General features: G+C 39.7%; 3 protein-coding genes across 13 annotated transcripts; all 3 read left to right on the forward strand.

The window, feature by feature from the left end:
* Positions 1-34,254: 34,254 nt before the first annotated feature.
* BTRC (beta-transducin repeat containing E3 ubiquitin protein ligase) lies at positions 34,255-207,875 on the forward strand. Of its 11 annotated transcripts, XM_006053158.3 has the most exons (16): positions 34,255-34,409; positions 39,350-39,457; positions 91,078-91,185; positions 128,247-128,324; positions 146,147-146,236; positions 178,732-178,963; positions 184,707-184,893; positions 189,766-189,862; positions 190,511-190,648; positions 191,125-191,243; positions 192,913-193,162; positions 193,650-193,768; positions 194,974-195,084; positions 196,959-197,037; positions 201,149-201,341; positions 203,254-207,875. In XM_006053158.3, the coding sequence occupies exons 1-15, from the start codon at positions 34,362-34,364 to the stop codon at positions 201,308-201,310; spliced, it is 1,926 nt and encodes a 641-aa protein (XP_006053220.1). In that variant the 5' UTR covers positions 34,255-34,361; the 3' UTR covers positions 201,311-201,341; positions 203,254-207,875. The 11 variants fall into 11 exon arrangements, with proteins under 11 accessions (XP_006053220.1, XP_006053222.1, XP_006053224.1 ...); XM_006053160.3 differs by lacking the exon at positions 128,247-128,324; XM_006053162.3 differs by lacking the exon at positions 91,078-91,185.
* LOC102401379 (60S ribosomal protein L9-like) lies at positions 175,616-176,365 on the forward strand. Its single transcript, XM_044935233.2, has one exon. It carries the CDS (start codon positions 175,753-175,755, stop codon positions 176,131-176,133), a length of 381 nt encoding a protein of 126 aa, XP_044791168.1. The 5' UTR covers positions 175,616-175,752; the 3' UTR covers positions 176,134-176,365.
* On the forward strand, positions 195,092-196,174 carry LOC102401698 (cytochrome c oxidase subunit 7B, mitochondrial-like). Its single transcript, XM_044935234.2, has one exon. The coding sequence runs from the start codon at positions 195,797-195,799 to the stop codon at positions 196,052-196,054; it is 258 nt and encodes an 85-aa protein (XP_044791169.2). The 5' UTR covers positions 195,092-195,796; the 3' UTR covers positions 196,055-196,174.
* Positions 207,876-216,042: the final 8,167 nt, after the last annotated feature.

Genomic DNA, 216,042 nt, shown 5'->3' on the forward strand with positions numbered 1-216,042 from the left:
AGCACTCATGCTCTGTCGGGGCCTTGACATGAACTCACTGAATACTCCCAGAGGCTTGATGAGGCAGGTGCTAATATTATCATCGCTGTTTTAGAGATAAGGAAACCAAGGCACAGGGATGTTAAGTACTTGCCCAGAGTCGCACTACTAGTAACCAGAAACCAGGATTCAAGCCCAGGTAGCTGACTACTGAGTCTGTGCTCCTAACTGCTAGCCCACCTTTCCCGCCAAGGGTGAAGTGAGGTGAGCACTGCCAGGTTCTAGCCCTTAGCTGGTCCATATAGCCTTCCAAGGAGCCCACTGTTCTCTTCTCTCTTCCCTTCTTTCTGTCTTTCTCTCTTTCCCTTTTTCATCCCTCCCTACATCACTAAGGCAGCTGCCCTTCATCTCTCTGGCCTTCCCCTGGCTGACGGGCCAGGTAGAGCTGGTTCTCCTCTTTGTTGGTAAGACCACACTGTCTGCCTCTAACTGGGTGGCTACAACCATGAGCACATGGCCGGTAGCTTCTTCATTCATCATGCTGAGCTGAGCATCCTTTTTAGGTCTTCACAGTCTGGAAGAGGGTGGGGAAGTTGGGGTGATACAGAAGAAATAAAGGCTCTGACAGTCCTGGGAAGTAAGTCTTTCCGGGGAGTTGATACTGTGATAAGTACTAAGGAGGAAAAGAGACTGGAATCCACGTTCACATGGAGGGAATATCAGCCTCGTCAGACACCTGGGACACCCCTCTGCACAGCTCCTGCCTGATTCCCCCAGGCCTGGAGGCAGTGGTTCTCCAGCCTGCATGTTAAAATATAAAAACATACTGCAAGGACCACCTTCGGAACAACTGGAATCTCCAGGGATAGGACCCAGGCACTGATGGATTTTAAAAGGTCCCCAGGGGATTTCAGTGTAGCCAGAGTTGAGAACTACAACGTCAAGAAAAGAGCTCTGGATAAGTATAACAAGACAGTGCTTCTAACTCTCACTTTATCATTTCATAGCTGGTGATCTTGGATAGCCCATCAGACCTCTTTGAGCCTTAGTTTTCTTGTATCTATAAAATGGGAGTAGTAACTCGACCCTGCCTACATTATACAAATTGTTATGTTGCTCAGGTAGACTGTTGAATGTAGTATATTTTGTTAATTATATAGGGCATTATATAAAAGTGAGGTGGAATTAACCTATATAGACACAAATAGATGCAGGTGTTCACTTAGCACACTAGGGGCACTTGAGTGAGAACACATACACACATGCGCGCATACGACAGACAGCAGTTGGTTGGGCTCTGAAAGCAGAACTGTGGTTCTCTAGACTTGGCCTTTTATGTTTTTAGCCTTCAGAATATGCCATTAAAATATGCAGCATTGATCTGGGTGTGTGTGTGTGTGCATGTGCACACACGCACAAATGTACATGTTTAAATGATTGCTAAAGTGTGGCATCATTTGAGTCTGCCTGTCAGCCTATCAGAAACGTCATCTATAACCTTCACTGTTTGCAGTTTAATCTCCCCTGCCTCCTCGAGGGCCCTGTTCTGACATTTTAAACCCCATAAATGACAGTAGCGCTCTAAGCCATTTTGAAAAAAGCCAAGCATTTGGAAAAAACACATAGAGACATATCCCTAAATTCCCCTTCCCCTGAACACATGCTCACTCACGCTCATAAGTGGAATCACACACATGCTCATACCCTGCACTGGCCAATGTAGGAGAAGTCACAGATATGGGCCAACATAAGCACACGTGTGTGATGGCAGGACACAGGTGCATGAAAGCCCAGTCGTGTATCTGGGGCCTTTGTATATGCTCCAGTGGGCACACGGCAAACACAGCTTTCTGCTCCTATCAAGTCCTATTCATTCAAAGCTCCTTTGCTTTGAAAGATAATTGAAGAATCCAAGCTCCTTGGAAGGCTGGTACTGGGAACAGTGGGGTAACATGGGAGACTGAGGGGCCCCAAATCTTGAGTTTAGTGCTAGGCAAGGATGTATCAATACATTCATAGGTTTAAGGTCTCCACTCTTGGAAAGCCCATGGGTACGACGGGATAACGAGCAAATTGTACTCCACCCTACCAACAACCAGAGAGCACACCACATTTGGGGAACTGGAATGAAAAAAGAAAACCCAGAGGTGCTTATTAAAGGAATGAGCATGTGAGAAGGACAAGATGTGGTATAAGATGTTGACAGGAAGCCCCATAAGACAGGGCCCTGTCAGCTCCTGGCTGTATCCCTAGAGCCTGGCACTGGGTTTAGCACACTCCAGAGGCTCATCAGTACTTGAGGAATGAATGACTGAAAGAAGGTGTAAACACTAGTGTGAGTAAGTAGTAAAGGGAGTGTGTGTGTGTGATGGAATTGGAAATGGGGCTGGGAGATTGAATAGTTAAGGACAATTTCTTAAAATAGATGACTTCTGCTCTAGGACTGAAAGAGAGGGGCCCACATCACATCTAATATCCATTTGTTCCAGGGTAAGTGGCTGGCTTTTTTTGGTCTACACTATCTCTGATTTTGCAGCAAGATCTCCCTACTCAAAGGCAAGACAGACTTTTCTCCTATATGTGAGGAGAATGTACCAGCAGAGGATAGGGACTCTGGGCCACTTGATTCTGAGGGGCTCTGTGGATTCCTCATGGTACGACTGGCTCCTATGGCCCTCCCTCCCAACTCAAGTCATCGTGCACTTTAAGGAACTTGTTTCCATGGCAACCAGTTAGTGTCAGAAAATGAGGGCTGTGATGTCAGAATCGGGGATGGGGTGAGAACCCTCCATCCCCCATGTCCCTGGCTCCCTGCTCAGTGTCTGCAGCCTTGCAGGGAAAGCTCCAGAAGAGATGAAGTACACCGCACTCCTGAGGAACACAGGTTCTGGGTCAGGCAGGGCCCAGAAATAGGGACTGATTTGGAGATCTGACTCACCTGGCAGTGTCCCTACCTGCCATTCCACTCCAAAATGCTGGCAAGGCTGGGGGCCCAGTAGTGAGACAGTGTGGGCATACTTGGAAGGGTAACAATGATCTGGGACCATTGCCTGTACCCTGGGAGACAGGGATCCAGGCTCTCTTTATAAGGGGGCTATAAACAAGTAAACATGACGTAGAGGGAAGGAAGTCTCGGTTGTAGTAGACCTGTCATCATACCCTAGGGATGGATGCTTTGGTCTACAGGAGGAAAGTACATACTTGAAATAAGAGTAGGGACTTCCCTGGTGGTCCTGTGGTTAAGACTCCAAGCTTCCACTGCAGAGGCACTAGCTCCTGGTTGGGGAACTAAGATCCCACAAACCACACAATGCAGCCAAAAAAACATTTTTTTTTTTTAAATAAAAGAGGAAGAAGCCCAGCTATGAAGGCACCTAGAGAGTGTCAGAGAAAGAATTCAGTGGGCACTTAGCTCTCTGAGTCTTGGTGCAGAGGATGAGACGTGACAGAACTACAGCAGTTTAAGCCCCTTAGATCCTTAGGACCATGGCTAGCTTTCTGAGGGAGTCTGGTCTGCTTGGGAAGGTCATTCAAATCAGAAGATGAGAGAAAGAATGCAAAGGACCTTGTCCTTAGGAGAAAAAAGAAGGCTGGGTGTTCATTTACTGGACTTTCTGGCCGAAGTAAGTGAACCTCATCACACCAGCTGGGCAGGCCCCGCTGTGGAGATGATGAAGAGGACGACGACGACGACAACGATGGCAAACAGCAGCAGCTGTGTTTCTCAGGGCACTTGGCATTTCCCTCCTTGTGGTAGGCCAGTTGGCAGGTAGGCAGAAGTTGAATTGTCTGTAGGTTGGGTCTGAAAGTGGACTCTGGGGTGGAGATGGATGTGCAGGAGCTTCACTGGGGAGCCCTTGGGATTATCAGCGGTGCAGGGAAGGAACTGGAAAGAAGCAGGACTGAACTGGAGGAGAAGTTGGGTCGTGCTACTCAGAAAAGGCCTTAGTCGACCACATGGAGGGCTCTGAGGCTGCAAGGCCCTTCAGAACTGTCTGGAGTAGAGAGAGGGGGCTGGCCCTTCATATGGCTGGGGTGACCAGGCACTGGACGCGGGCTGCCCAGGGAAGGGCGTGACCTTAAGCGAGACAGCTTTCTTTGGCAGAGACAACTCCGAGGAAAGCTGACAGGCCAGGGAGGCACCTGGAGACAGTCCTTGAGGACTGAGGGAAGTGTGGTGTTGCAGCATGGCCTCCACCACAGCAATGACCACTTTTCCTTTTGAAAATGAGGAAAGGGAAGTTCAGAGAGATGTTATGACCTGCCTAGTCATACTGCTGTCATACAGGTAGGGTTGGAGTTTAGTTTCAGCCTTGTAGACTTAGTCTTGGCTTTATGGAGAAGAAATGTCAGTGTAAAACTCCTCTGTATGACTGCAGGAGCAAATCATTAAGGGAATCTCGCGCTGAGCACCGTGGAGGACAGGCCACTGGAGCTAAGGGTTCCTGAAGTGGGAGGCTAAAGGGAAAGCTCTCCACACTGTCCTTGCGCAGACAGAGTCAGGATGCAGACAAATCCTGAGCCAGGTCTCAGCTCTGCCGGGGTCTGGGTAGCTTCCTCCCCCTCTGGAAAGGGCAGCTCTTGCTTGAGTGTGCTCAGTCACGTCCAACTCTTTGCAACCCCATTGGACTGGTAGCCCACTAGGCTCCTCTGTCCATGGGATTTTCCAGGCAAGAATACTGGAGTGGGTTGCCATTTCCTTCTCCAGGGGATCTTCCTGACCCAGGGGTTGAATCCGTGTCTCTTGCGTCTCCTGCATTGACAGATGGATTCTTTCCTACTCTGCCACATGGGAAGCCCCTGGAAAGGGGAGGCTGTGCTTCTTAGCACAGAAGTCACAGACCTAGCTGATTTGGGCTGTGAGAGAAACTTCCTGATAGCTGTGTTGAGCTGCTAGAAACAAATGAGGCTTTGAGAATATTATTCTGTCTGCTTGATGCCTGGTCTCTGGGCCCTCAAGGAGTGGAATCTCTGAGGGTCTCCCTGGGGGCTTCTAGAAGGGGACAGAACAGTCAGTAGGGGCCGAGTCATGGTCAACCTCAGCCCCAGGACCAACCAGCTGTATCAGGAAAGCCTGGCAGAAGAAATTTGTTTGCTGAGGAATTGACAGTGGTGAGGAAAGGAGTGGGCAAGGTGGCAGAAGGTGAGAGATACCAAGGCAGAGAGAACAGAGGGGACTGACTATCAGAACCAGCCATCCTGACAGAACCAAGGTGAAGGAATGCAGTCCCTGGGCTGGGCCATCTAGATCCCACAGGATTCTGGAAGTCTCTGAAAAGTGTTATGAACATGTGTGGTTGGGGTGGGGCCGTGACAGGATCAGGTGAGTGTAGGAAGTAGAGTGAAGGGAGCCCACACCCCTCCCTTACCTGCACACTTGAACTGAGGGGTCTACAGGCTGTGAGTGACAATGGTTTCTCACAAGTGTCCCTGGCTAGGAGGTGGGAAAGAGCCCTGAGCCATCACTGGAAAGACCCAGAGATGCAAGAGGCAAAGGGACGGGAAGCTGATGGCAGCTTGGGAGTTTCTGCCAGGGACGCTCACGAGGATCTGCCAGCCTGTCCCCAGTTGCTCTTTGCCCTGAGGGCCATGGGCATGTGCCCCCAGGACCTGGTCTTTCTTGCTTTTCTGGGAGGCAAGAGTGAGTGGCCACAGTTCTATCCAGGAGACTCTGTTCGGAAAGGGACTTGATTTTTTTTCTCAAAAAACTCTGTCACCTTGCCCTTCCCCCACACATTTCCCTTCATGACCTTGTGACTCCTCCATTAGGTCTCCTTTCTTCTTGCTTCAAGAAAAAGCCAGGCAGGGAGGGCTGGGGACCAGGGAGGGAGGCGAGCCGGCAGAGAGGCTGAGCCAATCGCGGGTCTGCAAGGTGCAAAGCAATCAGCGGAGCCGCTGGTGAGCGGGTCACTCAGTAGTGTGCACATCAGGGTGAAATCCTTTCAGCTCTTCGCCAAACCCCTAGTGAAAGACAATCAGGCTCGCTGTCACCGAGCTAATTCTGTCTATATAAAAGCAGTAATGAAATTCACGGCAGGATTACCCTCTCCATCCAATGGGCCAGCGTCGTGGTGACATATCTCTCTTATTGCCCGAATGTAACACACCATCTAATTTACGTCGTGTAGCGAGCAGGAATGAAATGTTCATAAAGAATTGCTGCATCTCGTCACCTTAACTGCGGCCCGGGGCTCTGAGGCATCTGTCAGGGAGAGGAGCAGGAGGAGGGAAAGAGGGCGGGGCTCAGGGAGTAGCAGCCAGGGGCAGGGGTTCTAGGGGTGGCTGTTTCTTAATAGGGTGAAGTGAAGGCAGAGGGAGGTGGGGCAGAGGTAGGCTAGGGAGGAGAGTGGGAAAGGGGGCCAATGGAGGGCTTTGGGGGAGACAGGGCTAAATAAGGGTAGGATGGAGTGGTCTGTGGGGAGTGTTTGGAAGTCTGTGTGAGTCTGGGGAGCCAGAGAATCTGAGCAAGTATGTGTGTGTTTGGGTGACTTTGCGAAGAGACATGGTTCATTGGGAAAATGACCCTCCGGGTGCCTCCCAGATACTGCAGGGCCCCTAGTAGTCTCTCTCATTCTCTGGAGGTGGAAATCCATCCACTTCTGAAGGCTGTCAGAATCAGACTCTTGGTTTGTGAGAAAGGAGACCTTTAATAGAGGTAAGCAAGTAGCAGACAGACAGCAGAGGCAAGTTTGCAAACTTAGGAGTCCTCTTTGGGCCCCTTGGGCTCCTTGTGTGCACTGCAGGACAAGACCAGCAGCCAGCGCTCTCATCTCCACTCTAAAGTGTTTCACCCATCCATCCTTTTCTCTCTGTCCCCACCACCTCAGTCCAAAGCCACTGCCATCTGTTGCCTACCTAACTCAACACCCCACTAACTGGTCTCCCCCCCGTGCCCTCTTGCCCCCTCAACTCAGCGAGGTAGTGGTCATCTCACTACTATGGTCCCTCAACTTGAAACCCCACTATGGTGTCCCCTTGCTCTTAGGACAAAGACTAGAACCCACGTCTCTGACTTTGCCCTACACTCTCAGTTTCACGCTGTGCTCCAGCCACATTTGTCTTTTCCTATAGTCTGAATGTGCCTCTGGGGCCATGCACAGGCTTCCTCTCCTTGGAAGATGCCTGTCAGTGGCTGCAGCACCACCCCTGCATGACTTTAACTCCCACTCTCACTTCAGATGTCAGTCGAAATGTTGGGACCTGGAGGAAGCCTCCCGTGACTACCCACACTTGGTCAGCTTGGCTTTCCTAGCATCATTTCCTTCCTGTACAATACAGACCATGTACCTTAAAGAGAAGTTTCCTTTTGTGACCATCTGATTACAGCCCGGACTCTGAGCTCCATGAGGGCAGAGACATTTATGCTTCCATTACCTGGTACAGCATCCAGGGACACTGTAGCCGCTCGATAAGTATTGTAGAATGAAGGCATATGGGGCCTGCACAACCATTACAGGCTAGAATCGCTGCTCCTTCCTTCTTCCATTCATTCAGCAAACATGTACTGAATGTCTCCTGAGTGCCAGGCACTGTCAGAGGCACTGTGGTCACTAGGCTAAACCAGTGAAGAGACAGTCTCTGCCTCTGAGGAGCTCACAGTCCAGGGAGGACAGGCAAGAACAGAAAGCAACCAGGGTGCTAAACATGTCCTGTGCTGCTTTACTCCAGAGACAACCATGTGCTGGGCCCACATCAGAGCCTCCATGAGGAGGGGTTGATCTTCCCGGGCTATACAAAATTCTCCCAAACTTCCCCTAGACACAGCTCAGACATCTATGGGGAAAAAAAAAACCTCAAAAGAAAACAAATTTATTAAAGAGGCATAACTGGATTTCTCTTACCAGTGCTAATAACAACAAGAAGCATTTATTAATTATGTGCCAAGCACATCATCTTATGTAGTCCTCACAATGACTGTGACTTCTACGGATTATTATCCCTGATTCACAGATGAGGAAACTGAAGCCAATTGATATAAGTAACTTGCCCTAGAAGGTCACACACCTGGCACACAGTTAATGCTTAACAAATATTTATTGAGTGCACGAATGAATGAGAAGTTAATAGGTAGAAAGGACAGGTGTTAAACCTAGGCTTTCTGGCTCCGAAACCCGTGGGCTTTTTATTATTTATTTCAGGCAACAAAATTTGGGGGCTATCAGTCTCTGGTCAGTGTTAGAGAAATAATCTGAGGTTGGACTCTGAATCTGTGCTTCCTTCTGACCCAGACCCTAGTCCGAACATCCATAGCCTTCCTACAGATACACATGACACCAGATACCAGGCTTGGCCATGGCAGGAAGATTAGGTTTAGAGAAGACCAGACCTTACTGACTCTAGGAAAATGCTCAAAAGGCGAACCTTTCCCAATCCTGCCCTGTCTTCCTCCAACAGGCTTAGGTTAGCTTATCAAGAAGTCTGGGAAGAGGGAGTTCCCTTGTGGCCTCCTGGTTGGGATTCCGGGCACCCCAGGTTCAAGCCCTGGTTGGGGAACTGAGATCCTGCAAGCCACCTGGTGGGGCCAAAAAAAAAGCCTTGAAGCAGTATGATCAAAACAAACAAAGTCTAGGAAGGGATCTTTGTGGAAGCTAAAACGTCATTCTTGTGTGTACATATCAACTGCATCTTATACTCTCTCTCTTGTGCCTAAGCTGTGTTGTCTTTTTCATTGATTCCGAGATATTTACCCACCAGATGATATATATCTATGTGGGATGTTGCGTGTGGACCTGTGTTCATGTATGTATACACATGTATCAGTAAACTCATTCTTTAATTAGCTCTCTCATATCCCAGTGATATCTGTTCTCTGTTTGAAGACACCTGAGTCTGTAACCTGAAGTTCCCTCCCCAAAAGACATCTGGGAATATGGGTCCCTGAAGCTGTCTTTCCCTCTTGCTTCTAGCTGCCACTCCTGAAAAGTGTACATGACCTTCCAGCTGCTGATGGCAGGCCACAGAGTGGGATTGTGTGACATTTGTTTCCTCTTATTTTGAGGAAAGTTCTGCTCCTTGGCAGTGGGTAAATGTCTCTTATCAAAGAGCTAATGCATGGATGTATCATCAAAGAGATAATATATGCCTGGCACACAGTAATCTCTCGATTCATGTTAGCTATTAACATTATTATAGCTCATTTGTCCTCCCTGACCAGAGGGCGTCCCTCCTTCTCCCCGCAGCCCTCCTAGGGCTGGAAGTACAAGTAACCATATCCACTCCTTCCAGGGAGCTGTGTGAGGCTTGGTGCACTTACAAAGACCTCATGGGGTGAGAGGGCTCCAGGCCATTGTTATCTATATCTCTCAGTAGGACAAAAATCTCACACACCCCTGGCAGGCAGGACTCAATCATATTTTTAAGTTTCTATAAAATAAGTTTCAAGAGTATCTTTAAGACATTGCACCCAAAACCTTAAACTTTTTTTTTTTTTTTAAGTCTTTTGCTGCACTGCCTGGTATGTGGGATCTTTGTTCTCCCACAAGAGATGGAACCTGTACCTCCTGCAATGACAACATGGAGTCTTAACCACTAGACCGCCAGGAAAACGCAAAACCTTAAATTTCTGACTCAAATTGTTTCCTGCATCCATCTTCCTGCAGTTGACATCTTTCCTCCTAAACTGGACCTGAAGCCAGACCCACTGGCCAGTGCCCACCAGAGAGGAGCAGTTGCAATCATAACACCTGATAACCTGAACTCCTTTCCTTTGGCCCAAGTGGCCTATCCTTCCTGCTAGTGATCTGTTTTGTGGCTCTGCCAGGGGTTGACATTCTAAACCAGACTCACTTCTTCAGGTGAAGCAAGATATCATTCAAGTTGGATGGATACAGAGCATTCAGTAGCAGAGGCTGGAAAGGGTGGGGATGAAAGAGAACTCAACTATCCTAAAGAATCAGGATTTGCCAGACATTATCTGCCCTTAAATTGGCATCAGGCATTCTTTTCAGGGTCCATGAAACCCAGGGGTCTGTACCAGAAGTGAATTAAGGCTTATTTGATTGTTTTTGTACAAGCAAGAGGGGAAAGGAAGATTCTATGGAACACATAAACTAGAGGAGGTTGGTGATGGATTAAAAATTGGAATCCAACCCTGTCAATGTGTTTATTTGATTTCCATATTTTCCTCCCCCCTTTTATTCCCACTCTTCTTCCCCTTCCCCCAGACTGACATAAATGAAACCCTGATGGCTATTTTAACTGCAACCTTATATATCCAGGGAAGCCTGAGCGTCCCAGCTGCTGGCCGGCTCTGATCCTCTAAACCCAGAGAGGCCAGCTGGTCAGAGTTCTCAGGGAAGGCAGATCCTAAGTGCAAATTTGGCTTTTGCTACCAACAGACTCTGATCATGACAGATCACTTAGCTTCTCTGGGTACTGGCCTTAGCCTCCTCCTCCCCTCTCCACATACCCCACCTCAGGTGATAGCAAGAAGCATCCTGAATTTCTTGAAAAACAATTCTAGAAATTCACCTTTGTGTTTCCCCTTATAATTACCAGATCAGAATGTAGTCCCCATGAGGATTAGCAGGATCTTGGGTGGGCCAGTCCTCTTCCCTGTCGGCCTGGACAGCTGTTTAGTCACCAGCCAGCAGGAGAGAGTGCAAGTGGGTGGGTGCAGCTCAGCCCTACTGCTGCGTGCAAGACCCATTGTGACATTGTGATAACAGCAAAGATAATCGTCCAGCTTGTCTGAGGGCTTTGTGTGTTCCTCCAGATACCATATGGTTCAAAACTGTCAGCCTAGTGGGCTGCCGTCTATGGGGTCGCACAGAGTCAGACACGACTGAAGTGACTTAGCAGCAGCAGCCAGTGATTAGGAATCTGGGCATTCACCCATGAGAGTCTAGGTTCAATCCCTGATCAGAGACCTAAGACCCCACAAGCCACGTGGCATGTCCCAAAAACCAAAAAGCTATGTCAGCCCAAAGTAACCACCTCATCCAACCTGCTTGGAGTTCAGTATGACAGCAAGGGGATGTCTAGTATGTAGATAAAACTCAAAGGCCCTCAAAAAGGAGACTAATTGATGAAGAAATAGACATAAATTCTATTAAGTATGGCTCAACTCTTTTGCTCTCCAGGCCCTCCCAATACCAGAAATTTTATTTGGTGGTCATTCCCTGCTCAGTGTCATTAAATTCTCTGGTAATCTGCGGGGATGTGTAATTATGCTGTAGTTAGTGATTGTTCACTAAGTAAACCCTTGGTGTAGTTACCATGTAAGTCAACGGTATTTACAGGGTATTTTTTCTGCCTGTAACTCAAAGCCTTACCGAAACAAATTGGAATTGCCTTCTGGAGGCCATTGTTATAAATTACAGACCCAACATCTGTCCACATCTGCAATGTCTAGACAGCCTGTCTCAGCTACAAGAGAGGGGAGAGACGGGAAGAGATGAACGAGGGAAAGTGAGGGAGACATGAGGAGTGGCAGAGGGAAATCTCAGAATCACATAATTTTTCTCTGCAGAGGTTTGCCCAAATGACTGCCGTGCTGGCTTCTGAAATGGATCTGACTCTTCAGAAGCTAACACCAAGCTCTGGAGGGTTCAGGAACTGACCATCATCCCTGAGTGGGTTGGGAATGCAACCACTTCCTTTGGGCCACCGTTCTGTCCCCGACGGGCTCTCTGGTCATAGTGAAGCCTAAAAGTTACAAATACAGGAACTGATGATGGCCTGAGTCAGGAGAGCTGCCATTTCTCTAAATTCCCTCCAAACTCTCACCCGGCTGGTCCCTGACTCGCACCCCCAATGGGCTCAGCTTTTGGGGGCAAGGCATTCAAGTGCCTGTCTTTCCTGTGGTCCCTCTCCTGCACCCGCGATAAGGAGCCTGCCCGTCAGCTGAGTGATTGTATTTTTTTACAGTTCCTAGCACAAACCTTCTCATTTATATGTAAAGCAGCCATTAGTCATAGCTCCGTTCCCACACACTGCCTGATGTACAATCACATTTTGCAGCGGATGAATCTTTCCACACAGCTGCTCTGCTATGAATAATCCGTCTCCAGGCCCATAAATCAGAAAAAAATCATGCACCTCGTTCGCCTGATCCTTACACAAAGTCATATATTTTACATGAGGACGAGCTAAATATTCATGAGTCTTAAAGGCTTTCTTCATAGGCACTTGTTGGGGTTGTTTTCTACTATTGGGGGGATACCAAGGTTGTATTTAGGTGAACCAGAGATTTTAAAGAGGATAGAAGAGGGGAAGGAGAGGGAATCGGTGTGTGTGTGTCTGTGTGTGTATGTGTGTGTGAGAGAGAGAGAGAGAGAGAGAGAGAGAAAGATTGATGGAGATTCTAAGCTTATCTCTTAGTCTAGGAGTCATGTGGGACAAAGGGTGCTCATGTGAAGTCTTAAAAACATGATAAATACTTGTTCACCTGAGCTTCTATCCTGCTCAGAGCCATGAATATTGCCTCGCATATTTTCAAGGTCATTTCATAACCTTTGCCCTCTGACCTATGCAGCAATGACTCTGGCCCTTCTCTGTATAGGGTTGTGCCTCGGATCCCCACCCTGATTTGATCAAAGCAGAATTCGGGGTGAGAGACCAGAGACATGGGGAATGAGCAGATATAAGGGGAACCATTTTGATGCTAACAAAACCTGTGACCCACACGCAGCTTCAGGCCTTCAGCAATTTCCTGGGGTTTTTGTTTCCAACCCATTCTGGTTCCAGAGAGCATTTAAGGTGGCTTTCCTGCCCCTGCCTGCTGTATCTCCATCCCCTGGTCTACCTCCCTCCACTCACCCTCTTAGCCCCTCCAGGCCCCGATTGCTGCAGTCAGCTCAGAGGGCCCACTCGCTCTGCCAGGAATACTCTCCCCGCACAGCTCCTCAAACTGCCCCTATTTCCTGAAATGCAAATTTTGACCCCTTCAAGAAGCCTCCTTCCACTCTCTAGAGGAGAGGGAATGCCTGGTTGTGTAACCTCCCCCTGCCGCCTTCCCTAGCTAAACCACTCATCACACCAACTCGTCTGCTGGCAGGTACTTTTTCATTTTATTCTGGCATTCGCTCAGCATTTGTCTGTGTGTTCAGTGGCACTGTCTGTCTGACTCATTATGCTGTGGTCCGCAGTGGTGGTGATGGTGTGTCCTCACTTCCCTGGGAAGGTTGAAAATTCTTCATCCTGGATTTCACTGACTAGATGAAGGACATATTTCTAGGTAGGTTTCTTGGATTTAGATTTGGAAACAAACATAAGCTCTCAGACCCTTTCAGCCTTCGGTGGATGATGATGCCTCGTGTTCCATTAGCTGTCCTCTGATGAAGAACTGTCCCCAAACTATAGTGGCACGCCCGTGGGGAAAATCACCTCTCTGTTTAACAGATGGGCAAACTGAGGCCTACCCTTGGCAAATTACTTTCTCAAGTCAAATCAAGAGGAAATGACAGGACATTACAATTGCATCCAAATTAACTTTTATGATTTTGACTCAGGTCATCAAGTTTTTTCCACCCACCCCCATGGTAAAAGGTCAGACATCAGAGCCTTTTCTTTTTCTCCAAGTTCCATGGGCTTATGCACTCTGCTCCCCTTTGCTCCTCCAGCTCTCAACCCACTCTTACTAATGTTCAGAAAGAATTAAGTAAGAAACCTGCCAGAGAGGAGGAAAAAGTCCAAACAATCACAGATGGCCGGCTCGCAAATTTAATTTAAAATCATTCTTTATTATCCAAAATATTAAAATTAAAGCTATAATGCCCAAAGGAAAACACAGATTAAAACCCCCTATGTTTCACAGCCTTTTCCTCAGGGGGTCCCTGAAACACTGAGTAAGAATGCTTTGAGAAGAAAGCAGGCTTGCAGGAGCAAAGAGCCAGCTGTAGATCATTGAGCCAAACTCTCGGTGACTGACCCAATCAGCTTCCCTTAAAGCCAAACACCAACTGTTTCATATGCAATTAATGATTGCCCTGGCAAATGAAAGTGCATCAAGTCATCACAGGCATCGTTGAATGAGAAGACACACAGCAGTCACAGGTAGCTCATCCCGGGCATCTACATAATGATATTACCAGGCTAATCTAGGCTCAGGATTTAATTCTGCAAAACACCATGCACTAAATATTTATATTCATAAAAGGGCTATGGGGGGAAAAGCCCACATGCTGCCTCTAGGCTCCCCATTTGTCTAGAATAAGCTGCTGGCTCATTTGCTGGGGTGTATGGTTGGGGGTCAAGGGCATCAGTCAAGTGTCAGTAGAATTCTAGTGTTTCTGGCCCCAACTTCACCCTTTGAAAAGCCTCATTGCTGGACTGGGTATTCAGAGATACCCAAGAGAAAGCAAAGCCCCTTCCTTCCCTGGATATGTCAAAGCAGACACGGAGGACTCCTCACTTATCAGTGAGAAAGTAGAGCAGATGAGAACGTGTTCCTCTGTCTCTGGTGCAGAAAAATGAAAGTCTAGAGAAGGATCAGAGACTGTTTAGAATCATACCTCACAAATTTTAAACTGCAGATATAATTCCAATTCTTGGCACCACCATATCTGAACTGTAAAACTGAAAAATAGAGTTTCTCCAAATAATCACAAATAAACCAATGCTGATGGAAAGAACAGGTGTCCTCTTTGGCTTCTTGGATTTGTCTCTATTTTCTCTATTGGATCCTAATTCTGAACCACAGTCCTTATTCAAATGTTTTTTGCAGTGCACTCCTGGGCCTGACACCTCCAGCATACAAGGCACAGGACCTAATGCAGCTTGGCCTTAGGGGTTGCCAGGATCATTTCCATGTCCATCCTGGAGGTTGCTCTCCTCTCCCCACTTGTATCTCAAACCTAATTCTTTTTTTAATTGAAGTACAGTTGATTTATAATGTTGTGTTGATTGCTGCTGTACAGCAAAGTGATTCAGTTATACATATATATATATATACACACATTCTTTTTCATATTCTTTTCATTATGATTTATCATGGGCTATTGAATATAGTTCCCCGTGCTATACAGTAGGACCTTGTTGTTTAACCTTTCTATATATGCTGTTCTTTAGTCACTAAGTTGTGTCCAGCTCCTTTGCGACCCTATGGACTGAAGCCTGCTAGGTTTCACTGTCCATGGAATTTCCCAGGCAAGAATACTGGAGTGGGTTGCTCGTTCCTTCTCCAGGGGATCTTCCTGACCCAGGGATTGAACTCATGTCTTCTGCATTGGCAGGTGAATTCTTTACCTCTGAGCCACCAGAGGAGCCCATTCTACTTACACCAGCTTGCATCTGCTAATCCAAACTCCTAATTCATTCCTCTCTGCTCCCCTTCCCCCACCACCCTAGCAACCACCAGTCTCTTCTCTATGTCTGTATTTCGGCTTCTGTTTCATAGATAGGTTCATTTGTGTCATGTTTTAGATGCCACATATAAGTGATATCATAGGGTATTTGTCTTTCTCTTTCTGACTTCATATAATATGATAATCTCTAGTTACATCCATGTTGCTGAAAATGGCATTGTTTTCTTTTTTTATGGCTGAGTAGTATTCTATTGTATATATCTTCTTTATCCATTCATGTGTTGATGGACATTTAGGTTGCTTCCATGTCTTGGCTACTGTGAACAGTGCTGCTATGAACATACGGGTGCATGTATCTTTTTGAATTACAGTTCTGTCTGTGTATATGCCCAGGAGTGGGATTGTTGGATCATATGGTAATTCTATTTTTAGTTTTCTGAGGCGGCTCCATACTGTTCTCCACAGTGGCTGTACCAACTTACATTCCCACCAACAGTGTAGGAGGGTTCCCTTTTCTCCACACCCTCTCCAGCATTTATTTGTAGACTTTTTAATGATGGCCATTCTGATCAGCATGAGGTGATACCTCATTGTAGTTTTGATTTGGATTTCTCTAATTATTAGCAATGTTAAGCATCTTTTCATGTGCCTCTCAGTCATCTGTACTTCTTCTCTGGTCTCTTTAGGTTTTCTGCCCACTTTTCGACTGTGTTGTTTGCTTTATCTGTTGTTGAGTTCAAACCCAACTCTTTTCATCCAGCCCCCTCTGCCTTTTTTTCTCCTTGGCAGAAAATGCAGATGATGGAGACTGTTGGTTCCCTGTGCACACCATGACTTGGAGCCTTCAGCAACTTTTCCAGGGCTCTGCATATTACAATCAAGATGAGATCAGCTAATAAAAATTACTTTGGTTACAATCCAAAGAGATTAACCAGCCTTAAGGGTTTCACGGCTATGCATTACACTTTTCAATTTTCCTACAATTAAGCTAACAACAAATAATATTGACAAATAAACTGCCAGATCTGCTAGCTGAAGCCCTGCCATGGCAAGCAAGAGTTGTTCTGCCGCTAAGTAATCGTCTAGCCATTGCCTGCTTGTCAGGTCCAGCCTGTGATTTCCAACACGCTAGGGCCCTGGCACTCTAGCTCATGGATGAGGGGGCAATGAGTGAAGCTTGTTGGTTTTGTTTTTTAAAAAGATGATAATCCTGACTCTTGCCCTCCTTACACTTTCGAAGAATTTTCCTTGTTTCCACTGATTCATCAACATCCTGGATTTAGAAATCCTTGGATTTAGAAAACCCTTGGATTTAGAAAATCCAAGGTAAGGAGACCTATATTATCGTGAGGCACAACTACATTAACTCATTAACTAAGTCAGAGTCACAAATCCAGGGCCTAATATAAACTAGACCCAGCACTAATAAAATCTGGGGATAGGCCCAAGTCTCAATGAAAACCCTCTCCCACACAGATGCTGCTTGAGGTCTATGGAGGCTAGACTTCAGCAAGCCAGGTTGCCTGGGTATTGGAAACAATAGCAGGCTGCAAGATGTTTTGGCTCCTGTCTACAAAGCTAAGGCCCAATTACTTCTCTGGATATTTCTATTACTCAGGTTTGGAGAAGAAGACAGCAGGAGAAAGGGCCAGGAGAGGAGGTCTACAAAGGGAATAAAGGCCATTGTTACCATTTAATGAGAGTTTACCATGAGCCAATCACTGTGGTCAGCGCTTTCACTCAGTAATTTATATAATCTTCATAATAATCCTATGAAGTAGACCCCCATTTTACAGCTGAAGAAATCGAGGCCTGGAGAAGTTAAATAGCAGTTCAGGAATTGAACCCAGGTTTACAGGGAGGCCTGGCGTGCTGCGATTCATGGGGTCGCAAAGAGTCGGACACGACTGAGCGACTGATCTGATCTGATCTGATTTGGTTCCAGAGCTTGTCTATGCTTTTTGCCACAAAACCAGTGAAAACTGCTGAACAATTACAAATACAGAAAATATATTTCTGTAGCAGAATCTAAATTATTTTTATTATTATTATTATTTTTTTTGGCCAGGTCTCGAAGCTTGTGGGATATTAGTTCCGTAACCAGGGGTTGAACCTGGGTAAGCTCGGAGTCCTAACCCCTGGACCACTGAGGAAGTCCCAGCAGAATCTAAATTCTGATCTAAATTAGAAACAGGACATCTAGCCTCAAAGTCATACTCCCTTTGATACAATGTTTGATCTTCATCAAAATCAACAAATATATGGGACCTCTCTGGTGGTCCAGTGGCTAAGGCTCCATGTTCCCAATGCAGGGAGCTTGGGTTTGCTCCCTGGTCAGGGAACTAGATCCTGCATGCTGCAACTAAGACTAGGAACAGCTGAATAAATAGATAATAAAAAACGAAAAACAAACATCTGACAAGAACCAGTCTCCTGGGACAAATGGGACAGTGAGAGAGTGTTCTATTTCTTCAATTATGAGAAACAGAGGATAATCTTAAACTAAATCATGTGAAAGTGAAGTGAAAGTGAAGTCGCTCAGTTGTGTTGGACTCTTTGCGACCCCATGGATACCAGGCTCCTGCGTCCATGGGATTTTCTAGGCAAGAGTACTGGAGTGGGTTGCCATTTCCTTCTCCAGGAAATCATCTGAGAAACTTGTTAAAAATGCAGATTCATGGGCCCCACCCAATCTTCTTGATCAGAATCTCTGAATAGGGGGCTTGTGAGGCTGCTATTTAACAAGGTCTCCAGACGATTATTATGCATCCAAGCAAGGAAAACCATTGACATGAACTATGAACATTGCCCTCAAATACATGCCAAGCCCTGTGCCCTGGCATCCAGGCCACTAATCTGACTGTAAGCAGCCCTCAGCTCCTTCACTCTCCCTCTACCTTCAGTCTTTAATACCTGCCAACTGCATTTCTTTCTCCTGTCTATATTCTAATTCACCCTGGTCCCTGACCTCATCTGTACTCTCCCCTCCTCTCCTCACCTGTGTTTGGGTTTTACACCTGCCCCTGGCCTGCTTTGGCTTCTTTCTTTCTCTCTTTTAAATGTAATTTTTATTTAAGTGTATTATACATACAGAAAAGTGCTCAGGATAATAAGGTTACAGCTCAATGAATTTTTCCAAAGTGTATATACCCGTGTAGCCAGCATGAAGTCTTTCTCTCTCTTTTTAAACACAAATTTGACTCTAAATAGCACTGAAGGGTAATTTAAGTCTTTAGTCTCTTAAAGGGACAGCAGGAAAAGGAAATTCCACCATATATCATTCCTTAAAACCTTCTTGTAGAAGCTTCTCACCACCAAAATCTCTCTGCCTTCTTGCCTTCCTTTCACAAGTATTTATTCGGCACCTACCATATTATGTGCTGGGTCCATAATGATGAACAAGATATCCCTGGGTCCTGCTTTCATGGCACTGAAAGTCTCACAAGGGAGACAAATGAGACACAGAAAGGAAACAATAAATTGTGGACTTCCCTGGCGGTCCAGTGGTTAAGAATCTGCCTGCCAATGCAGAGGACACGGGTTTGATCCCTGGTCTGGGAAGATGCCACATACTAAGGGGCAACTAAGCCCGTGGGCTTCAACTGCTGAAGCCTGCTTGCTCTGGAGCCTGAACTCTGCAATACAAGAAGCCACTGCAAGGAGAAACCCATGTACCACAGCCAGAGAGGAGCCCCTACTCACTCAACTAGAGAAGGCCTGTGTGCAGCTGCAGAGACCCTGCACGGCCGAAAATAATAAAGAAAATGTACATTAATTTAAAACATTATAAATTATGACAATTGCTCTGAAGGGATTAACTGGGTGCTCTGGTGCCTGGAGGGTGAGGAGGTGAGGCAGGGGAGGAGGAAAGAGGAGTTTCTGAACAAACTATGAATGAAAAGAGCAGAAAGTGAAGGCAAGGGCAAAGGCCCTGAGGTAGGACACACCTTGGATCAAGGCAGGAATTCTTTCCTTTCTCTTGGTGACCTCTCCAGCTCTCTCCTCCCATCTTTACAAATCTCTTCTTTTCCACCAGAAGCTTTCTACCTTGTCTGCCTCTTTTTATAGGAACAATCTATCATTTTCTCTCTTACAGCATAAGTGTTCATCAACCCAAACCCTGACTGTTCAGTGAGGTAGAGAAGGGGGGAAGAATGTGAACTTGAACTTCAATTTTTTTTTTTCTTTTTCTGGTTCCAGAAATGTTTGAACAGGATTTATCCACCTACTCTTTGGAATCAACTCGCAGTCATCCTGTTGTCCCTGAACTAAGTCTACAGGAAGCCTCTGAGTTGCCTCCTTTCTCTGGTTTCTCACAGTTATCATTGGGAGACTCACAGAGGAATTCTGTTCAGGAACTCAGAGGTTTAGAATCAAGAAGTCTCATCAGTGGTTTTGGCAGCTACACTGTCTTGTTTCTGAGCTAACGCTGCCATCAACGATAGCCCTGGCATTAAAGGCAGGGGGCAGTACAGTCTGTGCCCCAAACGATTTGGTTGCGAGCCATTCTAACAATGATGACTTGAATGAGAGTATTACAAGCACAAAGAAACCTGAGGATTCCAGAGCAGCCCTCTGGCTCTGTCGTCTGCTTTCTTCCTGCCCATGTCAGTGTGAGGCCTTTGCACCCTCTGACCCTAGAGGGAGGCAGAGCAAGTCCTTCTTCTAGTCTCTTCTCTCCTTTTCCACCTCCACCCACAAGCCTATCCTCAGATCCTCTTACAATCCTGCCTGCCATGATCTCTCAGTTATCACTGGGAGACTCATCTTTGAAGGACTCCCTCAGTCAGACTCCCTGACAGGTGACTGAAGTGGGGAGAATGTTGGGAGGTGAGCCCTCATAACAAAGTAATTAGATCTTTCAAAAGCCCAGCTTTACAGCCCTTTTCGCTTCTCCAGTCTTGTGTGATAGAGCACCTCCTTCTGTTAACTGCAATGTCCTGGAGAAGGTGAGTTAAATTAAAAACAAACAAAAAACTGTTCTTCCATACAGAGATTCAAGTTAAGGCCTCAAAGCCAAATCTTGTTATACACATTTTTTTATGTCCTCTTTGTGTTCCAGTCCTTGACAAAATCCTGTCCAGTTTTTATCATCATTATCACCACCATCTAACACTGACCGAGTTCGTATCATAAGCTAGGGCCTGGGCAAACTGCTTTGTGTGCATCTTTTCCTCCTGGTCCCACTAAACCTGGACTGCTAAGCCTGACCATGACAGTGATTCTGAGGGTCAACCTCCAGGGCTATGAATGAGGCAGACCCTCAGACTAGCACTGGCGCCAGCAGGGAGAACCAGGGAACTGGGGGATAAAGTTTAGATGCCTTGCCCTCTGACACTTGGAACATGATTGGGACAGTTTTCTGACAGACACTGGAGAGTAGTAGCATTTGGTCATGTGTCCACTTAACTACGAGGAAGATATTAGCTTGGGATAGTGGAATTCCCACCTCTGGGAAATGACAGCAGCCAGATAAAGACATCATCTGCTCGAAGGAATGGTAGTGATGGGATCTGGACAAAGGCCAGTTGAAGAGAAAACAACCCATACAAACCTCAAAATCTATAAAACGAGGGAGGGTTAAATAGTGTCTAACAAATTTAAGCAAAGAAATAAAGGAATTACAGCATGAAAGTCTGATTAATATCTGAAGCTGGGAAAAATATTCAACAAACACATACACTATCTTCTTATAACCAAATGAAGACTCTTTTTGTCTGTTGTGGACAATGGTTTCTGATTTGGATACTATTGTTAGTAAATACCAGGCCACCTGACCTGCCCCTTGAGAAATCTGTATGCAGGTCAGGAAGCAAGCAACAGTTAGAACTGGACATGGAACAACATACTGGTTCCAAATAGGAAAAGGAGTACGTCGAGGCTGTATATTGTCACCCTGCTTATTTAACTTATATGCAGAGTACATCATGAGAAATTTTGGGCTGGATGAAGCACAAGCTGGAATCAAGATTGCCAGGAGAAATATCAATAACCTCAGATATGCAGATGACACTACACTTATGGCAGAAAGCGAAGAGGAACTGAAGAGCCTCTTGATGAAAAGTGAAAGAGGAGAGTGAAAAAGTTGGCTTAAAACTCAACATTCAGAAAACGAAGATCATGGCATCCAGTCCCATCACTTCATGGCAAATATGGGGAAACAGTGGCAGATTTTATTTTGGGGGCTCCAAAATCACTGCAGATGGTGATTGCAGCCATGAAATTAAAAGACGCTTACTCCTTGGAAGGAAAGTTATGACCAACCTAGACAGTATATTCAAAAGCAGAGACATTACTTTGCCAACAAAGGTCCATCTAGTCAAAGCTCTTGTTTTTCCAGTAGTCATGTATGGATGTGAGAGTTGAACTATAAAGAAAGCTGAGGACTGAAGAATTGATGCTTCTGAACTGCGGTGTTGGAGAAGACTCCTGAGAGTCCCTTGGACTGCAAGGAGATCCAACCAGTCCATCCTAAAGGAGATCAGTCCTGAATGTTCATTGGAAGGACTGATGTTGAAGCTGAAACTCCAATGCTTTGGCCACCTGATGCAAAGAACTGATTCATTGGAAAAACCCTGATGCTGGGAAAGATTGAAGGCAGGAGGAGAAGGGGAAGACAGAGGATGAGATGGTTGGGTGGCACCACCAACTCAATGGACATGAATTTGGGTAAACTCCAGGAGTTGGTGATGGACAGGGAAGCCTGGCGTGCTGCAGTCCATGGGGTCGCAAAGAGTTGGACATGACTGAGTGACTGAACTGAACTGTTAATAAATGCATTTAGACTGTGGGTTAGACTACCTGCAGGAGAATCTGTATTAGTTATCTATTGCCACATAACAAATAACTCTCCAATTTAACAGCTTAAAGTAACAGTAAATATTTATTATCTCATAGGGGTCAGGAATTTGAACAGTTTATCTGAGTTCTCTACGCAGCATCTCATGAGGTTGTGTTCAAGATGTGGCTAGATTTGCAATAACCTGAAAGCTTAACTGTGACTGTTGGATCTGCTCTAAGACGGCTTGCAAATATTATTGGCTATTTGGTGCTGACTGTTGGCAGAAGGCTTCAGTTTCTTGCTCTATGGACCTCTCCATAGGGCTGCCTGGTGTTCCTCATAACTAAATGCCTTATTTATCCCAGAGCAAGTACTCCAAGTGAGTAAGGCAGACCCACAGTATTTTGTATAACCTAGCCTTGGGAGTCACCCTCCATCATTTCCGCAATATCTCATTGGATACACAAATCAGTCCTATTCATTATAGGAGGGGTGTGAATACCAGGAGGCAAGAATTATTGGGGGTCATCTTGGAGGTAGTCACCACCATACCTTTGTTCTCACAGTGTTCTATTTAAACCATTCACCTCAGACTGGGACTTGAACCCATGGGTGTCAGGACTCAAACCCAGCCAAAACCTTACTGGAGACTCTAGCCCACAGTCTTTTAATTAGAATCACTTACCTGATGTCTGGACTTACTGAGGCTCAGATTCTGTGTCTCAGCACAGAGGGAATTCAGTGAGAGGCAAAGTGAGAAGCAAGAAATAGATTTATTAATATAGCACTCTTACAAGAAATGCAAGCAGGCAGGTGAGGAAGCTCTGCCTTGAGGATTAAGTGGGCTACAGTTTAATAGTCAGAGGAAAGGGAGAGGGGAAAAGACTGCCTTTTTCGAGTAGATATCAGGCTTACATCACTAGCTCCTCCTCTGTATCAGGCAGGAGAACGTCTGACTCTATGAGGCCAAACGAGGACTGTCATATTACTGCTGTTGTTGTTTAGTTGCTAAGTCATGTCTGACTCTTTTGTGACCCCATGGACTGTAGCCTGTTAGGCTCCTCTGTCCATGGGATTTCCAAGGCAAGAATACTGGAGTGGGTTGCCATTTCCTTCTCCAGAGGACCTTCCTGACCCAGGGATTGCATCCAGATCTCCTGCATTGCGGGCAGATTCTTTACCATCTAAGCCACCAGGGAAGCCCCTCTATAGTTAGACAAGCTTGCTTCATTCCACGAGGTTCCAATAACTTTACTGAGTGATTAATTTACAGTGGTCTCCCAAAGTTTCCCAGGTTTCCCCCTCTATTTATAGACTCCTACTGAGCCTTCTACAGCTATTTGACTATCTATCCTATTTTATCCCTATCACTATCAGGGGCACACAATTACAATTTGCCCCATTCCTGATGATGCTCACTGGGTTTTTTAGCGGGGGGGGGGGGGGTTGGAAATACTATGTCTTGTGCAGGATCTTAGTTCGCCCATCAGGGGTCAAAACTGTGCCCCCTGCAGTGGAAGTGTGGAGTCTGAATCACTGGATAGCCAGAGAATTCTTGATGTTCACCTTGATTGCTTGCTTAAATTTATGTCTGCCAGTCTTCCCCACTGTGAAGTTACTCTTTTCTTTTTCGAATCATTAAGTATATTGGGAGTCATATCTCCATTATTCTTTGAGTACTTCCTTGTGTTCTGGCACAAAATTTTCTAGGTTCATCTTGTATTTTCCTTGTCCTAGCCCTGGAATCAGCTATTTTCCCAAGGAACACTAATTCCTTTTGGTGGAGAATGGTATTTAGAAGCTAAGATCTGGATGCTAAGTCTAGTTACTATTATTGGGTATTGCTGCTCCAGGGCTTCCCTGGTAGCTCAAATGGTAAAGAATCTGCTTGCAATGCAGGGGACCCTGGTTTGATTCCTGGGTCAGGAAGATCCCCCAGAGGAGAGTATGGCAACACACTCCAGTATTCTTGGGCTTCCCTGGTGGCTCAGTTGGTAAAGAATCCACCTCCAATGCAGGAGACCTTGGTTTGATTCCTGAGTTGGGAAGATCTCCTGGAGGAGGGCATGGCAACCCACTCCAGTATTCTTGCCTGGAGAATCCCCATGACCAGAGCAGCCTGCTGGGCTACCGACCATGGGGTCGCAAAGAGTAGGACATGACTGAGCAACTAAGCACAACACAGCAGCATTGTTGCTCCAAGACCCTCACAGTGGGCAGAGCTAGGGAATTGTATTGTATATGCAAATTATATGAAATTTAGAGCTATTAATTGTTAACATTTATTGAGTACTTACTACATGCCAGGTGATATTCTGCGGATTTTCCATGAATCCTCAGGCCAGCCCAATGAGATAGGAACTATTACAGTCCCCATTTTGCTGGTAAGGCATAGAGGTTAAGTAATTGCCCAAGGTCACATGGTTACTGGACTTCTAGAACATATCCTTTAAAAGGAGGAGGTTTCCTGTGTCCTTCACAGCATTTCCCTGATGTAGGCCTGGAACACAGATACTGTACTGCTAGATATCCTCTGGGGACAAATTGCCCCCAGCTGAGAACCACTGGTCTAGAACAACAGTAATTGAATCTAAGTAAAGCTGCTTCTTGATTGTTTGTGCTAATGAATGAAAGAAAGGGGATAAACATAATCCAGAAGGGCAGAAAATGCAGAAAAAAGTCTCTCTTCTCTGAGTGGCAGAGATTGTTGGTTGCCTATTCCAACATCCATTATAAAGACATTTCTTCAACCTTTCTCCTCCAGCTCTGTACCCCACCTGCCTTTGTATCCATACTCTCTCCCTCTATTTCTGTCACTGAAGGCTAATTCTTGCATCTGGATTTCACTATATCTTCTTAGACCCTCCTATTTCTACCTCTAACCACAGCGCTATCTCTTCTCTTCTTCCCTGGATAGCCATATATCTTGTAAGAAGAGACTCAGCAGTCTCCATTTCCTCACCTTTCCTCTTCAGCTCAGTGCAGTATGGCATCTGTCTCCTGCCATGATCCACACTTGCCAGGTGTTCCTCCTGTCTCTCTGGTCATTTCTTGGGCTCCTTTTGCTGGCTCTTCTTCTGCTCATGTTATAAATCTTAACGTTCTTCAGAATTTCATCCTGGACCTGCTGTTCTTCACAGTGCTTGCAGTTTTCCTGCATGACTTCATCCTTTCCTTCAACTGCCACCAATATGTTGAAGAGCCTTATCTATAGTCCAGGACTTTCTCTTCAGCTTCAGTTCTGAATATCCAACTGCCTATTTGATGTCTAAATCCATGTAGAAGTCCCACAGGTATCTTGAAGCAATCTGTCCAAAAAAAAAACACACACAAAAAAACAAAAAAAAAAACCATAAAAACTGATTATCTTTCCACTAACTGTTCCTTCTTTTCTGTTCCTTGTCTCAAAAAATAGCATTCCTCATTCATCCTGTTTCCTGAACCAGATACCTAGAAGTCATCTTTGACACATTCTTTTAACATCATCCACAACATATCTAATTAATCACCATGTCCTACAGATTCTATCTCTTCAACATCCCTGGAATCTATCTGCTTTCTTTTTTCATCACCTCCATCATCAGACCTCCATCATTCCTCCCAGGAAGATTTCAGCAACCTCTTGATCCTTTTTCCAGTCTCCAGCTGCAGGAGATTTTCTAAAATTACAAACTGGGCCATGCTGCAGCCCTGCTTAAAAAAATGTTCAGTAGTTTCTTGCAGCCCTCACAATAAAGCCCAAATTCCTTAATCTGGCATCTAACCTGGAGTGAAAGTCAAGATATTTTATAGTTGCTAAGGCACAGGCACTGACCCCAGTTAGAAAGGATGTCAGCCGGTTCACCTGACTGTCTGTTGGCTGAATGGCTCGCCTATGGAGCCCCGTGCTATTGTCTTCTGCACTCTCGTCTAGTGCCGATCTTCTTCTAAAGCCACCCTAATCTTTTTTTGGTTCTCAGACTGCGTCATCAAATGCAACTTGAGACTTCCCTGGTGGTCCAGTGGTTAAAAATCCACCTGCCAGGGCTTCCCTGGTGGCTCAATGATAAAGAATCTGCTTGCTAGTGCAGGAGACATGGGTTTGATCCCTGGTCCAGAAAGATCCCACATGCTTTGGAGCAACTAAGCCCACGTATCGCAACTATTGTGCCTGTGTTGTGGACAGGGAGCCGAAACCACGGAGCTCATGTGCCACAACTACTGAAGCTAGAGCCCCTGCTCCATAACAAGAAAAGTCACTGCAATCAGAAGCCGGAGCATCACAACAAAGAGTAGCCCCTACTTGCCACAACTAGAGAAAGCCTGTGTGCAGCAAGGAAGACCCAGCACGGCCAAAAATAAATAATAAATACAGATTTTAAAAAATGCAACTTTGCCTGAAATGCTCTTTTTAGCAGCTTTACCATCACCCAGGAATCCCTCAGAAGAAATGGAGTGGCCATCATGGTCAACAAGAGAGTCCGAAATGCAGTACTTGGATGCAATGTCAAAAACAACAGAATGATCTCTGTTCGTTTCCAAGGCAAACCATTCAATATCACAGTAATCCAAGTCTATGCCCCTACCAGTAACACTGAAGAAACTGAAGTTGAACGGTTCTATGAAGACCTACAAGACCCTTTAGAACTAACACCCAAAAAAGATGTCTTTTTCATTATAGGGGACTGAAATGCAAAAGTAGGAAGTCAAGAAACACCTGGAGTAACAGGCAAATTTGGCCTTGGAATACGGAATGAAGCAGGGCAGAGACTAATAGAGTTTTGCCAAGAAAATGCACTGGTCATAGCAAACACCCTCTTCCAACAACACTGGAGAAGACTCTATACATGGACATCACCAGATGGTCAACACCGAAATCAGATTGATTATATTCTTTGCAGCCAAAGATGGAGAAGCTCTATACAGTCAACAAAAACAAGACCAGGAGCTGACTGTGGCTCAGACCATGAACTCCTTATTGCCAAATTCAGACTGAAATTGAAGAAAGTAGGGAAAACCACTAGACCATTCGGGTATGACCTAAATCAAATCCCTTATGATTATACAGTGGAAGTGAGAAATAGATTTAAGGGCCTAGATCTGATAGATAGAGTGCCTGATGAACTATGGAATGAGGTTCGTGACACTGTACAGGAGACAGGGATCAAGACCATTCCCATAGAAAAGAAATGCAAAAAAGCAAAATGGCTGTCTGGGGAGGCCTTACAAATAGCTGTGAAAAGAAGAGACGCGAAAAGCAAAGGAGAAAAGGAAAGATATAAACATCTGAATGCAGAGTTCCAAAGAATACCAAGAAGAGACAAGAAAGCCTTCTTCAGCGATCAATGCAAAGAAATAGAGGAAAACAACAGAATGGGAAAGACTAGGGATCTCTTCAAGAAAATCAGAGATACCAAAGGAACATTTCATGCAAAGATGGGCTCGATAAAGGACAGAAATGGTATGGACCTAACAGAAGCAGAAGATATTAAGAGGAGATGGCAAGAATACACAGAAGACCTGTACAAAAAAGATCTTCATGACCCAGATAATCACAATGGTGTGATCACTGACCTAGAGCCAGACATCCTGGAATGTGAAGTCAAGTGGGCCTTAGAAAGCATCACTATGCACAAAGCTAGTGGAGGTGATGGAATTCCAGTTGAGCTATTCCAAATCCTGAAAGATGATGCTGTGAAAGTGCTGCACTCAATATGCCAGCAAATTTGGAAAACTCAGCAGTGGCCACAGGACTGGAAAAGGTCAGTTTTCATTCCAATCCCAAAGAAAGGCAATGCCAAAGAATGCTCAAACTACCGCACAATTGCACTCATCTCACACACTAGTAAAGGAATGCTCAAAATTCTCCAAGCCAGGCTTCAGCAATATGTGAACCGTGAACTTCCTGATGTTCAAGCTGGTTTTAGAAAAGGCAGAGGAACCAGAGATCAAATTGCCAACATCCGCTGGATCATAGAAAAAGCAAGAGAGTTCCAGAAAAGCATCTATTTCTGCTTTATAGACTATGCCAAAGCCTTTGACTGTGTGGATCACAATAAACTGTGGAAAATTCTGAAAGAGATGGGAATACCAGACCACCTGATCTGCCTCTTGAGAAATTTGTATGCAGGTCAGGAAGCAACAGTTCAAACTGGACATGGAACAACAGACTGGTTCCAAATAGGAAAAGGAGTTCGTCAAGGCTGTATATTGTCACCCTGTTTGTTTGACTTATATGCAGAATACATCATGAGAAACACTGGACTGGAAGAAACACAAGCTGGAATCAAGATTGCCGGGAGAAATATCAATAACCTCAGATATACAGATGACACCACCCTTATGGCACAAAGTGAAGAGGAACTCAAAAGCCTCTTGATGAAAGTGAAAGTGGAGAGTGAAAAAGTTGGCTTAAAGCTCAACATTCAGAAAATGAAGATCATAGCATCCGGTCCCACCACTTCATGGGAAATAGATGGGGAAACAGTGGAAACAGTGTCAGACTTTATTTTTCTGGGCTCCAAAATCACTACAGATGGTGACTGCAGCCATGAAATTAAAAGACGCTTGCTCCTTGGAAGGAAAGTTATGACCAACCTAGATAGCATATTCAAAAGCAGAGACATTACTTTGCCAACAAAGGTTGGTCTAGTCAAGGCTATGGTTTTTCCTTTGGTCATGTATGGATGTGAGAGTTGGACTGTGAAGAAGGCTGAGTGCCGAAGAATTGATGCTTCTGAACTGTGGTGTTGGAGAAGACTCTTGAGAGTCCCTTGGACTGCAAGGAGATCCAACCAGTCCATTCTGAAGGACATCAGCCCTGGGATTTCTTTGGAAGGCATGATGCTAAAGCTGAAACTCCAGTACTTTGGCTACCTCATGCGAAGAGTTGACTCATTGGAAAAGACTCTGATGCTGGGAGGGATTGGGGGCAGGAGGAGAAGGGGACGACAGAGGATGAGATGGCTGGATGGCATCACTGACTCGATGGACGTGAGTCTGAGTGAACTCCGGGAGTTGGTGATGGACAGGGAGGCCTGGCGTGCTGCGATTCATGGGGTCGCAAAGAGTTGGACACGACTGAGCGACTGATCTGATCTGACCATCACCCCACCCCATCCCCACTCCACAGAGCTGCCCTGAAAGCGATTGACTGCTCTATCCAAAAAGAATGGAAGGCAATGGCACCCCACTCCAGTACTCTTGCCTGGAAAATCCCATGGACAGAGGAGCCTGGTGGGCTGAAGTCTTTGGGGTCACTAGGAGTCAGACACGACTGAGCGACTTCACTTTCACTTTTCACTTTCATGCATTGGAGAAGGAAATGGCAACCCACTCCAGTGTTCTTGTCTGGAGAATCCCAGGGATGGGGGAGCCTGGTGGGCTGCCGTCTGTGGGGTCGCACAGAGTCGGACACGACTGAAGAGACTTAGCAGCAGCAGCAGCAGTGGGCGTGTCTGTTGAGGGAACCCACACTCTTAATGATTCCTTCTATTTAGGCACAAAAGCATATAGCCTCAGTGGGGTTAGCAAACTTTCCTAAATAGAGAACTGGCTGTTGATCTTTTATGAGGACAAGGAAGTAAGATGATGGTGGAGACAGGAAGGGGACATTCTTTATTTAGCTCCCAGCTAAAACAGTATCTTTCCTGCCAACTGAAATACAAATAACCTTCCCACCTCCACAGGACCTCTTGACTTAGGATTAAGCTTATCAGATATTCAAGTAGTTGATGGATATTTAGTCAGTTGATCACTTTGCTTCCATTCAGCTTTGAGCTTTGATTGGCTGTTCTTAGGGATTCCCTTGTAGCTCAGTTGGTAAAGAATCTGCCTGCAATGCAGGAGACCTGGGTTTGATTCCTGGTTGGGAAAGATCCCCTGGAGAAGGAAATGGCAACCCACTCTAGTATTCTTGCCTGAAGAATCCCATGGACAGAGGAACCTTGGAAAACAGAGGATTGTGGTAGTGATGGGGGGGAATTGTTGAGTAATTCTAGATTTTGGAAGGCAAGGTAGGCTTAGAGGGGAATCTGGATAACAGAGGTCAGCAAGAAGGCACTGAGCATCCAGACTCCAAGGCAGCTGTCTCAAATCTGGCTGCAGATTAGAACCACCTGGGGACCTTCTAAAATTACCATTGCCAAGGGCTTCACTTCAGTTCAGTTCAGTCGCTCAGTTGTGTCTGACTCTTCGTGACCCCATGAACTGCAGCACACCAGGCCTCCCTGTCCATCACCAACTCCCAGAGTCCACCCAAACCCATGTCCATTGTGTCGGTGATGCCATCCAGCCATCTCATCCTCTGTTGTCCCCTTCTCCTCGTGCCCTTAATCTTTCCCAGCATCAGGGTCTTTTCAAATGAGTCAGCTCTCCACATCCACAGACTTATTAAATTAAGGGTAAAGCTTGGGCACCATTATTTTTTTTATAAAGTTCCTCAAATGACTCTTATTTGCAATTAGGATTGAGAGAGCAATGGCGATGGGATGAACAGAAAGCACAGACATGTGTAGAATATTTCTAGCTCTGTCCTGCTATGTGTTATAAGTACAGACTGCAGAGGGTTAGAGGGGCAGAGTAGTTTAACAAAAGGCATGATCCTTGTGGGTTGGAGGTTGCCCAAAGTAAAATATACAGACTGGCAAAATGAAAGTGGGGCTGGTAGTTTGGTAACCCTGAGTGTGGTAGAGTAGTGTGATGAGGTTTACACTGTCCTGGTGTTTCGGTACTGCAGTTTGGCTCTACATAGCCCAATTAATGGAGAAGGCAATGGCAACCCACTCCAGTACTCTTGCTTGGGAAATCCCATGGTTGGAGGAGCCTGGTAGGCTACAGTCCATGGGGTTGCAAAGAGTCAGACACGACTGAGCGACTTCACTTTCACTTTTCACTTTCATGCATTGGAGAAGGAGATGGCAACCCACTCCAGTATTCTTTCCTGGAGAATCCCAGGGACGGGAGCCTGGTGGGCTGCTGTCTATGGGGTCGCGCAGAGTCGGACACGACTGACCTGACTTAGCAGCAGTAGCAGCAGCCCAATTAAGTGTCCTTAATATCCTATGAACCAGCAAATACGGTCTTAGGTGTGTATTCCCAAATACATTCTCATTCACGGAAGAATGTAGGAAGTTGATCACTGCAGTGTTATTGGGAACTGGAGTCTTTTTGTTTATTTAAGCTGCACTGGGTCTTAGTTGAATCATGTAAATTCTTTAGTTGTGGCATATGGGATCCAGTTCCTTGACCAGGGATCAAACCCAGACCCATTGCATTAGGAGCATGGAGCTTTAGCCACTGGACCACCAAGGAAGTCCTGGGAACTGGAGTCTTTGCTGGGAGCGTAAATGGGTAGAATGTGGGGAATACACAACATTAGACTATTCAGTTAGAAGCATCATGTTTGATGTACATAGCAATGTAAATGGATTGTAAAACCACAGGTACTGGGTGAAGAAAGTATGAAACACAATGAGACACATAACAAAATTACATTTGTGAATTTAAAATTTAACACACAAAACAATATCTATTTTGCAAAAACCGTACAAACCAAAAGAATGACAATCTCACTGGGAAATATTTTCACATTCCTCTATGGATAACAAGGGCTTCCCTGGTGGCTCAGATGGTAAAGAATCTACCTGCAATGCAGGAGACCTGGGGTTCAATCCCTGGCTTGGAAAGATCACCTGAAGAAGGGAATGGCTGCCCACTCCAGTATTCTTGCTGAAGAATTCCATGGACAGAGGAGCCTGGCAGGCTACAGTTCATGGGGTCATAAAAGAGCCAGACACAACTGAGTAACTAACACCTAAAGTAAAATAAAACAAGTGACTTCTCAACAGAATTTTACAGTAAAGGATGTTAACTTCCCACCCAAACTGAACTCTCCTAAACAATCCTGCCTCTATATTTTCAGACAACATGGTCATCCTGCCTCTGTTTCCTCTGTCAAGACAGCTCTGATTACTAGAAAGTGTGAATCTGAGTCCTGTGTCATTACAGTGTAGTTCAGTGAAAATAGTACAGGGCTTGCAGTCAAGCAGATGGGGTTAGAATCCTGATGATGTAATTTGCTGGGTGACTTGATCAAGTTACTTATCTGCTCTTAGTCTCACTTACTTCATCTGTAAATTAGGGATAATAATACCTGCTTTACAAAGTTACTCTATATTAGAAATTATGAATATAAGATACCTAGTCACAAAGAGCTAATAAAGTGACAGCTGTTACCATCACCACCACCATCACTATTATTATCCCATCCAGTGGTCCTACTTTACCCTATAGAGCTATATACATATGCCTTTCAATACTTTAACAGAGAAGGCGATGGCATCCCACTCCAGTACTCTTGCCTGGAAAATCCCATGGACGGAGGAGCCTGGTAGGCTGCAGTCCATGGGGTCGATAAGAGTCGGATATGACTGAGCGACTTCACTTTCACTTTTCACTTTCATGCATTGGAGAAGGAAATGGCAACCCACTCCAGTGTTCTTGCCTGGAGAATCCCAGGGACGGGGAGCCTGGTGGGCTGCCATCTATGGGGTCGCTCAGAGTCGGACATGACTGAAACGACTTAGCACTTAGCGCTTCAATACTTTAAAATACTTGAATTTATTTGCCATGTTATTCCTAAGTGCTCTTTTTTCAGAGTAGTCATTTATTCGGTTATCTTGTCCTTGGCTGTGCTCCTGCATAAGATGTTTACAGAACATGGTGCCCATAACTGAACAAAGTGCTCCAGGTGTGGTCTTAGTGCTTCAAAACAGAGTAAAATCATAAAACTGTATTCCCCAGACACTACTCTCTTCAAGCTGCCTAACTTTCAAACTTTAGCTTTTTCGGCAACCATATCACATACTGCCTACGAAAAGTTGCAGGTAGTTTTCACATGAATGAATTTTGAGTCTTCATTTTGCAATAGTAGTAGTAGAACTTAAATTTTTTTTTTAATTAATTTATTTGGCTGCACTGGGTCTTAGTTGTGGCACCTGGAATCTTTGCTCTTCGTTACAGCATGTGAACTCTTAGTTGGGGCATTTAGGATCTAGTTCCCTGACCAGGGGTGGAAAACTGGGCTCAGTGCACTGGGAGTAGGGAGTCTTAGCCACTGGACCACCAGGGAAGTCCCTTAAAAAAAAAAAATTCAAGAGTTAAACTTTTAATTAACTTTATTATATATTAGGTAATGTGCTGAGTTCTGAGGACATAGGGATGAGTAGGACAAAGTATCAACATACTAGAAATATAAGTTCCATGAGACCAGGTCTACTGTGTTCACTACTGAATCCCCATCTCTTGGGCACAATTATCTGCACACGGTTATATGTGCTGTTTGTTGAATGAACAAATGAATAAGATATACAGTGGAAGATTGCCCTATAAACGAAAAGCTATTTCCCTGTTTTATAAACTCAGATATTTTGTACAAGCCTGTCACCTTTAGCACAACCCTAGTGTTTTCGCATTTTACGGTAAGCTGATTTCCAAAATAAATTCGTACAGTCCCCTTTAAGGCCAAACTAAATATTACATGCTTTATTTGCTGAATGGCCATTATATCCCACCATTAAAGACCTTTTGGAAGTACCCATTTAACATCTCACGGTTAGCAGTAGCCGGCGATGGTTTCTGAGTGCTAAACACCCGAGAATTTTCTGAGTAGAGTTCTATTAGACCCTGACTTACAGTAGGTTAGAATAAGGCGGAAGTGTGGCGCGATGACTTAGGAGGACCTTGAAACTCTGCAATTCAGCATGAAGCTGCTGCTAGGTGCCCATAGGCCCAGCGTCTCAGTCGAAATCCCTCAGACGCCAGACATAGGAATTTGGGAGGCGTCCAGTTCTCTAGAACAACAGTTAGGGAGGCCCTAGCGTCTCTGTCCTCTCACAGCTTTTTCCAGTATTTGGGCTACAGGTGAGGCACTGGTCGCCATCTTGATATCAATTGCCAGGCAAGTCGCCACTGGCGTCGCTCGGTAACCACGGAGACACCGATGCCCCTCCCGTTTCTCAGCTCTAGAGGCTGCAAACTACGATTCCCATACGCTGATCTTCTCTACTTGACGGTCAGTTGTCTAGATTTGGCTTGGGAGACACCGCGACCCTACCGCAGTGAACCGCGGGAGTTGCAGTTCGCGGTGTGGCGTCACGTTTTGCTTCAGGAAGCTCCAGAACCACAAATCCCGTGAGCCAGCGGGTAACACGCATGCGCAAAGGGCACCTTGTCGTCCCTGGCCCCCCTGCCACAGCCTGAGAGGTAAGAGGGCGGAGGAAAGGAAGAGGAGGCGGGATCCGGGCGCTGCGTTGGCTGCGGCCTGGCACCAAGGGGGCGGCCCCGGCGGAGTGCAGACCCAGTGGCCCCTGGCGATTATGGACCCGGCCGAGGCGGTGCTGCAGGAAAAAGCGCTCAAGTTTATGGTGAGGAGAAGATGCAGGCCGGGGAACTGTGGAGGCGGTGCGTTGGCGGCGTCCCTGAGGCTCGGGCCTGGGCTGCCTGCCCGTTGGAGGAGGGCGCAGCAAAACCCTGGGCCGAGGCCGGCGGCGGGGGCGGCTGGAGGGACGGGACGGGAGCTCCTGGGAGGTAGGAGGGGTTGCGGAGAGGACCCGGGGGTGGGGGCAGCAGCTCCGCCATCTTGTGGATGAGAGGCCAAGTGACAGCGGGAGCCTAATCGGGGAGGGGTCTCTGGGGCGCGCGGGGCCCTGGAGAGTAAGGGGCGTAGGGACAGTTACTGAAGAGCTGAGGAGGCCAGGAGGAGAGACGCCGTGAGGCCGCTGGCAGGGCCTTGCCGGGGTGAGGGTTACGGGTGAGGCCCTGGAGAAGAGGTTCATTCAGTAGTGGGGAAGGGGAACGCTGGACAGTGGGAGGAAAGATACTGGGAGTGGGAGGTGGGTGGGAAAAACGGGCAAGGCTGGATGCGGATGGATCTAAGGTAGAGCAGAGAGAGGACTGGTGGGAGACTTACAGTCTTGTGGAGTGAGATGGGGGAGAGAGCCTTTGACTTCAGGGTACAATCCCAGCTTGGCCAAACAAACTAATGTTGACAAACTCTGGAAAGAACTAGGCCTTACTTAGGAAGGAAAGGACTGGGGACGGGATCTAGGGCTGTGATGACAGTCTTTGGGAAAGGGAAAAGGTTGAATAGATGCCAGAATTACAGGTATCAGGAAAGGGTATACATCCTCTAGTTTGAAAGAAGACTAGAGGTTCACTGGTTAGGGAAATCCAGGTACAGGAGATTAGGGGCGAAATTAATATCTAATAGTGTAAAACAAAACTTAATGCAATATCGTAGAGACAGTAAACTGTGGAGACCAGGTGCAGTATCACTTTCTGGGAATGGAAAGGCTATGCAGATTAGCATCCAAAGACCCATAAGAAGTAATAAGATCACTGGAGAAATTCAGGAGATAAAAGGGGGAATGCAGATAGTGGAGAATAACAGATGTCAGGGTTAGTAGTTACTTAGGAGTTTTAGGTTGAAGTACAGTATGAACTTGGATTTTGTGGGTGTGTTTTAATCCTTTGGAGTCTAGTTCTTTAACTTTGTATCATGCTTTTCTTTTTTTGATATGTGTATGTTTAGCAAATTTGTATAGCTATTTGATGCATTTAATCTGATGCTTCATTTGTATATCCCAGATGTAAAACCAGACTTTGTGGTTACTGCTAAAGAATGATGGGATGCATAGACTTCTTTCTGTCTTAACTGGTGTCCATAGGGACCATTGATATTATTTGCAGTCTATTTGCTTTTTCAGAAGTAATTGAAAAGTAACCTGTCACTCCAAATCTTTATTTCTGTTGTTAGATAGTTGTTTTGTGTCCTTGCCTTAGATACCAAAACAAATCTAAACAAACCATGGACACTAACCTAATTGAATTTAGGGTTTAAACTGCTGCATTTACAAGAATATAATTTACGAGTCTGGTCAAATTTACTATAACTTTATTTATTTTGTATTAGTGCTTTCTAAAATGCCTAACTAGAGTTCAAGTGTATCTTTAACAAAATACTATTAGACCTAAAGTAAGATCTTGAGTTTCTGCCCAGTGTTGAAATTCTAAAATATTAAGAGGCTTCAGAATTGTTTTGGACTTCAGAAGTGAGACGAAGTTGCTTTGTATGTACAGCCAGCTTCTAGATTTAAGTAAGAAAAGTGACAGCTGCTTATTTTTGTTTTTCTGCTTAGAGGTTGACTCAGTCCTAATCTTGACACATGTCAGATTTATGGAATAATGTGGTTTTAACAGATCATAAAGGGACCTTATGAGATCATCTTCTTTACTCCCTGATAGACCTCAGCCTAGGAACATTTTCAACCAATTGATCTCTGCTTTGTACCAGTGAGTTGTTTTGATAATGGTCTCCTGATTGAGTTAAAGTTGGAGCTAGAGATGGCCATGAGTAGTTTGAAGCTTTTGGGACACCACATATTATTAAATGTTGAGTCAGTTTCCATAAGGAGAAACCAATTTTTCTTCAATTTTAGTTACTTTCATTTTTGACCTTGCCTGCTGTTAATGGCTGCTGTTTGCGAGAAGGCCAACTGGAAAAGGGTCACCAAGAATGACACCTTAATAACTGAAACAGAATGGAGAGTTAAAGATTTGGTATTCTTTTTCAGCTCAGTGCTATGCTTAGTTGCTCAGTTGTTCTTTGATACTCCATGGATTATAGTCCCCCAGGCTCCTCTGTCCATGGGGATTCTCCAGGCAAGAATTCTGAAGTGGGTTGCCATTTCCTTCTCCAGGGGATCTTCTCAACTCAGGGGTTGAACCCAGGTCTCCCGCATTGCAGGCTGATCCTTTACCGTCTGAGCCACCAGGGAAGCGCTTTTCACCTCAGTAACAGTCTTATTATGAATCTAAGTCACAACCTGCCTTTGGTCCCATTTACCCTGTTATGTTTGTTTACTTAGTCATTTGAGATAGGACGATATTTTATTTGTGCTTGCACCTGGTAATTAATGTGCAGTACACATGGAAAAGACTATCCTTTTAATCATATTGAAATTTTTTATAGTATTTGGCTTTATTTTGTCCTATCCTTTCCCTCAATTCTGAGGTGTGAATGACAATTTTTGTATAGGATGCCCTGATTTCTACAGTTTAAGAAAATATAAAATTTTGTTTAAAATAGCATGAAATGGATATTCTGTTTTATGAATTTTGCTCATTACTGTATTGATGTAGTAATTTGATTAATTTTTATAATAAAACCTTATCAGTGAGACCGATTCAGATTTGACCATAATTCACACATGGTCTAGACTTAAACTTTATCTTTGATTATCTGTACTATATCTGTCTATCCTTCTGTATTTTATCTATTTATATGACAAGTTGAAGGATTTGAAATTTATTTTTAAGTGGACAGGATAAACTGGTCTCAGGATCTTAGAACTAGGGAAATTTGACACATGGATGAAATAATTTCAAGATGTATAAAATAGTTTTTTTATTGATAGATAAGTGAAACAGTGTAAAGGTTAACTTGCTGTGTAACAAACATATATCTTTCATTGATTGGTGCATTTTCTGTTTCGCTTGGTGTTGGCTGGAATGTTCAAAATGGCCACAATCTCTCATGGCTGGCCCAAAATGGCCAGTTTCTCATGTTGGCCACTGTCTGCAAGTTCAGCTAGCAATAAGGCCTTCTTGTCCTCCTTTCTCCACATGACCTTCTTTTGGATTTCCTTAAAGCATGGTGTCTGGGTTCTAAGAAGGGGAGCATTCCAGGAGATAAGAAATAGAAGCCAGCCAATTCTCTTAAGTCCTAGGTTTGGAAGTTGAGAATGTTGTTATTGGTCAGAGACAGTAAAGGCTGGCCCAGAGTCAGAAGGAGGGAAAATAATCTCTCCCTGTAGACAAAAAGAGTAGCATGCAGGAACAGAGAGAAGGAAATTGCTGGGGGCCAGGACCTTTTGAGTCTGGCTACCACAGATGCTGTTCTAGTTGGATGCTCAGGCTGAAAATACAGATGGGATCAGCCACATTTGTGGCTATTAACACTTGGAATGCGTTGGAGACATCTCATTTTTGAGATTAACTTCTTAAAAAACTATTGTGATCTCCTGCATGACTTGTCTTAATAATGTTACTGTAGAGATAATACTGGATGAATTGATATGATTCAGGAACTTTTATTTGCTTGAGAACTATATGTATCTAAAAACAAGAAATTGCATTTTAAAATAAGTATTCAGATTTTTCACTGTGATGGACTTTTCTTTAAATCAGTGAGATTGATTACCAGCTGGTTGGATAACATTTGAAGCCAGTTCTTAGTTTGTCAGAGTTTCTGTACATTAATCTCTCTTGCATGCATGCTCACAACTCTTTGCGACCCCATGGACTTCAGCCCACCAGTATTTTCTGTCCATGAAATTTTCCAGGAAAGAAGACTGGAATGGGTTGCCATTTCCTACTCCAGGGGATCTTCTTGGCCTAGGGATCAAGCTTGCCTCTCCTGTGTCACTTACATTGGCAAGTGGATTCTTACCTGTTCTCAATTTAAATTAGTCTTCAGTTTCTTTTCTGAATACTCTTATATAGGCATTGGAGTATGAAATTACAAATTAATGATAATTCTTTGTGCTCGTTTTCTTGATTCATGTTTGTGATAGATGTACATAGTAAGTTACTGGAAGTGAATTACTAAATGTGGAGTAAAAATTCTACTTTGAATGATTGCCAGAAATTTTTTATTGCTAAATTAGAAAGTGAACTTTCAAAGGAGACTACTTATTATTCTATATTATTTATGTATTGTTTAAATCCTTAAAGAAAGAAGCAGTTAAGAATTTTTTTCCCTTTCTAAAGGGAAATGAGACATGATGTAAGATTTTGATCATGTATAGATAAAATTATTTGTGGTAAATGGCATTACAATTTACAAAAAGAAGAAATAAAGAAAAAATAATCTTTGTGGTATTAAAATATTTTAAGATACCATGTGCTTTCTAGCAATATTTTAATATAGCATGAAAGTGCTTTCTAAATGTTTATAATAAGAATTCATTGTGGATGAAGTAGTAAATATTTGCCAGTGTTTAACAGTCTTGGTCACTTTAAAGAAAACTGCCTTCTTCATAAATCAAATCCATCATCCTAACATCAGCAGTGGAGGAGGGAGACCATCTCTATGGGAGAGGTCCACCTGATCTTACCACTTCAACTAGTATTCTACTAGATTCAGCTTGTGCTGAGGGAATTATCACTGGATAATTTCCTTTAGTTTTCTGAAGTCTGATTGAAACTAAACTAGAACATTTTATAGAAGACTCAGAGATAGCAACAGTGGACTAGATACTGAGAGTAATGTTGAACTAAGAATGTGATTTGTTCTCTGGGGCAGTACCATACCGCCATAGTTCCTGGATTGCCTTTGTACGTGGCCAGGGTGGGGATGAGGAGCAGAGGAGCAAAAGTCACAGAACTGGGAGAGAATTCCTGGCTGCTTAAGGTAAACATTTTGAGTTGGAATTTTTTCTTGATTTCTTTCTCCTTTCTGAGATTTGGCTCTCCCTTCAGGTACATTTGTCTTCCTATTCCCAGGCTTGTGACCTGATTCTGTCTGTGTCGATTATAGGATAAACATGGTAGAAATGGGAGGGTTTTGTTTATTTATTTTTCTTTGTTTTTGAAAAATATGATCAGCCATGAATAGCTAATATGTATTTATTTAGTGTTTACTAGTTGCTGTTCTAAATTCTTTACATATACTGTTGTTTAATTTAATCCTCCCAATAATTCTGTAAGGTAGATTCAGTACTATTGTTGCTCCCATATTTGGATAAGGAAACTGATTCCAGAGAGGTTAAGTAACTTGTGCAAAGTCACTCTGCTTAGCAAGAAGCCTGAGATCAAATCCTGGCAGTCTGACTTGAGACCTACACTGTATTTCATCCTTGAGGCTCAGAGAAACAGTGGAATATGATGGCATATTTCTTTGCTGGCCAAATGGGCCAGAGTGGAGAATTACTGTCCAGATTTATATACAGATTTTCTGATGATTTGAATTATTAGGAAATGAAGTTGCCACAGTATCATTGTATCGATTGGCTATTGCTGAGTGATAAAACCCCACAATATGTCATGGCAGTATAGTGATAGGTATTTATTCTCAAGAACATGTGGGTTTGCTGAACATTGGATGACATAGGCTGAATTTTGTTGGGTTTCTCTGGATTTGGCTGCTCACTCAGGACTGTTTCACATATTTTTCTGAGACTGAGACTGAAGAGACAGTGACTTCCCAGGCTGAGCTGTCCTCATAGCTATAGTAGAGGCGCAAGAGAGCAAGACCACTGGTTCAGATTCCTTTCAGTCATTGGTTGTATGGTACCTGCTGATATTCCATTAACCAAAGTAAGTCACAGGGTCAAGTGAGGAGGTGGGAAAGTATACGTTGCCCATAGAAGGAGTGGAAGAGAGAGCAACTTGCACAATAATCTACTATGGTAATAATAATCTGTAATAATCTAATATACTCGATTTGTAGAAGAATGGTAAAATGCTTACTCTTACAACTCTTGTGCTGGTGCTGTTCTGACTAGCACTTTCTCATTTTGGTTGCCGAATGACACCTAATGTAGCGTGTCTCTCTGTATTATGTTGTGTAGAAAAAAAGTGTTAAAAGAAATAATCAGGAGAAGGCAATGGCACCCCACTCCAGTACTCTTGCCTGGAAAATCCCATGGACAGAGGAGCCTGGTAGGCTGCAGTCCATGGGGTTGCTAAGAGTCAGACACGACTGAGCGACTTCACTCTTGTGACCCAACCACACCTTTGGCCAAGGCCCTCCCCTTGAGCCCCTCGCCTTTGGCCTAGAATGCGCTGCCGCACCCCTCGAGCCCTGTCTCTTCCTTGGCCTAGGCTCTTCCCGGTGTCCAGTGTATTGTCTACCACGCAGCCCGAGTTTGCAATAAAGTGGAGACTGAAAAAAAAAAAAAAGAAATAATCAGAATCTTGACTTTAATCCACAGTGATAACCTGAAAAGTTCATCAGTATCACAATACTATTTTTCTGTACTTGGGAAAGATAAGGTTGATGTGGCTCCAACAGCATTTGTAACAGAAGTTGAACTGTAACAGAATTTGAACCAAGGTCATACATAGTGCCTTAGCAACTCCCTTGTTAGGTTTAGAGCTCTTAATAACCCCTTCTCTGCACCTAAACTTAGGGGTGCAAGGATATTTTCTGATGTCTGGGAGACTTTCAGGCTTTCTCTGAAAAATTGTGGAAACAGAATTGTAGTGTGTGGATAATGTTTTTGCAGCATGGATGCATAAATCCTTGTACCTCTCAGGAAGTATGACACTAAACTGTTAATGTGGTTACTTGTGAAATGGTGGATTATGGGTAATATTTCAAAATATTTAATGGCATCTGAAGATCTATCAGGAAACACACAGCACAAAAAGCATTACTTAGGTGGTTTTTCTTTTTCCTATGTTCCTTAATGTTTTCTACATTTTGACAGTGAATGTGTATTGTTTTTAAATCAGATAAATTAAAACTTAATATATTTAATGTTTATGTTTAAACTTTAAAAAATGTATATGTTTATAAAACAAGTACCCCAAACGAAGACGTGCACTTGGTCATGGAGCGCAGTGTAGCAGGTGTACTGGCCAGTGGACTGGCAGGGATGGCTTGAATAGACATCTCACTCACCTCATTTTGTTAACTGTAAAGTCTTTACTGTTAGACTTGCCTACTTAAGAAGGATCTTTCTCTCTCCCATTCCATACCCCCAAGCTCATTTTAAATTATAAACTGCCATGAATATGTTAACACAATTGATAAATTATATTACTTAAACCGCTGTATGTATCTAAAGTTTTCACTAGAAGTTTAGAACTCTGTGGTTCTCAATTGTGTTGAAGCACTGCATTTTCCTGTTCAGAAGTACTTGGCAAAAAGTTGACAACTGGAAATGAGGCCATGGCAGTTGGCCTGCACCATGATTTGATAAAAATATAAACATAATCTGAGTGCAAAACATTATGTTACGTGTGGAGGGAGGTGGTTATGGGGGCAGGAGGAGATGAAGACACAAAGTTAAGTAAAACGTCTGTCTTCTCTAGAACTTCACAGTTGGTTGAGAAGATAGGCATTTATAAATCTCTCTTAAGGCACACTTTGGTAAGTGCCAAAGTAGAGGCGCAAAGTGCTGTAGAATTTAAGGGAGGGGAAATTAGCCTTAACTGGAAAGAGCTTTGGAAGGTTTGAAGAAGAAAGCTTCATATTGGGTCTTGTGGAATATATAGATTTTGCAGACTTGTTTCTGAAGTGGCTGTTCCAAGAACAGGGAGTAGTTTGGGTAAAGACCAGAAGATCAGGAGATGGTCAGTGCAGTGAGTAGATACACGTGATTTGAACATAAGGTGCATAGCAGACAAGAAGGAAAAGATAGACTGGGAGGCTAGGGAGTTTAGATTGAATCCAGTTTGTAGTCAAGAATAATATTCTAGTGTACTTGGTATATGTCTGTATAAGGTTTTACTGAAGTAAAATAAATACACTTTTTAAAGAAATCATAAGTATACAGTCCATTGAATTTTTACACAGTGGTCACTTCTGCGTAACAATTATCTAATACCTATAGATTAGTTTTTGCCTTTACTGATATTTAACTTCATATAAGTAGAATCTTTCCAGTGTATATACTAGTCTGGCATCTTTTGTCCCTCATAAGGAGATTCATTCAGGTTACCTTAAGTGTAGTGTGTTCATTCTTGTTGCTCTGTAGTGTTCTGCTGTGTTAATTCAGTTCAGTTATTTAGCCATTCTCTTGTTGATGGACGTTTGGGTTATTTCCAGTTTTTGGCTACTGTGAGTAATCTTGTACATGTCTTTTCTTGAAAATATGTACATATTTCTGTTGGGTATATACCTAGAAGTGGAATTGCTTGGTCATAGGGTATTTTTATCTTTACTAGATTCTGTGAATTTTTTCCATTTGATACTTTCTGCAGCACCATATGACAGTTCCAGTTGCTGTGCATTCTTGTGACATTCACTTGCTATTGTCTCTCTTCACTTCAGCCATACTAGTAGTTGAATGATACTGTCACACTTTTAATTTGCATTTCCTTAATAGCTGCTGTAGTCAAGTACCTAAAAAATTATTTAAGAAGGTTCTTAACTTTTTTAAGTTTATTGGCTGTTTAGATAGCCTCTTTTGGGTCTATTCAGTGCTTGGTCTTTTTTTTTTTAATTGCCTTTTTCTTATTGATCTATTCCCTATATTCTGGAAAACACAGTACAGATCTTTCATCAAATATATGGTTCTTTTGTGAGAAAACAGTGTGTTTTGTTTTCAAACTTTTTCATTTAAGGAATCGGTAAAAAAAAAAAGTAGTCACAAGATTTTGTGACTACAGAATATCTACACAGGATTTATAGAATTGCCAGTTTTTTCGCTGTACCACCAGTGCTTGAAAAAGTTGCCCCACTGTCAGCACCATCATTTTATAAATGAAAAAAGGAGCTTTTTAATGCCATAGAAATAGAAAACACATAATCTCAGAGTAAAGGAAACTCTTTGAGGTAGGGAGAATAATGCCCCATCCCCTGAGCCCCCATTCACAACAGTTGAATCCCAAGAACCTGTGAATACGTTAAATTACAGGGAAAAGGGGATTTAACAGGTGAAATTTGGTTGCTAATCAGCTGATTTAATTTTTTTGCAATATCATGTGGCATGCAGGATCCTAGTTCAGTTCCTGGACCAGGGATCCAACCTGTGCCCCCACCTGCAGTGGAAGTAAGACTCTTAACCACTGGACTGCCAGGGAAGTCCCTCAGCTGACTTTAAAGCAGGGAGATTATCCTGGATAATCCAGATTGGACCCAGTGTAATCACAAGGGATCCTAAATATGTAAGAGGGAGGCTGAAGAAGAGGTCAGAGTGATGATATGTGAGAACACAATCCATTGTTGCTGATTTTGAAGAGGAGGGAAGAGAACCATGAGCCAAGGAATGTGAGCAGCCTCTTGAAGCAGGAAAGGATAAGCCTCCAGACAAGAACATAGGCCTGCTGAGGCCTTGATTTTTGGCTCAGACCCATTTCAGACTTCAAAACTATAGGACTGTCAAATAAAAAATTACTGTTGCTTTAAGCCACTCACAGAGAAGGCAATGGCACCCCACTCCAGTACTTTTGCCTAGAAAATCCCATGGACGAAGGAGCCTGGTAGGCTGCAGTCCATGGGGTTGCTAGCGACTTCACTTTCACTTTTCACTTTCATGCATTGGAGAAGGAAATGGCAACCCACTCCAGTGTTCTTGCCTGGAGAATCCCAGGGACGGGGAAGCCTGGTGGGCTGCCGTCTATAGGGTCTCACAGAGTCGGACACGACTGAAGTGACTTAGCAGCAGTAGCAGTAAGCCACTCAGTGTGTGGTAATTTTTTACTGCAGCCACGGCGAACTAATGGGGCTTCCCTGATGGCGCAGTGGTTAAAGAATCTGCCTGCAGTGCAGGAGACACTGGTTCAATCCTGGGTCGGGAAGATCCCCAGGAGGAGGAAATGGCAACACACTCCATTATTCTTGCTCAAAAAGTCCCATGGACAGAGCTGTGAACTACAGTTCATGGGGTCACAAAGAGTCATACACAACTGAGCCACTAAGTGTGTGCATGTGCGAACACAAACACAAACACACACACACACGGCAAACGAATACATCTTTGATAGTTACCCTAATTGGAGTGTGTGTATACACACTCCATATATGTATGCTGCTACTGCTAAGTTGCTTCAGTCGTGTCCGACTCTGTGCAACCCCATAGACGGCAGCCCACCAGGCTCCCCCATCCCTGGGATTCTCCAGGCAAGAACACTGGAGTGGGTTGCCATTTCCTTCTCCGATGCACGAAAGTGAAAAGTGAAAGTGAAGTCACTCAGTCATGTCCGACTCTTAGTGACCCCATGGACTGCAGCCTACCAGGCCCCTCTGTCCATGGGATTTTCCAGGCAAGAGTATATATGTATACATATATATAATATCACTATCTTTATTTTTAGTGTTTGCTAACTACCAGTGCAGTTCATTCTCTTTCTCCTAATATTTTATTTTGAATCAACTCAGAATTACAGAAAAGTTTAAAGTACAACACAAATGACATTTTTTCCTGAACCATTTGAGAGTAAGTTGTCACATCATCACCAAATGCTTAATGTATATTTTCTGCAAACAAGGACATTCTTTATAACACAACCATCAAAATTCAGAAATTAATATATTTCTGAATTAATTGCAGATCTAACCCCTTAGACCCATTCAAACTTTGCCAGTTGTTCTAATAATGTTCTTTGTAACAAAAGGATCTGATCCAGAATCACATACTGAAATTAGTTGTTGTGTCTTAGTCTCCTTCAGTCTTGGAACAGTTCCTGTCTTCTTTACCTTCCATGACTATGGCACTTTTGAAGATTATAGGCTATTTTGTAGAATGATCCCTCAATTTGGGTTTATCTGATGCTGTTTCCTTATTATTAAATTTGGGTCCTGTATTTCTGTCAGAAATACCACAGAAGTGTTGCTTTGTTTTACTGATGGCCTCCTTTCAGGTGACACATAACATTTGTTTGTCTTCTGACTTTTTTTACTCGATTAAAGTGGCTTCTGGCAGTTTCTTCTTTAAAGATGTTTTTCCCTTTGTATTAAGCATATTATGGGAAAAGTACTTTGAAACCATGTAACTATCTTATTCATCAGATTTTCAACCTATTTATTTCCAACAGAATGGGTTTATGAATTCCTGTTTTATTTGATGGGTTATAATACTATCATTATTTCTTTTGACAAATTGTTCCCTGTTTGGCCAGTGAGAGTGCTTTCAAACTATTTTCTTTGTCTTTTTGATATAATTCTGTCATTCTTTGAGCATTTCATTGTTTTCTGATATAAGATATTTTAGGCTTACCTTGTACTTTTTTTTGCCCCAGCCCTGAAATCAGTGTTTTTTTTTTCTCTCTCTCTCTCTTTTTTCCCCCTGGTTTCTTTTAGTAGAGAATGATATACAGAAGTCAGTATCTGGGTGTTAGGTATATACACTGCTGTGGGAATGTCACTGCTTCCAAGTCCTCTCACTGGACAGAGGTAGGGAATATATGTATGTGTAAACATGCATACACACACATATGTACACACATTTATATTGCTTTTTAAATTTTATATATTTAAAACCATGAGTTCACATGGATATCTCCAATTTTAGTCTAACACAACAGGGTTCATTCAATAATTTCCTTTCTATAATTGTAACTCCCTTTTCTGATAGTAAGTTGGCTATCATTATCCTCAACATATTTTCTTAATCTCCCCTGTATGTGACCAATCTCTTCTGTTGCTGCTGTTACTGGCACCCATCATATGAATGCCATCCTTACCTTATCAGGCTCCAAAATCCTATATTAGGCTGCTGTCCCTAGCTCCCTGTTTGAACACCTTTCTCATTTCAGGCTCTGGTACTGTGCACTAAGTTGCTCTCCTCACTCCATTTGGACTCTAGCACCCTGTGCAGGGCTACCAAAGCTGCCATATTCCTGTGTGGACATTTTCTTTATCTTGCTGGGGTTCTGACATCCTTCTGTAGGTCACTACAGATTCCACCATCCCATCTTATGAACCTAACTAATCTGAATACAGATTTTTCATTTTGCAAAACCGAAACTCTGTACCCATTAAACAGCTCTCCATTTCCCTTTCCTCCAGTTCGTGGCAATCACCATTCTCCTTTGTTTCTGTGAATTTCACTATTCTAGATACCTCATTTATGTGGAACCATACAGCATTTGCTTTTCTGTGAATCGTTTATTTTTCTTAGCATAATATCCTCAAGGTTCATACATGTTAAGGCATATGTCAGAATTTCCTTCCTTTTTAAGGCTGAATAATATTCCATTGTATGTATACATCACATTTTGTTTGTCCATTTATCTTTTGTCAAATACTTGGGATACTTTCACCCCTTGGCTGTCTGTGAATAATACTGCCGTGAACATGGGTCTACAAATACCTTTTCAAGACCCTGAAATGCTTTATTTTACCTTTTACATTTAGATCTACAGTCTGTCTGGAATTTTTGTGTTTGGTATGAGGTAGAAGACAGAATTCTGTTTTATTTTGTTTTTCCTCTGTTGCATTGCAGGGTTACTTTTGTCATATATCACCCGTCTATACATGTGTGTGGGCTGTTTCCAGGACTTTTCGGCTCCAATGGTCTATTTATCCTTCTGCCAGTATCATACTTCCTTAATTACTCTGTTTTTATACCAGTTCTTAATATTGGATACGGAATGTCCCTCAGCTTTTGCATGTCCATCTATATTGGAATCAACATAATATCCAAAACATCCTCCTGTGACTTTCATTGGAATTTCACTGAATCTGTATATAAGTTTGGGGAGAATTGAGATCTTAACATTATTGAGTTTTATAATCCATGAAAATGGTATATCTTTCTATTTTGGGGATCTGTAATTTCTCTGTCGGGGTCTTTATACATCTTTTGTTAGACATATTCCTAGGTATTTGGTGTTTTTAGATGCTGTTTTTTAAATTTAATTTTCTGTTTTTGCTGAGTGTAAAATTTTTTTAAATCTGAAGTCCATGGCCTCCATTCAATATAAACACATGGGAGTACTTTTTTCTGAAAGGTCTATACTTTACATCTGAATCTGATTCCTACTGGGGGTAATACAGCAAAGAAAATTAGAAGACCACCTTAGTTATTTGACTTAGAGTAGATTAGACTAGGAGAAGGCAATGGCACCCCACTCCAGTACTCTTGCCTGGAAAATCCCATGGACGGAGGAGCCTGGTAGGCTGCAGTTCATGGGGTCGCTAAGAGTCGGACACGACTGAGCGACTTCACTTTCACTTTTCACTTTCCTCCATTGGAGAAGGAAATGGCAACCCACTCCAGTGTTCTTGCCCGGAGAATCCCAGGGATGAGGGAGCCTGGTGGGCTGCCGTCTATGGGGTCGCACAGAGTCGGACACGACTGAAGTGACTTAGCAGCAGTAGCAGCAGCAGACTAGGAACACAGAGCAAACAGGCAAGGAGGCTACTTAAAGGCTATGTAATAGTCTAGGCAAGAAGCTTTGTGGGCTTAAGCTGGGGCAGTCAATATGGAAAGAAGGAAAGATATTCAAGGAGTATTCTGGAGATAGAATGAATAAGGTTGCCTGGAGTAGGATAGGAGAAAAGAAAAAAAAGAGAAGAGTAAAATAAGACTTGTTTCAGGCAGTGTTAGTTGCTAAGTTTTATGCTCCTCTTTGCGACCCCATGGACTGTAGCCTGCTAGGCTCCTCAGTCCATGTAATTCTCCAGGCAAGAAGACTTGAGTGGGTAGCCATTCCTTTCTGCAGGGGATCTTCCCGATCCAGGGATTGAACCCGGGTCTCCTGCACTGCAGGCGGATTCTTTACCGTCTGAGCCACCAGGGAAGCCCTCATTTCAGGTATATTTAGGGCAATTAGTTAAAGGGAAGGTTGGGCTTCCCTGGTGGCTCAGACAGTAAACAGTCTGCCTGCAATGCAGGAAACCTGGGTTTGATACCTCGGTCGAGAAGATCCCCTGGAGAAGGAAATAGCAACCCACTCCAGTATTCTTTGCCTGGAGAATCCCATGGACAGAGGAGCCTGGCGGACACAACTGAGCAACTAACACTTTGACTTGTCATAGCAGTAGGTATGGCAAAACAGCTATTTTGGTGGGTAAAAATATTGGAGTAGCCCTTCACTTTTTAATGATGAGACTAAATTTAAGATATTCACATAGATAAAAATGGGCAAAATAATACGATTTCTGGGATTTAGAAGGTAGAAAGTTGAATAATGGGGTTTACTAGATGCTGTTCTATACTTTTCTGAGTATATGAAATTTCCCGTAAGAAGAAGTTAGAAAAGAAAGATGTATCTAAATAGAACTGAAGTTCTCTGGACCACCTCTCAAATTCCTATATGATAGAAAGATCAGGATTCATCTAAATGTTGTGTAAGTTCATAATCATTGTCTGTTGTACTGAGAATAACGTTTTAAATCAAAGTCAGCCAGATAAGGAGGCACAAAGCTACCGAAGCTTTACTTGTTGAGATAAGCCAAGTGCTTGGATATAGCTAGGAGCTGAGGAAAGGAAATTTAGCCAGGCACATGGAACATGGTATCTGTGGGCAATTGAAGCAGATCTGGGGACCCAGGGAAGTTTATAAGGGCAGGATATAATTTCAGAGGGAGAGAATAGTGACAAGGAATCTGGGTACAGATAGTCTGGGGAGATCCAGATAGGCAGACAGCATCAGTGAGTACTGAAAAGAGGCAGCAAGTCCCCCGTTTCAAGCTTGGGCTCAAAAATAGAACTGGAATACCCAGCAAGGGACTGAAGAAGTTGGCCTGCTCATTAGTGCCCACTGCAGTAGCACTATACTTTATTAAGTGTAAGAATTATTTGGAGAGCATGTTAATATGTATTGCAAATTCTCAGCTCCTCTTCCATCCACTTTTGTAGGCCTCAAGAATCTGCATGTTTAACAGGCATCTCAGTGTTTCTGATAGAGAAATTTCTCTGATCACGTTTTGACAAAACGTCCAGACCACTGTGTCCTGTCCAGTGTATCAACACAGAGGCAGTAGGGGAAATATTGTGACTACAACCAGCGTAAAAGGTGAAGCCTTGTACATGGGGAACGTAGCAGGAAGCAGCTGAGCTAACTGGATTCAAGTGTGGAGGCAGGTGGTAATTATTTTGTAGTTCAGTTCAGTTGCTCAGTGGTGTCTGACTCTTTGCCACCCCATGGACTGCAGCATGCCAGGCCTCCTCGTCCATCACCAGTTCCTGGAGCTTGCTCAAACTCACGTTCATTGAGTCGGTGATACCATCCAACCATCTCATCCTCTGTTGTCCCCTTCTCCTCCTGCCTTCAATCTTTCCCAGCATCAGGGTCTTTTCAAATGAGTCAGTTCTTTGCATCAGGTGGCCAAAGTATTGGAGTTTCAGCTTCAGCATCAGTCCTTCCAATGAATATTCAGGACTGATTTCCTTTAGGATGGACTGGTTGGATCTCCTTGCTGTCCAAGGGATTCTCAAGAGTCTTCTCCAAAACCACAGTTCAAAAGCATCAGTTCTTCGGCACTCAGCTTTCTTTATAGTCCAACTCTCACATCCATACATCACTGAAAAACAAGAGCTTTGACTAGATGGACCTTTGTTGGCAAAGTAATGTCTCTGCTTTTTAATATGCTGTCTAGGTTGGTCACAGCTTTCCTTCCAAGGAGCAAGGGTCTTTTAACTTCATGGCTGCAGTCACCATCTGCAGTGATTTTGGACCCCACCCCCTCCACAAAATACAGTCTGTTACTGTTTGCATCTTTTCCACATCTATTTGCCATGAAGTGATGGGACCAGATGCCATGATCTTAGTTTTCTGAATGTTGAGTTTTAAGTCAACTTTTTCACTCTCCTCTTTCACTTTCATCAAGAGGGTCTTTAGTTCTTCTTTGCTTTCTGCCATAAGTATAGTGTCATCTGCATATCTGAGGTTATTGATATTTCCCCCAGCAATCTTGATTCCAGCTTGTGCTTTATCCAGTCCAGCATTTCTCATGATGTACTCTGCATATAGGTTAAATAAGCAGGATGACAATATACAGCCTTGACATACTCCTTTCCTGATTTGGAACCAGTCTGTTGTTCCATGTCCAGTTCTAATTGTTGCTTCCTGACCTGCATACAGATTTCTCAAGAGGCAGGTCAGGTGGTCTGGTATTCTCATCTCTTTAAGAATTTTCTACAGTTTGTGGTGATCCACACAGTCAAAAGCTTTGACGTAGTCAGTAAAGTAGAAATAGATATTTTTCTGGAATTCTCTTGCTTTTTCGATAATCCAGCGGATGTTGGCAACCTGATCTCTGGTTCTTCTGCCTTTTCTACATCCAGCTTGAACATCTGGAAGTTCACAGTTCACGTACTATTGAAGCCTAGCTTGGAGAATTTTGAGCATTACTTCACTAGTGTGTGAGATGAGTGCAATTGTGCAGTAGTTTGAGCATTCTTTGGTATTGCCTTTCTTTGGGATTGGAATGAAAACTGACCTTTTCCAATTATGTCAATTAAATCTCAATAAAGCTGGAAAAAAAGAGTGAAGACAGAATGAGACAAACTTCATGGTGGAGGCTTGAAATCTTTTTGAATTCTAATTGATTAGTATTAAGTTGGCTTCTAAAAAGAATTTACTTCTGGGTACTGTTTGCAACTGGAGTCGTTGGTGAACCATAAGGGAAGAAAAATTAACAAGATAATACCGTTTATAAGAGTTATATCTAGTAGAAGAACAATAGCAACATCCTCAAACATGGCTGTTCTAGGCATGTTAAAATCACATCACAATAAACTGGTTGTAGATCGTTCTAACATTTCTTTCATTGTTAATATTCTATGACCCTATCACTTGTGAAGATAAATGACAACAGACTACTTCAACAACTGTTTTATACAGTTCTTAAGATAACATCTTGAGGTAATGTCAAGGAATGAAGGAAGAAATCTGAGGAATTACTGAAGTGTTCCTTAAAGCAATAGACATAACTGAATGGTAGGGAGATTTATGATGAAACATTAGTCTCTTGTACAGTTACATAGATCGGAGTTATTCTTTTGAGCAGGGTCCTCAGGCTGAGGACAGAGCCACAGTGAGTAGTGAGGAATTCTGTCTAAAAATGTCCTTTTATCTTCATTCCTTGGATTATAAGCACCATCAGCCACAGCATCTTTAAAGTAGAGGAAGATGTGTAATTGGATACAAGTAAAGGAGTAAATGTGAAGGGACTTTCTAGGCCTTAAGGATATGGTGGTAGTGATACTTTTACCACAAAACTCTAACACAATAATTCACACAGACTCCCAAGGTTTGTTGACTATACATTCTACCCCATTCCATTTTACTGTTTAAACATGTATATTTTCATGTCTGCTGTGTATGACCAAAGAACATTTTTGGTCTTAGTTCTTTCTTTAAAAAAATTAACACTTAGTAAAATTAACTTTTTTTTAGTGTACAGGTCTCAAAATTTGAACACATGTAGATTCATACATATTCATATAACCGCTACTGTCAGGATATACAACAGCTCCATCATTTCCCCCAAAACTCCCTGTACTATCTCCCCATCTCCCTAATTCCTGAAAACTGTAATCTGTTCTACCTCATTTTAGTTTTGTTTTTTTGAGAAAGCCATTTAATTGGAATCATACAATATATAATCTTCTGGTACTGACCTCTTTTACTCAGCATAATGCCTTTTTGATGATTCATCTAGGCTGTTGTATGTATCAATAGTTCATTTCTTTTTATTGGTTAGTAGTAGTTCATTGAATGGATTGTACCATATTTTGTTGATCCATCTGTTGAAGGACATTGGGGTTGTTTCCAGGTTTTGGTTATTATAAATAGAGCTGCTGTTAATTTTTTGAACATAAATTTTCATTTGTCTGGGGTAAATTTGGAGGGGAATTGCTGGGTCATATGGTTAGTGTTTGTTTAACTTTGTAAGAAACTGCCAAGCTGTTTTCCAGAGTGGCTGTACCATTTTGCAATACCACAAGCAATGTATAAGAATTCTAGCCCTGCATCCTTGCCAGCATTTGGGATTGTTAATATTTTTTGTATTAACCATTCCAACAGGTATATAGTAGTATCTTACTGTGGTTTTAATTTACATTTCCCTAGTGCATGCCTCAGTTCTTTTTTTTTTTTTTTTTAATATTTATTTATTTGGCTGTGTCAGGTCTTAGTTGTGGCATGCAGGATCTTAGTTCCCAACCAGGAACCAACTTGTGCCCCTTGCAGTGAAAGTGCGGAGTCTAGGGTAGGAACACCAGAGACGTCCCTACCCTATACTTATTTATTTATTTATTATTATTATTATTATTTTACTTTATTGTATTGGTTTTGCCATACATCAACATGCATCTGCCACGGGTGTATACGTATTCCCCATCCTGAATCCCCCTCCCACCTCCCTCCCCATATACTTTTAAAAAATAAAGCAAAGTAAGTGATAAACAGTCATGATGATCATGATCATTATCAATCATTATCAGTAAAGAGATTTACTGATCTCTTGTTCTTGGTATAATTTTGAAAAACTTGCTTATTCAGGGAAATAATTTAGATAGTGGAAAGGAGGTCATTTCCTTAGTAATGTATTTGTTTGGCCCCCTTCTACTTTTTTTCTCCCTTTTTCATAAATCATCGCAAGCAGAAATTTGTATTATAAGAAGCAAAGCAGATGATTGCTAGTTAAACGTTTAGTATTTTAATAATTTTATTTATGTATTATTTTTGGTTACACTGGGTCTTCATTGCTGCGCCTAGGCTTTTCTCTAGTTGCAGCTAACCTTCATTGCGCTGCTCAGGCTTCTCATTGTGATGGCCTCTCTTGTTGTGGAGCACAGGCTCTAGGTATCTGGGCTTCAGTAATTGCAACATGTGGGCTTAGTAGTTGCAATTGTAGGCTCTAGAGCCCATGCTGAGTTGCTCCATGGCATGCAGAATCTTCCCGGACCAGGGCTCGAATCCATGTCCTCTGCATTGGCAGGCAGATTCTTATCCACTGTACCACCAGGGAAGTCCCGAAATGTTTAGTGTTTTCGTTAGTTATTAGCTTAAGGTCAAATTTGTTTAATGAGTAAATGTGGAAGAGTTACTTTATTTACATTTTGAACACATACTTACTGATCATTGACATGCCACTCCCATTTTATGAAGCTGGAATGTAATTTCTTTATTTTTTTAATGACCATATATGTTTATAATTATTGAATCTTTGTTTTGATACTAGGTGAGTCAGTACTTTACTTTGATACCAAATCCTCAGTTAGGAAATAGCCTCCTGATTAGAACTTGTTTTCCTAGGAAAATATAGTCCACTTGCAAGCAGTTTCTAGTAATATATGCTGCAAAAATAGTCAAGTAGTGACTCAGGTTTAGTGTTGAGTGTAACTGAGGAAAGATGACTTAAGTAGAGGGACATTGATACATCTGTTTTTCAAATTGCAGTTAATTATAGTGACAGCTTATAAGATATACTTCATTGTCTCCTGGAATCTTGCTTAACTTTACAAATATTACATGATTTAGGTTAGAAATGGACAGTATAAAAGTTAGATGAATTAAATGAAGAGAATCTTACCTTATCAAATCATGCTTCTAAAGGTTTTTCATACCCTCCAATCATGTTCAGGTGTGACATTTTGAAAATAAGAATGATTGTTTCATTTTTTATCAGAGTTTGAGAATAGAAACTCCTTTTATGCAGGTTTGTATCATCTTTGATTATATGGTAGTCTTCTGGATATCTCCCTCTACTTGATGCATACCAGCTGCATCAATAAATTGTGTGATCCTTGATGTGTTTGTATGTGGTCATGTTAAGAATTGTTTCTTAAGTATTCTTAAATGTGTTTTACCAGTATTTTATGGAAAAATACTCATAATCTTTTGAAAGCATTCATGCTAAAAAGAATTAGAAACGGATATTTATCTCATTTGGAGCTCATTCTCTTTCACTGTATCTTTAAAGTGTAGGTATGAATAAGAATTCATACACTAGGATCAACTGAGACTTTGATTTAAGTATATTACAAATTGTATATGGAAGCCTGCATAAGATAATACATACTGTTTTTTTTCCCAAAGAAGCTTCTTTAAATGGTTTTGTTAAGTGTAGGAATGTTCTGATGATTATCTTTTTAATTAAAATGAGAAATCTTTGTTTAAAGTGGCATTCTTTTTTTACGGCCTGTTACAGTCTCTGTAACAATCATTTCTTAAGTCTGAACGTTTTATTTCCAGGAATCCATTTATATAAAACTATGTTTAGACTTAATTAAGGAACGATTCTTACAAAGCTTGTAAATAGCCAGGAAAAAAGGGACAGAAGATAAAACTGACATTCACATTTAACAAAATGATTGTTACAAGGTATGTAATAAGCTATAAAAATACAATAAATCTCTTTTTATAAGAGTTCATATTTTTTGATCCTTGTTTTCAAGGGTATTTAAGGAAAGCTCTGCAAAGTGACATCTGTTTTGCTGAATGGACTAGTGAGAACTTCTTTTGTTTCTAACTGATAATACAGGAGTTCTACCTGTCTTCTTTGTGTGCTTTCTTTGAAATACATTCTAATCAGTTAAGATGGGGATGTAAATTTTATATTGTGCAATAGTGAAAACAAGACCTAGTTCTCATCTCACTTATACTACTTTCTAGAAGTCAGAAAAAATTTGGGCAAGTTACTTAACTTCTGAGTCTTATTTTCCTCATCTGGAAATCAGTGATAATAATTCTCTTCCTGCTTCAAAAAGCTGTAGTGAGGACTAGGTGAAATTACACACAGTGAAAATATTTTGGAAGTTATATATAAGACTGTGAACATTCAAGCTACCTTTCTTAATCTCTCTAACAGTTCTGGTAGTACTATTAATAGTAATAGTAAAATAACAACAATGGCAGAAAACACTTAGAGCTCAGTATGTACAATGTACAGTTCTAGGCACTCAGCATTAACATACATTAACTCATTTGATCCTCTCACCTTATTAAGTATGTATTGTTATTATCCCTGATTTATACACCTGCAAACTGAGACACAGAGATGTTAAATTATTTCGTTAAGAGCATACAAACAAAACCTTGTGTGCACCAGGACCCAGGAGAAAGCAATGACACCACAAGAGACTGACCCAGACTTGCCTGTGAGTGTCCAGGAGTCTTTGGTGGAAGTGTGGGCGGGCGGTGGCCTGCTGCAGGTTGGGGGCACTGAGTGCAGCAGTACATGCATGGGACCTTTTGAAGGAGGTCGCCATTATCTTCGTTATCTCCACCATAGTTTGGCCTCAGGTCAAATGACAGGGAGGGAACACAGCCCTGCCCATTAACAGAAAATTGGATTAAAGATTTACTGAGCATGGCCCTGCCCATCAGAACAAGACCCAGTTTCCTGCTCAATCAGTCTGGCCCATCAGGAAGCTTCCATAAGCCTCTTATGTTTCTCCATCAGAGGGCAGTCAGAATGAACACCACAATCACAGAAAACTAATCAAACTGATCACATGGACTGCAGCCTTGTCTAACTCAATTAAACTATGAGCCATGCTGTGTAGGGCCACCCAAGATGGATGGGTCATGGTGGAGAGTTCTGATAAAACGTGGTCTATTGGAGAAGGGAATGGCAAACCACTTAAGTATTGTCAACTACAAATTGGCACTTACCAAGAGCATTGCCAATGACTGAACAGCAAAGGCATTTTCCATCTGCCTCTATGGAAATGCACCCGTCCCTTATAGCTCAGTTGTTAAAAGAATCCGCCTGCAGTGCAGGAGACCTGGGTTCGATCTCTGGGTTGGGAAGACCCCCTGGAGAAGGAAATGGCAACCCACTCCAGTATTCTGGCCTGGAGAATTCCATAGACTGTGTAGTCCATGGGGTCGCAAAGAGTCAGACACGACTGAGCAACTTTCACTTTCACTTTCTATGGAGACTGAACCCCATGCTGCTATAGCTATTGACCTCCAACAATCCCTGAGGGAGTTCAGGGTAGAGTGTGGCACTCTGCTCCAGGGAATCTGGTGGGACAGGTCTTTAGATAGTTGGATGTTTTTAGAAACAGATTTTATGATCTCAATCCTTTCATGTCCTCATATCTAGAGAAGCACTAAATCCCTTCATGGTGACATCAGATCCTCATGACTAACAAAAAACCTTTTGTAAAATGAGTGCTTCATGGTATTGAACTCCCTCTTCACTGAAACCTTATATATTGACTTTCCCCCACTGCCACTTTGGAGCAGTCTCCCAGAGCTATCTGAGATGCTGTCTCCTGGGCTGCAGTCCTCATTTTGCCCCAAATAAAACTTAACTCACAACTCTCAAGTTGTACATCTTTTTTTAGTTGACAGTATTTTTGCCTTGAGAACCCCATGAACAGTATGAAAAGGCAAAAAGATAGGACACTGAAAGATGAACTCCCCAGGTCAGTAGGTGCCCAATTTATGCTGGAGATCAGTGGAGAAATAACTCCAGAAGGAATGAAGAGACGGATCCAAAGCAAAAACAACGCCCAGCTGTGGATGTAACTGGTGATGGAAGTAAAGTCCGATGCTGTAAAAAAGCAGTACTGCGTAGGAACCTGGAATGTTAGATCCATGAATCAAGGCTCTTGATGAAAGTGAAAGAGGAAAGTGAAAAAGTTGGCTTTAAAACTCAACATTCAGAAAACTAAGATCACGGCATCTGGTCCCATCACTTCATGGCAAATAGATAGGGAAAAGATGCAAACAGTGACAGACTTTATGTTTTTGGGAGCTCCAAAATCACTGCAGAGGGTGACTGGAGCCATGAAGTTACAAGACGCTTGCTCCTTGGAAGAAAAGCTGTGACCAACCTAGACGGCATATTAAAAAGCAGAGACATTACTTTGCCAACAAAGGTCCATCTAGTCAAAGCTCTGGTTTTTCCAGTAGTGATGTATGGATGTGAGAGTTGGACTATAAAGAAAGCTGAGTGCCAAAGAATTGATGCTTTTGAACTGTGGTGTTGGAGAAGGCTCTTGAAGGTCCCTTGGACAGCATGGAGATCCAACTAGTCCATCCTAAAGGAAATCAGTCCTGAATATTCATTGGAAGGACTGATGCTAAAGCTGAAACTCCAATACTTTGGCCACTTGATGTGAAGAGCTGACTCATTTGAAAGACCCTGATGCTGGGAAAGATTGAGGCAAGAGAAAGGGATGACAGAGGATGAGATGGTTGGATGGCATCAGCGACCCAATGGATATGCTGCTGCTGCTGCTGCTAAGTAGTTTTACTCAATTTCGGGAGTTGGTGATGGACAGGGAAGCCCGGTGTGCTGCAGTCCATGGGGTCACAGAGTCAGACATGACTGAGCGACTGAACTGAACTAATAGCATACAGTTGGAGAAATATGGCTTTGAAGAGTAGATTGAGTGGTATCAATCTTTTTTCAAATCCATAGAAAAATTGAGAAAAGCGTAATGATCCTCCATATATCCCTCACCTGGATTGACCAAGTGTTAACATTTGCCACATTTTTTTGCTTCTCTATACAGCTATACTTGTAGACATCATCATGATATTTCGTCTCTGCTGTGCTTGTATTTCCTGGGAACACAGTATTTATCTTTCATAACCACAGTGCACCTTAGCAGCACCCTACTGAGTTGATTTAACAGTTAAACATTTTATTATTCAATATATTTGCTGTTGTTCCTTCACTAAGTCGTGTCTGACCCTTTGCAACCCCATGACCTCCAGCACTCCAGACTTCCCTGTCCTTCACTCTCTTCTGCAGCTTACTGAAACTCATGTCCATTGAGTCAGTGATGCCATCCAACCATCTCATCCTCTGTCGCCCCCTTCTGCTTTTACCGTCAGTATATTATGTTCAAATTTCCCCCACTGTCTCAGTAGTATTCTCTTTTATAGCCTCCTTTTTTAAAATCCATGATCCAATCACATGTTACATATAGTTATATCTCTTAAGTCTCTTAATTTACAATAGTTCCTTAGTCTTTTTATTCTTTTTCAAAAGTTTTAACTTTTTTTCATATTGGAGTATAATTGTCTTTTTATTCTTGAAATTGACATTTTGGGAGAGTCCAGGCTAGTTTTACAGAATGTTTCTCATTTGGATTTGTCTGATTGTTATCCATGGTTAGATTCAGGTTAAAATAATTTGGCAGGAAATACATGTGGTTTCTTTCATTGCATTACATCAGAAAGTACATGATGTTGTCACGCGAGTGTATGTTCCTCAGTTCTTTGTCTCATCACAACAAAGATTTGGAGCGACGGACATTAAAACCCACCATGCATCACAGCTCTCAGGTCTTGGACAAACCGTGCTACAACTCATAGGCAAATCAGTGTTACAGTTCTATTTTATTTAAAAGATAGCAGGAGAGAGAGAGAGTGAGAGAGAGAGAGAGAGAGAGAGAAGAAAAGAGCGCACGCACGCGGGAGAGAGAGTCCCTGAGAAAGGGCTTTGGCTCTTCCTTTTATATGTTTTTTTCCTCCACCTGGGCCTGCCCTATGCAAATTGGGCTTAGCCAGGAGTGCTGTTTGTTCTGCCAGAAGTCTTCACTCTGGTCCTCGGACCTTCCTTTGACCTTCCTTGTCTTTTAGCCACAGCCATTTTGGACTCCTTTTCCCTATTCTACCTACCTAACAATGTCATTTTGTTCCTTTATTGGTGTTGCTGTTTGATCATTTTATTATGAAATCACCAGATATTTCCATCATAATGGTGTATTTGAAATTAATAAATGCCCAGTGGAGCGAAACTTGGAAATTGTGTAACTTGTTTTCCAACATTGTTTCCCCCAATAGTTATGGCATCTACCGATGATGATTGTTCTGTAGAAGTTTTAAAATCTGCCCATTTACTTTTAGGCAGATCTAGTGGGTTTTTTTCCTCCTTGAGTTTGAAATGGTGACTGTTTCCTATTTTGAGAAGATGTTGGGTAAACTTTGTCATTTTATTTTTGCTTTTGAACCTAGACTAATTAAAACATACTTTTAACGTTCTAATTTATAGGTTATATACTTTGTAATTTTTATCTTTAGTGGAAAACATTGCCAAAGCTGCTTAAATAATTGGGTTTAATTTTTAAAGGCTTGTGGTATAAAAGCTGTATCAGAAGTTCCTGGAGGGCCTGTATTTTCCATTCCATAGGTCTGGGGTAGAGCCTGAAAATTTGCATTTCTCACTAGTTTCAGATTATGTGTCTGGTTCTGGAATCACAGGTTGAGAAAGGAAACGGTAGCCCACTCCAGTATTCATGCCTGGAAAATCCCATGGACCAAGGAGCCTGGTGGGCTACAAGTCGGACATGACTGAGCAACTTCTGTGCGTGGCTTGTTTAGGCCTTTCTCGGCAATTTGCTTGTAATTATTTGGGCTTCCCCCGACTTGTTTGCTTTCTCTGGTAGACATGAGAGTAGTGTGGATATAGAATAGTGGAATTATTTGAAGTTTGTATTAGTTGATTTTGGTTAATGTTGGAAAAATTGTGGGAATTGGCTAACTTACTGAATCAGATCAGTCGCTCAGTCGTGTCCGACTCTTTGCGACCCCATGAATCGCAGCACGCCAGGCCTCCCTGTCTATCACCAACTCCCAGAGTTCACCCAGACTCACGTCCATCGAGTCAGTGATGCCATCCAGCCATCTCATCCTCTGTCGTCCCCTTTTCCTCCTGCCCCTAATCCCTCCCAGCATCAGAGTCTTTTCCAGTGAGTCAACTCTTTGCATGAGGTGGCCAAAGTACTGGAGTTTCAGCTTTAGCATCATTCCTTCCAAAGAAATCCCAGGGCTGATCTCCTTCAGAATGGACTGGTTGGATCTCCTTGCAGTCCAAGGGACTCTCAAGAGTCTTCTCCAACACCACAGTTCAAAAGCATCAATGCTTCAGTGCTCAGCCTTCTTCACAGTCCAACTCTCACATCCAAACATGACCACAGGAAAAACCACAGCCTTGACTAGACGAACCTTTGTTGGCAAAGTAATGTCTCTGCTTTTGAATATGCTATCTAGGTTGGTCATAACTTTCCTTCCAAAGAGTAAGCGTCTTTTAATTTCATGGCTGCAGTCACCATCTGTAGTGATTTTGGAGCCCAGAAAAATAAAGTCTGACACTGTTTCCACTGTTTCCCCATCTATTTCCCATGAAGTGATGGGACTGGATGCCATGATCTTCGTTTTCTGAATGTTGAGCTTTAAGCCAACTTTTTCACTCTCCACTTTGAGTTTCATCAAGAGGCTTTTGAGTTCCTCTTCACTTTGTGCCATAAGGGTGGTGTCATCTACATATCTGAGGTTATTGATATTTCTCCCGGCAATCTTGATTCCAGCTTGTGTTTCTTCCAGCCCAGCGTTTCTCATGATGTACTCTGCATATAAGTTAAATAAACAGGGTAACAATATACAGCCTTGACAAACTCCTTTTCCTATTTGGAACCAGCCTGTTGTTCCATGTCCAGTTCGAACTGTTGCTTCCTGACCTGCATACAAATTTCTCAAGAGGCAGATCAGGTGGTCTGGTATTCCCATCTCTTTCAGAATTTTCCACAGTTTATTGTGATCCACACAGTCAAAGGCTTTGGCATAGTCTATAAAGCAGAAATAGATGCTTTTTTGGAACTCTCTTGCTTTTTCCATGATCCATCGGATGTTGGCAATTTGATCTCTGGTTCCTCTGCCTTTTCTAAAACCAGCTTGAACATCAGGAAGTTCACGGTTCACATATTGCTGAAGCCTGGCTTGGAGAATTTTGAGCATTCCTTTACTAGTGTGTGAGATGAGTGCAATTGTGCGGTAGTTTGAGCATTCTTTGGCATTGCCTTTCTTTGGGATTGGAATGAAAACTGACCTTTTCCAGTCCTGTGGCCCCTGCTGAGTTTTCCAAATTTGCTGGCATATTGAGTGCAGCACTTTCACAGCATCATCTTTCAGGATTTGGAATAGCTCAACTGGAATTCCATCACCTCCACTAGCTTTGTTTGTAGTGATGCTTTCTAAGGCCCACTTGACTTCACATACCAGGATGTCTGGCTCTAGGTCAGTGATCACACCATTGTGATTATCTGGGTCATGAAGATCTTTTTTGTACAGGTCTTCTGTGTATTCTTGCCATCTCCTCTTAATATCTTCTGCTTCTGTTAGGTCCATACCATTTCTGTCCTTTATCGAGCTCATCTTTGCATGAAATGTTCCTTTGGTATCTCTGATTTTCTTGAAGAGATCCCTAGTCTTTCCCATTCTGTTGTTTTCCTCTATTTCTTTGCATCGATCGCTGAAGAAGGCTTTCTTATCTCTTCTTGCTATTCTTTGGAACTCTGCATTCAGATGTTTATATCTTTCCTTTTCTCCTTTGCTTTTCACGTCTCTTCTTTTCACAGCTATTTGTAAGGCCTCCCCAGACAGCCATTTTGCTTTTTTGCATTTCTTTTCCATGGGAATGGTCTTGATCCCTGTCTCCTGTACAGTGTCACGAACCTCATTCCATAGTTCATCAGGCACTCTATCTATCAGATCTAGGCCCTTAAATCTATTTCTCACTTCCACTGTATAATCATAAGGCATTTGGTTTGGGTCATACCTGAATAGTCTAGTGGTTTTCCCTACTTTCTTCAATTTCAGTCTGAATTTGGCAATAAGGAGTTCATGGTCTGAGCCACAGTCAGCTCCTGGTCTTGTTTTTGTTGACTGTATAGAGCTTCTCCATCTTTGGCTGCAAAGAATATAATCAATCTGATTTCGGTGTTAATCATCTGGTGATGTCCATTTATAGAGTCTTCTCTTGTGTTGTTGGAAGAGGGTGTTTGCTATGACCAGTGCATTTTCTTGGCAAAACTCTATTAGTCTTTGCCCTGCTTCATTCCGTATTCCAAGGCCAAATTTGCCTGTTACTCCAGGTGTTTCTTGACTTCCTACTTTTGCATTCCAGTCCCCTATAATGAAAAGGACATCTTTTTTGGGTGTTAGTTCTAAAAGGTCTTGTAGGTCTTCATAGAACCGTTCAGCTTCAGCTTCTTCAGCGTTACTGGTAGGGGCATAGACTTGGATTACTGTGATATTGAATGGTTTGCCTTGGAAACAAACAGAGATAATTCTGTCGTTTTTGAGATTGCATCCAAGTACTGCATTTCGGACTCTTTTGTTGATCATGATGGCCACTCCATTTCTTCTGAGGGATTCCTGCTGGCTGTAGTAGATATAATGGTCATCTGAGTTAAATTCACCCATTCCAGTCCATTTTAGTTTGCTGATTCCTAGAATGTCGACATTCACTCTTGCCATCTCTTGTTTGACCACTTCCAATTTGCCTTGATTCATGGACCTGACATTCCAGGTTCCTATGCAATATTGCTCTTTACAGCATCGGACCTTGCTTCTAATCACCAGTCACATCCACAGCTGGGTATTCTTTTTGCTTTTGCTCCACCCCTTCATTCTTTCTGGAGTTATTTCTCCACTGATCTCCAGTAGCATATTGGGCACCTACTGACCTGGGGAGTTTCTCTTTCAGTATCCTATCATTTTGCTTTTTCATACTGTTCATGGGGTTCTCAAGGCAAGAATACTGAAGTGGTTTGCCATTCCCTTCTCCAGTGGACCACATTCTGTCAGATCTCGCCACCATGACCCGCCCGTCTTGGGTCGCCCCACGGGCATGGCTTAGTTTCGTTGAGTTAGACAAGGCTGTGGTCCTAGTGTGATCTTACTGAATAGGATCTTATTAATCTGACTTATCCAAAATTGTGTTGTAATGAAAATGGCTATAGGCTGTTTTAAAACTTACTGTGGCATTTATGTTTGTAGGAATTTTCTTCACTTCACTTAATGAAACGCTGATTCCTTAGTTCTGACTGAATGAAATGTCCATAGTGGTCATTTTGGGCTTTCAGGACTCAAGTGATCCCTCCATACATTTCATCAACTTGGTCCTGTTAAGTCTGTGCAATTAGTAAAGCAAGTGGCACATTCGTTATGTCATAGAAATAGTGTTGCTTCTACAGAATTTGGCCAGATGGTCCTCCTCCCTTTCTTCCCCTATTAGAAATACTATAAACGTCAGCTTAATAAAAGGATGACCTTAATATTTGCTTCCCAGACTAAATCACAGCCTTGAAGCAGTTATTTCCTTCCAAATAAAAAGTTTAATTTCACGCCCTGATTAGTGCTAGTACGTGCAGGTAGATACTCATTTTGTGCAGCTAAACTGATCTGCTTTTGCAAATTACTTGCCAGTCAGCAGAGCTATAATTTCTTATGAGTAGTTGGTAGTAAATTATACTTCTTATTAGTATGTTTTATGTGTGTGTGTGTGTGTTTTCAGTACGCGCTTATGAAGAAGGAGTAGGAATCAGTCAACAAACTTTGGCCAGATTAGGACTTGACTAGTAGTTTTTTTTGAAAACTGAAGGATTGATGAATTTGGACTAACAATTCTAATTAATTATGTAAACTGGTTAGAAAGAGTGAGATCTTATTTTCAGTTGATGTGAAAATGTGCCCAGAATCTTGAAAGAGTGATTCCTGGTGTAAAAGAGTAAGGAAGAAACATTCTCTTTCGTATTGAGAAATAGAATATATTGTAGTTAACATTTGAATTTTAAAATTGGAAGGCACTATTGAACTGAATTTTTAACTGCTTAATTGAGGCCATTAAGTTAAAATATTTTTTATTTTAAAGTGAGACTGACTTTTATTAAACTTGGATTAAGAAAAAATGCCATCAGTCAGAAGGAGGCAAAGTTCTACTTTTTAATAAATGGCTCAGTTATTTGCTTTAGCTGAGATATCACTAAATTTGTATGGGCTTTGAGTCTGGAGGGGTCATATGACTGAAAGCTTCATAACCTTTCTTGTTAATGGATCTCACTGAAAATCTTTTGTATGTCATGAGATAGTCCCTTGGACATACACATATATATACCTTTTCTACATGATTTCAAGAGGTTCAGACATCCTTGAATCCTATCCATGGGTCCTGATCTAGACTTATTTTAATTTTTACATAATGTATTTTAATTTAAAATTCGTTGTTGATTATCATTTAAACATAACTAGTTGTGACTTTTAATAAGGATGTGACTGTCAGGTCTGAGCTTCATCATAAAATGTCATTTTGAGAAGCTAATGAAATATCGAGTGTAGTATTTGGTAGTGTTAGGAAAAATGGTACAGAAATGACTTGACTGGTGGTTATCAAAAATCCTACTGGAATTTCCTGTTCTTAATTTTCTTATTCCCCCAACCACCCAGACAAGCAGTGACAATTTATCCTTGTCTATGATGATGGAATTTTACTTGTCAGGGATATATGGATAGATATACCTAAATCTTTTAATTGCTATCCTACTGATGTTCCCAGGCTCTTTCTACTTTTATCAGTTTTCTTAAAGAAATATTATGACCAAGCAAATTCCCAGCAAGGTCAGTGTGCACGTTACATTTAGATTTGGAATACACTCTTCTATCAAGGTGGACCTTAAACACTGTCAGCATGTTTAGTTATTTATACTCGGCAGTTCTCAGAGGGCTGGGAAATATCATTTTCCCTTTTTCTTCATCCTTTTAAGTATCAACACTGGATATCTGTCCGCCTACTTAGCTCATTCAAGAAACAGTGGTTTGCAGTCACTTTAGATCAGTAGTCATACACTTTGGGCAAAAGACCTTGTTTGGACTGTAGTCTGACTTCTTGCTTTTATAAATGAGCAAACTGAGACCAAAAGAGGTCATGTAACTTGTTCAAGGTTACAGTTGACTAGAGCCCACATTTCCCTATTCAAACCCCAGTTGGTACTCTTTTGACCCTTTGTTTTGTTTGTGGCTGAGCTTATGTTTCTTCCATTTGATGTGATTGATAGATAAATTGAAGTGTGTTTGTGTTTAATCTATGACTTTGTTGTTCAGTTGCTCAGTTGTGTCCAACTCTTTGTGACCCCATGGACACCAGGGGATCCTTCACTATCTTCCAGAGTTTGCTTACACTCATGTCCATTTAGTCGATGATGCCATCCAACTATCTCATCCTCTATTGCTCCCTTCTCTTCCTGCCCTCAGTCTTTCCCAGCATCAGGGTCTTTTCCAGTGAGTTGGCTCTTCACATCAGGTGGCTAAAGTATTGGAGCTTCAGCTGCAGTATCAGTCCTTCCAATGAATATTCAATATTCCAATGACTTTTTTTAAGAAAGCCTTTTCTATCCTAAGTTTATGAAAATAGTCTCATGTTTTCCACTAGAAGCTTGATTGTTTTGCCTTTTACATTTTAGAATGTTAGTCTCCCTCACTCTAGAATTGATTTTTGTGTTTGTGAGGATGGAATTTCATTTCATTTTTTTCCGTATGGACTTCCAGTGTCCCCCAGCATCATCTACTGAAAGATTATGTATTCTTCTCTGATCTGCAGGGCTGCCTCCATCATAAATCATGTCCTTACATGCATTGGTCTGATTTTGGGTACATTATTCTGTATATTGTTCTGTTTATCCCTGTATCAGTACCATGCAGCCTTAGTCACATAGCTCTATAATAAGCCTTGATATATAGTATTTAACTCTTGATAGAAATCAAAACATGGGGTTATTTTTAAAATATTTGTTTTTGAATATGTAAAACATGTAGCACAGTACAAAGTTTAAAAAAATACAAAAGGGTATATATAAAGAAATCTCTTTTATCTGTCTTTTTAGCATTTATTTTCCCTCCCCAGAGGCCACCACTTTTTCTTATTTCTTGGAGATTAGTTTAAATTAGATACTATAAAGAGTTTTTCTAGGACCCACCAAGAAGACACCTACCATGGATTAAATACTAAAATTTGAAAACCTTTGGCTAGGGAAAATGATTTTGGTTTCTGGTTTTTTTGTTTGTTTTTTTAATGTTAAGAGGCAGTAAGTAGTGTATAATGAAAGAGCACTCTCTTGAGCCAGATAATTTAATAAGCATTTGATTCTTAGACAAATGCTGGAGTTTTTTAGCCTTTAGTTGTGTTTCTTGTCTGCACTTTCTTCCTCTTTCTCACCTTGTAAAATGAGGGTAATGATAAATCACACATCCTACTTCATCAAGTCAGTTTGAGGTCTTTAGTGTCTCCATACAAATTTTAAGATTTTTTGATTTAGTTCTGTGAACACTGCCATTGGTAATTTGATAAGGACATTGCATTGAATTTATAGATTGCCTTGGGTAGTATAGTCATTTTAACCATGTAGATTCTTTTAATCCAAGAATATGGTATATATTCCCCATCTGTTTATATCATCTTCGATTTCTTTCATTAGCATCTTGCAGTTTTCGGAATACAAGTCTCTTGTTTCCTTGTTGTTGTTATTGAGTCACTATGTTGTGTCCAACTCTTGAGACCCCATGGACTGTAATCCGCCAGGCTCCTCTGTCCATGGGATTTCCCAGGCAAGAATACTAAAGTGGGTTGCCATTTCCTTTTCCAGGGGATTTTCTCCAGGGATCGAACCTCAGTCTCTTGCATTGATAGGCAGATTCTTTACCACTGAGTCACCAGGGAATTTCTTAGTCTCATTTGGTAGGTTTATTCCTTGGTATTTTATTCTTTTTGATGCAGTGGTAAATGGGATTGCTTCTTTAATTTCTGTTTCTGTTGTTAGTATATAGGAATGTAGCAGATTCCTGTGTATTAATTTTGTATCCTACAACTTGACCAGATTCATTGATGAGCTCTAGTAGTTTTCTGGTACCATCTTTAGGATTTTCTGTATATATCATGTCATCAGTTTTACTTATTCTTTTCAAATTTGGATTTCTTTTCTATGTTTTCCTTCTCTGATTGCTGTGGCTATAACTTCCAAAACTATGTTGAATAAAAGTGGCCAGAGTGGGTATCCATATCTTTTTCCTGAATTAGAGAAAGAAAATGCTTTCAGTTTTTCCCCATTGAGTTTGATGTTAGCTATACGTTTGTCTTATGTGGCTTTTATTTTGTTGAAGTATGTTCCCTCTATGCCTACTTGCTGGAGAGTTTGTATCATAAGTGGGTGTTGAATTTTGAAATGATCATATGGTTTTTATTCTTCAGTTTGTTGATGTGGTGTATCACACTGATTTGTGAATATTGAAAAATTCTTGCATTCCTGGGATAAATCCCACCTGTATGATCCTTTTAATGTATTGTTGAATTTGGATTGCTAGTATTTTGTTGAGGATTTTTGCATGTTCATCAGTGATATTGGCCTGTAGTTTTCTTTTTTGTGTGGTATCTTTGTCTGACTTTTGTATCATAGTGATGGTATTCTCATAGAATGAGTTTAGGACTGTTCCTTCCTCTGTACTTTTTTGGAGTAGTTTCAGAAGGATAGGTGTTGACTCTTCTCTAAATGTTTGATAGAATTCGCCTGTGAAGTCATCTGGTCCTGGACTTTTGTTTGTTGGGGGTTTTTAAATCACAGTTTCAATTTCAGTACTGATGTTTGGTCTGTTCATATTTTTTATTTTGTCCTGGTTCAGTCTTGGGAGTTATTCTTTAACACCATACACAAAAATTAACTCAAAATGGATTAAAGACCTACATATGACTGGATACTATAAAACTCTTAGGGGAAAACATAAGCAGAACACTCTTTGACATAAATCACAGCAATATCTTTTTTGATCCATCTCCCAGAGTAGTTTAAATAAAAATAAAAATTAACAAATGAGACCTAGTTAAACTTAAAAGCTTTTACACAGCAAAGGAAACTACAACAAAATGAAAAGACAACCCACAGAATGGGAGAAGATAGTCTCAAATGATGCAACTGATAGGAGATTAGTCTTCAGAATTTACAAATAGCTCATGCAGCTCAATATCCAGAAAACAAACAACCCAATGAAAAAATGAGCAGAAGACCTAAATAGACATTTCTCCAAAGCAGATGGCCAAGAGGCACATGAAAAGATGCTCAACATCACTAATTATTAGAGAAGTGCAAATCACAACTACATTGAGATACCACCTCACAACAGTCAGAATGGTCATCATCAAAAAACTTACAAACAAGGGACTTCCCTGGTGGTCCAATGGCTAAGACTCAGCGCTCCCAATTCAGGGGTCCCAGGTTCAGTCTCTGATTAGGGAACTAGATCCTGCATGCCACAGCTAAAAGATCCTGCATGCCTGAAAGATCCCTCATGCTGCAGCTAGAGATTAAAGATCCCCATGCTACACCTGAGACCTGGCACAGCCAAGTAAATACATATTTTAAAAATCTACCAAAGTAAATGCTGTAGAGGGTGTGGAGAAAAAGGAACCCTCCTACATTGTTGGTGGGAATGTAAATTGGTACAGCCACTATGGAGAAGAATATGGAGTTCCTTAAAAAACTAAGAATAGAGCTACCACGTGATCCAGCAATCCCACTCCTGGGCATTTATCCAGAGAAAAACATAGTCCAAAAGGATACATGGAATGTACCATTGCAGCAGTGTTTACAATAGCCAAGACATGGTAGCAACCTAAATGTCCATCAACAGATGCATGGATACAGAAGATGTGGTACACATATGCAGTGGAATATGAACCATTAAAAGAGGGAAACAATGCCATTTGCAGCAAGGATAGACCTGGAAATTACCATACTAAGTAAGTCAGAGAAAGACAGATATATGATATCACTTATATGTGGACTCTAAAAAAAAAGATAGAAATGAACTTTTTTTTTAAGGAGGGAACCAGTGTTTATCTATATTATAAAAATCAGAAAACATTAATTTCTTTTTGAAATTAATTTTAATAAACGTTTAATTTTTTTCCTGGCATTCCAAAGGATCATCTTACCTACCTCCTGGCATAATACCTACATCCCACTTTGGAAACCAACTGGTCTAAACATAGGAGTAAGATGCCCTTTGGTAGAATTGAGTTCTTTGCCTTTTTTTCACATTCTCTTCAGATTTCATACATCATTGAAAGGCATCTACATAAGAAAACTAATCTTTAAAACAAGCATAGCCAGTGTAGTGCAGACTTCTTATACTGTATATCATATTCTTCTAAAACTAAATGTATGCCCTGGAATCCATACCTAGGTCTTCCTTTTTTTAGTAGCTAAATTAAAGGCTTTATAAAGTATGGATTGTTTAGCTGGCAAATAGTTCCATGTCAATTCTCTGTGGAAAATTAATATTCTTGTAGGGCTAGAGGTGGAGATTGATGACTAAAGATACATTATAATTTCTTACTAAAGAAAGCGATTCTTTGATAACTTTTTTTTTTTTGATAATGTTTTCTTTCAACTTAGAATGGTTCAAATAGCAATAAAATTATTTTAAAGTTTTGGTAATTGGAGCTTTCATATCTAATTACCAATGACTGATATAATCAATCTTTAAAAATCAGTACATTATACCTTGGAGTGTAGAAGTACATTTAATTCTCTTGTGTATATATAAAACTCTTACCCTAAAAATCAATCATTTTGGACAGGATGTAACATACTCTTGAGAAGAGTTGGTAGGGGCTTGTTCCAGTAGCCTGCAAGTCCCTAATGGAGTGTGTGGCTAAACATGTCAGATCAGGGCAGTAATAGTAGTTCCACCAGTGAGTTCCAGCAGATGTGACATCAGTAGCATAGATCTGAGTGCATGTCGGCTCATAACAGACTGTCCTGATGATGAGGCCAGAGGCTCTCTTTTGAAGGGAATTCTGGATGAGTCATAGCTGTTAACAAGAATGCTAGGCCACACGTGCACAGGTAATTCACCAGTCCTGTCAACAAAGGGCATCACAAAAATTCAGTCTCAAGATTCCATGATTCCAACAGCATTAGCTCCTAAATTCACATTTTGCTCTATAATAAAATTATATCATCTTGCTTACAGCCTAGGACCTAGTGGCTTCAGCTAATTGAGGAGTCATTGCAAGGTAGCAATTACTTGGGAGTTTAAGCCTTAGAAGATCTTCTCTGGTGGCTCAGATGGTAAAGTGTCTGTCTACAATGCAGGAGACCCAGGTTCAATCCCTGGGTCGGGAAGATCTCCTGGAGAAGGAAATGGCAACCCACTTCAGTATTCTTGCCTGGAAAGAAGCCTGGTAGGCTACAGTCCATGGGGTCGCAAAGAGTCAGACATGACTGAGTGACTTCACTTTCACCTTTTCAAGCCTTAGGATAGGAGCATTTTCTTGAGGTTCCCTAATGCTGGGCTGAATGAATCACAAACTGGAATCAAGATTGCTGGGAGAAATATCAACAACCTCAGATATGCAGATTTGATACCTCTCTAATGGCATAAAGTGAAGAGGAAAAAAGAGCCTCTTGATGAAGGTAAAAGAGAGGAGTGGAAAAAAGTTGGCTTAAAACTCAACATTAAAAAAAATAAGATCATGGCATCCAGTCCCATCATTTTGTGGCAAATAGAAGGGGAAAAAGTGGAAGCAGTGACAGATTTTATTTTCTTAGGCTCTAAAATCACTGTGGACGGTGACTTCAGCCATGAAATTAAAAGATGCTTGTTCCTTGGAAGGAAAGCTATGACAAACCTCGACAACATTTTAAAAAGCAGAGACGTCACTTTGCCAACAGAGGTTCATAGTGTCAAAGCTATAGTTTTTCCAGTAGTCATGAACAGATATGAGAGTTGGACCATAAAGAAGGCTGAGCACAGAAGAATTGATGCCTTTTAACTGTGGTGCTGGAGAAGACTCTTGAGGTTCCTTTGGACAGCAGGGAGATCAAACCAGTCAGTCCAGAGGAAATCAGCCCTGAATATTCATTGGAAAGATTGATGCTAAAGCTCTATACTTTGACCACCTAATGCAAACAGAGGCCTCATTGTAAAAAACCCTGATGCTGGGAAAGATTGAAGGCAAAAGAAGAGGTGGGAGGCAGAGGATGAGATGGTTAGATAGCATCACTGACTCAGTGGATATGAACTTGAGCAAACTGCAGGAGATAGTAAAGGACAGGGAAACCTGGAGCGCTATAGTCCTTGGGGTCACAAAGAGTTAGACAATCACAAAAGTCACAAAAAGACTTAGTGACTGAACAACAGCAACCAATACTATGGAAAGAAGAAAGCAGAGTTAGAGATGGGCTTTTGTGTATGATTTTAGCCCATTTGTTGGTTTCATTTTCACTTGAGTGTCTATCCAGGTTGCCCAGGATTGGAATCCATTTGGTCCTAGATTCTCTCCTTTTCTGTCCATACCCTTTGTGCTGCCATTCCCCCTCTCTCATCCCTCCTCTAAAAATAGTGTAACCACCCTTTTGCTCTAGCTGCTTTTAAAAAAAATTATCGTTGTTTTGGGTTTCTCATTTTCCTGTGTAGAAAAGATTCTAAAGAAAAGATCTTGATTCCGTCATTATTTTAGCTCTTTATATTTGCCAACCCTCTCCTCTTTAGTCTTAAAAAAAAACTGACTAAAAACTAAATTGTTAAGCTGTTATTTCAGAATTTGGTAGAGTGGATTTTAAGAAAACGATCGTGCTATGATCTTCAGGTTTGGTTAAATAAATCATCTTTTTCAGTTCACTGCAAACTACAAAATTTATTGAATTATCTCAACTGTGATTAAAATTAAAGTGTGTCTCGTTACACTAATATGTGAAAATTAGTTCAATCCTGTAAAAATACTACAATATTATAAATAATCTTTTATATGCCTGTAGGGAACTAAGGGGGAACTTACTAACATTTGCATATTTTCCCCTCAAATAGTAATATTTCCATATTTTGTTTGTAAGCAATAAATATGTATATGTATTCATGGATATTTGTATTATGGGAGAATTTTTTTTTTTTAGTTGCACTGCTGCACAGCTTGCGGGACTCTTAGTTTCCTAACCAGGGATCAAACGTGTGCCCTTGCCGTAGAAGTGCAGAGTCTGGACCACTGAACCACCAGCGAATCCCCACTATGTGAAAAATTTTAATGTAGCTTAGTCAGCTGATCAAAGGACTTAAAAGATCTGAATTTAGTTATTTAATCTATTAAGTTAAGATAACCTTTTGAATATACAGAGTTCTGTTATTGCAAATGCTGGTACAATGAGGAGTAGTAACAGTTGATAGTTTTTTTTTAAAAACACACTTATGTCCTGACATGATGTTCCTAGTAATGGATATGGTGATCCACTAGCCAAAATACTTTAAAAAAATTTTATGTTGCTGTTTAGAACAATAAATGCTTTTCTTTGATCTTGTCTATGGATATCAGTTTTTATAAATACACAATTTATACTATAAGAGAATTTGAACTGTATGAACTTCTTCAGGATTCTGTTAGCATAGAAAGCCTTGAATTGAAGGTAAAAAATTTTAAATGGCGTTTGCCTAATATAAAGCTCACTACTCCCAGCTCTGGTATTCCTAACAAATGGTGTTGGATTACCACGGCAAAGTATTCAGTATAGAACTGTATTCATTCTTGATTGTTCTACTTGGGACAGGTATTAATGGACACTTTACTGTAGCTCATAATTATGATGATATTGCTATCTTTTGCTTCGGTAAGTCTGTTTAAAAGTAAGTCACTGCTAATGGTAGATAGTTTTTGGGTTTCAGGTATCGGGTTTTTTTTTTTTCTGAGGGTGGGTTAAGTTTATTTTTTGTATGATGAAAGTTCCTATCAAAAAAACTCTTCCCTCAAAAGGTTTTAAAATTGGATTTTTATTGTTTAAGTAGCATTTTTATGTAAATTCTGTTGTTTAGTTTCTTTATAGGGAAATCCAGTGTCCTTAAGAATACAGTCCTTAGAGAAAGTTGTTACATACTGGAGAAAGGCAGAATGATTGTGTTGTTATGGCAACTCAAACAGAGAAAATGAAAACAGCACAGATAGGCTGCATCCTGTTGTCATAGCAGCCATAGTTGTGAAAATGATTAAAGCTGGTCTAGAAAGGATGTATTGCAGCCTAATCCATCGGAAGTAGGTAGTGTGAGAAAGGGAGAACTGATATTAGACAAAAGTTAAATCCCTCTGGTGCCACAAGTTGCTAGTATCACTCACTGCATGTAGACAGATCTCTGTCCTTTCTAATTATATTTCAACTCAATTTTATTGCCTCAAATCATAACAATAGTATGAAGGAGAGAGAAATGAAATAACCATATGAAAAGCTTGTGAAAAAAGATTTTTTTTGGTGTACATTTAAGAAGAAATTGAAGTCACAAAATTTTGTTAACTGAAAGTGGCTTTAAAGGAACAGTAGAATATTTCAATTTTCTCCTCTTTCCCTCATTTTTCACCCAATTCTTTATTTTGTTTCTGTATCATTTTAGTCTTAAGTGTTGAAGTGCAACATAAATACCTAATGTTATGGCAGTTTGTCGGAGAAGGCAATGGCACCCGACTCCAGTACTCTTGCCTGGAAAATCCCATGGACGGAGGAGCCTGGTGGGCTATAGTCCGTGAGGTCGCTGAGTCAGACACGACTGAGCGACTTCCCTTTCACTTTTCACTCTCATGCATTGGAGAAGGAAATGGCAACCCACTCCAGTGTTCTTGCCCGGAGAATCCCAGGGACGGGGGAGCCTGGTAGGAGGCCGTCTGTGGGGTTGCAGAGAGTCGGACACAACTGAAGCGACTTAGCAGCAGCAGCAGCATGGCAGTTTGTAAAGCATCAAATGCAGCATTGTGACTGCGGGTGAACAGATGGGTTTGATGAATGATAAGCACCTTGTAGGTGAAATTTATTTTAGCTATATCCTTCAAACTTTCTCTCTAATCAAAGCTTCTTAATTATTTTAAATGCCATTATTTCTTTCTCAACTTCTACTTGCCCACTGTAGCAAAATATTTCCTCCCAGTGGAGTGGAGACATGTTAGGAATGAAAGCTGTGCTCTTTGTTCAGCATCTGGCTGTTTGCACAGGTTTTTGTGGCAATGGAATCGGCCTCTCTGTGTGAGGAGTATTGACCTTCTGCTTGGTAGGTACTGTGTAAAAGAAGTATCTCAGTAACAATGTGTTCAAGTGGTTTAAGAGCAGTGTATATTACAAATAAAGTTGAGGAAGATGGAGTTCTGCAAGATTGGACATGTGCTATAAATATCCATAAAACTGAGAGGTTGATTTAAAAACTGTGCTGTTGAAATTCCCATATTTCTTCCACATTTAATTGCAAATAGTTGAACACTATCTGAGCATGAGTACACGAATGCCATTGCCCTTTTGCTCTTTACTAGAGGTTTTTATTGGAGAAGGTAATGGCAACCCACTCCAGTACTCTTGCCTGGAGAATCCCATGGACAGAGGAGCCTGGTAGGCTACAGTCCATGGGGTCACTAAGAGTTGGACATGACTAAGTGACTTCACTTTCACTTTTCACTTTCATGCATTGGAGAAGGAAATGGCAACCCACTCCAGTGTTCTTGCCTGGAGAATCCCAGGGACGGGGGAGCCTGGTGGGCAGCCGTCTGTGGGGTCACACAGAGTCGGACACGACTGAAGTGACTTAGCAGCAGTAGCAGCAAGGAGGGCTGTGATACTTGGTTTGTAGTAGTTGAAATACCATTTGATATCAGGGGATCTTTTCATGAAGAGTTACCTTCTTATTTAAGAAGAAAGCTCCAGATAGCACTCCCTCCTGATCTCATTGCTATAGCAGACACATCTGTAGAGAAGGGGACGTTCCAGAAGTCTAGGGTGAAGATTTGTCTCCTCTCCCCCCACTTCCCATTCAGACGATTTTACTTTGTGGCTGCTTTTGCTGTGTTTGCCTAGGAAGGGAGAGATTAGACCTGATTGGTCAAATGGTAGCCAGTCTGCCCTAATATGTGGATTATTGACATGATACTGGCCTCTGTTGAGTCATAGCAACTGCTATGAACACATTTGTAAATTCCTATTGAAGAAAAGTGTTGCAAATGCCTTTCATCAAAATGGAAGACTGCTTCAACTTCTCTTTACTCCTCTAGTTGCAACCAAGCTTTTTTTTCTTTTTCCTCTCTTTTCTCTTTCTCCCTCCCTCCCTTTTTCAGAAATACATAAAATCTAATACTCCCAGTGAGGACTCTGCTCATTTGAAGTCGTTGTATAGGCCAACCCCATATCATCAAAAATTGTTGTGTGTGATTCCCAGGCCTTAGCTGGTGGCCTAGTTATTTCAAATAATATTTAATGCAATAAATTCTAGTGCAATAAAGGAATTTGGACAGTCCCTTTGAGTTTATTGCAGTGGGATTTGACTTGATTTTAATAAAATAAAATTCCAGTATAGCCAAATAATTTCTTTGTGGCATGATTTAAAAGGTCTTTAAGTACAGGTATAGGAGATTGAGTTTGTAAAACCTGATCTGAGAAAATTGCAGTTTTATTCTTACTGAATAAATGAGCACTTCAAAAATGTAGGAATTCTCCTTACTTAACATAAGGTGATTTTTAATAATGTAGCAAAGAAAATGTAGGCAAACAACCTTACTTTTTGTACTGTTACGGGGAGAATAAAGATACCACCTGGCTGTATGCATAAATTTGTTTACTAAGTTGGTTGATTTCCTGTAATGGGTATTAAAAATTACTTTTCTGGTACAGAAAACATGTGGTATCTAGGTATTATTATGAGGCTATGCTGCCGTCTATGGGGTCGCACAGAGTCGGACACAACTGAAGCGACTTAGCAGCAGCAGCATGCTGCCTGCTAATGTTGAATATTTTGTGTGATTTTTTTTAAAAGAAAATTTCCTTATTCAAATTCAATAATCTTATGGTTAAGTGAGCCATAGACCAAATATTTAGGACTTATGTTGATACAAATGAAAGAAAAACACAACACAAGCATTTGGTAATTAGGAAAACCAGAATGTCAATGTTAGAAATTTGATCATAGTCTTGTACTCTGGAGATCTTATCTCAAATCAGTGGCTTTTAAGATCTTTTGTTTTCTGTAGTGAAGCAGAATAGTGAAAATGTTTTTATAGAAAGTTATGAAGAAAAAAGTATGTATTAATTTGCTTTGGGTCATTCTAATCTCTCTGGTAAATTCATAATTAGGAAGGCCTTTTAAAGACTGTGTTCTAGTCTCACAGGTACACAGCTACTCCATATCTGGTGAATCTAAATTCATATGTGAGGAGGTTATGTTTTTTTAAAGCATATTATTTACACAATTCACTGGAATGGCTCCTTTGGAAGTTGGGTGGCTCTCTTATGTAATTACGTACTTAGTAACCCTGCGCTACACAGCAGTAGAAATTCAAGTAAGAATAATTTACTGCTTATGCATAGTTATTAGAATTTTAAAGCATTTGTTTGTTCAAAATTCTAGTTTATCAGAGTGTTATATTTGAGTAATTGCATACTTAATAAATAATAATGAATAAAATTTATTTTAGAAAGCAGCCAGGTTTGAATCCTAATAGTTCTAAATAAGCATCAGAGCTGCTTTCTTCTCTCCCCCTTCACCGTATTGTTTAAAGGAATTTCCATCCCTTTAGGCCACATTTTGTGGTGAAACTAATAATTTCTTTTTTAAAAAATCCATATTTAGATGTGTTGCAGATGGATTTAAATAGTAGAATTTTTTAGAATTTTGTTGCTGCAAGGTATCGGTAGAAATATTTTAATCTACTCCATTTTACCAGTGGAGACGCTGAGGCACATGGAAATTAAGTGAACTGCTCAGGATCTTACAATTGGTTTGATGATGAATCTGCACCTTCTTCTGGATTAATGTCTTAATTCCTCAATTAGTGTCACACCTGTTCTCAGTTATGATAATTCAACAGTTCACTTCACCAGGGATTTCTTGAACACGTCTGTTGGACTTGGCAGTGGACTCGGTATCCAAAGACTATAATAGTGTGAGTTTATATGGGCTAGCAATAATGATATCAAACTAGTAACACTTTACATTTAAATTCTGATTTATGTAGTGTTTTTCAATGTTTATAAATGCTTAAAAGTGCCTAAGCACTTAAATCTAAATTTTCTACTAGATTATAATCTCCTTTAAGGCAGGGATTCACTTTTCATAATGTTAATCCAGTTTCATTTTAGAAGGCTTAAATTAAAAAAAAAACATTATTTTTTGAGCACTGTTGGAATAACTGTAGCTTCCCATGGTGTTTACTCTGGGAATAATACTCATTTTAGACATCGATTTTTGTCTTCATTGAATACTTTAGGTTTCCTGTAACAAGTTGTCTCATTTCATCCTTAAGCAAGAAGGAGGACCTATTTTAAGGGTACAGAGATAGCTCACGGGAATAAAGGGGAAGATGTAAGGCGCAACAAGGATATGGAGCCAGTGTTGAAACACTTTTAGGGCTCAAGGCAGCCACTTTGTATTCCTGGGATAAATTTCACTTGGTCATGATGTTAGTCCTTTTTATATGTTGCTGGATTTTATTTGCTAGTATTTTGTTTAGGACTTTTGCCTATATATTCATGAGAAATTTGTTGTTTCATTGCTAAGTCATGTCTAGCACTTTGCGGCCCATGGACTGTAGCCCTACAGGCTCCTCTGTCCCTGGGATTTCCCAGGCAAGAACACTGGAGTGGGTTGCCTTTTCCTTCTCCAGGGAATCTTCCTGACCCAGGGATGGAACTCCAGTCTTGTGCATTGGCAGGCAGATTCTTTGCTGCTTAGCACCAGGGAAACCCTTCCTGGAAAATACTGGTCTGCTAATAGCCATTCTTTTACTGAGTCTATACGATGAGTTAAAATTTTTATTATTTCAGTTCTTACATTTCCATTTGGTTCTTCTTTATATGTATTATTTTTTTGCTGATACTTTCTGTCTTTCCATTTCTTTCTAGTGTTTGCAGTGAGTTGTTGAAACATTTTTATACTATTTAAAGTCTTTGTCTTTAAAGGTAATTCAACAACTGTGTCATTTATTATTGGCATCTGTTGATGTGCATTGAGATCCTCCACACTCTTCTTTGTATGCCTAGTAATTTTGGGGTTGTATCTTGGACATTTTTAATATTATAAGACTCTGAGTTTATTTAAATCCTAATATTGATATTTTTGTTTTATCAGACTCTCAACCCTGTTGAGTTCAGCCTACTAGTTCAAATAGCCATATGAAGGGTTGTGAGTTCAATATCTCTTCCATTTTTAAAGCTTTTACACTGTTCTTGAAATCTGTTCCATGCGTGTGCCACTCACTCAGTGGCCAGTCTGGGATCTGGATAATAGTCTGTTTTGCAGTTCATTTCTTAGAGTCTGTGGCTTGCTGTTTTGGTCACATGTCCATGTATGTGAAGCTTGCAGGTGAGCACAGGAGTTCATAAAGCACTTTATGGGCTTGTTTTTCTGAGCTGCCCCCTCTCCATTATCTCCCTGGTACTATCTGGTTCTCTGGGATTTCCTTTTTCAGTCCTCCTGCCAGAAAGCTGGAGCTTTATTTAAGTTTCTCTACCTGAGTATGTTACTGCATCTGAACCTAACTGATGAGGATGGAGGTGGTAGGGGCGGGGAGCAGTGAGGTTTTTTCTCAGTCTTTTAGGATCAAAACTCCTCTGATCAAAAAGAGTTTCCTTAACTCAACTTTAGACTCCTATGGGGCCCTGCTTCTCCTGTGGTTTTCATCATCGTATTGCTTGGAGAGAACAGAACTTTAAAGAAAGAAGAATGGAAGATTTCCACTACTCTCCCTGAGTATTAGGATAGCCCTTCTATACTTATTGGACCAGACCTAGAGTGCTTCTCCTGGGTCTTTCTTTGTCTACACTAATAATAACCTACTTTTGGTTTTCAGAACGCAATCTAGGCTCATGGATACTGGAGAAATAAAAATTTTTAAAGGAAAATTCATTGTTGAGATCAGTGCTTGATGAAGTCATCTTCCCCAGTCTGCCTACTCCTGTTTACTTTTCAAGGAGTCCTCAAATAGCTGCACTATCCATTCTGTCCGTTTTTAGTAGTTAAATTCAGTGGGAGATAAGAGGAAAGAGTGTGCTTTTTCCATCTTCCTGGAACCTGGACATTAGTTGAAATTTGAGTTGAAGGTAAATGGAGTCATAGAAGAAATAGCTGACTGTAGAAATGCAGATATTGACAGCATTTGATAAACTCTAGATATGCAGCCAGAGGAACATAGTGAAAGTGGACTTATCAACATAAATGAGGAATGTAGTTGTGCCAAAAAAGATGAAGATGTCCTAGGAGAAAAACTTCACATGAAGGGCAAAGAAGTTTACATTAAAGGAACTTTCAGACATATTTCACAACACTGAAAGTGCAAAGGATAAAACTGATCCAAACTTAGAGTGACAGGCATAGAAAAGATGCTTGCTTTGTATGTTTGTAGAAATTCTTGAATTCTGTGGCTTGATGATTTGCATCAGTTTTTGAAAATTTTTAATATTTCTTTAAGGTTGCTTTTGCCTCCTTTTTTCTTTTTCCTTCTGGAGTCCAAACACGTGTATGTTTACTCTGTCACTTATATCTCTGACCTTATTTTTGGTATTTTTCTGTCCTTTATCTCTGCTTTAATCCTGTGATTTTCTACTGACCTATCTTCCTGTTCACTAATTTTCACTTGCTTTGTTTCTAATCTGCTCTGCTGCTGCTAAGTCGCTTCAGTCATGTCCGACTCTGTTCGACACCATAGACAGCAGCCCACCAGGCTCCCCCGTCCCTGGGATTCTCCAGGCAAGAACTCTGGAGTGGGTTGCCATTTCCTTCTCCAATGCGTTAACGTGAAGTCGATCAGTTGTGTCTGACTCTTAGCGACCCCGTGGACAGCAGCCCACCAGGCTCCTCCGTCCATGGATTTTCCAGGCAGGAGTACTGGAGTGGGGTGCCATTGTCTAATCTGCTCTAAACCAATGTAAATAATTCTTTTATAAAAAAATATTTATTTACTTGGCTGCGCCGGGTTCTTAGTTGTGGCATGTGGGATCTTTAGTTGTGGCATGGAGGATCTACTTCCCCAACCAGAGATCAAACCTGGGCCCCCTGCCCTGAGGAGCACAGGGGTCTTAGCTACTGGACCACCAGCGAAGTCCCCAGAACTTTTTCATCTTACAGAATTGAAACTCTATGCTTATTAAATAACAACACCCTCCCACTTCCACCCCCAACTGGCAACCACTATTCTTTTTGAATTTGATTACTACACTTGAGTTATTTCTGGTTTTTGGGCTGTTTGGGTCTTTCCCCCCACCCTCCTGTCTTGGGGACATTTGATCTTTTTTACTAGAATTCTTAATTATTTTTATTGAATGCTAGACATTTTTAAAAATGAGAATCATACAGAATTTAGATGATATCTTCCTTCAGAGAGGGTTTAATATTCTTTTCATGGGTATATCCCTTTGATTCAACTGAAGCAGGTCTGTTTCTGCTGCCCTTCCTTGGTATTGACTGAAAGCCTAATTTTTGTTGTTGTTGTTTAACCAGGGCACCTTGTCCTTGATGGGGTTTGTATTCCAGTTTTTGGCTCCTTAGCACCATGAGATTGCCAAAATGTGCTTTCAACTTGGTTTTTCAGTATCTGGCTCTTTGCATTGCAAACCCTAGGAGTCAGCAAATGCCTCAAGGGGAATTGCGTGTCAGGTTAACCACATTTTTATCCTGCTCAAAATTTGGGCCCCTAAACTCCTGGCTGCATTTGCTGTTTTCTTATGCTGTCAAACCATTTTCTCTATTGTATTCAGGTTTTTAAAATTTTATTTATTTATTAATGTATTTATGTAGCTTTTATAGTTGTCTTTTTCTGCATGGAATTTAGTCTGGCAATTACCACATTGTCAGAGGCAAAAATCCCAATATATATTTTCATTAATTAATTTTTCATATTATTTTAAGCATTCTCAAAGCTTAAGGAAAAGTTGCAAGTAAAATGCAAATATCATTTTTTCTATAGATCGTTTGAGAGTGAGATAGTGACATGATGTCTAATCATTCCTAAATTCTTTGATTTGTTTCCTATAGACAAGAACATCTTCCTGTCAGTTCATTTCAGTTGAGTTGCTCAGCGTGTCCAACTCTTTGCCACCCCTTGGACTGTAGCATGCCAGGCTTCCCTTGACATTGCCAATTCCCTGAGTTTACTCAAACTCATGTCCATTGAGTCAGTGATGCCATCCAACCATCTCATCTCTATTGTCCCCTTCTCCTCTTGCCTTCAATCTTTCCCAGCATCAGGGTCTTTTCAAAAGAGTCAGCTCTTCACATCAGGTGGCCAAAGGACTGGAGTTTCAGCTTCAGCATCAGTCCTTCCAATGAATATTCAGGACTGATTTCCTTTAGGATGAACTGGTTGCATCTCCCTGCAGTCCAAGGGACTCGCAAGAGTCTTCTCCAACACCACAGTTCAAAAGCATCAAGTCTTCCACGCTCAGCTTTCTTTACGGTCCAACTCTCACCTCCATACATCACTACTGGAAAAACCAGAGCTTTGACTAGACGGACCTTTGTTGGCAAAGTAATTAATGTCTCTGCTTTTTAATATGCTGTCCAGGTTGGTCACAGCTTTTCTTCCAAGGAGCAAGCGTCTTTTAACTTCGTGGCTGCAGTCACCATCTGCAGTGATTTTGGAGCCCAATAGAATAAAGTCACCCCACTGTCGCACAGAGTCGGACACGACTGAAGTGACTTAGCAGCAGCAGCAGAATAAAGTCTCTCACTTTTTCCATTGTTTCCCCATCTAATTGCCTGAAGTGATGGGACCGGATGCCATGATCTTACTTTTCTGAATGTTGTTTTAAGCCAACTTTTTCACCTTCCTTTTTCACTTTCACCAAGAGGCTCTTTAATTCTTTGCTTTCTGCCATAAGGGTGGTGTCATCTGCATATCTGAGGTTATTGATAGGCAATCTTGATTCCAGCTTGCGCTTCATCCACCCCAGCATTTCACATGATGTACTCTGCATATAGGTTAAATCAGCAGGGTGACAATATGGAGCCTTGACGTACTCCTTTCCTAATTTGGAACCAGTCTGTTGTTCCATGTCCAGTTCTAACTGTTGCTTCTTGACCTGCATACAGATTTCTCAGGAGGCAAATCAGGTGGTCTGGTATTCCCAACTCTTAAAGAGTTTTCCACAGTTTGTTGTGATCCACACAGTCAAAGGCTTTGGCGTAGTCAATAAAGCAGAAGTAGATGTTTTTCTGGAACTCTCTTGCTTTTTCGATGATCCAACAGATGTTAGCAATTTGACCTTTGGTTCCTCTGCCTTTTCTAAATCTACATCTTCCTGTAGAACCCAATAATAGCCATAAAAATAAGGAAATTAGTATTGATACATGACTGCCAGCTAATCCACAGACTCCAAGTTTTTCTATCAATTCCAATAAATGACCTTTTATACATAAGGATCTAGTCCAGAATGACATATTGAATTTAGTTATCATGTCTTCTTTAGTCTCCCTTCAGAAGGGGACAATTTTTTAGTCTTTCCTTGACTTCCCTAACATTGACATTCTTGAGGATTACAGGACAGTTATTTTGTAGATTATTTTTCAATTTGGGTTTTTCTGATGTTTTCTTATAATTAGATATAGGCTGTATATCACTGGCAGAAATATCACAGAGGTGATGCTGTGTTCTTATTGCAGTCTATCAGGTGACACATTATTTTAATTTGTTTCATTATCGGTAACATTAATAATTGTCACTTGATTAAGGTGTTAGGTTTTTCTACTGTAAAATTACTGTTTTCCCTTTTGAAATAAGTATCATATGGGAAAATATTTTGAGACCATTTAAGTATCATATATTAATTTGGATTTCTGTTTTACTCAGTGTGTTATTATATTAGTTTTTGTGGCATACTAAATTACCACAAATTTAGTGGCATAGAGCACACATTTATTATCACACAATTTCTTTGGTTCAGGAGTCTGGGCATGCCTGATCTGGGTCTTCCACTTTAAGATCCCTTACAAGACTATAATGAAGGTATTGGCCAGGGCTGAGGTCCTGTTTGAAGGCTTGATTGGGGAAAGAGCCACTTCAAGTTTACATGATTTTTGGCAGAATTCCTTTCCTCGGGAGTTACTGGAGACCCAGTTCCTAGCTGGCTGTTGACTGGAGGCAACCCTCAGTTCCTTGCCATGTGAACCTCTCCAGTGTGACTACTTGCTTCATCCAAGTATGCAAGCCAAGGAGACAGTGGAGTCTGTTAGCAAGATAGAAGTTACAGTCTTACATAACCTAGACGCAAGGTATTAGGCTATTCCACACTCAAGGAGACAGGATTACTTAGAAGTTTCATGAATATCAGGAGGTAGGAATCATTGAGGGGCATGTTGTAATACTGGTATTACCTGCCAGTATTATAATCCATTATCATCATTATTTGTTCTGATGTTCAGTTTGTCCTGGAATTAGCCTGTGAGAGCCTTTGCACTGGCCCCTGTATCATCTTGTGATGTCTCCATCTTTCTTTGAGTACCACAATAAGGTACTCTGCACTTATCTGAAACTTTTCCTGCCCAAGTCCTGGAATTAGCCATTGTTCTAAGGAGCTCTGATTCTTTTTAGTGGAGGGTGATATTTAGAATCACTAAATGTGTGTGTGTGTGTGATCAGTGTACTCATTACTATTAAGGTGTTACTGTTACTACACTCTCTCATTTGATAGAGCCAGGGGGTATGTTTGTATGTATGTGTATATACCTATGCATACATCACTTAACCTAGAATTGTCTCTGTCTCTGATACAAAGCTTTGGATTCATAATATCTAGTTCAGCAGCATAGTATTCACTCTAGCTTTCTTCATTTCTTTATCTGTAACTCTTCTCTGATGAGAAGTTTGGGTTTTTTACTATCCTTAATATTTGCTCTTATTATCCTTAATATTTGCTCTACCCACTTCATTCAGTGAATCTTCCCATATAACTCATCTCCCATTGGTGACGTAGCTCTGTCTCCATTTCTCACCCAATACTCTGTATGGATGCTTTCCCCAACCTTTTGGAATCTATTTGCCCTGGACTGCCCCTTCTACCCTTTCTCCGCATTGAGTCAGAAACTCTTTGCTGGGCCACTATCCCTCTATTCTGTGAATGTCTTCTTCTGTCTGCTTTGGGAACTCTTACTGCCCTGCCCTTCCCTGTCATGTGGACACGTCATCATCTTACTCACTGCCACTTCAGTCCCCCATGTAGAAGCTCTCCTCACTCAACTCGAGCTATAGAACTCCATGACAGGCCCGTCTCTTGTAAAGTTTTTTTCCCTTATTCTACTTGGACTATGAAACTCTCTTACCCCTCAGGGACACCTCTCTCACACGCACTTGGACTCCAAAAACCTGTATTGGGCCGTTATTGCCATTTAATTTATACCACTCAGTTTGATGCCCACTTGGCTTGTACTCACTTAATGACTGTCGAACTGAGTTTTTCAGGTAGGAAAGGAAAGGAGTTGAGAGGTAAGAGGAATCATTTTATTTTTTAAATTAAAAAAATCTCACTAGTATTTTTACAACAAATGCTTGCAACCTAGTGGATTATAATTTATGCAGAAGCCAGTGATGCTGTATTTGTGTAGCACTTACAGCTTTCTACCCATGCCATATTTTCACTCACATATAAGAGGTTTATTTTCATGTTATATTTATGATTTCTGACCTTACCTACTCCATTCCCAGCCCAATACCCCAGAACCCACAGAGCATTTTTAGTTTATGTGTGCCTGTCAGTGCTACCATCATTCTTCGAGTCATTCCTTTGAAATCTTGGGACTTATTTCAGACTTACCTTTCTTCGTTCCTTTCATTAGTCATTAAGTCCTGTTGATCTTTCGCTTTATATAAGTTTGGGCCACCACATTGTTAATTACCATGGCCTCTTGGTTTCAGTGCCCCAAAACCCACCTTTGGCTCTGTATTTCTTAATAAATGAGATAACTTCATGTCTGACTTTTTAAATGCCATTTTTGTGTGGCATCATCCTAGTAGTCAGAGTATCTAGCTTTGAATCCTATATTTACCACTTGTGTGATACCCATTCACTTTCAGTAATTTATTTAACCTCTCTGGATCTTACTTGCTGACTAGATTGTCTTACAGGTGAGTAAGATGATAAATTATGAAAGAGATTTATCCAACACACATACCTTCCAGCCTGGTAAGATCAATCTCAGTAAAGTAACCAGTGTTATTTTACCGGTATTCTCACTGTTCTATAAGCAAAAACTGTTTCCTTACTTCTCTCTCTATGATAGGTAGCTTTTGCTGATCTCTTGACATTAAAAGCACTTTTATTGAGCATCTACTCTGATCAAACACTGGTGAGTTAAAAAAAAAAAAAGACATGACTCATATCTAAGAAATACAGTCTGATAGAGGAGGCAAACGTAATAAATTTACATATAGTAACAAATTCTACAAAAAATTAAAGCCTGTGTTTGAACTTTTCTAAAAATTAGAACTTTAAACTTATATAGCAGCAATTGTGTGACACAATTTAGTACATTATTGTATTTTTCCTTGTAGTTACTATTTGTGAATTTATTGATTCCATGATCTACACTTCTTAATGGCTTCTCAGAACATTTTGAAATGCAAGTGGCATTCATGGAATCCTGTTCTTGGTAATGATGCACTTTATATTTTTTCTTTTGTACTTGAAGTTTTAGATCCCTTATTTTAACTTTACCAAAACCTTGTGCATTAAGGGTAGGCAGATATGATTATCATATATGACACTTTGGTAAGTGAACTAAATTGGGATTCTTAAGAGGCAGGTCAATGATTTTGTATAGGTAGAGACTGAATATACATGATCTATGGAATACTATAGTTCTCTTGGCCTGAATTTTTTAGTTGATATAGTTGTGAAAAGGGAATTCTTCTATTCCATGGCTTAAGGATACATAAACTCTCAATGCAGCAATCTTTTTACTGTTGATTATTATAGCGTCTATTACTCCTAGAAGTTGACCAACAGGGACCTGAGTTTAAGGGATTTTGTCATTCAGCTTTTATATAGTAAATGCTAAGGCCAGCCCTTTGCCTGCAGGGCGTTCTATCAGTGAAGAGAAACTGTGGCTTTTTCCAGGCAGCCAAATAAGGGGAAGAGTCAAGATTTTCACTGTTATCTGTGAAAATGAGTTTGTGCTGTTGAACCTGATGGACCTTAGATACTTCCTCCTCAAAGCACTGCAGGCCCCTTGTTGCAGCGTTTCAATCTCTTTTTCTTTGATTTTTCTTGATTCTTTCAAGTAGTAGAAAACATGTTTTAAGCATTTAAAAAAATGCTGTGTATGTTTTTTAAAAGCTGGTAAACTCATTCAGTTGAGTAACAAACTTCAGTTGTAATAAATTATTGTAGTTTTCAACCTTATTTTGAGGGTTGCAGTGGAGAGCCATTTGGGGTGAGGTTAAGTAGAAAGTGAGCTGAAGAAATAAACCTGTGCTATGTAGGGCTAGATTTCTGTTAGAGGGAGGCCCATGTGTGATTCAAACTTCATTGTAGCTTTTGAGATTGCAAAGGAGAAATACTTAAGGAATAGGTCATTCACAAGTTCTTTAACAGATAATGGAAGTTAAATATTTAAAAGTGAGAATATAGTTGCTAGATTGCAGTTTAGTTTGGAACCTACTTTTATTTAAAAATTGTTTTAAGTGTAGAAGGAAAGTCTTAGGAGTTCCCATATTAGTTTGCAAGGAGAAACAAACTTACTGCCTCAACTTTAAGTAGAAAACTTACGTGGGTTTTGGGCATTTTAAGGAGGATTATTTGTTCATTGTTGAAGGACAGAGAAAGTGATACATTTTTGTCAGAAAACTGACCAATCAGGATGACCCTGAAATGTTAAGACTACATAAGGAATAGTAACAGCGGTGGCACCGTTTTCCACTCTGTTGCTTATTGCCTAAATTTCTTTTGATTTCTTTTTTCATTTAGAAAATGCTGCTAAATGGGAAGATAGAAGGGAAAGAGGTAGAGTTAGAAATTATAGCCTATTCCATTAATTTTGTAATTATATCTTTTTTCCTCAGTGTTTTAAAGTGGCATTTACCAGTATGGGTAAGATTAATTGTTACAATACAAACCAATTTGAAAATTGGTTTTTAAATTGAGCTATAATATATAAAATCTTATGGTAATGTGCAGATCAGACTATATTCAAGTGTGGTTATCATACCCACACCAATTGTCTTGTAATAATCAGGAATGCATCCTCTGTGTGGTGTTTGCAATTTAATGCTATTTTAGAAATCACACCAGTATATCTAGTGACTTTCCTGGGTGTATGTGGCTTATTATTGATTATAGTTTTATTTGGGAATTTTAGTTTAGGGAGGTGGGATAAAGCCCTTTCAAATTCTTAGTTTTTAGGAGTTTTGATGGACGATAGGAATGAATGAATGAGAAGAAGGGCATTAGAATGAGTAACAGAAAGGACAGTTGGATAATGATTAACCAAGTACATACTGCAGAAATAACATAGAACCTAATATAAAATGAAGGAGACAAAACATTCAAAAGAGGAATGCCTTAAAAGCTTACCAGGGAGCAGTCATAAATATAAATAAAAATGTATATTTTAATTAAAAAGTGGAGATCATGCACTTAGTTATTGCCAAAAGTATATGAGCCATCTACCTCTTCTGAAGGGAAGTCAGAAAAGTGACAGGCTATTTTTCAGTGCCTACTCCATTTTCTTTCACTGTTTTCATTTTGGCTTTTAAAAATTCTCGCTTTATTTCTCTCTTTTCTCAAATTCAGTCCATTCAGCGTGAACGTTTTTCTACCCAGAATACACAGAACTTTCAACCACTTGATTAATCATATAGGTTGTCTCATTAACAATGAGAGAAAGTCACTACCAATGAATTTCTTTTCCATTAAAGATTTTAAATATAGAAGAATTTATGGCTGAGAGACTTATCACCAGAATATAAAGTGTTTTTGTTTCTTTTGTTCATTGTTCTATCCCTAGTGCCTAGGACAGTGCCCAGCACAAAGAAGATACTCAACAAGTACTTGTCAGATAAATGACCAAAACATTAGATTTAGAAACTTTTAATGTCATCATCGTAACAAAAATTATTTTGGCTAAGAATTTGGTGCTTCCAGTATAGAGTCCAGAGAAGGCAGTGGCACCCCACTCCCGTACTCTTGCCTGGAAAATCCCATGGACAGAGGAGCCTGGTAGGCTGCAGTCCATGAGGTTGCTAAGAGTCAGACACGACTGAGCAACTTCACTTTGACTTTTCACTTTCATGCATTGGAGAAGGAAATGGCAACCCACTTTAGTGTTCTTGCCTGGAAAATCCCAGGGACGGGGGAGCCTGGTGGGCTGCCGTCTATGGGCTCGCACAGAGTCGGGACTGAAGTGACTTAGCAGCAGCAGCAGTAGAGAGTCATATTAGTAGAACAGTGGTTCTCAAGGGGAAAGAAACTTTATTTTTATCCTGCTTTTCCTTGTCCTCTTCTTCCAGCTGCCTTCTCACAAAATGAGAATATCTGCTACTGAGAACCACTGGATAAGACTGAAATTAAATAATTCTTAGGAGCTCATGCTCAGTCATGCCTGACTCTTTGCAGCCCCATGGACTGTAGCCTGCCAGGCTCTTCTGTCTATAGAAATTTCCAGGCAAGATTACTGGAGCAAGTTACTATTTCCTACTCAAGGGGATCTTCCCAACCTAGGGATCAAACTGAGTCTCTTGCATCTCCTGCATTGGCAGGTGGATTCTTGACCACTAGTGCCACCTGCAAAGCCCCAAAATTCTTAGGAGACAAATAAGTAAATGGTAGATGAAAGCATGCACATGCATGGTTAGGGTGAAAGGAAGAAGGAAATTACAAGTTCAAAAGTATGGGGGTAAGATGTATATTTGAACAAAATATCAAGGTAATTCATTAGAGTTCCAGGGCCAGCTGGAAGGACAGAGAAGGTGAGTTGATGTAGGCAGTGGGGAAAGGTCAGATTAATAGAGTGCTTGAATTTCTAGGGAGCCTTGTGAATTATTGACGAGAGTGACACGATCACAAAGTGAAGACAATTCTGTTTAGCGGCTGTTTGTAAAATGGATTGTAGTTTGAAGTGAAGAAACGTTGAAACAAAAAAATTAGGTGACTGTTGTAGTAGTTCAAAGCAGTTTGGCTGTTTTGGTTGTTAAGTTATGCAGTGGTGCCTTGAGTAGATAGCTGTTTTTGCAGTCTGATGCTTCCACTTTATGACCTAAGGGAGGATAGAGGCAAAAAGAGTTCTGAACTGAAAAGCAGTAGGCCAGGACTCTAGTTCTTACTTCTCTACTTTCTAAATGCTATGATCATGGATAAATGCTTAATTTCTCCTGGGCATCAATCACCTTAACTAAAAAATAAGAAAATAATGATCTGAAAGCTGGAGTCTAAACCAATTTTTGAAGGCCTTTCCAGTATACCATCCTTGTATCAGTTATAGATAGTGAACAGTGAATACCATATTTTGTTTCCTTAATATTTCCCCAACTAAAGTGTTTTAAGAAGAAAAAAGTCCCATGATGATAATAAATAGTCCAAAGCTTATAATTTAAAGTTTAGTATTATGTGCACTGACTGTTGTGCTTTAAAATGTTTTTCTGTTTTTATATGTGCTATGATCAGGTATTTAGTTTTTTAGTATTACTGGACTGTAATAGCACCCAAGTTGATGGACAAAGATTCAGCCTGGGATACATTTAGGGAAATCTAAAGATTGTAAAAATTCTTCTAAAAGATACAGTGTTTATAAGGTACAGGAGCAGTACCACTAATACTGTGTAATTAGTAATACTAAAGCTCATAATTTCTACCTTTTTTTTTGTTTGTTTTGAATATACTGTATGTATATTTACACCTGCACGTTACTTGTTTATTTATTTACAAAGTTTTAGGACCAGCAGCTTTTTGGGGTCCTCTTTTTCTGTCCCTGTCTCTCCTTGCTTTGTTGTTGTTTTCCCTTCTGTTTGGATTGTTTCTTGCCTCCTCCTGCCATCCCCCACATCCCCCTAAATCCATCTGGAAAGATAAAGAGGCAGCTGCTATGGTAACTTATGCATTTTGGTTAATGAATAGCAGACTAACAAGATATATAAAACGTATGCAAATTGTGCGGCGTTAGTTGCTGTCAAACTGTAGGGGTATAATACTTTTTCTTTTCCTTCTTCCCACCTTCTTAAAATTCTTTTAAGTTTCCTGTGATATTTTGTTTTCTAATTTACCGTTTCTAGTGTTGAAGTGCTACTAAGAATGATTTCTTTTTTCTGCTTAGTCTGCACAATATTTCACTTTTGTGGTGAGTTTATGGGAGATGAGTTGAGGTGCGTAGAGGAAAAGAATTGATTAATTGGATTAAGAAGTAGATTTCCTTTAGTTTCATACACAGAAGAACAGGAATAAATTTTTAAATTAAATATTTTGCTTTTTGACCTATAACTTTTTTTTTTCTTCCTTTTTTGGGCACTAGTGCTCCTTTTGAGTTTCCATCTGGGGTTAGAACTAGTAAATAGTATGTTTCTTGAAGATGTTTCTGTCATAAAGGCAAGCTGCAACTGGAATATTGTATTTAGCCAAGCTTTGAGAATTCCTGTAATCTGTGTCATCCTGTCTCATGCTGTCCCATCTCATAGTTGTCCTCTCTCTGCAGTGCTCTATGCCCAGGTCTCTGTGGCTGGGCTGCTCCAGCCTGGCGGACAGCATGCCTTCGCTGCGATGCCTGTATAACCCAGGGACTGGCGCACTCACAGCTTTCCAGGTACTTTCTCTGTCTCTGTGGGTTATTTGTGGGCATTAGTATGTGTGTGTTAATTCATTAGTGTGTCTCTCCTTCTTTCCCATCCTTTACTTAAGTTCGCTTTTCTCCTTCATATTGCCTGTATTTCACGTCACTCAGTTCTCCTTTCATTTTTAATGTAGATCCAGACTGATCCACTCTTGAGACATTTTTGTTATAATTGGTTTGCCAAAATTGACAGAGCACAACTTGATTTGTTGGTTTTCATGTTTAGTAGAAGTATGATAGTGAGTTTTAAAGAAATCTCAATAAATAGCATTCAATATGTAATGTTTGCTCTGGACCTACATAAAACCAATTAATATAATCAATCAATTAATTGCAACCAGTTGCCTGGGCACTTTCTTATGTTTTTCTTATGATTACTAAAAACATAAAGTGCTCAATTCAGAGTGTCTCCTTGCTACTATACTATTATTTATGTGTGGGTGTATGTATATGTTTATGTATCTATATGTGTGTATTTTACATATATAAGAACTGTGTTTATTTATATCCTGATTAATAGGTCTAGTTTCAAGGTGGAAAGGCCTTCATGACCTTTGAGTATAGTGTTCAGCTTGAGACAGTCCAGCTGGTCTTGTTTGGACCATCAGATCCTAGTTCCCTTTGGCCTTTCTTAGAGGCCACTAGGACAGTTCCAGGATGTGAGAGAAAACTATAGAAGGAAAGAGGAAAACTTGTAGAGAAATATGTAAGACAGAGCTCGATGCCCATTCTTTACAGATTAGGGTATGATACATAGTGATTTTCTTGGTAGAAGTGTCATTTATCTACCTTAGGTGTTTGGAATTTGTATCTAGCATTTGGGCTTCCCTGGTGGCTCAGATGGTAAAGAATCTGCCTGCAATGCAGGAGATCCTGGTTCGATTCCTGGGTTGAGATGATCCCCTGGAGAAGGGAGTGGTTACCCACTCCAGTATTTTTGCCTGAAGAATTCCATGGACAGAGAAGCCTAGTGGGCGACACAGTCCATGGGCTTGCAATGAGTCAGGCACAATTGAGCAATTAACATTTACTTAGTAATATGTAACAAACTAGTGATTTAAATTTGTTTTTAACTTATGTAGCTCATGTTCTATTAATAATTTCGAAGACAAGTTGTAAGTATCAGAATGCTTATGACTGAGTCTTAGTTAAAGGTTGGAGAACCTAAGTATTCTACATTCCTGACCAGTGCTAACAGTTACTTACCTTTAATGATACTATTTTAGTGATGATGTTACTGGATATTTGTTTGTCCTTTGCAAAATATATTAAACTTCTTTGTCTTATGAGATACAATATGATGCTGTGCAGGCTTTAAAATTAGTTAAATCAGGACTTACATACTGTTTGTCACTAGTGGTATGATCTTAAGCAAGTCATTTCATTCTAAATTCATCTATAAATGGAGACTGTAGTTAGGGCATGCAGTAAATAGTTGCTGTTTTTATTATTCTCATCTTCATCATCATTAACATTATTGCTGTTAATGTTAGAAAATATTAATATCCTGAATATCAATCTATTTCAAATATCTTTTCTTTTTTACTATATATCATACTGATGAAGTTTCAGCTCTCAAGAAACTCATATTCTTTGCTTTTAACCTTTTTGGAGTTGCAGTGAGTTTCACCAGAGTGCAGTCTGAGAGAACAGTCCCTATAAGACTGCTGTCACTTCAGATACCAGTTGTAAGGACACCTCCCCCTCTGCTCCTCTCCTCAGATTTGATAATTCACTAGAAAGGACTCAACAGAACTCACTGAAAGCTATTATATTCAAGGTTTATTACAAGGAAGAGATACAGGTTAAAATTAGCCAAAAAAGGGACATATAGAACAAAATCTGGAGGGAACCAGATCTTCCACCATCTTGGATCTAGTTAGTTCTAATCAGTTTTGGTCATGTCCTAATATCTGTCATTCTTTTAAAGGCTGTGTCCTGCCCCCCTTTCCTTCTTGTTTCACTTAGAACAGGGTCTGGCAGATTAATGGGTTCTATATTATCAGAAACATGCCCGAAGGACTAGGTTTGGAAACTTTCAGCAAATACTGTTTCACCTTGCTATATAACATTACACTGTGAAATGAAATCTTACTTTTTTTCCATGCCTTAACCAAATTCTGTATCATAGCAAAGCCTACTCTGGGTTCAGGTATTGATGAAAAACTTTGCTTTCTCCAGTATGGCTATAAGTATGAATGTTTATTTTTCTTTTCTTATCTCCAGAAAAATCATTAAGTTTTATGTAGTAAAAATGGAAAAAAATGGGGTTATCTGCTGGCATTCTGTTAATTCAATGGTTTTTTTCTGTCAGGTTCATTATACACAGGTGCTCCAAATTGCTGATTGACTAATTGGCAGATATAGACTTAAGTCTAGTCTTTCCTGTTTTCACTACTAGAACTATAACAATCTCAGTGCATTTACATTTTTCTGGTTTGGGTTTTACCTTATTTGCTTATTTAGATTTTTGTTTATGTAAAAATTACATGCAGTAAAATGTACACATCTTGTGTACTCTTAGATGAATTTGATAACTATAAACATTTGTGTAACCTCACTTTCAAAATATAGAGCACTTCCATAATCTGAGAAAGTTCCTTTGTACCCTCTTCCAGTTAGTACCCATGAAGTGAAAGTGTTAGTTGCTCAGTTGTGTCTGATTCTTTGTGACCCCACGGACTGTAGCCTGCCAGGCTCCTCAGTCCCTGGATTAGCCATTCCTGTATCCAGGGGATCTTCCCGATCCAGGGATCGAACCCGGGCCGCCTGCATTGCAGGCAGATTGTTTACCATCTGAGCCACCTACACTTGTGTAATTTCACTCTTCAATAATCTGAAAAAATTCCTTTGTACCCCCTTCCAGTTATTACCCATATCCCATATGCAATTACTGTTCTGATTTACCACCAAAGATCAGTTTTGCCTGTACCTGAGCCTCATATAAATGTAGTCATATAGTATACATTTTTTATATCTGTTCTGTTTTGATCAGCATAATGTTTTTGAGATTTATCCATTTTGTTATGTTTATCTGTAACTTATTCTTTTTTTATTGCTAAATAAATTCCATTGTACTAATACACCACAGTTTTTCCATTCGTCTATTGGTAGACATTTGGATTATTCCCATTTTTGTCTGCTATGGCTAAAGCTATGGTGTACAGTTTGTGCATCTTTTTGTGGACATGGATGTTTATTTCTCTTGGCTTAATACCTAAGAGTGGAATTGCTTGGGTCGTAGAGTGTTTTTAACTTTAAGAGATACATTTCAAGTAATTCTTCAAAGTGGTTGCCCAGTAGGAATACTTATTTCTACTTATGTTGCCAAACATCTTTGAGGAGGCGACTTAGTAATAGCTTCATGACATTTTTTTCTTTGAAATTATTGCATTCCTTTAGCAAATTTGAAGCAGCTTCAAAATCAAAATTCTTTGACAATATAAAATGAAGAGCTGTTGCTTAATTTGTTGGATTATCCTCAGTAACTCAGATGGAAATGGCAACATTGATATGGTTTGATTATTGACTTTTCCAATCCACACATTTCAAATTACTACAGAAAAGATGCTCTAAATATTGTTTAAATACAGAGATTCTTTGAGGACTTGTTTATAGTTTGAACATATTTTCATTTTCATCATTATGCTTTGTCCTGGAAAGTCTATAGGTAATTAAGAGGATTTCTGTTGATTAACAGTGGGTGTATTTTGTGGAATCATTTGTTTGTCCTCAGCACCTGGTAGTCTTATAATCTGTACTATTAAATGAGACTGAGCAATAGCAAGTGTTTAAAAATAGCTAAGTAATTCGGATCCTTTATTTTCTTTAGACATTAAAGAAGAAGAGAAATTCTGACAATAATAATTTAGGTAGATTTATATGACCTTAGAATGTTTTTGGTGTTATGAATAGCTAGTAATTTTAAGGAATTTTTGAGCTTGAACCATGTAATATTTTAATATTAATCTAGTGTCCATTGTTTGAAATCTAGTGTCCAGAGGTTGAAATTGTTGAGAGTTGACTTCAAGAGAGATAATGTAATGTGTTTTACTGTTTAAGAATACTTAATGATGTCAGGGAACTATATTCAATATCCTATGAGAAGCCATAATGGAAAAGAATATATATATATATATATATATATATATATGTGTATGTATGCATGCATAACTGAGTCACTTTGATGTATAGCAGAAATTAACACAACATTGTAAATCAATTATTCTTTAGTAAAGTTAAAAAGAAAAATACTTGAAGTCTACTAAATCTTACCATCTATTATGTGAAGTGTTAACATGGAAGAATGCTAGGGAAGTTAAGCATTATTCAGAGTATAGGTATATATACATATGGAAGATTTATTTTACATTTGAGGTTTTAGAGGAATATGGATTATCACACTGAATGTAAATGAGCACACAAATTTTTTTTACAAAACACTACCATAGGAAAATTACCCCATGTCAAAAATGCTCACTTATCAAATCATAACTGATGCCCCCCATTATATATAAATCATCTCAGTAGTGTACAATTTTTGTTTAATAAAAAGTTCAGTTCCTTTTGAACACTCCCAAAGACATTCTATGGTATCATCACCCTGATACCAAAACTGTCACACAGAGTATCAAAAAAGAAAATTACAGGCCAGTATCTTTGATGACCATAGACACGAAAATTCTCAACAGATTATTAGGAAGCCAAATCCAACAATGCATAAAACCACAACCAAGTTGGATTCATCCCAGGGTCATAAGGATGGTTCAGCATACACTGATCAATCAGTGGATACACCACATCAACAAAAGAAAGGATAGAAACCACATGATCATCTCAATAGACACAGAAAAATTTGCCTTTGATAAATCACATCCATTTAGATAAAAACTCTAATGAAAATTGGTAGAGAGAGAACATGTCTCGACATAATAAAAGCCATTTATGACAAATCAACAGCCAGTATTTGAGTGAATGGTGAAAAGCTGAAGATATCGCTAATTATTAGAGAAATGCAAATCAAACTAAAATGAGGTGCCACCTCACATTTAATGGCCACCATTAAAATATTTACAAATAACAAATGCCAAAGAGGGAATGTTCTTACACTGTTGGTGGGATTGTAAATTGGTACAGCCACTATGGAAAACAGTATGAGGGTCCTCAAAAAACCAAAAATAGAATTGTCATGTGATCTAGCCATCCCACCCTTGGGCATATACCCAGACAAAACTATTATTCAAAAAGATACACGTACCCCTTTGTTCATAGCAGCACTGTTTATAATTGCCAAGCATGGAAATAACCTAAATGTCCATTGACAGATGAATTGTAAGAAGATGTGGTATATAAGAATATATATATATATATATTTATACACACACTGGAAGGTTACTCAACCATCACAAAGAATGAAATAATGCCATATACAACAACATGGATGGACCTATAGATTATCATACTAAGCAAAGTAAGTCAGAAAGAGAAAGAGAAATACCATATGATATCACTTATATGTAAAATTAAAATATAATACAAATCAACGTATCTGTGAAGCAAAACATATTCATAGGTATAGAGAACAGGCTTGTGGTTGCCAGGAAGTGTAGGTAGGGGAGGGAAGGAATGGGAGTTTGAGATTAGCAGAGGCAAACTACAGATATGGGTGAATAAATAAGAAGGTTCTACTGTATAGCACAAGTAACTACATTCAGTATCTTGTGACAAATCATAATGAAAAAGAATATGAAAAATAATATATATATGCATAACTGAGTCACTTTGCTGTACAGAAGAAATTAATACAACATTCTAAATCAACTACAGTAAGATTTTGTTTTCAGTGCATATGTTGACATATGACCTATGTTTATCCTAGCTATACCCTTTACATAAAGAATTTGCATATAGTGACAAATCAAAAATGTTTTTGTTTGGTGGGGGGGGAACCCTACATTTTTGTCTGCTAATAAAACTAATTGTTTGTAGTAGAATATATAAATTATTTGGTAAATATGTAAACAAAAAAGTATTATTCCTGTGATAATCATAAATCAACATGCTAGTTCCTTCAGTCTAGAATGACTTATCCATTCATGCATGCATACACACACACATAGACATGCCCAGACAAATATAATTTTGTTTTAAAATATATTTATTATTACCACTTTATTATAAAATTATAAAAGTAAAAACTTAATAATTATAAAAATATAGAGAAATAGAAAAAGAAAGGATCTATTTTAAATGTCCTCTCAGATATTACTATTTTACTGATACTGTTACTTCCTGATTTTCAGCTCTGTTCTATGCTTTATTAAATTCTATGTTTGTCACCTGGTTATATCAATTTTTATCCCTCTTTGCTGCTGCTGCTGCTGCTAAGTCGCTTCAGTTGTGTCCGACTCTGTGTGACCCCATAGACAGCAGCCCACCAGGCTCCCCCATCTCTGGGATTCTCCAGGCAAGAACACTGGAGTGGGCTGCCATTTCCTTCTCCAATGCATGAAAGTGAAAAGTGAAAATGAAGTCGCTCAATCGTGTCCGACTCCTAGCGACCCCATGGACTGCAGCCCACCAGGCTCCTCCGCCCATGGGACTTTTCAGGCAAGAGTACTGGAGTGGGATGCCATTGCCTTCTCCGTTATCCCTCTTTACCCCATATAATTTTTAGCCATTTCAAATTCATAGTTCTCCAGCAGTACTGTGTCATGCTCTGTGTCTTGGCATATCCTATTCTCTACCTGGAGAATGCTACTACTGAAAACACCTATCATCCCTTTCCCCTTGCCTCCCACTTTTATCTAACTTGGCTAATTCCTAAATTCCACAGTTCTGCTTAAGTTGTTTCACCTCTAGAATAAAGGCCCTTACTGATCTTTTTACCCCTCCCCACTCCCTTAACCTAGTCAGAGCATATGTACCAAGGACATGCAATAGATACCTCTGTCATAAACACTGATACGCTATTGTAATTGTTCAGTTTCTTGAGAGTAGAACTATGTTTTGTTCATTTTTACATTTCCAGTGTCAAGCACAGTATCAAGTGCTTGGCACTTGAAATGTAAAAGATTAACTAACATTGATAGGATGGGAAAGAGAAAGCCTTGAATTGCTCGGAGTACCTGTGCATACATACACACGAGTGTTCTATATTCAAAAAGAAGTTATGATAATTAAACAGTCATTCCAAAGACTACATATTTACACAGAATAAAGGAAAATTTGTTGAGTCTGATTTATGGGCAGGCCTCAGATTTTATACATTTGACTTTTACATGACTCACACTACGATGATCCCTTCTGAATTAGATTTTGTATACTGAATTTGGACTCTTGTTGATGGACAAATGCACATTTCAGGCTATTCAATACTGGCACTGCCAGCCAGCTGAGTTCAGTTTCAGTGATGTCAACATCTTTATCTTCACAGCAGTGTGGGTTTGTACAATTGTTTGGCTATTTTATTGCGTTTTACCCTTATTCTATACCAGAATAGACACAGGGAAAATTAAAATGATAGTAGGGATTAACAATAGTTTACAGAAAGGATAGAAATCATTAGAGATAATACTGAAAGTGACCCTTTAGTCTTGATTAGGAACAAATTAAAGTGTAGGTGCAAAATGTTGGATATTTATTATACTATATATTATTGAAGCTCATTTATTTAAAAGAAAGTACAATTATGAATTTTAAAACATTTTAGCTGACCTTGAAATTCATTGTTCACCTTCTGCCCTTTCAATTTATATATATATAAAACTCAGAAAAGTTATAGATGACCTGAATTTGGTGTATTTACTTTATGCTAGAAAGTCTGTCTTGGGAAGAATGACACCATTAGGACTGATTTGTCTTTCAAGATGCTTACTTGATTGTTTTTAATATTCTGTTTCAAGTTTGTTTTAATATTCTGTTTCAAGAATAATGGACTCTTCCATTGCTAAGTATTCTGACATGTTTGTGATGCAGGTAATGTTCATTTACAGGCTAATGCGCAGCATTGTCTAGTATTTGCATGTGTGCATGCTCAGTTACTCAGTCGTGTCCGACTCTTTGAGACCCCCATGGACTGTAGCCTGTCAGGCTCCTCTGTGGAATTGTCCAGGCAAGAATACTGGAGTAAGTTGCCATTTCCTACTCCAGGGATCTAATCCAGATCATCTTATTGTGAGATGATCTGATTTCCTTAAAAAAATTTTTTTTTTCCTGATGGATCTGAAAAATTAAACTTTTCATTCCACCAAGAGGGCTTATTGCTTTTATGTTGAATAATGTTGAATTTTACTTAATTGCCCTGACTTCAACATGACCCCATGGCACAAGGGAGAATATAGGTACCCAAGGAGGTCTGGGGTCACCCCAATATAAGTAACACAGACTGGAAAAATCAAGTTTGAAAATTTTTTTTTGTTTTAATTTCATAGAGTTTTATTTTTCAAATGGAAGTATACAAGGAATTGTCCAAGGATAAACATTAAAATGCTTTATATATAGTCTCTGGGCACATGGATTTAAAGCAAATGGGATTTGTGGAGTTTTCTGTACCTTCAAATATTTCTATTGAAAGTGAAGTTGTTCAGTTGTGTCCGACTCTTTGCGACCCCATGAAGTATAGCCTACCAGTCTCCTCTGTCCTTTAGCCAAAAAAAAAAGTGATAACTTTTTTTTAAGTTGAACCTTAATTCACTCATTGTAAGTAGTATATGTCACATAAATCTGTACCAAAGTGAAAGATATATGTAGAATACCCTACTAAGAAATATTTTTCTTTCCAGCCTTCTAACAGTGTTTGAGGTAGATATTTACATTTGTCTTTTCCTAAAGTGGAAACTAGGGTGTATCAAGGTTAGTGACCTCAGTTCAGTCGCTCAGTCGTGTCTGACTCTTTGCGACCCCATGAATTGCAGCACACCAGGTCTCCCTGTCCATCACCAACTCCCGGAGTTCACCCAGACTCATGTCCATCGAGTCAGTGATGCCATCCAGCCATCTCATCCTCTGGCGTCCCCTTCTCCTCCTGCCCGCAATCCCTCCCAGCATCAGAGTCTTTTCCAATGAGTCAACTCTTCGCATGTTAGTGACCTAGTTCACCTGAATATTAGGTTTGGTTTTTTTGTTTTTTTTTTTTTTTTGCTTTTTATTTTTAATTTTTAAAAATTAATTTATTTTAATTGGAGTCTAATTACTTCACAATATTGTGGTGGTTTTTACCATACATTGACATGAATCAGCCACAGGTGTACACATGTCCCCCCATCCTGAACCCCACTACGACCTCCCTCCCCACCCCATCCCTCTGGGTTGTCCCAGAGTACCAGCTTTGAGTGCCCTGCTTCATGCATCAAACTTGCACTGGTCATCTGTTTTATATATGGTAATATATATGTTTCAATGCTGTTCTTTCAAATCATCCCACCCTTGCCTTTTCCTGCATAGTCCAAAAGTCTGCTCTTTACATCTGTGTCTCTTTTGCTGTCTTACATATAGGGTCATTGTTACCGTCTTTCTAAATTCCATATATATGCGTTAATATACTGTATTGGTGTTTTTCTTTCTGACTTAATTCACTCTGTATAAGAGTCTCCTGTTTTATGGTGCTGTAAACAGTGCTGCAGTGAACATTGGGGTACATGTGTCTCTTTCAGTTCTGTTTCTTTGGTCTGTGTGCCCAGCAGTGGGATTGCAAGGTCATATGGCAGTTCTGTTTCCAGTTTTTTGAGGAATCTCCATACTGTTCTCCATAGTAGCTGTACTAGTTTGCATTTCTGCTAACGGTATAAGAGGGTTCCCTTTTCTCCACACCCTCTCTAGCATTTATTGTTTGTAGACTTTTTGATGGCAGCCATTCTGACTGGTGTGAGATGGTACCTCATTGTGGTTTTGATTTGCATTTCTCTGATAATGAGTGATGCTGAGTATCTTTTCATGTATTTGTTAGCCATCGGTATGTCTTCTTTGGAGAAATGTCCATTTAGTTCTTTGGCCCACTTTTTGATTGGGTCATTTATTTTTCTGGTATTGAGCTGCATGAACTGCTTGTATATGTTGGAGATTAATTCTTGTCAGTTGTTTCATTTGATTATTTTCTCCTGTTCTGAAGGCTGCCTTTTCACCTTGCTTATAGTTTCCTTCATTGTGATAAAGCTTTTAAGTTTAATTAGGTCCCATGTGTTTATTTTTGTTTTATTTCCATTACTCTGGGAAGTGGGTCATAGAGAATCTTGCTGTGATTTATGTCAGAGAGTGTTCTGCCTATGTTTTCTTCTAAGAGTTTTATAGTTTTTGGTCTTACATTTAGCTCTTTAATCCATTTTGAGTTTATTTTTGTGTCTGGTGTTAGAAAGTGTTCATTTCATTCTTTTACAGGTAGTTGACCATTTTCCTAGCACCACTTGTTAAAGTGATTGTCTTGTCTCCATTGTATATTTTTGCCTCCTTTGTCAAAGATAAGGTGTCCATAAGTGCATGAATTTTATCTCTGGGCTCTCTATTTTGTTCCATTGATCTATATTTCTGTGTTTGTGCCAGTACCATACTGTCTTGATGAGTGCTTTGTAGTATAGTCTGAAGTCAGAAAGGTTGATTCCTCCAGTTCCATTCTTCTTTCTCAAGATTGCTTTGGCTATTTGAGGTTTTTTGTGTTTCTATACAAATTGTGAAATTATTTGTTCTAGTTCTCTGAAAATTACCGTTGGTAGCTTGATAGAGATTGCGTTGAATTTATAGATTGCTTTGGGTAGTATACTCATTTTCACTATATTGATTCTTCCAATCCATAAACATGGTATATTTCTCCATCTATTTGTGTCATCTTTGATTTCTTTCATCAGTGTTTTATAGTTTTCTATATGTAGGTCTTTTGTTTCTTTAAGTAAATTTATTCCTAAGTATTTTATTCTTTTTGTTGCAATGGTGAATGGGATTGTTTCCTCAATTTCTCTTTCTGTTTTTTTCATTATTAGTGTATAGGAATGCAAGGGATTTCTGTGTATTAATTTTATATCCTGCAACTTTACTATATTCATTGATTAGCTCTACTGATTTTCTGGTGGTGTCTTTAGGGTTTTCTGTGTAGAGGATCATGTCATCAAATTGATGAAAACTTCTACGGGTGATGGGAGCCTTTATGGAGGCACTGTCCTTACCAGAGAAATTCTTCCTGTGGGCAGTTAAGGTTCACCTGTATCCTCTGGAGAGGTACATATTACTTTCTTTATATTCCAAGATTACTTTCTTGTTCCTGCAATCTTTGTGCTGAGTAGAGGCCAAAGTACCGTAGGAGTTCTTTATATGTTATTTAGGAATCATTGGTGGTTTTGTGACTGCACAGCCATTTGTACCTTCTTTTACCATTGTGCTTTTTTTATGTGGTAGTGTTTTATTGTCTTGCTGTCCTTCCTTGTGTTAATTTCTAGGTTTGCTATTTTGTGTAGACTGTCAGGATATGGAATCTTGGTAGATAGGCATCATTTAAGAAACTCTTTTCTTTGTCATTTTGTGTGTTGTGCATTGGGGGAAAAAAAGACCAATCTCTTGACTATTTAGCTGCTCAAGCCTCTAAGAATTGCAGTGCTTTCTTCATGGGCGGTGACACCCATGAGGTCTGTTTTTCCTAAGAATGATGTTCAGTAGCTGTGAGCTTTTCTATATTCTCTGGCCCAGTCCTCTGGAAACCAAGTCTATATTTTGAAATAGTTATTTGGGCCTAGGATGTTGTAGATCATCAAGAAATGGGATTTTGCATTGTACCTTCCCCAGCTGGGTTATCTGTCACTTGCCTTTGAACATTCTCAGGTGTACCATTCAAATTCTCAAGACCTTTCTTGCAAATCTAGTATGTATGGCTTGGTATGAATTAAATTGGAATTCTGTATGCAGTAAAATTGGCATAAAAAAGAGTAAATTTATTTTTATATGTGATCCTTTAGTAAAAAGTTCACGTTTTAGCCTGATTTGGTCTAATTTTTGTGGATGTTGGAAATCATAAACAGAAGGAGTAGAGGGATAACTACTCTTTTCATGTTTCATATACACAAATATACATTTCAGTATTTTAAACTAGTTTATACAAAGCTTTTGCATATGAACATGAGAAATTTTATATTGGAAAGAAAGCACATGATTAGTTTTACTAAAATATAGTTGCTATTGTTTACTCCAGTTTCTGTCCTTTGCATGAGCTGTGTTTAGGGAGCCTGTTTCTTTACTGGTAATAAAACACAAGGGAAATTTCTGGTATAAGTTAGTATATTTCCTCTAGACTTTTACATTGTCAGGTCATTAATTTTTTTTAAGCATTTTAGTTGCAGAATAGTGTAGTCCTTTGGGAAGAATTGGTAAAATGAGGATAAAATGGGTACAGGATTCCAACAGCTTGAAAATAACACAGTATTTGACCAATATCTCTTTTGTATTCCCTACTCTGGTTCTATTCCAGGAGTCTTGGAAATGTGCCTATGGACTATTTACAGTGAGATTATAAAACTGAATCATGATTTTGGTGAATAGAAGCCAGAGCATGTGGCTCCAGCACCCCAGCTGGCAGTAAGCTCTCCCTAGGTTTATGAATGTAGTTAGATGGCCCCCAACTGTTTACAAGACAGCAGAGGTGAGATCTTTGATTGACAAGTCAGAAATGCATTAGATCATTCTCTCTGCCAGTCTCTGGTTCATGCTGTTAAAAATGTCAGCCTCCAAGTTTGAATGGCAGCCTGAGGGCCTTAGAAGCTTTTTGTTTTCTGAGATGGAAACACAAATTGGATGTGTGCCTGAGCGCTTCATCCTGGGCTGTAATTTCATCTTTTAGCTAAGAACCACAAGGTACATGAGCAAAGCACCCTGTAAACAATAATACTGTGGAAAAAAAAATAAACAAGGTCGTGTTTCTGGTACGTTGATCCGATGGTGTCCTGACCTCTATCACGTTGAACATCTCCACTCTGATTGCTGTTCCCTTTGGCATTACAATGAGAGAAAGAGAGACTGACATAGGAGGAAAAGATTTAAAGTTGCAGTGTCGTTGCACATTCCTTGTATTGGCTATGAAATATTGAACTGTCAGAATGTGACACTTGGTTTTTTAAGCAACCTTTCTTGTTTGAGGTGTTTGCAGTTCATTCCTTTATCCCCCATTTGTCTGTTTTCATTGATAGGGTTGGAAGTAGTTGCCTTAAATGCATGAAAAGGGACAATGTTAAAGAGAAGTGGTGCTGATGGAGCCAACAAATAAACTTAACGCTAGAACATAAATGCAGGCTGTGAGGTGTGGACAAAGGAGACTAGAGTTGGGTTAGTTAACTAATTTGGAGGTTTATGGAATGTACTGAGTTCTAAGGAGGAATCAGCTTAGGTCCTGGTTCTGTTTTTGTGGAGGCAGGAAGTTTGGAAGGTAGTAGTATAAAGATAAGAAATGGAGTGACATAGCTTGTTAGGCTGATAGCCCACTGTATGGCAGTACTGCCGATCAAATAAAAATTAACCCAGCTATGTTATTTATTGCTCTGTTTATCGGCAGTTTTTGTTCATTATTGGAAGCCTTAAACTTTTGGGAAGAAGAAAATACTTTTCTTTTTTTTTAAGTGCAGAATTCATGAATGGATAATAGGGAAGAGCCATTACATTTGTATTAGAATAAGTTAGTGACACATGAAAAGAAAATTTTCGTTGAAAAAGCCAAACCATAGATTTCTTGGAAAATATTTTCTATTCATAGAAAGTTTCCTATTGCTATTTAAGCTGCAGTATATCTTAAAATAACATTTTACAGAAACAAGTTTTTTTTTCATTCTACAAAAGCAGCTCTTTTGACAGATACATGATGTGATTTTATCTTAATTTGTTTTGGGGACATAGACCTTACAGGTAAGGTTTTAAGTGAGAATGACCTTTTGGAATTCTTGTGGAATATGAAAAAGTAGGAGTTTGTGTGGAAAGTACTTGAATTAATTCATTGATGCTTTTAAAGCACAGCCATTTAGCTTAGTCCTCTCCCTATGCAGATATGAAAGGCAGAAGCTATTCTCTATCATGAATACGTAGTGAAATGCTCTGGAAAAATGGTGGCAATCATTCCTTACATTTCTTAATTCCCTGCTTTGAGCTCATGCTTAAAAGAGAGGAGATAATATTTGTAAAATGATGTCCTGCTCCCTTATACCCAAAATTATGTCCTCACAAGGTACAGTGCAGAGAGAGCAAGACAAAAGCGAGGGATAGTGAGAATTACTTACTGTTGTTTTAAGTATTGTTCTGTATTTTTAAAGCATAAATATTGATGTAGATTTTCATTTAAGCTATGAGAACCCAATATCTTGACTCAATGGAGGATTTTTTAAAAAATCATTCTTCTAGAAATTGATTTCTCATTGGCTGATTTCCTGAGGATAAGTAAAAACAAACCATTCTTTCCAGTCTTGAAAAGAGCAAGAGGAGTGCAAGTGCTTAGCTAAGAAATAAGACTAGAAATATGTACATTTATGGCACCTCCTAAATCTTAGCAGAGAGAAAGTACAACAAATTTCTTCTTCCTTCCATGTATTATTATGCAGCAGTCACTATCAAAATGCCTCACAGCCTATGGGCTTTTGTATAGCCATTCCTCCTTAATGATTATCTTTATTACTTAAAGTCCAGGTTTCCCTTATAAGCAAAAATCAGTATATTCATAGAACCATAGAATTTCACTGTTGAAAGTGAGGTCAGGAGACCATCCAGTCACATACAGGAATCCTTTATGAAGTTTTTTTGGCAAAGGGTCATCTAATCTCTATTGATCACTGCCATTATTGGCAAGCTGAATTTCTTGAGTCATCTTGCTTTCTTCTTCACTGTTGGTTCTGTTAGAAAATTTTCTCTCAAGGAGTCAAACTTATTGTTCACCTGCTGATTCTAATTTTACCTTTTGTATAATATAAAGTAATTGTTTTCTGTTTCATGTATTTCTGTGTTTTCTTTTTCATGTATTTCTGTGTTTGAGGATAGCTATCATGTTGCTTATGTTTGCTGTTCTCAGAGTGAATATTCTCAGTTCTGATAGCATTTCTTTGGAAAATGCTAATAATCATTCCTGCTATTTTCATAACCCTGTATTTTGATGGGGAGGGTGTTAATCATTCTGATTGTCCCTCCTTGTGAATGTATTCCACCTTGACAGTGTCCTCGTAACAGTGTGGCATGCATAACTAGAGACAGCACTGCAAAAATAAGTAATAGTGTAGTATACAGTTTGAACATAATTTGGATTATGTAATTTAATTACTGCAGCCTAAAATTGAATATACTTCTTTGGTGTAGATAATGGAAAAATCTCTAGGAACTTAGCCTGAGTGTGTTTCCTCACCTTTTCTTTGAAGTCAGAAAAGCATGTGTAAGCACTTTGACAAATGACATAATGTAGTGGCATATCTGAGTGATACAGGTATTTTAAACCTAGCTCCAGTTCCTGAAGATGGTGAACATCTGCTTAGAGGTATTGTAGAGCTCCACAATGCACTAATTGAATTACTTTTTTCTGGAGTTGCCGACTGCACTAATTGAATTAGAATCTGTGTGTGTGTGTGTGTGTGTGTGTGTGTGTGTAGCCAAGATAATTCCAACCTTAACGGAAGAGACTGTGAGATATGACTGATGGTGTGTACTGTGCTGCTATCTAATGGCAGTACATGGAACTACTACATGGTCTCCAGGGAAGACAGAATGCAGTCATCTGATCTAGCGTGACCTTAGTCTAACCCCATCCAGTTTAGTTCAGAAGGTCCCAGGATGTATTTTTGTAGTTTTTAATCTAAGAAGAAAGAATGTGATTAATTAACCTATTAAGAATTAAGATATATTTGTTAGGCATAAAGTTTGTTTGTTTTACAAAATATTATCTCAAATATTCAATTGAATTAAAAGCTAATATAATTGGTGAAACAAATCCAAATGTCCTGAGTCAGTGGGTCATGTTCTTTCTCAGTTTGCCTTTCATATGACATAAATGTAAAAAAGAATTACCTTTTAAAAATGTCTTAGCATAACAGAGGAGCTTCCCCTGTGGTACAGTGCACAGTAGTAAAGAATCTGCCTGCCAATACTAGAGACACAAGAGATGCAGGTTTGATCCCTGGGTCAAGAAGATCCCTGGAGAAGAAAATGGCAATCTGCTCTAGTATTCTTGCCTGGAAAATTCCACAGACGGAGGAGCCTGGTGGGCTGTAGCCCATGGGGTCGCAAAGAGTTGGACACAACTGAACAACTGAGCACACACAAAGCATTATAGAAAGTAGTGAATAGGGCTTGTGTTCTTAAATAAAACTTCTTTACAGTTGTCAAAATACTGAGGTCAGTCAATTTAAGGGTGTTATCAAATTTTACTATATATAATTATGCTTACATAAAATTTTAAAATTATTATAGGAAATATTTTAATTATAGTAGTCTCAGAGTAAGTTCTCCAAATTTGTGCTGCTCTAGTTAGTTGTTTAAATTTTAACTTTATTATAAATTTGGGCAAGTTTGAAATTCTCAGAAGTGAAAGAGGCAATTTTCTTCCTTTTCTAAAAACAAAGAACTCATTAATCACAATTTAATTTTTGTAAAACATCATGAAAATATAATTCTCCACAACTATATAAAGCAAATACACTGGGGAGACCTCTGCAAGAATGAACTGTATTTTGATTCAGTGTAACTTGAGGCATCAGTCAGTTCAGTCGCTCAGTTGTGTCCAACTCTTTGCGACCCCATGGACTGCAGCACGCCAGGCTTCCCTGTCCATCAACTCCTGGAGCTTGCTCAGATTCATGTCCATTGAGTCGGTGATGCCATCCAACCATCTCATCTTCTGTGGTTCCCCTCTCCTGCCTTCAATCTTTCTCAGCATCAGGATCTTTTTCAGTGAGACAGTTCTTTGCATCAGGTGGCCAAAGTATTGGAGTTTCAGCATCCAGTGAATATTCAGGACTGATTTCTGTTAGGCATTCTAACTTATACAATTTTGCCTCACACAGAAATACACGTTTGATCGCTTGATTTGTAGAGTGTATATGTGTACCTGTAATGCCACTTCAACAGTGGAAGAGTGCTATTGGATAACTTTCCTATATAAAAGTTTCAATCTATTATATATGGTCTTATTATTAAAACAAAAAGTAAGTTTTACTGTTCCAATATTTTGTAGGCTAGTTTGGTTTTATTGTAAGATTGAGCTAAGATTGAAGTAGCTCTAAGATTGAGCTACTTAGGTTTCTGAGCTATACAAATAGCATTAATTAAAATGACTAAATACATGATAGACACTCTATATCTGCTTTTAAGGGCATTTTACTGATTTAGAAAATATATATCGACATTATGTAGATGTAAATCTTTACAAATAACATTGCCACTCACAACTAGCCTTAATTCAGTTTAATTCATGTATTGAATACCTTCTGTGTGCTGGGTACTGTGCAAATTACTGGGCATAAATTAAGATTCAGACCCTGTCCTCAAGGAGCTTATAGTTATTTACTAGACATTCATTGAGAGCTTATGTACCAGGCACTATGCATATAATTTGTGGGGACTACTGCTGCTTCCCAGGTGGCACTAGTGGTAAAGAACCCACCTCCCAATGCAGGAGACGTATGAGACTGGATTTGATCTCTGAGTCAGGAAGATCCCGTGGAGGAGTGCATGGCATCCCACTCCAGAATTCTTGCCTAGAGAATCCCATGGGCAGAGGAACTTGACTATAGTCCATAGGATTGCAAAGAGTCAGACACAGTCGAAGCGACTTAATGGCATGCATTTGTTTCATGTATTTTTCTCATTCATTGAGCTAGATAAGGTCTGACTTAGTAGCAGCTCTAAGGAAGCAGTATACCTATTTTCTTATCAGATATAGCTCATGTCAGCAAAAATAGACATCTTAAATGATTTTCTCTTCTGCCTTTACACACCTTCCAAGGGAGCAGTGATGTTTTTGATAGCTTTACATGTAGCTTTAAAAAGAGATGGGTAACATTTATAACAGTGCCTCCTGCTGGTAGATCATAGATGTTCAATCCTGTTGTCTCTAGAATTTGTAGTGCCCACTTGTGGTTTGGTTACTTCAGGGCTTCTTCTAAGGCCCTTAAGTGGGAAAGAGTCTATTGCATACAAGGTATAAAGTGTTTCTTTAAACAGTCTATTTCTAGAACTTAAATTGTCCTGGGACCAGGTCTTGATATAAAAATTCATAGAAGCCTGTTTTTCACAGAGTGTGGTAACTCCTTGCCTAGTGCTGTAGTGTTAAAATTCACAATGGCCAGGTTGTTCTGTAAATTAAACACTGACAGCTACCCTCAGGGGAACAGCCAATGTATTTATGATGATGTGCTGATTACACAAAATACACTGCAAGCAGAAAACAGCTGCAGAGAACAAACCTCTTAAAAAGAATACAATTACAAATAGCACCCTCAGTATTTCTAGTGGTGAGTGTAGAATACAGCATGCTAATGCAGGTTTCTTACTTAGTCTGCCTGAAAACAAAAAATCTGAAGGAGATAAGTTAAATTATGGTTGGTTGCACATGTGGTGCCAAGATTAGCAGTGAAAAAATTCTGTTTCTGAAGAGCACAGCTATGTGTGTACAAATATAAAGTGTGGAGTAGTTTTACCCACCATCCCCCCATTTTTGTTAGTATGCTTTATTAGTGCTTTTCTTATATATATTATAGTAGAGCGTGGCCTTGAGGTGATAAGGGTTCTGGACATTTGAAGTCTTCTATACAATGAATTGAGCAGGAGAGTATCAGAATTGTTTTTTAAAAAATTCAATAGGAATTTCATGTTAGAGCTTGAATATCAACATTTTGTTTGAAGATGGAGCACTATATTTTCATTGTTATTAAGGGTTTTGAAGATGTTTGCCCTTGGAATTGATAAAAGGAGTCATGAGTCTGAATCTATGGTAAGATCTCAGATTTCTTAGATTCTCTCTTTCAAGCATTTGGCGTTTTAATACACTGTAGTAACTGTGCGATTACATATTTTTAGGAGAATCAGTTCTCAAGTATGTCCCCTTTCATCCCTGCATGTTCCCAGTGGTGTGCAGACAGGTAAGATTTTTTTAGGAAAAAAAATTGGTTTTCCCTGTTTGAGACTCTCTCTGTTACAGTTTAGGGTCTGTATCTATAAAATATTTCAATCACTGAGCATGCTAGCTTCTGTTTAAATCAGTAGAAAATATGTTGATCTTCCAAGACATAAATTTACTCAAGCCAGTGTTGAGGTATATAGCAGGAGGATATAGTGATTGGAAACAGTTCACTTCACCCGCCTGAAACTAAGAATCAACTCTTCAGTATATGGATCACTGGTATATAATAATCGACTATTATTGGTCTGTCCGTTGGTCTCTTTTTAAATCAGTTTGGAACCTCCTGGAGTTATTTTCTTGCTCTGCTGACATCAATCCCATGCGGCAAAGGAGTTGTGTATAACCGCTTTGGTTTAATCAATAGAATAATTGATAAACCAGATAAGATTTAAACTGATTATAGCCCCAACAGAATTCCCCAGAGGCCTTGGACTCTCTTAATTTTGACATGTGTGTTGTGTACCCTGAGGATGAAGTGCAGTTTGAATTATCTGTTTTTATTTGCTTAATGACGGGGAGGGTGTTAAAGTCAAATGTTTAATTAACCCAGCAATGGGCTGCGTTGTCACTTACACACAGCTGATTGAGATATCTCATGGAGAATACTGAATAGGAATGATAATGTGGCACTGGGACGGAAGATTGCTTTTTCAATCCATTTGCTGGGTCACTGCTTTGAATGTCTTATTGGATGAAAGGCATTCAGCCTGGAGAAAAAATTCAGCATTTAAGTACATTTTGTTCTCTTCTCCTACTCTAACCCCCCCTGCCCAGAAGTTAACTAAAACAGATATGTTCTAGATTTAATAAGCCATTCATGTACTAGTAGGAGACCAGGGTAGTCAGTAGCCTCAAGCTACATAATTTCCCATGGAAACGGAAAAATCCTAGTAGCCTCCAAGGTATTCTACATGTGAACTCTTTTGTCCCTTACATCCCTTGTCCCTTGCCATTATTGTGGAGTTGTCTTTGGTCACTTGTCTGTTGCCTTTTTCTTCAGTGTTTGCTTCATGTGCAGCTTCCTCTAGGGCCACAGGCAGACCTTTTCCTCCTAAAGAAGCTTATTCTCCAGTACATTTTTTGCCATTCATGCAGTTGGGTTCTATTTGGTTATATTTCTGATCAAATATTATAGTGAGGTTGTTGAACTATTTAAAGAGATGAAAATGTGAAGCATATAGATTCTTGTTACCTTTGCTACTGCTATTATAAAACAGTCGGTTCCATGTATGTTTTATCTGTTAAGAAGCAGTTTGCTTTCTGTATGGACTAAAATCTAGGCCAAGAAGGATTCTGATAGTCCACACATCAAAAATGCAGTTCAGGCAATTGGAGTTTTAATGACTTGCTGCCCACAAAAAAATTCCTGACTAGCTTTGTAATCAATGTAAAATTCTTTGGAGGCATATTGAGCAAAACTTAAAAAAATTTTATCATGACTTTCCTTCTTTGTAGTTCTTATGTATCCTCTTTCTATCCCCTGAAGGTCTAAGCCAGGAATTTACTAATTTTTTTCTTTGCTTTAGTCATTTGTATTCCAGAGAGCACAATAGGGAGAAGGATACAAGATTGATTTTTGTGTGTGTGTGTGTCCTCTTGAAAGCATAGTCTGGGGCATGACTACTTGGCGGTGGGGGGTGGGATTTACTGAGCAACAGAAGCATGCAGCTAGTTTTCAGGCGCAGGTTGGACTTTTGCAGGTCAAGACAGACCAGACGAGTAGCTTATCTTAAGGGACACAAGTAATAGACCAAATATAGAACAGCTATTTCAGGAATCATGTAGGTCATTTAATTATCCATTATGATTGAGTAGCTAATGCTCTTTTGGCAATTACATGACCTCTGTTATTCCTGAAACCTTTCCAGGCCCCCATGGGTCGAATGACCCACCAGTCAGTGCTTGCAGACTATACCACTCAAAAGGAAAAGAGATTCTGGGAGCTACCGGGATTTAGAAATAGCTGTGCTTTCTTTACCAATCACTGCCCAGAATATTCTTTGTATTGCAGTCAGTGATCAGCAGCTGGTTTTGGAGTCTGTTGTTCCTTCCTTGTCTGCAGGAGCATGAGTTACATTGGTTTCCACAAAGGGCAATTGTGGCAAGCAAACTTTAATACCAAAGTTGGCTATGATGGTATTCAGTATACAGAATATGATGGTTTACAGAGTAGTACTGGTTCTGTACTACAAGAACAAGTACTGTAGTATTAAAACTAATGTTTAGTATTGGTCAAATCAGTTATTCATTACAAAACTCCGAAGTTCTGGTGATTTTTTCATTCCATAGCTCAACAAAATACCATTGACAATACTAATAACAGATTTAAGAGACCATTGATTAAATTAGCCTGGTCTGAATCAGTTAATCATTATTTATTCAATTAAATAATAGTGCTTATATGTGAAATCTAAAAAAAAAAAAAAGAGATACAAATGAGCTTATTTGTGAAAGAGAAGTAGACTTACTGATATAGAAAGAAACTCATAGTTACCAAAAGGGAAAGGGTGGTGGTGATAAATTGGGAGTTCAGGATCAACAGATACACACTACTATATATAAAATAGATAAATGACAAGGATCTACTGTATATAGCACAGGGAACTATATCTAATACCTTATAATAAACTATATGGAAAATAATCTGAGAATATATATGTACATTTATATGTATGTGTATTTATATGTCTATAGCTGTATCTGAAGAACTTTGCTGTACTGTGAGACTAACAACATTGTAAGTCAACTGCTCTTCAATTAAAAAAAATCATGCTTAAGTGATTATCTGATTTTTAAAATTTAGATGCTGATCCAAGACAGAATAATTCTGGAACATTTAGATGAATGTTTCTGACTTATTTTTTTTTTCCCATTCTCTAACATTCCATAGGCTTAAGAGAAAATAATTTTGTTAGAATAACATATAACCATATCCTTTAAGTAGAGAACATTTTGCATTGTTATAGGAATACTTTTCTATTGGAGAAAAAGAAAAATCTTTAAAATTTTGTTAGACATCAAAGAGCATTGTTTAAAACAACAACACTAACAACAACAACTCAACAATATATATATGTGTTTGTCCCTGGGGTAGTAAAATTTGCTATCTTCCCAAATTTATCATGTACTCACTCCAGGTTAATCAGCTTTTTATTTTGTTGTTGGTAATATTAACAAATAAAAAACTGAGGACATGAATTGATGTTTATAACCTTTGACCCTTCAGAAATAGAAGCCTTCTCACTTAAATTTTAAATCCTTTAGGCCAATACTGCCTTGGTGTCTGGTTAAAGACCTGTAAGAAGGTAGTTGTTGTAAATTATATTAGTTTTTTTCTGTTTAAAAACATTTTTCCTCATTATATATTAATATATGTGTGTGTATATATATATATTCCTGTAATGGAGATGAGCAGAAAATGAAAAGCAGAATTTACAGTTAAAACAAAAGTTAGAGCTTAAACTCAAGTATCCAAACAAGGAGTATAGTTTGTCTACTTGGCATTTTAAGAGGAAAGCAGGGGCTATAAAGCAAAATGTGATGTTTGATTTCTTATTGGTAAGTTTCTATTCTTTAAGGCATACCCTTCAGGACCTGTGCTGAACCATGTTATTCACCGTTGGAAACCAAAAATCTATATAAGTCAATGAGTGGAGATGATATTTGTAATTTTAAAGACCTGAACATTCATTAAGACTTCGTATAATTAGTGGAAAAGCCCACAACATAACAAACCCACAGAATAATAATTTCTTAATAATAAGGGAAAAAAGAGTGATTAAATAAGGGACAATGCACAATAGAAATATACACCTAAATATAAATCTTAACCTAGCCCATTGTGGTTTCCACAAATTTACTTATTTACTTGGGATGGTTTTATTTTCACTCCAAAATGGATAGACATTTGGGGATATTACAGTTTATCAACTTTAAAGGATCCCTAAATTTCTTTTACAATATTGTTGAATTGTAATAAAATGAGAATATACTAAAGCAGGGAAGACATCCAAGGTGATGAAAGTCATTTAGCAGGAAAAAAACTCAGGAACAGGAATGACAGAAATAACTTTGCAGAGAGAAGGATTTTGGCATACATCGTAAGGGTTCTATAGTTCTCAATCCCATTTTGAGAAATCAGAAAGATCTGCAGAATGCAGATGTCCTTGAGTTACAAAAATAACCAGATGTCCTTATTAGTAGAAGCAAATGTTTGCCTCTTAATTCACACAAAAGTATATGCATAGGGTCTCTGGATGAAATGTTGTGTAAATATGGCAGCAAAGAAAATTGTGGTGTGAAAGGATCTGTCCTAAACATATAGGCATAAAGGTTCTATCTTGAAAAGAAAAAAAAATTCTTTCAGATTCATGTAGGTTTAAAAGTAAGAGAAGTAAATTAAACTGTTTATACTTTTGTTCACCATGATAGGTGGGGTTGTTTTTTTTATTATTATTATTTTTATTATATGCCTTTCTATGCCAAATACCCCTGCTGAATTTTTTTTCATTTTACTGTACTTGTTTAGCTACTCTGTACCTTTTCATTGTGTTTTAAACAGTAAAAACATATGCATGAAACTCATTTTTTTCTGAACAAATGATAGTTGTCTTGGTTGCAGTAGTATATAAATGCACCCTTTGCAGGCCTATTGGGATTTTAAAAATATTAAGCCACATTGTTAGAAATAGATGTGGTTTGGTGACTGCATGTTAAGCAGAATAAAGTATAAAAAATTTACTTGAAAAGGCAAGGTATGAAGTTTTTCTGTTTGTTTTTAAAACAGGCCTTTAGAGTCAAAAAATCCTTTAGAGTTTAAATGGACTATTGCTTCTGATGTGGAGCATATTATCATAATTACAGACTCTTTTATATAGTACTCATAGTTATTGCTAAGTTAACGTTCAAACCTTTGATTAAGAAGTCACAAAGCTGAATGTGTTCAGACAGCTGTGTAATATCTCTCCTGTTCACAAAACAGGACTGTTCTGTTTTTTTTTTTTTTTTTTTCCTGTTTCTCATTTATTGATAGAAACCTCTCCTCCTATACTAGCTATTCTTTTAATGGTGAAATATTAAAATGCTGTATTATGATACATTCTGTAACTTGAAAGTTAACAAAAGCAGCTCTGCTCCTTCATCTCCTTGCCTTGTCACTCCCTGGTGCAGCTCTCTCTTCCATCCTTCTTATCAGAGTATCTCAGTGCTTAGTTGAGCTTGTTTATCTTAAAAGAGCAGGAGGCAGGCTTTTAGGGAGTAAAAGCTGCATGTTCCAGTATAACAGGCACCAATGCTGTTTGACTTGAAAAACATTTGATCTCTTACATTAACAGCCCATGTCACTGTAATAGGACTACAGCCGGGCTGTTGTTCAGTTTTCTATTATTTTAGCTTTGAAATAACTGTTAGAACTGCTCCAAAATCTCCGTGTTTAAATTATAGATTGGCTGTCCCTCCAGGACTCGTAAGTAAACAAGGTGATGTGTGTGGCCAGAGGCAACATATTTTGTTAGCTTTGTTTTAAATAAGAACTTTCCCTATCTAAAGGTGGTTTTTGTCTGATCCCTGATAGTGTGGCATGACTTTGCTTTTGTAAATTTGTGTATCTTTAAACAGATCTTTTTTGGTTTTTAATGTGTGTGCTCAGTAACTATTAATTATGAACTTTAATATTTTTCTCAAATAGTGAAGCATTTAGTTTTCTCATGAAGCTTAACTTGAAATAATCCTGCACACTTTCCCTAAGTACAGCAGTTTGTGCAGCAGTTGTTGAAAATGGGCAAGCAAGAATTTAAGGGGTGTGTTTATTAGACTTAAATATTATTTAGTTTTATTTTAAAATATTCAGTTCTTGGTAATTTCTGTGCCAGAGATTGTTTGATGGTTGGAATCAGGTAGCAGTATTTAAAGAACGGAAAATAAAATTTGTAAAATCAGGTGGTTATTCTCTTCCTTTTTAAGAGTACCTCACATTGTAACAGCGATAGAATGGCAGCTTATTGTAGTAGTGGTGGAATGGCCGCGGACAGTTTACTCCTTCCTTTTCTCCTTCCTCTATCTATCTGTTTTCAAGAACCTAGTTTGTTTCCCTGTTCTAATTCATTTCTCATATGATACAGCATTGCCAGACTACCCGGCCCTTTCTTTGCATTTTACCTAAAATACATATATCAGCCAGCACAAGCATAATTGGTTGAAAGGCAGCCATCTATCTGAGGAGTTCTTCTAAATACTGACTGTGTCATGTGCTTTGACATGACATATCTGTAACATCTGAATACAGAAAGCACTTTTTGCGTTAGCTGTAGGTGTTGAAGCAGTAGTGTGTTTTAAGAATGTGAGCTGTGCAAATTCTAGCTTGTGAGGTAATGACAAGTGTTTGCCTGCATAGACAATATATTTTTCCCCTTGAGGTACCCACACACCTAGTTTCCCTCAAGCTCATCATCTCTGTCAGGTTAATCAATAGGCACCGTATGGCAGAGGGTCAGTAATCAGTGTCATCGTGCCTTTAAATCGTGTTGAAAATTTGCTTAAAGCCTGGGCCAATTAACATCGAGATGATGAATGGATGGGAAGATGGGAAGAGCCTGACGCTCAGGGGCTTTGTGAGGAGGAGATGCTCAGCTGTTGAGCAGCAGACACCAGCGAATAAAATCAGCCATTCATGTGAGCTCAGTCCACCCACTCTTAATGATAATGTCAATCTAGCAAAATATATACACATTGGAGTTGTCACGAGTTCATAAATCAAAGGAGTTTGTCAAAGGCATTCAGATTAACGAGGCAGCAGCAATAACAAGTCAAATTTGCATAGAGAATTGCTTGAATCTCAGTAAATTATGATCCTGTTTTTCATTTGATTATTTGCTAATGTCTCAAGAGGGAGAATGATTATATTAGCATGCAAAATCTACTCCAGAAGTAGAAATCTGAGGTATAGAAGACCAGCACACTATGACAATTAATCAGTTTCTGCATAGTAGCATAAATGCACAAGGCCCAGAAATGAACTTCTTTTTTATTATTATTTCTCCTTGCCACTGATCCAAATGGTTCAGCTTGACAGAGACTTTATATTGCTTTAACAGTGTTTTGAATTGTGCCTGCAGGCAAGACATAGTTATGCAGCTATAACCAACCTATCCATCTGCCAACCAGATTGGAATTCTCCTATCCAAGGCTTCCATTAACCCCCACTGACAGCTCCAAACAGGATTAAGAATTTGGAAGCATAAAAAAATAGTTGTTCTTTGCAAATATACACAATCCCTTTGCATTTTGAGAAAGGCTGCATCTGTGTTTTATAATTAGTGTTGGACAGTGTAGCAGAGGGGAAAACCTACTTGGTGTCTTTTGGACTTTTGTCACAGGGAGTAAGGTGGTACTAATGGAAGTTCTGTGTTTGGTTGCCCCCGAGAGTGCTTTCCATTCCATCCAGTTCCTAATACTGTGCTTGGATTGGTGTATTACTAGAAAATATCACTTCTGGGAAACTTTAACTGGTGGATCATGTTGAAGTTGAGCAATATAGGGAGGCTTTGAGGTGGCTGTGGTTTAATAGAATATGTCAAATGATAAACATGCTGGAGAAGCAATGTGTGTGAGAACATGCCAGAGAATATTATCTTATGAGGACAGTTGAGGCCCTCCCTAAAACTGATCCTAGAATAGTATTCTTCAACTTCTGAACTTGACCTAAGTTTTCTCCATTGTATCCTAGAAGAATTAATTAAAATTTGTTTAAACACACAATATACACACTACTCCCCCCACCCCCAGACACACCTTTTTTGTCACCTTTCATTGAATAGTTTGAAAGATTTTTATCCATGTAACTAACTCACCTTTTAAACTTGCAGAAGAATAATTGTTCCTATTTTTGAAAATTGCAGGTCGTATATGTTTTTGGAGGTTATAATTAGCTCCGAATCATATAATAAGGTAATGAGAAAAATATTAATCCAATTACTGATTTACAGATCAAGCCCATGCATAATATGATGTTTGCAACTAGCTATAGAAATTGGCCTCAAGATTTTTCTCTTCACATGGGTTGTCATTTTACATAATGATAAACAACTGATTCAAAATCAGAGTTTTAATTCACCACAATTTGCGTGCTTTGCTAAAATGATACAGTTTTTCCTGGCTACAGAGACCATTTAATTATCCCAGTGAAGAGTTGTGGCATAGGTGGAAAACATTACTTCTAGTTTTAGAGCTGGTTATTTTATTTATAGCAGATGTCTTTTCAAACAGGCTTAGGCTGTTGCACCATCCAACCTTGAGCAAGATGCTTACTCAAAGATTATTATGAGTCATTATGAGTGGCTTGACTTTTCATCACTGTGTAAATTAGTTTAGTTTTTTATTTGATTATATAATCAACTCTTAATTATCCATGTCATCAGGAGTTGTGTGTTCGAATAGATAACTGAAAACAGTAAATAAGCCACTTACTAGGTAGTGGAGAATATTGCTCCATCCATAAACCTCTGAAAAGCTAGGAATGCTTTACCAACCGAAGAACTTTTCCTTCTTAATGAAGGGTTGGCAAACTTTATTTGTAAAGGACCAGATAATAAACATTTGAGGTTTTGTAGTCCATAGGATCTCTGTCCTGACTACCCACCTCTGCCATTGCAGTGTAAAAGCAGCCACAGATAAATGGTAATAAATGAGGATGGCTAAGTTTCAATAACGGAGAAGGCAATGGCACCCCACTCCAGTACTCTTGCCTGGAAAATCCCATGGACAGAGGAGCCTGGTAGGTAGTCCATGGGGTCACTAAGAGTCAGACACAACTGAGCGACTTCACTTTGACTTTTCACTTTCATGCATTGGAGAAGGAAATGGCACCCCACTCCAGTGTTCTTGCCTGGAGAATCCCAGGGACGGGGGAGCCTGGTGGGCTGCCGTCTGTGGGGTCACACAGAGTCGGACATGACTAAAGCGACTTAGCAGCAGCAGCAGCAGCAGCAAGTTTCAATAAAACTTTATTTAGAGCAGGGGCTTACAGTCTCCTCCTGTAAATTATACTGGCATTAAATTGGTAGAATGATAAGACTGTAGCTGGCTCTCACTTTGAAGTTTCTCTGCTGTGGAAACCATTTTTAAAGCTATCTGGATGGTGTGGGTGTAGGGTTTCAATTATTTCTTAAGACCTTATTATCTGTATATTATGTAATGTGTTGGGAGGTAGAGGGAACCACAAAGACTGTCCAGTAAGCTTTCAGTCTTATTGAGTACTTGAGAGTAGATACAAACATTCATCTATTTAAGTGCCCAACTGTGTGGACCAAATAAAAATGTTAAGAAATTTCCAGTAAGATAAGATGGAATAGTTGTATACTTTCTTAGAGGAGAAGAAGTTGAAACTCATTTTAAGAATGGGTAGGACTTGAATTGATTAAGTAATTGTGTTTATGATTCTAGACTAGCGTTAATAAAGATCCTTCTAGCTTGGAAATTTCAAGACCAAATCATGTTTATGAGACTATGAAGAGACTTGCTTAACTAGGGCAGAAAAAAAAAAGTACGTTGAGGGAAATAACTTGATATAATGTAGCAGAAAATTCTGGAAGATCTTGAAAACCAGGCCTAGAACTTCATATTTGATTTCATAGAAACAAAGAGCCACTATAAATTTTTGAAGAAAAAATTAGTGGTGATTAAGAAAGATTAATTTGGCAATAGTACTCAATCTAATAAACATTTAAAAACTCATATTATGCTCTCAAGCTTTGTGGGAAAGATTGAAGGCAAAGGAGAAGAGGGTGGCAGAGGATGAGATGTTTAGACTAGCATCACTGACTCAACAGACATGAATCTGAGCAAATTCCGGGAGATAGTGAAGGACAGGGGAGCCTGACATGCTTCATAGTCCACGGAGTCACTAAGAGTCAGATATGACTTAGCAGCTGAACAACAACTACTGGAAAGTGAAGGGGAAAAAGCAACTGGCCCTGCCCCGAAGAAACCTACACTGCAAGGCTGGGGTGGAAGCCTGTTCATATGGAGATATAATAGAGAAATAAAACAGTGTTTCCAAATAGAAGTAAAGTGCTAATTCTAGTGCTTTTCTTATTTTGAAGAATGATAAATAACATGTAAATGGTGCAGGAGACTTTAATGGAAATTGGCCTAATTGTGTATGCTATCTGTACTAAGAAGTTTGGGTTTATCCTGTAGATGACAGAGAGTCATAAAAGGTTTTTAGCAGAGGAGTAGTCTTTTTAGAACGATTCCGACAGTAGTATATGAAATGGAGCAGATACAGATTTAGGCAAGGAGGCCAGAAGGCGATCTCAACAGTAGTAACACTGATAAGAGGTATTGGTGGTCCAGACTAGAGTAAAATGCAAAACTAAGGTTAGATCTATTAAAATACATGACTCAAAGGAAAAATTGAAGACCTAAAATTGGCTTCAATCTATTTAAAGAAAAAAAAAAGAAAAGGTGGGGATGGGAGGGATGAGTAAAAATTGACTCTGAGGATTTAAGTCTGGGATAGAAAGTTGAGAAGGAAAGAGCTAGCCTAAAATGGGTGAGGATGGTAAAGAGTGCTTTAAATTTGGATATGTTGATTTTGAGACAGTTTTTTTTTAATGTGATTCCTTTTTTCTTTTTTATTCACCTCCAGGTTACTTCTGGAAACATTTTATCCAAAATACATAACATCCCTGAGATCTAACACATGAGCTTTAGTAGTATTTCATTTGACTTTTACCTACCAAGTCTGTTTTACCTACCATTTCTGTTACCAAGTCTGCATGTCTGCAGCTGTTATAACTCTAATGCTTCCAGTTTGAAGTTAAGTTCAAAGTTGTCAGTGAGGCTTTTATTCTGCCCTTAAAAATTCTAAACTAGTGAATGCTGGGTTAAGGCATAAATATTCAAGTTAATATAAAAGGTAACAAGTTATGCAGTAGAAATATTTTAATGCTAATATTTATACACTGTTGTTACTCCAGGACTACACATATATTATGCAAATAATTTATTATAATGAAATGTTCCATCTGAGTGTTGTGAATGAGTTGTTTTGAGCAGTCAGGTTTTCTAGTTGGCTCAAGCTTAAGTGGTAAAATACAACTTTTATTTTTATTGAAGGAAATTTTTTCCCTCAGTTTATTTTTCATTTATCTGACTTCTGTTTTTCCATTTATTAACATTTTCTTCTGGATTTCATCTGTTTGGTTAATTTTTATTTTGACATAATTTCAGATGTTCAGAAAAGTTAAAAGAATAGTAAAAAATAAATAAATAAAATCCCCTTATACTCTACATAGATTTCCATATGTCAACACATTTGCTTGATCTCTATTTATACATAAAGTGAAGTGAAGTGAAAGTCACTCAGTCGTGTCTGACTCTTTGCGACCCCATGGACTATACAGTCCATGAAATTTTCCAGGCATACTGGAGTGGGTAACCCCTTCTCCAGGGGATCTTCCCGACCCAGGGATTGAACCCAGGTCTCCCACATTTCAGGCAATCAGTTCAGTTCAGTTCAATTCAGTCGCTCAGTCGTGTCTGACTCTTTGTGACCCCATGAACCTCAGCAAGCCAGGCCTCCCTGTCCATCACCAACTCCCGGAGTCCACCCAAACCCATGTCCATTGTGTTGGTGATGCCATCCATCTCCTCTTCTGTCGTCCCCTTCTCCTCCTGCCTTCAATCTTTCCCAGCATCAGGGTTTTTTCAAATGAGTCAGCTCTCTGCATCAGGTGGCCAAAGTATTGGAGTTTCAGCTTCAACATCAGTCCTTCCAATGAACACCCAGGACTGATCTCTTTTAGGATGGACTGGTTGGATCTCCTTGCAGTCCATTGCAGGCATACACATATATATTAACGGGCTTCCCGATGGCTCAGTAGCAAAGAATTTGCCTGCAATGCAGGAGGTGCAGGTTCAATCCCTGAGTCGGGAAGATCCCCTGGAGGATGGCATGGCAGCTCACTCCAATATACTTGCCTGCTGAATCCCATGGACAGAGGAACTTAGCAGGCTACAGTCCATAGGGTTCCAAAGAGTCAGACACGACTGAAACAACTTAGCATGCACGTGTATATATTAACATCAATTTATTTATTACTTTTTCTGAGCTCTTTTAAAGTTAGTTGCAGACACATGTCCTTTTACCCCTAAATATTTTCATTGTATGTTTCTAAGACCAAGGACATTCTTTTAAATAACCACAACCACAGTACAAATGACGCAAATGAACTTATTTACAAGACAATAATAAACTCACAGACATAGAAAACAAACCTAACCTAGGGTTACCAAGGGGGAGAGGGGGGAGGGGTAAATTTGGAATTTGGGATTTACACTACTACCATATATAAAATAGATAAACATAAGGACCTACTATATAGCACAAGGAACTATAGTTAATATCTTTTAATAACTTGTAATGGAAAAGAATCTGAAAAAGAGTAAATACAAATGTATAGCTGAATCACTTTGCTGAAACACTGTAAATCAACTATACTTCAGTTAAAAAAAAAATAATAACCCTAGTACAGACTGTCGAAGTCAGGAAGTTGAATGTATAAATAGACTTTGGTACATCCATACAGTGCTACTACTTGCCAATAAAAAGGAAAGAACTGCTGAAATACGAAAGAACACAAATGAATCTCACAAATGAATGTATTTTTTATGTTAGATGAGAAGACAGACTCCAAAAATTACATACTATATGATTCATTGTATGACGCCTTAGAAAAGACAGAATTATTGAGACAAAAAATAAATCAGTGATCCCTAGGGAAAGGAGTTGACTATATCAAGGAGAATTTGGAAGGTAATGTAACTGCTTTACATCTTGATTGTGGTGGTGGTTATATAACTTTATGGTTTTCTCAAAACTCAATAGAACTATACACCAAAAAAAATTTGTTTTTCCACATGTTAATTTTAAAAGTAGAGAAACAATCAGGAAATTAACATTGATATGATGTTATTAGTTCATCTATAGACTTGTTTCAAATTTTTCCAATAATTCTGATATTGTTCTTTATACAAACCTTATGTCATAATGCCTACTCAATAATTGCCTATCAAGAACAAATGAAGTAAAGGGTGGAGAAGAAAATTGTGGATATGGGCTCGACAGTCCTTACCCCATTAGGCTCAGATCACTTATTTTTGACTATATAATTCAGTGCAGGGGAGTTTACCATCAATTTTGTTTCAGCTCCTCCCCCCACCAAATAACTTCAGATCACAGGCTGCATTCAGTTTTGTCTGTTTAGTTTTCTTTAACCTGTAACAGTTCCTTAGTCTTCCTTTGTATTTTATGACCTTGACACTTTTTTGTTAGGTACAGACTAGAAATTTTCTAAGATTTCCCTCAATTCCAGCTAGTCTGTTGTTTCTCATGAGCAGATTGAGGTTATATGTTTTGGGCAAGGTGAGAGTTGGACTGTGAAGAAAGCTGAGCACTGAAGAATTGATGCTTTTGAACTGTGGTGTTGGAGAAGACTCTTGCGAGTCCCTTGGACTGCAAGGAGATCCAACCAGTCCATCCTAAAGGAGATCAGTCCTGGGTGTTCATTGGAAGGACTGATGCTGAAGCTGAAACTCCAATACTTTGGCCACCTCATGCAAAGAGTTAACTCATTGGAAAAGACCCTGATGCTGGGAGGGATTGGGGGCAGGAGGAGAAGGGGATGACAGAGGATGAGATGGCTGGATGGCATCATCAACTCGATGGACATGAGTTTGGGTAAACTCCAGGAGTTGGTGATGGACAGGGAGGCCTGGCATGCTGCGATTCATGGGGTCGCAGAGTCGGACACGACTGAGCGACTGAACTGAGCTGAACTGAATTTGTATGATGAGTCTTACCCACATCTTTTAGTTACCTATAAGTAGAACTTAATTTAGCTTGATTGGACATAATTTAGACTTGGACATAATTTAGAATTGGACATAATTTAGCTTGATATGACCAAGGGCAGTTGTGAATATTGCTTATTGGAATACATCATAGTTAAAGATACAAGGAATAACTGTGCTACTGAACTGGGTGATGTTGGAGAGCACAGTCTTCAAGAACCACCAAGGTGACTATCAGGTATGTTGGCTGTTTAATCATTCCCGGCCATCCTCAAGACTGTAGAGCTATTAATTTCTTATTCACTGGCTTTCTGGCTCTCCTCTTCAGTCTGAGGAGGGTACCTTACTCCTTGCTCCTGATAACATGACTGTTTAATGTCACTACCTCTGTTTTAAGCAACAACATAATTGAATTTTTTGAATTGATTGAATTCAATTGATTTGTTTTCTCATGGTGGATGGTCCAGTAAAAGTAAAAAATGATTAAAAGAAGTCAGGAAAAAGAGCAAAAAATGTTGGGTTATTAAACTATCTAAAAAAGAACTAGCTGTAACAGTGTTTTTCTCCTTTTCTTGCTTGTTAATGTTAAAGTTACCTTTTTTTTTAGACAACAAAATAAATAATATATATATCCTTTGCCCTGATGGGATGGAGAAGGGAAAGGAGCTCCTCTTCAGCTCTGTGTTCTGCTCTAAGGTAGTAATCATCCTTTAGCTCCCTTTATCTTTTAATACCTTAGACATTCTTATAATGCTCACTCAATAGTTTCCCATCTAAATCAGAAAAAAATAGAGGGTCAGGAGGAAGAAAATTGCTGATTTGGGCTAGATAGCCACTGAGCACCGAAGAATTGATGCTTTTGAACTGTGGTGTTGGACAGTACTTTTGGGAGTCCCTTGGACTGCAAGGAGATCCAACCAGTCAATCCTAAAGGAAATCAGTCCTGAATATCCATTGGAAGGACTGATGCTGAAGCTGAAGCTCCAACACTTTGGCCACCTGATTTGAAGAACTGACTCATTGGAAAAAACCCTGATGCTGGGAAAGATTGAAGGCAGGAGGAAAAGGGAACGACAAAGGATGAGATGGTTGGATGGCTTCACTGATGGACAGGGAAGCCTGGCGTCCTGCAGTCTGTGGGGTCTCACAGGGACAGACACAACTGAGCAACTGAACTGAACTGACTCATCGCATTAGGTTAAGATCACAGTTTTTTTTGCTATGTAATTTAGTGTAGAGAGTTTGCCATCAATTTTGTTTCATCCAAAGCACATGTAGAGTAAAATGTGATTTATAATATCTTCAGTATAACAGACTTTCACCAGAAAGTAATTAAGCTTCCAACTTTATTATGATGACATTTAAAAAAAAAAAACAATTAATTTTGAAATATAGGACCTTACGTTGAATTAAACAGGTTTAGGTGATCTGAAATGGTATTTTATTTAAAGGAGGGTGTGTAACTTCATGGACTGGGAAGTAGTTACTTAACAGATTATAAGTTTAAAATTGAATACTGGCTTAATTGAATACAGTTCATTTGTATTGGAGAGTAAAAGCAGTTAGAATTCTGAAGTTATTGAGCCTCTATCCCTAGCTTGTAACATAACATTTTTTTCTTTTTCTTTGTATTGATTTTAGGGACCTTTAATGTAAAGTGATCATTACAAATGTAAAATATCAAGTTAAAACTCATGAGAGATTTCTGGCCAGAAGGAACACCTTAGTGTGCTGGCCTATCAAGGTGTGACACAGAAGGCACACAAATGTTAGCCATAGAGGGCCTCTTGATACAAAATGCAAAAAATGTATACTATCTAAGTTTAAAACACCATTATGATCCTGTATTCAATTTCATACTTCTATGAAATTTTTCAGATAAACTCATGTTGGATATAATTTTTGGATCTGAAAGTAACTCCTCAGAAAGAATATGGTGAATATATGTAACATAATGAGTAAATCAGCTGCACTTTCTAAAATACTAACATTACACACGTAATTGGATGAGAGCATGGCAACCCACTCCAGTATTCTTGTCTGGAGAATCCCATGGGCAGAGGAGCCAGGTGGGCTATGTCCACAGGGTCGCAAACAGTCAGACACGACTGAAGTGACTTAGCACACACTCATACATGTAATTGTGGAAAATAGAGCCCAAATAGTGTGTATTTCAGTTTTCTGTATTTTGCCTTGCAGATAGTGATTTACATGTGTTGATTACCAGATTTTTTTCAGTTGTTTTTTAATGTGGTAAAATACACATAAAATTTATCATCTTAACCATTTTAAAAGTATAGAGTTCAGTGATATTAAATACATTCATAATGTTGTGCAACCATCACCCCCATTCATCTCCATAACTCTTTTCATCTGGTTAAACTGAAACTCTACCCATTGAACAATAATTCCTCATTCCTTCCTTCTCATAGCCCTGGTAACCAACATTCTACCTTCTGTATGTATGATTTTGAATACTCTTAAGTGTGTTATGTCAGTGGAATCATACTGTATTTATCTTTTTATGACTAGCTTATTTCACTTAGTATAATGTCTTAAAGATTCAACAATTTTGTGGTATGTGTCAGAATTTCCTTCCTTTTTAAGTCTGAATATTATTCCATTTTAAGTATATACTGCATTTTACTTAACCATTCATCCATCAGCATACACTTGCATTGCTTCCATGTTTTAGCTGTTGTGGATAATGCTGCCACAAACACAGATGTACAAATATCTCTTTAAGACTCCCCTTTCAGTTCTTTTGAGTATGTATTCAGAGATGGAATTGTTGGATCATGTAGTAATTCCTTTTTTAATTCTTTGAGAAACCATACTGTTTCCCATAGCAGATATACCATTTTACATCCCCCCCAAAGATGCACGAAAGTTCCAGTTTTTCAACAGCCTCATCAATACCTGATTTTTTTGCTTGTTTGTTTTTGATAGTAGCCTACCTAATGAATGTGTGGTACCTTGTAGTTTTGCTGTTCATTTATGTAATGAGTAGTGATACTGAACATCCTTTCATGTGCTTGTTGACCATTTGTATATATTCTTGGGTAAATGTCTATTCAAGTCCTTCATCCACTTTTGAATCAGGTGGTTCTGTTTTTTGTTGTTGAGTTTTTACAACATCTGTCTATATTCTGGATGTTAATTCCTTATCAAATAAATAATTTGCAATCTTCCCCCCATTTTATGGGTTGCCTTTTTACTCTGTTGATATTTAGAACTCTGAACTTGCTTCTAACTGAATTATTATTTCCCTCTTTTTAAGTATTAAACATCTCATTGACATTTTAGGGTCTTCTAACTGCTATTTGAGTTTATAGTGGCAAGAGTGGATTTTAACTGTTAAACTCGGATTAAATTTTATTGCTTTGAGCTAACTAAGCACTATTTTTAATTAAATCAAATCTGAGAAGAGAGGAAGAGAAATAACTAAATTTTTTTTAGGATCTGACTTTGAGAACTTGGATTAATCAAACTTTACTATGGTTTAAAACTAATTAAGAGGAGGCAGTAATCCTGGCTTAAGTTGTTATCAGCTAAGTACGAGTGAAGTCACCCAGTCGTGTCCGACTCTTTGCAACCCCATGGACTGTAGCCTACCAGGCTTCTCCATCCATGGAATTTTCCAGACAAGAGTACTAGAGTGGGTTGCCATTTCCTTTTCCAGGGGATCTTCCTGACCCAGGGATAAAACCCAGGTCTCCGGGATTGCAGGCAGATGCTTTACCCTCTGGAGCTTTTTTGTGTCCAGTGCCAGCCTGCATTTCTAAAGAACGATAAACTAGACTTATAATGAATATGATCTGCTGGGCAGTGCTTAAATATAGATGAAATACTTTCCCACCTAGGTCCCTACATACATTTATTTATATACATGGGCATATGTTTTCCTTTACATAAGTGTATGTCTATATGTATATAAATCTTCATATGAACAAATACATAAATATACACGGTATTCTAGCTTACAGAATTAGAACTGTAATTCAGTTTACTCCCACAGAATAAGATTGAAGATAATGAGAACTGAATTAAAGCTTACTTTCTTTCACAGAATTCCTCAGAGAGAGAAGACTGTAATAATGGCGAACCCCCTAGGAAGATAATACCAGAGAAGAATTCACTTAGACAGGTATGAAATTCAGTCTTACTTAAAATAAAAAGCTACCAACAACAAAACAAAAGACAGGAAACCCTCAATTTGACATTTGTTAAGTACTGGAGCTTAAATTAAGAATACTCTGAAGTTGGTCTGGCTCTCAAGCCATCAATTTCAATCAGTTAACATTGTTTTCCCAGTCATTTAAAAAATATCCTAGTTGTACAAGTACAGGGCAGTCATTTGTTTACACGTAGTGAAAACAAAATCAAAGGAAAGTTTTCTTATTCAGGGAAAAATAACTTGAAATGTATCTTAAATGCAGATAGTAGATAGTTTAAACCTTACTTTTTTATTAAGATTCTTCATACGCTAAAAAATAATAAAAACCAAAAGGGATCTACCGGTAATTAAGTTAGCTCCTAAAGTCTGAGCAAATTTGTTTGCTTTTTCTGGAAGTAAAGGCCAATATTAATGACAACTTTAAAATAATTTTTACTCACCACAGTGCCCCGACTCCTCAAAGGTAATACATTCTTTGAAAGTTCAATTCTGTGGTGCTCTGTTTTTAAAAACTAAAATGTTAAAAAACATTTGGTCAAAAAATTGGTTCTTCTCACTGCCTGTAGCAACCTCTAACATCTTCCATCTCCCACTGGCAGCAAAAACAAGTTCTTATAGTGTTGCCAAAGAATAGGTATGCACAAATATTTATTTTAAATATAAAATTGGAGTAGATGAGCACCAGCAGTAGTAAAAATAATTTTAATTTACTTGCATCTATGGCATTATTCTAAGAAAAAGAAGAGATTGAATATTTGTTGCGTGCCCACTGTGAACCTGATACTTAATTTTACTTAACCCTCACAAGAACCGTGTAAAGTTGCTAGATATGATTTCCAGTTTATAGATGAAGAAAATGGAGGCCGAGAAAGATTTGATGACTTGTTTAATTAGCAGGTCAGTGATTTGAAAGATCTAAGTGTTGCCAAAGCATTTTTACTTCAGCCCTCTACACCTCTAATCTGTAGACAGTGTAAATTTAGGGGAAAAGTATTTGAAATTGTGACACATCATTCTTTTATTTATGTTAAAACAATTTTGGATGCAAAATTTTTTTATAAAAATAATTGTAAGTAGAATTGAATCAGTTCAGGAAGCTTTGGTAAATAGCCAGATGATCATCAGGCATTGATATTGTTTAATTAGAGCGTTAACTCTTGGAGATAAACACCTGATCTATAAATCTAAATATATAGGATGAAACTGAATAAGATAAATTTGGAAGTGGAAACACTCTGCCCACTATACAGAAACAACTGTCAGAAAACAATGACATGACAAAAAGTTTTGGCAACTTTATTTAAGCTAACAAACGAATTTTCACTCTGCAAAGTTATAAATTAATTTTAATAGGCTGATCCAGATGGTCCATTTGGAAAATGGATAGGCTGATCTGTTGAAAATTAAACTAAATTTATCTCTCTCATACTTCAAACTGAAGCAAGAGAGAGAATCGTGCCTATTAAGTCCAGCACATACAGATGGACCAGCAGGTCACACATGGGACTAATCTGATTCATTTAAAAAATAAATGCATACATTATTGAATCATTTTCTACTTGCAAGATCTGTTTTGTGCAGTGTTTGAAAAAAAATTAATGTTTTTTTTTCATTGCTTTTTTAGCAGGTTCTCTTTACCCCATCTGCTTTAATTTAACAACCGTTTTTTAGGTTTGTTTTTATCCTCCTAGTACTCCAAAATTATTTTTCTAATATCTGTCATTCAGTGTTGAGATCCAAGCTCTGGAGATTAATTAGGTCATGAGGCTTTCCCCCCTTCTTTCTTTGTAAAGGGTTTTATCTCTATTCTCTTTGTGAAGAGCATGAACTCAGTGTTCTTGGAAAGAGAAATGGCCTTTAGAAATGGGGAAGTAAGAGATCCTCCTGGGGCCCTCAGAGTCTTTTAGCTTCTGGGTGTTTTAACAGCCCCATGAATGCAGATTTGTAAATTTATTGCAGTGCCATCTGGTTTTTTGCTGGAACCAGATTACTGTTGGCTTGTGTCTGTCTATTGTGGTGGTCACTCCCTAGGAGCTTGCCCTCTCAATCTTAGGGATGAGTGATGAATAACAGGGGTCAATACAAGCGGGTCACAGGGCAGCTGTCCAGGACTACTCTGAACTTGATTACCCCATCACTGAGTTTTTTAATGTAGGGTATAGTATAGAAGCTGTTTAAACACCCTCTTTTCTCTATGCATAGGACAATAATGAAATGCCATTTGCTCTCCCTACTCCACCTTTAGTCAAGTTATATAGATAAAAAGATGTCAGAGCTGCCTTTTACCTCAGGTGTATATAAGCAGGATTTGCATCATGTGGCCTAGTCCCTTAACTTGACATTCTTTTGCGTACTATTTCTAATGGGGTTTACCACTCTTTAACCACTGATTTTAAAATACTGTTATGTTCTAATAAATTTAGTGTTGTTTTAAACTAATTTTAGAGCTTATATATTCTAAAGTATAGTTTAATCATTGCTGATAGGATATGAACACGCCTGTTAATTTAGAGTTATTTAACTGTTAGAGGAACTGAAAGAAGTATTATCACTACAGTTCTTCAATTAAAAAGGTAAAAGGGAATATTATAAATAGCTTTATACCAAAAATTTGGCATCTTTGCTGATATGGACCAATTCCTTGAAAAACACAACTTACTGATACCAAAATAAGATGAAACAAAATTTGAAGAGCGCTGTGTCTTTTGAAAAAACTGAATTATCAAAAGGCCCACATAGTTTTCTGGTGAACTCTATCAAACATTTAAGGAATAAATAACACCAAAATAGAAAACAGAGTAGAAAAGAACACTCCCTGACTTGTATTATGAGGTTACCATAACCATAATTCTAAGACTTGAGAAAGACATTAGCAGAAAAAATATTGAAAGAGAAAGTCAGAAGACATTACTCCCTGTGTCACCAAGTTGTTTTGTATACCTGCTTTTCCATTTTATATCCAACATCAGAAGGCAGTAGAGCTGGGAGGTGGGGGGGGTGGGGGGATGTAATTATTCTTTTAATTTTCTAAATTTCTGAATAATCTTCTGACCTCTTGTTATTTTAAATGTAAACTTTTATTTAAAAGTTATACAGAGTAGCTACAATTTTCTTTTTACTTTTATTCCTAGAATGTGAAGCCCAGAAAACCTTAGCAACTGTGTTCATAGTACTCATATCTGCAAACAAGGCCAAAGGCCTGAGAGGATACATGAAAGTACTCATTACTTTTTGAAAACATAGCCTTACAACATGCATACTCCTTCTTAGCTTCACATTGGTGCTAATAGGATCTGTCAACCCTGCCTTTCTCTGTAATTGAGTAAATTGTGACCTCAGTCTAATCCCTCCCCCATCCCCCATTCCCTTTGTGTATGTGTCCACTTACCATCCTGAGAACGTGGGTAGTGATAAATAAAGCATTGAGTAGAGCCGTCTCAACTCTTTGAAAGCAGCATGATGCCAGCCCTCTAGTTATATTTCTTTAAGTGTTTACGTTTTTCTGTATTCTTTCTCTTGTGTAGCTGGAACCCTGGGGATGCAAAGCCATGAGAGAGGCCAAGAAGCTAACAAAGTAGCTGTCTCCCTTGTTAGCTTGTTCCTTTATTCTTTAAAAACAAGATAAAAACCATCTGGCTCAGGGCATTACATTTTCCTCCCCCATGCACCTCTATAGATGGAGGCTTCACCTGCAGTGAGGGTTTACATTGATTAGGGAGGGAGCAGTAATTCAAGCTTCCATCCTCTTCAAGGATACTTTGCAGTCTTTAAAGGTGCTGACCCACTGAGTTAAACTGTCAAGGGAGGATAAAAAAGTATCTTCATCCCAGGAGGTAACAGCTGCCAGGTTTTCAACACCTTGCATGCTGCTGGAAAAATGTTGCAATTGTCAGCTGAAGAAAAATGACTCTGTTGTCATCTTCTGTTAATGACTGGGCCTTATAAAAGGAACTGCATAAGCCTTTTAGAAGGAGTAAGTAGCTGTTTTCCTTTCCTACCACCCCACCCCTCTCCTAAATTCCTATGCTGTTCTAAACATTAACTTGGAGTAGATGCACAGAAACCAGCGGTAAAGAACTTAAAACAATCCAGTGTAAGAATGGAGGTCTGATTGGCATAGCTCCTTTATACAGTTGGATGAGTAGGAGGAACAAGCATATCACTGACACAGAAAATGACATTATCATGTGTTTGAACAAAACAACAACAACAACAAAAAGTCATTCATAAGCCAGTGAACTGAGAGAAAACATACTGTATTTCTGCTCTTAGGAGGACAATTTGTTTTCAAGCAGCATCCAGATGGGTAAATACCACATTTCTTTTTCAAGAGAGCCACTTCCTTTATAAAAAAAAAAAGAGAGAAACTCACTGAATTTACTTCCTTTAATAGCTCTGTAGTGTTTGTATAATATGTAATGGCATTCCCTTCTTTCTGATTTGATTGATGAGGGGGAAAGGTTTAATGAAGTCCCCCATATCAGGCTGGCAGGTTTTTTTTCCTATTTGTTTTAGGTTAGTCATTTTAATTGTATTGAGTAATTAGAAGGTACACACAGCCAAGGGAGCTTTGTTCTGATAATTGCTCAAGAAAACCCATTCCATATCTGCCGTTGCTTTGTGTTAAGATATTTCTCCCCCTAGTGGAAAGAGTAAGCACTTTGGCTTGGCAGTAGGCAAGGTGTAATTGCAATATGACAAACTGTGCTTCAGGGACTATCTTGTAAATACTTTAGTTTGGGGTTTGGCATTATTTCATTATATATGTATGTTTTTTCCCCTATGAAATTCCTACTTCTTTTTTTTTCTCCTGAAATGCTTTGGGCTTCGGATGGAAAAAAATTGCCTGAGATGTTTATTAAAAAAAAAACAAAACACAACAACACAAAAACATAGTGCATCCTGGGTAATGTTTTGCAGCTTGACTTAATTTTAGTCATCTGTTTTAATTACCTATTTATAAAAATGCTTTTGCATTTGTAGACATTATTTAATACTTCAGAAGAAGCACCTCATTTGAAATAAATAAATAAATTGTACTTCTTTTAAATAATCCGTGTAAAAGACCTTAAAGGTAATTAATGTAGGTCTCTTAAGTAAGACAAAAGTGATCTTTCCAAGTCTGATGAAGTGATTTGTTTATTTAACTTCCTAGTTTGGCTGAATCCTTTAGAGTCTAATAACTTTTTTGTTTTTTAAACATGGCTTTTGCAATTTGTGTCTTGCTACAAAAACCCGTTTTCAAAAAGAAGCAATTTAATAATCAGCAGTCTTAAAATTACTTTGAGGAAGGAAGACCGTATAGGGGGTTGGCGTTTTGTTTTATTTTTATTTCAGTGTAATCATTCTTTGATAAATTGTGTAATCACTGACTTAGTAGAAAAAATATTATTGAACTCCTGGGTTGCAATGACCATAAAAAGTGTATTTTCATATAGAGACATAAGATACTGTGAATAAATTATAAAGGAAACAGTTTATATGCTGGTTGAAGTCCATATGGGCCCAATTCATTTTGTGTTCAGTGCTTAATCTGGATGTACCATTAAAAAGGTAGGAGGGGCTATTGTACCCAGTTGCATGAGTCCTTAAAAAAAAAAATCTACCATAAGAGCAACATGGAATGAGATCAGATACAGCTTTGCATCTATTGAATGAGATTTGATAGCATCATTGTGGCATTTTTAAAGCTCAGTTTCACCTTTCCTAGATGTTGCTTTTAGTTTGCTTTTTCTATCCTATATATATATATTTCTATATATATATCTGAAGGTCCCTGTATACTCCTTCCCACCCCCCAGTCACTAGCCATTTTCATTATAGTATATCTTGTTTTGCTATAGGGCTGCTGAACAGATTTCTTAAGCAGCTTTTTGCAAGGTTAAAAAAATGCAGCCTGGTAACAAGTTTGTGTCATTTTAAATATATACCTTCTAGTAAATAAGGAGAAGTCTGGCAATCAATCCCTTTTAGTGTGTTATATGTTTCACCTGACAACTAAACCTTCTATTGATTAGCCATTACTTTGTTAGATAATCCTATGTCATTGAATCCATTGTAAAAAATTAAACTCTTTAAAATGTTTTACCCTAGCAGCAGTGTGAAAATTGAAAACTTGTTCAGAATTACAGCCTGCTTTTACAAAGCAGGTAGTTTTCAGCAAGGCATCTTACTGGTTTATGCTTATGTGCTTTATATGCTATATAAAAACGTATTAAAGTACTCCAACGCAAAGCTCTCTGCCTCTGGTTTAGCAATGAAGCTACCTTTTCAGATGTTGTGTGGAGATAGAACCTATCTTGCCTGTGGCTGTTATACTCACTAGTGTATTTTAGCTGAAAGGAGTCTTACAATAGTAAAATACTGAAAGTAAAATATTTGATTATTTGGCCTTTTTGTTTCATACTGATCTAAGGACTCTGACCCGTTTTAGTTCACTAATCTAGGTGACTTCCTTTGGAGAAAAAGAAGATCATATACCCATTTTACAGATGAAATGTCTAGAAAATAAAACCTGTATATATCCTTGGGCTTCCCAGGTCGCGCTAGTGGTAAAGAACCTGCCTGCCAGTGAAGGAGACTTAAGAGACACGGGTTCAATCCCTGGGTCGGGAAGATTCCCTGAAGGTAGGGCATAGCAACCCACTCCAGTATTCTTGCCTGGAGAATCCCATGGACAAAGGAATCTCTCAGGCTACAATCCATACGGCCGCATAGAGTAAGACATGACTGAAGCGACTTAGCATGCATGCACATCCCTACTCTGGAAACTCCTACAAGTTTCCTGAATCTAACTAATGTTCCCCTAAGTTGTATTATACTCATTTTTGAGGGTAAAATAATTTTGGAGAAAAATTCGTTTTCTACCTGCCATGACTTTTTTTTTTCCCTTCAGAAAAATAAAATAACATTTTTATTAACTGTTCAAACCTCTAGTACTTTATCCCCGAAATGTTAACTGCATACTTTTATATTTTCATTGAAATAAAGGTTTCATACAGTGAATTGCATATATATTAATTGCATAAGTCACTGAATTTTTGACATCTTTTCAACTATGTAACCACCACCCCAATCAAGCTATAGGACATTTTCATTACCCAGGAAAGTTCCCTCATTCTCCTTTCCAACCAGTTTCCCTGTCCACAATGAATCAAACATTGATCAGCTTCCTGTCATAGATTAGTTTCACCTTGCTTGAATTGTGTGTAATAGAATCATACATGTTGGGGTCTCACTCTCACTCAGCATAATGTTTATGAGATTCACTATACTGCTGTGTTTATCCAGTTGTTCATTCTCTTTTACTGTACAATATATTCCATTGAATAAATATACTACACTTTGTTTCCTTTGTTTGATAGACACTTGAGCTATTTTCATTTTTTTTTAAAATGAAGTTGTTATGAATGTCCTTTAAGCTTTTTTGGTGAGCATGTGTTAAATACTTTTTCATGTACTTATTGGCTATTAATATATTTTCTTTTGTTAAGTATCTGGGGGTTTTTTTGCATTAAACAAATTGCATTGTCTGTCTTCAGTTGCTCAGTTGTGTCTGACTCTTTGCGACCCCACGGACTGCAGCACACCAGGCCTCCCTGTCCATCACCAACTCTCAGAGCTTGCTCAAACTCACGTCCATTGATTGAGTGGGTGATGCGATCCAACCATCTCATCCTCTGTCGTCCCCTTCTCCTCCGCCTTCAAACAGACTCAGGGTCTTTTCCAATGAGTCAGTTCTTCGCATCAGGTGGCCAAAATATTGGAGTTTCAGCTTCAACATCAATCCTTCCAATGAATATTCAGGAATGATTTCCTTTAGGATGGTCTGGTTGGATCTCCTTGCAGTCAGGGACTCTCAAGAGTCTTATCCAACACCACAGTTCAAAAGCATCAGTTCTTCACTGCTCAGCTTTCTTTATAGTCCAACTCTCACATCTATACGTGACTACTGGAAAAACCATAACCTTAACTAGATGGACCTTTGTTGGCAAAGTAATGTCTCTGCTTTTTAATATGCCATCTAGGTTGGTCATAACTTTCCTTCCAAGGAGTAAACGTCTTTTAATTTCATGGCTGCAGTCGCCATCTGCAGTGATTTTGGACCCCCCAAGAATAAAATCTGTCACTGTTTGCATCATTTCCCCATCTATTTGCCATGAAGTGATGGGACCAGATGCCATGATCTTAGTTTTCTGAACATTGAGCTTTAAGCCAGCTTTTTCACTCTCCTCTTTCACTTTCATCAAGAGGCTCTTTAGTTCTTCTTCGCTTTCTGCCATAAGTGTGGTGTCATCTGCATATCTGAGGTTATTGATGTTTCCCCCTGCAATCTTGATTCCAGCTTGTGCTTCATCCAGCCCAGTGTTTCTCATGATGTACTCTGCATATAAGTTAAATAAGCAGGGCGACAGTATACAGTCTTGACGTACTCCTTTCCGTATTGGATCCAGTCTCTTGTTCCATGTCCAGTTCTAACTTGCTTCCTGATCTGCGTATAGGTTTCTCAAGAGTCAGGTCAGGTGGTCTGGTATTCCCATCTCTTTAAGAATTTTTCACAGTTTGTTATGATCCACACAGTCAAAAGCTTTGGCATAGTCAATAAAGCAGAAATAGATGTTTTTCTGGAATTCTCTTGCTTTTTCAATGATCCAGCGGGTGTTGGCAATTTGATCTCTGGTTCCTCTGCCTTTTCTAAAACCAACTTGAACATCTGAAAGTTCATGGTTCACGTACTGTTGAAGCTGGCTTGGAGAATTTTGAGCATTACTTTGCTAGCGTGTGAGATTAGTGCTATTGTGCTGTAGTTTGAGCATTCTTCAGAAAAGGCAATGGCAACCCATTCCAGTACTCTTGCCTGGGAAGTCCCATGGACGGAGGAGCTTGATTAGGTTACAGTCTGTGGGGTCGCGAAGAGTCGGACATGACTGAGCGACTTCGCTTTCACTTTCACGCATTGGAGAAGGAAATGGCAACCCACTCCAGTATTCTTGCCTGGAGAATCCCAGGGACAGGAGTCTGGTGGGCTGCCGTCTATGGGGTCGCACAGAGTTGGACACAACTGAAGCGACTTAGCAGCAGTAGCAGTTGAGCATTCTTTGTCATTGCCTTTCTTTGGGATTGGAGTGAAAACTGACCTTTTCCAGTCCTGTGGCCACTGCTGAGTTTTCCAAATTTGCTGGCATATTGAGTGCTGCATTTTCATAGCATCATCTTTTAGGATTTGAAATAGTTCAACTGGAATTCCATCATCTCCTCTAGCTTTGTTTGTAGTGATGCTTCTTAGGCCCACTTGACTTCGCATTCCAGGATGTCTGGCTCTAGGTTCAAACCATCGTGATTATCTGGGTCATGAAGATCTTTTTTGTCTATCTTAGTTCTAGATAACAGACCTTTGTCAGATATGTGTTCTGAATATCTTCTCACAATCTGTATCTTGCCTGTTTATTCATGGTGTGTTTTTGATGAGAAGTTTCTGATTTTTGAATGAAGTTCAGTCAGTTAACCCTTACCTTCTAGATTTTACTCTAGAAACTTTATAAAATTCAGCTTTTACCTTGAATTCTGGCCCATTTCAAATTAATTCTTAAGTGTGCTGTGAAATAAAGTTTGAGGCTCATTATTTTCCCATACTTTATTTTGGACTGAAAATTATTAAGATAGTTTATTTCTTCCTTCAGTTTATTATTAACATTTTAGTGTACTTACTTTCTGATTTGTTTGCTTGGCTAGTCATTTTAGTATTTGTTTAATTATTATTTATATTTTTATTAAAATATAGTTGATGTATTTCATACCATACTATAATAAGTTACAGGTGTACAGTATAGTGATTCACAGTTTTTAAAGGTTATACTACATTTATATTTACTATAAAATATTGGCTATATTCCCTGTGTTGTACAATCCCCATAGTTTTTTATTCACTTGTTTTGGAACCATTGCTGAAAAGACTTTCCTTTCCTCCATTGAATTACATGGGTGCCTTTGTCAGAAATCAGTTGGCTGAACAAATGTAGTCTATTTCTGAATCTCCTGGAAAGGAGGCTGCTTGCTGCTGTATGCAGAGCAAAGGGTATCAGTGGCTGAGGCCCCGACCAACTCCTACTTCATGTCCCTGAGTGACACAGAAGATGAGTTCAAGGTCGTCTGTTTTTTTTAGAGGTGTCTATCCTTGCACTGAACTCTGCACTGTCTTGATTATTGTAGCTTTGTTGGAATCAGGTAGTGTGAGTCCTCCACATTTTTATTTTTAATATTGTTTTGGCTATAGGTACTTTACACTTCTATATAAATTTTAGAATCGTTAGAATTTCTATTAAAAAGAAGTCTGTGGGGTGTTGATTTGGATTTTTTTTGAAACTCAAATATCTATTTGCATAGAATTAACTGCTCAATAATAAGAGTCTTCCAGTGTGCAGACATGGTCTGTATCTCCATTTGTCTTTTAAAATTTTTCTAAGCCATGTGTTTTTTTTTCAGTTTTCAGTGTACATTTTGTGTATGTAGTTTGTTAGATTTATTCCTAAGTATTTAATGTTTTTCAGTGCTATTATAAACTTCTCTCATTCTCTAATTGTTGTTAGAGTATATAAATGCATTTGGTTTTTGACTGTTGTCTTTGTTTCCTATCATTTATGAATAAAGAGAATTTTTTTCTTTTCCAACTTGCCTTTTGTTTCTTTTTTCTTTATTTGAATTGCTAAGGCCTCCATATAATGTCGAATAGATGTGGTAAAGGATATCTTTGCTTTGTTCCCAGGCGTGAGACAGTTTTAAATAGTCTTTGACCACTAAGAATGATGTTAGTTGAAATTTTTTAGATGCCCTTTATGGGATTGAAGAAGTTCCCATTTATTTCTAGCTTGCTGAGGTGTTTTGTTTTGTTTTTTAATTATAAATTGGTGTTTAATTTTGTTAAATGCACCTCCCATTCTATTAATATGGAGAATGACATCAGTTGACTTTGTTAAGAAGTTTTGTGTCTGTGTCCATAAGGGATATTAGTTTGTAGTGTTTTTTTTTTTTTTTTCTGATATCTTTGTTGTGATGTTCTTCTTCCTTACTGTTTAATAGAATTCACCAGTTACACTGTCTGGCCCAGAAGTTTTCTTTGTGGGAAGATTTTTTTTTTAAATTTTATGTGTAATGTACTGTGCTTAATTGCTCAGTCATGTCCAACTCTTTGCAACCCCATGGACTACAGTCCGTCAGGCTCCTATGTCCATGGGGATTCTCCAGGTAAGAATGCTGGAATGGGTTGCCATGCCCTCCTCCTCGGGATCTTCCCAAGCCAGGAATCAAACCCAGGACTCCCACATTGCAGGCTGATTCTTTACTGCCTGAGCTGCCAGAGAAGCCATTTATGTGTAATAGTTTCTAATAATTTCAACTTTCTTAATAGTTATAGAGCTGTCTGTTGTTAATTTAGTCGCTAAGTCATGTCCAACTCTTTTACAACCCCATAGCCCACTAGGTTCCTCTGTCTGTGACTGGAGTGGGTTGCCATTTCCTTCCCCAGGGGATCTTCCCGACCAAGGGATTGAACTGCGTCTCCTGCATTGGTAGGCAGATTCTTTACCAGTGAGCCACCTGGGAAGCCCCTATAGAACTGTCTAGATTTTCTGTTTCTTATTCTGTCAGTTTTGGTCATTTGTATCTTTCAAGAAATGTATCCTATTTTATTCAACAGATTGTAATCTATTAATATCTTTTATTTTAATACTCATCCATTTTGTCAAATGAGAGCCCATTTAGGCTGGCATCTGTGCCCCTATGATATATGTGCATCATTTCCTGAGTATTTCCAGGTTTGTTTTGTATTTATTCTGTCCATTCCAGGAATCAACCATTTCTCCAGGGAGCTATGGCTCGTTGTAGTGCAGAATTGTATTTAGAAGCCAGGATTTAAATGTTAACTTTTATTTTATATCTGTATTATATATTTTGAAAACCATGAGTTCACATTGATAGCTCCAGTTCCCATACAGTGTCAACAGAGTTTGTTTTAGGTTTTTCCCTTTTCATATTTATAATTCTCCTTTAATGGTAAGAAACCTGGTTTGAGTTTTTTCCTCTTAGCACTTTAAAAAATCCTGTTCCTTGGGAGCTCCCTTGTGGTCCCGTGGTTAGGACTTGGCGCTTTCACTGCCAAGGGTTCAGTTCAATCCCTGCCACGAGGTGCAGCACCCCCTGCAAAAAAAAAAAAAAATTGTATTCCTTTGTCTTCTAGACTTCACTGTTTTGGGTGAAAAATCTGCCATTATTTACATTGTTGCTTCCATATATATGGCATCCCCTTTTTCTTTGGCTGCTTTTAAGGTTTTGTTTTTGTTACTGATTTTCAGCAGTTTTGACTGTCTTGGCCCTAGGTTTTATTTTCTGATATTTAGGGGTTTTTGTATTTAATCTTTTGGGGTTTCCTGTTCTTATAGTAGCAAGCCAATGGTTTTCACCAAAATTTGAGAAATAGTTGGTCACTATTTTTATAACTTTCTGTGCCCCATTTTTGCCTCTCTTCTGGGTCTCCAATTCCATGATATTAGATCATTGAAAATTGCCCCACAGGTGACTGAGACTCTGTTCTTTTTTTTTCTTTTACCCTTTCTATGCTTCAGATTATTTCAGTTGATCTGTTTTTTAAGTTCATTGGCCTTTTTTTGTGCCATCTCCAACCTGCTTTTAAGCTCATCCAGTACATTTTTAATTTCAGATAACATATTCATCCATTCTAGAATTTGTTTGGCTTATTTTATTTTATTTTAATGGTGAAAATTTCCATCTGTTTACTCACTGTGATTGTATTTTTCTTTAAGTTGTTGAACGTATTTGTTATAGCTTCTGTAGAACCTTTATGAACTGATTCCCATCACTAGATCATCTCGTGGTCATTTTCTGTTGATTTTTTTTTCTCTTTATTATGGCTCCCTTTTCTTCTTCTCATGTCTAGTAGTTTTTATTGTTTACTGGACATTATAAACAATACATTGTGGAGACTCTGGTTTCTTTTCTCTTCCTCTGTTTATCTTACTGGCTGATCACTGTGACTTCATAGAGCCTGGTTTTATGTTTGTTAGGGCAGGTGTGTTTTGGTTTTGCCCTTAGTCCTGAGGCATTATCCCTTAGTCCTCAAGACTTACTCTTTAGTCTGAATGCAGGGTCTTTCTAAGCTTTCATTAGAAAGTTTGATGTGCTTATGAAGCTCCTCTAAACTCAAATTCAAAACCCTGTGTCTCCTCATGGGCAGCAGCTGGAATCTCCTCTCATATCTTTCAGTCTTCTAGCTATTACTTTATTTTGGAATATTTGGAGTCTCTCATTCGTGTAAGTAATTTGAAGGTTAGCCGTAGATTTGAGAGAAATTTATATGCATGTTTTGATGCTTCCTCCCTGCCAGAGGAAGGACTGGCTCTTTCTGTTTTCTATTTTTCTTCTCAATTTCGAGCCACTGTGGCTGCCCTGAACTCCCCAAGCCAATAGACTGTCTTTCTAATTGAAGTTTTAGCCATCCTGCATCAAATAGCCTAGTGAGTACCCTCATGGAAAAAGCACGTAAACATGGATCTTACTAAGTGGGATTCTCCTCTTTCTCAGTCCTATTCTTCCCCCAGTTTCCGCCTACTTTTGGTCAACCTGTAGTGCTTTTGTTTTTTTTTGAATATTTTTTCCATGGTTTATAATTGTTATCTGAGAAGAGTTAATTTAATACAAACAAACATCTCTGCCATTATTGGAACTAGTACTCTTTGGCCTAAAGTTTTATTTTATTTAGTATATACCAATTGCTTCATAAATGTCTTAAGAACACAGTTTAAAAATTGTATTGTCTGTATATGAATAGTTTGTGGTATTAGCAATTGTGAAAAAGTACTGAACCCTGAGTCCAGATGTACATGTGCCAATAGTGCCTGTACACTAATATCAAATGATCCAGTTTATTCTTTTAAAGTATGTGTTTGAAATAATTTCAACTTAAATAATATAAGAACAATTAAGTGGATAAATTTTTAAAAATTTAACTTGTTTAAATGGAAACTCAAATTTATAATGTTATTTTCTCTATTTTCTTAAATTTTATTCTTATCTATCTGCTCTTTTCCAAAGAATGATAGTTGACCAAAAATGAATTATTTAAAATATCTGTGTCCATTGAAAATATAAATAAGTACATAAATGAATAAGCAGACAAATGGAAGAACTCATAGCTCTCCCTTCAGAAGAATCCCAATTAATTAATGTAGAAGGAAAGAGAACACCATTAGGACGCGACAGTAAAAATGACCATAGGCAAGATCTAACAATATGCTAATATTAGCATGCAAAAGTTGAAGCAGAAGCAAAATACTTGCATAGTCTTAAAGTATTTTCCTCAGTATATTTAGTAATTTCTAGACGAAAAATGTTAAGCTAATGATAGAGAATCTTGTTAGACACAATCTTAGGCAAATGGTCAAGGTTAACATCAGTATTTCTGAATACTCAGCAGTTTGGTGCATTGAGAACAGTACCTCACCTCTATGGTATCCTTCCCAATAATGTACAACCTCAGTCTGATCTTGAGGAAACATGAGACAAACCCAAACTGAGGGACATTCTATAGATTAATCAGTACTCTTCAGCAGTGTCAGAATCATGAAAGATAAGCAAAGACGGGGAAATTGTCACAGATTAGAGGAGACTAAGGATACCTGGCAACTAAATGCAATATGGGATCTTGAATTAGATCTTGAACGGAAGAAGAATGTTAGTGGAAAAACTGGTGAAAGTCAAGTAACTTCTTAACTTTGTATTGTACCAAGGTTAATTGGTTTATTTTGATAAATATTCTCTGGTTGTGTAAGTCTTCAATGTAAAGGGAAGCTGGGAAAGGCTGTACAGGAACTCATATCTTGCAACTATTCTGTAAATCTAGAATTTTAGAAAATTGATATTTTCTTATTATTGGTTATGAGATCACCTGTGTCTTAAGACTTTTCTCTTTAATTTAAACACATATGTGTATATCAAGAGTTCTCAAAGAGTATTCTTAGACCAGTAACGTTAACATCAGCTGGGGACTTGTTAAAAATGCAAGTTCTCAGAAGCTCTGGGGATGGGACCCGGCAATCTGTATTTTAACAAGTCCTCCAGATGATTCCGCTGGGCACTAATGTTTGAGAGCTGTGACTTGTACTTTCAGTAAAAACATAAGACTAGAAGGAAACATTTTAATCAATATATTGGCCAGTTGTATTACAATAAAGTATCAGTTCAGTTCAGTTGCTCAGTCCTGTCCAACTCTTTTAACCCCATGGACTGCAGCATGCCAGGCCTCCCTGTCCATCACCAACTCCCGGAGTTTGCTCAAACTAATGTTCATTGAATCAGTGATGCCATCCAACCATCTCATCCTCTGTCGTCTTCTTCTCCTCCTGCCCCCAATCCCTCCCAGCATCAGAGTCTTTTCCAGTGAGTCAACTCTTTGCATGAGGTGGCCAAAGTACTGGAGTTTCAGCTTCAGTATCAGTCCTTCCAATGAATATTCAGAACTGATCTCCTTTAGGATGGACTGGTTGGATCTCCTTGCAGTCCAGGGGACTCTCAAAAATCCTTTCCATCACCACAGTTCAAAAGCATCAATTCTTTGGTGCTCAGCCTTCTTTATGGTCCAATTCTCACATCCATACATGACTACTGGAAAAACCATAGCTTTGACCAGACGGACCTTTGTCAGCAAAGTAATGTCTCTGCTTTTTAATATGCTGTCTAGGTTGGTCATAGCTTTTCTTCCAAGGGGCAAGCGTCTTTTAATTTCATGGCTGCAGTCACCATCTGCAGTGATTTTGGAGCCCAAGAAAAAAGGTCTCTCACTGTTTCCGTTGTTTCCCCATCTATTTGCCATGATGTGATGGGACCAGATGCCATGATCTTCATTTTTTGAATGTTGAATTTTAAGCCAGTTTTTTTCACTTTCCTCTATCATTTTCATCAAGAGGCTCTTCAGTTCCTCTTTGGTTTCTGCCATAAAGGTGGTGTCATCTGCATTTCTGAGGTTATTGATATTTCTCCCGGCAATCTTGATTCCAGCTTGTGCTTCATCCAGCCCGGCATTTCACATGGTGTACTCTGCATATAAGTTAAATAAGCAGGGTAACAATATACAGTCTTGACATACTCCTTTCCCTATTTGGAACCAGTCCATCTTTCCATGTCGAGTTCTAACTTGCTTCTTGACCTGCATACAAATTTCTCAGAAGACAGGTAAGATGGTCTGGTATTCCCTTCTCTTTAAGAATATTCCACAGTTTGTTATGATCCACACAGTCAAAAGCTTTGGCATAGTCAATAAAGGAGAAGTAGATGTCTTTTCTGGAACTCCCTTGTTTATTTCTATGACCCAACGGATGTTGGCAATTTGATCTCTGGTTCCTCTGCCTTTTCTAAGTCCAGCTTGAACATCTGAAAGTTCTCGGTTCATGTACTATTGAAGCTTTGCTAACCAACGTTTTTGCTTTTTTTTAATTATGGTAAACTACATGTAACATTTACCACCTTAATTAGTTTTTAAATATGCAGTTCGTGGTATTAAATACATTCACATTGTTGTATAATAGCCAGCACCACCCATCGCCATAACTTTTAACATCTTGTAAAACTGAAATGCTGTACTCACTAAACAGTAACTCCCTATTCCCTCCTTCTCCCAGCTAGTTGAAACCACTATTTTACTTTCTGTCTCTATGATTTTGACTAAGTGGAATCATGCAGTATTTGTCTTTTTGTGGCTGGGTTATTTCACATAGTATACTGTCCTTAGGTTTCATCCATGTTATAGTGTATGTCAGAATTTCTTTTCTTTTTAAGACTGAATACTGTTCCACTGTATGTATGTACCACATTTTGCTTATGCATTTATCTGTTAGTGGACATTTGTGGATATTAGCTATTGTGGATAATGCTGCCATGAATGTGGGTGTACAAATATCTCATAAAGACTCCACTTTCAGTTCTTCATATACCCAGAATTGGAATTACTGGATCATATGGTAATGCTGTTTTTAATTTTTTGAGGAATCACTACTGTATTGTTTGTTTGTTTTTTTTTTCCCACCTTGGCTATACCATTTTGCATTCCCACTAACAGTGCACAGGGGTTCCAGTTTCTCCACATTTTCACTAACACTTGTTTTCTGGTTTTGTTTTGTTATTAGTAACTATCCTAATGGATATAAGGTGGTAACATATTGTAGTTTTGATTTGCATTCCTCTCATGATCAGTCATGTTGAACATCGTTTCATGTGCTTTTTAGCCATTTGTATATCTTCTCGGATAATCTCTATTTTGCTTCCCTGGTGGCTCACATGGTAAAGAATCTGCCTGCAATGCAGGAGACCCGGGTTTGATCTCTGGGTTGGAAAGATCCCCTGGAGTGGGGCATGGCAACCCACTCTAGTATTCTAGCCTGGAGAATCCCCATGTACAGAGGAGCCTGGTAGGCTACAGTCCATGGGGGTCTGACTAAGCACAGCACAATCTCTGTTCAAGTCCTTTGCCCATTCTGAATAGTTGACACCTCTACCTTTCATATATACGGTGAAGTTACTACTGCTCACACACTTGTTCATGGCACATCAGTGGCACTGTTGGGCTGTCGCTTTCTTCCCCATGTCTGCCTTGTCCCTCAGCTCCCATAAATCTAGAATTTACACATAGGATCTATTTGTGTGTTGATTTTTAGAAATGGGGCAGAATTTGAAAACTGCATGACAGTATTTCAGTACCTAAACTTATTTCAAAAAAATTCTCTTTGCAGACATACAACAGCTGTGCCCGACTCTGCTTAAATCAAGAGACAGTATGTCTAGCAAGCACTGCTATGAAGACTGAAAATTGTGTGGCCAAAGTAAGTAATATTACACATTAATATATGTTATGTCACATCATAACAGTGGTTTATCTATAGATATCTTTACTCAGTAGTGCTACTAAAGAGTATTCTAGAATTGTTAAAAAGAATACAGCAGGCATCATTATGTTCAAAGCAGATTGCAAGTTGGAGTTTCTATCTCTTCAGTTGCAGCAGAATTTTTTGATTGTGTTCTCTGGTCAAACTTTAGTCTAATTCACATTTGTTGCTTGACACTAATTATGGTTTATTACAAATAAGATTTGTGTGGGACATCCCTAGCAGTCCAGTGTTTAAGACTCCAAGCTTCAACTGAAGGGGGCACAGGTTCGATCCCTAGTTGGGGAACTAAACATTCTATGTGTCAGTTCAGTTCAGTTCAGTCACTCAGTCATGTTCAACTCTTTGTGACCCCATGGACTGCAGCACTCCAGGCCTCCCTGTCCATCACCAACTCCCGGAGCTTGCTCAAACTCACGTCCATTGAGTCAGTGATACCATCCAACCATCTCCTCCTCTGTCATCCCCTTCTCCTCCTGCCTTCAATCTTTCCCAGCATCAGGGTCTTTTCAAATGAGTCAGCTCTTTGCATCGGGTGGGCAAAGTATTGGAGTTTCAGCTTCAGCATCAGTCCTTCCAATGAACACCTAGGACTGCTCTCCTTTAGGATGGACTGTTTGGATCTCCTTGCAGTCTAAGGGACTCTCAAGAGTCTTCTCCAATATCATAGTTCAAAAGCATCAATTCTTCAGCGCTCAACTTTCTTTATAGTCCACTTCTCACATCCATACATGAATACTGGAAAAACCATAGCTTTGACTAGACGGACCTTTGGCCAAAAAAAAAAAGATTTGTGTTTAAAAAAAATACAATTATTTTCATAAGTCCATTGGTGGTTTTAAAATGTAATTGAGTATAGAGTATACCTTTGTAGGATTGTGAAATATACTATAGAAAATCCAATTATTTTATTTCACTATTAATATTTATTGAGTAGCTATTGATAAATATATTGCTTTGGAGGTCTTGATCTGACTGGACAAGTATGTTTAATCATGCATATGGAGCTACTTGATTCTCATGTATAAATGTTTGCTGTATCAATAGACTAGATACAAAAAATAATCTTAGGTATTAGAGATCTTACAATCTAGTAATTGTAACAACTTTGCCTCAAGTTTTCCATCTCTAATTACTCAGGAACTTTGACCTAAATTTAGGTATCAACCATTTTGCTTATTCCAGAAGTAAGTGAAATTCCCATATGGGCCCTGTTTCCAGACTTTTACTCTGTATATCTGCATAATTACTGCCTTTTATAACTATTCAGGAATTTGTCACTTTTACAACACTCCCAACTTTAACCAGTTTAATCTATTGTGTTATACATTCAGGCTGTCTGTTACTGTTATTATTAGAGCCAGGCTTCGTATCATGTGTCTGCATTCTTTGCTACAAAACTCGAAGGATAGCAATATTTTTTATTTTGTATTATTTCTTAAAACATGAAGTAGTTTCAGTTGGTAAAGGACCTACTTTATCAACTGGAAATATATCATACAAAATATAACCTTTGAGAATGATCCATAGAGAAATGTCAAAATTTATTAAAAATTATGGTGAAATAGGTAGAATTAATCAGTTAAGTTAATAAATTAGAACATCTTAATGATTTACCTCAAAATCTGAATATTACGGTTTAACATATTTATTTTTTTGGTCATATAGTCATAGCCATCAAGTGCTGATTGACCCTGTTTTATATCCAGCATTTGTACATTGAGATGGGGGACCAATAATTTGGGCCTTTGAAAAGAATCTTTTTATCTTTGGGCCATGGTGTTTTCAGTTTTCATCACAACTGGGTGACTTCTGGCTAAACAAGGTAAAATCTTAGCATGAGCACTGATCCAAGGACAGGGTGATGATTTTAATGAGTTTCATTGAGAGCTGGCCAAGTGAGCATCTGTTCCTTTTGTTTTCTCACTACTTTGTAAGCCAGGATCTCTAAGCTACATAGTTATGTTGGTGTATGTCTGTATGATGGTTTTTTCCCCCCACTCCTATCCTCTACTTCAGTGGTGCATGTAGGCACAATGGCATAATTTCTTCTATGCTCTTGGGTGAGGAAATAAGTTTGCTCATTGCTTCTCATCAGTCTGTTTTTGTTGCTCCCAGATGGTGACCCTCTCATCCCATTCTTGCTTGTTCTTAACATTATTCTGCCACCTATATCCTTTCATCATCTCCTTAAATATACTAGTTTAATAATGATTTCTTTATTTCCTGATGGAACCCACTTAACTTTCTGGTTCCTTTTATTGACACACATCTTCATCTTTTGTTTCATTGCTTCAGATTTGAGCCAAATAATCAGTTGGTCAAGGCAAATAAAAACATGTAGCTGAAAAAATTTCTTTCTTGCAACAGTTTCCAGTGAGGTGCAATAACATGGGAATAGGAAAAGAGTTTTCCCTTTTTTTATTTACATATATTATGTGTATCTCATGATTCTGTGCTGCTGCTCTTGGCCTCATTTATTGCTTGCCCTTTGAAAAATAATGAGTTACCATTATTTTTGTAGGTCTGTAAGCTTGTCCCTATTTCATGCTCTTCACCTTTAGCCCTTAACTGGATAGTTTCACCTGCTGTACTTCATATGGCTATGGTTTTTAACTTGGTACTGGTATCTATTATTGATTCAGACTGTGCTCCACAGTGGCCTTGAATGTCCAGTCATCTCCATGGAGAGCAGCTATAACACAGTGATATTAACCATTTTTGTCCTCTAGTTCAAAACAACTAATTCTGATAGGAGTGACTTTGGTTTGGGTGGAGATGGTAATTGAAGTCTAAGATCTTATTGAATACTGTTTATATGAGTTTTAGAGAAGATATTAATACCAGTTAGTCCCTTTAAATATAGCAATACTGTTAGGTTTGGACCCCTAACCTAACCTATGTATGTGACTCTTCTTTGCCAGGGCTATCTTAAAATACATGTTTTATAATAGGTCTATGAAAAGAGACCCTTAGTCTTCTTTAGAATACAAGAAAGTAAAGTTGTAAGGCAAACTACAGCTACTTTGGGTTAATCATAATCTTTGAATCTCTTAAGAATGAGTCTTAAGAAAATATTTTAAGATAAAAATGGGGAAAGAGACATTTCATAGTATAACTTAATCCAAGTAATATTTGGAGGCATTGAGATGTTTTTTATTTCTTCCATAGCCTTCCTTCTTACTAATTATAGCCCTGTAGTTCATGAGATTTGTGTTTGGAACATGATAAGCTCTGTGTTTATTGTAGCTTTAAATGGACAGTCATTATTGACTGCCAACTTAGTCTTTAAAATCAATAATCATGTTGTACCTAATTGTCAGCCTTTGTGGTGTTTTTTAATTGGTAAAGAAAGCTAACTGGAAAAATAAAGAGCATTAATTTTTATCTTTTTATTGACTTTATTTAATTATTGAAATTTTTTGGTTTCAGGCTTTTCCATAATACACCCTTCCACACACACATACAGTTAAAACTGAATTGTTTTGAACCATCTGCCTAGATTTCTGCCTAGGTCAGAGAAGTTCTGCCTCTTTGTATTTAGAAAATAAACCCCTTTCACAGTCCTTTGTAGATGTATTCTGTATTATAGTAGTTGTTGTTTCTTGTTACTGTTTTTACTTCAGACTAATAATCTTTTTGCAACTGACTGAGACAGAAAAATGTGATGTTCCTTTCCACTCACTCCAGATTTTGATAGAAGACTTGTTTTATTTATTTCCAAAATTATATCCGCAGGAAACAAGCTGTTTAAATTCAGATTATGCTGAAGCAAAATGGTCCTGGTATGAGAAGCAACGTGCTGTTTTACGAGCACAGAGTCCCTTTTCTCATAACTGATTGATAGTAAATATTTTCCTGAAGAATTATTGCCAACCATGAACAGTGCAACTGTTTCACTTTTTTTCTGTGCTACTTGCTGTACCAGCCATTGTCGGTAATTAAGATCTACAATTCACAATGCAGACGTTTGCACTTCCTCTGGGTCTGTGCTATTTATAAGGCATTTCAGCTGTTCAGAGTTTCTTTTGAGTTTTAAACTACATGTTAACAGGCTTCTTTAATATACTGTTCCACAAGTAGCATGTCAGATGGTTTGTTCTATGCACAAGCTCCTCTGTTGGGTCTAAAGAGTAGCTTTGTGGAGAATATATTAAGATTTAACCATATCACTGAGGCTGATGTGATTGGAAAAAGTATAAAATATACATATAAGTGAAGTATTATAAAGTAAAGGATAAGCATTACACATTAGGCTCATTGCTGTTTTAAAGAGGCAGGAATTAAGTTCAGAAGTAATTTTTTTTTTGTCTTTAAATATTTATATGAACTTAATGAATGTTAATGGGGGTGACAGAAGTACGAGAAATACTAGTACAGTGACTTTTCCAAGCTCACTTTGAAGTAATAATAATATCAAGGACCCTCATTATAGATAAAGAGTGTGTGTATTTGGTCTGACTAAAGATATGAGAATATGTAACCTTCTAGATGTGCATGATATTTAAGAATACAAACACAGGGCACCAAAATGGATCAGCAGATTGACTGTGCATTTGCTGTGTAATCAGCTTTAGGAATCCTAAGTAGCATATGCCACTGGAGGAGAAACTGTAAACAGGAATCCTGATCTGTATTAAAATTGGTAAAATTCTAAGTCATTTTCAACCATTTCAAGAAAGTTAATTAAGAAAAAAAGTCAAGACCCCAGTGAGAATCTTCATGCATTATGGTCTAGAGTAACCGTAGCTACTTGCTACCTGGACTTATTGTTACACATACAAGAAAAAGAAACTGAAAGCTGTCAACAAAATATGTTAAACTTTGCCCTGAGTGTGGATCAGCCTGATTGTTTTTAAGCCTGAAGTCAGAGGCATTGATTCTGCACATCGGCCACCAGCATCTGCAGCAGAGCAGAGCTGCAGAGAAAAACAGGATAGGGGTTTCAAGAGCCGATTTCTTGATGGCTCCTTGAATAGACAGAACTTATAACAGAGCTTTTCCAAGGCAGTTTTGTTTGCCAGAACTTAAGCTTTCTGTAGTTCTTTTGAAGTAGAGTGTTTCTGTAAACTTTTTCCCTTCAGTGAATTGTTTCGGAACCCTTTTTTAGATAGCAGCAGTGGCTCAACTGTTGGGAACCACTGATATATCTGACTGAGGCACTTCAAGATGCTAGAGCGTATTCACATTTCTATCTAGCCAGGGTGCTAATAACATTGAGTTTGTCTTTGTGGGTTGATCTAGATTAGCATGAGATGAGCCCAGTCAGTGTCTCCCTCAGTGAAGAAGGAAAGGTTGGGAGAGAGCAGGAGGAAGGAAGGAAGTTTTTCATCAAGAACTGACTGCAGTATTGCCTGCTGATGCATGTCGGATCACCCGCACCGAGAGATCACATGGCTTCTCCAAAAGTCAAACGATCAATTCGCCTCGTTTTGGCTCTGTACTTAATGCACAAACAGTGCGATCTGCGGGGCTGTAATTGCATTGTTAGGGCCAAGGAACAAGCCTGTGCCTTTTCAGCAGACAGCTGGCAGGGAGAGAGGCATGTTGTTAGGAAAGAGAGAGGCAAGGCAAATAAAATTACTGCTAACGCTCAGAGATCGGCAGGAGTCCTACTTGCCTAATCTTACCGGTGGGAGCAAGCGGCTGTTGTAATCCAATTATAGCAGCATAAGCAATTTGTTAGACACTCCGCATAATGTAACAATTTCCCAATAAACTCTGACTTGTAATAACGTCGGCAAGAGTCCGCATAAATCTGCCCGAATGGTGGGGGCTGGAGCGTTCGGCTGGGGGCTTGTAATTGGCGCCATCAGCACGTTTTGCGGAGTGCAGTATGGTGCAGTCTTTTAGTGCAGGAATTTTAAGGAGAAAAGCATGGCACACGCTTCTTAGAAAAAGAAAAGTGGCCATTAAAAGGGGAGCAGCAAGAAGGGCATACTCCTGCCTTCACATTACCTAGGAATCTTAGTATAGAAAGAAAACAGAAGGAGGCCATGTTTCCTTCTAATACTAAATGGGGGAGAGGGGGGTAGAATATGTGGATTAAATTCCTTTATTTAAAAGGCATCAGTTTCTGTTATTTAAACGCTCCTTCTCTAGCACCTCCCCCCGCCAAATGCCTTTCAGGCAGCATTTAGATAACATTTTTACAAAATTTTCTTAGCTAGGCAAGCCTAGAAATGCCAAATTAAAATATATTTTCTTCTAGAGTTTAGCATTTTCTTTACAACAGAAAATATATTTTCTTTATGTCCAGGACAAATTTTTTAAAGATATTATCTCATTGACTATCAAACCTTTGTACAGAATTCTGTCTTCTGCTTTAAGAAACATCTCTTAATGAAGGGTTTAAAACACAGATAATTGTTTGCTTAGCTGGCTTTATTATGCTTCTTATTTTCTAATTCTGAAATATATTGTGAATTTCTATGATACTAGGATTAGTAATCTTTCTTGTTGAACACTTACATTGTATAAGAATACAGTTTTTATTGTTTAGACTTATACCTGGATGATCATTATAGAAATCATTTTGATTCCTAAGTCATAAAATTACTGTTTTAGAAAAATATTTGTTGTTGTGTTGTGCAAAGTAGAACCTCTATTATTTATTGATTGATGAGTATTTGTAGTCACAGAATAGAGTTTCTTATTATACAGGGTATAGGAGGTGAAGAGTGCTCACATATTCGAGTTAATAGATTTTCATACTGTGTGTGTATTAATATCTACTTTCTTGTGCCAGCCCAACTCTTCATTGTTGTTAATTTGTGTCAAAACCAAGCTTATGAAATAAGTACAGGATTCTTCAAAATATCATGTTGCTGTGGGTATTATTACAATAAATATTTACTTTCAGTATAAACATTTCCTTCTAGTGAAGCAAATGCCGCCTTGTTTGAATGGAGCTACATCAATAAACTGCAGTGCCTCTAATAAAGCCACTCAGTGTCTGAGTTTAACTAATGGCTGATTTTCATGGCTTTGACAGTGAGCTGTGTGCGTTATTTTCTCCTGATATTGTAAAAATAATGAGAGCAAATTAGAACAATCAGTTTACACAGATAGCTCCTGATTGGAGGCGATGGGCAATATGGCAGCAGGTAATCCATCTTCGGGTTCCTGTCACATTAACTTCAGCAGTGTGAAAAGATCAGGTGGGGTAAGCAGGGATCCTGCCCAATCGGAACACTGAAATTAATGAGAAGAGCATTGTTCTGTGATCAACCTTTTAATTAGCAAGACTGGAAACCGAGGGAGTGATGAAGGCAACACCACAGCTTCACAGTGCCAGGCACAATTCCTGAAGAAGAAATGAAAAAAAAACTTTGGGTTTTACATCACACGTTTGTTGCAGTATATACAGGCATTGTGTTTCTACTCTAGAGCTGGTTTACAAACTTAAAGAAATACTACCTATACACGTGAAACTAATATAATGGTATATGCCAATTTTACTTCAACTCCAGGAAAGAAAGAAAAGGCTGCCTACTTTCCAAAGTATTGTCACAAATATTGTTGCTATATTAATGATTTATAGATGGTAATTCTATCAGGGGTCGTTGAGAACTTGGATTACCAGTACACTTTCTCTGGCATTTCACTCTGGCTTTTAACCTTTGATTTAAAAAAAAAAAAAATCAAGTAACCAGAGAAATTAAAACTTAAATGGTCTACCTTGTCAGCCTCCCAACATTCCACCCCTCCAATATAGAGTTTTCTTTGCAAGTAGCATATGGGTTTTCTGATTTAGAGGACTTGTCATTTTTAATTGTTTATGAGAGGACCCTCATCCAGGTGTAAGCTATGGAATGTTTAAATTTTATTCCTTTCCTGATTCTGTTTATTAGGAAATTCACTATTTGGTTTTTTTCACTATGCCATTGACATCTTCGTGTGGGGGACTGTGTTACTTCAATTTATATAATTGAGAATTGAATATCAATGAATGGTGTTTATAAGAGGAAGAGGGAGAAAAAAAATCCAGGTAGTAACTGAAACTAAAGGCTAGTTCATCCACTTAATTCTCACTTTTACTAAAATAGTAACCTTGCTAATCATCCCTGAAATATTAGGAAATATGGTATAAGACTACAGAAGACATTAATGAGCCAGATTTTCTCTACCAAATCAGCGCCCATTTTCTTGGCTGCCTTTGGCAGGTTTTGACTTTGGGAAAATAAACAAGGCAGCCAGGATTTGTAGTATTTTAGAATTTGTATCTTAAGTTTAGTGGTTTACAGTAAAAGCAAGTAATATAGTCAATGTAGATGAATCCAAATATCTCCCAAAGATACATAAATTTGTTTTCTTGATACTAATAGTTGTTTTAGGGATTTATTTAAAGTAATAATACGTAAAAACTAGTTAACAGGTACCCGTCTGAGTATAGAATTAACAGAAAAGAACCTATGGTATGAAATATTCAGGTTAGGTGTAAACAGTTTTTTTTAGGACACAGTTAATAGGACTTTTAAAATAATATATATAACTAATGGAAATTCATTATTGCAGCCCTATAATACTGTACTTGCAGAATGAGTCCCTGATATTCTACTTCTTTGCAAAACTCATGAAACAAGGCCCTTCACTTCCTCCTAGTACCCATCTCCCTACCTTCTTTCCCCCCTCTAAAAATCTTCAGTACTGCTCTTGCAATTCTGTCAGAAACTTGATTTTTTGTTTTATTTTTTTAACCAATAATGAGCTATTCCTGAACATATTCAGTAAGACTTAAATGTATCAGTATTTTAGGATCAGTCACTTAATATTAAATAGTCTTTAGAACTTCCCCCCTACACTAAGAGATCTGTGCTACTCTGTATCAGTTCAGTTCAGTTCAGTCGCTCAGTCTTGTCCGACTCTTTTCGACCCCATGAATTGCAGCACGCCAGGCCTCCCTGTCCATCACCAACTCCCGGAGTTCACCCAGACTCATGTCCAGCCCACTTGTTAGAATTTTGTGTGATAACTTTTCTGCATTCCTTAGTCTAGAAGAGAGATTTTTATTCTTATAGTTTTATGGATTTTTGTGGCTTTTCATTCTCCTTTCTCCTAGTTTGACAGTTCAGAAGCCTTAGGTTCATAAGCTCTCCATGAATAAGTATGTTCTTAGTCATATGGTGTAAATAGATCACTTATAAAGCTTGTGAAACTCGAGCTCTCCTTTTGAACCTTCCAGTACTCATGAGCTCAGTATTCATACATGCAAAATTTTATTCTTGTGTCATGACTTCAGTTTCTTGTAAGGCAAATGAGCTATGAATTTAAATGACTGTACTAAGTTTCTACAAAAATTAAATTGTATTTTTCCATTTTCCTACAATTGTGGAATTCCATCTGACCTAATGATCTTGCCATATTTGTTCTTGTTGTTAGAGCTCTTTTCCAGTAAGATTTATTTAAGATCAGTGTTAAAATAGATTTTTTTTTTTTTTTAGAGCATCTTGTTTTGTTTGTTTATACTGGTAATAACAGAAATTTCTAACTGACTGAATGACCAAGAAACTCTCTTTTAATTTCCTTACAGAGAGAGAGTTGCCAAGTTACCTTAAATTCTACTAATCCCAAATCTCATCAGTAGGGTTTGCTTTAGAGAAAATTTCATTAGTCTAGTCCTTTGGAGCTCACCTGATACACCCTTATTTAAAATTCTTATGTATGGAACCAGTTGTATCTCTGATGCTATGATAAGCTTTTCTAAATTCCTCATCACCCTCAGGTATTAGTTTGGGATTTATTCCTACATAAGGAGTTTTTAAAGATACATTTTCTTTTTCTTATATCTTCAGAATGAAGATATTTTTACTTTTGTACTACTCTATGCAAATGTAAATGCTTATTACTCAGTAATAATCACCTACCTTATAAATACTGGTCTTTAAAGGACTGAAGATGAGCTCATGTCATTGGACCTAGTATCAGTGTGGTAACCTTAGTATGAGTCTGATACAATCAGTTGAAGGTGGTAACCTTACCTTAGTAATTGTTTTATCAATAGAAGTTGTTTTGGAATACAAATCTCATCCAAATCTCTGCGTCAGGATTTACAGTGTAAACATATATTGGCAGTCCTTTTACACCAAGAACTTATTTTTCCTGGTTAAACTTGGTAATTAGTTTAATCAGTTTAAAAAAATAAATGTCCCTTCAAAGTCCAGGCTTTGTGTGATTATACTTCAGTAAACATTTTTTTTGTAAGCATGCATGCTTTTAGACAGTTGGGTAATTATAAAGACAGGATGAGGGTATATGAATTAATAGTTGGACTTTGAATCTCTTGTATGTTTCAGACAGTAAAGAGGAGGCTTGGGACAGTGAGTAATTAAGAAACAGGTTCATCAAAAGCAAATGAAGCAAAAAGCAAACAAACATGACTATTATTCTGTGTGTGTATGTGTATATAAAATCTCCCTAGGTATTCTCTAATGGAAAGGATAGAAGTTTTTGATAGTTAAGATTGACATATAAATATATATAAGAAGCACTTGGTCACGTGGAGCACTAGGACCATGATAAACAGAAATGTTGAAATACTTTTAGAAGAATGAACATAAATTTAATTATGTTTTATACCTCGGACAGCACTTCTTTAACTTTATCCACATTTTCTTGGAATATCTAGTAACATAAGAAATTTAATTGTAAAGATTAAAAGAAGCAAGAAACAAAACTTGGGAGCAAGCCTAAAGGGAAATATAGAGAGAAAACCGTGTTTAAAGAGAGATGGTTCCTACAGTGTTAACTATGGAGTGTGTAGCGTGACTCTGTAATGGAATATCATGGCAGGGGGTATAATACTGTAAATAAGATGAATATGCCACTTGTGGATTAATGGGCAACCTAAAGAGTGGCGTTATTTACATCTATGTGTGAGGTTCATTTCCAGTTTGTGTATTTTTTCTTATTCTTATAGTTGGCGTACTTAAAACCTGAGGGATTAGGGAACTTAAAAACTGTTTCCTTGAATCTTAATATGTGTGGGTTTGGGGCTTTTTTTTTGGTAGGATTAGTATAGTGTTTTTTGGGTTTTGTTTTTTTAACTTTAAATTTGATAGGTTGAAGGAATTTTCTTTTTCCTCTAGGTAATTCTAGAGAAGAGGTAGGTTCTGAATATAAGTCCAAGAAATACAACTATTTATTATGTTTTACATTTTAATAAGGAATAGGTGTAGACATCATATTACAGATTATAGTAGATTCCATTTGCAATAATAAAAGGATATGGGATGTTTTTCGAAGATTTGAGTACTGAGAAATGTAAATTTGAATACATCTAGCCTGGACACTGTGGGAGCCACTTTCTCAACATTATAACATGAGAACATGCAATAAAAGTAGATTCAAGTGAGAGCTTTATATAACTAATTTTTAAAATTTGTTTTATTGAAGTTCAGTTTATTTACAAGTTTGTGTTCATTTCTGCTCGATAGCAAAGTGATCCAGTTATACATAAATATACATTCTTTTTCATATTCTTTTCCATTATGGTTATCACAGGACACTGAATATAGTTCCTTGTGCTATATGGAAGGACCTTGTTTATTCATTCTATATATAATTGTTTGCTTATGCACATAATCTTTTAGTCAGCTATTTAGGCTACTCTTGGTTTCCAATTAATGCTATTATTTAGTTCTCTTGAAACTTTAGAAGTTTGAATTTTAGAGCTTTTACTCTGCTTCTCCTCAGTTGAAAATACATGGTAGAAGTTACCTATAAAAGGCAAATTGTATGCAAAAATCAATTGCCATCAGTGTAGAGTTTGAGTAGAACTAATTTTAACTTGCGGAAGGTAGATTCTCAACTTATATTTGTTGAGTCTGATATATATTATTTAAAGTATTAAAATCCAGATATTATGTCGTCAGATTTGACAGCCTTTTGCACCATTGTTTATTGAATGTTTACAATGTGCCAGACACTAAGGGTTAAGGGTTTTATATATACTCTAACTCAAATCCGGATGACGATCTCATTAAGCATACACAACCCCATTTTATATACAGATTAACTATAACTGAGAGGTATTAAGCAATTTGCCCAAGATATGTTGCAAAACTAGAATTTGAACCCAGACTATCTGACCCCATATCTGTGTGTTTTCAGTCACTGTGTTTAGCGTTTTAGTACATAGAAATTAGGCCAGATGAAGCAAATGTGTGGGGATTTTCTAAAAAGTTCTCTATGGTGCCTACTAAGTATTAGCAATTTATTAACAAGTAGCCATGATTTGGAAAACACAAAGTATGCAAACTGGTTCTGTAAAATCATGATACGGTAATACATTTTAGGTTTGTGTTCTCCTCTTACACTTACAGTACTGATATTTTCCTTTTCAGCATTCCATATGAGATAAAAATTTAAAATACATTAATTAGCAACCACAAAAAAAATAAAACTATTAAGTGAAACTTGTAATCTCCTCTTACTATCTGAGCTTTTCTTTTCAGGCTTTTGATTGTATGTAATAAAACTGTGGCTTAATTAATGCCAGGGTTCTGAAGCCTTTGGATGCCATGAAAGAGAGTGAAGCGCAGAAACCAGGAGGCAGCATCAAATAGCTTTTCTGTTGTGTTAATTCAGATCTGTCATTCTTGTTCTAGTTCATGATATATGGCTCCCAGCAGATACTAGGTGAATTAAAAGAGAAGCAGTAGTGGATCCTATCTTAGGAAAAACACAACTCATGATTGAAGCTCTCAGTAGCTTAATGAATCACTGTTTTCAGATAATATTTCACCCCTAGTTTGAGCTGCCCTTGGAGTGAATGTGGCAGTGTTATGTGACCAGCAGACATGATACAAAACCAAAGTAAGTGGTAACTTGGCATCGTGGCTTTGTGGTGATATGTGCAGGAAAGATCCAGTGCTGACATCCATGCCGCACTGCTGTCTTTGGCAGAGCAGTGCTTGTGTGTAACCAGAGCATGAGAGAGGAAGTCGTACTGACTTGTATTAATCTCCATTTAAAATGCTAACCAAAAAAATGATAAAAATTTCCCTTGGAAATTGCTAAAGTTTCCTCTGACTTTAGACATACTTTTTGAGGGATCTGTATGCTAAAAAAAGGTTGATAGGAAATATTTATTTATTATAGCTCAAAAATGTTATTTCTTAACTTTAGTATGCAAAATAATGAATAACACATAATAGTCTTGGCTAAAATGAGTTTACTCTAATTCTTTATATTCTCTTCTTTTTAATTCTCCTTGATTCAAGGAACTTATTAACTGGTTTTATATGTGTATTAATTTTAACCAGAGTGTTGATAAGCAGTGTTTCTTTCAGGGAGGGGAAGATTGAAAATCCAACAATGAAAAATGAAGCCCCTTTTATTTCTGGCTACATTCCAGGATGGTGTGTATTATAATCATTGAACTTTCAGAGACTGCTCAAATTCCTCCTGAAATGTGTGGGATTGCAACATCATAACTAAATTATACTTTCTGGCATATCCAAACATGAAACAGACATTCCTGAGTGGAAACATTGATAACATAATTTCCATTGGTTAAGGTCTCAGTGGAGAAGGGAATTTACAAGCATGGGAAAAGAATACAGGCTAATTTGAATAGCCTCTATTGTCCAGGGGGTTATTTAATGCTGATAAATACTTGTTTTAGAATGGATGGAACTAGGTTAAGTGTTTACAGCCAAACCTTCCTCTTCTCCTCCACTGAAGAGCAAGGTTCTCCTAACACTGACCTACTTTGCTCTTATTTGGTACTATACATATAATGGTTGTGAAGCCATGAAGAGAAAAATTGATGAAAATTAGAAGAATTTTTTAGTAGGAAGTGCTTGGTAGCATGCTTCTTTGTTGGTGAGACATAAATGTTGCCACAAATTATGAATAAATGCTCCAAATTCTCTAATATTATAGCAGTTATAACCATTTTTAAGCCTCCTTTCTAAGTAGATATTTCTCTCCTGGCTTTCTGTATTGTGAACTTTACAAAACTGGCTTAGGCAGCCTATTAATTATTCATACCGTAGCAACAATTAAAGCAAATTAAAAATAAAAATCGCCATATTGCATTTAACCGTGGGCAGCACCAAACTGTGTCAGCTCTGTAAGGGCCTGTGATGTTTACTTAGTTAAAAGTGCTAGAGGGAGCTCTAACCTTGTTCAGAGTAGTGGCATATGGGAACAGTTGTCTGTATGTGGCCAAAGGGTCGTAAGTGAAAATAGAGGCTAAAGCTGTGCCATGGCAAAATTTTAAATCTTTTTTATAGAACTCCCTGTTTCTTTTACATCAGAAAATAAGGGTTAGGACTGTGTATCTGTAACCAAACAGGACTTTATCCACTCTTATTTCTCTTTTTATGAATACAATAAGCTGTTTCCAATACAGTATTCAGGAGACCCTGAGTTTGGCTCAGCTAATTTTCACAAAGTGAACGTATCTGTGTAACCACTAGCAAGATTAAAAAAAGGAGGAGGAAAGGAAAAAAACCCATGCCAGAAACCCACTCCTGCCTTCTTTGTCATTCCCCTCCCAAGGCTAGCCATTCTCCTCACTGCTTAACATCATGTGTTAGTTTTGCCTGGCTTTGAACTTTGTGTGAATGGAATCATACAGTGTATATTCTTTGCTATCTAACTTACTTCCCTCAACATAATGTTTTTGAGAATCATATTATTGCATATAGCTGTAATTTATTTATTTTCATTGATGTGTAGTATGTCATTATGTAAATATACCAAATATATGTGTCCATTCAGATTTTGATAACTACAAAATTTTTTGGTATATATCTTTTGGTCATTATGTGCAATGAATACATGTATTCTGTTGCGTGTGTCACTAGGAGGGAAATTAGAATTTCCTGACTGGTGGTACCAATTTATATTCTCTCCAGCAGTTAATGAGTGTTCCATTAGGCACTTACACATAGGAAGTCCTCAATATATTTGTATAAATGAGATAACTCAGTACACACAAAAATTCCCTAAGTTGTAGTTTTCTCACCCAGAGCCTTTGAGCTGTTCTTACAGTCTAATCACATCTTAAATTTTCTTTTTTTTCTTCACAGTTCTATCCCCAATCACATCAGCTAATGGTGGCCAGACAAGTTAGCATACTTTAAAATATTCTTATTCATATTTCCTTTTCCTGGGGAATTTGGTATGGAGTTTCAGTTAAAATTTTACTTTCAAAGTTTAATGGGCCGGTCCTGATACAGGCTGAATTGCTCAGATGGTTTCTACATACCAGCAAATGATAATGATTACCTTTATTAGGCATTTATGTGCCAGACCCTGTGCTTGGTGTTTTATACATAGTCTCCTTTATTACAGTAGCTAATATATCACTTTGTCCTTGAGGACACTTGATGGCCTTTGGAATCCAACAGAAGAAGGTCTCTAAGATAGAACTGGCTGTGGGCTGTAAGGGTGAAAATTAAACCAGCAGAGAGCAGCAGCCATCAGATCATGACCACTATAATCTTGATAGAAAGCATTAAGAGGATCCCAGTAATTTTTTCATATCTATTTGCAGACTCTTCATGTAGCCCTACTATTTTGATTTGGCCCTAAATAAGACAAATTGATACATTAAATTGATAAAATATTTTATCTCCTTGTGAAATAAAGGAATTTTTAATAGATACATTTATTTATTTACAATTTTCTTGAACACCATAAATACCGGGAACTATAGAGGAAGATGGAGAAGGAAATGGCGACCCATTCCAGTATTCTTGCCTGGAGAATCCCGGGAACAGAGGAGCCTGGTGAGCTGCTGTCCGTGGAGTCGCACAGAGTTGGACACGACTGAAGCAACTCAGCATGCATGCATGCACTGGAGAAGGAAATGGCAACCCGCTCCAGTATGCTTGCCTGGAGAATCCCAGGGACAGAGGAGCCTGGAGGGCTGCCGTCTGTGGGGTCGCACAGAGTCGGACACGACTGAAGCGACTTAGCAGCAGCATAGAGGAAGATGGATGGGGAAATACGAGAGTAAATTATGAAAAAAGTGAGGCACATTGAGACACAAAGTGTCACGGTAACATTAAGTCTTCAGATCTGTGTCAGCCCTGAGAAAAGTTATACCATAAAGTTTTAAATTCTTAACTATGGTTAAGTAAAGTAAAAGAATAGTAATGTTACCTGTGTAACAGTTACAGTCAGAATGATAGCATTTCTTTGCATTAAAAGCTCAATTGTTGCAGGAAAGTTTGACTTACTCTTGGGATTTTGGAATATATTGCTTGACCGAATAATATTATGAAAAATACTTCTTTTTGCTTGAGGTGTGTTTTCTTAAACTCTAATATGTTCGTTTTCTAGTAAGAAAATGTGAAGAATGATTCTCTTTGTAAATGTATTCCCTCAGCTCTATTTTAATTTACATGGAACTGAACCATAAACTCAAAATATAAAAGCCAGACTGAGCCTCAGATTATTCCATCCACCCACTCATTTTATAGAGGAGATCCCAAACAGTAGAGACTTAGCCAAGATTACATAGCTAATTAGTGATGGGACTAGGCCACCGTGCTGTCTAACTTTTGCTGTAGAGCCGTTTACATGTGACTCAACTATAAGAGAACTTTTTGTAGTGGTTTGTTTCCAAAGCATGAAATTTCCAAAGCCTCTGTTTATTCCTTAAACAGAAAATGGAAGTAGAGTGCATTTGGCTCATAGGAAAACTTCACTGTAAAAAGTTGTTACCCTTGCGTTTCATATTTATGGTGCTGCATGTGAGCTTAAGCCACACCTAGGTGAAGTGAAAAACTGGGTAGTAAACCAGGAAGTGTCTTTACAGAAACTGTTTCATCCTTTAAGAAAAGCCAAGTTCTGCAAAGAAAAGACCACAGTTCTATTTCTTAAACAAGCTCGTAAACAGTATGGAAGTAACTGTCTTCCTGATTTTCATTTTCTCATCCCACCTTCACTCTTAGTAAACAAACACAAAATCCCTGGTAGAGGTTCCATTTAGAAAAAGAAAATTTTTTGTGACACTCAAGATTCAGTATTTTCTCCAGAACACCAAAAGTCTGCAGTCTCTGGCCCATGAAACCCCATAAAAATAGTGCCCATGTGGGGGAAATATAAATAACCTTCGGACAAAATCACAGAGTAATTGTTTTTCTGCTAATTTTTGAAAGAAAAGGAGGTGAATGCTGATGACAGCTGGAATTTCAATCTGGTTTCTGCCCTGTCTTTGCTGATTACTAAAATGAAGTACAAAGTCTGAAGGAAGCAAAATGTACTCTATACTTTACAGATTGGAGGAATCATCCTGTATTTACTGTAAAAATCAGAAAAGTGGATTTTCAAAATTAGGGTACTGTGTTGAGAATCTTGTTACCATGCTAATAACTTCCTTATTGTTTTTCCCTCACTAGATTTGAGTGTTGTAGGAGTATGTTTTGGCAATTGCTCTGAAAGATTGAAAATGAAAAAAAAAGTCAAATGTTCAAATGTCTTTTATTTCATATCATGAAACATATTTCGATGTCTTTCCCTTGCTCTTTCCAGTCTTCTCCAATTGTTAAATGTCACTCATTGTAAGTTCAGTTTTACTCTCATTCTTGAATTTTTGCATAGTAATATTTTATGTATTTTTTTACATAAAAATGTTGAAACTAATCTTAGAAAACAGTGGATTAAAGTTAGAGTACTTACAGACAAAGCATCAGTGTAGTGATAGTAGCATTCTTATTGGTAAGAGCAGATCCAAAATATCAGTTTAGAAAAACTATACACTTAACAACTGCATTTTGCAGTCTGATCCGAAATCTAATAACTTCTGTGAATTTGAGCAAGTTATTTTGATCACCTCTGCTTAAAAAAAAAAAAAAAAAAAGCAGATGCTACATCCAAACTAAGCTTTTTCTGGATAAATTAAGAAGACAATTACCCATGTATTCCAGAGAGAAATGTCTTTTGTCCCTTCATGCTCCAAGGGTTATTAAAGTTTTACCTGCAGATAACCAAGACTTCCAGAAGTTACAAGTCATTTACTTCATTCACTGCAGCTAAGAGAGGCCTGTGCTGCTGCCTCATAGGATTATTTCTTGCTGCGTTTAACATGCATTAACAAGCATTTGGAAGGAGTTGAATTTCTTCTAGAAAGCTGAGTTGGCTTCTTGAGATCCTATCCCAAAAAGCCTTGTATTTTCTTAATCCAGGTTTTAGATATAGCTTCTCAAAGGCTTTCTTCAGGAGCAAGTTTTACCAAGTCATTGAGACCTTTTTATTGGACAGAAAAATGTAAGGATTAGTGCACAAGGAGGAGGAGGATAGTTTTTTCTTCTTTATTTTAAATTAACTGTATTTCCCTGTGTCCTTTTTAATTGCATTTTAAGTGTGTCTCTGTGTTTCTCTCTGGCAGCCAGTGCCTCTGTCATTCCCTGTTATTTATTGGTAGAACTTAGCTTTCTGATGCTAAGATAAAGGGAGGATATGAGGGGAAAGTCAGGGAGAAGACTCTTAGTTAAAACTTTCTCCATCACAGAAATTTTGTTTTGGTACTATTAACATTATTTAACATCCAGATAAGCAACCTCTATCTGAGGAAGTTAACAGAAAGAGCAACAAGATTCCAGACAGTTAAACTTTATTACTCTGCCTGAAACATTAAGTAGCGGTTTAGAAAAATAGTTTTTCATCCCCTCTCCCTCTTGATTTTTATTGTGTGGGAGAGGACCTTTTTTCCTGACAGGCATATTGTTTTTCTTAGGGCAGGTGAACATGGTAGTGCTAGGCTCCTTTTGCATTTAGTTATATTCATTCCTTTTCCCCTCATCTCTCTTCATCTCATCCCTACCTTCCGTCTCTCCCTCCATCTCTTCCCCAGCCCCTCATCTCTTTCCCCTTAGCCATTTCTTCCTACCCATGCCTAACCTTTCCGTTTCCTTCCTCTCTCCTACCCACTCTCTACCCATCCCCAGTCACTTTCATTCCTCTCCTTTCTCACCTTTCCTCTCTTCCTTGCTCACTCGTCTCCCTCCTTCCCTTCCCTTTCTTCTCACCCTTCCCCATCCTTCTCACTCCTCCTCACCCCTCCCTCCTCTCTCCTCCTCTTTCTCCTCTCCCCTGCTTCCCACACTTCTAGTCACTTACAATTCTGTATCCTATGGGATCAGATCTTGACTTCTCTGAGGTGTTCAGCAAAGGAGATAAATTTTGCCAACTCTGATTGATTTGATGTTATAGACAAAGAATTCTCTAGGTGACATAGAAACACTCTCTCAATCAAATAATGCACTAATAATTTTTTTAGACCGAAAAGATACATACCCACCAAAATGTGCATATCGTTTATTTGTTGATGATGGAAACTATGGACAGTTTTTATATTCTGTCTGCTTCTGTATTTTTCATATTTTCTAAAGTAGTTATAAATGCTGTTTTTTGTTTTTTTTTTTAAATCAGTCTTTCTTTGCTTGACCCCAATAATCCTTATTTAAAGAAAGTAAAAACCAAAAAAAAAAAAAAAAAAGGAATCAAATTTGATCCTCTGCTGAATGTGAATTTGCCATTTTAATGTCAGTCTTCCTTTCAACTTTCAAAATGGTGGCCCCTTGATTGTAGCATGTAGCCTTCAGCTCTTGGCGATAACATATCAGATAATGCATTTTAAAAACTATCTCACAAGTTAGGCTTAAACTCATAAGTCCTATAAGACCTTTTGTGCCTTTCTCTACTTTTCCCAGAATTTAGTTCATATTTTGTTTTATTGGTAATATTTCTGTAATGTGAGGGTGGTCAGTATAATAGACTTAGCAATTTACATACAGATTTGTTTTCAGTCTTGAGGGATAGAGGGAACTGCCATTCATGAGCAGGTATTCTATTATTGTTATACCTCATTGTTATACCTTGTCTATTTTCCTTGCTACTGTTGGTTATAAAAGGCTTAAAATTCATACTGTACTAGGCCATGGTACCAATTTGCTCAGTTAAATGTTAAAATTCCAAATTCAGATTCAAACTGGACCAAAAGGGGAAAAAAAAATCCAGACTGTTTGCTTCTCAATTGGCTAGCTGAGGTATGGAAGGTGAATAAGACTAGATGAAGTGCTCTAGACAGAGTTATGCATTTCCTAGCTATAGTGTACTTGTTTCAGAAAGGGTTAAATGGTGTATTTAGTAAATGGTTTTCTAGCTGCAGGGGTTTTTGAGAAGAGATCTAGGAATTCTACAGTTAATTGGATTCTTCAGGCATGGACTTATGGTCATTGAAAAAATTTGAGTGAGTGAAATTCTCTCGCTTTGCTCCTAGATATAATTCATACAGTGTTTTATTATTTTTTAAGAATTTTATGCCTATTTGTGCTGGTTGAACATTTTATATGATAAACATGACATTTTAAAAGATTTTACACAGTATATTCCCTTGCTTTGCCCTTCTCCCTATTTTTTTCTTCTTCTTCCCTCATTTCCCCAAGTCTGCATCACTGGTGCTTTTTCTCATTTTTCCCCATATTGTGAGCAAAGTTTTAACAGTATGTAGAAAGTTAACTGCCTGGAGTCTTTTAAATATAAGTAACACGCAACCAGTAATAAGCTGTCGGTTGTTGTGGTTTTTTTTTTTTTTTTTTTTGCTGCCTGCAAAGAAACATAAACACAGCGCTCATTTCTGGCAGGTTTTTACTGTCAGAGTTTCTCCTATTATATTTATCTTACAATTTGCCAGGGGGTGAAGTTATTAAGTTTTAGCAGCAGCCATCGATCAAGTTCACAAGTTAACACGATAAAGGCTCTGTGCCGCTCCGATCCGGGGAAATGATGATCCTCACTCGGTAATTAACTAAATGAGAAAGTTAAATCTTACTTGAGAGCTGGGAGAGATGAAAGAGAGGTGTTTGTCAGTTTCTCAGTGGAAATTAGAAGCAGTTTTCTGCAATTCCCTAAGCTGCTGCTCTGTCATATTTTACATAAGCACTGGGAAAACGTCTTGTAATTAGTGCTGTCATGGAGGATTTTTTTTTTTTTTTTGCTGAAGGATGTTGGAATAATTCATTAGATTATCAAGAAAGGCTTGTGTCCTGAAATGATTAGCACAGTGAAATTTAAACCATTAACGATAACAAGTTTAGAGCTTGCTGCAGTGCAGAGGCACCCGGGGTATGTCTGTGCCTATTTCAATCATTTCTTATAATTAAACATTATGTCCTTTTTTCCCCCTCATCACTAAGACCCATCCAAAAATCCTTTTAAGGTGGCACTATCTACATCAGTGGGTTTACCAGCCTTGGAGGTGTGCGTAGTTAGTAGCTATAATAATGCAGCAGTAAATTAAACTGCTGTGAGCTTCTTGGTTTAGAACAAAAGAACCTATCACCCTGGAAGCTGTGAAGTTCCATGAGAGAACCCACTGCAGAAACAAGAGCCCCTGTTTGAAACCTAAAGATGTCAAGTGACTATCCTATCCCTTTAACTTCCTCAGAAATAATAAAAATGGCTTTGTTGTGGTTTTGGTAGATTTTTTTATATGGCTTTTCCTGTAATTAATAGGGGAAAAAAAGACTGCTAAGTGTCCAGTCTTTAATCATTTATACTGGGGCATTTGTGAGTTCATTTTCTGGTGAGTTTTATTTAAAAGAATTGGAGTGATTGCAAGCTTTTCTTGTTGGTTATTAGAAACCAGTCAAATTCATAATGTGAACTTTCCTTCTGCTGACAAATCTGCCCCTTCCTGTCTTCCATGTTCACTAATCAGATCTGACATATTTATGAGTTCACCCAATATGTAATCATATTTAGTAGAAGCTGTTAAAATATTAATGCAATAATCCTACTGAGAAATGTGATGTTTACTCCTGCTGAAATGTTTGTCCCATTCTGTACCTATAGTCACCATTTTTCTTTTCATTTGCACTCTTACCCCTTGCCCCAAAAGATAGTAGACTACTTCTTTGGTCACTGAAAGTTATAGAGATTTTTTAAGTGGAAATGTTCAAAGTGATGGTTCTACTTTTGATCATTCATTATCTTTTACTCCGCATGTTCAATTTATGGCCAGATTCTCTCCGTTTCTCTTGAAACTCTTTGTTAAAAGATTCTCAAGTACCAGAGAGCTCTACTGTGCCTTCTAAGGGTCCCTTTCTGTTTTCTACCCTAGCTCTTTGTAAATTCTAGAACTGTTCTGGATCTCTGTGTTGTCACCATCTCCATTCTTAGGTATACTTACTTATTCTTTCAGTTCTAATCAAAATGTAGACAATATCATTTCCTCTTAATTTAAGCAAGACAGTGTTGACTTTTTTAAGAGCTGTTTTTACAGAGAAATCAAGGGAAGACAATAAGAAAAAGAACTTTAAACCAATGTTTTTATATCCTTATTAACTAAAGCCTGGCAATAGCCAATAGAGAATAGTATAGGCCTTTAAAAAAAAAAAATCCCCCCCCCCACCATCCCCTGCAAAACTCTTGAATTTATTTTATTTTTATCTTGTTTCTTCTGCCCACAAGGAGCAAGAACCCTGGTTTTGTTCCTATCCAGGTTGATGTACCAGATTAAATATTTGAAGGATTGGCCCTACTGAAGAAGTAAATCACTATACTGAAGTAAATGTGTATTATAACCCAGATTTATAATTCTCAACAGGGCTTTTCTCCTTCTTCCTCTCTTGTAAGGGTAAAATAGCTTTCTTCTAAGCACTTCCTAATCTGCCTTTTCTAACCTTAGCCATGACTGCTTCTTGCCTTGATTATGTTATCAGCTCTAATTGGTCTTCCTTCCTCTGCTTTCAACTTGCTCTTCTTAGTCTCTCCTCACTGCCCCAGATGCCCCACCCCCTTCTCTGTGTGGTACCTGCTGCTGCTAAGTCGCTTCAGTCGTGTCCGACTCTGTGCGACCCCATAGACGGCAGCCCACCAGGCTCCTCCGTCCCTGGGATTCTCCAGGCAAGAACACTGGAGTGGGTTGCCATTTCCTTCTCCAATGCATGAAAGTGAAAAGTGAAAATGAAGTCGCTCAGTCGTGTCCAACTCTTAGCAACCCCATGAACTGCGGCCTACCAGGCTCCTCTGCCCATGGGATTTTCCAGGCAAGAGTACGGGAGTGGGTTGCCATTGCCTTCTCCAAGTGTATTTCTAAAGGGTAAATCAGATGATGCCATATTTAACTACCTCAAAACTGCCAGGGGCTCTCCTTTACACTTAACAAGAAGTCCAAACTCCTCACCTGTGACCCAGAAGTCCTTATATGATCTGGCCCCAGGTCACCTCACTAACCTCATTTCCCACAACTTTCTCCCTCATTCAGTTTGCCCCATCCATACCAGCTGCCTTTCTTTCTTTCATTTGAACACACCATTGACTTGTTCTTCCTTCTGTCTGGAAGGTTTTTTCCCTATATCTTCATAAGGCTTGACTCTCATCTTTCAAATCACAGTTCAGACATTACCTACTTCAGTGTCATTGCATAAACACCTCAGTTAGGGTATTTTTTGTTAGCTTGTTTTGTTTTCTTCACAATACTAACTGGTTTCAAGATTAAAATATTTATTACATATTCTCCCTCTACTTCTTGCCAGAGAAAGTAAAGAAAAATTTTGTCTACCTGTTCACTGGTTTTGCTAGCACCTAGAAAAGTGCCCAGCACAGACCAGTCACCCAATAAATGGTTGTTAAAATTACGGTTATTGGGGGTAAAGGAGGAGAGGGATAAATTGCAAGATTGGGATTGATACATGCATACTACTATATATAAAATAGATTACTAATAAGGACCTAACCATATATAGCACAGGGAACTCTAGTCAGTACTCTGTAATATATGGGGAATATGTGGGGAAAAAAATCTAAAAAAAAGTGAGTGTGTGTGTGTGAGTGTGTGTGTATAGCAGATTCACTTTGGTATACACTTGAAGCTGATACATTATAAATCAACTATACCCCAGTAAAAATTAGATAACACAGGGTGGCGCAGGGCAGGCCAGCCTAGGCCAAGCCATCACTATGATCCCACCAGGGTAGAAGCCATCACTATGATCCCACCAGGGTAGATCTGTGTCCTCTGCCTGTATATGTGGTAGGGGTTTATGTGGGATGGGTCTGCCTCAAGTAAGAGCAGACTGATAAGAAGTCTGGTGGGCCGATTATGTCCACACCCCAGTTCAAGCTGGCTGGATGGGATGTAGAGAGCCCAGGCAGTGCCTTTCTACCTGAGGTTTAACCCAAGCCCTTCAGATGTATGTCTTACCTCCTGGGTGCATATCTGAGCAGACACAGGTCTGTACCTGACCTGAGAGCAAAAGGTCAAGTGGACAGAAGAGGCAGTGATAAGATGATGGCCTGGCAGGGCTCTGATGCCTCCGGGCAGGGCCAGCTGCCACACTGTCATTGCAGAGCCCCAGCCCAGAGATCCATGAGGAGCTGCTTGATGGGGACACCCGATCCATCTGCCCAAGTGAGGGGCCCATGCACCATACTGCCACTGAGGGCCAGCACAGGCTCCTGTTGAATGTGGCCGCTGAGGGTTCCCCAGAATCAGGGCCCAGAGGTGAACAGGAAAGGCGTTGGGCCAGGACACCACCCAGGCTACTCCCCAGGGTCCTGTCCTGGGCTCACAGAGAGCATAACACATCTGCTCCCACGTGGAACACTGTGTCAGCCTTCCCCTGAGTCAGCTGGAGGGCCTGGAGCCCATTGGGGCAGAGCCTGAAGCCCCGGCAGGAGACCCACTGGGCAGACGATGATTTCCCATTCGGGCAGGGAAAACCCAGCTGCTCCTGCAGGAGACCCAGAGCTGGGTCAGAATTCACCACCCCTGGGGGCAAAACAGGCTCTTCAACCACCATCGCCGTCGCTGTCGGCTCCTGATCTACCACGAACTGGCTACCCCACCCAAAACTGACTTTCCTTCCTTAGTCTTTGTGTTTGGTGTGTTGTAGTTTTATCTTTTTCTTCCCCATTATTTACAGCATTCTGTTCTTTATGTTTTAAGTGTAAAGCAATAAATATTAAACATTTTCTGTTTTTGTTTTTGTTTTTAAAGGTTGTTGATTGATTGATAACTCTGAAGTTCCAGCCTTAGTCAAAATTCTTGTTCTATCCCTCTTAGGCTATAGCCTGAACCCAAGCACAACTGTTGCCCACTTTATACTTATATTCATTCATTCATTATCTTAATCATTATATCCCTCCCTCACTCCACCCACCCCCCCACCCAGGGTTCCCAGGGTTTCAATACCAGAGTCTTTCCTTGGAGTTCTTCTGAAGACCAAACAGAATCCTTAAATATCATTTGCATCTCTCTAGTCATCAATGTTATTCTCTTTATCTAGTCCTTGTACCCACAATTCCAAATGTTGTCCTATATCTGGAACATTTTCTTTTCTCTACTTAACATACACCCTCCCTTGTGATTAAAGCAGGGTTTACATGCAAACTAAAAACATCTGTCATCTTACCATTAAGTTCAGCCAGTCTGTGCTGTATCTTCCAGCACACACCCAGTGCAGTTAGCAAAGTCAGCACACTTAATGTTGCCAAGGCAGTGGTTAGGCTAGTTGGTATCTGCAAGTGTGTATTTTTCCTTCCTGGCCCAGGCAGAAGCTTCAGAGAAATTCATGGTAATTTTGAAAGTGATGCTTTAATATATTTTCAGGGAAGGAAATGTTAGCCCTTGGCCTTTGAGGACTAAGCTGAGAACAGTCGTATAAATACTTAAGTCCTTTCATTTTGTGTGCTTGTCACCTGACAGCTTCTTTCTTTCTTTCTTTTGGAGATAACTGTTCATTGTGAACAGAATAGCAGAACAGGAGATGTGCAGGGTTGGCAGAAAGTTAGTGTTACCATTAAACTGAGATTGTTTGTCAGCTTTCCTAGACATTTGAACAGTAGTGGTTGAGTCATCAGGCTTTTGCTGGGAAAGCCAAATCAATTCTATTGCCACAAGTAACCATTACCCTCTCTCCCACTCTAATATACAACCTTTTGATTTTTTAATAATTGAACTTTTTCACTGTACCCTTGTGGATTTTCTGAGGTTCCCAAATTGAAATTTTGCTGCATTTACTTTAGGCATTAGTAGAAAAATCTGTAAGGGAGAGTGATAGAGAGAGAAGAGGCTTGATAACAAAGGCCTTTATCTCCAGAATTCTCTACAAATATAATACCTTCATTATGAATTAAGTTAATATTACAATGGCATTTATCCTTAGGAATACCCTATACTTAGAAGTTTTAAAAGTCTATTTTCATTTTAAATAATCAGTTTGATGAATTTTGATGAATGTATACACCTGTGTAACAGTCACTCTATGGAACATTTTCATTCCATCCAAAACTTTACTGGTGCCGTTACCCAGTCAATCCCATCCCCAAATCCAGTCCCAAGCAACCACTGTTCTGTTTTTATCATTATAAATTAGGTTTGTTAATCCTAGAGTTTCATATAAGTAGAAATATAAAGTATATACTCTTTTTGTGTCTGATTTCTTTCATTCAGCATGTTTTTGAGATATATCCTTGTCATTTGGTATATCTGTAGTTTGCTCCTTTTATCATTGAGTACTGTTCCTTTGTCCCCTTCATGGATCACAGCCTTGTCCTGATGAAGGGGCTTGCGTAACTCAGTGAAACTATGAGCCACGCCACGCAGGGACACCCGAGACTGATGGGTCAGAGTGAAGAGTTCTGACAAAACATGGTCCTCTGAAGGAGGAAATGGCAACCCCACTCCAGTATTCTTGCCTGGAGAACCCCATGGGCAGCACAAAAAGGCAAAAAGATATGACACCAAAAGATGAGCCCCCCAGGAAAGGTGTCCAATATGTTACTGGGGAAGAGCAGAGGGCAATTATTAATAGCTCCAGAAAGAATGAAGTGGCTGGATGAAAACAGAAATGATGCTCAGTTGTGGATGTATCTGATGGTAGATGTATCTGGTGGTAAAAGTAAAGTCCGATGCTGTAAAGAGCAATATTGCAAAGGAACCTGGAATGTTAGGTCCATGAATCAAGGTAAATTGGACATGGTCAAGCAAGAGATGGCAAGATTGAACACTGACATCTTTAGGAATCAGTGAACTATAATGAAAGCTGAGTGCCGAAGAATTGATGCTTTTGAACTGTGGTTTTGGAGAAGACTCTTGAGAGTCTGCAAGGACATCAAACTAGTCAATCCTGAAGGAAATCAGTGCTGAATATTAATTGAAAGGATTGATGCTGAAGCTGAAGCTTCAATACTTTGGCCACCTGATGCAAAGAGCTGACTCATTAGAAAAGACCCTGATGCTGGGAAAGATTGAAGGCAGGAGGAGGAGGGGACGGCAGAGGATGAGATGGTTGGATGGCATCACCGACTCAATGGACATGGGTTTGAGCAAGCTCTGGGAGTTGGTGACAGACAGGGAAGCCTGGCGTGCTGCAGTCCATGGGGGTCACAGAGAGTCGGACACAACTGAGCAACTGAACTGAATTAAACTGAACTATAATGGATGGGAATGGGCAGATTTAATTCAGATGAACAGTATATCTATTACTGTGGGCAAGGATCTTTTAGAAGAAATGGAGTAACCCTCATGGGCTTCCCTGGTGGCTCAGAGGTTAAAGCGTCTGCCTCTCATGTGGGAGACCTGGGTTTGATCCCTGGGTCGGGAAGATCCCCTGGAGAAGGAAATGGCAACCCACTCCAGTATTCTTGCCTGGAGAATCCCATGGACGGAGGAGTCTGGTGGGCTACAGTCCATGGGGTCGCAAAGAGTCGGAAACGACTGAGCGACTTAACTAACTAACCCTCATAGTCAACAAGAGAGTCTGAAATGCAGTACTTGGGTGCAGCCACAAAAGCGACAGAATGATCTCAGAGTTGTTTCCAAGACAAACCATTCAACATTATAGTAATCCTCAAGTCTATACCCCAGGCACTGATGCTGAAGAAACTGAAGCTGACTGATTCTATGAAGACATAGAACACTGTCTAGAACTAACACAGACACAAAAAATAAGATGTCCTTTTGATGCCAGGGGATTGGAATGTAAAAGTAGGAAGTCAAGAGATACCCAGAGTAACAGGCAAGTTAGGCCTTGGAGTACAAAATGAAGCAGGGCAAAGGCCAACAGAGTTTTGTTATGAGAACATACTGGTTAGAGCAAATACCCTTTTCCAACAACACAAGGGATGCCTGTACACATGGACATCCGTAGAGTCAGTAGCAAAATCAGAGTCAGTACCAAAATCAGAATGATTATATTCTTTGCAGCAGAAGATGGAGAAGCTCTATACAGTCAGCAAAAACAATACCTGGAGCTGACTGTGACTCAGATCATGAGCTCCTTACTGCAGAATTCAGGCTTAAATTGAAGGAAGTAGGGAAAACCACTAAGCCTTTCAGGTATGACCTAAATTAAATCCTTTATGATTATACAGTGGAGGTGACAAATAGATTCATGGGATTAGATGTGGTAGACAGAGTGCCTGAAGAACTGTGGACGAAGGTTCATAATATTGTACAGGAGGCAGTGACCAAAACTATCCCAGACAAAAAGAAGTGCAAGAAAGCAAAGTGGTTGTCTCAGGAGGCTTTACAAATAGCTGAGGAAAGTAGAGAAGTAAAAGGCAAGGGAGAAAGGGAAAGATACACTCAACTGAATGCAGAGTTCCAGAGAGTAGCAGGAAGAGATAAGAAGGACTTCTTAAATGAATAATGCAAAGAAATAGAGGAAAACAGTAGAATAGGAAAGACTGTAGATCGCTTTGAGAAAATTGGAGGTATCAAGGGAGCATTTCATGCAAGAATGGGCATGATAAAGATAGAAATGGTAAGGACCTAACAGAAGCAGAAGACATGAAGCAGAGGTGGTAAGAATACACACAACTATACAGAAAAGGTCTTAATGGCCCAGGTAACCACAGTTGTGTGGTCACTTACCTAGAACTGGACATCCTGGGTTGTGAAGTCAAGTGGGCTGTGGGAAGCATTACTATAAGCAAAGCTAGTGGAGGTGACAGAATTCTAGTTGAGCTATTTAAGATCCTAAAAGATGATGCTGTTGAAGGGTTGTACTTAATATGTCAACAACTTTGGAAAACTCAGCAGTGGCCACAGGACTGGAAAAGGTCAGTTTTCATTCCAATTCCAAAGAAGGGCATTGCCAAAGAATGTTGGCAGAGAATTGTGTGGCATTACCACACAGTTGCTCTCATTTCACATGCTAGCAATGTCATGCTGAAAATTCTTCAAGCTAGGCTTCAACAGTATGTGAACCAAGAACTTCCAGATTTAAGCTGGATTTAGAAAAGGCAGAGGAACCAGAGATCAAATTTCCAACATTTGTTGGATATAGAAAAAGCAAGGGAATTCCAGAAAAACATCTGCTTTTTTTACTACACTAAAGCCTTTAACTGTGTGGATCACAACAAACTGTGGAAAATTCTTAAAGAGATGGGGATACCAGACCACCTTACCTGCCTTCTGAGAAACCTGTATAGAGGTCAAGAAGCAAGAGTTAGAACCAGTCTTTGCCACATCAACTGTGAGAATGAAGACCATTCTCGGCAATCAGACTGTTGACATCCCAGAAAATGTCGACATTACCTTGAAGGGACGGACAGTTATTGTGAAGGGCCCCAGAGACACCCTGCAGGGGGACTTCAATCACATCAATGTAGAACTCAGTCTCCTTGGAAAGAAAAAGAAGAGGCTCCATGTTGACAAACGGTGGGGAAACAGAAAGGAATTGGCCACTGTTCGCACAATCTGTAGTCATGTACAGAACATGATCAAGGGTGTTACACTGGGCTTCCGTTACAAGATGAGGTCGGTGTATGCCCACTTCCCCATCGATGTTGTTGTTCAGGAGAATGGTTCTCTTTTGGAAATCCAAAATTTTGGGGGTGAAAAATACATACGCAGGGTTTGAATGAGGTCAGGGGTTGCCTATTCAGTATCTCAAGCCCAGAAAGATGAGTTGATTCTTGAAGGAAATGACATTGCATTTGTGTCAAATTCAGCTGCTTTGATTCAGCAAGCCACCACAGTTAAAAACAAGGATATCAGAAAAATTTTGAATGGTGTCCGTGTTCCTGAAAAAGGAACAGTTCAGCAGGCTGATGAATAAGATCTCAGTGATCCTGCTGCAGAAACCACAAGATGGCAGATGGTTCTGTGGACTCAGTGGTGATATTTTAAAGAGGCAATAAAAACTCTTGATTTGGAAAAAGAAAAAAAAAAGAGTTAGAACCAGACATGGGACAACTGACTGGTTCCAAATTGGGAAAAGAGGACATCAAAGCTGTATATTGTCACCCTACTTATTTAACTTATATGCAGAGTACATCATGCGAAATGCCAGGCTGGATGAAGCTCAAGCTAGAATCAAGATTGATGGGAGAAATAGCAATAACTTCAGATATGCAGATGACACCACCCTAATGGCAGAAAGCGAAGAGGACCTAAAGAGCCTCTTGTTGCAGGTGAAAAAGGAGAGTGAAAAAGCAGACTTAAAACTCAACATTCAGAAAACTGGCATCCAGTCCCATCACTTTCTGGCAAATAGATGGGAAAACAATGGAAATAGTAACAGACTTTTACTTTCTTGGGCTTCAAAATCACTGAGGACAGTGACTGCAACTATGAAATTAGAAGATGCTTGCTCCTTGGAAGAAATGCTGTGAGAAACCTAGACAGTGTATTAAAAAGCAGAGACATTACTTTGCTGACAAAGGTCCATATCGTCAAAGTTACGGTTTTTCCAGTAGTCATGTACAGATGTGAGAGTTGGACTATAAAGAAGGCAGAGCACTGAAGAATTGATGCTTTTAAACTGTGGTGTTGGAGAAGACTCTTGAGAGTCCCTTGGACAGCAAGGAGATCAAACCAGTCAGTCCTAAAGGAATCAACCCTGAATATTCATTGGAAGGACCCATGCTGAAGCTGATGCAAAGAGTCGACTCATTGGAAAAGACCCTGATGCTGGGATATGTTGAAGGCAGGAGGAGAAGGGGACAACAGAGGATGAGATGGTTGGATGGCATCACTGCTTCAATGGACATTCAGTTCAGTTCAGTCGCTGTCATGTCTAATCTTTGGGACAGAAGTTGCCTAAGCCTAGAAGTCCCAGAATGTTACTTTCTCCGCATTCTTTTAGTCAAAGCCCAGATTCAAAGGCTGGGACAAACTATTTCTTGATGGGGGGAGAAACAGAATTCATGTTCAGGGAGGAATGGAGTCCTTTGTGACCAAATTGTTACATTGTGGTTTTTTTAAGTGCTACATAACAAATTACCACAAACTTAACAATTTAAAATAATACCTGTTCATTAGCTCACTGTTCTCTAGGTCAGAAATCTGATATAGCAAGACTGGGTTCTCTGCTCAAAATATCACAAGGCTGAAATCAATGTGTTGGTCTGAGCTGAGTTCTCATTTAGGGAAAGAAATCTCAGCTTGTTGTTGGCAAATTCAGCTCCTTGCCTTTGTAGGATTGAGGTCACCATTTTCTTGTTGGCTGTCTGCTGGGAGATGCTCTCAGCCCCTAAGGGTGATCTAATTCCTAGCCTGGTGGTCCCCTTCTCTTCTGCAACCAATTGGGGAAAAAAAACAAAACTCTGCTTTTAAAGGACTCATATCATTAGGTCACACCCACTGGAGTAATCTCCCTCTTAAGGTCCTGATTTGGGACCTTAATTAAATCACAGCAGTACCTACATGTTGGTTTGAATAACAGAGAAGAATTTCTTTGCCTGTCAAAATGGCATTATCTTTTCTATCCCTTTATCCTGCGTTATTTTTCTTCATTATTTGTATGGTAATGTTTTTAGCTTGCTATACCTACTGTAATGTGAATTACTGGTGGTAGAAACTATGTTATTTTTGTTAAGTGTTGTATTCCTAGCACCTGGGACAGTGTTTAGAACATTATAGATGCTCAACTAATATTTATTGAATGAACCAGTTAATATTAAAGACTTTATGGCATATAATTTTGATGACAACAGGATTTGGGAGGAGTGGGGAGAAGAAAAGGGTATGTTGAGTATTGATGTTATTTAAGCTTTATCTTTAAAGGTACCGGGGTCTCAAATTATTCATTGGCTTTTCTTTGCATGGAGGATTTCTTACTTAACTATTAAAAAATAAGTTGTGAGTAAGTAATTGTATAAATGCACAGTAACGGGTATATACAAGATAAAGCAAATTCGCTTTTTTGCTTGCTAGTCATAACATGCTTTCATTGGTTTTCATCTATGTATCTTCAAATAATGTTTTCCTATGAACTTTTGGAAATGGATGCCTTGTCATCCAACAGTATTCCTGATTTACCAATTTACTGTGGTTATATTTCTGTGGCTTTTTCCATATAATTGCTGTTTGCAAACATCCAGTTACTAATAAAATAACAGAGTGAGCTCCATCAAACAGACATACATAACATAGCATGCCAGACTGGAAAATCATATAATTTCCCTTATTTCAATACTGACTGTTACATGTCTCTTTCAATCCACCTCTTCTGCAGACAAAACTTGCCAATGGCACTTCCAGTATGATTGTGCCCAAGCAACGGAAACTCTCAGCAAGCTATGAGAAGGAAAAGGAACTGTGTGTCAAATATTTTGAGCAGTGGTCAGAATCCGATCAAGTGGAATTTGTGGAACATCTTATATCCCAAATGTGTCATTACCAACATGGGCACATAAACTCATATCTTAAACCTATGTTGCAGAGGGATTTCATAACTGCTCTGCCAGGTATGTGTACAGGTGTTTGTAAGGCGTTAATTTGCCTGAAAGATATGTTACACTAGTAATCATACTGAATCTTCAGTTCTGTTTCTCTTTAAAAAATCTTTGTTGGCTTGATTTTTATGAACTATTTTAATCGTACCTTCTTGGGATATAAGTACAAAAAAATCCAAGTCTATAAAGAGACTCCTTTTCCCCCTCTCTTCTCCCTGTCTCTATTCACCCTATTTTTACTCACATGTAGGTTTAAATAACATCTTTTCTGAGGTGTTATCTGGTTTGAGATGTGTCTTTTATAGTGTCTTAGTTTTAAGGTATGTTAACATATTTGAATTTCTTTGGGAATTTATCAACAGAATATTTACTTTGTATGAATGAATAAGAAGCATTTTTTATTGAATATTTTAGAAAGAAGTGTATCTCAGGAGCCTTGTTGTGATATTAAGTATGTAAATTCCAGGCTTTACAATCTCACTGCTCAGTAACTAAATAGCTGTTATAAACTATTGCATATTTTTTATTGTATGTTTTTTAAAATGTATTTGTGCATACACACACACACACACACTTTTGAGAGTGCTGTGGTTGTTTCACTGAATGCTTAATGGTGATTTGGGATACTCCGTAGGCATCAGTATTTGGGGAAAATGATGTATCAGGAAAATACAAGGTTCTCACCCATGTTAAAAGTCGGGTTTTTTTAAAAAGTAGTACAAAAATGAGTGAATTTCTAAAATATAGTCTGGTTTTTTTTTTCAGTTGTTTCCTGATAGTATCACTTACCAGAAATTTAGAAAATTCAAAAATGTTTAAAATGTAAAAACATTTTCCAGAACCCTGCCATTCAGAGAGAACTACAAGTGTGTTCTTAATATTTTTCCTAGGTGTATATATTTCCCTCATAAGTGTTTGCAACATTTTTATTCTTACTATATCCTCTTAATGTGTTTTCCTAAGTGTTGGTTCTTTTAAAAAAACATTTTTTTATAGTATTGTATATTATTTATGATGGTTGAAACAGATATTATTTAAACCCTTTATTGAACAGTTCACTTCAGTCACTCAATCGTGTCCAACTCTTTGTGACCCCATGAACTGCAGCACGCCGCCAACTCCCGGAGTCCGCCCAAACCCATGTCCATTGAGTTGATGATGCCATCCAACCATCTAATCCTCTGTCGTCCCCTTCTTCTGCCCTCAATCCTTCCCAGCATCAGGGTCTTTTCCAATGAGTCAGCTCTTTGCATCAGGTGGCCAAAGTATTGGAGTATCAGCTTCAACATCAGTCCTGCCAATGAACACCCAGGACTGGTCTCCTTTAGGATGGACTGGTTGGATCTCCTTGCAGTCCAAAGGACTCTCAAGAGTCTTCTCCAACACCACAGTTCAAAAGCATCATTCTGCACTCAGCTTTCTTTATAGTCCAACTCTCACATCCAGACATGACCACTGGAAAAACCATAGCCTTGACTAGATGGACCTTTGTTGGCAAAGTAATGTCTCTACTTTTTAATATGCTGTGTAGGTTGGTCATAACTTTCCTTCCAAGGAGTAAGCATCTTTTAATTTCATGGCTGCAGTCACCATCTGCAGTGATTTTGGAGCCCAGAAAAATAAAGTCAGCTACTATTTCCACTGTTTCCCCATCTATTTGCCATGAAGTGATGGGACCAGATACCATGATCTTAGTTTTCTGAATGTTGAGCTTTAAGCCAACTTTTTCACTCTCCTCTTTCACTTTCATCAAGAGGCTTTTTAGTCCTTCTTCACTTTCTGCCATAAGGGTGGTGTCATCTGCATATCTGAGGTTATTGATATTTCTCCCGGCAATCTTGATTCCAGCTTATGCTTCATCCAGCCTGGCATTTCTCATGATGTACTCTGCATATAAGTTAAATAAGCTGGGTGACAATATACAGCCTTGATGTACTCCTTTTCCAATTTGGAACCAGTCTGTTGTTCCGTGTCCAGTTCTAACTGTTACTTCCTGACCTGCATACAGGTTTCTCAAGAGGCAGGTCAGGTGGTCTGGTATACCCATCTCTTTCAGAATTTTCCACAGTTTATAATGATCCACACAGTCGAAGGCTTTGACATAGTCAATAAAGCAGAAATAGATGTTTTTCTGGAACTCTCTTGCTTTTTCTATGATCCAGTGGATGTTGGCAATTTGATCTCTGGTTCCTCTGCCTTTTCTAAAACCAGCTTGAACATCTGGAATTTCACGGTTCACGTATTGCTGAAGCCTGGCTTGGAGAATTTTGAGCGTTACTTTACTAGCGTGTGAGATGAGTGCAGTTGTGCGGTAGTTTGAGCATTCTTTGGCATTGCCTTTCTTTGGGATTGGAATGAAAATTGACCTTTTCCAGTCCTGTGGCCACTGCTGAGTTTTCCAAATTTGCAGGCATATTGAGTGCAGCACTTTCACAGCATCATCTTTCAGGATTTGAAATAGCTCCACTGGAATTCCATCACCTCCACTAGCTTTGTTCGTAGTGATGCTTTCTAAGGCCCACTTGACTTCACATTCCAGGATGTCTGGCTCTAGGTGAGTGATCATACCATCATGATTATCTGGGTCATGAAGATCTTTTTTGTACAGGTCTTCTGTGTATTCTTGCCACCTCTTCTTAATATCTTCTGCTTCTTTACGGTCTCTACCATTTCTGTTCTTTATTGAGCCCATCTTTGCATACAATGTTCCCTTGGTATCTCTAATTTTCTTGAAGAGCTCTCTAGTCTTTCCCATTCTGTTGTTTTCCTCTATTTCTTTGCATTGATCGCTGAGGAAGGCTTTCTTATCTCTCCTTGCTATTCTTTGCAACTCTGCATTCAAATGAGTATATCTTTCCTTTTCTCCCTTGCTTTTTGCTTCTCTTCTTTTCACAGCTATTTGTAAGGCCTCCTCAGACAGCCATTTTGCTTTTTTGCATTTCTTTTTCTTGGGAATGGTCTTGATTCCTGTCTCCTGTACAGTGTCAGGAACCTCCGTCCATAGTTCATCAGGCACTCTGTCTATCAGATCTAGTCCCTTAAATCTATTTCTCACTTCTACTGTATAGTCATAAAGGATCTGATTTAGATCATACCTGAATGGTCTAGTGGTTTTCTCCACTTTCTTCATTTTCAGTCTGAATTTGGCAATAAGGAGTTCATGATCTGAGCCACAGTCAGCTCCTGGTCTTGTTTTTGCTGACTGTATGGAGACTGCTCTATACAGTCTCCATCTTTGGCTGCAAAGAATATAATCAATCTGATTTCGGAGCATTTAGGTAGTTTAAAATGTTTTTCCATTATAAACTATGCTGTGGTGGTATTCTTGTGTGGAGAATCCCAGGGACAGAGGAGCCTGGTGGGCTGCTGTCTATGGGGTCGCACAGCGTCGGACATGACTAAAGCGACTTAGCATGCATGCATGCATTGGAGAAGGAAATGGCAACCCACTCCAGTATACTTGCCTGGAGAATCCCAGGGACAGAGAAGCCTGGTGGGCTGCCATCTATGGGGTCACACAGAGTCGGACACGACTGAAGCAACTTAGCAGCAGCAGCAGCAGTAGTGGACATTCTTATTCATCTTTTAGGCATCCTAGAAAAAAAAATACCAGAAGTGGGATTCCTATATTAAAGAATTATGAACATTTTTAAGGCTTCTAATACATGTGCTAAACTGTCCTCTAAGAAAACTATACCAACTTAAACCCTCCCTCAAACTGCATTTTACCACTTTTTTTAATCTTTGCCAATTATATCTTTTTAAAAATTTGTTTTTCCAAAATTGGAATTTAAATTGCCCTTTAAAACAAAAGAAATGCCTATTTATATCTTTGAAATAAACATTTTTAAGCTGAATTTGTACTTACATCTTTTGTTAAATAGAATAGATTTCTGCCCATTCTTCACTCATTGGATTTTATTTTAGCCATAGGCAAGCAGTTTTCTTTGTGCAATCTGTGTGTACCTCATTATTGTGCTCTCCCCAATCACTGAGACATGTTTCAATCTCTAGCATATACCACTAAGAATTGAACAGGAGATGATTAGACTTGTGTATTCTTTGCCTAATACTGATCTCTGATGTATATCTGCTGACCACTTTATAAGATACTAAATCATCAGTCTAATGCTTTATGGCCACTTTAACTTATGAACCTACACCATCTGGCTACATTTAGTAAACCAAACTACTTCAAAAAATGCCTGTAATCCATTAATGTAATGGGTTTGTTTGGAGTGTTAGGTGAAATTACTTCCAAAGACTTATTATAGGGACATAGTGAAAGATCAGGAGCAATTTGATGCTAGCCACTAAAAACACAGGAATGCATTTTGGGAACTTCTGATAGTATAGAAAGTTCAATATAAAGATGGAGAAATTGAACCATTACTGTATTTTGTATGATGAACTAATTATTATATTTTTAATTGGCTTATAGTCATGTTTCTTTAATAAGAATTAGGTGATGAATGCCTCCATCTGCTTGTGCTTAAATATGAACATGTGATACCAGCCAAACAAGATCCATTTAATGCTTTCTTTTCCAAATCTGTTGAAGAATGTGACTGACATCCATATAATTTTTATAATTAAAATAATGTTTAAGCACATTTAGATTGTTGCTAATGGTGTCCAAATGTATCTTTGTATGATTCAGGGGAAAGAAACAAAATGAAATGTGATATTATCTCTCTTGCTTGTTAAGTTTGTGCCTAAGGTAATCAGAGTATCAAGGAATCTTTCTGCACTATTTAAGTCTTTAGCAAATCTCTGATATGTTACCTGTAAAGAGAAATGACTTTGAATATTTTTTGTCTCACTGTGAATTAGAACAGCAACCGAAAGGTCTGTTAATATGAACATCCTATTTTATGGGATCTGTTCCTCTGAGGCCCCAGTACAGATTTGGGTGATAGAGAATTTTAATTGGGAAGCCCACCCAGTTTACACAAGCCAAGATCTACTCTCCCTGTTTTTCTCTGTATATCCTACAAAAATAGTCTCTGAAATTCTAAGTTGTCTATTGGTCTGGGGTTTGTTTTGTTTTGTTTTTCATTTTTGGCCAACTGTCATTTAGGCTTTATAGCAGCAACTGTTCTCAAATATACTTTTTTAAATATCTAAAATTAAACTCGAACTTGAATATACCTCTCAGTCATTCCTCTTGGGATGTTCCTATACCAACCTGTATTTTCTTTTTCTCTCCTTTCTGCATGCCCAGAATTCTATAGTCCAGAACATTCTGACTTAGTGCCTCTCCCACAGTACATTTAAAGAATATTTCTTTTACTGAACAGCTTTGGAACTGCAGCAGTAATAGAAACAGAATGAGAAATGGACCTAATATAAAGAATTGGGGTAGAGATGGGGGGGTCTGAATCACAGAGTTTGAGATGCCATCCATAGAACATCCCCTAGTGCTGAAATCCATATAGATAGATGTGAATTGTTTTCTGGAATCCTTTTTATTTTTAATGTCTTGGGGGGTTTGCTGGTTGTTAGTTTTCACTTCCTTATCTAAAGGAAGATGGAAAATACTGTTCATTTCTGTAACCTTATAGAAAAATTATTGACACTCATTTTAGCCAAGTCTGTTTGAAAAAGAAACTGGACCACACTAGGGACAGTGATGTGCCTTCATAGCGGAATAAATGCTGTTCCTGTTTAAAGGACTTTCTGTTAAAAAAAAAAATCATTCACCACCATCCATGTCTTTTTTTTTTTTTTCTTTGCCTCCTCTCCCCACCAAAAGCTCGGGGTTTAGATCACATTGCTGAGAACATCCTGTCATACTTGGATGCCAGATCACTATGTGCTGCTGAACTTGTGTGCAAAGAATGGTACCGAGTGACATCTGATGGCATGTTATGGAAGAAGCTCATCGAAAGAATGGTCAGGACAGATTCTCTGTGGAGAGGCCTGGCAGAACGAAGAGGCTGGTGAGCCTTTTAACATTCTAACTCTTTAGAGAGCTGCAGGATCTGGCCTTTCACTCTCTGGAATACAGTATTATTGGGAACCAGCAAGACCACTTATCTTTTGATACACTGATTTTGCTCTTTTATAGCAAAAAGTGTTAAATAGTTGTTCATGTACTTGGCAGTTTTTCTTCTGACCACTCACTCATAAGTGATATCAGTTCAGTTCAGTGCAGTCGCTCAGTCGTGTCCGACTCTTTGCGACCCCATGAATCGCAGCACGCCAGGCCTCCCTGTCCATCACCAACTCCCAGAGTTCACTCAGACTCACGTCCATCGAGTCAGTGATGCCATCCAGCCATCTCATCCTCTGTCGTCCCCTTCTCCTCCTGCCCCCAATCCCTCCCAGCATCAGAGTCTTTTCCAATGAGTCAACTCTTCGCATGAGGTGGCCAAAGTACTGGAGTTTCAGCTTTAGCATCATTCCTTCCAAAGAAATCCCAGGGCTGATCTCCTTCAGAATGGACTGGCTGGATCTCCTTGCATAAGTGATATAATAATGTGTTAATGCTGCTTTGCAAACAACGAATAAAAAAAAATACTACCAGCCCTCCTCTTTGACTATTTTCTTTTTCAGATTTTTTTGCCTTTAGCCTTAGCCTGTGGTGTTCTATCAACTTTTTAATCAAAATTATTTTTATGCCCAACTAGAATAAGAACTCAAGCCTTCAGAAAGAGAAGAAATTGGAATTTAGTATAAATCATTGTTTCTTTTTAAGACTCTTAAATTTTCTCAAGATTTTTTTTACTGCTTAATCCTGAATCCTGTAAGACATTATGTAGTTACCAGCCTGAGAGCAACAGAATTCACCAGTTTTGTTCTTATTCTTTTAATGTAATGGAACCATTTCTTTAGAAATCTGGAAGAGGTCTTCTATATATAATTTTCTCTTGGATGATTCTCTATAATGTCATTTTTAAAAAGTTGGGTGTGAGTACTTCATAAATAAAATAAAGGTGGTGACATATTAAATATTTTAGTTGATAGTGATGCACCAGCAGGCATGTGTATGCTCAGTGATATCCTGAGCAATTAATTTCATGAATCGTTTATCTTGGATCATGAAGAGATACAGAACAGTTAAGAATGGAGGATCAGCTTTTCTTAACAGTTTTTCATAAAAGCATAGTTGTCTCCCTTTTTTTTGCATCTTTTAAATTCATTAATGTACAATAAATACAGTGATCTCCAAATATTATACCAAGTAATTCAAGAGATTTCTGTTATTCTGGCTGTTAGAAGGTCTTTAAAATTTCTCCCAAATTCAATTAAATTAGGAAGCAAATACCAGGGAATTTTTGGCTATAAAAAATTGCATAAATGAAAATATATTATTATTTCTTCTTCCAAATATGTTTCCCTTACTTGCACTTATTTCACTGTATGGAAGAATGGAAACCTTATCTTTGATAACTTATTTCATACTTTGGAAATAAACTATATTGTATAATAAAGTAAAAGATTATATAGGTATATGGAATTCAAAGTCCATCATTTTCTTAAGCATGTCAGGACTAGCCTTAGAAATAGAGGAGGCAGTTGCTTGCTTGGGAAAATTTTAGGGCAGCTAGGAATATTCCTCTACCCTTCGGGGGGGGAAGAAAAGAAAATCTTCTCCAAATAACTCCTGACCCAAAATTTCACTTGTAGAGATGCATTCTCATAGCTTATAAAGGTTTTGTTACCTGTTAAAATGTACTTTGTTCCCATTTGGACTGTAAATGACAATAAACCTTTATCAGATGTTGGGACTTTACAGTCTCTTTTTGAAGGCAGGGAGAGTAAGAAGTAGATGGGCAAATCTTGACAGATATGTATGAAAATACCAGAGATAAAAGGCTCCAGAATTATGCTTAGGGTTAATTAAACCCTAAAAGAGGGTTTAAACCCTTAAAGAGGGTTAAAGATTTCTTATATTAGTTACACAGAAGAAAAAAAAAAGATCATTGAACAGGTGGCTTCTTGGCCTTTTAAAAGGGTATGTGAAGGTATAGCTAAGAAATAATTTAGGATCAGCACTAATTATCACTCTTTCTCCTATTTCTTCAACCACAGAAATCCATTCCTGCTCTTTTGAGTATCCTTTAGAGTTCTGACTGTATTCCTTTGTCTTTGGCCATATATATCACCTTAGCTTGATATAGATCCCTGAGATTTCAAATATTTGTTCACCCCATGAAGACTGCCTCTATTATCCCCTTGACAGTATGTGGCTGCTTATGTTTACGTGTTGCCTTTCTTCCTGTGTTAGTAGTTCTTCCTCACTTTAAAAAACAATAGTCTGTAATCACTTTTTCATTTTCTCTCGCAAATTGTCTTACTAAGTCTCCTTTGTCAATAAAGCCTTTCTGTTATACTGCCTGTCCCCAAATGCCATCTTTGAGAACTTCTTCCATTTCCTTCAACCAAAAATAAGTAAATACAGTTTTCTAAAAAAGCTTTGAGTTTAATTTCCACTCTACAGTTGTATTTTATATCTAGATGAATTTGACAGTCTGCCCCTAGGACATGAACTCTTATTTTCTCTCTTGAATAATACTGAAGATGCTCTCTCCGCTTAGTAATGGTAACTCTTAAAGTGTAATAAAAGACCACTTGGGATAAGTCCATTTTCTTAATCAGCAGATCACATTTTATGATAACATTCTGAATTTAATATTTAACATTTATCATGTCCTCACTCTCTTAAAAGTACTAGGCATTTCACATAGAAGTGGTCCCTGTTGTCAGAGAGCTTCCATCGTGAAAGGTTTTGACTTATAAAATAGATATAGACTGAAAAACCAGTTTTCAACACTTAGCCATCCTTTTTTGTAGCACCTTTAACTTGAAGAAATTCAGATGCTTTAGCATGGCAAGATAAATACTGTGGGATAGAAAATGAGATCAGAGGTTTACATGATTTCTCTTTCCTTAGAATGTAGAGATAGTTTCATTGTATATGAAAAAAAAATCCTGGGGTCCCTGTGTGCAATTGCCAGAGGTTAAAAAGAGGATAAGAATGAGGAATGGTGAGCTTTGAGAGACAATACAGTAGTTAAGAGTGTGACCTCTGAAGTCAGACTTAGATTCAAATCCTAGGTCTTCTCACTAGCTGTGTGACCTTGGACAAGTTGCTTAGCTTCCCTGACATTTGATTTCTTCACCTGCCAAATGAATATAGTTATTCCTAACCTCATTAAAGGATGTCAACATTGAAACTATTAAATTTAATTATTAACCAGATTTTTGGGGGGAGCGGGGGGGCCTTGCTATGGTGGCTTATGGGATCTTAGTTCCCTGTCCAGGGATTGAACCTGGGCCCCTGGCAGTGGAAGCACTGAGTCCTAACCACTAGACCACCAAGGAGTTCCCTAATAACCAGATTTAGGACCTCTTCATTCAAAATTTGTTTGCCTACAATGTATTTATAGAGTAATTATTGTTTAGAAAACTGTATCTTGAAGCCCGAATTATTTCCAAATGTGTCTTGTTTGTCCCTTTCTTTGTGTTGGTGTATCATGCTTCTTGCTCCTATTATAGTCCCTTTAAAAAGACAGTTATTTTAGCCTCTCTGCTGTGGATTTCCCTTTCTGTATCAACACAGAAGTCAGAGCCAGCTACCTTCCTGATAGGAAATTTTCTCAACTAATTTTCAAGGTGTATAATAGGAAGAGGGCAGGGGAGAAGTGCTCCTGGAGACATTGAACAATTAATTATATTGTAATGGAGCTATAGAGGGAGGCGTGGATGACTGGCCCAGAGAAAACATGATTTCTCTGGTGCCAGGATTACACTCAGAGGCATTTCTGCCTGTCTCCACTTTGCAAGGCACAGTGCCAGTGAGAACAGCAGTTAGTACACCCATAGTGGGGTTTACTAGCTTCCACACCGTGTTTGGTGGGTTCTTAACTTCAGGATGAGGAATTAAATTTTTTACCCAGCAGGAAGTGATTGCCATTTACTGATTTTTTTTTGTAGTAAAGATCTAGCTTGGGATATGAGTATTCCAGAGATGTGCTGTCATAAGGAAGGAGATCCTAACAAATGTTGCTCACTGGAGTCAAGGAAAGGCAATAAAATCCATGTATGTATGTACATAGCCAGGAACACACCTGTGAAAGTCGATTTTGTGCCTTAGATTTGACAGCACAGTGCTCTCAGGCATTTCTTTTTTTTTTTTTTTTTTCTGCTTTCATACTTGCTGCTGGACACTCCTGTGATCCCTTTGTTTTCTGTTGAAATTGCTCCTTTTAAAACATACCAGCAGCCTGGGTGCCTGAGTCGCCAATACACCTTTCCACATATAACTGGAGACTGGTAGAAGTTAACTCTGTGACAGAGGCATTCCTGCTGCCCACAATGCTAGGCTCCACTACACTGGCACAGCTTTACTCAATGAAGGGAAGTCTGTGGGGCATGTGCCTAGTTCAGAGTTTGTAGTTATCACCACTAACAAAATTTTCATAAGGTAAGGCCAATAAGTCTGTCTCTGCAGAGGTCTGTTAGTCAGTAGATGAATTGTGACTATACACATTCCATTTGTCTATTGACATAATATTCCTGAAGGCCTGACACTTTGATGTCCTACACTAGAAATCATCATGTTTTACCCAAAAGCAAATCAGTGTTGGCAGAATTCGTTTAGCCCAGAAAGTTGCTCGTTTACATGGGAGCAACTTTCAGGGAGTTGCTCCTGAAATCAGGTTTAACTTCGCACTTCTCTAGGCTAGTTATGGAGATTATATGGAATGGTAATTGTGAAAATGCTTTGAAGAAATAGGAAGTTCCTTGTAAATGTATTGGGGGGGGTTGGATATGATTTTTACTGAGAAATATTTGTTATTTTTTAGGGGACAGTATTTGTTCAAAAACAAACCTCCTGATGGAAATGCGCCTCCCAACTCTTTTTATAGAGCACTTTATCCTAAAATTATACAAGACATTGAGGTAAGAATCTGTATATTTGGGTATTTGCCAAATACTAGAGAATCATCAACATTCTTCAGTAACAGCATTGTTACAACAAACCCATTAGGGTTTATTGATGTGGGTTAAAAATCAATTTCTTTACAAGTGAATAGGGTAGGTAAAATATAGTAAATAGCCAGGCAAAGAAATTTAAAGCTTTTGAAAATTGTTTATTGATAGATAAATAGGTAAGAGAGAAAATATGATAACGGAAGTGGAAATGTTTAAAAGTTGCACTTATAAACCATTATTCAAATATCTTCTGAATTGAGTCTCTGTGGAAGTTCACTGGTAGAAATGCCACCTCAGATGTAAGATGAGCACTGAGTAGGTAACCTCATGTGGTTCATAGCTTCCCCTCTGTTGGTGAACAGTCTCTCTCCAGAAGGTTTATTATTTAGTCGAACGAGTTACATACAGGAGAGTTCTAGGAAATAAATCTTTAATTACTTTGCAAATGAAAAAATGTTTTACAACATTAAATAGAAGCTTTTTTAAAAAAATGCCTAAAGTTCTATATATCCAGTAAAGCACTGAGCATTTGTCATTGGTTGCCATGAAAGTCAGAAAAGAGTTTAGTTGTAGTCCTTTCCTAATTACTACTTCTTTACCATTCCTTCTTCTCAGACAATAGAATCTAATTGGAGATGTGGAAGACACAGCTTACAGAGAATCCACTGCCGAAGTGAAACAAGCAAAGGAGTTTACTGTTTACAGTATGATGATCAGAAGATAGTAAGCGGCCTTCGAGACAACACAATCAAGGTGAGGTCTCTTCAGTTATGGGGAGGTAGCTGAAGGGGTAAGGATGACCACAGTGTAAAGCAACCAAAAGCATAAACTCTAAACGATATTTCCAGAAAGTGAAAGTTTTAGATTGTTTCCAGTCTGAAAGCCAAAATCATTTCCTTAAGGGAAAAATGCCTGCTTCTCCCCAGAAGCTCATACATATGGATAGTGCTAGGGTTAAATTCTCTCCTTGAAGTGCACTGAATGGGCTGTTACTCTTTTGGGCCCTCACATAATTATAGGCCAATCCTGTTCCTGAATGAAAAGGATCAAGTCTGCATTATACTGAAGCCACATATGTAGAAGTGCTTAGCTCTACCTGCAGAAAAGAGTGCATTCCACACTACTCTGGGCTTTGATTCTTTGGGGGAATCAAATACATAATAGGGCCTGCAAGTCTCTGCACCACCCCATTATCATGGTGATCAAAAGGATCTTGTTTGCCATCCTAGATCTGGGATAAAAGCACACTGGAATGCAAGCGGATTCTCACAGGCCACACAGGTTCTGTCCTGTGTCTCCAGTATGACGAGAGAGTGATCATAACTGGGTCGTCGGATTCCACGGTCAGGTAGAAACTTTCAAATGATCTTTTGAACTCTGAAACATCAGATTCACTCTGTTCTGCCTTAGATAGTGATTTTGTTTGTATCTGCATGAACACAATTACGAAACTTCATAACCAAAGAAGAATAAGCAATCAGCTCCCCCCATCACTGTGTCAGTCTAGAACTGGAAGACTTGATTTAGGAATGGTTATGGTAAGTTTACATTTTTGTACATTTAAGAAACTACATACTCTGTTTTAGTTTGGGGGAATCATGTATTATAGAAACTTGGTAAACTTTGCATTTTTTACAAAAACCACCTCACAGGGGAATGACATGAATGGAATGAAGCCTTCCTTTCAGGTGGTTATAACTGTAGTACAGGCATGCATTATCTCCTTTAAAATGTGTACAGGTGAGCAGTACTTTCTCTTGCCAGCCCCTCCCCTGCTGTCCCTGCAGTTTTTAATTGCAAGCTTCACTCTGGGAGGGGCCTTCAATTTCCAGAGGCGTTAGTGATTTGATGACACAGCCATTATGCTGCTGGAGTCCAGTGTAGCTTGAGTTCTGGGTACCAGCAGAACTGCTGGAAACCTCTGTTAGGAATTTTGCCTTGAGCTAAAGGATTTAGCAAACATAATGCATCAGAAGTAACTTTAAAAAAATAGGGAGAAAAAAAGCAGTTAACTGCATTGTTAGATTCTCTGAAGTTAAATGTTTACCATTCCGAATTATCCTCTGTGAATAGAAAAGGCTATTCGCGTTTTCTTGTCTTTTGACTTAAAGGCATAGCAAATTCAGTTCATAGAGTTATCAGCATTTAACATTTATTGGTGCTTGTGGAGTGCCTCAAGGAAGCTTAAAGATTGTAGAGGCTAACATCGTTTATTGTACAAGGGAAAAAATGATTTTCAAAGAGAGAGGGTTAAATTGGAAAAAAATAAAATATGTTGTAAAAAAAACAAAGTTAAGTATACAAAATGAGTGATGAAAGTAAAATACACCTTCACAAAAATTTCTCAAGCTATCTAAGGGTCCTGCACTCTGCTGTGAAGCCCATATTTATATTGGGGTGGCTGGTCTTGATCCCTACACTCATTCAGAGCACAGAAATCGGGCCTTATGTTTAGGTAATTTTACGCCTTGATCTGTGTGGTGAATACTAAGGCCCAAGGTCATCAAGCTCAAATCCACAATACTAAGTCAGTCTATTACAGAAGGTTCTTGGCCTGAATCAGTTCTAGGACCCGAGGGCTATCTGTGGGACCACCAACGCTGCAGTTATTAGCAAAATTCCCACCAGTTTAAAATGTATCAGATTAAATGTCAGAAGGTTTATGATAATCTTGCAGTTTGGGACCAATTTGCTGGTGATGGGCGCTGCACCCTCATTTCAGCACCCTGCAACTAGCCCGGATTTCAAGTTGTGTGTCTTAAGGATGGCATACTGGCAGTATCCCATCTCCTTCCTCTTCCCACTTTCCCAGTCCAGTCCTCTAACTACCGCTTCCCCATGGCCAATCAGTAGACTTTACCTCAGCTCAACTTTAGAGCTACAAAAGGAGAGTAAGGTATACCATTAACTGTGAGAAATAGGGTGGGGGGGTGGGCAGTGAGGTAATCCAGTACTTAAAATAGATTGTAGTATGAATTTCACTACAATTTCAGATAACCGTAATATTTTTGTTCCAGGGTGTGGGATGTAAATACAGGTGAAATGCTGAACACATTGATTCACCATTGTGAAGCAGTTCTGCACTTGCGTTTCAATAATGGCATGATGGTGACCTGCTCCAAAGACCGTTCCATTGCAGTATGGGATATGGCCTCCCCAACTGACATCACCCTCCGCAGGGTGCTTGTCGGACATCGAGCTGCAGTCAATGTTGTAGACTTTGATGATAAGTACATCGTTTCTGCATCTGGGGATAGGACTATAAAGGTAATGAGGCATTTTTCAGTAAGTCCCCACCTTAGAATAGGGGAGTTCATATGGAGATCTTCTCAAGGACAATTTTATATTTAACCCTCACTGTACAATACTTAATATTTATTTAAATCAGATACTAGTTTATGTAATGAATGAGATAGATCATGTGACAATTTGGGTTAGGTTTTTATTCCTGTAAATAATGGTGAGTATGAAAAAGGCAGGGGGTAATTTTAGGTTCAAGATTTGTCTGCAAGGCGAGACTAACCCCATAAGAGTACATCAATCTGAGGATTTCTCATATGATAGCAACCAGCTACAAATTAGCCCTATATTACTGTGAATTAAACGTGTCATTTGGGGTTTGATTTGGATTGGTTTAAGACGTTGAATTTCCCCTACTAGTTCAGTCCCATTTTCTGCTTCCCGAAAACTGCAGTTGCCATAGATTTTACTAATAAAAGCACCAAATCAACAGCCAATGCCATTTCTGTTTCAGGTGTGGAACACAAGTACTTGTGAATTTGTACGGACCTTAAACGGACACAAACGTGGAATTGCCTGTTTGCAGTACAGAGACAGGCTGGTCGTGAGTGGCTCATCTGACAACACAATCAGGTGAGCAGCAGGTGCCCTTGCCCAGAAGGGATCACTATTATCCTGCCGTTTATTGTTTGTGCACAGACCAAACGAATTGTCGACTGTGTTCTGTTTATAATAAAACATTTTTCAGTTTTCTGTGGTTTCTTACAGGTTAAAAGTTTGCCCCAAGCAGAGAGACAGCACAGCAAAGTCTTTTGTTGATGTGTTTCCTTCCTGTAATAGTTTTATCACCAGATAGACCTATTTAAAAGGAACTGCTTGAATGAGGAAGTGAGCAAGAGAAATAAAAATGGAGGTTGAAGGCCCTTCTGTAAATTTCTCCTGTCTGCAGTTATAAGTGCTGATAAATAGTTAAAGGGCTTTTCTCTTTGCCAGTGTTTTAAAAAAAACAAAAAAGATTTGTTCCCCTACTAGAAGTTGTACAATTTTGGGTTTTTTAGCATTACATAATGGGCCAGGGAGCTACCAGTCTTTGAAATTATGAACAAATTATGAAGAATCCACAAATTGAAGTACTTTTTGGTGTTTTCCCTTCATGAAAATGAATGACGCACATATGCATAGAATTTGAAAGATTTATCAACCCTCTCCCCTCCTTCAAAGGAAGTACTAAGGGAATGAAAAAGCCATTGAAAAAACGACAGACAGATATTGTCATATCTAAGGAGATTAGCATTCCTAGAAATCATGTGGATTGGTCAGAAGGCATACATAATTTAAATTAGTATATAAAAATGTTTGAGAACTTACTTTGCATTTCTGTTATATGAGAAAACTGTCCGGAACAGTGAGGTGAAAGCTAAGGGTGTCCTCAGTGACAGAGGTACACATATTTTGTGAGAGCAGGATGTCACCGTTCCTGCATCTCATTCTTATTCAATTGTGGTTTCCGGAAACACAATTATGTTTCTTGGCTTGGCCCTTTCCTTCTTAGGCAACTGTGTACATTACATTCATCTTTTGTATTCCTTGGTGACCCTGATTACAGGTTTATATGAAGCTTGAGGCTTTAAAAATATTTACAACATATTTGAACTTAAATCGTACATTTTTCTGCTTATATGGCAGAAAGTAAATAAATTATACTGAAAATAATACATTTGTATATGAGTGTTGATTGGTTTTTATATTTTGGATATTTTAAAAGACATAAGATGTATGTTATAACATTCCAAGCTTAGAAAAGAATGCATGGAAATTCACTCAATGTTCTCTTTCAGATTATGGGACATAGAATGTGGTGCATGCTTACGAGTGTTGGAAGGCCATGAGGAATTGGTGCGCTGTATTCGATTTGATAACAAGAGGATAGTCAGTGGAGCCTATGATGGGTGAGTGTGCTGACAGGGTTTTTAAAAGTTCTCTTAATCCCCCCTGCCTTAGAATGTTAAACATAGCCTTTCCTTGTCTCCAAAAGATTATAGGTATCACAGAAAGAATCTGATACAGTATTCTTGTGTCTAATCCATATATTCACATCTCCTTTGTTCACTCTTTTCCAAATAATCTTCCCAGTCATTTAATTATACTTGTTTGCTCATGATTTTCATTAGTATTTTGGATTTTTGTTTATATATTTATTTTGCCCTATAAAGCAGAGAACTGGATAAACCCTAGTATATCAGGATATGGATATAAAATAGTGACTTGTTAATAAAATTGAAATGTTGGAGGATAGTATCTTTGGAGGGGGCTTAGTATGGGAGGGTCTTGTCTTCACTGCTGGCATTTCAGTCACAGTGCGTTAAATAATCTTTACTTTCCTTCAGTCTACTTTCCAGTGGTTACAGACTCCGTTCATGTTGTGGATGGATCCCACATCCAGTGACGCTAATAAGCACATCGTATATTCTTACAAGAGTGAACTCACTTATGAAATGCACTCTGCCATTTCTTCTCATCAGGGTGCCTGATGTGGAGGATGGGAAGGTCATAGTTCAAATATTGGCAGCTTTTTAAAAATATCAGAAACTGTTTCCAGACTCTGCAAGGGTACTAGACGCCGAATTGCTAGAGGCCAGCAGCTGTAGTTGCAGCCATTTTATGTTCAACCTCAGGATGTTTTCCTTGGCCAAAAACGCACTAAGTCGTCTGACAGTTCAAAGCATTCAGCAAGCAGTGGCAAGGGAGATCCATCAAAAGCGGGCACCTGATTTCCATGACAAATATGGTAATGCTGTATTAGCTAGTGGAGCCACTGTCTGTGTTGCTGTATGGGTATATATGGCAACACAAATTGGAATAGAGTGGAACCCATCGCCTGTTGGCAGAGTCACCCCAAAGGAATGGAGAGAACAGTAATCATCCCAGCTGATTTAATACTGAATTGTTTCAGAATCAACTCATAATTAATTCCAAGTAAAAGTACTATGTACCCATTAAAATATAGCATGTTTGAAGAAATAAAGTATATTTGAAACCTTCAAAAAAAAAAAATATCAGAAACTAACTTACAACTTTTTCTTAGTTTACGAGCTGGCTGTACTTGATTCATTAAGACAACTCAAGCAGCAGTAAGTGTTAACAGACCCATTTCCTCTGCTTTGAGTCAGCCGTCACTGTCAGACCCTTGGGAAGTTGTTGGGGGTATGACGACATGTTTCAGCTAAGTCCAAGGTTGTATTTTTCTTACTGCCCTGGTTTTGATCTGTACCCTTTTCTTGGGTTTTGTCTGTTACTTACCTTGAGGAGACAGGACATACAATTGATTCGAAGAAGGGCTAAACTTTTCTTATTTAAATATTGTTTATATAAACTCAGAGTCTTACATGGACCCCAGTCCTCTGATGTGTGACCTGGGCCACTGTCAGAATTGACCAGAAAAAAAATGCCTCAGAGTTATAGGTTTCTAGGTCTAAGTGATCTCATCTACCATTAAGAGTTCTAATATATAAGAACCCCTTTTGACCCCAATGTATGGTGTGACTTCACTGTTCACTCTCTTCAGTTTGTTTAAAGCTAACCTATTTCTTGTTTTTAGGTTAATCACATACATTTTCCCCTTTTAAGACTAATAACCTCTACCCAAGAATGAATACATGATCTGAGCCTCCAAATCAAAAACGTTTTTATATATCTTGTGAGCTGCATTTATCATAAAACTATCTACACCATATATATTTATTACCGTGACTTCTTGCTATTTTTCTTGTGTCCCCTTAATTTTGCTTTTTACTAAGATTTTGGTCCCCTTTTTGATCTTTAGAAAAATTAAAGTGTGGGATCTTGTAGCTGCCTTGGACCCTCGTGCGCCTGCAGGAACTCTTTGTCTACGGACCCTTGTGGTAAGAGCCTTATTGTTTAGAGGGGTTTGAGGAGCAGGAAGGGGAAGAAATTAACATTGATGTGCTGTGGAATACAGATCTGGATTTGATAGTTAGAACCTCACAAAGTCTACTACTAAGTGGAAAGGCAACCAGTACTTGACAATAAAATATGTTTATATAGCTGCCTTTCATCCAAAAGTGCTTTAGAGACTGTATATGGAGAAGAATGTGGCAGCTGTTCAACAGCTGCACAGCAACTCTACACAACAGTTTAGTACAGGAAGTGAATAAGAATTCTGTATCCACTAGAAACAGTAGGGGGTACTTGGGGAGAGAGAACATAATGACTCAAATTGGAACCTGTCCAGAATCTGAGGACCTGCACACCTGTGCCTGCAAGAAGTGCCACGGGAGCCTGCATGAACCCCCTGCTCCGCCCCTGAGTTCGCTTCCTAAGGAATGCTGCCTCCAGCAATTCGAATCCTGTCTCTTTTATTCTGTTATACCCCGTGGCCCAAACATCTTGACATTTGGGGAAAGACATGACTTAGAAGGAAGAATGTCATCTCGAAAGCAACAAGTTCTTTATCATGGTGTTAGCCAAAGGCCCAGATCAGAAAATGGCCCAAAGGTTTGAAAGCTGCTTCCATGACAGAAAGGTAGGTGGGGTATCATGGAGGACAGAATCTTCTGCACAACTCAGGAAAAGATGAGAGCAAGGATTTGAAGCCCATCCTGAATCCTGCCTCTCAGCACTTTAGGCAGCCTCTGCTCTGGAGAAGAGAGTGGTACTTTTGTCTTCCTTGTTGAATGTAAAGCTCATTCTTTTAGCTCTAGACCTGTTTTACCTGCATGTTTCACACACGGTTTTTTTAAATGTATATGTTCACCCATTTGATTTTTGAACTATAATTTACATACAGGAAAATTTGTTCCTTTTTTTCGTAATATATTTTGCATAGAAATTTGCAGTTTTGTAAACCCCACACTCAAGATATAGAACAGTTTCATCACCTTAAAAATGATACTCCTTCAATATTAATCCCTTCTCCTCAACCCCTAGCTACTATCCCTGTAGTTTTGCTGTCTTATAAGTGTCATATAAAATTATATTAATGTAGCTTTTGAAAAAACTTCTATTTATATTTAATCTTGTCTGTGCTGGGTCTTCATTGCTGCGTGGGCTTTTTCTCTAGTTGCAGCGAGTGGGGCTGCTCTCCAGTTGCGGTGCTCAGGCTTCTCATTGCTGTGGATTCTCTTGTTGTGGAGCATGGACTCTAGGCAGGTGGGCTTCGGTAGTTGCCATGTGCAGGCTCAGTAGTTGCGGATCACAGGCCCTAGAGCACAGACTCAGTGGTTGCAGCACACAGGCTTAGTAACTCCACCACAGGTAGGATCTCCTAGACCAGGGATCAAACCCATGTCTCCTACATTGGCAGGCGGATTCTTTCCTGCTGAGCTACCAGGGAAGCCCATATTTATGTAGCTTTTTGCATTTTTCTTTTTTTTTTTTCCACTTCTTTTGAGATTGATTCACATTGTTGCATGTGCTAATACTTTGTTCCTTTTTTTGCTGAGTGGTATTCCCTTGTGTAGATGAACCAGTTTCTTTCTTCATTTACCAGTTTAAGGACATTTTTGGAATGTTTTCAGTCTTTGTGGTACTGAAAACATCCCAATATAGGCTTTTGTGTGTACATTTTTTTCTTTCATTTCTCTTGGGTAAATACGTAGAAGTATGATTTCTGAATATACATTGAAATTTAAAAGGAACTACCAAGCTATTTCCCAAAGTAGCACTTGGGGAGTTTGCAAATGTAAACCATTTCACATTTCCACTAACAATGTGTGAATGTCCTATTTTTCCACATCCCTGACAGGACTTGGTTTTGTCCGTTTTTAAAAACATTACAGCTACTTGGGCGGGTATGTAGTTTTAATTTGAATTTCTGTGATAGCTAATGGTATAGAACATCTTTTCCTGTGCTTATCTTCTTTTGAAGTGTCTTCAAATCTCATCCTCATTTATTTATTGTCTAAGTTTTTTTAATAGATTAATTGTGATGTAATTGACATACAATAACATGGACATATTTAAAGTAAAATGCAACTTAATAAATTTTGACATATATACAAAACAGCGACATCATGCCAACCAAAGAGTGACTAAACTCATGCCCACAATTACGTAGTAATCCCTCCTTCCCTTAACAACACTGAATCTTCTTCTAAATAAAGACCACTTATTTAGGCCTTTTTAAATTTCTCAGCAATGTTTTATAGCTTTCAATGTAAAGGTTTTATATGTCTTTTGTCATATTTATCCATAAGTATTTCTTATTTTTAATGCTATTATAAATTAAGATTTTTCATTTCTGGATTGTTCATTGCAAGATATATAGATACACTTCTTTTCCAATCTGCATTTTTTTGTTTTGTTGTACTGACCATCAGTACAGTGCTCAAAACAGTTGGTAAGAATGGATATCCTTATCTTTAGGAAAAAGTATTTGGTCTTTTACCATTTTATATAGATACATGTTAGCTAGGATTAGGAGATTCTTTTCAGTTCCTAGAATAGAGAGCTTTTATTAGGAGTGGATAGGGTTTAGTTAAATGCTCTTATCTGCATCTGTCAAGTTGGTCAGTGTGGTTTTCACCTTTATTCTGTTAATTGTTATGTTTTTGAATACATTGAGTTTTGAGTATTAAACTGTATCACTACAGATCCCATAGACATTAAAAAGATTATAATAAAGGAATGCTATGAACAATTCTGTGCCTTCCAAACTGATAACCCAAATGAAATGGACCAATCCCTTGAAAGATACAATATTCCACAACTTAGGAAGAAATAAACATTCTGAATAGACCTAACCTTATTAAAGAAATAGAATAAATAATTAATAACTGTCCAAAACAGGAAGCACCAAGCCCATATGGGCTCACTGATGAATTCTACCAAATGTTTAAGGAAGAAATTATACCAATGCTCTATCCTTTCCTCCAGAAGATAAAAGCAGTGTGAATATTTCCTACCTAATTATGTGAGGCTGGCATTACACTAATCCTGAAACCAAACAAAGATAAGAAAACTACAGATATGTCTACCAATATGTCTTATGAACACAGATGATCATGTATCTAATGAGCTCATTTACATCTTGTAAAGAATGTAAAATAGTGCAGCCTCAATGGAAAACAATATGTGTATGTATGCTTAGTGGCTCAGTTGTGTCCGACTCTTTGTGACCCCATGGACTATATAGCTCACCAGGCTCCTCTGTCCATGGGCTTCTCCGGGCAGGAATACTGGAGTGGGTAGCCATTCCCTTCTCCAGGGGATCTTCCCAACCCAGGGATCGAACCTGGGTCTCTTGCATTGCAGGCAGATTCTTTACTATCTGAGCCACCAGGGAAGACCAGTTCCTGTGTGTGTGTGTGTATGTGTGTGTGTATATATATATATATATATAGAGAGAGAATAGAATAGAATAGAATATTATCCAGCCTTGAAAGAAAGAAAATGCTGTCACACGCTACAACATAGATGAAACTTGACATTATTCTAAGTGAAACAGGTTTATACCTGCTTTTTAGAACCAGTTGTTAGATTTTCATGAATTCTGCAAGCTGGTTGAACTCAGATGGATAGCTTGAAATTGGCTAGGATAGAAATTTTTAAACTGTAAAATGTGGAAATGCTTTTACAAATTGGGGATAGTTAATTGATAAATACATACCAGCACAGTACTGCTTATTGCTCATCAGCCCTTGGCCTATGATTGTAATAGAATCCTAGAGATACAGAGAAGAGGATAAAGCCTGAGAGCTACTGAGGAATGTTCTCATTGAGGCTAAGTCTAGGAGAGTTAGCAATGAGAAACTCGTGTACTGTTTGACATGTGTCAGCTCTGGGGAATATTACTTTGACTGTATATGAAATCAACTACCCATTATTTGGCTTTTATATCCTGCCTTTAATCCAGATTAAGATTTTTATCTGTATTCTTGAAATGGTCAAGAAGACTATCAGCTTTAGCCTTTCCATAGAGTCCTTTTGACATGTTGCTGAATTTGTGTTCTTTTGATTTTGAATAGTTCAAAAGTTCTGTTTCTGCTTCTTTAGGAGCATTCTGGAAGAGTTTTCCGACTCCAGTTTGATGAATTCCAGATTGTCAGCAGTTCACATGATGACACAATCCTCATCTGGGACTTCCTAAATGATCCAGCTGCCCAAGCTGAACCCCCCCGCTCCCCTTCTCGAACATACACCTATATCTCCAGATAAATACTCATACACTGACCTCAGACTCACCCAGGTATGAAAAAGAATTGTGTACATAGCACTGAGGGTAAGCGATGGAACACTGGCGGTAAGGTACTGTGAGTTCATGGAGCCTTCTCATGCCCTTTATAACTCCAAGTCCCATAATACAGAAACTGACACCACGAGACAGGGCTGGGCTGCACCCTGGATGCTGCCCTTGATGGAGGTAACCAGCCTCAGTCCTTAGATAATTCTTGAGCTAGGTCTCGATGATCCTTGTGTAGTAGAACTAATATTCCTGCCTCAGTCACCTAGTCGGATTGTTAAGGAAATGAGATTTAAATCAGTTTCAAAACTAAGAGTATTGACCCCAAAGCCTGTGGCTTTGTAATTCCCAGATCAAACTAGTACCTACAATGGAGACCCTTTAACCCAAGTAGATAATCTGATGTTGGAAGGAAAAAAATCTCTTGGCAAAATAGCACACAAGGCTGGCCTCTCATAGCTCTTGTCAGTATCATTTGATTATAAAAGGTAGCTTTTCTCTATCCCCCTTATCTGCATTCCCTGCCCCCTCCAACTGTTTTTTGACCTTGGAAGTAGCTCTGGAGTTGGTGAGAACTCTGATACCCTCCCACTCAAATCTCCATCCTGTCTCTAGGGCAGAAGAAGATCCTAATATTCATCTTAACCTATATCCCTGGGATACTCAGATCATACCTGATGGTCCTGAACCGATCAGATATAGGTCATCACTGGTTTGGGAAAACTGTACTAGCTACTGGGAAATATTGCCATTATTGTGATTTCTCATTTCCTATACTTGCCTCTGTTCTTGTGGCAGGAGCACACATTCAGTACACTTTTCTGCATATCTTTCTGCAGTGGTTCTTCTGAATGGGGTGTTTTAAGCCTTGTTGGGCAAGCTTCAGCACTCACTTCTGTCACAGAGGATGTGCTGCTTCCTCAGCCAAGGCGCAGAGACAGGCTTGGTGAGAATCCTAGCTATGTGCCCTTGGGCAAACAACTTCCCCAAGCCTTAGTTTCCTTGAGAATTGTAATACCTACCACGCAGAGCTGTTGTGAGAATCAAATGTTATGCATAGAAATCTTAGTGCTTAGCACAGTGCCTAGCACATAACAGACCCTCAATAAAAAAAAGTAACCATTAATTAGTATCAATATTGAAATTGTCATATAGGTATCCCCTCCTTTTGCCAAATTGTTGTCGTCCTCAGATTTCAATGGCATTTTGGCTCTCTGATTGTTTACATTTCCTTCTTTGTCTCACTCCTGAAACTTAGACATCCACTAAGAGTCTGTCTCAGGCTTTTCTTCCTTATCTGAGTTCCTTTCTTTGGCTTCCTTATCTCTCCCCAAAGCTTCAGCTCTCATCTCCAATTTGTATGTGTAGTCCCAACCTCTGCCTTAATCTCTAGGCCACATTTCCAATCACTGCCTACACACCTGTCCTTGACGGTACCGGGGGCTCTTCTGGAGCACACATCTAACACTCAGGCTCTCCCCTCATCTGCACTACCAGTGCCCTCCAGCCAAGCAGCCAGAGAGCCTCCCCCTACTCCCTCACTTTTTTTCAGTGGCATACTGCATTCATGGCCACTAAGGCCAGAAACTCAGAGCTGTCCTCACCTGCTCTACCATTATAAGAATCAGGTGAAAGCTCAGTGCTACACCCACCATAGTCATTGTTAATCTCTAGACATCAGAGTCATTCTGCATGAGCACTTAGAGTCCTGAGCATGTCAGTGAGCCCTGCTGAGTCCCCAGACAGGCCATGTAGCCTTTGACAGAAACTCCTGTGTGGCATGGACAGAGAGCAGGTATTAGGAAGGACCTCTGAGCCTTTCTCCCAATTGACAGCTAGTTTAATATTCTTTTCCTCTTAGAGAAAGGGAGAAATACAGGAAAAGGGATTAATGACTCTGTGCTCTGTTTTCACACAGGACTCATTAAAGTTGCGGTATTTAACATATCTGCCAATACCAGGATGAGCAACAACAGTAACAATCAAACCACCACCCACTTTCCCCGGACTAGCCGAGGAGCGGGGCTTTAAGACTCCTATTGGGACACAGTTGGTCTGCAGTCGACCCGGGATGGTCTACTCAGCACAGCTGACTGCTTCCGTGCTGCTATCAGAAGATGTCTTTTATCTTTTGTGAATGATTGGAACTTTTAAACCTCACCTCCCCTCCTCCTTTCCCCTCCGCACCTGTTTTTTCCTCATTTGGTTCCAGACAAAGATGACTTATAAATATATTTAGTGTTTTGCCAGAATCTCTCTTGCTTTGCTGTTAAGCAGAAGAACTAGTTTCCTTGTGTAGCCTACTGGGAGAGAGCCACTTCTAGGGGACAGGAAACGCAGCTTCAAGCCAGACGGCACCCAGTGTCTCCCTGTAAACTGCAGGCATGCCCAGCACCCAGCAGGACCTGCCCCAGCCCCACTGTGCTTAGGAGGAGGCAACTGTCTGTTTAGCCTCTGGGGCAAGAAAGAAAGAAAACAAGAATATATGCCCTGGAAGATCTGGGCCTCTTTCCTTCCATCTCTTTCTCTGTTTCTGTCCCTCTTGCCCCCTGCTGCCCCACTCGCCTTCAACATGTTTCTCTGTTCCACCTGAGAAGAAAAAGTATGAAGAAAGTATCCTCAGTTATCATGAGGCAAATGAGGAAATGCAATACTTAGAAGAGTTAAAATGCTCTTCAGTCAAAATTTCAAACCTAGGCTTTGGCCACAAGTGACCCTTTGTGGCAGCAATGGATTCTCAAACATGGGACTCATCATATTTGCAACTCTTCTCTCTTCCCCTTGTTACACAGCCCACCCCTACCCCCAGAAGGGAGGCAGCAGAAATTTCCTGGGCTCCATCAATGGCCACATCTTTTCTGCACTCAGCAGTCTCCTGGATTCCATGTAGAGTGTGGAAAGGAGTTGCTGATTGCATTTCCTCTCATTAACAATTAGATGTGTAATAAAAAGCATTGTACTTCATCTTAAATCACTGCTAAGGCTCAGCCTACAGAAATAACTGAAATGGCCGGAGCCAGTTGCTCGGTACTTTCTGCATAATGGTTCGCGTCTCTGATTTCTTCATCAGGGCCTGCGAGTACCCAAAGCACCTGTCTCTTTGCCAAGACCATGATCAGACTAGCTTACCAGGTGGTCAGGACTAAAAGGTGATGTCTTTTTCACTTAGGCCAGTAAATATCGTCCCTCAAAAACCAAGCTAATTATCTCAGCCTTGCACTGCAGAACTTTCCTTCTGCTTTTCCAAACCTGGTATATATAAAAGGCAAAGCTGCCAGAGAGAGAGAATCAGGGTGAAGTTTGGCATACAGGGTTTATTAATGGTGCAGAAACTGCCTTCTCTTTACTTTTCTTCCTCCTCCTGGCCTTATTTTACTCTCCACTCTCCCCAGCCAATAAAATTTCTCTGGCGGTTGGTGAGCAACATAAACAAATGAACTTCAGCAAGGGTCAAGGCTGACGGGTAGGAGCTTCAGGTGAGGGCATGTGTGCCCCCAACCCGGGAGCACAGAGAGTACTATCCATGCGTGCCCCACTTGTTTCCAGGTCAGGAGTGGGCCTGCACCAGCCATCTCATGGGACACAGACACACCCATCAATAGCCGCAAGGCCCAGGGCAGTCTCAAGGGTCCCTTGGAAGCTGAGTTGACAGGCCCATTGTTTCCATTACTAATCAATGCAGTTGAGTAAAAGAAAAGCCTCTTTTAACCAGCTGGTGTAAAATTTCAGTGGGAGCCTGTAACATGTGACCTCAAAGCCAGGCCACTTTAGTTCAGCAAGGGAGGTGGGGAGAGAGAAAGCCATCCTTACTCTTCCCTCTGCTTTGCCAGAAGGAATCCTCTTTCCAAAACGTGCCCAGACTGAATGTTTTTGCGTAGTGAGAGGCAGACTGTGCATATGCATTTTTCCTTTCCTGCTTTATGAGTGCTTTTAAGCTTTTAGTAACAGGTTATAGAGAGAAAATATTTTCCAATGTAATATGTCATTGCCAGGGAAATATTTTCTGAGTATAATACCCTTACCAACTACCCACATGCTAGAGAAATGTCTTCTATTTAGCCACTATCAGGGTTCCTTGTCTATTGTCTTGACTTAATGGATTTTGATTGGTTAAGGATTTTCTATAGATGAGGCAGAGGGTTGACCACCCTGAAAAACACCCAGGTCAGGCACTAAAGAGGCAATGGATTTTGAACTGTTTCAAAATATTGTCCAGTAGCCATAACTTTACCAGCCCTTCTCTTATATGCTGCTATTCAGAAGTGGAACTGCGGAATAGTCCTTGGTGCCCGGGGTTTTGCTCGCCCCTAGAGGTTCAGTGTAAGCTATGTTGTTTCTAAGACCATTTGGGGAGCTTGTCCAGTACATCATAAATGAGATCAAGAGTGGACCCTGCAGTCTGGAGCCCATCAGCTCCATCAAGGATATTCTGCAAGTTGTCCTCTGCTGCTTTTGGAAATGGGAATGGAGTTAAGTGGTCTGAAAAACTGGAGTCAGTCACATTTCTCAGCTCTGGGGGTCATTTACCAGTTCATTGTAGAAGAAATAATCAGGTAAGTAGAAGTTCATTTCCAGAGAAGGTAAATCCCACTTACCATCTCTGCATGATTTCAGTGGGAATTGATTATCACTAATCCCCAACTGGGCTAGAATAAATGTAAAGTTTGACCTTTTTAAAAAGAAAAGAGAAACAAAGAAAGTCTTCACACCTCCAAAGAAATGGTAGAAAAGGAAGTGAAGGTGTCTCTGGGCTCTTCCCCATTGTAGATTAGTCTCTTCTCACTAAAATTCCAGTGTGGGCCTGCCAGAAACATTTCATAAAGATAGAGGAATCGTGTTCAAAAGCAGGTGAGGAGCATGTGCATGCCCCTGCACCCAGTTGCTCTATGGGCACTTGTGAGTTCTCTGTTCACACCGGGGCTTCTTGGACAAAACCAGCATGCCTTGCTACGTGTGTGTATTTCCACTGCTGAGAACATCCTTTTACTTCCCTATGTGCAGTTTGAAAGTGGACATGAATTGTGAATGGGAGGCCTTTTACACTTGTCTCTTGGCAAAATTCTTTCCAACGACTCTTTACCAGAAATTTCAGAGACAGACTCTCTGGAATTCTACTGACAAGTAATAAAGTCTGGCTCTTATAACTTGTTTTGGGGAAGGATCCTGGGACCCCTAAATCATTCTGTTTTCTGCTTGAGTAAGAAAAATCCTTTTTATTTTTCTTTTGTAAAACCAAAAGTTGAAGAGAAGAAAATATGCACTCTTTGCCATTTCCTGGTACCCACTGGTCTGAACAGCTGTGGTTACTTAGCACTTGGTTATATGTGGAAATTCAGGGCTTTGGGTGGAGTGGTCGGGGAGATAGAATATTAATAACTAGGGCAACGTTTTCTTCCCTAGAATTATACACTTTGGTACTGTTGACCTTCTTGGCATCTTACATGGTAACACCTTCCTGCCTAGAATAGTGCAGGCCAGAGAGGCTAGGCTGCAAACTTGGTTCTGGAGGAATCCAAGGTACTTCAGGTATAAAAGGGGATGTTTAGATGCCCACCACCTGTCTGATGATCAGGTTTGCCATATGACTTTAATCCACATTTCTGATCTCCTCCTCCATTTCTCTGAGTTCAACAGACTTCCCACGATCTGGAGAACATGAAAAGGTGCCCTTGCTTTTCTTTGCCTTCCTCTCTTCCCTTCTAGAATAACCCTCACTTCTATCAAATGTATCCAAACCTGCAGGCTGAGTTCATCTCCCCAGACTTCATCCACACAGCTGATCACTGACAGACCACAAGCCCTTTCCATTATCCACAGACTCCACATAATCTGTGCCAAAAAGACAGCCGTCTCTTAGTAGAATAAAGCTGAGTTTTGCTTCTTGTTATTTTTACCTGTAGTTCATTTGTGACTTCAGAATCCTTGAAATTGAGGAGAGAAACCAAAAAAGTGTGATTATGGCTACCTGATTTCAGGTGGAACTTAATGCATTGATATCCAGAAACCTCTTCTGTTGGAAATTGAGTACCTATGATCTAAAGTTTCCTGGAGGTGGATGACATCTGCCAGCATCTCTCCAGCCCACCCTTAGCTTCCGATTGGTTCTGTGGTTGTGTGTTCAAAGGTCAGTGCAGTAAACAGCATTATAAAGCATCACCTCCCCTCTGTCCCTTTCCCTTTCTTGAACGTTGATGGGGGGAAAAAAAATACAAGGTTAACTCTCTGGGTACCAAGGACACTAACACTTTCCCAAATCAGTGATCACTCAAGCCCAATGCAGACTGTTCTGAGGGATGTTCACTTGACTCCAGCTGTGGGGCAGGCCTGGCAACAAGTGGGAGCCTCCCTGAGAGCTTTTGCTCAGCCTTTGTTCTCTAGACTCTTCAGTACGTACTGCTTTGACTTTTGTGATTATGTCATGGTGATGTGTAGTCAATGTACCGATATGTTCACAACCTAGAATCATGATAATATAGTGTGTTTTTTTTTAACTGTTCAGAAAAAAAGGTAACTTAATTACAAATATAAGATTAAAGTGAATTATCTGGGTGTCTTGTCTCTTTACCCCAACATCAAGAGGACAATGACTTTTTCAATATAGAAATTGAGGGAGTAAACAGAGACCTTTTAAAGAAAATCTGATATGAAAAAACAACATTGAGAGGAGTCAGGGCCAAATGGTATGAGTAAATGTGGGGACCCAGGCGTACAATTAAGTGTTCCACGTTGAATTAAATTAAAGCCAAAGTGATGTCTAATTTGGGAACTGGTCACCATAGTCTTGCCCTACCAACCTGAGCCCAGAACTTAAGTTTTCTTCTGCCTCCTTATCAGGTGAAAAGACTTGGGTTTCCCCTGCATCCCATTTGATCAATTTTGAGATGGTAGAGCTCACATTTGGGACCAATTTCCAGAGAGATTCCAACAAGCTATAAAAATGAAGGGAGGAAACTCACCCTTCTTCCCTGCTTGAATCAAACCTAGGGGAGTGGGTACCAGGTTGCAACTAGACCCCTCCCTCCTGGTGTCACAAGCAAGAACCGTGGCAAAATTAACCCATCCTTGTTTTATATCTATGGGCTCTTAGTAGTGATCCTTCCTGCCTGACCAGGCTCCCTGGCTTGTGGTCCCTGGATTGACAACTGCCGTCCTTACAGCCTTCTCGGGCTGTTAGATGACAGGACTCTGGTGCCGAACTATCCTTGCTAGAACAGGAGCATGTCAGGAGCTAGAACAGAGCATCAGGTCCACCTTGACATTGTGCAGATGAGGAATGTGAGGAACAAGAAAAGGGGCTCTCCACACTGCCAAGACCACACTGGAGTCTCCTCCCTGAGGGTGAAGAGAGAAGGGGAGGAGTCAGCAGAGACCACTGGGGCCACTGGCATTGGCTCAGTGGTCACTTGTAGGCTGGACTTCTGAGCCCAGAATTAGGCAGAGGCTGAGCCTCGAGAGTTATGGGTCTTACCTTGAAAGCCAGTGTCAGATCATTCCCCACAGGAAGACGGGTCTAGGGCACACCTTGGAAAACACCCTGAAATCACAGTTTCCTAAAGCAGTGCTGGGTCTGGACTCCCTCTCCCCTTCAAAACGTAAAGTTCTGCCACCATCAGCAATGACTAGAGAGGAGACCTCTCTTCATCCTGATTGGCTCTTGCCAATTAAGAGCATTTTATTAGGCTGCTAATTAAAGGTACTTGGTTAGCAGCAGGAGAGGCCGGGTGGGTGCCTGGTGAGACGAAGCAGAAGCCAGGAGAAATCGTTTTTTCCTCCCCACCCCAACGGAAGCAGAGCCTCTCAGGGAACCCTCTCGGTCCCCTAGCCTCTCCCGCTGTGCCTGCCACACCCTTTGCTTTCAATTAGTGGCTCTGAGGGGAGTGAGGTCATTACCAAGCCCAGGTGGAGAGCCCTCCCCTGCCTCAGGCCAAATGAGGCCTTGGGTAGGGGAGGCTGTGCCAGTCCCCATGTGCCTGTGTACCTCCTTTGGTGCTTTGGAGTCAGGGCCCAAGAAAGGAGAAGCCCACAGATTGTGTTTGTTCTCCCCACTGAGGAGTGGCCCCTGGGTCCCCATCACTCAAGACTACTGCTATCTTGATCACATGGTGTGACTCTCTATGCCCTCTTCCTCACCAAAGTCTCAGCAGGTGGCTAGGAAATGTGACCTTCCTATCACTTTGCAAGTGCTGAGCCCACTTAGACCTAGAGTGGGTCCAGGAAGAGGGGCTGAGGATTTTTCCAGCCCAGCCATGCAGACCCTGAGACTCCTGGTCTGAGACACTTAACCCTGCCTGGCCCAGCTCAGCGCCAGGAAAGTCTCCTTCCTCTAGTAAAGGAGGAGGGCCTGGCTATGACTTAGCACCTAGGGGCTGGTGTGCAGGGTCAGAGTTACCCCCTAGCCAGGACCTTCCCTGTCCCATCTTGCTGCCCTCCTCACCCCCTCACTTAACTGCAGAATTAGCACGAGCCTCAGCTGGGAGGGCAGATTTATGGCTGGGCCTGCCTCCTTCCATTTAACCCCAGGCCGGCCCGGGCTTCAGACACTAAATTAGATTTTTGACAATTAGAGAGACTAATGGGCACATAGCCATCCCCAGAGCCAGATATCCAGCAAGGCCATCCTTTAATATCCACCACTGGCCAGCCAGACCTTCCCTGGCCACCCTCCTCTCTCCCCTGTTGGGTGTTTCTCTCCCATGCCCTGCATCTCCCTGCCCAGGCTCTAAATGCACTCCAGAGGTTTCTCTGGTTCACTCTCCCTGCATTTCTTATCCTGTCCTTCCCACCCCTCCAGCTCAGCTCTGGGGCTCTGCCCCTCCTCACCTCCAATCACATTTATTTCCTCTGCCTTCCCAAGGGCCCATCCCTCTGCAACCTTTCTGTTGGCCCCTAGCAGACCACAAGCCCCTTGAGGGCAGGGGTTTGTATCCTACCTGTATCCAGCATGCCTAGCAACCAGGGTGCTTAATGTTTATCATTTTTTGGGCCCATCTCCTTGCCTCCTCCATCTGAGTCCCTGAGTCTCTAAGGTGTGCCCATGCTTCCTTCCTGGCCACAAGCCCAGCCCTGGGTCTGGCCTGGGTCGTCTTCAGCGTGGGCTGAGTCCTCTTTCCTTGCAGCACCTCAGCTCTGGCTGGTCTTGGGCTGGGTGGGTAATGAGATTGCAGTAAGTGGTGCTGGGGGTGGAGGGGAGCTGCTCACATTCACTCAGGCAGACTCATAGCTCTGTCAGGCTGATTGGTCCTGAGTGGAGGCACAAACGGCCCCCCATGGACACACTGAGATTGGTTATAAAATTACAAGCATTTGTTCTGCTGTCAGTAGCCTTCCCTCCCTCCCCTCTGCCTGCCTGCCTGGGCTCCCCACCACCCCTCACCCAGCCCTCTCTCCCCTGGGGTCATCCCATACACCCTGAGGGACCACCAGAGGCCACCATGGCAGATGAAGCCAAGAGGCTAAGGCCACCAAGCTCCCCATCCAGGCTGGCCTTCTTGCCTTGGCCCTGGAATTATCACAGCTCAGGCTGGCCTCAGAGTGACCTGACCCTGTGCTCAGGGTTTCCTAGTCTCTGAAGGTAAGTGGAGGTGGGGGCCCCTGGCAAACAGTCCTTGGAATCCAGATGCTCAGATCTCAAGTAGAGGAAGATGTCCCAAGCTCAGGCCTCCCTGAACAACCAGAGCCCACAACCTTTGAGGGGGTCCAGGACAGGGGTGGGGGTGGCTGAGAGCCTTTCCTGCTGAAGGTGGGAGCAGCAGAAGCCAGGGTGGTGGGAAGGGTCCATCTCTCTTCCCTTCATGTGGTCGGTCCCCTGCCATGTACCCTAATCCCCAGGTAAAGACAAACCAGTGCTCAGGACAGTCCCAATCCCTGGAGCCTGATCCAGGCCTAAAAGCCCATATCTCCACCAGACGCCTGCTATGGTTAGCCTCTGCAGACTGAGCCCCCCAGCCTGGCCCTTGTACACACCCTCTATGGCCAAAGGTCAGTCAGTCCTTCTGGCCTTCACAGGAGCCTGGTTACTCACAAAGCAGTTGTATCATGAAACCTTGCCTTGTGCTCTGGTGATACAGTCACAGAGATACCTACTCTGTACTGGCCCTGCTCCCCCACCTGACACAGACACAACAGCCCGTCCTTCTTACTCTGGCCTCCCTGCCTCCTTCCCACCCTTTCCTCCAGCAAAGCCTCAGGCCCTGGCCCTTTGCTTCCCCCACAGCCCCAGCCCCTGTCTGTCACCATCCTATTGGGAGGCACCAAGGCACCCTGTGACCGGGTGCTGGGTTCCCCAGCTCAGAGTGGGAACTTAGCATCATCTCCTCACTGACGCCTACAAGGTGCCTTCCTGCCATCCGTCATTCATTCTCGGCCCAGAAGGTATTTGCTGTAATTACATTTTTAATTAGGGTGATGATGGCTCATTGTTCACCAACAATGATGGATCAGATCCTCCTGCTTGCCTTCCTCCCTCTGTCCAGCACCCTCCAGGTCAGCTCTCCCCCAGTGCTGGGGCCGAGAAGGATGCACAAGAACCTGCCCTCTCCTAGGGACCACCAGATGTCTCCTTGGCCCAAAGTGGCCCGGGGAGGGCAGGCAGGCCAGTGTTGCCCCCATACACACACATGCCACCATCACCACCCCAAGCTGGGCCCTGAGCCACACACTCCTCATCCAAGGAGCTCACAAGCACAGAAAATCTCACAACTTTTAAGTGTAGGACGTCTGAGTGGGCGGCCCTAACTCCAAGCTCCCGGTGCATTAACCAGGGTCTCTGGCAAGATTTCCACTCCCATACACTTGCACCCGCTCAGGCTGCAGGCCCAGGTCCAAATCCGCATGTGGTGGCTGTTCCATGACAGTGTTCAGTGAATGAACAGGTCGATCAGTGAAGGGACATGTGCTCTGAGAGGGTGGGGCTCAGAGCTCCTCACTGGAGGCCATGGGCTGGTGGGAGTCCTTGGTGAGCAGAGGGGCCAGCATGGACAGTGAAGGCCCAGGACCCTCTAGGAAGCCTTATGGGTAAGACCCTCATGTGGGTTCAAATCCCAGCTTGGCACCTCCTGACTGACTGTATGACATGGGGTGAGTCTCCTCACTTAAGTCTCAGTTTCCTCATTTATAGAACAGATATGAGAGTGGTACCTTCCTCGTGTGATGGCTGCGGATTCCCAGAGATACTGCATGTAAAGTGAAGAGCCCAGGATAAGACGGTGGCAGCTGCAGGGAAAGTTGGGGGCTGAGCAGCTGAGGGGAACCCCTCTTGACTGTGGCAGGCTAACGGCACTGGGAGCTGGGAGGTCGCCTCCATCTTGGTTTGAGGAAGGCCTTGCCCATTCCAGGCACTGTTGGGCACAATGGCAGGGGTGGGCAGGGCTGTGAGGAGGCTGGTGTAAGATTAGGTGCCCGGTAGTTTCACAGGACATGCTTACTGATAGGAACTGGCTGACCTCCTTTCAGAGCCTGATAGCCAGAGAGGCTGAGACTGCAGGCCCAGCAGGGGAGCTTAGCCTGTACCTAATCTATAAGGGAACTGCGCTTCAGGAAGGTGGAAATGGGAGACAGCTAGGGTGGGACCTCTATCCCTTCTACCGTTTAGCTCTAAAATTCTACGATCCCCCCTTGGGGCCCTGTCATCTCCCACAGAGCTTCCCCACTTCCAGGGCTCACCTCCTCTGCATTCCCTCTTCCCCAGTGACCCTCTCCACCCTGCCGGGCCCACCTTCCCCAGGGTGACTTCAAGGCCCAGGCTGAAAGGATAAGCCGTACCTAGCGGTAAGTATGCGCAACATTACATATGTATATTGGAGAGTAAATAACCCCAAAAAGCGCCTTGTAAATAGACTCCAAGTTTATCCTTTATTAATGAGGCACCGAGTGCCCTGCTGTTTTAGAGCAGCGAGACTTTCATAATATCAAAACCTAAATTACACTTGCGTCTCTCATCCCAGGGATGAGCATCTTTCGGCTCCAATTGCAGAGTGAGTAAGCAGGGATCCCTCCCTGCCTGCCTGGGATTTGTTGGCACCTTTCTTCAATTGGAGGGAGGGAGCGAGGATGTACACACGTGTGCCTGTACATGCACACACACACACACACCAAGTTCCCTAGAGAGCTTTGTGTCTAAGGCCTCAGGGTCCAGTGTGTGAAGGCCACCTGGGGTGATGGCCCTTCATTTCATGTACAGAGTTTATAGGATCAAGGGGTCACCCCAGGCCCTGGGGCATGGAAGTAGGGTGGATCACTATACCCTTACAAGCTCTGTGACCAAGCTACTCCCTATCTTTTAGCTTCAGTTTCCCCATCTGCAAATGGGGATGATAATAGCTTCCTCCTAGGCTCGTTGTGAGGACTCAGTTAATGGGTCACAAGTGGGGTCTGGTGTAGAGCAAGTCCTTGGTAAGTGTGAGCTGTGATGATGATGAAGATGACAGTCCCCTCTTTGGAATGGGACACCAGTGTCTTCAACTCCTAGAACACACCACACATGGGGTCACAGAGTTCCTTATCTTGGCACCGAGGTCCTGCATTGACCAGGACCCGTCTCACCCTTACACGTGTGAGACCTGACCTAAAGGCCCCCCAATCCTGAGCTCAGCTGCGGCAAGGAGCCTGGACCCTCTTGTTGCCCCCCATTTCCGAAGTCCTGGGTGCTTCATGGACCCCTTGGGGATTGTGCCTACCCTACCCTAGTCCTAGACCAAATGGACTAGCTGGGCAGGTGGGCAGGCGGGTGCTGTGTGGACAGGATTTACAGCCTGGCCGGCCAAGCTCCTGGTGCTCTGGTGGGCGTCATGTCAAATCTGTCCCATTATATGGACAGTTGAGTTTAATAGTCATTGTGTGCTCGCTTAGAGCCCAGCAAACATCGCGGGGCGACACCCCCTCCACGCAAGCCGCCCGCTCCCCAGCCACACGGCCCATCCGTACAGTAAATTAAAAATATGAATCACTTCTCCCCACTGCCTCCCCAAACGCTCATCTTGTCAGCCTCTATGTTGCCTTCATTTGTATTACCTTAATTTAATGTTAATTATGGTCTTCATTTACAAGGAACAAGCGAGCCCTGCTCTGCCAGGGGACCTTCCCCCACCCATCCCCCCTCAGCCCAGGAGGGAGAGGCTGGGGGAGAAGAGGAATTTGGGGGGCTACAAAGGAGGAAGGAAGGGAGTTGGGGGAGGACAAGAGATGAGATCTGGGCCATCAGTGGCTGATGGCCGTTCAGGGAGGGACTAGAAAGACCCACCCCGTCCCTCCTCCACACACCCTGTCATCAATCATTTATTCATTCAACAGTTATTTATTGAGCACCTAATAAGTGCCAGATAGCCATAAACAGAGCGATTGAGTGGGGTGGGGCTGGGGGGATCTTCCTCCATAATAAGGGCTACCGGAGTCCCCTTTGCCATCTGAAGTGAATGTGCTGGAAAGCAACATCAGGAAGACATGTCATGCATGCCCCGGGGGGCTGGTACCTCGCTCAGCCCAAGGGACTCAGGACACTCCACCAACAAGGGATCTTCTCTTTCTTCCAAGTTCCCCTCTTGGCTACTAGTGCCATCCCTACCCCAAATTGCTTCATACTCTTTCCAGGCAGGAAGTTCTTTCTGAAGTCTTTCCTGAGTCCCTCTTGCTTCAGATCATCCTGGGCTCAGAGCCTGAGTGGGGTCAGGAGTGGAAGGGAGATTCCCAGGCTACACTGTCTCTGGAAGGTTGGGAGGCAGGCATGGTGGGGATCACTACTCATCACCCAACTACTCACCACCCTTACCACCCCATGACCCCACCACTCAGCCCTGCTGACTTGTTCAAGGTCCCGTGTCTGAGAGGCCTGGGAGACCCGAGTGTGACAATTTGGCTTTCCCTGTGCTCTACACTCGGCCACTGGGACGCACAGTCACATGTAAGCCTGTAGAGCCTGTGGGGGCTCGATAAATGTTGGTGGCTCCTTTCACACGTGTGCACGCAGGGAGCTGGCAGAGGGCCACCTGCACTCGAGCTGCCATTAACCACGAACACCAGCCCCTCCCCCCAGCACTCGCCTTCTCAAGTGGGGAAGAGGATCTCCAGCTGGGAGTATCTGCTTGACAGATGAGGCTGTTCTGAGCGTGTGTCTGCCTGTGTGTCCGTCTCCAGGGAGCCTCGATCCACACACAGGGACATGTGTCTCCCCAGGTTCGGTGTGCCTGTGTGTATGTGCAGGAGTGTGTCCAGCAGGCCCACATGCACGTGTGCGCGCCTGTGCTCCTGTTCGCGACCCACCTCCTCCCCCCGCCCATCCCTGCCTGTCAGCGGCGCTGATGACATTGGCTCAGAGGAAAGTGATGACAAATGCCCGTTATCAGCGAACGAGGCCGATGACAAATGGGCGGGCGCCCGAGCAGCCCCATTACGCTGTAATAACAGAAGATGGATGGCCTAGCGCCCCCCCCCCCCGCCCCCCCACCCCTACCCGCCTTCGCCGGTAACGGGAGCCGATCCGGCTCCGCCCGCCTGGGAGGGAGTCGAGCGGCCCGCTGGGCCGCCAATCACGACGGGCCGAGAAGCCCAGGCCCAGGCTGCCGGAGCCGGGAGCCCGCGAGGCTGCCTGCGGCGGAGGAACAAAGCGGCTCGCTCGGCGGAAGCAAGCGGTGCACGGGGTGTCCGGCCTGCCCGGGGCCAGGACACGCAGCTGTGCACACACATGGGCTGCACACGCGCCAGCCGCCTGCGTCCT

This window comes from Bubalus bubalis, chromosome 23 (genome assembly GCF_019923935.1).
Source record: "Bubalus bubalis isolate 160015118507 breed Murrah chromosome 23, NDDB_SH_1, whole genome shotgun sequence".
Lineage (NCBI taxonomy): Eukaryota > Metazoa > Chordata > Mammalia > Artiodactyla > Bovidae > Bubalus > Bubalus bubalis.

What these genes read in the sequence shown, in the direction of transcription:
- LOC102401698 (XM_044935234.2), top strand. Translation starts at nt 195,797, where the DNA reads ATGTTCAACCTCAGGATGTTTTCCTTGGCCAAAAACGCACTAAGTCGT.
- BTRC (XM_006053158.3), top strand. Translation starts at nt 34,362, where the DNA reads ATGGACCCGGCCGAGGCGGTGCTGCAGGAAAAAGCGCTCAAGTTTATG. An exon ending in GCGCACTCACAGCTTTCCAG is followed by an intron (nt 91,186 to 128,246) that starts GTACTTTCTCTG and finishes TTTCTTTCACAG; the next exon opens with AATTCCTCAGAGAGAGAAGA. An exon ending in TCGTCGGATTCCACGGTCAG is followed by an intron (nt 191,244 to 192,912) that starts GTAGAAACTTTC and finishes TTTTTGTTCCAG; the next exon opens with GGTGTGGGATGTAAATACAG.
- LOC102401379 (XM_044935233.2), top strand. Translation starts at nt 175,753, where the DNA reads ATGAAGACCATTCTCGGCAATCAGACTGTTGACATCCCAGAAAATGTC.